The following is a 242879-nucleotide window of genomic DNA, read 5'->3' as shown; positions in this document are numbered from 1 at the left end:
AAATTTGTAGGAGGCAACAAAAACAGTACTTAGTGGGAAATTTATGTAATTGAATACATATATCAGAAAAGAAGGAAGATCTAAAATCAGCCACCAAAGCTTCTACCTTAAGAAACTAGAAAGAGGGATCCCTGGGTGGCGCAGCGGTTTGGCGCCTGCCTTTGGCCCAGGGCGCGATCCTGGAGACCCGGGATCGAATCCCACATCGGGCTCCTGGTGCTTGGAGCCTGCTTCTCCCTCTGCCTATGTCTCTGCCTCTCTCTCTCTCTCTGATGACTATCATAAATAAATAAAAATTAAAAAAAAAAAACTAGAAAGAGAACAAATTAAGCCCAAAGTAAATAGAAGAAAAGAAACAAAATTAGAACCCAACCAAAACCAAAAGAAAAAAAACCCAATGAAGATGAAAACAGGAAATCAACAGAAAAAAATAAACAGAAACAAAAGGTGATTCTTTGAAAAGAAATAAGACCAATAAGCCACTAGCCACCCTAAGAAAAACAGAGAGAGGACACGAATTACTAGTATCAGAAATGAAAGAGAGGACATCACTACGGATGCCATGGATATTAAAAGGATAATAATAAAGGAGTACTGTGCACACAAGTTTGATGACTTAGGTGAAATAAACCAATTCCATGGTGCCTGGCTGGCTTAGTTGGTAGAGCATCTAACTCTTGATCTTGGGGTGGTGAGTTCAAACCCCATGTTGGGCGTAGAGATTACTTGAAAGGAAGAAAGGAAGGAAGGAAGGAACCAATTCCTTGATACAATCTGCCAAAGCTCAGAATCAGAATAGGCCTGTATTTATTAAAGAAATTGAATAAAAAAAAAAAAAGAAATTGAATCAAAATATTAAGAACCTTTTGAAATAGAAAGCCCTAGGTCCAGATGTGTTCATTGATGAATTCTTTTTTTTTTTTTTTAAGATTTTATTTATTTATTCACGAGAACACAGAGAGACAGGCAGAGGGATAAGCAGGCTCCCTGCAGGGAGCCCGATGCGGGACTCGATCCCGGGTCTCCAGGATCACGCCCTGGGCGGAAGGCAGCACTAAACTGCTGAGCTACCTGGGCTGCCCTCATTGATGAATTCTTATCAAAATTTAAGTTAGATATTATACCAATTTTCTGCAGTCTTTCAGAAGACAGAAACTGAGGGAATATTTAACTCATTCTTTGAGGCCAGCATTACTCTACTACCAGACACAGACACAGACATTACAAGAAAACTACAGACCAACCGTCTCATAAACAGACCTCTATACACCATCAAAAATCTACAGATAGGGATCCCTGGGTGGCGCAGCGGTTTAGCGCCTGCCTTTGGCCCAGGGCGCGATCTTGGAGACCTGGGATCGAATCCCACATTGGGCTCCCAGTGCATGGAGCCTGCTTCTCCCTCTGCCTGTGTCTCTGCCTCTCTCTCTCTCTGTGACTATCATACATAAAAAAAAAAAAAAAAAAAAAAAAAAAAAAAATTCTACAGATAACTTTTGACTTCCCCAAAACTTAAGTACTAACAGCCTACTATTGAACAGAAAGTCTTACCAATAGCATAAAGAGTTGACTAACACATATTTTGTATGTTATTTGTATTAAATACCATATTCTTATACTAAGCTAGAGAAAAGACAATGTTATTAAGATAATCATAAAGATGAAAAAATACATTTACAGTACTATACTGAAAAAAATCCATGTGTAAGTGGACTTGTGCAGTTCAAACCCATGTTGTTCAAGGGTCAACTGTAATTGAATCCTGGCTACCCATTAAGATACCACCTTCTCTGCTACGCTTCTAAGTGGAGGCTTTTCATTTTTGTTCTCACAAACTTTTGTACCTTACAGCCTGGAGGTAGGATAAGTATATTATTTCCTTTTCATTTTTACTCCCAAGGAAAGTATCTTTCCAGTTCACCTGCTTGAGCATTTTCACTAAAACATATTTTAAAAATTGTATTGGGACCCATCCCTCAGATTATTTCCCCCCTAACTCCATTATTTCCTTTGTCCTCTTCTCCAGTTTGGATTCTATGGTCCATCACTATAATCATTTCTTCACAAGTAGTTTGAAAGTCCTGTCCTGTACCCTCCTTTTAAGCATCTAGAAAAACCCACCCTATTTATATTTCATTCTCTGATACTTCACACCTGCTCCCGAAGTTGTTCCTGGCTGGAGAAAAAAATTTACTATGTTAAGTAGCTCTCTTTTATTTATTTTTTAAAGAAGTTTTTATTCAAATTCCAGTTAGTAAATATATAGTGAACCAGCTCTCTTTAAATTCACAATTACTGGGATCCCTGGGTGGCGCAGCGGTTTGGCGCCTGCCTTTGGCCCAGGGCGCGATCCTGGAGACCCAGGATCGAATCCCACGTCGGGCTCCCGGTGCATGGAGCCTGCTTCTCCCTCTGCCTATGTCTCTGCCTCTCTCTCTCTCTCTCTCTCTCTGTGACTATCATAAATAAATAAAATTTAGGGATCCCCGGGTGGCGCAGCGGTTTGGCGCCTGCCTTTGGCCCAGGGCGCGATCCTGGAGACCCGGATCGAATCCCACATCCGGCTCCCGGTGCATGGAGCCTGCTTCTCCCTCTGCCTGTGTCTCTGCCTCTCTCTCTCTGTGTGACTATCATAAATAAATAAAAATTAAAAAAAAATAAATAAAATTTAAAACAAATAAATTCACAATTACTATTCTCAAATGGGCTTTCAAAATTGCTTGGCAACCCTGTAATTCTCTCGGTAATTCACTCTGCCATTCTCAAAGACAATCATTTTTTAAAATTTTTATTTATTTATTCATGAGAGACACACAGAGAGAGGCAGAGGGAGAAGCAGGCTCCATGCAGGGAGCCCAAAGCGGGACTTGATCCTCAGACTCCAGGATCACGCCCTGGGCCGAAGGCAGATGCTTAACCACTGAGCCACCCAGGCATCCCAAAGACAACCATTTCTACCTTCTCTCTCCTTAAACCTCTAACACTTCTGGTCAGCCCGGGTGGCTTAGCGGTTTAGCGCCGCCTTCAGCCCAGGGCCTGGTCCTGGAGACCCTGGATAGAGTCCCACGTCAGGTTCCCTGCATGTAGCCTGCTTCTCCCTCTGCCTGTGTCTCTGCATCTCTCTCTCAGTCTGTCTCTCATGAATAAATAAAATCTTAAAAAAAAAAAAAACCAACAACAAACCTCTAACATTTCCTATATACCAGCCAAGTTAATTTCTGTGCCTCATACTTCACTGAGAAAAATAGAAGGAATTAAATGGAAACCCCCTAATCTTCCCACCACTAAATCTAGCGAACCACCTCCACGTGCATCTATTCTCTGCATTTTCCCCTATTATAACGGAGACCAGCCCCTCCATTTGTGCTCTGCTCAACCCTCTTGCCTTCTCAAGGAGTTCACTTTCACAATTTTTGCTTGTTACTGCTGCTGCATCATCACCTTCTTTCATTTTACTGGCTTATTCTCATTAGCATATGAACATGATCTAATTTCTATTACAAAACTAAACAAACAAAAAAACCCCAATTAAACAAAACCCTCATTTGACCTTCTGTTCTTTTCTAGCTACCAGTACTTCTGCTCCCCTTCATGGCAAAATGTCTTGAAAGAGCTGTCATCTCTACTCACTGTCTCTCTTTAACCCACTCCAATCAGGTTTATATTTCCATCACCATCGATCCACTGAAACTACTACTGAGGTCATCCATGACTTTAATCTTCCAGTGGGTTTCAGATCCATCCTCATCTCGACCTATGAGTAGCAAATGACCTTCCTTAGAAGGCTCTTATCTTTGCTTCCAGGAAACCACTCTTTTGGTTTCCCGCCTAATCTCACTGTACCCTCCTCCTGACTCTTCTAGTAGTTGTTCTTACTCTGTTGGATTTTTAAGTCTGGGGCGTGTCCCAAGGTTCAGATGTGGATCCTTTTCTCTGTGGTTCCTTTCTCCCCAGGTCATCTCATTTAGTCCCATGGCTTTACCCAAATACTGATGACTCCATAATCTAATCTGAGATCGAGACTCAGATAACTAACTTATTTAACATTTCCAGAAGTAACTCAGAAATCTTAAATTTAACACATCTAAAACAAAAGTGTAGATTGACTCCCCAAACTTGTTTTTTACTTCCTCACTACTGTCAGCATCCATTAATGTATTCAGTTATTGCACAGAAATTTTAGCTACATCTTTGGTTTTTTCCCTTTCCTTCACTCTTCACACTCAATCTGTCATGCCAATTCTACTTCCAAACATGTTACAGATCTGCTCCTTTCCCTCCATTTTTGTCCAGGCTGCCATCATCTCTTGCTTAAACTACTGCATTCATTAACCTCTGCCTTCAGCCTCTACCATCTCCTTTTCAAAAGCATTCTTACAAAGCACCAGTATATCCAATATAAATTGGATTAAGCCATTCTACTACAACTATTCAAAGGCTTCCCTAAGTCCTAATCATAGTGTACAAAGCCCTATATGATCTCGCTACACCCCTCTCCAATTTCATCTTTTGATAGTGTCTCAATCATATTGTCATTTCCCCCCCCCAGTTCCTTGAACATAACACTATTTCTCATCTCATTGCCTATGCACATACTGCTCTCTTTTATTTTTACATGGTTAAAGCCTGTTCTTCCTCATTTTCAGGTAAAATGTCACCTCAGAGATGTCTTCCAAAGCAAACCATAATCACCCTAAGGTACATCTTCCTCAGCCCTTGTTTCTCAGCCTGTTTGTCTCCTTGCCTGGCTGTAAGCTGTTGTTGGCCTCATTCATGCTTAGCACATAATAGATCCTCCACAAATGTACACTGAATGGTGAATGACTACAATCTTTAGAAAGGGGTGTTTTCCTCACACTTACAGATCACTTGGAAGACTTGGTGGTGTTGATAAGAGGTGCTGTCCAGAGAGTCAGATATGAATACAAACTCCAGAGCTTTTTAGCCCATACACACATGGTACAACTCTTTTTTTGCACTTTTATTTATTCCATATTTTCTACCTTGGCTATAAGTAAGAACATTATGAGAAACAAAGTCAAATACTTTGCTGAGGTCAAGATGCACAAGACTATATAATTCTGATAAACAACATATAATAACTCTATGAAAGGACTTTAGGTTAGTTTGGCATGTAGACTCAGTAAATTCATCTTGTCCTGGGGGACTCATCCTCTTAATTGGCAAACTTGCATGGAATTGGTATCAAGCTTGCAATTCATTCGATTAATGTTGAGTACTTATCATACACCAGGCATTCTTCAAATACCGGAGACACATTGGTTGAAAAGGATAGACAACATTCTCTCTCATGGAGCTGAGTCTAGTGAAAGAGACAGACAATAAAAAACAAGAAAATGAGTATTGAGTAATTATGAAGAAAAACCAGAGTGATCTTAGGGAATTATAAGGGTTACTTTGGATTGCATAGACAGAAAAGCCAACCTGAAGAGGCTTTATATAGATTTAGAATGGTAATCCACATTTTGTAAAATCTATTGGCTTCTCATTTTTGAAAATCAGGACGTTTATCCATCTCTAGTCTGTAGCCTTTCCATGTGTTCTTTTTTTTTTTTTAAGATTTATTTATTTATTTAATTATTTACTTATTTATTTTATGATAGACATAGACATAGAGAGAAAGAGAGAGAGAGAGAGAGGCAGAGACACACACAGGGGAAGGGAGAAGCTCCATGCCGGGAGCCCGATGCAGGACTTGATCCCAGGACTCCAGGATCGCGCCCTGGGCCAAAGGCAGGCGCCAAACCGCTGAGCCACCTGGGGATCCCCTTTCCATGTTTTGAGGATGATTACAGCACTGTGTTTCAATAGCATGACATATAAAACAAAATGGTCTCCAAATTTGGCATGCAGCATTTACCTAAGATCTGAATACTTTCATAGTGTCTGCAAGAAACCAGCATTCTAACTTTTAAAATCATTGGTCAGTGGCTAACTAAAGAGTTTCCTTCTCTTAGATAATACTAGGAACCAATTATTTTCAAGAAATGGCAGTTCTTGTTCTTCCATTAGTATGAAAAGTTTAGTTACAAGGGAAGTTCAAACAAAGTATCAAAGAAAGCTCTAAAAAAAAAAAAAAAAAAAAAGAAAGCTCTAAGTTACTCAAAGAATCAACTATATACTAAAAGACATGAGTGAAGCTGCAAAGGGTAAATAAAATCTTTTACAAAATCTAAATTACATAACAAAAATTAATTTATTGAACCAATTTACTTAGGCTTTTGAAAAAAATTTAATTGCAAGTTTTGGTAAACAAAACATAAAATTATCTTACCAGTCTTCACTAGGTTGGAAACTCTGGGAGTAAAGTAGGCAAAAGTTAACAATCAAAAGTGGTTTCTGCCTCACTGCAATTTTAGGTAAATGATGCATGTCATGGTAACCTATACACTTACTAGAAAACAAAGTATGGGGATTATCCACAGTTACCCATGCTTTAGTTATTCAAGGGCTTATTTTAATTCTACTTTGAACTTTCATGATACTCTTTAAGTGCTAAAGCACTTTCATGTTTACTATTATGTAATTTTCATGAAGTCCTGTAAGGAATAGAGAGAGTGTTCTTATTTCCATGCATTTTGATGGTAAAGACAAAAAAGAATTTGCTAGAAAGGAACTATATTTATAAAATTCATATAAAAAGGAAATTAGGAAATGATTTACATTATGAAAAGCATCACCATAGGTTCAACACTTAATACATGACAAGGAGATTTATGAACAGAGGAAGCTAAAAATTTAAGTAATTGTCAAGTAGTCAGAAATGAAGTATCTATAAAACTGTAAAGTCAACGAGAAATCATTAGATTTACTTAGCAATGTACATGTTACATAGGATGCTTATAACATTTTCAGCCTCATTGAAAATGCATATCCTAAAAATATCTCAGGTTGCAAATGCCAACAATTAAAAAGGAGGTTGATTTTCCTGTAAGAGTAGTTTAAAAATTTTTTATTTAATCTTTTAAAAGACTTTATTTATTCATTAGAGAGAGAGAGAGAGAGAGAGAGAGAGAGAGAGAGCAGGAGTGGAGAGGCTGGGAGAGGCAGAGGGACAGGGAGAAGCAGACTGCCTGCAGAGGGACAGGGAGAAGCAGACTGCCTGCTGAGCTGGAGGTGTGACAAGGGGCTCAATCCCAGACCTGGAGATCATGACCTGAGCAGAGGCAGCTGCTTAACCAACTGAGCCACCCAGGTGCCCCTAAAAAGTTTTAAAAAGTAGACTATCAACAAATGATAATCCTAAATAGCATCACTAACAAAAAATTTAGTATCTATAACATATAACACAAAATGCCAGTTTACAGACAACATAAATTTTACTACATTAAAGTCCCTCAAGAAACCTATTCACGTAATGATCTAATTGAAATAAATATAATAGATTAGTCTTTAACATAATAAGAAGATATTAAAATAGTAATATACTTTCTTATAGACATGTTTTGGGCAGAATTTTCCAGCTATTACTGAAGACTCTTAAGGAAAGCAAGTAATTTATATCTGTCCCCACACAGAACCTTTGGAATTATTTTCATGCTACCAAAAAATACAAACCTTTTTATATTGTGTTAAGTTTGCATTAACTGTCATGTACCTTTGTGATTGGTGTGGCCTTACAGTGAACAGGAAATTTTAAGATTTTTCTTAAACATGCAAACAAAGTAAACTATAAAGAAGGCAATCAAAACAAAGTTTCCTATAGTTAGTTCTGATGGGAAAATATGAATGATGTGCCACTCAGAGATTGTGACTAGGGTGTAAATTACACAGACTAAATGCAGGTAGAGTAGTGTGAATATAGGCTAAAATCCAATTATTTTACTAAGATGCAGAAATCTACCAGAGACATTATTTTTTATTAGCAGCAAATATCTTTAATCTATTATTTTTAAAATGTACTGAAATAAAATAGTAATGAAAACAAGCACTCTGTAAAGTTACATTAGAACTTTCAAACCTGTATCTATTCATGTGAAAAGCTAAATTTATTTCAGTTTGCTTATAAAAGAGTGAACATTTAACACAAAGTTGGAATTTTGTTACCTAGCCAATCTGAAGAATTTTAGGGATTAGAATTGCTAATTACAAAACTCTTTGAACATACATTCTTTATACAAAAAATAGTTAAGGAATTGGTAATTAGCACAAAATGTTCACTGTAGCTAGCTCTCACAGTTCAAAGATCAAGAGGGTGGTGTCTACAAAAAGTTCTGTCCTTAAAGTTCAAATAGTCTAAAATAAGTTATCTTAAAAATTGGGATCATGTCAAGATAATTCAATACATAGCCACTTTACCTCTCCAAACTTTATCAGAGACTATTTTATTTTCCTATTAAGAAAAACAAATTTGATAGCAACTTGAATTGACATTCCATTAAAATTACTTACAATTTCATTCAGGTTGTAAGTCCGTTTGATGTTTAGCAAAGTAATCATTCAAAAGATTACTGATGCGAACAAATGAATTTCAAGGACACCCATGTGTAAAGTTAAGATACTGCTGCCATTCAAGCATTGTTCTTGAAGTAATTCAGCAAAATTGCTAACTACGGCATTTCTGGGTTTGTGAAAATTTTTAATTTCTGGCTTGCTTTAGAAACACAGGCATAATTTCAAAAAGCCTTTCAATACTTTAGGTTAGTTTTTTGTTAAGCTGAATACTTAAACCTGTACAGTTTTTATTTCTGTTCAAAGAGAGTGTATGGGAGTTTTATGATCTGCTTTACAAGGACACATTCAGTCTCAGCGATTAACGTCATTAGTCTGTCTTGTCTTTAAAGAATCTATAGTTTACCTTAAAAATCACTGTGAAAATAAATGTGAAGCCTTACTGACATTAATATACTTAACAGCATAATAAGGGAGATTCCCTTGAAATATATTGTATATCTTATTAGCTGCTGCATTTTTTTTTAAATTTTTATTTATTTATGATAGTCACACACAGAGAGAGAGAGAGAGGCAGAGACACAGGCAGAGGGAGAAGCAGGCTCCATGCACCGGGAGCCCAACGTGGGATTTGATCCCGGGTCTCCAGGATCGCGCCCTGGGCCAAAGGCAGGCGCCAAACCGCTGCGCCACCCAGGGATCCCAGCTGCTGCCTTTTAAAGGAATCGCAAGCATTTAGATAAATGGATTCACGAATTGATAAAAATATTCACAATAAAAATTATGTATTTATCTGGTAACGAATATACTTATTCTACTATATTTCAAAGCAAATGAGAGACAGTAACACTTTCTTTGAACTGCCTCTGAAATATATTCATTTTATAGCAACAATCTTTTTTTTAGTAAAAGTAAACTAAGTATATAGATTATATTCCCTAAATAACAGTACATTTTAATGAATACGTTCTTTCTCATTTCCTTTTGCTTGGATATAGAATATATAGTGTTTTAAAATGAAAATAAATACACATAGCCAGAAACAAAACAAAAACAAGTATGCAAAAACATTTTATTTATAATAGATCAACATTTTTGACATGAAAGGTAGCCACTTTCAATTTCTCAGGAATGCCTAGAATCCAACAGTTTCTGAAAGACTAGTTCATTTTAACAATTATGTCACTATAGTCAAAAGAAATAATTTCAGAATGAACCTTTTAAATGGCTTTGTTTATGGCAACTTATTTTATAATTTTGAATGTGTGGTAAGCTAGCTTTCCCAGGAAGTGAATGTAATCCAACTATATCCCAAGTGTATGAAACCAGTTTATACAACAAACATCAGAATCACCTATGTGCATCCACTGTGCTCAAACAAGAATTCTCTTTATCAAAATATTCATTTTTCAAAAAGGCCTCACATTAACCCCTCAAACCAATCACCCTTTCTATGTCCAGTACCACTCTTCTCTACTTCAAGTTTACTTTATAGACAACTGTCAAATTCCAGTGGAACTGTACACTGACTTAAGACTATGTAATATATATCAAACACAAGAATAGTCACTGACTTAAAGGGACAAGGTGTTAACTAACCAATAATAATTTAGCTAATGTCATTTTTAGTTTAGAGGGAAAAAAGCAGCCCCCAAATATCCTTCGCTTTTCGGTACTTCTCTGTTATACACAGAATGAAAAGATAATTTCTGAAATTAAAATCATTTAGAAAATATCTTAAATAAAATATTTTACATAAATAAGTGTTAAATTTCAAATTCAAACCATATTTTCCTATGTATTTAAATTTGGGAAAGAATTTCACAATTATTAGCTCTTCTTACTTACATCTATTTTTGAAGTATTTAAATCTATTACAAATCAGTTTGTAAAATTCACCTTGGTTACCACTCCCCGTGTTTATGTGCTGTCTTTCCTCAGGTAAGTAAGTCCATTATATGTATGTAAGTGCTGGGGAGGTTTGAATAGCACTTAAAGAATATTCATGAGAGCTCTGAAATGTAGAATGTTTCATTATAATCTACTTACTGTAGGATCTGTAACTCAAATTCATCACAGCATTATAAAATACTGTGTGAATGGAATGCACACAACTCCTACAGACACACAAACTGAAGTCCAAAAGGCACAGAGTAATGCTGGTGGCTCTTTCTAGTCAGTTAAGAAACAATAAAAAGTCTGCATTATTCTTTCATAATTTAAATACTTAAGTAATCTCCACTTTTATTACTTTATAACAATGACTTCAAATTTACATTATTTTAAGTACCATTGTAATAGCTTAGTGTATAATACAGATATTTGCTAATATCCCATCCAAAAATTAAAAAAAAAAAAACCTCTTCACTATATATATATATATAAAAAAAATTATTCTGAAAGACAAGAACATAGAAGAGGGACTTGGTACAGACTATAAACTCAATTTTCTATCACCACAGTTATAACTTCAAAATTAACAGATATACAGCAATAATCAAAAGCAGTGCAAATATCTTTGGAGGTTAGGATAAAATTATAATGCAAGAACATAAAACAAGGAAATAAAAAAGGCAAGTACTTCAAGTACAAGGAACCAGTCTGCTGAGGTCCTTCTTAGTGTTTACTGGGGGCTTCCTTCCTGCTTTTACTTCTTTCTCTGAAACACATTGGCCAACATGGCACCTGATGTTGTCAACTGGCCCATTTTGTTCAAAAACTTGGTCTTTGTGTCTTCACTCACTAAGCTTGCAGCAATTGACATTGAGCTAGGAAAGAAATTTTAAAATTCAAGTAAAGCAATTTTTAACTAAGATATCCATTTTTTCATTTCTTCAGTAGTATGATGTTAATAAATACATTCTGAACTGGTATCACAAAAGGGAAACTAGTACTTATGGAGAGGAGTTTTTATGTACCATACTAGGTTACGAGCTTTATGTTCATCGTTTATGTTAAAGGAAGCAGTATGGCATAGAGGTTAAGAGCAAGTGAGACTGAATCTTGGCTCTGTCATTTATCACCTGCGTGACCCTGGCAAGTTATTTAATCTCATCTGTAATATAAACTTCATTTGTAAAACGGAGACAGGTCCATTACCTACCTCATAGGTCTATTAAGAATTATACAAGTGTACAGTGCTTATTAGCAGTGGCAGGCATCTAATAGCATGCTGTATTAGTAGTTATTCTTATTATCAGCATCATTTCACTTAATTCTTACAGCATCCCTGGAAGATAGATATTATCCCTATTTTCACAAATAATTAAATTGAATCACAGTGAGGTTTTTATACTGTGCTGATAACAATCCTATGACATATTACTTTTGGGAGGGTGGGGAAGAATGTCCTCAACTGCCACACGAATTAGTTTCAATCAACAATTTTAGTTTCAATCAACAATTTAAAATCCATTACTTCTTTCTTTTTTGAACAACCTTCTGTAGAGGGAATAAATACAATTTAAATACCTTCTAAAGATTACTAATACATCATAATACCAAACAGAATATGGAACAAGTACAATTTTTCAGTGATCCAACAATAAATCCAGTTTACTGGTCTGTGGATTTGGCCTATATGCTTTAGATTACTCTGATTCAATTTCCTAAACTGAAAAAGACAAATTGCAATTACTACTGCAAAATATTCTGAGGACTAATGGAGAGAATATGTCTGAACATGTCATGGGCAGTGAATGGAAAGGTGCAGGAACAGATGTCCACGGAAACTACAGATGAAGCACACACTACCACCAGGAACTTCTGCTTTTCTGTAGTCCCTAAAGGTGTGTGCTATGAATTACTAAATTAAATGCCAGACCATGACTAGCATCTTGAAAATCTCTTCTTCCCACAGCTCTTCACCCAGTACACCAACCTAGCCACTCCCTTGTCTCTGACTACTGGTCTCCTGCTGCCTTTTCTCTTCCTACAAAGTAATCCTCCATAAGATTCAGCATTTAGCTCTTGGTTCTTCAATTACAAAACTTACTATTGAAACTTTTCTCTTGAAGTTTCAAGTATCATCTCAATAAGGAGTTTGGGAAAAGTCTCATATTACTATTGTTTGTTAGATAAGCTAACATCAAGCTTTTTTTCACCTCCTACCCCTTAGGTGACCCCAGTATTTTTCCTTATTTGTTAGTCATTTTACCTTCTTCCTCTCTGCCCAACACTGAATATAATGGTTTTCTCTTTTCTGTGTAAAACCAATCATCAGGAGTGCCTGGCTGGTTCAGTCAGAAGAGCACATGACTCTTGGTCTTGGGGTCATGAATTGGAGCCCCACACTAGGCATAGATATTACTCAAATAAATAAAACTTAAGAAAAAAAAAACAATCATCAAATCCTCTGATTTTATTCTATGAAACATCTACTATTTTTATTTCCATTGACAATACCTTCCAACTGAATTATTCCAACAGTCTTAGATCTGGTCTCCTGGCACAATCAGATTAACTTGAAATAATCACTTCTTCATAGCCTAGCCCTTCTCAAAAATCTTCAATGGCTATTTACTACATACAAGATAGTACGCTTGGCATTCAAGAAACACAGTAATCTAATTCTGGTGTATGTGTTTTAACCAACCATTACTGCTCAATTTCTAGACTCCCTTGAGTTAAGTTTGCCAAGTTTAGTGTTCAAAACATTTTTAACTTCTTTCTTTCTATTTGGTGCCTAAAATCCTTTAAATCCCAGTTCAAGTCCTAGACTTTCTCTAATACCTTTCCTTAATGTTCTAAGTTTACAGTACTTTTCTTTCTGTAGAACAATACTGTAAGCTAAAAGGGAAGTATGATCTTAGTTTGAGAAAACCAGGATACATGGGTCAGATAATACTTGAGTTTTAATGATATTCTAAGCAGAGGGCAACAATGATGTTAAAGAGTTTGGGACGTTCAGTCTGGAGAAGAGAAGATTCAGAAGCTTTAACAGATACCAATGTTACATGTAAAAAATTAGACAGAAATATATATCTGCATAGCTGTATATTTTTGTATAGCTCTACTGGGATACATCACAATCACCTGGAAAATTTACTGAAAATACAGATGCCTTGGCCTAACCCCAGTTATTCTGATTCTTTCCATATGGTGTAAAGAACCCAGGTATCTATTTTACACAAAGCTTTCCAACAAAGAACCACTACATTACAGTATTTTTTTCTGAAGAGAAAAATTATATTTTTATCAGTTTAAAAGGAGTCTGTAACGCTCTCCCATCTCTCTGCCAGATGATGAAACCTATTTTAGAGAGGAAACATTATAGGAAGGGAGACTTTAACTCAGGGTAAAAGAGTAATTTGTAAAAAATAGAATTGTTAAAAATGAAAGGGTTGCTTGTGAGGTAATACTGTTTTCTTCCTGCAAGTTTTCAAGGAAATCTCAGATCTTTCTTTTGTAACTCTTACCAAACCAGTTGCCATTTCTTGATTCCGAATCTGTAGAACCTCTTAACACCTTTAAAATATTTATATCCTAGAATAGTTCTCTTTTCCTCCATACCATTTCATCTTGCAAATTACTGTCAAAAGGACTTAGGATGTCAATTTGAAAAGCCTTGCAATGGCCACAGATGGGATATTTTTGGCGTCAAAAGAGCAATGCACTGAATTATATCAAATATTTGAAAATACATGAGTTTATGATACTTGAACAAAACATCTAACTAGTCACCATCAGAGGGTGAATCAATTCATTATTTTAGAAAATGTGATAAGAGAAAGAACTGAACATTTACCTTGCTTTTACTGTAAACAACTGCTGTATCACTGGGTAACTTTAGTACATAGGGGGGAAGGTTTTTTCCCTGAACTATTCTAGCTCACAAATGAAAAGGGAATGGTAGAATTAGAGTAATTAATGTATTTAGTAATTGCTAATGAATCAGTGGAGCTAGGTATTGATCATTAACACATGTTAGTATCACCAAAAAAACAAGTAGACATAGTCTCCCTCATGATGGAAACACACCTCCTCCTATGAAACAGCCTTGCAAAATCAACAAACATGCCCTGAATGTGATGAAGTCTCTAGATCTAGACCCAACCACGAAATTTATAGGAAATACAGAGGAACATATTAAAACAATGAGAGAGAAATGTAATCAACCAAACTCAGACTTTGGGAACCTCCACAGAACAAAGATTCAATTTCTTCAGTAAGTACATAAAGAAAAAAATGAGATAGATGGGGAATTTGTTGATTAGAAGAGACTTGAGACATGTCAACTAACTGCAATGTATGGAACTCTGGATTTGACTCAAAGAAATAGACTGTAAGGAAAAAAAATACAAATCACTAATGACTTTTATAAAACAATTGGAAATTTGAATACAGATCAGATAACTGATAATAAGAAGTTTGTTATTTCAGTGTGATAATGACATGATGTTTATGTTTTAAAAAAGAGCACTTGTCTCTTAAGGATACATACCAGCATATAGGAAGGGGATAGATGACATAAAATTAACTGTGAGTTGATAGTTATTGAAGCTGAGTGGTGAGCATATGGGAATTTACTACATTATTTATTTTGTGCTTATTTGAAATTATCTAAAAGTTAAAAAAAATAACAATATAGAAGATTTGAATAACATGGGAAAAATAGGATTATAAGCTTTTTTAAAGGAAGTTATAAAGATATTTTTCTTTCAATTTCTGCATGGTAATGAATGAAATTTCATTTAGAATGTATTTCACATATAATTCTTAATTTTGTCCCCAAACTTTTTATATGTTCAACTGATAAGGCACCAAATAATCTTAACACTTAAATGTACAACAAATGAACACAAGTGTTTGCTTTGGTGTTTATGAGTTATATGTTCAGAGTTAAAGCCTTTCAAAGTATTTTTACTGTTTTAACTTTCCATGATTACAATGTGAGGAGAGTTCCTATCATTCCAGGAGGCTTAAGAAAGGGCTCTGACACACAGTATAAAGAAGTAAAAAACTGTATGTGTACGTGTGTGTAAGGGAGGTTGGTGGTGTGAAGGGGTAAGTGTGTGTGTGTCTGGGTACCTAGCCTGATAAGATGATACTTATTCCTAGTAGTCAGCTTTATAAAGGAAAAACCTTTGAGCTTTTTATGCCTAACAGAGTCTATTTAAGATTAACTGCTCAAGGTTACATCAACAAGAGCCAGGAGTACAAAGAGTCTATTTGTAAATTACTTCCTCTCCTTGAATGCCCAACTTTACTCTTTCACATCTATGCTTATATTTTGACTTCACTGAATCTTTGAATTCTAGTTAGTTTGGTTAGGAGCATGTAAATAGAACATTCACAAGTTTACAATCTTTTATGCAATGAATCAAATTTTGCCTTATAATTCCTATCACAAATTTCTAAGAAACTATTTTGACTAGTGATTCTCAAATCCAGCTACCTATCACATGGTCTTTAAGCTTTTAAACCTACAGATCCCTAGGCTGAATCAGATTGCTGAGAGGACAGCACAGCGCATGGGTAGAGATCTAAATTTAAAATTCCCCAGAGAATTCTGATGCAGATGATTTATAAACTAGCATCTGATAGCCAATTATTTTTTTTATTTTTTTATAATAAATTTATTTTTTATTGGTGTTCAATTTACCAACATACAGAATAACACCCAGTGCTGATAGCCAATTATTTAAATAATTTTCTTGCCTTCCAAATAAATGACTACAAGGCAACATTAACACCATACCCATCTATAGAAAATTTAGATAGAGAAATTAGGTTAATATGAAGCCTTACAAATTGAATTAATGTCTTACCCTTGAGGCTCTTGGACAGTCTTGTTCTCTACTTTTTGTTCACATTCTTTTATCATGGAACTTAAAATGACCTGAGTTAAAAAAAAAATGACTTTAGTGAAATACTTTAGTTTAGAATAGTGAAATGCTATTAATCTAAACTTTCAAATTTAATTTCTAATATTACCACAAACTAATGTTAATTAAAGATATAAAGTTTTGGCAGTCACTTTGTTAAAGGAATTCACATTAGATTGCTACACTAAGTGCTTTATACACAAATAGCTTTATAAGACCTCCATCATAGGGATCCCTGGGTGGCGCAGCGGTTTGGCGCCTGCCTTTGGCCCAGGGCGCGATCCTGGAGACCCGGGATCGAATCCCACGTCGGGCTCCTGGTGCATGGAGCTTGCTTCTCCCTCTGCCTGTGTCTCTGCCTCTCTCTCTCTCTCTGGGTGACTATCATAAATAAATAAAAATTAAAAAAAAAAGTTTAAAAAAAAAAAGACCTCCATCATATAACCTAATAATTGACTTTGATTTTCACTAACCCTACTTCTAACTCTGATTTCAATTCTCCCTTAGTTTTTCCTACTATAAAATGTTAAATTTGTATACATCTATACATTTAACATATACACATACCATGGTCACACATATTTTCCCAGTAAAAGCTGTTCTGTCCCATGCTCCTTTGCTTTCTCCAGGTTGCAAATAGCAAGATGCTCTATTTTAATGTCTAGAGCAGGGACCAGATGTAGGTCTGTGGCTAGTGAAATATAATTGGGAATACAATGGTCATCTAAGAGTTAATATCATTTTTTCAGGGAGACTGAGTAATGGAAAGGGTGGAAGGATCTAAGCTGCTCCTCCAATTGCTAGCAACCATACCAGAAATTGAATGTTCTTTCTCAATATTCTCGGCCCATGGTTAGGCATGGAGGTCACTAAACAACAAATATTTACTGTCACCTACTATGTGCCAGGCATTTTTTAATATACATTGAATGCACAAACAAAACAGACAACATTCCCTCCTTATGGTGAGCTTATGTTCTTGACAATATAAAAAATAGGTAAGTTATATAGTATATTAGAAGGTGATAGGGTGGGCAGCCCCGGTGGCTCGGCGGTTTAGCGCTGCCTTCAGTCCAGGGCCTGATCCTAGAGACCCAGGATTGAGTCCCATGTCAGGCTCCCTGCATGGAGCCTGCTTCTCCCTCTGCCTGTGTCTCTGCCTCTCTTTCTCTCTCTCTCTGTGTCTCTCATGAATAAATAAAATCTTTAGAAAAAAAAAAAAAAAAGAAGAAGGTGATAGGGCTTTGGGAAGAATATCAAGTAAAATATGGGGTACTGGAGGCCAAGGTGAAGAATGTTATGATCTACATGGAGGTATCCCGAGCAGGCTTCAGGGGGATGACATTTAAAGAAAAGCCTGAGAGAGATGAAGGAGCAAATATTTCAGACACTGGGAAGAGGCTGAGCAAAGGCTCCATCTGTGTAGAAATACATCTATCACATTCTAAGCAAGGAGGCCAGAGTGTGGGTGCAGAGTGAGCAAAGAGGGGAATGTGAAGGAAGAGGGAGCCAGATCTTAGAGTGCCTTGCGGGTTACAGAAAGGAATTTGGTTATTATGTGAGACTTTTGTCATATGCATGTTAGGTATAGATTATTCTTTTTGTTCCAAATCTTTCTAGTTTTCTACTCTCTGATCTCACAGATCACAGATTTTGCTTGTTTAGCTAGTTTTTGCTTTATTCTGTTTGGGGGTATTTTTTGTGCTTTTTCTTCTGCTCCCTACATTGTCTGTTGCTTGTAGTACTCTTTCTTGCATGTATGTTTTCATCTCCATCTTAGATGTTAGAGGTTTTTTTCAAATGGTTGGTGATTTTGGGATGTCTACTAAAGACTAGGGCACCTAAAATGCTGATTAAAATATCTTCATGCATTGGGTACCTGAGTGGTTCAGTGGTTGAGTGTCTGCCTTTGGCTCAAGTCATGATCCCGGGATCCTGGGATCGAGTGCTACATCAGGCTCCCTAGAGGGAGCCTGATTCTCCCTCTGGCTATCTCTGTGTGTCTCTCATGAATAAATAAACAAAATCTTAAAAAAAAAAAAATCTCTTTATGCATGAGTAACTTCACTTGAAGGTGAATTGGGCACAAACCAAACTTTGTGTCAATCTTTTTCTCCCGTGGGTATAATCCTGACTGCCAGCATTCTTGGCTCCAACAAGGGGAAAGGAAACAAGGTTTTCAATCACTATGCCTTCACTTAATTTCCTTCTTCTCATTATAACACTCATTCCTGCTTTTAACTACATGTGAACCCAAGTTTAGAAGGTAAAGCTCCAGAGTTCTGCCAAGGTTGGAAAGGGAATCTGGAAGTTGATCCTTACAAAAACTTTTAACCACTCCGATTTTCAGCTACACAATGAGGGTTGTGAAATAAGCCTTATAATATCTTGCTCTATCCCGCAGGCTTAGCTTTCATCTTGGATGCAAAAATCCTCAACAAAATGCTAGCATACCAAATTCAGCTTCATATAAAAGGAATTGTATATCATAACTAAATGAGATTTATTTTAAAAATGCCAAGGCTGATTAGTGTCCAAAAATCCATTAGTGTGAAACAATGAATCAGGAGATTAAAAGAAATAACCACATGATCTTAACTAAGGCAGAAGAAACATTTGACAATATCCAACATTCCTTCATGATAAAAAGTCAATCAGCTAACAGTAAAAGGGAACCTCCTCAACCTAATAGCACCTATTTAAAACATATCAAGCAAAGGAGAAAGACATAATTCCCTAATCCTAACTTTAATACATGTTTCAAGAGCTAATAGAAGCAGCACAAAAAACGGATAGAAATGTAAGAGAATTCAATCTTAATTTACCTATTAAACAAAAAACCCATGGATCAATAAATAATAGAATTGAGAATCCAATCTGAACTGAATAAGATACAATGTAGCGAACGCACAGGATGTGGCTAAAAGAATACATATAGCCTTAAATTCATGTATCCCAAAAGTTTAAAAGTAAATGATCTAAGCCTCCTCTGTAAAAATCTGGAAAAAAAAAATCAAACCTATCATGATAATGGGTAAACAGGTTGTAGATATAGAATAGGAAATAAATGATAAACAGGGTTTTGGAGGAAACAGGAAGACAAACAGAATGAAAGAATTATATGTAAATGGGAGACAGAAAATAGAAACTCTGCTTCTAAGAAAGTTAATGGTCAGAGATAAAATTGCATAGCATTTTACAATTTAAAAAGCATTTTATGTACATTAGATCATTAGACTCTAATTATATTTGGGGAAGGAAAGCATGTTATCCGTACTATGTAGAATTAGAGAACCAAGATGTTAAAGGAGTTTTTCAAGATCTAACCAGTAAATGAAGCCATAAAATAACCCTACACTAGTTTTAAAAGAATTAAGCACAGCATATCATAATCATGCCTCACATAAAGAATGCAAGACTAAAGAGGAAATAGACATTGAAACATACAAACATGGCATGGATAATCACAGTGGCTCATCATGGTGGCTCACCTCATGTTCTGGAGAAAGATGTTCCATATCAGTCCGTAGACATCTGAGACCAGGTAAAAAGTGATTAACCATTAAATCCTCTGAAATGACTTGACACAAAGGAGTTAAGGTAATTAAAAAGAATCAAACTGAGATTTCCAACAGAAAAACAAGATAAAAATGATGCCTACGGCATACAGATCACTTAGAACAAACAAGCTTCCCTCAAGCATGATTCTCATTTGTTGAGTTAGTCACTAACAAGAGTCAATTGTGTTTATTCCTACAAGTCCTTTTATGTCAGTGGTCTTCATTACAGTAACACTACATAATTTAATTACATGTTATATAAACACATGCAGTAAGTGTAAAAATTAAATCATGTAATTTAATTGGATGTTTAAATGATGAAAAGTAAAAGAATTAATGTTTCCATCAAAACTAAGTGGGAAGGTTTAAAAGAACTGGTAAAGGCCAATTACTTAAAATGGTGCTGTTTAATTATGCCTGTGTGAAACAGCTGTAAAAGTGAAAAAGGTCTATATCCAGTATCAGAAATGTTTCTGGGTCCTCTTTAAAGAAACTTAAACTAAAAATCACAATTACATAATGGATGTGGTTTATCTAAGATGATATTTAACTTTACTCAGCAGGCTCACACAAAAGAAAGACCTCAGTACTACATCAAAAAGTTGGTAAGGAGGGGCACCTGGGTGATTAAGCATCTGCCTTTGGCTCAGGTCATGATCCCAGGATGGAGCCCCATATTTGGCTGCCTGCATGGCGAGGAACGTGCTTCTCCCTCTCCTCCCTGCTCATGTTCTTCTCTCTTGCTATCTGTCTCTCTCTCAAAATAAATAAATATAATCTATAAAATAATGGTTGGTAAAGAAAATATTATGTATTTTAAGTTAAAGTAAGTTATATAAACCATTTTCTTGATTTTCTGCTTTAACTATCCTATTAAATTGGCCTACTATTGGTCCTAATTGAATTGGGTAAAAGAACTTTTACTATAATAACACATGATTAGTAATAGTTATATTTCCTGGTCAGATTTCAGTTTTAGTTGATTATCCTGACATTCAAAGAGATCAAGAAAGCAAGTGTATTTCTCAAGAAAACAATTCCCTTTGTTTATTCATAGCACATTCTTACCTTATTATAGTTAGCTATTTAAAAATAGTTTTTTCTTTTTTAAGATTTTATTTAGTTACTCATGAGAGAGAGAGAGAGAGAGAGAGAGAGAGAGAGAGGCAGATACAGAGGCAGAGGGAGAAGCAAACTCCGTGCAGGGAGCCCGATGCGGGACTCAATCCTGGGACCACGGGATCACGCCCTGAGCTGAAGGCAGACACTCAACCCAGGCATCCCTAAAAAATAGTTCTTATTTAATAGTATATGTACTATACTAAAGTGAAAAATGGCAGTAAATGATGTCCCCTATAAAGATGAGTTAGTCTTTCTGAGAACAAGTTATAATGAATTTCATTAATTAAAAAAAAAAATCACTATAATATATAACTTTTGCCTTAAAAATATAGTTATGACCTAAATAAACTTAAAAACATAGTTATAAACAAACATTATTTGTAAATAAGACTCCTATAAAGAGTGGCTTATATTTATAAGTACTAAAAATATAGACATCATTTGGTTGGACCAATCCCTCTATTCATAGAGGGCTCCTACATAATGGCTATGTAGTCTTGTTTTCTAGATATAGGGAAAATACCACCAAAATGTAACTGTGAGTGACCTTGCAATCAGTAGTGAAGCATCTGATCAGGGCTCCTGGGTGGCTTAGTTGGTTAAGCCACTGACTTTTGACTGTGGCTCAGGTCATAATCTCAGGGTTGTGAAACCAAGCTCTGCATTGGGCTCCACACTGGGTGTGAAGCCTGCCTAAGGTTCTCTCTCCTTCTCCCTCTGCAGACACCCCCTACTCAGCTCGCACTCTTTCTCTCTCTCAAAAAAAACAAAAAAAAAACAAAAAAAAAACGTGTCTGATCTAGAGAAATATGGCCTTGGAAACTGAAGACAGCCTTATTTGGAGATTAAGTCTCCTCCTCTTTCTACTCATTGGATATACCTTTTCCCTGTGGAATCACACAATCTTTCTTAAGGGTTGGAAACTTAGAGATAATTTTATCCTATCTAATATCAGGAATCATCTCTACCTCATTTGTGAATAATGGCCTCTAACTGCTAACAATGACAGGACATTCATAGTTTCATAAGAGACATCGCTGTTTTTAAATAGCTAAGTTATAAAGCTTTTCTTAAAGATTTTTTAAAAAAGATTTATTTATTCTAGAGAGAGAAAGCACACAGAGGGACAAAGGGAGGGAGAAGGAGAGAAGCAGACTCCCTGCTGAGTGTGGAGCCCAACAGGAGGCTCAATCCCACAACCCATGAGATCATGACCTGAGCCAAAATCAAGAGGTGGACACTTAACCAACTGAGCCACCCAGGCACCTGTAGAAAGTTTTCCTTATAAATAAAATCAAATTCTCTGTAACCTTCTTGTTAGTGTTAGCTCTACCCCCGGGTTACAGTGTGTCTAAACTTTCTTCTATATAACAACCTTTAAAATAGTTTTTGAATTATCTTTTCATCCCCATGCTCTCTTTTCTCCAGGTTAAACATTTCTAAATTCCTCTGAATTTTTTTTAAAACATGACTTGAGTTATTACTATACTTAATGTTAAACACTATAGTTTTTCCAGGTCCTTATTAAAATATGATGTCAGTGCTTAAAGGAATATTCTTGTGTTCTATCAGATCAGAATGGAAAGGAATACAGAATAGATTTGGATTGTAGGACAATGTGATTTTATTGTGGCCCATACTACTCTGTTGGCACAAGTACAAGTTATGACTCATGTAGAACACTTTTAGTACTTGAAGTAGGTCTATTGTTAAGATGTTCTTCCTCTTACTATATTGGTGTAAAGACTTTATTATATTTACTCTATATTGTGTGCATACCTAAGCACACAATAATATTCTTTCTATACAGATTCTATGTACTTTAGAAACCACTGCCTTGCCTACTTGGGAATATTTGGTTTGATATAGCTACAATTTTTGATCTTTGGCTTTCCAGTTTCCTTTGAAGCATACTCCTTTAGAAACTCTCTGCTATATCTCTGTAACAGAAGTCACATTCCTTCTTGCTTAGGTTTTTAAACATCTACTTTCACAAAACCTAGGGAAGGTATAAATATAGCAATGTTTTCTTTCTTTGAAATACAACTTTGACATGCCATTATTACTCTCTTGAAAGGGTCTTGTTACTTCTCCATTAGTAAAGAGTTCTTCCTTGCCTATTCAGAATATCACTTCCTCTTTTTGCTTCCTCTATCTTCCCTAAGTAGAAAATGCCAACCAGATAAATCAAGAATAATAGTAAGTTCTCCTTTTAGTGGAAATAAACTTATAGAAGATATATGGATAGCTGAAGTACAAAATTACCAAAATATGGTGTCTCTGCCACTTTATAATCTGTTATAATAAAACCTGGCTGACATCATCCACATGAAGAGGTAATCTATAGCAGATTCCTAAAAATAAAATGCTCTCACCTACTCACCAAATTTCAAGTTTTAACATTTCCAAAAGGATAAATAGCTCCTTAACAGATCAGCTCTATGCTTCTACTTTCCCTATTTGATTTATTCAAAACAAAACTTCCCACTAGAATGTTCCAGTTAAGAATCCAGTGCCAATGTATTGGTATACACCAAAATACCAATCGATGATATTTTGCAATATATTTATCTTATTTAAAATTACTTGTTCACTTTACTTATTACTTCAAACTGGTATATAATAATATGGAATCATAAATATATTTTTAAAAAGATTTTATTTATTTATTCATGAGAGACACGAGAGAGAGAGAGAGAGAGAGAGAGAGAGAGAGAGAGAGGCAGAGACACAGGCAGAGGGAGAAGCAGGCTCCATGCAGGGGGAGCCCAACATGGGACTGGATCCCAGGTCTCCAGGATCAGGCCCTGGGCTGAAGGTGGCGCTAAACTGCTGAGCCACCCAGGCTGCCCTGGAATCCTAAATATTAATCCTCAAACTCTTCCTCTGTACTGTTTTCTCATAGGAAATCTCTCTACTGTCATTTTTTTCTATTATAATCAGAATTTTCTGATTATGCTATCTAGCATGTACTTTCATAGATGTTTGCGTATTCAGCCTTTCACTCCTTTTTTGATCTATTTCATCTTTCTTAACCTTGCCTGCCTTTTAATGGGAGAGCAGAAAAGCTGGAGCTCACTCTGCCCATCTTTATCTTTGCTTCCTTCTTAGTTTTATTTTACTAGGCCTGGAATAGTAAAGAGAACATGTAACAGGATAGCTAAAGTTCTTTGTTCTAGTCACAGTTTTGCTTTTTAACTATAAAAAACAGAAGTCACTAATATCTTCAAGCTTTAATCATTTATAAAATTTAGTGGCTGACATGAGTTAGATGATCTTTGAGTTTTCCTTCAGTTCTACCATCACTGGAGATGATCAGCCATGTTGGCACTGTACTTCCTCAATGAGTGATATCTCTCCATAGCATTCCACTGGATACAGATGGTTAAACATTAATGAAAAACGCAAATGCCAGAACACATACAAGGAAGGCTTCCTTTTGATTAACAGAAGCCTCAGCTTTAACTCATTTTGTGCTCAGACACATGGCCAATTAACACAGATAAAACTTTAGTGTTTCAAAATTATAGAACATATATACACGGAGGACTTAAAACTATCTTTTAAAATTATGAGATGGTGGGCACCTGGGTGGCTCAATTGGTTAAGTGTCTGCCTGCAGCTGGGGTCATGACCCCAGGGTCCTGGGACTGAGCTCTGAGCCTTGCCCCTATGCATCTCCCTCCCCCTCTGCACCGCCCCAGTGTGCTCTCTTGCTCTTTCTCTCAAATAAATAAATAAATAAAATCTAAAAAAAAAAAAAAAAAAAAAAAAAAGAGAGAGAGATGGCTTAGAATAAGCAGTGGGGCAAGCCAAACCAAATTTTAATTTTCTATAACTATTATGTAAGTTAAGTTGAAGAAAAAAAATACTACCTTCCAAGCTTTAACAACTGAGATTCACTGTAAGATTGGTTATGTAAATTTAGATACATGGTAATATAGCAAGGATACAACAACAGGAAAGTGCACTGTAGGCTTCAAAAAGATGGGTAGCAATATCCAGTCTTTTAGAATCCACAATTTGTAAATTGTTCACCAAGGCTAATTTATGCAAGTGTGGTATAACAACTGAAAAAAAGAAAAAGAAAAGGTTAGACTTTTATCCAAAACGCTGCATACACTACACTTATACATTAAAATTTTTTTTCATTTTAAAATTTATAAAATTTCATTTTAATTCTAGATGATTTCATTCCTTGCTTTTTACTGGATAAGAAAGCATGTTTCTCAGAATAAAAACATTTGGAAGGCAGACATAGCACTCACTGTCTCTATAACCTAATTATGAAGGTGTCTACAGGTCATTTGGCCTCATTGAAATTAAATTTCCCAATTTGAAAACCAAATAAACAAATGTAAACAATCTACCTTTATCTTTAAAATAAGTTTCTTTATAAAAATCAGATATTACCACTGCAATTAAACAAAGGACAAATATAGTGTACTTACTCTTTTTCAATATCAAATTATTTTACTCCTTTATTAAACAATTCTCAGCTTTAGTTTCTCAAGTTCTTAGCAAGACTAATGTCAAATAGCACTGGTAGTTTAGTTCAAGTCACTCAAAGGGAACTGGTGCAGCCACTCTGGAAAACTGTATGGAGGTTCCTCAAAGAGTTAAAAATAGACCTGCCCTACGACCCAGCAATTGCACTGTTGGGGATTTACCCCAAAGATTCGGATGCAGTGAAACGCCAGGACACCTGCACCCCGATGTTTCTAGCAGCAATGTCCACAATAGCCAAACTGTGGAAGGAGCCTCGGTGTCCATCGAAAGATGAATGGATAAAGAAGATGTGGTTTATGTATACAATGGAATAGTACTCAGCCATTAGAAACGACAAATACCCACCATTTGCTTCAACGTGGATGGAACTGAAGGGTATTATGCTGAGTGAAGTAAGTCAATCGGAAAAGGACAAATCGGAGTGTATGTTCTCATTCACTTGGGGAATATAAATAACAGTGAAAGGGAATATAAGGGAAGGGAGAAGAAATGTGTGGGAAATATCAGAAAGGGAGACAGAACATAAAGACTCCTAACTCTGGGAAACGAACTAGGGGTGGTGGAAGGGGAGGAGGGTGGAGGGTGGGGGTGAGTGAGTGACGGGCACTGAGGGGGACACTTGACGGGACGAGCATTGGGTGTTATTCTGTATGTTGGTAAATTGAACACCAATAAAAAATTAATTTATTAAAAAAAAGTCACTCAAAGGGCTCAATATCCTCTTCTGTCTCAATGATAGTATAAAATTTCAAAAATATAGACAACCTACTGCTAAAATAAAAGTGAGGGACCAAAAAACAGTAACCAATTCAGTAGCAATGAAGCCTAAGACTGTGTTTCTTAAATACCAGGTTCCCCATAAAACCAGGGTTCCTTGGAGAAATGGTTCCAGGGTCAGTGACTATTAAAGTATTGCTCACAGGGCCCCTTTCTAATCTCTGCTTGGATGGGGAACCCAAAACACCACTCATAAGCACATACTTCTGGATCAACTGCAGTGACTTCTTTTGTGTTTGCATTGAGTTTGTGTAGGTGAAAGCCATAATCTCCTCCTAGAAAAACCTCCTGCTTCCTAACAAACTGACATTAAAATCACAACTTTTATATTTACATTAGTAAATGCCAAAAAAAAAAAAAAAAATCCCCCATGAAAACTTAGAATAACATTGGCCATTTTTAGGGTATTTTGACTTATCAAAATTAGTAACAACATATTTAAGAGGAGTTCTAGAAAAACTGGAAGACAAAAACTCCAAACATTCATTGATTTCCCACTGAATTCACGGCAACTCCACTAACTGGCATGCTGAGGCCTCAAAAAATGGTGGCTCTAAGAGGCTCTCTTTGAGAATTTTCTCTTAAAGAGAATCTTTGAGATTCACTTCTATCCAAACCTTTGGAAGGGTCCTTGAACTTCGTTATCTATTGACACATGGCCTCTTTATTCTTTTTGCTCCTTTTCTGACCTCCTAAACAAGCAATCCTTTCCTTAATGTTTTTCTCAGAAACTCAATAACCATATTGCACAACAAGCCCTTAAAACTCCTTAACTAGAAAACAAATTTATAGAAGTTACTTTAACTCTAGAGCCAATTAAAGACTATAATTAAAGATCCTCCTAAATCTCCAAAGATAGACAAAAATTTACTACAGGATTCAACATTATATGTAAATTATTCTAGCTACCCATTTGTAGCAATTAATTTACTTAATTAAGATAACCTCTCAGATGGAAATAAATGATTAAAAGATTTAATAACCAAGATATGCATAATTCTACAACTGACCTTCAGTGGGCAAGGAAAATAGGAAATGCACAACATAAGGCCATTGCAGAAGCCTTTCTCTTAAGGGCAGATTGGACAGAATCTAAACTACAAACAAAATATAGATAAATCAATAGGAGACTTTGTAAAAATGGATTTCAATAAACTTTCAAAAAATATTTGGAGTAGATCCACAGCCAAAGTAAAGAGAATCTTACCCTCTCTTTTGTAAGTGGGCTCAGAACTGAAATAAAGAAGGAAAAAAAAAAAAAAAGAACTGAAATAAAGAACTTCTTAAAGGGGAGAGAAAAAAAAAAAAAAAAAAAAAAAAAAAACCTAACCTGAGATGTAAAATTGCCATCTTAGAAAATCTCTAGAATATGAACATTTTCAGAGAGCTTTATAAAGTAAAAAACTGAAAACAACAACAAAAAGACTGAATTGTGTTCCAGATAAAACCAATGGCCCCTGTAAAAGAATCATGACAAGAACGTCCTGTGATAATGAAGAGCTAGGAAAGAAGAAAGTCCATTGGATGAACCAATGTCCTCTATTTCTAAGAAACAGAATGACAAACATCCAAAATGCCATTCTGAGGAAGATCTTACAACCCAATAATTCTCTGTCCTTCCTCTAAACTCAATTAAAAGCAATTGTCATATAAATATAAATAAATAATATGATAATATATATTATATATTATATATATAATATATATTATATATATAATATAAATAAATAAATAAATAAAAATAAAGATGGTTGACAGTATGGCATCCTTGTCAATATGGATGCCATCAACCATATTAACACAGCATATTAAAGTCCTCAGGGTAAAGTTTTAAAGTAAAAGGGAAAAAAAAAAATAAAGTAAAAGGAAAGCCAATTGATTGGGCAATAAGTACAAAGGGAAAAAAATGTTTTGTTTGTTTTGTTTTAAAGGGGGAAAAATTCTGGTTGTACCAAAATATGAAGGAAGATTGTATAAGACGTATTTGTGGGTATACATTAAGTTGTAGAAGGAAGACAGGGATAACAAATGGTTTATTTCATCTATTCAAGCAGTAGAAACATCTATTGTCAATCTTTTCCCAAGCTGACCTTTGTTATTTTGGGATTATTATGATAATAATAATAATATTCTTCTTTCTTTCTTCTCTGTGATGTGTAAATGTTTCTTTTGAATGGACACAAAGAGGTTAGATCATGTTCTAGAGAGTTACTAACTCAACAACATGGCACCCACCGAAGACTCACTGCCTCTTAGCCAATTCCTTGATCCAAGAGCCAAGATTTAGTGTCTCCACTTCAGAGTAATGACACCCTCAACAATGCTGGTCAAAGTACCTTCAGAGTTTTCACTAGGATCACTTGTAAATCTGACACTACAGTATATGCAAACTATCCCTATTGCTAACTAAAATACCAAACTGTTTCCTGTTAACTAATAGTGAAATACTGCTATTTTCTCATGTTATTAACATTATCTACTAAAAAATAATTTTGTGATTGTGTTTCCTTAGCTCAGTAAGTACTATGCCCTCAAAAGACATTTTGGATACTGCTATCCAAAAATTAACAATATTTTTTGTTGATGACTCTTACGTTAAAAAATATCAGGCCAGATATGCAACAACTAGACCATGGGAGAATCCAATTTTGTATTAGAAACCAAAATAACTTTAAGAAGCCAAACTTGTGGTCCTCTCTAGGGCATGTCAATTGCTAAAAATGAAAGGACTGAAGTATAGCAGTGATAACTGACATATGCTTTTGGAGTAATAATTACTGGATTCTTAGATGCCTCTAAAAGAAATTGCTCTCATAAAGGCTGAGGCCTACAGTAAAAGAGATATTATAGAAACTAGAAAAAATGCCTTAGCAGATAATTATGCAAATCATTTAGATCAACAAGCTGTGCATTAAAACAAAATCACTAAATGGCATGGTAAGTGAAAGAAAAGCATATTTTTCATAAGAACATGTCTAGAACCCATAAAAATTTCCTTAAAAATGAGAATTAAACAGTAAGCTTTAAATAGAACACAGCATAGTATTTTGAAATTTACAGTTATTTAAAAATGTTTTAAAAATAACTTTGAGTTACTTTTCACATGTATTACAGCAGTAAATATGTAGTATAAACTATCCAGTAATAGTATTACTGATCAGTTCATAACAGTCAACTTGGTTCACTTTTAGCTTTCAGTACATGAAAGATGAAGTATAAAAGGGCTTTAACAAAGGACAAATCCTGAGAGAAGCTTCTGGCTTTGATCTTACATTACAATTCATAAAAAAAAGGTAGAATAATGCAACTTACACTCATCTCGGAACCTTGGTTCTGCATTAGGTCCAACTCTACCAAATGTTTTTATGATCTCTGTATGCAAAGAATACTGGTCTTGGTACTGAGGATCTTCCAGGAAAGAAGCCAACTGCATTTTCACCCTTTCCAGCAACTTAAAATTGGATATTGTACCGTTATTTTGCAGAATATTAAAAACGGAATAGAGTTGTTAAAGAGAACGTTACACATTAAACATGGCTTGCAGCATGGGTTCAAATGTTTTATACTAACATGACAGTAGAAATTTGCAATTAAAAAGAACTTTTAGTCTTCTGGCTTAGAAAGGTTTTACATTTTTTATGTTAATTTTTTATATTTTTTGAAAATACAAATGTTCCCTAACAAAATGTGAAATCAAAAGACCCCATAGTATTTAGAGAAAAACAGATAAATTTATAATGATTTAAGTTTTAATTCTTAAAAACCAATCACAGTGTAAACTACCCAATTATTCACCTTCTGAAAGCAATGAGTCATTAATGACTTACATCTTACTCACATTTCCCTAAAAGTCATTTTTATTTTAGGATTTAAGAACATGTTGAAATTCTGCCAAGACTGCAAGCTTTGCAGAATGATACTTTTTCATGTTGCTTCACCAGTGAAATATATAGGGAAAAAATGGAAAACTTCTTTCCCTCATAACTAAGTTGTTTAATTTTTGTTATTAAAAAATCTTTATGAGAAAGGAACTTCATAAAATAGTGTTTCCTTTTTTTGGGCGGGGGTGTAAAATCTTTCCATTTAAGTGGCTATGTAATATGTTCACCAAGGATTTATTTTCTAAAGTATAGGGTTTTTTATTTGTATAAAAACACGTCCAATTTGATTATAAAGAATAAAATTCTGATATAAATGCTGAGAAGTGTCTTATAGTTAATGTTTCAGTTAATGTCTTATAGTTAATGCACATTAACTTGACCTAAATTACAAGTTTCTAAATAAAAATACACTGTTACAGAGAAAGAGCTTGATAATCTCCTGAAGCAGGCATGACAGAGGGTTGTCACAGTCATATGGCTGCAACAGCATGATACTAGCCCACTAGACTTACACCTTGGTATCAATGACACAGTTATGAGAACGGAGGTGCCTCTAGCCTCCATTTGCAAAAATGAAATAGGTTTGTGTTCCTCAAGTTACCTTGCAAAATGTCTTCAGATTTGTGCAAACTGGTAATTAGGAATTTATTCCTGATTAGGAATCAGGCTTTCTAGATGTCTACTGGGTAATAGAAGCCTTTGGAACTAGATCTGGTTTGAAGGATTATTCAAAACTACAAAACTCATCTAGGCTTAAAATGGGACATCTAAGAGTTGGCATATAATTAATTTTCTAATTGAGAAGAAAGACTAGAGATTTCCTTAAGATATGAAAATATATTTCGGGTAAAGCCCTCATGTTTTCAAATATTGAGATATTCCTCTGGCCCATACCTCAACAAGAGATAAAATGAAAGGCATAATGCTTCCTGCCCCCCACCACTGGGTACATGTTGGTAATGTATCATCACCTCAACAGTACATAGATAACAAATTTCAATCATTTCCTACCTCTCTCTGAATAACCGTTTCCATAATAGTGCCAAAGGCCGGAATTGTGGCAATTCTGACAGAGCTGTTAGAATTAAAAAAGAAAGAAACTGAAACTTTCTTTGAGATGAAAAACTGATTATTAAAATGTATATCAAAGTAAGTACAAGGTAAATATACTGTATTAGTCTCTAGCAATGACAAATTAAATTAAAAAAAAAGCAGACCAAGAAGAATGCTCAAAAAGACAGACAGGATAACTTAAGGTCGCAGTCTGTGGAACTCACAATTCAGGATCACTGGACAAGGTAACAAGGGCCGGAGCAACCCGCTTGTCAACTAACGCTTCACTCATGCCTCGAAGAGTCAGCTGTAAACCAGTCAACATGCAATAAAAAATGGTTTGGTAAACTGGAATGAGAACTGGGTTAGCTGTGACTGAGGATGGGCAGGCAGACTCATTGGTCTTTCTCGGTTTAGTCACCCACATGAGACATTAAAATGTTAAGCCTTTGGTTCATGCCACTATACTTACTGGTAACAACATGTTAGTGAGATTAGAAGAGCATCCTTTCTTGGCCTGGAAGAAATAGTCCATCAGCATATTTTAAGTTTTGGAAATGTTTATTGAGAATACTATTAATGTATTATTTTCATATATGGCCTCCAAATGTGACAGTCGACATAAAAAAAAGATACATGAACAGTATGATGAAGTTTAAAATCAAGTGAACATAATCCAATATTGTTATTTTAAAGAGATAAATATATTCTTTAAAGAATTTAAAAGCTGATGGTTATTTCTTGACAGGCACATTTTGAAAGGGATGCTGAATGTAAAAGGCAGGGATGACACTTACATTTCAGGGTCACTGGAGAGAGTAATGAGAGCAGGAACAACCCTCTGAGCTACCAGAGTTTCATTCACCCCCTTCACCAACAGCTGATTGGCCAACACAGGGGGGATTCACAGGTGATGCATGGAAAGAGCAAACAGTGCCACGGGAAGAAGGAAGGAACAACCAAGAGAAAGAGAGAAAACGCAAAACCAAAATTAGAAGCTAAGCAAATACTGCTACTAGAGTGCTTTATAAAGGCAGAGAATGCTTAGCAGGGAAATAAAGCTTAAATAGCCTAGCAGTCTATGAAAAGAGTTTGTAACCAATTTGTTAGCAGTTTGTACTTTTGGTCAAAGTCTCCATGCAATTTCTGTGTTCAATGAAATGCAATTTAAAAGAAAGCTTTTCTTCTTTCTTTCCTTCTTTCTTTCTTTCTTTCTTTCTAACTAAATATATATATATATATGTATATATATATATATGTATATGTATATATATATATTTTCTGGGTTGTATGGTTAAATTTATTGAAATACATCTCGAGTCATTTTATTATGACCAAGAAGGTACAAACTGGACTGTTTTTAAACCAAATTCAAATGGCTAGCAACTACCACTAAACTGCTTCTGATTGTTCTATTGCAAGTCAACTTAAAAATCCAGGACAATTCCCAACCTTTTACATCACAGAGCTTTCTCTTTTGAAGTACAGAGACATAATGCAGCCTAAATGGAAAGTATTACATGTGGGAATTAGACCTGGGTTCAGACTCTAGCTCTCCACTTATCAGCCACGTGGCCTTAGATGTATCACATAATCTCTTGAAACTCAGTTTTCTCATCTGAACGTGGTGATAGTAATCTATCTTAAAGGATCGTTGTGCTACCACCACACATAATATACCTAAATACTGTGTCTGACAAAGATTAGGTATTCAAGAAATGTGAGTTTAATTATTATGAATGCTCCATGGATTTAAGATTTAGGAGATATTTGAAAGAAGAAATTATTAATTAAAAAATTGTTTTGGCTGGTCCAAGTAGTTAACATTTACAGTTTGTTGTTTTGCATTTCTCTAAAAGCTGAAATGAATGAGAAAACAAATACGATAAGCACAGACCTATTTCTATAATCCAATGATAAAATAATTCATTTAGCAACCAACCCTAAATCTAGAAGAGGCCAATACTGAGCAGTATACATTTTGTTTTTAAAAGGGCAAGAGCTTAATCCTATATTCTGAATTTCAGAATTTAAAAACAGATTAATCCTATAGCCAATCAATCTGTTCACCTTGTAATGGATCTAGGCCTCACGGAAGATGGAAGATGCCGTGGAATTTTTAATAACAAAAAACACAACCTTATGTGTGTGTTAACACATTTCTTCCCACATATCTATCATATCAGGGACAGGAGAGCTCACTTTATGTAGGATTCTTAGTTTGACAATAAGATGTCATATAATGTTATATAATAACATTATAGATGTCAAGCAGAAAGAAAGGGGAAAGAAGTTCAAATACTGTTAAATAAAACTTTCTTCTCTGTACTGCTTTATAAATAAGATAGCTTAGATCCAAATCAGTAAAGTGTATCTCAAAGTGCCTGCTACCTTATGCAGCCAAAAAGCATTTAAGAAGAAAAAGAAGGGATAATCTAGGGAACAAGTTAATTTTTCACTGCTCTGCATTAAAAAAAAATTTTTTTTAAAGATTTTATTTATTTATGAGAGACATGGAGAGAGGCAGAGACACAGGCAGAGGGAGAAGGGGAGCCTGATATGGGACTTGATCCTGGGACTCTGGGATCATGCCCTGAGCCAAAGGCAGAGACGCTCAACTGCTGAGCCACCCAGGCATCCCTGCTCTGCATTTTTTTAAAAAAGATTTTATTTATTTATTCATGTGAGAGACACACACACACATAGAGAGAGAGAGAGAGAGAGAGAGAGAGAAAGAGAGAGAAAGAGAGAGAGGTAGAGACACAGGCAGAGGGAGAAGCAGGCTCCACACAGGGAGCCTGATGCGGAACTCGATCCCAGGACTCCAGGATCACGCCCTGGGCTGAAGACAGGCGCCTAACCGCTGACCAACCCAGGGATTCCCCCTTGCTCTGCATTTTTAAGTGTAATTTCTTTATTAAGTTGGAAAGCCAAAAAGCAAAATTTAAGAGCTACTGATAATTATACATTTTACATAAAATGTATCATTTGATTGTTAAAACTAAGTACAATTATTACCAATATTTTAACGCGAAGAAATGAAGCCTTGGGGAAATTAAGTAATTTGTCTGGGGTTTTGGAGGCAATAGGCAGAGTTAGAAAACAAACTCAGTCACATCCCTTTCAGAGCCCCAGCCATCTTTGAGTTGGCTACTGTTACATGCTTAGCATCTTTATGAGGATTCATTACATGAAGTTTTTTTCTGTACGTTCTGGGAAATCCATTATGTTATATGATCAGGTTTCCTTAAAAATCAATTTAAATAACAATTTGCTACTTCAAAAAGTAACATACTGCCTCTTACTTAATTAGAATGATATGATTGACTGGGTTTCCCCTTTTTGTCCTGCTGTATGAAAACTTAGAGCTACATTTAGCATTCATTTTTATTAAATATCTCTTATTATGTTCCTGTTATGTTCCAATTCTCAGTTACTTCTCAACAGTTTCTGGTCTCACATTAAAAATTTTCTTTTATTATAAATGGCCTGGTTTCTATGTTTTTATTTTGAATTAATTCACTGCGGGTGGGGGGAAGCAGGCATAATTTTATGTTATAGAATATTAGTATAAAAAAACCTTACAAAACATTCTTATTCTTTTAGTATCATCTTGTTCAAAATGAGGATCATTGACAAAAAGGTAACTTTATTGTTTTTTAAGATTTATTTTACATAGTGAGAATGAGCAGGGTGAGAGAGACAAAGGGAGAATGTGAGTGAGTATCCTCAAGCCGACAGCCATTGAGACTGGAGCCCGATATGGGGGTCATCACAGGGGTTGATCCCAGAACCCTGAGATCATGACCTGAGCTGCAATCAACTGACAGAGCCACCCAGGTGCCTCCAAAAGTAACTTTAATTTTTTCTACTAATGACTTTTACTGGTATGATCACTGAAAATTTTTTATCATAAATGAGTTTGAAAAAATATAGAAACAAATCCATCTCTCAAATTGGACTCAGAAGTTCATAATCAACCTGAAAGAACACTGAAAACTGCTGGAGCACAGGCAAAGTTTCCAACTCAGCACTGACTGCAAATATAGAAACCAAAACCAGACAAATGCCACATATGAGAAATAACCCCCCAAAAATAAAAATGATATTTCATTTTATTTATTTAAATTATTTTCAGTTATATGGTATGCTTTTCCAGTGCATACATAATTTGAAAAAAAAGTTTAAGAGAAAGAAGTAGCTTTTAAGCTCTTAGAATAAATCCTATGAAAAGAATATATTAAAGACATAGTTTTTTACATAAAGGTAAACTTTTTTCTTTCATGGATGACTTTTTCAGCATACTGAATAATGAAAAATTATTTATACTCACAAGGAACTTTTACTACAGAAGGAAACTGAATTGTTAATTTGGCATTCACCTTGACAAAGAACACCTGATTATAGTTTTTTTTTAAATCAAATAGATATAATAACTGAGGAAGTAACATGGTCAGAGGATGCTCAACCTTCTGGTAAGACTGAAATTTTCTTTTGATTTCACAAATGCATGTTATATATTTAGAAGTTCTGGAAGATAAACATTTTAAAAGTACCAGTGCCCTGTTCTTCAAATGGCAATTTATCTTAAATTACGGAAAAATTCTGAAGTTCAGGAAAAATTATCCAAAGCACTGAATTATCCAATTCCTTTTATGGAAATAGATACTTTAAGGTATTTTAAGAATCACATGCCTATCAGGGATAATTTTAGCTTGGATAAATATATGTTTCCTAAACTATATATTATTTTGTGAAATAGCAGCATGATAAAAAAAAGTGATGATAGCTAACATTTATTTAGTTCTTATTATGTGCCAGACACGGTTTTAAGAATTTTACAAGCAGGCACCACGCAGGGAGCCCGATGTGGGACTCGATCCTGGGTCTCCAGGATCACGCCCCTGGCTGCAGGCAGCGCCAAACCGCTGCGCCACCGGGGCTGCCCCATTTTGTATTAACAAACATCCTTTGAGATGGATACTTATTATCACCTTCATTGTGTAGATGAGGAAACCAAGGCACAGAGAAGTTTGAATTTGCCACTAAGTGGTAAAGACAGACACTGAACCCAGGCAGTCAGGCTCTATGGTAAGGTTAAACAGCAACAAGAAACACTCTACATCAATTTTAGCCTTCATATACAAGTTCCAGAAATAGAAATTAATCAATAAACAGATGAATACATAAATTAATCAAGTAGGCTATGGAATCATTTCCTCTATGATAGAGATTTTGATTTTCAAAAGACAGGCATTTCAATTTCACACTTAACTTGGGTAGGTGGCAATTTAAGAAAATCTAGTTAAACTAGATTTTCTCTCTTAGTGTCTGTGGGCAGTTAATGTATAGAAATGTTATTCTAGATATGATATGTGAGGAAATAATCAAATAGAACTAATCAAAAAGTATTTCCATATTTCCAATAATTTTTTAATGTTGTTCATGAATCCAACCATAATTTACAACTTTAGATATATCTTATATTGTTTTAGTTTATTTTAGTAGCCATTTTATCTCAATAAATAGAAAAGTATAGTCAGAAAGATTTATATAGGATGGAAATTAAAATAAGACTTAAAAGAAAATTTGAGAAATAGACTGATAATAGAATGACATCCAAGGAACCAATAAGGCTAGAAAACATTCTTAAATATATCAAAGCTAAATTTCTGCCCCATCACACAGTACACAACTAGATATTGTTTACTGGCATAAAATATACATCAACGTAACAGTATGCAAAGACTTTTTAAGGAAACATTCCCTTCTTCTTCTAAACACAATCATTATAATCTTTACTGAGAGAAGCCTTTGTTTACATACCTCAAACATTCTAGCAGCAGTACATCTCACAAGTGCTGAAGTATGGACAACACCATACCATAAAACAGTTAACAATAACTCATGGTAGGCTGGATTTGCACTGAAAGAAAAAACTCAGTGTTAAAAGTGAGAGCCACATGCCTTACTGGTGTACTGAAGAATACTACATTTACAAGTAATGTTAATGATAAAAATATTGGCAAAACATATGAAATTCTCTGCATAGGTTTAATAGGTTACATCCAAGATTCTTTAAAAAAGGAAGCCACCTTACAAAGCTACAAACTTTTAGCATATTCGAGAATTATATTTTTAGGCTCTATAAACTACAATTATGACAGAAATTTCAACTCTTGAATAGTATAAAAAGTAAAATAAAAAAAAAAAAAGAAAAACAAAATTTACCTAGGAGGAAAAAAAGAACATTGGACTAAGAGTCAGATGGGTAAGTTACATCCTCTGTGGGGCTTAATTTCTACATCTACAAAAACTGGGGAAGCACTATGTGTTCTACTTATGCCATATGTTTATTGTAGGATCAAAGCAGATCAACTCAAATCATCTATATGGAAAGATAAGTTGGCTGTGAAGCCTATCCAAACACAAGATTATATTAAGTGCAGAAGCCCGTTTTCAGTAAAGACAGAAATAAAACAACAATAGCAGCTAAATGATGTGATTATAAGCAGGATTAGGCAAATCAAATGGGACAGAAAAAGGAGCTTAATGAACTGGCTCTCACTTTGGGCTCCTTTTTCAGTTTGAATTTTCAGTAGAAAACTAAATTTTCTTCAAATCTAAACTTTATTTCTCTAACTGCTTCAAATAAAACATGTCTGTCCTCTTTCTCCCACTCTTTTATTACAACGTGTTGATTACAAAGTATTAAGAATGTACAAATAAGCAAAATCAAAATCCAAACTCAAAACAAACAAAAATCTTAGGCCTTAAACCAAAATATTTGGTGTGTATGCCAATATTTTTAGATTCAAACTATGTATTCTATAAATCCAATTTTAAACTCTATATGAGTAATAATAAAAAAAAAACTATAAGCTATTATTTTTACCCCAGTTCCACAAAAGAAGCCTTCAAGCTATCAAGAGGAGCGTGAGATAATGAAAGCAGGGTCATTACATCTTCTAAGAATCCAACTAACAGTTTTCGGTCTTCTTCCTACAGAGGATAAAGACTGATAATAAATTTCTAAGAAATTAATTAGAACTCAAATAATAATTTCCTACCTATAGTTAGAAAATTTTACCAAACACAGGGAAATATCCAGTCTTAGAAGCATTTTAATTAAAGATATTTATTAAGCATATCTATGACCACAATGGTATGAGGACAAAGACTACCTTGATTCATAGATTTAGACCAGTACTGTCCAATATGGTAGCCACTCACTACATGTGGTTATTTATATTTAAATTTAGATTAAAAATTAAGTACAATGAAAGATTCAGTTCCTTAGTAGCACTAGTTACAATTCAAGTGCTTAATTAATAGCCACATGTGGCTAGTGGTTTCTTTATTGGACAGCTCAGATATAGATTATATCTGCTATTGCAGAAAATTTTATTAGACAGTCCTGCTTTAAAACATAAAAAGGTATATATATTCTTTATTAAAACTTATCCTTACCAAATTTAGTTCTCATTAATTTTCATACTAAATACTTAAATACAAATTAGTAAAAGTTATCTTCCTAAGAGAAAATCTGTTTTCAAAAAATTATCTTTGCAATGTCTTAGTGGTCAGAAGCTACATGCTTGTTGAAATGTACACTACTGTGTGTCTAAAAGAAATAGTCACATCCTGGACTTAAAAAATAATCTATATTTTCAAACTTTAATAAACCATTATTTGCATAATCAGAAAACACTTTTTTCTTGTATCATATTCTATCTAGAATATATTAATAAAATAAACTTTATTTATTTTTTTAAATATTTTGTTTCTTTATTTGAGAGAGAGAAAGACTGAGAGCAAGAGGGAAAGAGAGAACAAGGAGGGGGAGGGGCAGAGGGAGAGACTCCCTCTCAACACAGGGCTCTGTCCCAGGACCCTGAGATCATAACCTGAGCTGAAGGCAGACGCTCAACTGACTGAGCCACCCTAGGTGCCCCAAATAAATTTGACTATAGAAACTTGTGAAGAAAATGTCAGTTACATTAGAAACATTAAAAAAAAAAAAAAACCCGTATGTTAAATTAACCTGAATTTATAAAGGAAGGGAAACTGACATTCTATCACAAAACAAATGTATAAATAAATTAGAGGAAAGTTTTCTGTTATTAGGGATGTATTAGGTCAACAATAAATAGCTTCTGAATATTAATAAATAGGTCTATGAAGAATACTGGATTGCCACCTACCATTTTTTTTTAAATATATAATCAGATTCATTTAGAAGGAATACAGGATTGACAAAAGTAATGATCAGCATGAACAATGAGAGCAGTTTTAGAACATGATTGTACTTAATGTAAAGCTTATTAGGACACTGACACACTAGCATCAGAGCAATGATGGAAGAGATTTTACTCAATTTTAGTTGCCTAATATATCAAAAACAAAGTATACAAAGAATTGGAAAACAAATAGTTAACCTGACAAACCTAAAGTGTGAGATAAGAGCTAGGAAATATTTTTCTAAATGAGTAGAGATTCTTCTAACTTGAAATTTTAGTATAATCCATTTTCTCGGGATCCCTGGGTGGCGCAGCGGTTTGGCGCCTGCCTTTGGCCCAGGGCGCGATCCTGGAGACCCCGGATCGAATCCCACATCAGGCTCCCGGTGCATGGAGCCTGCTTCTTGCTCTGCCTATGTCTCTGCCTCTCTCTCTCTCTCTCTGTGACTATCATAAAAAAAAAAAAAAAAATAATAATCCTATTTCTCATTTTTGGAACCTCAAGACAAAAAATAGTTTTTGTTTACTAAAGCAAACAGGGCAGTGATTTGCTCTAAGAGAAAATTTTGTTTAGTAAGAAAAAATTCTTTTAAAGATTTTATTTATTTATTTGAGAGAGAGAGAGAGCGAGCGAGCATGAACATGCATGAACAGTGGGGAGGGACAGAGAGAGAGGGAAGAGCAGGATCCCTGCTGAGCAGGGAGCCCAATGCAGGGCAGGACCCTGAGATCATGATCTGAGCCAAAGGCAGATGCTTAATAGACTGAGCCACCCAGGTACTCTGTTTAGTAAGAGAAACATTAACTGCTGGTATGTGCTTCCTAAAATAAGTAACTCTGGAAGTCTATGAAAGCTACCTCAATTCACATTTTGTAACTAGTTGAGAAGTTCTTATTTCTTTAGATATTGGAACTTCATACAGTGACTCACAGACTTTTTCATTTATTTGACAAATCTGAGGGCTTTGCATAAGGTAAATCTTGTATTTGGCACTTTATGATGTTTTAAAATACTATTTATTGTCAAAATCAACATACTAACCAAACTTCCAGAGGTTAAAGAGAGAAAAAACTGATCTGACACTATGCTAGTACAGCTTTCAAAATTAAAGAGAGTGGAAAATGGTACACATACTATTGTGTCTGGCAATATGCTGAGATTTAATCTCCATGAATTGAAGAACAACAATACAGACAATCTATTAAGGCTACATGACAAAACATCTTACACACAGGGATATTCTGTGAATATTCATATTCTGAGGCAGTCTTTGAAACTAGTGTAGAAATGTTTAAAGGAATATTGTGCTACTTTCACAGAATTAGAACTTCTCTTACAAGGTATGTGTTACTGTAGGAGTAGATTTTAAAATTGTACGACGACTCAAATCTACTTTGGAAGAAGAGTGCAGTAAGATTTGTTACACTTTGAATTCAAAGGGCAAAAGAAACCTTAGGTAGTAATAGGGAAAAACTCAGGAAAAAAGGTTTTCCTCTTTCATTCTTACACTCTAATTTCTATTTACTTATTTAAAAGTAATCTCTACATCCAATGTGGGGCTTGAACTCATGATCCTTAGATCAAGAGTCACATGCTCTACTGACTGAATCAGCTGGTACCTGTCACATTCGAATTTCTAAAAATGCTTTATCAGGAACCCATACTTTTTCACCTAACTGGTGGGAGTGCCTCTTACTTAAAAATGCTTGGTATACTTTAATATAATATCATGTATTATTTCCTTAAAATAAGGTGGAGTGTGGTAGTCTGTTATACTGGTGAACCCCAATGAACTATACCTCCTAGTTCACACTCTTGTTTAGTTCCCATCTCTTGAATTTGGGCTGGGCCTGTAATTTGCTATAACCAAGAGAAGACAAGAGCTGTGCTAATTTCAGGCCTAAGCCCTAGCTGAGCAGATACTGCTTTCTTGCACTCTTAGGAGCCCTGAGCCACCATGTATTAAGTCTGGCTCTGCTGCTCCAGAGGTCCTATGGAGAGAGAGAAGCCCGAAGACTACATGGAGATGGAAGCTCAGTCACCCTAGCTGACCTCCCTTCTAACCAAAAAGTTGAATGCAACAACATGAATGACCACCAGCAAGGCCACAAGAGAGGCTAAGCTGAGCAAAGCCCATGAGCAAATAAAAGGGTTATAATAAGCCATTATGTTTTTGGGTAATTTATTATGCAATAACAATTAAGAAAAATAAAGTATTATTAAAAGGAACTTTGCTAAAGATGATAAGAGTATAGTATTCTACAATGTTTTGTAATTTGCTCCACCAAACACATATGTTTTGTTTGTTGTTTACTTACGGAAAATTAGTCCTGAAACAAAATGAAACTTTACTAAGTAAGTGTAATCTAACACTTCTAACAAAATATCAATAAGGACACCATCTATAAATGTATTTATTCAATGCAGTTTTACTCGGAGACTTAAATATATTCTCCACTATAAATTACTTATTGAATAAGACAAATACATAAATTTTATTTTCCTTTATGGGTAACATTTTCACTTGTACACAAATTAAAAAGGCATTTAGAATGATATTTCTAAATCATTTCTAGTAAAAGGACTTTTCCCCTTACCTGAATATAACATGTAAGGACTCCCGTTGCATAAATGGGGACAGTAGCTTTAGTGAGGACCCCATTTCCTGCTGAGGAATCTAAAATCATTAAAATAATTTTAAAAGTCTGAGTATATTTTAAACATAAAGCAAAAAGTTACAATGCCAATTATATTTAAAATTCCAACAGTTACAAGGTTTACACATAAATATCATCATTACTCTGGAAAATAATTTTGATTAAAGTATCCAATGGTTTTTGTAAAACTACAACTTAATATTTTTATAAAGCTGTTAGCATAAACATTTTTGATAGATGGGAAAGAACTTTAATAATCAAAATGAGATGCTATACTTCCATTTCCATACTTAGAAATCAGGGCTTTCTTAAAGTCTCACAAGTGCCTGTCTGTGTAAGCGGGTCTACTTAAATTTTTATACTTTCAATTTATAGTATTCAGTAAAACGTAAAGATACTCAGATAAAAGGAGACACCTAGATATAATATTATTTAATCCGCTTCTAGATATGTGATACTACCTAATTTCTAGTAGTATTCTGGTTCTAGAGACCCTCCTGCATTTATAGGGATTTTCAGTCAAATAACTTCAATTATTTCCAATGGGAAAATTTGGGCTAAAGCAGCAGAAGAGGGGAAAGCATTTAATCACAGGAGAGTATCCTGTGGCTACTGTAAAATAGGAGATAAATTCACCTGTAGATGATTTCAAAAAAGCAATTCTAGAGATGACATGACATTATAGCACCAACATCTGGTCTAGCTTATTGTTCTGTAGGCACTAAGTGCTTTATATTTACTTTTATGTACCCCCCCAAATTTTTTATTCCTTTTTTCTCTTTTTTTCCAATGGTTTCAAATTCTTTTCAGAAAGTAGTAATATAAAGAAATTTAACTAACTGCCCTGAAGGAATTATAGCAAAAAACAAAGTTCCATTTTCACATTAATTAGTCTCTGAGATTTGTTTATTCTCTTAATAAGAGCTTTTTTGGGGGGGGGGGGAATGATGATATTGGCTGAGTGTGGCTATTGGTATTCGAGAGTTAAATCTCAGGTTAGGAAATAAGCTTAAATTGGATTCATAGATACAAACTATATGTACAGGGATTAATAATCTCTTCCTACATGAACAGCTAAACATTCAGAGCTAACTGAATAATTCTAACAGCTGTCAGTTTCTAAAATATGTAAGTATTCTTCACTAATTTATCATCAGAATTAATAACCAAATAGATAATACCAACTATTAGGCGTTCTAAACATTAACTCTTTAAAATAAAAATTTTAGAAAGCATTTGTCAAAAAAAAATCTCATCATGTTTCAAATATAAAAAGATTTATGTATTCATTTCTCTATCCCTGAGGATAGCCCAAGATGGAGTTTTCAAGATCACTCAAATCAAATCACTGAGATAGGAGTGGACTCAAATAAGAATTATCTATATATCCCAAATTAACCAAGTTAAAAACAAACAAACAAATGAAAAACAAAAAAAAGAAAGAAAGAGAAAAAGAGGGAGGTCATACATTTTCCTAACATCCACACAGAAATGAGTTCTTAGGCCAATGGTGCTATAACCAGACTTTTTTTTTTTTTTTTTAACATTTTTTAAAACTTAAATTCAATTTGCCAACATACTTCTGAAGTCAGATGAGTGAAAACTACCAAGAGAGGGGCTGCCCATTCAAGAATGTAGCTTCCATTTTAAAAACATATATGTATACCTTACATTATCTTCCACTATAGCTTTAATTTCAAAAGTTTTAAATAACTAATTATAAATTAGAGGTCCTTTATTTTACAATTTTCAGTATCTTGAATATACCACTCAAACCTACCAGGGTACAAATACTCAGTTTGAGAAACTCAGCCTTAGGTCGATTTGATCACAAGAAAAGTAGATATCTACAATCAAATTAACAAAAGTTAATCTCACTAAAATCTCAAAAGAGATTAGATGTGACAAAATTATAAAATCAAGAAATAAATTTTCCTTTTTACTTGTACTTGCTAGTCCATTTATGCAATTTGCATATAATGAATATAGTATTTTTCCTGAGTGAAGCGATTCAATTGTTTTTAAAAGTAGTAACAATGAACTTACCAATGTTTTCTTCAGACAGTCTTAAAATCTCCTGAAACTGAGGTTTTACCTAAGCAACCCAAAGGAAAGATCCAAAAAGTTTTAGGTCCAATGGATCAATTGATGATTAAGTAAATAAACATTTTACTACCACCACCACTACTACTACTACTAATTTTATTTATTTATTTAGCTTTACTACTACTACTATTACTACTATTTGTTTTATTTATTTATTTTGCTTTAAAGACCATTAGGGTGGTTAAAAATATAACAATTCCTAAGAGGCTTAGGATAAAATAAGAGTCAAGTTACTGAAAACACCTTTAGAGAAAAAACACTTTCAAAATCAATTCAAGTCAGTAAGTATTTTCTCGAGGGCCTTTGGTTTCCTTCACTAAATTAAACTAATTTCCAAGATGATTTTCAGTGTTTGAAATTACTATCTCCTAAAACTAACTTGATGACAGATTATTTAGGTAAATATTATAGGATTAGAAACACTTTTAAAAATTTGCTTAAAAGGAATAAAAAGGAAATTCCATTCATTTAAGGTATTCAAGAAGTAACATGTTCATCATGTAATATCCATCTGCTTAGATTTTTAACTTCCTTAAAATTTAAATTCAAACATCAAATGCAGAATTTAATTATAATTTAAGTTAGAGTAAATGCTTATTTCCATTTTTTATTATTAATATTACCACAGATTTCAGGCCACTAAAGCCAACCACTTACTGCTAAGTGCTAAAGCAGACTCTTATTACGACTACTCCTACTATTTTTTTTTCTAAGATAATAGCTATAATTTGCTTGCCAGTGTTGATACCAATAAAATCAAACTATATTTAATAATTAGAGGCTAGTGAAAAACATAAAATGATACTGTTTCTTCTACAGTGGCATCAAGGCCTAGTTTTTGCCCTCCTGCCGGCAGGCCAGGCATAACAACTTACATATACATATTCAACTTAAACTGCGGTGAAGCCCCTTGTTAAAAGATTAATCTACAGAATCATATTTATAGAACAAATTCTATATTTACAGAACTTCATTTTACACATACTGAGAATAAGCCCAGACAACTTAATTACTATAAATTACAAATATAATAACATTTAACATAATATCCATTTTCTGAATTTTATCCAGTCTGCAATACCAAACTATTTTGCTTTAAATGTTTCAATAACTACAAAGTAATAGTTAATAGTAAAGAGCTGAACAAAATTCTTACCTTTTAAACACCTTGATTAGCATCTGATTATATCAACTATATCTATGGTTTTTTTACTAATTAGGTCTCTAAAGAACTGTCTTAATAACATGCTAGCAAGACAAATGGATTAAATAGGAAATTGGGATCTAAGGACATTCTAGTTTTAATATCTAAAACTATTAAATAACCTGGATGTGTGAATGTGACAAACCATAGGGTTGCTAGCAACTGAAATACGCAGCATTAATCTCAAGTGTCCACGCTAGCCAAAGAGCTGGTATCCTCACAACAAGTCTTCTGGATAAACTACTTTGGTTCCACAATTGCCTGAAGTTTTGACCAAAGTGTGCTGAAAAAACACCCGCCCCAGAATCTGGGACAGATGGTAAAGCAGGAGAAGCATATCAGAGAACTGCAGCTGAGTTCCCTAACACTGACATGCTAGAAATATTCAAGACATCCACAGTGAGTAGATCTCATATCCAACTCTGGATATAAATTAAGTTTAGGCTAAATCATCTGAAAACCAATAAAGATAAGAATATTAGTGACTAGAATTTTCTTTTACTATCATAATTTTCTAAGATATTAAAAGATAATTAAAGGGCTCATGCTTTTATTTACTCTGTTACAGCATTAATTAACATATTACATTTCTATATCTCTTGCACATAAGAAAACACGGAATACAAATTTTTACCTTAGTGTTTGTAAAAATTTTGCCAAATGTCCGGCAAAGGCGCCAGAAAAATCTGGAGAATTCATGGACACAGGCAGTTGAAGTAACATTAATTTTGCCAACTATTTCTATAAGTTGTGGCAACCTAAATGTGAAAGGAAAGAAAAATAGGCAGGGGATACACATAAATTACTGTTTCCTTGCCAATTTCTGAAACAATGCAAATCTAACAACTTCTTGTTTTTCTTTTCTTTTCTTTTTTTTTTCTGTAAAGAAGGCTCCATGCCCAATGTGGAGCCCAACACGGGGCTTGAACTCACGACCCTGAAATTAAGACCTGAGCCGAGATCAAGAGTCAGATGCTTAACTGACTGAGCCACCCAGGCACCCATTGTTTTTTCATAGCTAGCAAAACTGCAAATCAAAGGAGTGGTTTGAAAAGGTTTTAAGTTTATATTCTACAAACCTCTTCTCTATTTATTGCTTGCCATAAAATAATGGAACCTTAATGGTAGCATTCTAACTATGGAGTTAATGAGACACAAATCACTGGATTTGATGCTTCACATAGGAGCTTGCCTAACATGGCAACTGTTTTAGCTTCAAAATGAAAATCTGGATGTAGTTTAAAATCCATCACCACTATTAGACAACAACAAGGCAGCTGACAGGTCCTTTTGACATAATAGAGCAGCACCATCCTCACAGATAAATAGCTACCTATCTAGTGTATAAATCTCCTCTCCTATAGAATTTTACCACAGATAATGCCAACTTATGTTTTGTTATATTTTTTATATTTTGTCCCTCAGTGCCAAGGTTAAACATAGTGAGCTATGTTCCATTTAACTTCTAGATGTGTACCAAATGAATATGGAGGCAGTAACTTACAATTGATTGACAACCCATAGTAAAGTCTCCCAGCCTGTTGTACCCTCGTGTTCCAGCTGGTAATCATAAAGTTGTAGTAGCACTGCCAATTGCTCACGACTTCCAATTATAGTAGATACATCTTGAAGAGGCGACATGGGCCGAGGGAACCTAGTCACTATAAATAAAAGAAGCAAAACAAATCATGTAAAAAATGGCAATTTGTGAAATTAGCTATTCTGTCAAAAGGAAACTCAGATTCTGCCTCTTGATATTTAATTAACTTATTATTATAAACTTCATCATTTTTATTTTTAAGTAGGCTCCATACTCAGTGTGAGAGCCCAATGTGGGGCTTGAACTCACTTGGGACTCTGATATCAAGGTCTGAGCTGATTTTAAGTGTCAGATGCTCACTCAACTGAGCCACCCAGGTGCCTCTAGCTTATTATAAACTTTAAATATAAAACTGAAATATATTAACCAAATAATTTTAAGAAAAAAATGAAAAATTCTTGTCACATCTGAATGAATTTAACAAATCTCAAAAATTAAGGTTTTATGAGACTAAATAGTTAAACAAATACTGTAATGAAGTAGTTTGCTAATGAAGAGTAAAATTTCATTTAGGTTAAATTAAAATTGGCCCAAAGATGTTAGTTAAAATATGGATTTGAATTTGATTAAAAAAAAATAGAAATCACTGTAATTCCATCAGACTGTTTATAATAACAAAATAGTAAATATGATAAAATGTTTCCTTTAGGGAGTAAGAAACGAAGATTAATAGTGGAGAAAAAAATGAATCCCAGAGAAGAATGAAATAAAATACATTAAAGTTTGAGCCGAACAGATTTCTTAAGTATTTACTCTCCAACATTAAATGCTTAATTAAAAAAATTCCCAAAGTTTGATAAACATTAACTTAATATAAAGTGTTAAAACTAGTGACCAGAAAGATAATGCAAAATGTACTATAAATATTATAACCAGGTTCCCATGTATATACTTAAAAAATCTGGGGGAAAACTAATGAACTTTTAAAATTATGTAAATAAAACATGAAGATATAACCAGCATATTTCAAATTTGCAAACATCAATAAAACTTATGATCCTACAGATCATAATTAGATCCCAGGTTATTAAGAGAACAATTCTTGATGGCTATTAAATAATAATACATGCCAACAGCTCATTAACTGTTAGCTCCTAATTGCCTAACATCTACTATATAGAGGCTAATATCCTAAAATGACACAAATAAATATGCAGAATTATCTCAAAATATTTTAATGGCCTAATGATTTATTATTAAGTTTAAGAAAACATGAAATACACATAATTTTAAAAATGCTCAATGACAAAATTAAGATGTTATTGTCTTTCTATGCTGCCCAAGACTTTAAAAAATTTATTAAGGACAGATAAGGTCATCCCTTGCTAGCCAAACTCTCCTATTTGTTATCATAATATACCAACCAACAAATAAATGAGTTTGGGTAACATGGTATTTCTCACTACCTGGGGTTTCTGCTTGAATTTTCACATATCTCAACCCATGAATCAAACAGATTTGGACTGTGAGGGATATTTGTACTTCATAAAGAAATGTATCATGTCAAAGCATACCTCATATAATTTCAAACAGGGTTATATCATACTTGTCACAATCTGCTATACTAGGATAGAATGGATGTTATTCCTTAAAAAATACTAACAAATTACTGAAAAATAATGGATTGGTTTAAAGTAAAATAGGTATGTCAAAATTAACTACAGGGAAAGTGAGTTCTAAAAAGATTTAAAGGTAGGTCCAACAGAAGCAAAATAATGTCAAGAATAACTCAATTATTACAGGTAAGTAATTAGAATGGTTCAAGAGTCTTAAAATATTATTCTGTTTAACAGAATTTTTAAAAACGATTTTATTTACTTTGATAGAGAGAGAGTGCAAGCACGAGTGGGGGGCAGAGGGAGAGGGAGAAGCAGACTCCCCACCGAGCAGGGAGCCTGGCACAGGGCTTGATCCCAGGACCCAAAACCCATGGCAGAGGCTTAATCTACTGAGGCACCTAGGTGCCTATTTAACAGGATTTTTAAAAAATGTGAGCACCTAATTTATAACAATATAGAAAGGTCCTCAGAATGCCATTTTAACAGGCTGGCAAAATACCAGCATTTAATGTCAACAAAATAACCACAATTATCCAGCAAAATAACAGCTTTTATGACTCTGTAGTGTTTCCCTTTCACTAGAATGTAAGCTCTATGAAGGCAGAAAGTTGTCTATTTTATTCATGAATGATCCCATGTTTTTTTTATTTTATTTATTTATTTATTTTTATTTTATTTATTTTTTTAAAGATTTTATTTATTTATTCATGAGAGACACAGAGAGAGGCAGAGACACAGGCAGAAGGAGAAGCAGGCTCCCTGCGGGGAGCCTGATGTGGGATTCGATCCCAGTAGCCTGGGATCATGACCTAAGCCAAAGGCAAATGCTCAACCACTGAGCCACCCAGGTGCCCCGATCCCAAGTGTTTAAAATAGTGCCTGCATAAATATTAGCTAATGCTGTAGAATAAATGGATAATAAAAATATTTGTATGGGTTAAAAAGATTATTTTGGGCATGATGGCAGACATAATTACAAGAAAAGGTCACATAAACACTAGAACAAATATATTCAGGATGTTAAACCAGTTGTTTTGACAATTTTCACCTACTCTCTAGCACATGCCTAGCCATAGGTAACATTTAAGAGTTATTTATTAAATACATGAGTGAATGAACAATAATAAGTGTTATAGGTTGAACTATGTATCCTCTGCATGTTGAAGTCCTAATTCCTAGAACCTCAGAATGTGACCTTATTTGGAAATAGTGTTGTTGCAGATAGAATTAGATAAGATGAAGTCATAGTGGAGTCCAGTGGGCCTCTAGTCCAATATGACTGATTTCATAAAAGGGGGAAATTTGGGGGCAGCCTGGGTGGCTCAGCTGTTTAGCGCCGCCTTCAGCCCAGGGCCTGATCTTGGAGACCCAGGATTGAGTCCCATGTCCGGCTCCCTGGATGGGGCCTGCTTCTCCCTCTGTGTCTCTGCCTCTGTGTGTGTGTGTGTGTGTGTTTGTGTGTGTTTCATAAATAAATAAATAAATGTTGTAAAAAGGGGGGGGGTATTTGGATACAGATATAGACACACACAGAGGGAGAATGGAACTGAAAATGAAGGCAATCAGGGTGATGCATCCATAAGCCAAGGAATAACAAAGATTGCCAGCAAAGCACCAGAAGCAAGGAGGGAGGCATGGAGCAGCTTTTTCCTCAGAGCCATCAGAAGGAACCAACTCTGCTGACACCCTGATCTGAAACCTCTAGCTTTTAGAACTGTAAGACAATAAATTTCAGTTTGTGGTATTCTGTTATGGCAGCCCTCACAAACCAGTATGGCAAGACAGAAAGAGAAAGAGAGGGAATTAGAAAGATAGGAAAGCCCCTAGGCAGACGAGGAACCTTAATACATGAGGGAGTAGAACCTGAAGCAGACAGCTGTGAGTGCTTTAGGAAGACTTTTCTTAAAAGTCTGAATTTTCCTTCTCCTCAATAATATTTTAAAGTGTTAAATTAACTCCATCCATTCTCAATTTTTCCAGTACAACAGACATTCAAAAGTGTACACCATTTTTATGCTGTGCTTCATGTATTCTTGGACACTGCTTCATATCCCGAAGATTAAGGGTAGCCCAAAGTTTACTTTACATGAAAACTGAAATTCTAAAAACATGAAGTGACTGCTGATTTTCTCAATGTCGTAACCCTTTTGTCTATCAAAAGCCACTGAGAAGCATGGACAATTTCATAAATCTGACGAAATTGCAGAGACCTCATACAGAGTAATAGCTGGTCTACAGTCATTTATCCTGGGGGTTGGGTGCAGTGGGTTACTAAGTGCCATGGATTAAAGGTCACTTACTAGTTAGGTGGACACTGAGATAAGAGAATACTGGCTTTTGCTATTAATGTCACCAATTTCTGAAACTAAGACATATTCCTTCTTTGGAAGAAAAAAAAAATCTGCTGCAAATGCTTAGATTCCTGTCAAGGACATAATGGAAAAGAGTACATTTACCTTCCCCTATTGAAAATAAGATGAAACAGGTGGGGGAGAAAAAAATATAAACAAAGTGGAAATGACAAGCTTCATAAACTGGCACTACTAACTACGCAGTGATCTTTTCATTGATTCAGCTCTATTAATGAAAGAAAACTTATTTCAGCTGCTGGAAATAAGGGTTATAAGAAGGACTACAGATTAAGAATGGAAAGTACAAATATTATAAAATAATACCATGAGGCCTATTCATAAAAGATGAAGCCAGTTTACATTAGCTATCACACAATCTAAGACTACGAGATTCCACACGTATATCTTAGTAATTATGCTGTCATATAAAGTAATTTTTAGAATTTTCAGTGAAAACCAATCTCTGGGAAGCTAAGCTACTAATATTCTACATCTTCCTTCCACCATATAAGTTCAGTACCTTCTATCTGTGGTACTTCACCATGAAGCTTGGCTTTGCTGGAGAAAGGTGCATTCCGCAGAACTAATGCAAATAGAGATGGGATCAAGGACTGCAAAGCAGAGAGATACATGTGGAGCTTGTGTTCATCCAGCCCGTGCTCTCCTTCCTGAAACATAAGGAGGTGTAAGCTAGCTTTAGTTTCCTGAAATTAGGTATTTATCATGCTCTTCCTTTCTGTGGCAATGAATAAAACATTTAAGGATCTGTATGGTAGACTCACGGCACAACAGCTAATGGAGATGTCTATCAAGCTTTTCTTAATTTCTCTAAATACACGAAATGTGGCACTATGTAATACGGAAAACTTTATATGGGAAACTTTATATGGAAAACTTTAGAGTATCAGTCCTTTGATTTGTGTGAAACTTCTTTTATAGGACTTTTCTAAGAGGATCTCATCCTTTCTTTTATAAGTTAGGATAAAGAAATTAAAGTGAGCCACAGGAATCATTTTAAATGTTCAACTGTTGAACCAGGAGCAGCACTTACTACTTTCCTTCTCCTACTTCTGATCTCCTTTTACAGATTTGGTGGCATCTGTATTTGCCAGCACTGAAAGCACTTTAAAATAATTCAATGCACAGATGAAATGTAGGAGAAAAAACTTGAAAAGGAAACAAAAGACAGAAATAACAGAAAGAAAAAAAAGAGTAAAGGACAAGTATGGTACACAGAAACCAAATGTTAAAGTAGAAAATAGAATTATTAGAGACAAAAGTGTTCACTGCTATTCAAATCCACCTAAGATACTACCACTATGTTATAAAATAACAGCTGAGTCAGAGATACCAGATAATGAGTTACATACTATCAAGTTCTAAATTAATTCATCTATCAAGTTCTAAATTAGTTCATCTCTTCATGGAAGAATTACTAGCTATGCTGGATATTGCAGATATGTTTAATAGCAAAATAGAATTAACCACGTTATGAAATGGAATAAGAAAAACAAAGGTATGGATAATTCTCAGGTAGAAGGACTGCAAACCTTTAAAAAAATACTTTATAAAAAATTTCCTAGGTCTTATAAAAAGGAGTACTTTGGTCTAATTGTCTATAGTTTTTTTCAATACCCATTTTGAAATTTACAGGAAAAACAGTCCAATTAAAAAAAGTAAATACATGTGGATACATATAAGACTGTCTATACAGTAGTTGCTATGCAAGAGCCTTCTAGATTCTTTAAAATTTGGGGGGTGGAAGGGTTGTAAGACTTTGGTATTGGTGATGGATATCTGTCATTTGACAGCTGAAAGACCCTGGGAAGGTTCCCTAAATGCTCAGTTTCCACACTGAAACCAAAATATAATTTCAAAGAGTTGTTAGAATGAAAGAATATGTTTTATTTATAAGGTAGCTACCGTAATGCACATAATAGACATTAAAGAAATGTTAGTTTTTCTCCTAAACTTTGAAAGGGACTTTTAGTATTAAAATTAGATCAAGAAGTTACTTTTTTTTTTTCCTAACTTTTCTTCATTTCTTTTACTTGGGAAAAAAAAGTTCATTTCAAGAAGTGAAGAAATGAATGAGTACAATGAAAAAAAAACACACAGTTAAAGCATTTTGACATTGGATAAGTAAGAAAGCTTTAAGTGACTAATATTTTAGTTATCGCTGTATTCCGGGAACTTAAGATATGTTACCTAAAATCTTTAAATCTTCAGAGGAGACAGGAGGAGCTAGCTTTCTGAAAAATGCACAAGTGAGTTCTACAAAGGTGCTACTTCATGCCCTTTCTTGTTTGGTTTTCACAAAACAGAACTTCCTTAAATCTCTCTTGGTTCCAGTCCAGTAAAATCTTTAACTGGTAAATGATTAGAATGTTCAGCTAAGTGGTACTTTCTATCTTCGCTCCCCAACATTCTTTTAAGATGACTTAGTATACACCCTTTACATTTCTATAAACTGCATACATAAAGAAAGCATTTACCCTGAGAAGTTTTTCTATCTTGTTCAGTAATGTAGGTATAAGATGAGACTGTAAATTTCCAAGTTCTGTAGTCCAGGCAGCATAGGCTGGTAAAAATACTTGATGAGTTGCACTAACTACTCTTTCTGAGGGATCACCCAAGGCTGACAGCAACAATTCAAAGCCCTGCCAAAAAGAAACAGGTAAAAATTTTAAAATAATAAACTCAAACAAAAAAAACTCAATAAAAAGCAGTAAGTATACACTGCAGTACATTTAGAAAACATTTTAAGCAAGAAAGCAAGCCATCCATAATCTTATCCTTCCCATTTCCTTTAAAGAAAATGTCATGTATCCATTGATACAGAAAAAAAAAAAAAAAAAAGATGGTAAACATGGCATGCTTGTGAACATGGCATGCCACAAAACTATGGCAGAGATTGTAGATGAATCCTAGTACTTTCTTCTGAGCTGAAGAAGTAAAACGAGGCAGACACTGCAACTGGTTAAAACTGACATAACTGCCATCTCTACTACAGATTATTGGGTAGTGAAATCACAGATTTGGAATATCAACTTATTTGGAATTTTATAATGGAGCAAATGGGGTTCACTCTGAAAAACATACCTGTTGATATTTGTCTGGATCATCAATGTATCCCATAATGATACCAAGGCTTTTGATCACAGCTTCTCTTACTAAATCTGCCTTATCTTCCATTAACATTTGTTGCAACATTGAGAGAACTAAGGAGCTACGGATTTCTTTCTGAAAATAAACAAAAGCAGTTTTTACTATTTATTTTACACTAATAGCAGAAAAGCATAGAAAATATTAAGACAGACATCCACATATTCAAAATCCAGATTAGATATATTTGCATTTTGCTATGTTTTTTTAGGTCTTCATTTTTCAAAGGCATAAAGCATTAGATACAGCTTGTTGGGACTCTCCTCCACCCTCTTTCCCTTCCTCCACCCTCCTTCTCTAAAGGTAACATCTACCTTGAATTTAGTATTAATCGTCTCCCAGGATGTTTTTCTATCTACTAAATATGTGCAAATCCTTCAAATCCTATAGCACATGGTAGCAAACATTTTTGGCAAATCAACAAAGTCAACACGCTGCTAGAAATGGACAATGACTCTTCTTTTTTTAAAATTTTAAAAAAGATTTTATTTATTTGACAGAGAGAGGAGCATAAGCAGAGGGAGTGGCAGACACAAGGAGAGGGAAAAGCAGGCTTCCTGCTGAGTGGGGAGCCCAACGCAATGTGAGACTCCATCCTAGAACCCTGGGATCATGACCTAAGATGTAGGCAGACACTTAACTGACTAAGCCATCCAGGTGCCCAGATGACTCTTCTACCAATACTCATTTAACTCAGAGAAGAATTTTCAGAGTTTTAATAACAGGAGGGATTACAAACATCACTCCAGTAATCAAAAAGATTTGTCTGGGGTAGGAGTATGGTGGAAATATTCTAAAATCCTGGTGTTCTCATTTTTTAAAGAACAGAGAAAAAAAGTTTCAAACAGGATGATAAAATATGAGAGCAAACTTTAAAAATACTTCAAAGGGAACTGCATTGCTATTCTTAGATGCTACTCTTTAACATAATATCAACCACTGCTGATTTCACATAATTTGCTTTGTTTTGTTTTGGTTAAAGAATGTTTTGGCCTAATTAATGGCTGAAAGTAAAATAAAGAGCTACCATTATACAAATTCTTCCCCTCCTTCCCTTCTCTGGACCATTTTTATAATTTGATCAATTTATAAAATTCTTCAATTCTAAACTTGTTTAGAATCTTTTCACATCTAATGGTTAGAATACTAAAGACAGATGATGTGATCATTTTCATAAATTTACAGTGTGACTTTAGTATGCAGAGCAAGGTCTAACAGTTATCTTTAAATGACCTAGTTTTTGCTTTGATTTCTTAGAAACAAAAATATATATAATTTTAGCAAATTTTGGTCAGATTTAGGTTGGTGAATGTGTATTTTAGTACAGCTTCACTTACTTATCCTTTAGGATAAAAACTACCCAAAAAACTGCCTTGAAGATTTTTTTTTAAAGATTTTATTTATTTATTCATAGACACGGAGAGAGAGGCAGAGACACAGGCAGAGGGAGAAGCAGGCTCCATGCAAGGAGCCCGACGCGGGACTCGATCCCGGGTCTCCAGGATCACACCCCAGGCTGCAGGCAGCGCCAAACTGCTGTGCCACCAGGGCTGCCCCACTGCCTTGAAGATCTTAAAAAGGCTTCTGGATTGGTATCAGCCTCAGCAATAAGATGGAGGTAAGTAAACTTCAGCTGGGTATTTGTTTCACATTGATCTGAGCTGAGGTCAACTGTGGCAGTTAGCTTGAGTATGCTACAGGGAACCCACAGGACAAATCAGGAGACATTACTCCGTTTAAGCCATGACCACACAGTGATTTTACTGTTATTAACGGTGGGATATAAGGCAAGTGAAGTGAAGATCAATGGAGGAAACATTAAGTCTATTATTAATACTGCTTAACATTCTAGTATCAGGGCCAGTGTAGAACAGCTCATTTATCCTCTTTGTGCATGTGATGTTCACCTGTGTCTTGGAACAGTAAACAAAAGGATGCTCAAAACATACTCGTGTGTATCTATCTATATGACTTATCACAACAATAAGATATCAGTTTTCTCCTATAAGATAGGAAAATAGTAAAAAAGATTTTATCATGTCCAGTTACTGACAAAGGTATGGGAAAACAGGAACTCCAATGTACTGAAGACAGGAGCATAAATCTGTGTTATCTTGGTTGGGGCCAATTTAACACTGTCAAAAAAATGCAAATGCTTGAAGAAACACAGAATGTGGAGTTATTAACAGCATAAGAAATTTAAAAATACACAGATACTCACATAAGAACCTGTTAATAGTGTTTGCTGTCAGGAATACAGAATATTATACATAGTATGATTAATTTTAGGTAAGAAAAATTCAAATATAAAAATGCAAACTGGTATATGCATAAATTTTTATCTTCTCTAAGAATTAATTAAAAACTATTAACAGTAGATAGCTATCTTTGGAGAGAATGAGTAGGTAGGTGCCAGAGAAGCAAAGTCTTTGCTTTTCATTTTATTCTTTTCTATAATGTAGGAAAATTTATTTTTAACAAAGTAAAAAAATATTATTACTGGGAGTGAAACTATGGACTAATCTTTTTCTAAATTAAAAAATATAAATTTTACATTTAAAAAAGACAACTGTTTGAGTCATGGTTTCTCACTTTTCACCAAATATGAGGTTAATAGTAAATGTAACATAAACAGCTTATGCATTATCATACAATTTCATTTTTTATATTGTTTTTAAGAATAATCTTACAAAAATGATCATTTAAGGCAGTGGCCAGCAAACTTTCTGTGAAAGGCCAGATGGTATATACTTTTGGCTTTGGGGGCTATGAGGTCTCTGTTGCAACTATTCAACTCTATTGCTATAGTGTGAAAGCAGATATGGACAATACACAAACAAATGGGTATGGTTGTGTTCCAATAAAACTTTAATTTTAAAAACAGGCTGTGGACTAGATTTGGTCTCTAGTTAGTTTGTCAAATACTCCTTTAAACTATGGTTGTTTAAATTAAAGTAACTATGATATCATCTCATTTCCCTACCCCCTCTAAGCCCAGGACCTATAGGAAGATATTTAAAAGAGCATAACACGACACAACGGACAATATTAGGAAATCCATTTTTTTTCCTTAGGAGCAGGAAGAAAATATTACCCTAAAGCGTTAGCAAGGGGAAGGTGGGGAGAACTTTGACTTGGATCTTCTTTTAAATTGAAATGTGCACTTCAAGGAACTTTTGACAACCACAGGAGATAATTTTCTTTTTTTAAAATATTTTATTCATCCATTCATGAAAGACGGAGAGAGAGAGGCAGAGACACAGGCAGAGGGAGAAACAGGCTCCATGCAGGGAGCCTGATGCGGGACTCGATCCCGGGCCTCCAGGATCACGCCACGGGCCGAAGGCTGCACTAAACCGCTGAGCCACCTGGGCTGCCCATACAGGAGATAATTTTATCTTAAATTGCTTTACTGTCTGTTAGCTGTTTTCTAAAGGAAAAAAAAAAATCATCCCTGTATAACTTCTTGGAATTATCTTGATTTTTCAGCAATTTAAGCTCTAATTTAGTCCTGTGTAGAGAATGTTACTATAGTTTTGAGTTTATATGTGTGTGGGTACAGATAACTTTGTATTTTCTTTGGAGGTGGAAAAGGAAAACAATTTAAGCTGTGAAAATTCTTATTCATTTTTGTAAGTTGTATAAAAGAATTTTGTTAAACCATTGTCAAAAAAATGGGGTCCTCATCTTTTCAGTGGAAGGAATTAATGAGCACTGCAAACAGCTTTTATTTGGGTGGGTAATATCTACTGACATTTATCATATGAGAAATTTAAAAATAACAATAAACTCATTTAACATTAACATATGACATTTTAATGAAAATAACTTTTTAGAGCAAAAAAATTAGTGAGAAGAATGGTGCTTTACATTTTGGTGCAAATCACTTTAATGTCTAACTTAAAAGCAAACAGATAGATTCTCTCATCTGCTCTGCATTCAATTGTTATAATATATTGTTTCAGTTGAAGTTTTTAAGTCTGGCTCCACAGAGACATGTAATTGAAAAAGGAAATATTTTAATAGCCTTTTCTGATAAGAATGGATATTTAAATTCTACACTAAAACTGGACAAGTAGTGGTTTCTTAAAGGTTAGATACAATGTAGAATCTAAAATCATGATATGGTTCTTTGCTAATAAACTCTAAACTCTGCATATTAAATTCCACTGGTCTACCTTGGACTTTGTCTCTATTTTTACCCACATGTGATTTTGAGTAGTATGTGTTGGCCATTTGGGAAACATTGTACCACAGACTTATTCAGAGGCTCTTCAATATTGACACATGTTATTATAATCTCAAAAAACCACTGTTGTTAATATCACCACTGATCTCAGAAATGTGTTTGCATACTTAGAAGATGCCAAGCCCATGGTGGGAGATAAAATTTTCCCTAATTCTTGTTCTTATTCAAAAGTTCCAATTTTATCATTGGCAATAAACGTCATCTACTTATTTTTCCTTAAAGTAACAGGCTCATTTCACTCATTTTCATAAAAATGTCTGCTAAATATCCAAGTCTGAATAATCAGAGCTTGTGTGTATTTGGTCAAGTAAAAACAGTATCTCATGAAAAAAGGTAGCCAGTTTAGTTGACAACTCAAGCAATTTGAAATGTTTTTTCTGAAATAGCCATTATACCTCAAGATACAGCAAAAGGGCTTGATAGAAGTATTTTCTATTTTGCCATACAAAATATTAAAAAGGGTCAAAATTTAGTAGAATTAATAATTTTATTGATTCATCAAGCTTATTTTTAAGTGAAACTGGCTTCTGAGTGCATGGGAGTGCACAATCATTATCAGTATATTTCGAGGTCATGGCCTTGATCAGTGCTAATGCACTGGCATTACTGCCCATTTTAGCTTTTGCACCAATAATGTAAATGTTAACTCAGTAAAAAATAAAAAATATTTTAATATTATGGAAATAGTTTTTACCTGTTGGATCTCTTTGAAAGGATCTCAACCAATCTCCCAGAGTCCTTGAACCACAAAGTTTGAGAACTGCTGGTAATTTAATATATTTATGCTCATGCAAAATAGTTAAAATACCTATCTGTCTGCAATGGCATATTATATCAACGTGAATCTTTTTTCTTTGGGCTCTTCTTTCTCTATTAGGATAGCATGCCCTGAGAGAATCTGAATTAAAATGTATAAGTCACCTGAAAAAAAGGTTTCTCTATTATTAAAAAGGAAAAAGATTTTTAAGAAAAAATAACAATTCTTACAGGAAGGTAAGGTGCCAATGCTCCACATGATTCTGCCACAAGTAGTCGTCTTTCCGGGTATTTGTGGTTAATCTAGAGTAAAAAATAAATCAAGCATAAACAATATAACCACGTTTCCTCCAACAGAGAATTACTTCTCATAACAAATCCTGTTAAGAATGCAATAAAGCTTCTTTTCTTTTCCACTTCTGGGAATCCCTGTGTGGCTATAGGTGGATCAGGAATAAGGGAATCAGAGAGCCTAAAAAATGAGGTCACAAGAGTTATCTGTTAAAGCAAAAAGGATAAAGCAAAGATGAAAATATGGCAAAGAGTCTAGAGATGTGGGCTTGCCTATAGCTAGGCTTTCCTTAGGGTGTCAGAAGTACCTTTCTCCAGCCCTATCAACATGAGTCTATTTTTATATTTGAAAAACCCAGCTTCTGGTATTATAGATATGGCTTAAAATATGTGCCAGGAGTGACTCATCAGTTCCCTTTTTTAACTAAGGGATTAGGGAGTAAGTTAATCAATGACAACCAGAGCCCTTAACCAGTGGTATGATTTTGTTTTTAAAGTAAGCAAACTTTAATCCATTCCTGTTTGTATATGCAAGATGATGGGGTTTTGCTGTTGTGATGACTACACTGAACCATAACAAAAAATAACAAAAAAAAAATGACACATACTGGGTTTTGTTCCCATATGTCTTCTTCATAGAATATAAATCTTTCCTTGACTGGAAAAGAAGTATATCTGTTCTCATATTCCCATATGAAAAGGTGACATAATTCATTAATGTATTGGATGCCTAAAATTAAGAAAAGAAATTACATAGCAATCCACTGGGCAACAAACTGGAGGTAGCTGGCTAGATAGATCCCTGATATCCATGTTTATTCAGGTTTTGGAAGAGTTAGTAAAGGTGTTTATAACTAACATCTGTAAACTGAATTTTCCAGAAACAGTAACCTCAAAGCAGAATGGTCCAAATGTCAACATATGTGATATAAAAACTTTCATTTTGCTTTTCTCTAGTGTAGCTCATGAGTCTGCATACAAAAATCAATTGTATTTCTCTATATGGCAACAAATAAAAAATAAAATTAGGAAAATTCTATTTATAATATTATCAAAAAGAATAAAATATTTAGGAATAAATTAAACAAAAAGGGGGCAAAAACTGTATTCTGAAAACAACAAAATATCGCTGAAAGAAAATTTAAAAAAATAGAAAGACATTCTAAATTCATTGATTAGATGGCTCACTATTGTTTAGGATGGCAATATTCTCCACATTGATCTAAAAATACAATGCAATCCTTATGAAAATTCCAGATGGCTTATTTGCAGAAATTGACAAGTTCGTCCTAAAATTCACATGGAAATTCAAGGGACCCAGAATAGCCAAAACAAACTTGAAGTAAGAGAACTATGTTCAAAAGGTTAGAGTTTCTTTTTAGGTTGATAAAACTGTTCTAAAATTGATTGTGGTGATGGCTATATAACTCTGTGGATATGCTAAGAAACACTAAATTGTACACTTTAAATGGATATATGGTGTCTGAATATCTCAATAAAGCTTAACAATGATAAAAAGGAAATGGAAAAAACTATTAGAAATAATATGTATCTCTTAGTAACTGTACAGAATTGTAAATTCAAAATGGTGTATGCTGTTTCCAAGCTAATCTGACTTTCAGAGATTAGAGCCTCACCCTAAATTTAGTATGCACTATAATCTACAGGTGACATAAGGGACTGTCAGAGACAAGAGGACCATATATAATGTTCAATTTACATATTTAATCTAGATAACTCCACTAAATTTTAAAGAAAAAAAATGAATACTCAAAGAAGTTAGGAACAGAATTCTAAAGGACCATATGCTTTTGTGATAATCCAGAGACCGGTATTGTTTAAGAATAAGTGACTATGCTATTAAAAATAAGGCCATGAAATCTGTCTTTAGAATTAAGTAATTCATCTTTTTTTAAGACAGATAAATAAGCCATTTAATGACCTAAACATCAAGTGTAGAAGGTCAATGATTATGAGTTTCCTACAGGACTGCAATACTAAAATTCAATAAAAAACAAAAAGTATTGTTAGTAAATGGGTGAGTTGGATTAAAAATACAAAAAACTCCCACATCAATGGTTTATACTTTGTATTCTGTATATATCTGCAATATACACAGACATTTAACACATATACTATTTCTATTACCCAACCTCACACACAAACACACATGGACTCGTTCTCCCCTGAACCCACCTCAGGGCTTTTGTATTTATAGTGACTCACTTCATTCACATCTTTGCCTAAACATCCCTTTCTCAGAATCCTGCTCTAACCACCCTTTCTAAAATATAGTATTTTCTATAACTCTTTAACCCTTATCTTCCTTTATTTTTCTTCATAACTTATAGTAACACAAGACATATCATTTATTTGTTTACTCTCATCTCCCCACCAAAAGGTCTTTGTCTTTTGTTCACCACTGTATTTTGTTCATACTGTAAGTAATAACTGCAGCAGTACCTGGCACTAAAACTAGTGTTTCTTAAGTATTTGTTGGAAGAATGAAGAAAGAAACTAGTGCTTCTTTAAGTATCTGTTGGAAGAGTGGAAAAAGCAAAGCATCCCAGAGCATTCTTAAATGCTATGAAGTTACTGCGCTGGACTTCGAAACAGTAGCATAATTTAGATCCCACATATTTCTTAATAGCATTTTAAAAAGAAAATATGAACACATAAATTAGAATACAACAGCTAGGGGAAAACCCAATATAGTTATTTACCTGTTCCCAACACTGCGGTAAAAGTTCAGCTTCTACACGTGTTGGTCCAACATGACGTGCAAATGCCACACAACCAGTCAGTATCATTTGCCTGAAAAATAATATAAATCAATCAACAGTTGTACTTGCATTAGAAAGCACACCTTTCTAAGGGTTAAAAAGAGCCAGCTCTGCAATTCACACAACATACAATATTTTTGTACAACCAAATTAGATTTTTCCAACAATGGACTAGGCTACCACCAAGAGAATGAGTTCGTTCTTTAAGACTCCTTCCTCCAGTAGTGGCAATACCATTTGTGAGACATTGTGAAGGGATTCTCTACTGGTGTGAAGCCTAATCTTATAATCTCCTAAACTAACTTCCTATACATGCATTCTGAGATAATACAGCTAATGCTTCAGCTTCTAGACACTAAAATAATCAATGATTATTTCTCCAACTTTTCTATAATTTATTTTTTTAAAAGATTTTATTTATTTATTCATGAGCAACACAGAGAGAGAGACAGAGAGAGAGGCAGAGACACAGGCAGGGGGGGAAGCAGGCTCCATGCAGGGAGCCCAACGTAAGACTCAATCCCAGGTCTCCAGGATCACGCCCCAGGCTGCAGGCGGCGCCAAACTGCTGCGCCACCGGGGCTGCCCCTGTTTCTATATTTTAAAACTATGGTATCGCATTAGTAAAATGGTATTTCTTAAATCAGAATTTTATGCACAAGATAAATGTGGTAGGTAGCTTCTGACATGGCTCCCAGGGATGTCCATCTCCTGATATTCATGCTCTTGTATAATTCCATATCCTTGAGTGTAGACTAGACCTAATGATTTGCTTCCAATGGACAGAGAAATGGCCAAAGTGATAGGATGTCACTTCTGAGATTAGGTTATGGAAGTCTGTAACGTCCATTTTTGAAGCCCTCTCTACTATCTTCTCAGCCACATGCTTTGATGAAGTATGTGGCCATGCTGGTAAGGTCTATATGGTGAGGAACTTAAGGAAGGTCTAGCCAAAAGCTGGTGAGACACTGAGGCCCTCAGTCCACAAACTCATGAGAAACTGAATCCTGCCAATGATCAACTATCTGAGGAAGCACAGAAACAAATCCTTTCAAATTGAGCCTTGACAGGATCACAGTCTCCGCCAATACCTTGATTACAGCCTTTTAAGAGACCTAGAAGCAGAGGACCCAGATTGACACACACAAACTGTAAATATAAAAACAAGTGTTATTTTAAGCCATTTTCTTTTGGGGTAATTTGTTACAGAACAGTATACAAATAAATATAATAACTTCACTTGAATTGATAGATTTCAAACTTAAAAAGAGTCTAAAAATTTAAATATGATTTTTCACTCTCCAGAATGAAGTTCCATTTCAAATGACTTTACAATGCAGAATTAAAAAGTTTTCCTCTTTTGATTACCTAGTTCAAAACAGTAAAACCTGGTGGGGAAAAAACTAGGTTTTCAATATATGTTTTAAAGTAGCCAGCTTCTAGAAAAAACAAATTAGATTGTTTAATTCATATTCATTATAAAAATAGCACTTTAAGCCCAGGCACTGCTCACTGCTACTTCTTAAAATAAGTCACCTTAACTTAACGCAGAATGACCTTAAATTTCTATTTAGTTTATTAGCCAAATTAGCTGTAAGTTCTCTCAGGTATAAGAAAATAATGACAAAGAACATCTGGATAACAATGAGGAAAATTTTGAGCCAGTATGTTTTCATTTTACACTGCAATTTATTCTCACTTACCACAACCTTGTATTTTTATCTGATTCCCCCTTATATGTATATTATTGTCTTCTATGCCTATTTCTCAACTTTTCCTTTGTTTTTCTATTTCCTTTGGGAAAGGCAGATAAAGTAAACAAAATAAAATGGGAAAAGAAATTCCGATTAACATAAAGCATTTTAGCTCCCTGTTCCCAAATGAAAATTTCCTAATATCTGAATATTGTTTTTTCCCTCACTAACGTCTTAAAATAATGAGTTTTTTCCCCACTAGTGTCTTAAAATAATGAGAAGGCTTATTATATATTGGTACCACAAATGTTGGACTGTTGTAACAAATGAACTTAGGTGAAATTTAGGCATTTCAAACACTTGCAAGAAGTATTATACACGTGTATAAAACTTTCATGTGAAGTAATTTTAAATCAAGAGACTCCATCTACATACTAAAGATGTATAGGCTTGTTGAAAAAATGTTAGGCCCCTCAAGGAAAACTTCTTAGCCGGAAGAGTTCACTTAAAAAAGTAGGACTGTTTTGAAATACAAGTTCAAAACAGAAAAAGGTCATATGGCCAACAGATTATTAACAACATTGGAAATAGGCTCCTGTTATGGTAAAAATAACCGTTCCCTTGGGGGCGCCTGGGTGGCTCAGTCGGTTAAGTATCCAACTATCGTTTTTAACTCAGGTCAAGATCTCAGGGTTGACATAGAGATTAGATTCTCTGTCTTCTTCTCGCTCTCCCTCTGCCCCTCTCCTTGCTAGCACTCTTTCTCTTTAAAGTAAATAAATAAATCTTTTTAAAAAATTATGTTTCTACTTGTAGAAAATTGCAAGACAGGGATTGTTTGACTAGTATTTGAATGCAGGTAGAAATAAAATGTCAATTATAGTTGTTAGCAAAGAACTGGCAAAAAGCACCAACACTAAGCATAAAATTCAGTTTTTCTTAGGATACAAAGAAGCTTGAGATTTATTAAGGAAAAGTAACAACTAATTATATGACAAATATGCTAACTTGAACATTTTGCTTTGCTAATTTGTTATTCACATTATATACAGTGAATCAATTGATAAGTGTATTTTAATAAATACTTGTGTATCTGTAAGGTGAAAAATTTAAATGTGGTCATGAGTGCTGAATTCCTGACAGGTCTCAATCTGAGATAAGGCTAATATGTACTTTTGGCCACCAGGTGGCAGCTATTAGCTTTGTATGCAGTGTCTTCATATGAAAACAGGCTAGAGATCTAAAGGTTTTTGCCTTGCAAATTTAAAAATAACAATGTAATAAATGGTATTGAATTATTAAGTTATGAAGATGGGGAATAGCATTTTTTATCTTATTTCATTTAAATTCAATTAATTAACATATAATGTATCATTAGTTTCAGAGATAGAGTTCAGAGATTCATCAGTTACATATAACACCCAGGGCTCATTACATCATGTACCCTGAACATCACCCAGTTACCCCATCCTCCCACCCAACTTCCCTCCAGCAATCCTCAGTTTGTTTCCTAGAGTTAATAGTCCATGAATAGTATTTTTCAGCAAGAAAATAAAATGTTAATCTTCCTATACAGCACCATCAAATTGTTTCAGAAAATTTTCAGTTTGTAATGAATAGTGATTTAATTTGCCTTCTTTTGGGACGCCTGGGTGGCTCAGTGGTTGAGCGTCTGCCTTCAGCTCAGGGCGTGATTGCAGGATTCTGAGATGGAGTCCCACATCAGGCTCTCTACAGAGAGCCTGCTTTTCCCTCTGCCCATGTCTCTGCCTCTCTCTGTGTCTCTCATGAATAAATAAATAAAATCTTAAAAAAAAAAAAATCTGCCTTCTTTCTATTTGACCAGCATGTGAGGGCTGGTGTATATTCATCTTGACTGGATCCTGAAATGACATGTTACTCTGCTTGTCTAGGTCTATTTTCCTAAGAAGGGGCAAGAGATATATACTCATAAAGTTTTAAAGTCTATAGGACTGTGTTTATTCTCAGATTTGATACTTCGTACTTAAAATTTTGAACTTCACTTGTTTTATGGTTCACTACTACGATTTGCTAACATTTTCAGATGAGGAAAGAATTCTGACAATCAGTGAAACAAGAATTAAATATATAAAGTTATCTAACCATAAAGTACAATAGTACTGTTTTGTAAAAGTATGAGCAAAAACTTTTTCATTAAAGTAAAAAATTATAGAAAAAAATTTCAACTGCTCAATTTTATCCATCCAGTGTTTAGTTTACTTACTGACCCAAAAGGATGTTTTTGTTCATGTTCACACTTGCACAGATTCACTTAAAAGTTTCACCTTTATTTAAAAGTTTTATTCTCTGAGATAGACATCACTGTTGCTTGATCAAAATCTACTCCCCATTCTTCTGGAAAGTCATCCTGATGTATGTCCCTTCACTACCCTCAGATACAACTCATTTCTCCACTCAGCAATCAACAGTTGTGAGTATCAGAGTCACAACTAACAAAAACAGATAGTAATTAGTTTACAAATAGCCCAGTGATATAGAAATTCATATATTAAATATTTTATTTTTTTGTAGAGCCTCACTGTTAAGAAGCCCTATATATATCTAGTTTATATATCTAGTTCATCCATGGGAAAAGGGGAATATTGAGGATTTCTTAGAAATCGAAAGTCAAAGATAAAGGCAAAGAAATAGTTGAATTAGAAGTGCAAAGTAGTTAACTAATATAAAAGTGTACAAATCCAACATGACTAACTGGAATAACAAGAATGAAAACACTGAAGAGCTTTGTGAATGGAGCCATGTTTCCTCTGCTTACTAAAATAAATACTGAAACAGAACACATTTAGATTAAAATGCTAATCTTGATGCCAAATTAGTAAAATTAATAAATCAACATTGTATTTATTTCCCAGAGAAGTAGTCATACCTACCTTTGTTCATCATCTGGCCTCTTGATCAAATTGAAAAGTATATGGAGAAGCTGATCTCTTTCTTTAGGCTCAGGATGTAGGCATGCTGTACACAGTATGAGGGGGATCAACTCCTAGAGAAATAGGAAGGTGGAAAAATTCAAAGTAAAAATGCATTGCACAATATTCTTTTATTTCCTCAGAGTATTCTTAAATGGATATTTAAAATGAAACAAACCTCAACATATAAAAAAGCAAATTCTAATTCTGTGAAATTAGTAATTCAAGAGAAAACAGTAAAACATGTATGTATGTGTTGGTTATAGAAAAGGTATGAATCACAATGTAATAGTTACTAAAGATTCAACTAACTTTATTTCCTTATCCAGTCCCTTCTAATAATCTACTAGTTTTTACACTAAATAACATTCTACCTTACTAAAGGCTGATATAGTAATTTTAATTTTGAAAGTGTTTTTTAAAAAAAGCTTGCAGAAGCTAACTATATTTTAAAGTTTAGAAAGCTAACAAAAAATCAAGACAAGTCATCCTACTTCCACAAGTACAATATCATCTGTCTTTATTAAGATTACATATAATTATGAATTTTGTACCCTTCCCCAACTAACCCCATGACTAATTCAAAAGACCATTTTCACAGGTGTTGAATGCTCACACTGCTATAGAGTATTAGTAGAAATGTTTTATGTTCAAATGGAAATTTTTAGCAATATCTTAATTTGTTACACATTCAACATGCAGAGGTAAATTCAGTATCTTATAGGAAAATAATAGCAAAAGTTTATTTCTCTCTTCCAAAGAATTATTTAAACCAATATTGTTTCACATTTTAAAGAAACTAAGACAAGAGACACCCGTGTGGCTCAGAGGTTTAGCGTCTGCCTTTGGGTCAGGGTGTGATCTTGGAGTTCCAGGATCGAGTCCCACATCAGGCTCCCTGCATGGAGCCTGCTTCTCCCTCTACCAATGTCTCTGCCTCTCTGTGTCTCTCATGAATAAATAAATAAAATCTTAAAAAAAAAAAAAACTAAAGAAACTAAGACAAAATTCTAAAATATATCCAAAAGATATTAATGTTTTTCACTTTGGAATGGATTTTCAAATCTAATGAAAATAAAGTCCAAATATTATAAAATTATTTTTGAAGGAAAACTTTCTAAATTATAAAAATATTCTACAGTTATTTTAAAGAAATTACTCTGATGTAATAAGAAGAGAATGATTACTCCCATTATTTATTTTTCCTATATATAATCCTACCCACCAAAAAGTGCTAGTAGATTTAAAACAGGAACTGTTGGGCAGCCTGGGTGGCTCAGTGGCTGACCCTCTGCCTTTGGCTCAGGTATGATCCCAGGCTCCTGGGATCAAGCCCAGCATGAGGCTCCCCACTCAGCTCAGAGTCTGCTTCTCCTTCTCCTTCTGCCCTCCCTCCACCCCACTTGTGCTCTCTCTCAAATAGATAAATAAAATCTTAAAAGCAAACAAAAAAGGAACGGATCACTGTGTAATAATACATTATACCTTGTAGGAAAGTCTATACTGTTGAAGTATCTTCTCATTTTGAAGAGGCTCCCTTAGAAAAGTATGATATGATTTCTAGCGGAGTTGAAACTAGATTAGAGGAATGACTAGAAGTCCCCTTCCATTATTTCTAAAGTTGTTATATATTATTTTAAAATTACAATTACCTGGTAAAAATCTTAAAGGTACAAAGATATAGATAAGAGCTAAAACTAAATCTGAGAAATAAAAACAAGTTTAAAACATTTATTCTGTCATCTTTGTATTTGGGCACCTCTGTACGTTTTAGATTAGTAAGCAAATGAAAAGCAAAAGTAATAAAAAGTAATTTAGGGGGTGTCTGGGTGGTTCAGTGGTTGAGCGTCTGGCCTTTGGCTCAGGTCGTGATCCACTGAGTTTTGCATCAGGCTGCCCGCTGGGAGTCTGCTTCTCCTTCTGCCTATGTTTCTGTCTGTCTGTCTCTCTCTGTCTCTCATTAATAAATAAAAGCTTAAAAAAAAAGTAATTAGGGAAAATAATTTTGTATTGGGAATGGAAGACAAAGTATAGATATGGATCTTGTATTGTTAAGTAATGTTTTCACCAGAGGTTTAATATGATGCTTGATGGGTTAGTCTTGACTTTGTAAGAGAAAAATATACAACCTTTTATGAAATACTAGAGTAGGAGATCATTAAAAACAAGGACTATACTTATCCTTAGAGGATTTCATTTAGATTGCTAAGAGCCAATGATACTTATGAGAGGACTAAGACATTGCATCAGCATATCCCACTGAGAGGAGAACCTTAAAGATGAAAAAGCAGTTATTCTAGAAGGCACTAACAAAAGGAGAAAATATTTTAATGCATGAAAATAAAGAAGGACCCTAAAAATTTTATTTGTATTTCTTCCCTCATGTCAGTTCCTTCTTTCCTGAGTTCTCTTGCTTCCTCCTCAATCTTCTTCCTGTTTCCATTGTCTCTACATATGTACTCTTCCATTCTCTTCTATTGTATCACTCTTTAAAGATAAAATTATGCAACGTAGACATTTGCTATAACTATAAACATATACATACACACTGCTAAAAATATATATAAGGTACAATTACTTAGCTTCTTTATCTCAAAAACAAGCATAGTAAAATAGTTGTATTACTATATATTCTTTGTACTTTACATTTGCTTTTTTTAAATCATGAGGCTTAGTGATCCTTCATCAAAGAGGAAGTTTATGGGGGTGCCTGGGTGGCTCAGTAGGTTAAATGTCTGGCTTTGGCTTTTGTGATCTCAGGGTCCTGGGATCAAGCCTCGTGTTGGGCTCCCTGCTCTGGAGGGATTCTGCTTCTCCCTCTCCATATGCCCCTTCCCCCACTCGTGCTCTCTCTCTCTCTCTCTCTCTCCCTCTCAAGTAAATACATAAAATCTTTTAAAAAGAGGAAGTTTATATCCTACATTAATGTAAAGAATCTTGGGGCAGCCCGGGCGGCTCAGTGGTTTAGCACTGCCTTCAGCCCAGGGCATGATCCTGGAGACCCGGGATGGAGTCCCATGTCGGGCTTCCTGCATGGAGTCTGTTTCTCCGTCTGCCTGTGTCTCTGCCTCTCTCTCTCTCTGTTTCTCTCATGAATAAAGAAAAAAAAATCTTAAAAAAAAAAGCATAAAGAATCTTTTAAGTGAAATATGGCTGTACACATATGTGCCAAACTGAAAACTTAATGAAAATCACAAATGTCTCTGGTTTTTAGTTTCTTCAAACAAAACATAAAAGAATTAAGATCAGGGCAGAAATGGGAAGTATTTCATACACAGTCTGCAATTTCCTTCTCTATTGCTAATGTAGAATTATTAATTTTTCCTTCTGAGATCAAGGTTGGTTTCACAAAGCCTTAACAGAGCACTTACCAAAGCACTTCTCAATACCAACCAATCCGAATTGACACATGGGAGGAAAATCTGTCATTTCTTGTACCCTTAGACACTAAAATTCTATGACTATAGGACTGAAGGAAAATACTTTTCACTTTTCTGAATCATGGTAATAAGTTACATTGCCATTTGCTTTTACTTCTTGCTGGCAAAATTAACAGCATACAGGAAGTCTTTGACAATCAGTTTTGGATAATATGCCATACCAAGGAGAATTGGGTACATCTTGGCACATTAATGGCTAAAACAGTTATAACTCAGTGTATAAAGTAGGTCAGTCTCTTCCTCTTAGAGAAATACAGAGTTGAGAAGAGGTCCAGTAAGTGATGGCAGAAAAAAGTGGAAAGAGTAGTTTTTTTCTCATAGAATCATCAGGGATTTTAATTGCTAAATTATGAGTGGCTTAATTGTTCACAAGTTCTACTTATACAAGTTCGCTCATTTATTTATTCACAAATTCTATTTGTATCACCCCTGGAATAATGAATTCTGTACATATGTATCTGTTGTTGTATATTCACATTTATTTACTGTGAATTCATCTTTTTCAAGCCTCTGAAGTATTAATACATCCACATCAGGATTTATTAGGTCTGTATGTACCATTTTCACACTATTCATAAATTTATAGTTTTGAACCAATATTCTCCCTTTGGTATCATCTCTCCAATGAAGAAGTCTAATGTTTTAAAAACTTTCCTTATAATTCTTAAATGAAACATTTAAAAGGTGGTAGTTAAATTTCCTTCAGAAGGCAAGATTATAGTGGTTTTTTTTCAAGATGACAGTGGTTTAAAAAAATGTCTTGAAATGATTACATATAAAAATGTATTGAGAATAGAGAGCAATTTAGACATCATTATCTAAAGCTTATGAGTTTTTCACATGAAAAGATCCTTAAGCAAATCAGATTTAATACTGCATGTTGATAAAAAGAGTAATAGTAACCATGGTAAGAAAATATCTATAGCTTTGGTAACATTATATCCAAAAGGTAGTTATCCCCCTAAAAAAGTTAGTGTCCATACTTCAAGGCAACAAAAATCTTAAAATTTTTATTTAAAACATGCTTTAGCAACTGATAGTACTCAATGAATGTATATTGAAGTGAAATATAAAACAGATGCCCTATTGATCACTAGAGAGGAAATCAGTGCAGTAATTTTACTGCAGAAGGTATTCTATTACTTTATTATCATTTTGGAAAAGATATTTCTAAGGCTTTTAGAATTCAGTAATCTAAAAGGCTTAGTAATTTACCTTTTACTCAAGTAAATGACTTTTGCAATTTTAATTACAAAGCTAGTTCTCTCTATATGAAGGATCTCCCACCTCTCAAATCTTAGGTTGCCAATGGAATTTTGCACAGAATTAAATAGGCAAGGTGTGTACTATTTCAGTTCTTTCAGCTTTACAACTGAAACAAAATAAATTCTAGTGGCTAAGAAATCATTTTAGAGATAGGAAAACGTCTTTAGAGAATTTTACGTTTGATTTTATGAGTATTTTTACTTAACTTTCTTAGTCTTAGAAAGATTGGTGTGTTTAAGACTACAAAAAGGGGGAGGTGGGGAAGAGGAAGCATCTAAAAAGGATCTAAACCAAACTAATAGATGTTGGGTGGCAGAAATGAAGGCAAATTTGAACATTAAAAAAAGCATGGAAATGATAAGATAATGGATTCAAGATCTGAAAGAATCCTAAAACAGAAAAGGAAATATTATATTTAGATCAGATGCCAAGTAGGAAATGTCTGAGTGCTTTGGGTCAAGAAGAAAATTCTACTGTACTAGAAAGGTAACATCAGTCCTGTAAGTTATAGTTCACTGCTTTCATTAAAATTATTTCCTATAACTCAAGCTTCATTTAAAAATTTTAGGTAGTTGTTATTTTAAACTTTTCCATTTGGTCTTTTGCCTAGATATTAAGCAATACCAAATTAAAATTTAAATTCACGTACACTCTCTGATTTGATTTTCAGTTGTAACTTGTCAGAATGTTGACAATACATTTAAAAAAGAAAGGGGCTACTGGCTGGCTCAGTTGGTAGAGCATGTGACTCTTGATCTCCAGGTTGTGAGTTCAAGCCCTATGTTGGGCATAGAGCTTATTCAAAAAAAAAAAAAAAAAAAAAGAGAGAGAGAGAGAAATATGAAAAAAAGAAAGGAAGAAAGAAAGAAGGAGAGAAAGAATGAGGGAGCAAACATTACAAAGACTCACGTAAGAAAAAAACAAGATTACTCACCTCTGGAAAAGTTCTATACTTCAAGGGCTCTTAAAGTATCTATTTTTAGAATTATTATCTAAGGCTTATCTATCTTAGAATTATTCCCATGGCTCAACCTTTAAGAAACCTAATTAAAATACTCGAATGACTTCTAAACTCTGATACTGGGACACCTAGGTGACTCGGCTGGTTAAGTGTCTGCCTTCAGTTCAGGTCATGATCTCAGGGTCCTAAGATGGAATTCCCCATCAAGCTCCCTTGAGCTCAGTGGGGAGTCTGCTGCTTTTCTCTCTCTCCCCAAAATAAACAAATAAATCTTAAAAAAAAAAAAAAACAAATAAAAAAACTCTGATACTGCTAAAGAGCATGTGATTTAATTCCAAAATTAACATACACATATAAAAACACCTACTAAATAGGTAAAGGAGATGAATTAAGCTTATCTACTTCACAATAGTATCTATTTTACTTTACTTATCTATTCTTTTGTAGAACTCCTGAAAGGGTTCAAAACAAGTATCCCCAAAATGTTCCATTTTGGCATGTGGACTATTTTGAGCTGAAGGCAATCAAGATCCAGCAGACCCCAAGAAAAAATTTACCTCTTTCTTAAACTACCAAAAAGAATTTAGATAGAAGTCTGGCCCAGAGAGAATCTTCTCTCAATGACTTATCTGTATGAAAGGACAAACACCTAATTAATTACAAACTGCTCTTCTTATCCTGTGATCACTCCCTTTCCTTCCCTTTCTTAGACCATTTGCTGAAGTCAGCATATAAGCCTACCTGCCCAGCTTATCCTTGGGTCTTATATATTGTTATGGGGCCCTCATACATAGGTAATTAAATTTATTTTTCTCCTATGAATCTGTCCCATGTTAATTTGGTTATTAGACTAGCCAAAGAACTTAGAAAGGTAGATGTAAAACCTTTTCCTCCTAAGACTCATACAATTATAAATACTTAGGCTATTATTACTAATTATTAAATTAAAAATTCAACATGGAGCAAAAATGAATGCAATATAAAAGAGCAAAGTTTGGTTTCTCAGAAAATAAGCAGATCTTCGGAGATACTACTACATTTAAAACTTTTAGGGAGGGGGAACAGAGGGGGCTCAGTTAAGTGTCCGACTCTTGGTTTCAGCTCAGGTCATGGTCTCAGGGTAATGGGAATCGAGCCCCACGATGGGCTCTGCTGAGCCCAGAGTCTGCTGGAGAGTATCTTCACTCTCTCTCCCTCTGCTCCTTCCTCCTGTTCACGCAGAGCACTCTTTTTTTCTCTCAAAAATAAATAAAATAAAATAAAAAACTTTTAGGGAATTGGTTCTCTCCTTTGCTTCTTTTCTTCTAGCTTTAAAGAGGTATATTTTATATATTATAAAAATTCTAGTGTACATCCAGTGGTTTTTAGTGTATTCAGAGTTGTGCAACCACCACCAATCTAATTTCGGAACAATTTCAACATCTCAAAAAGAAAGCTTGGTCTCATTCCCCACTTCCACTTGCCCATCCCCATTCCAGGCCCAGACTTCTCCTTTGCTTTTCCAAGTCAGCTTTTTCCTTGGCACAGAATGAAAATAAAAATTAAATTTAGATATATTATTTAAAAATGCTTTTAAAAGTAATCCTTTAAGAAATCTTATTTTTAAATTACAGAATTTTCCCATCAAATGCATTTAAAGCAGAGACTGTGAAAAATTAACTTCTGTGGCCTATATACATACATTTATTCTATAATTTGGTTTGAAAGATTCAAGTTCTTCAATGAACCCATTAAGATGAACTACTACATAAGCCACAAACAGAAAATTTGTTCATGATTTTTTTGTCCCCAAATCAAAAGGAAGTCTTTTAAAATACTTAAAAAAAAAAAAAAAGATGATCATTACTTAACAGTTGATAGGAGGAAACTTTTTTCTACTTTTTATGATCTCTGAAATTGGGGTGTGAATTATTAATGGAGAATTTTAATAATTTCATTGGAATTCTTTTTTCTCAAAGCTACATAATTGTTACAATCAATGGAATCTTAGATTTAAAATATTATGGTATGCTAAATTTAGAAAATGCAATTAATTGTGACCTAAAGATTAAGTGAGGTTGTTACTTTTCTTTTAGAAAACAAAAGTAAATAACATTAACATCTATATTCACTGTACTTTCCACTTTCATAAAAAATAAAAAGTTTAATTTAGACGACTTTAATTAACCTTTATGTCACTTTAAAACAATGAGTCAAAAAAATAACTGAATGGATTATGAGTATTCTTTCCTTTGTTACTGTGTATTTAGGCATATTCTTTACTGTTTAAAAATATTTTTAAAATCATGTTTGATATTGTCTTCTATTTTAACTTTTCATAATTAGTAAAGACAAGACTTGATTTGTCATGCTTTCATTTTAATTATATATATGTATTTACACATTGGCACATCATGTAAAATGTCTCTCTTACTGAGTATGGCCAATAAAGTTCGAAAAACACTAATTTAAAACATGTTTAAAAGCCTGTAAAAAGACTAGATATTATGCAGCCTTAAGAACAAGAGAGTTCTTTATATACCGACATAGAAAGATACAAAAATATAATGTTACATGGAAAAAAAGCAATGTAAAGAATAGTGCATAGGAGTATGGTACCATCTGTGTAAGTGATAGAAGGAAGATCGTATCACACATACAAAATATTTCTGAATACAATGCAGTTCTATAATAATATTTGCAGACTTCAATACCCCAGTTTCAATAATGGATAAACCACTAAACAGGAGATCACTAAGGAAATAGAAAACCTGAACGCTATCAAATAAACCTAAAGACATATATAAAACACTCACCCTGACAATAGCAACATATATATACTTTTCTCCAGGGCACACGGAATATTTTCAAGAATAGACCAGGTTAGACCAGACAATTCTCAGTGTTAAAACTACAGACCAATATATCTTACGAATTTAGGTGTGGAAATGTGCAAAAAAAAAAAAGTTACACCAAATCCAACAACACATTAAAAGGATTATATACCATGTCCAACCAGGACTTATTCCAGGTGGTTGGTCCAATATATGAAAAATCAGTAAAGGATTATACTACCCAATAGAACAAAGGGGAAAAATTATCATCTCAATCAATGCAGGAAAAACATTTGACAGAATTCAACATCCTTTAATGATAAAAACACTGCAAACTAGGAACAGAAGAAAATTTCCTTAATATGATAAAAGGCATTTATGAAAAATCCACAGCCAGTATCATACTCAATGGTGAAAAATTGAAAGTTTTCTCCATAAAATCAGGAACAAGACAAAAATATCTGCTTTCTCAAAACACTGCTATTCAACATTGTATTGTAACTCTTAGCCAGAGCAATTAAACAAGAGAAAGAAAGAAAAGCCATCCAAATTGGAAAAGAAGAAGCAAAACTCTATTTGCAGGTAATGTTATTCTAGTTGAAGAAAATCACATTAGACTCCACAAAAAAACTACTAGAACTAATTAATTCAGGAAAGTTACAAGTAAGAGCCTACCACACAATATCACTTCTGTTTCTATAAATCAGGAATGAACAATCTGAAAGGAAGTTAGGGGAAAATCCCATTTACAATACCATCCAAAACAATGAAATACATAGAAGTAAATTAAAACAAGGAAGTGAAGAGAAAATAAAGTAACAAAAGGGGTGCCTAGATGGCTCAATGGGTTAAATGTCAGACTCATGGTTTGGGCTTAGGCTGTGATCTCATGGGCCAAGAGATCAAGCCCAGCATCAGGCTCTGTGCTCAACAAGGAGTCTGCTTCAAAGATTCTCTCCCTTAGCCCTCTCTCCATTTGTGCATGCTTGCTCTCTCTCTCTCAAAAAAATAAACATATCTTTAAAAGAGCCAAAATAAAGGAAGTGAGAAACTTGTATACAGAAAACTACAAAACACTGCTGAAAGCAATTAAAGACATAAATAAATGAAAAGAATCCCATGTTCATGAATTGGAAGAATTATTGCTATTAGAATGGCAGCACTCCCTAAAGTGATCTATAAATTCAAGGCAATCCCTATCAAAATTCCAATGACCTTTACTGCAGAAAGTGGAGTATCAAATTCCTATGCAACTGCAAGGGGTCCTGAATAGGTAAAAAATATTGAAAAAGAAAAAAAAAGTTCAAGAATTCATACTTCCCAATTTCAAAATTTAGTACAAAGCTAAAATAATCAAAACAGTATGGTTGGTACAGGTATAAGGATAAACATAAAGACCAAGAAAACAGAACTGAGAGTCTCGCAATAAATCCAAACATGTGCAGACAACTGACTTTAGACAAAGGTGCCATGACGATTCAATGATTTCAACAAATAGTGCCGAGACAACTGGACGATCATACAAAAAGGATAAAATTGGGCCCCTGCCTCACTCCAAATACAAATACAAAATGGATCCATGACCTAAAAAAAGAGCTAAAGCTATAAAACTATTAGGAGGAAGCACAGGGAATAATCTTGACCTCAGCCTTGGCAATATATTCTTAGATTTGACACCAAAGACACAGACAACAAAAGAAAAAATAGATAAATCAGACTTCATAAAAACGGAAAACATTTGTCCATAAAAGGATATTATAAAAAATGTAAAATGACAGCCTACCAAGTGGAAATATTTGCAAATCATATATAGAATAGCGGTTTAATATTGAGAATTGTAAGAACTCTTACAACTCAAAAACAAAGACAAACAACCTAATTAAAAAATGGGCAAAGGACTTAAGAGAATATATTAAAAACTAATAACATCTATTGTATGTGGAATGGTGGCTCAGGGACAGGGAAAGAGTTTTTGTTATTTATCTTTTTATATTTAAAAAGATGTTAATGGAGACACCTGGGTGGCTCAGCCGATGGGCGTCTGCCTTCCCGCTCAGGGCGTGATGCTGGAGTCCTGGGGATCCAGTCCCACATCGGGCTCCCCGTGGGGAGCCTGCTTCTCCCTCTGCCTATGTCTCTGTTTCTCTGTGTGTGTCTCTCATGAATAAATAAATAAAATATTTTCAAAAATAAATTAAAAAAATTAAAAGATGTTAATGTAAATGTGTTACTTAAACAAAACCTTAAATCATGTTTCTAATGATTTATTTAACCAGCTAGGCTATTATTGTGACCAATTAGTTTATCAAAGGACATTTTAACTGTATTTATATATCAATAAAAAGGCTTATCTTGATAAAAGACTATATAAAACTTGAAAAGAAAAAAATCAAAATATTTATCCTTTAATCACAAGACCTTTTTAAAAATACGTATTTAAGGAATTAAGGTGAAGTAGTAAATAAAAGTAATCTAATATTCAAAGGACGAATGGAAGTAAAAGTTTTGTCCTTTCATGCCCTGGGATTGGTTTCAAACCAAACCAAGATAAACTTCATTATTTACCAATTTAATTTCAAGAGAATACAACTTTGATAAATGGTAAATTTTCTGATAAAATAGAATAACACACAAATAATTAAACAAAGATAAACAATCACTTCTTCATGAAATTGTAAGTATATATTTTTTAAATACAAAAAACTTAAAATCAGCCATAAAAGTAAACATCATACCACAAACAAAATGTGTGTATGTATAAATATATATGTAAGCATATATATTTATATATATATATAACAGATCTGATTACTGATGATGCAAATTTATAAATACTTCATGCAGTACAATCAGATTTTAGTGGTAGAATCTTCTATGATAAAAAAAAGGGAAAATTAAAATAAGGCTTAAACTGCATCTCATAACAATTAGGTTTCTGTGCTATTTTAAAGATTATATTAAGGAGACACAGTAAAAGGGATGCAAACATTAATGCATTGCATGGATTATGTTACAAGCTAAAAAAAGGAAAAGAAGCTCAAACACCATTCTGCCAAGCAGAACTGCAAAACAATCGGAAATTGGACACTGATCCTTCAAGATACAGGAATCTTTCATACTTATTAATATCTTACAACTATTTTTATGTATTAGATAAAATAAAACCACCGGTAAGTAAACAGGCTTTTAAATCTTTTTTTAAATTCAAAACACCTACAGTAATAAAAAAATTTAATGTAAATTTTACATGTACGTTTCTACATGTAAGTTTTCTTGAGGATCAGTACAAATTTCTTGTGCTAAACGGATAATTAAGGATAAGCTTTATATGGGCTTTGCCAATGCATTGTGTACCTATCATACTGTAGGTCCCATGAATTATGATTGAAATCAGAGGTAAATATTAAGAAGATGATAAAAGAAACTTACAGGATATACTCTAAAATACTCTTAATCCATTTTATAAAAAAATTTTGTGAAATGGAAGTTGATTTTATAAATTGAAATATTCAAACAAATTATTAAACTTGGTGACAAATAAATCATCCACTGTCATTTAAATTAGACTATAGTAACTTTTTATTAATCTTTTCTTGGCTGAATATAACTCTAAAGGTAACTCCCTACAGTATGGCTCATAATGGAGGTTCTTTGTACTAAAAGATACTGGCTACTGTATTTTGGATATTTTAAGCATCTGTCAATAACAAAGTTAGCTAAGAGAAAAGCAAAAGAAGGTACTTTCAAAAGTTATTGTCAATACTGTAACTATCCTATCATCGTAAGACTAGTGTAATTATGGACAAACGGATATAATAAAACTAACATTTATAATAATAGGTAACTACAAGAACATTTAGGAAAAAAGTTACATTATTAGTCCCAGTTAATTTTCAATACAAAGAGGGTCTATTTTTGTATACAGATGAAGCATATCATATCCATAGCAGAGATAAAATAAATCAGTTAACTGGTAATGTAGAAAACGGACAGTATTCATGGCACATAAATGGACCTACAGTAATAGTTAGTGCTGCAGAAGCTAATGATGCTTTAAGCAAAACTGGGAAAACATGAATACCATGCAGTTTTACTGAACTCACCTGACAGAGGTGTAAAACCATTCTCTAGGAGCAGAGATGCATGCACAAAAGTAAGAATATGATTGCAAGTAATAGACTTTAACAAAATAAAAATATAACACTAAACTTCAAAATGACAAAAAATGGACAACACGATGAGATTACTGGGATGAAAACACTTTTATGTGTCTCACCTCCCTCTTTGCCAACAGCACGTTAGGAACAATGTGTGGCAGGCAGCGTCCCAGCATTAACATAACACTTTTCTCACTGTCTGCAATCCGAGATACCTAGAAAACCAAAGAATTAATAAATGAGGATGGTGTAGAAATTCCATGCGTGAACCATCGTTCTTGAAGTTCACACTTTAGATCCTGCCACCTCCACTCTAAGCACACACCCAAAGTTCCAACTTCTGATGGCAGTGGTAATAACAAGACATTCCCATCACGAACAACAAGAACTGTGTTACCACACAGGATAAACATTTCTGTAACAAGAAATAGACTGAAAATACCAGGAAAAAGCAAGGAGCCCTACAAGGCTACAGTTCTGGGAACAGGGAGGGATAACACAGGACTAAGGTAACTTCAATGGTTTTCCGTTCATTCTTGAAAAGATGCCTACATAACTACAATGTATGCCCCTGGCAATAGTTTGGAAAGTGAAGCTGCGTACAGGAGACAGACGCCCAAGGCTGACCTAGTTCTGCTGTGAGGATTGCCAGAAATGCATCCAAAGCATCCTCTAGCTCTTTCAGATTCACAATGACATTGTGAAACTGAAGCCCACAAGAGGTTCAGTGGAATCAACCATAAAACAACCAGAAAGGGGAGGAGTATAATGATAGAAAAAAATAATAAAATGCCCTTTCAATTGGGCTCGTGAATGGACCCTGCTTCTCCCTCTGCCTGTTTCTCTCTCTCTAATAAATAAATTTAAAAATCTTAAAAACAGGGCAGCCCCGGTGGCTTAGAACTGCTAGTTTAGCACTGCCTTCTGCTCAGGGCATGATCCTGGAGACCCGGGATGGAGTTCTACGTGGGGCTCCCTGCATGGAGCCTGCTTCTCCCTCTGCCTGTTTCTCTTTTTCTCTTTCTCTCTCTCTCTCTCTCTCTCTCTCTGTGTGTCTAATAAATAAATAAATCTTTAAAAAAAATCATTAAAATGTCCTTTCAAGATGAGCCTCCATCAATTAAAAAGCACTTGAGGAATCTGAGAGCTAACAAACTCAGCGATCAAAGATAATCACTCCTGGGGTGCTTGGGTGACTCAGTGGGTTAAGTATCTGCCTTCAGCCCAGGTCATACCCAAGTCGGGCTCCCTGCTCAGCAGGGAGTCTGCTTTTCCCTCTCCCTCTCCACCCTACTTGTGTTCTCTCTCTCAAATAAATAAAATATTAAAGAAAATAAAAAAGATAACCACTCCTAACGAAGTAAAAATAATAGGGTAATCTAAAAACAACTGAAATACAAACAATATGTACATTTAACACTGGTTTTCTGAATTATACCAAAAAAAGGCATATTACCATATGTCAGACATAACAAATTAAAAATAGATACAAACGGTCCCTTTAATAGTAGACAAAACTTTAGTCTAAATGACAGAAATAATCAACTACCTTTCTGAAAAGCTTAAAATTTTAGGTATTATTTCCTAGGCTATTATTTTAAAAAACAGATGTTTATTTGAAATGGAGTCTTACCACAGATAAGAAGAAAAATCAAATATTTTAAGAAAGTTCCAAGAATATATGGTATAATTTACCTCTGATCCTAAACGACTATCTGCCGACATTCGACAAAAAGAGAGTAGAGCTTGGTGGAAAGCAGGAGACAATTTCCTAGAAGAAAAATTGGATGAAAAAGGGACAATACCAAATAGTTACCATCGGTATTTAGGAGAAGGTAAATTGCATGTTATAACTCCTATTCCTGCATTCATCCTGCCCCACAAATGCTAACTGGATTTTTCAAACACCAATGATTTGAAGAATAATTCACTAGTGAATTATACAGGGGAAGAAATTAGCAATAACCGATTTTAAAATAGTTTCAGGTTCTATGAGTGAACAGCCTGTAAATATCAGATCAAACCTGAAATATAGAACAGATCAATGATTATAGAATGTATTTGCAAAATCTGAAATGAGGACTTTTTTCTCCACAATTCCCAATAGTCCAGTAAGGTGGATAAAAAATTGCTGACAGGAATTAAAGTTTTGCAGACCGCTCCAATGATAATGATAAACCTTAATGTTAGAGACCCACATAAAAGAGGTAATAATTAAAGGTAAATGAAGCAGAGTCAGTCAACATTTATGGTATATTATAAAGGAAAGTATTTTATTTTTGCAATTGAAAATACTAGCTTATATTTAAGAAATGAAGTTAAAACATTATTCTCTAAAATGACACTAGTTTCTGTGTAGTAGTATTCACAAAATATGACTGAGTTGTACTTTATCTCAATCTACAAAGAAAAGGGCTAATGCTAAAAGTTACAAAATAGAGGCTATTTAGTATATACTATGAAGTGGCATTCAGTAATTTCTATGACTACAGAGTAAGAGTAATGTACCAAAGTTCAAGTATTTGCTCATCTATGTTCCTACTCCCATATTCTTTCAGTGGAACAGCCATGATCCATCTAATCAACCAACCCAGAAACCACAAATCAACCTGTATCTTTCCCTTTCTTTTAACTCCAAATCCAATCAAGCTTTTACCTTCTAACTATTTTAAATTCTACTTACTTCATTCCAATACCTCAATCATTTCTTACCTGGATTCTTCCAATAGACAACCCCCGACCCCCCAATTAGGCTTCTTTCCTCCAATTTTGCTACTCTCCAATCAACTCTACCTTAGAGGACTCTTTCTAAAACTTAGATACCATCATGTTCCAGCTCTCTAAAATGAGTTAATGTGGATTATATGACTGTCTTTGCTTAAACCTTACTAAATTCTTCTTAGTTCCCCAAAATGTGTGGTATGCTCTTAGCACATGCTATCTTCCATGAGTGAGAACACTCCTTCCTATCTCTTCGTCTGGTTAACTCCTATTTAGCTGGCAGGCCTCAGCTTAAACACTTCTTCCCTGAAAACTACCTGTTTTGATGACTTACATTAGGTGCCCTGATGTGTGTTCCCAAAGCAAGCTAAACTTCTCTTATATTTCTATTTTTCACACTTTATGATTGTCTGATTGTTGGTCTCTCTCATACCATGTGATTACCGTATGTTTTGCCTTCCATTTGTTCCTTGTTAACACTGCCTAGCACAGTTAAGAACTAAAAATATTAGCTGAACAAATTTAATAACCATCTTTCTCCAGAAAGTGACTTTTGTACATCAAAAGAGATATATGGAAGTACTCCTAAACATTAAAGAACTACTACAATTGCCATTATTGTTGAGTATCTAAACATAGATTTTTATGACTTATCTTATCCATATTAGAAAAAAATGCAACTTGAAGACTGGGCTGTATCTATTTCAACTCTGTAACCTCCATAATCCCTAAAGAAAAATGTGGATAGAAATTTTACAAAAAGTTGTGGCTCATCAGTAGAAAGATTTACTTACAAAAAAATCAAATGCTTCTTAATAATGAGTACCTCTAAGTCTAAGAGAAATCAGTCATACTTTCCTATTATATTCCAAAACTAGGTGTAATATCCGTCTGTTTAATGGAAGGAGAAAGCATGACTTGCAGCTCAGAATTGCACCATAGGCTATCTATGAGGATGAAATAAGTCAGTGTACAGAAAGAATTTAGAACTGTGCCTAAAATATAAAAAAGAGGACAGTAAACATTCCTTTATTAAAATGATTTCTTCACATTAAAACCTAAAACAATTTTAAATTATATTTTGTCTCCTCCACTAGAAAATCTGATCATAAAGGGCATGTACCTCTGTTATCTGAGTTCAATCACTGAGACTCAATAAAAGTAAAGTAAATGAATCAAGAGAATATCAATATAATAATATTAGTCATGGAAGCAGACACAGGAAAGGGGACTAGGAGCAGAAACAATTCCCCTAGTTACACTGGTAACTATGCAGTACCAAAACCTTCTACTGAGTCTGTTAATGACTGAACAGAGAAAAAGTAAAAATCCCTGGCTATGGGCTGCCTGGGTGGTACAGGTGGTTCAGTGTCCAACTCTTGGTTTTAGCTCAGGTCGAGATCCAGGATTGTGAGATAGAGCCTGGGTTTGGCTCTGCGCTTGCAGGGAGTCTACTTCAGATTCTCCCTCTCCCTCTGCCCTTCCAGCTTGTGCTCTCTCTCAAATAAACAAATTTTAAAAAAATAAAATCACTGGGTACAAGAGTTTACAGCACACAGAATATACATATTATTTTATGGGTCTAAGTACTTTGCTAAGATAGAAATGATTCCATTTATGTTTTAATCCTCTTTAATGTAATTTAACTTAGTAATTACTTTGTGGGTTTTTTTTTTTTTTTTGAGATATGTACTTTGCTATGTGTTAAGTTTATGCCAAGTGTAAAAATTTATACATTTGACCTGCAAAATAAGAAATGAAGCTCCTCTAGTTGGGCGAGTTATTAGAAAGCTGAAAGATGCACTCAAAACGTAGGCTGCATACTAACCTATTGGGTTTATCAAAATGGACTGCGTTTTTACTTGATGGAGAAGACGGAACTTCTTCTTTTTCTCTCCTGGGGACAGAATTTGGGAAATTCTCCTTTGGAATAGTGGAATCAACTTCATCTGATTTTGAAAGATGGTTATTTTTGTCTTTTCCCTTGTCTGTGTTATTTATAACTGGATTCTGTCCACTGTCTTCAGAGTCTTTATGATCCAAAGAAGGTTGAACAGAGTCACAAACTACTGGGATGGCAAAGTGTTCATTTTTGAGGAAGTCCATTTCACTGCAGCAAGAAAGAGAAATTATCAGAAAACAACTATATTCTTAAAACTGTGGCAATACCATAAACAAACCTCATATTGGTTTTTTTTTGTTGTTGTTGTTTTGTTTTTTTTCATATTAGGTTTTATGCATTAAAAGCATCACACATTAATTGTAAATTGTTTGACAACTGATTAATCTTTTCTGTACTCTATACACGAATGCTTCATATACCTAAAAGTGTAACTACAAACGCTTACCATGAAGCATAAAAATAGCCTTATAAATTCTGTTTTGAACTGGCTTATAACCTTCTTTTCTGTATTTGCAAAATGGGAATAATTCCATCTAATTGACAGGATATTAATAAGAATTAAATGAAATAATCAGTGGGAAATGTTTACAACATTAGTGTGAAGGAGTTATTTTATTAATACTGACACAACCATGGGGAACTGAAAACCATGTTCCTTGCTTCCAAGAATTAATTAGTTACATGATTACTATGATGCCTTAATAACATTTTTGGGGGAAAAAGAATATATTAAATATACAAAACAATTATAAAACTTTCTTTTAAAAGTACTAGAATATTAAAAATTATGTCTTACAACTTAAGTATTATTTTATATATTTATAAAATCTGTTAATTTCTTTACAACCTTTAAGAGGTTTTTTTAGAAATGATGATTGAGTACTAACCTTTCAAGTCTTCTGATTTGCTCCATCAAAGACCATTTTTCATTATTTAATAAACTAATTTTATCTTCTAATTTCTGTACTAGCAAGGAATTCTACAATCAAAATGGGAGAAAAACAGAAACTCAGGATCTCATAGCATGCTTTTATATAATTTAAATAGTTTTTGTGGACCTGACTAGTTAATTAATACTGCTCACCTCTACAGTCTGAGGAGTTTCAAGGCTTGGAGGAAGGTTGCCTAAAACTGGTGTAAGAGCCTCTAATTCATCTTCTTCTACACCACTGGCCACATCCACAAGGTCTTTCCCAGTCACTTGATGATTTCCAAAATCTCGGTAGAGCTGCAGTAAATCTGGAGGTTTTGGAATGTTTAATCCTACATCATCCCAGAGTTCAAAATCCTAAAATATAAATGATAATAATATTTTTAAAACCTGGAGAAATTTTATCCTGCTTTTTAAAGATTCATTTTATTCCTTATAGCTAGTATCTTGAAAACCCAAGATAATCATAATTTTGTTGTAATGTCAAAGTGCATGTTCCAAATGGGAAAATATCATCATTAAACTTACTTTACCTCTTCTACTGCCTGATATTCTTCTTCTAAGTTTCCTGATAGTCTACGTAAACAGGTTAAACTGCCTAAGATGTCAAGATGTTGCATATACAATCTTTTTATTTATTAAATCTCTCAAAAATGCAAACCCTTAATTTTTAAGATTGTGTTAACTTTCAAGCTGGTAAAACATACTTAAATATTTGCATGAAGTCATAGAACATGTCTCTATTAAGAAAATCTTAGTTTATAAGTTGTACCCATTATTTATAAGTAAACTAATTGATGGGATTAATTTTGTTCTTCCTTTCTTTAATATTTTAACCTGTATACATTTAGTGTAATCTCTGGTGGGTAAGCAAGCAATTTAACCTGCTTGCCTTCTATAGCTGTTTGAATCCAACTTATGTTATTAAAAATGCTTCTGAAAAATTTCAGAATCCAAATAGCTATTCTTTGATTTATCGCATATGAAATTCAATCTAACACAATTTTATTACTGAGGTACAAAAAGGTATGTCATCTCAAGCATTCTATGAGCAAAGATTTTTTGAAGAGCTTTATAAAATTCCAGATTATATGCAAATATATTGCCCTACCATTCTCTCTTTCTCCAATACATCAAAATTTAGTACTAATTTGATATCTTTAACTTTTTATAATTTATTTGGGAAACCACTCAGGGACTTTTACAGTCTTCAAAGACATAAGGAAATAGGTAGAATCTGAATTATTATAGATATTATAATTTAAAAACTATCAAGAATTCAGAGAAAGGAGTCAGTTTCTGTCTTGAGACAGAAGGAAAGGTTTTGGAAAGGTGATGACTTGTGCGCTCCCTTGGAAAAGGTTTAGGTATTCACAAGGCACATGGCAATAAAGAGATAGGAGAACTAATTATTTCAGAGACAAGGGGAAGAATGAACAAAAGCAGAAAACTCTGTAGGAACCAGATATGTTGAGGGGGATGCAAGCCCTTCTGTTTGGCAAGATTATAATGAAGAGGCAAAAAGATAATGTTGGAGAGGTAGGCAGAGGATAAACTAAAAAGAAAGTTGAGAGGGCTTATAAATTTAGAAATGATAACAAAGGAGTTAAAGCAGTAGGTAAGAGAGATGACTGACATGAAAACGGAGAAATTTAGAAGGTGGAGATATTAGTAAGGAGAAGAAACAGATACAATGGGACTAAGACAGTAACAGTTGAGTGTGGCAATGGGTGCTTGGCCAAAAGAATACCAGACTGGGTGGGCTGAGAAGTGTTTGCTAACTAGTATTAATAGAATTTTATTGTACACGTAACGTATGACTTAAAAATTAGAGAAACTAAATAAAAGAGAAAATATATACAAATGAAAAAGGAAACAAATCACTGTCAAAAAAAAAAACAAAAAAAAAAAGTAATTGTACCTGGTCATCATTTTCATCTGAAAAGGTTATTGAAGTAAGCTTGTAGTTATTCTTCAATAAAAATTCATTGACTAAGAAGTTTAGAGCTCTCTTTTCAAGAGGTTTGATTGGTTCCTACAGGCAAAATAAAAGATACAATACTATAAGTTTCCTTCCTTTAATACTTGTGCTATCATTTTATGTGGAAGATACTTTTAGGTCTGTCATTCACCCACCTGAATTTCAGGACTTGATTTGTAATTTTTTCGTTCCTGTAAAGGAACTTCATGTTCTGGTGGAAGAAAATACAAATACTTTACTATTTTACATTTGAACATTTCTCAGCTACTTCTACATTGTCAAAGTAGAAAAAGTCTCAAAAAAGTTTTATGTACACCACCTGCAGCCTTTGTCAGGTTGGCTCGGAGGGCCTGAATGGTCTCCTTGGCTTTCCGTAGTTCAAACTCCAGGACTGGACAGGGATTTGGAATAAACACACACAGGCATCCAACCAAGAAAAGGGAAACAAAATTAAAAAATAAAAAGCAAGGATGGGTATGAAAAAAAAATACAATTTGTATTGAAAACAGAAAGCATGCAATCTTTATGAAATTTGTGAACGCATGCAGCAGAGTTGGTTTGCAAGCAAACTGGTGAATGTTTTCCATAGTTTTAGAATTCAGGGGATTGTTGGTTAAATGTTCTAGCTGTCTGACAGGGAACAGCTCTATTTAAAAATAAAATCTATGGCATACTCTCATTTAGGTAAATAAAAATATTAGTAATCTGGGTCTTGTACTTCACTCAGCATAGGTAAGAAAATGCAATGGAATGTTTTCTAGTGACATAATTTTAGGGAACAAGACAAAAATTTAGATCAAGTTCAAGCAAATATACTTTAAAAAAACCTTAGGATTAAAAATGAGAAAAGTATTTTTAAAAGCACTATCTAGAATAATGTTATAAATCAATATACAGAAACATTAGTGAATATATCCCTTCATTAAGATGTTGAAAAAACATGGTTTAAGTATTTAACAAATGTTGGGATGGCTGTAAGTTTTTCTAACAACAAAAGTATGTTTTCTATAAACAAGCATAGATATGTTAAACACATATCTTAAAAAATGTTCCTATGGTTTTGGGTTTCATTTAAATCCAAAAGAAATAGAAATAGTTTGTCTTTTCATGTCTATTTAAGACCATTCCAAAGTAAATGATAGTGTACAATTCTAAAAGTATAGTACAGTACTAAGGATACTAAGTATAATTAAGCAGGAATTCAAAGTTTCTGGTAACTAACTCTCCAAATAGATATCTCTTCATGTTAAGAGATACTAACTAGTGAATCTAAAAGACTTCTCTTGTTACTGATAAGATAAATGTGACTACTGAGGAAACATTTTTAAAAGCTCTTGAAAATGTTTTATCACGAGCAACATTTAACTACATGTGTCTTAACTGGGAACTTTCTTTAAAATATATAAATATTGCTCTGAAGAAAAAGCAAACTTAGCTGTGAGGAAAAAAGCCATTTCCATGAAGTAAAGCTCTGGGAAAATTAAGTGATCTCTGTCACAGCTGGATATTAAACAAAATTATACTATTTAAATAGTTCTGCATAAAAACTAACAAATCAAAAAATTTAAAAATGGCAATTTTTTCCTGATTAATAAACAAAAAAGATGGCAAATGAGATGTTATCAGAGACAATAAAGCTATAAAAATATATGGAAAAATTAGGATTCACTCAGTTTGCATATTTTCATTAAAAACTTAAGATGTAATTGAATCACATCTAGTACATGAAGGCCAATTATTTTGATGCACAGAACTTCACTGCAGCAACATGAAAGCACAACTAAAAGTATGACATGTATGTTACTATTTCTTTTTTGGTAGTTAGCAATGCTGATCTGCAAACATTTCTGTGCAACAAAGTTAAAACATTTTCCCTAAAACTTACACTTCTGGAAACAGAGTTTGTGTTTAAAGTCAGACTGCACACATTCGGTGTGTAAGTACAAAATAGATTTACTTTTTTTTTTTTTTTTAATTTCAAAGCTCTAGGTAATTGATTTTGATCTAAAAATACTTAACTATACCTTAAATAAAATCAGTATATATACTTTCAGTATTACTTACAAATTTAGTAAGACATATTACAGAACAATTGCAGATCAGAAATGCCTGCACCAGAATGATAGAAATATGAAAAAAAAAAATAAATTAAAAAAAGGGTTAAAACACAAACTGTGAAAAACTCAAATTCAATTGGTGAAAAGTTTAGGTGACTAAGCAAAACACTGAATGATCAAGGCACAGAAAGCCAGAAAAACCCATGTCAGACGGCAAGAATTTATATTTTTATGCACATCTACAAATACATTGCCAAATGTCACTAAAAGTTACCAATGCTTTGAAAGATAGTGCTTATCAAAATGAATTCACTCTGCTGCATGTTTCTTAATATACAATATAGACTTTAAAAGACAAAGGCATATCTTTGAAGCTATAGTACATCTCTATAAAGGCATAGTAGGATCAAGTAATTACAATTACATCAGAAAGTTTCACAAGAAAGGTCTGAAGAGCTATATTCAAACATATATGGATTTGTCTCCTTTATTTAAAAAAATTAAAGCTCAAATTTAATAACCTTGTAAAGAGATACATTGTACCAAATAAGCTCCAAGTCTTTTTCAAATATTTTAATTCTTCATAAAAATGTTTGAGGATGTGTATTGTTTGTAAAAAACACTGTAGAAACCAACTACCCAGGGACCTGCTCACTCCACCATCTCAATCCTCTAGTACTAGTTTAACCCGACTGAAGGCAATTTTATTGGAATTTAACTAATAACTGCAAATATGTAGGTATATTCTAATATTGCATATTATAATCTTATCAAAATAATTAATAATTTTCAGTATAAACAACTCTAGTAGTTGAAATTGTTGTTTTCCAGCAGCAGTTGGAATACTGGTATACTGTCAGAGGTACCTGAATGTTTAAAGATTATATCCTCGTGACTTTACATGAAAGGTAAAGTGTTAAATTTCAAAAGAGAAAAAAATATCAATCCCTTGTGGCCCCAATCAATATATCACTGTATTATCTTGAAATATCTGCTAGTCTTTGATCATCGTGGCATGAAACTCAAAATATTATTTTGGAAAAAACTTCCATAATTCTGACAGGACTCTGATCAGAGTCAAGTACTTTTCTTATTCTCACTGTTTACTGTTGAAGAGTTCAAATCAACAAAACTGAGTCAAGGTCCTTCCCATAGTAGACATGAAACCATCTTCTTTCAAGTCAGAATTCCCTGGATCTTTTTTTTCTGACTATAAAGTCATTTGACTTCATAATAAAATACCACTTCCCCTTTTTTTAATAGTTATTTTATTATCCCAGGAACAGAATTCTAAGATTGGAAGATTCTTTTAAAATTGTTAGAATAAAAATCTATTCCTAAAAATTATACAAAAATCCTACAACTGTAGGGATTTACCACCCCTCCGGGGTTCAGAGAATTCTCTCTGCCTATTATAGACTTTAGAATGGAATAGTACTATTGGCATGAGTTAGTTAATAGTGAAAAATAAATGAACGGAAGCAAGAAGCAATCTCTATAGTTTATAGACATTTAGTTTTCTGTATTTATTTCAGTGGGGGGAAAATAATCTTCCCCAAACCTTAAAAGAAAAAAAACAAAAAAAACCCCCAAAATTCTTATTATTACTATCCTTCCTGCTCAGGTTCTCATACAGATTCCTCTATCACTCATCTCAAAGCTGGTGTTTTTCAAGGTATCATCTTGGCTCTTTTCTTGGCCTACATATCCCACTGGGATGACATCCACTCATGGTTTTAACTGTGACAAGTACTCTGAAGATTCAAAAATCTTTACCTTTTCCCAAAGATACAGACCTACCTAATTATCTCTAGGACATGCCCACCTGAATGTCTCCTAAGTTTTGAATTTGATCTATCTAAATGAATTTTATCATCTTCCTCTCAAATCTGCTCTCCTTCTTCCTCCGGCAGCCTCTCTCCATTAATGGCACCACTGTCTATACAGATATCCAAATAGGAAACCTGGAAATTACTCTTCACTTATCCACTGTGCTTACTCAGTCCACATTAATTAAATGTCCAAGCCAAGCCATATTAATTCCACCCCTAAAGTAAGCCCCCTAAAAAACTGTTCATCTCAATTGTCTCTGAAAATTATCCTAGTTCAGACCTTTTTGACTTATCATATAAATTATAATACCTTTCAACCATATTAAAGTCTTGTTTGAGCATCTACTTCATTTAAAATCATAAAGATTTAAGTAAGCCTCAAAATAAGAAAAACAAAAGTACTACTAATAGGAAGTCATAAATATCTGTACTAGAGGAGAAATACATCAGGAAACAAATAGGTTCATTTAATATGATAAATCTGGATATATACATTGAGGCCAATAGCTAAGGGACGAGAAGGCTATTGATGCTGTTTTTTAATCAGTGGACAGGCCAGTTTATTTCCCAGGCAAAAATATGAAAGTCATTTTAGAAGGTCTACTAGATTATGTAAGCTTTATAGAGGCTTCAAATGTCTATTTTGTTGAAAACTGTTAATAGAACAGCATAATACTGTGAGTATAGAATAAATACTCAACAAATATTAGTTGAATAAATGGATAGTCAGAGACTCTGATGCTAAAAGATGGATCATGTGAAACTGAGACACGGTTATAGGTGGCTCCAAAATTAACAAGTCTCTCACCACTGTTTCTAAAGTACCAAACATTTATTTTATTATAGACATTTTTCAGGACAAATTCCTTGAGAGCAGAAACTTTATCTATTTCATGTTTCTATATCTAGTACCTAACACATAACAGATGCTTAGAATGTCTAAAATAAATTTTAAAATGGCAATCCCAACATTTAGAACATACATATCCCTTGCTATCTTTAAGAAAACTTAAAAATTTAAGAGATGCCCTATACATGCACCAAGTAACACTAGATTTCTTTAATATACAGAAGCTCAGTTAGGTTAAGCTCATTTCAGTTTCATGTCAACTACTTTTGAACTCATTTTTATGTGAAAATTTATAGTTCTAAATTCAGAAATGGAAGCTATTTAAAATAAAAAGTTTTTTTTACTGAAGATTTTATTTATTTATTCATGAGACAGAGAGAGAGGCAGAGACACAGGCAAAGGGAGAAGCAGGCTCCACACAGGGAGCTCGATGTGGGACTTGATCCCGGGACTCCAGGATCATGCCCTGAGCTAAAGGTAGATGCTCAACCGCTGAGCCACCCAGGCATCCCTAAAATAAATCTTTTAAAAAATTACTTATTTTAGGGGCACTGGGGCGGCTCAGTTGGTTAAGCGTCTGCCTTTGGCTCAGGTCATGATCTTAGGGTCCTGGGACTGAGCCCCAAGTCTGCTCCCTGCTCAGCAGGGAGTCTGCTTCTCCCTCTGCCTCTGTGCCCCCCTTTTGCTTGTGCTTCTCTTTCTCCCTGTCTCAAATAAATAAATAAAATCTTTTTTAAAAAAGTTTACTTCTTTTAAAAGAAAATGGCTATGTTGAAATAGTCTTTTACAGGAAAGAGACAATTTGACTACCTACCCACAGGAATGTATAGATAGGTCAAAGCTACAGCCTGGTACTAAAAAATAAATTGTGGGCTCTGGAATAAAAACTTATGTGCTCAGGGACGCCTGAGTGGCATCTGGCTTCCTCATGGAGCCTGCTTCTCCTTCTGCCTGTGTCTCTGCCTCTCTGTCTCTCTGTCTCTCATGAATAAATAAATAAAAAATCTTAAAACAAAACAAAACAAAATTTATGTGTTCATACCCTGATCCCTTATCATATGGAGGCTACTGGGCGGATCTGTCAATCGTGGTGAGCCTCAGTTTTCCCATCTATAAAATAAGAATATCATGACCTATTCTTCAGGATTGTTAACAAGATTAAATAAAATACTTTATACAAAGCATCCTACACAGTGCCTGACACAGAGCAGATGCCCAAAGAACATCAGTTTATTTAAAGATGTCTTCCTCTTTGAAGGAAAACCTATATAGACTTGATAAAATAATCAGATTTTTAAATTTAAGAAAAAGATGGTAAGAATTATGCTGAAAACAAACAGTATCTCTCTGTCTTATAAACAGCAGCAGCTGAATAAAGGTTGGAGCAGACCCTACATTTATATGGAGGGGCAATGGACTCAATATCTCTGTTGAGTCCTTCTGCCCAAGACAGGTATAGAAAAACTTAATAAAGAAATTTCTGTTCTTTCTTAGTGAGGTTTACATGTGATCCAATCACAGTCGACAGGATCTTTTCTGGATTATTGGTCTGTTGATAAGCTTTTAAGTTCCTACCAATGGCTAGCAAAGACCTACAAATCTTTTTGGAAATGGGAATCGTGATTAATTAAAACTTTTTCATTAAGTTTCACCCAAATATCACATTTGGTTCAATTACAAACTATGGTACAAGAGCACTGAAAGTCTGAAAGTTATTCTCTTGTAATAACACGTTTTTCTTCCCTTTTCCAATGAAGATAAAAGCATTTATTTACACATTAGCACTGTATAATAATCAAAACTTACTTTATCTCCTCAAACCTAGAAACAGAGTATAATTTTTAGATTAAAAATATAAGGTCAAAACCATCATGTATTTGTAACATTTCATGCTTAGGTATGCTTGGTTATAACATGTTGCTTTTACATCGGTAATGTTTCTCCTAATTAGAAACACTAAAAATACCTAAATAACAAGAATAATGAACCTCTTACATCTGACTAAATCTATAATTTGGGTTTTCAAATGGAAATAAAAAGAAAGAAAACAATTATGTGATCTATTTTTCGGTAGGAGTTACTTTCTAATTATATAACCATTTGAACAGTAATACAATATACAAAACCAGACATATTTGGTTAGTCTAATAAACTACCATATATTAATTCTAACATATAACATAAAATATCTAATATCTAATATACTACATAAATATATAATACAAGGTGACTTACCAAATGATAAAATAAGTAGGATAAATTAGTCCTAAAATTATTTGAATAATTTCCATTTAATTTGTTAATTTTTAGACAAAACTGATGTGATTTACTGTTTTGATACAAGTCAATAAATAACGCTTATGACTAAATCTTGATTTGATATAGGGAGCCACCTCAAACTCTTCCAATGGCTTTCCCATTTAAGTGATATCACTACTATTTACACTGCTGAATCTTCTCTTAGCTCCTGCTGAAATAAAAGTTACATCATTTTTTTTCTAACTCATACAATACCATCTGAGATCTATAATTATTCAATATCTTTATTCTTGAGTAATGAATGAAAATCATATATTGAAATATCATTTATAATCAGGTCAAATCTCATCCTTCCTGTTATGATATACTACTACATGGCAAAGCCAGTTGTGAGCTCTGTTGCTGGGCTATCTGTATTTGAATTCTAGCCTTGCTATTTAAGTCTTAAATAATCCCTCTGAATGTCTTAGTCTCCTGGGGAGGAGAGGATGATGACAACTCTAAGTCAATGAGTTAATACACATTTAGAACAGTGATTACAATAGAGCAAGTGCTACATAAAAATTAGTACTCACTTTTATTCATAATGACCATGATAGGTAAACATTAGGTAGACTGTAAGAAACTTGTCCCAGTAAATGGAAGAAAAATTCAACAGAGTTGTCAAGAAAGGAATCCACATTATGGGTATTCCCTGATACCATACTGCCCCCATTACCCCCACCTGTCCTATGTGGCAACCCTCCTGCTCCAGGAGTGCCCATCATTCTGGTGGAGATCAAACTACCTAATTGATGTCTGTCTGCTTTCCCCATCTAAGAGCCAATGTCCTATGAAAACTACAATTCCTGCAAAGCACTCAAGAATGTCTTCAATTATAGATAGCCATAGCTTTGAAGCACTCGACAGATACCAAACTTTTGACACTAAAAGGAGCCAGGGCTGCTACACAGATAATTTCCAGGGTGGAACCTGGACCAGAATCTAACTGGCTTCATTAGATGTGGACAGAACAGGTGGGAAGGTGGAGAGGGGAAGGAGATTGGTATAACTAAGTATTTAGAAAGAATGTTGGTGTTCTTACTGGAATAAGCGAGGTCCTGGAGGCCCCTGCTGTACCAAGTATTAACCTTTATTTTCTGGCTCATAGGAAAGTCAAGGGAAATTTCTGAAGGTGCTATGATGGCTAGGGAGCAGCACCTTGAGGTCTCAACACCAACTTTTATTCATTAGCCAGCACAGAAGTATTTCAACCAATTTTTACAATCAGTAATCTTGTGCTGATATACAACACCTAAATATCATGCCCGGTTTGGAAGATCAAAGAATGAGGAAGAAAAGGTCCAATTAACTTTGCAATAAACCACAGCTACCTTAAACCTGCTTTATACCAGTTAGAACTATATGGTTGTAAACTGTTGGTCACAAGCAAAACTCAACAAATTTTAGGTGTATATTACCAAAAACCCACAGTACAATTGGAAGAGCAAGTTAAGGGTTCAGATGTTCCTTACAGCCAAGAAATTAGTAACATAATTTTGTGTAATAACTACATAATTATATTCACATACCAAATTGTAGAAGGAAGAGAATTCCTCAAGTCATTTTTTAATTTCTTGAATGTCAAAGATTCCAAATCTGTCTTCACAATGTGACTCACCTGCCACTCTCTCATCTGTTTCCCTGTTACCATCATCTGAGTATCTTGCAAAGTCTAAAGAATCGAGAGTACTGATGCTCCCAGCTCGATCTGTAATAATAAGAAAAATAAAAGAAACTTATTTTTATTTAATTGTTAAGATAAAACATTGGAAATTATTTACCTATGATTATTTTTCATTTAAAAAGCTATGATTCTAAATTCTACTAAAACAATAAACCAAGACAAAAATGTTCATGCCAATTAAGCTACTTCAAAACAACTTCAGTTTTCCTGCCCAAATCTCTGGCTAACTCCTGAACAATGCACACACGGGGTAGACTGCAACCAGTCTAGCTAAAGACAAAAAATTCCAAAAAAAAAAAAAACAAACAAACAAACCAAAAAACAAATGTAAAATGACATTTAAGCTACTATCTGAGTTTGCAGGCTGAATTCAAGAAAATAATTTCTTAGGAAAAAACACAACACTGTTTGAAAAAACAGAAAGAACCCTATCTCCACAACATAACACACTTGATTTGTGTTATCTCCAAAACTACTGGATACACAAGAACCAATAAAATGTGACACAGTCTCAAGACTAAACACAATCAATAGGGACGAACTTGAAGATAATCCAGACGTTGGTATTAGTAGACCAAGATTTTAAAATCATTACTAACTATGCTTAGTACACTAAGATTTCAAAATAACTACTAAAACTATGCTCGGTGAAATAAAGGAATATGTGCACACAATGAAAGAAAGGAGGGAATCTTAGAAAAATTGAGACTATAAAAAAATGCCAATGGAAATTCTAAAAACAAAATTATCTGAAATTTAAAACTCTTTAAACAGTTTAATAACAAAATGGAAATAACTGAAAAGGAGTCAGTGGCCTTCAAGACAGAGTAACAGAAATTATCCAAACGCAAGCACAGAGAGAAAAAAAGATTGAAAAAAAAATTAGCAGAGCCTCAGGGACTCATGAGACAATAGCCAAAGATCGGACATATGTGAAACTGGAGTCAACAATAAATAAAACAAGAAATGGGGCAGACACAAACTCAATGAGCTCAAAGAACACCAATGACAATAAGGAGAACAGAAACTTAGGCACAACATAATCAAATTGCTGAAAGCCAAAAATAAAAAAAAAAATTAAAAGTAGCCAGAGAAAAATAATACTTTTACATATAGAGAAAGAGTAATTTGAATGACTGCTGATTTCTCATAAAGACTCCAGGAAACCAAAGGCATCCAGATTGGAAAGAAAGAAGTAAAACTATTTCTATTTTAAATATAAAAAAAAACTAAGAAATCCACTAAAAGATCATTAGACCTAAATTTACCAAAGTTGCAGAACACAAGATCAACACACAAAATTTAAATTTTTATATACTAGCAATGAACAATCCTAAGGCAAATTTTAAAAAAAAAATTTCGTCAGTCTTATATGATACCAGTGCTCATTACATCACGTGCCCTCCTTAATGCCCATCACTCAGTTACCCCATTCCCCCTCCAGCGACCCTCAGTCTCCCGATTAAGAGTCTCTTATGGTTGGTTTCTGTCTGATTTCATCTTGTTTTATTTGTTTCCTCTCTTCCCCTATGATCCTCTGCTTTGTTTCTTAAATTCCACATGAGTGAGTTCATGTGATAATTATCTTTATTTGATTGACTTATTTTAAGTTTATTTATTAAGTAATCCAACATCCAACATGGGGCTTAAACTTAACAACCCCAAGATCAAGAGCCGCATGCTCTTCTGACTGAGCCAGCTAGGTTCCCCCAAACCAAACTAATCTTGAAAAAGAATAAGGAGAGAGGAATCATACTTCTTGATTTTAGACTTATAGAATTTTTCAACAGATGGTATTGGGATAAACAGATATCAAAAAATTAAAAAAATAAATAAAAACAAAATAAAATAAAATAAAATAAAAACAGATATCCACATGTCAAAGAAGGCAAGTGGACGATTATTCATTAAGCAAAAACTAATTAAATTAAATTTAATTTAATTAAAATTAATTAAAACTAATTAAAATCACAGACCTAAATATAACCGTGAAAACTATAAAACTTTCATTAGGAGGGATGCCTGGGTGGCTCAGCAGTTTAGCACTTGCCTTTGGCCCAGGGAGTGATCCTGGAGTCCCTGGATGGATCCCCACATCAGGCTCCCTGGATGGATCCCCACATCAGGCTCCCTGCATGGAGCCTGCTTCTCCCTCTATGTCTCTGCCTCTCTCTCTCTCTCTCTCTCTCATCTCTCATGAATAAATAAATTAAATATTTAAAAATAAATAAATAAAACTTTTAGTAGAAAATATGGAAGCAATTCTTTGTGTCCTTGGCTTAGGCCATGACTTCTTAGGTGCAACACAAAAGCATTAGCAACGTGGTAGGTAAAAAAAGAAGATCCTGGCTTCTCTACGAATCTGTTATTTTACATATAGATGGAATTAAGATTGCTAATCAGTTGATCTTAAAGCGATTATCCTGGATTATTCAGGTTGGACCAGTGTAATAGCAAAGGTCCTTAAAAGTGGAAATGGGTCATAAGCCAAGGAATACAGGCAACTTCTAGAAGCTATTTAAAGGCTTCCTAGAAACTCCAGAAAAAACACAGACCTGCCAATACCCTAATTTCAGCCCATTTCGCCTATCACAACAGCCATTTTGGATTTCTGAACTACAGAACTGTGAGATTAATAAATAATAAAAATAATAAGAGAAGAGACAAATCAAAAACACTCTTTCAATACAGACAACAAACAGATGGTTACCAGAGGGGAGGAGGGTGGTGAGATGCATGAAATAGTTAAAAGGGATTAAGATTATATTTATTTCGTTGAACAGTAATATATGGAACTCTTGACTCACTATATAATACACCTGAAACTAATATAACACTGTATGTTAGCTACACTGGAATTAGAAAAAAAAAAAAGTCACCATATAGAAAGTGAAAACACAATCTACAGAATGTGAGAAAATATTTACAAATCAAGCATCTGATAAAGAACTTATATCTACAAAATATAAAACACTATAATTTATTTATTTTTAATTTTTATTTATTTATGATAGTCACACAGAGAGAGAGAGAGAGAGAGGCAGAGACATAGGCAGAGGGAGAAGCAGGCTCCATGCATCGGGAGCCCGACGTGGGATTCGATCCTGGGTCTCCAGGATCGCGCTCTGGGCCAAAGGCAGGTGCTAAACCGCTGCGCCACCCAGGGTTCCCAAAACACTATAATTTAATCAAAAAGGAACACAACTTCAAAATGGGCAAAGATTTAAACAGATATTTTCCTAAAGAAGATACATGAAAGGCTAATAAGTATATTGAAGGATGCTCAACATCATTAGTCATTAGGGAAATGAAAACCAAACTACAATGAGTTACCACTTCAAACCCACTAGATGGCTATAATCAAAAACACAGATACTAACAAGTGTTTCAGAAGATGTAAAGAATGCAGAACCCACATACACTGCTGGTTGGAATTTAAAATGGCTTGACTTCTTGGTAAAAGTTTGGCAGTTCCTCAACAAGTTAAATATAGAATTCCCATGTAATATGTACTTAGGCATATACCCAAGAAACTGGAAACCTATATTCACATAAAAACTTGTTCATGAACGTTCACTAAAACATTATTCACAATGGCAACAAAATACAAACGAATCAAATGTCCACCAGCTGATGAATGAATAAAATGAGATATAACCATACAATAGAGTATTATTTCACACATGCTACAACATATATAAGCCCTGAAAACACGCTAAGTGAAAGAAGCCAGACACAAAAGGCCATTTATTGTATGATTTCACTTATGTGAAATATCTAGAATAGACAAATCCATAAAACATAAAATAGATCAATGGTTTGCCAGGGGCTGGTGACAGAGAAGAATGACTCCTAATGGGTATAGGATATCTTTTGGGGGTGATGAAAGTGTTCTGAAATACAGAATAATGATGATTGCACAATTTTGTAAATACACTAAAACTACTGAATTGTACACTTTAAAATGGTGAATTTTTGGTATATGAATTATACCTTACTTTAACAGAAAGACAAATCCAAGTGTTGGTCAAGATACAGAGAAATTGAACCCTCATATACTGCTGGTGGGAATGTAAAATGCAGTTCTTCAGAAGGCTAAACACTGGAGTTACCATATGACCCAAGCAATTCCTCTTCCATTTAAAACAAATGAAAATGTATATGTCCACACAAAATCTTGTACATGATTGTTTATAGCAGCATTATACACAACAGCAAAAAAAGTGGAAACCACAAAATGCTTATAAACTGATCAATAGAGAAATAAAATGTAGCATATATATTCATATGGTTGAATGCTATTCTCAAAAAAAAAAAAAAGGACTGAAATACTGATATATGCTAGAACACGATGAAACTTGAACATAGGCTAAGTGAAAGAAGCCAGTCACAAAAGAACCATATACTACATGTAAGAAATGTACAAAATAGGTGAATCTAGAGAGGCAGAAAGTAAATTAAGTAATTTCCTAGGGTTGAAGGGTAAGGGTGAATAGGATGTGTGATAATGGGTGAGAAATTTCTTTTTGGGGTAATGAATATGATCTAAAATTAGATTAGGTGATAGTTGCACAACTCTAAACATGCTAAAAACAATTGAATCATATGCTCTAAATGGGGAAATTTTAAGATACTTAAGTTCTGTCTAAATAAAACAACTAATTTAAAAAGCTACAACAGCTTTGGAGTGCAATGAGAAAAAATGCAATTCAAATTCTGTATTCAAAAATATCCTTCCAAAATGAAGACAAGATAAACTTAATCAGTTCCCTCAATATTTTTCACAAAGGTCCTTATGCCTCAAGATGCTAAGAAAAGTTTTTTAAAAAGAAAAAATAAAGGCTCACACACACGTGTTGTGTGCATGCAATATCTCAGGTTTTATAGTGTACATCAGTATATCAAAGATCCATAAAAGTCCTGAGGTAAAGCAAAATAAGATAGCATTTTCCAAAATCATTTGTCCATCACATTCCTTTTTTGAATAATACCTATTTATTATCGCAAGGAAATAATGTTACTCAGAATACATTCTGAAAAATGTTAAGTTGCTTTCTCTATTTTCTGTAATTTAAAAATATTCATTTGTTAAAGGAGATAATGTGTTAGAACAGGGTTTGACCAGCTAAGGCCTGACCCAAATGTGATAATGTGTTAGAACAGGGTTTGACCAGCTAAGGCCTGACCCAAACACCCCTGAGGGCTGTTTTTATATGATTCCCCAAGCTAGGGGTGCTTTTAATGGTTTTAAAGGGTGTTATTTATTCATTCACCAAACATTAACAGAGCACCTAATCTGTGCCAGGCACTATTGTAGATTCTGGATACATAGCAGTGAAAAAACAGATAAAGATACAGTCTGCCAAAAGATACTATGCAGAAAAGCAAAACAGGAGAAATGGAAAATTAATTTATACAAAACATCTCAACTCTTACTAGATCTCTGTAATGTAGTTGTTTTCTTGTTATTTTTTTTTTTTAAAACAAAAATGTCTTGTCTCTTGGATCCCACTTCACTATCAGCGACTCCCAGATTCAATGAGGCTATGGAAGGCTTCAATCAGAAAATATGTTAAACTGAGCACTAAACAATAAATGTCTACCAAGTCAACTAATGAGGAAAGAACAAACAAGTATATGGAATTTTCAAAGTGCTCGACTAGTTTGGTGTAAGTAGTAAGGTTTCAATGTACAGAAGCTACAAGGGGTCAGGCAGGCTACGAGGTAAGGGACCAGCAAGAACATTCTTAGAACACTGTGTTTCTATTAAATCAAACATTTAATTTCCTCACAATTATACCTGATAAACAGTAATTTGCTATTAAGTTTTAAGACAGCATAAACAAAATGACAAAAAAACCAAATATTATAGTATCCCTTATCATTGCATAATTTCTTTTAAGCATAAGCCAACAAATATCAAATAACAATAGTAACCACAGAAGTATCAAAAGTACATATGGGGCACCTAGCTGGCTCAGTTGGTAGCGTATTCCCCTTTAATCCTTGGGTCTTGAGTTTGAGCCCCACACTAGGCGGAGAGATTAGTTTAAAAAAGAAAAAAAATCACATTAAAAATGGGCTGAACTCAGGAACACTACTCGGAAATAAATAAAAAAAAAACAACACTACTGATATATACAACAACGTGAGTGAATCATGATGCTGAATGAAAGAAGCCTTACACACGAGTACATACTGTATAAGTTCATTTAAGTGGTGTTTTAGAACAGGCAATAGTAGTAATTTATAGCAGAAAAAATCATAATAGTAGTTCTTAGAGTGGGGGGCTAACTGGGAAGGAGCATGAGGGAACTTTCAGGGGAGAAAGTAATGTTCTATACCTTGACAAGATTCAAAACTCATCAAATGGTACACTTAAAACTTACATATCTTATTGTCTTTAAATTTTACCTCAAAAGAAAAATAAAAGAATTCTAAATATTGAGCTCTTGTTAATGACACGCATACCAAAGTATTTAGAAGAAAGTATATTGATATCTGCAGCTTAATGAAATGCATAAAAAATAGGATGGATTTTTGGATAAACAAGAGGGTTGGAGAAATATCTAGATACAAGATAAAGCAAGTACAGTAGAACGTGAATTTTGTAACCTTGGTGGGGGTATATGGGTAGTAAAATTCAACTTTTAAGTTTTGAAATTTTTAAAATGTGGGGGAAAAATAAAACTTCTTAAACACTGATAAGATCCACTGACTCCTAGATTTTAATAATTACAGTTGTAATACTCGAAGATAGCTACTATTATTGTCTTAAATGACAAAAATTGTTTTTTGTTTTCTCTCTACTCTTTGAAGTTGAGGCTTATATAGTGAGAATTTGTCATATCATTAAGGCTACTGCTATATATTGCTTAAACTGCTTCCCAAAGTAAGTATACATAGCAATCTAAGTTCCATCAGCAGTATATAATGCCAATGTTTGGTATTATTTTTATTTATTTATTTATTTATTTAAAGATTTTATTTATTTATTCATGAGAGAACAGAGAGAAAGAGGCAGAGACACAGGCAAAGGGAGAAGCAGGCTCCATGCAGAGAGCCCAATGCGGGACTCCATCCTGGGACTCTGGGATCACGCCCTGGGCCAAAGGCGGCACTAAACCGCTGAGCCATCCAGGCTGCCCTGTTTGGTATTATTTTTAAATCTCACCAATTTAACATATTATAAAACTGTATCTTGCTTAATTATGCATCTCTGATCCCTGGTGAACTTGAACACTCTGAAAAATATATCAGCCATCTACCTTTTTTAAAGCGTGTGCGTGAGTCTTCTATTCACATTCTTTGACCATGTAGCTAATATCTAGATTTTCCTGATGCGTGAGTTTATCTGGCCATTACTGCCCTAACCAGAAACTCAGCTTGAGTACTACATTCTCTACTCTTAGTCACATGTCTTAGCTCCTCATTCTGCTGTCTCCAACATATGTATTAAAACATGTACACTCAAAAGAATCTACTATTATCAACCAATATTCTGGTATTGTGACATCAGTTATCACTTAGTCCTGATTTTCACTGAATGTTAAGGATGATGTTGGTTGTTGATTTCAGATAAATATTTTTTATTATGTTAAGTATTCATCTACTATTAGTTTTCTAAGTTTTTCTCTTTCTCTTCATAATACATTTAATCATACATATAGGCCTAGATTAGAGCTGTTTAATTAGCCACCATACATTATTCCTCCATTATACTGTTGTTATTTCTCTGAAAGTTTCAAAGAACTCATCTATACAATGGGAGAGTACTTGAGGAAAGCAAACACAGTTTAATTTTCAAGTTGGTATTATTATGGCCATTGAAAAATATTTCCCAACATTTTTTTAAAGATTTTGTTTGTTTATTCATGAGAGACACAGAGAAAGAGAAAGAGAAAGAGAGAGAGAGAGAGAGAGAGAGAGAGAGAGAGGCAGAGACACAGGCAGAGGGAGAAAAGCAGGCTCCATGCAGGGAGCCCGACGTGGGGCTCAATCCTAGGTCTCCAGGATCACACCTTGGGCAGCCAAACCGCTGAGCCACCCGGGCTGCCGTTTCTAAAATTTTTTTTAGTCTAAGCCAACAACTTCATATTTTCCAAGAAAAAAGATCTAACTCCTTTCTAAATAATAACTATGTCACAAAAGTAAAAATCTCCTAATTCATTAAAATTTGTTCTACCATGTCAGATAAAAAAAAAAAAAAAAAAACCAAAAACAAACCAACCCTACTTTACGTGTCATCCTTGTGCAGGGGCCATGCTAATCTTCTCTGTATCATTCCAATTTTAGAATATGTACTGCCAAAGCAAGTGCAAAAAAAAAAAAAAAAACCCTACACTAATGAAAACAGTAATTTCAATTTTGACTGAACTAACCCTGTATTTTGTAAATATAATGTACTTGGATTTTCAGACTAAAGAAATACAATGTACTTTGGATTTTCAGAGCAATAACAGGTAATACTATAGCCAAGAGAAATATACTTCTTCAAATTCAGCCACAATTCTTTTCCAGGGTAAGTACCTTTCCAAATACTCTAAAACAGAGTTTGAAAAATGTAACCTCTTTTATTTAGAAAGAATCTACCATATTCTAGTATGAAGTATACCACAAAGCATTTCTTCAAATTCTAGGATTGTGTAACTTCTTAATAATTCACTTTTATAACACAAGAAACTGAATAGCCCAGAAGTTTCATCATAGCTGGCAAACTGGTAAAACCTGTATGTGGATTTTAAATTAAATCCAAGAACTAAATCCATTATACGCAGTATGACTTTAAAGCAGGCAGATTAATTTTATAAATTACATATGAAAGCCTCTCTTATATTTACATTTAATATTTTAGCACTGATGATAGGATGTACTTTTATAATAGTTAAAAAAATTAGTTTCAGATTACTGAAAAGGCATTTTTATGGAAATTATATAGTACTTTAAAATCTAAACGTAATTAAATAGCTGCTGACTGGTAAAGAGTACTGTTAATTCAATTAAACATTTATTGATCAGGACGCCTGGGTGGTTCAGCAGTTGAGCATCTGCCCTTGGCTCAGGGCATGATCCTGGAGTCCCAGGATCGAGTCCTGCATTGGGCTCCCTTCATGGAGCCTGCTTCTCCCTCTGCCTGTGTCTCTGCCTCTCTCCCTCTCTCACCAATAAATAAATAAAATCTTTAAAAAACAACTACAACATTTATTTTTTATAATATTTTATTTATTTAATTCATGAGAGAGACAGAGAGAGAGAGAGAGAAAGGCAGAGACACAGGCAGAGGGAGAAGCAGGCTCTATGCAGGGAGCCTGATGTGGGACTCGATCCTGGGACTCCAGGATCAAGCCCTGGGCTGAAGGCAGCACTAAGCCACTGAGCCATCGGGCTGCCCTACAACAACATTTATTGATCTGTGTACCAGGTTACTGACATGAAGGTACAATAAGGTATTAAAGGATAATTTTTTAAAGGATATGGATATAAAAGCCCATGCAGGTGTGTTGTACATGCTTATTAAATGTTTCTGTAAACATACACAATAAGTTATTAATTGACTCAGATGAGTAGATTTAATATTTTCACTATATAGTCTTCTCTGTATTATTTGAGTTTTATTTGTATTTGGCATTTTACCTTCAAAGACTTTAAATACTTTCTATAATGAGTATTTAATAATTAAAAAGTCACGAAAGTATCTAATTCATAATGAAAGGACAGCAAGTAAAGTATTACTAAACAATTAGCTTTATATTTCAATTCTTCTTTACTAAACCATGCCTAAGTAAATCTAAGTCATAGTACATAACAAAGAAATATTATAGAAATTCAATAAATAGAAAGATAATGAACTTCCCTTAAAAGTAATTATATTTAAACCTGAGATCATGTATAAACATTTTAGCATGTTATCTACTTAAATTAAGTATGGCTTTTAGATATCTGTCAAGGGTAAAACTTGTATTTTCTGATCCTCAATTCTTCTCCAGTGCTGGCGCTCACTTCACTCACTAACTCCTATGTTAAAAATATTTGAGCTAGGGGATCCCTGGGTGGCGCAGCGGTTTAGCACCTGCCTTTGGCCCAGGGCGCGATCCTGGAGACCCAGGATCGAATCCCACGTCGGGCTCCCAGTGCATGGAGCCTGCTTCTCCCTCTGCCTGTGTCTCTGCCTCTCTCTCGCTCTCTGTGTGACTATCATAAATAAATAAAAATTAAAAAAAAATATTTGAGCTAAAAAGAATCTTAGATAGTCCAATCCCCTCATTTTCACAGATAAGAATACAGAGCTATGTATTCATTCAGGATTTATTAACCCTCAGTGTGGAATATAAAATTCAGTAAGATTTGGTCTTTGACTTAAAGCAGCTTATAAACCACTGAAATTAAGTACACAGATAACAATGATATAACCAGATTATTGAATGTTAAAGTCTTTAATAAATTAATCGGTGAGTAAGCCAGGATTAGAAATTGAGTCTCCCAGCTTGCAGTCTGTTGTCTTTTCCTCTTTGTCAGAAGATTCTACAATGAGCTAGACTTCCAAACTGTAAGGTCAAGAGAAGGATTATTAATAATTGTTATGAATAATAATTATTATTATATTTTTAATGTTTGGAGCACTAACTCTGTGCCACAGGTAACTTTCCACAGATAACTATTTATTAAGCTCATAACAATCCCCTGCAAGAGGAGTCCTTGGTATCTGCTTTTTTTTTTTTTTTTAAAGATTTATTTATTTGAGAGAGAGCAACAGAGAGAGAGAGAGAGTGTGTGTGTGTGTGTGTGTGTGTGTGTGCGTGCGCGCGCGCGCAGGAGGTTGAGGCAAGGGGAGAGAGAATCCTCAAGCAGACTCCCTGCTTGGACAAGCAAACTCCCAGCAGAGTCCAACTCAGGGCTTGATCCGCAGACCCTGTGATCATGACTTGAGCTGAAATCAAGAGTTGGGCACTCAATTGACTGAGCCACCCAGGGTCCCTGCCATATGCTTTTTATAGTAGAGGAAACAGAGTATGCAGAGTGCTGCAATTAGGAAGTGGCAGAGTAGAAATGTAAAGTCAAGCTCTCTGATGCAGAGGCCTGAGCTCGAAACCATTAAGTTCTCTTCAATAATATGCCTAAGAGCATGCAGGTTCCAATCTCCTAGATTCCAAATAAGTTGGTCTTGATACTGTGAATGACTTTAGATCAGACTCAACTCAGCTTTGCTTAGGCAGAGCTGAGAGAATAGGCTATTTTTGCAAGGAATATTCCAAATTCACACATTTACAGGAACTACTACCTACCTACAGATCATTTCTTTAACACAGTTTCAACATTTATTCAAAGCTTTTTGCGAGGTACAATGTTAGGCACTGTTCATTAGGGGAAAAAAAAAGTTCATTAGAAACATATGTAAATTCATAAGTCTCTATATAATTCATTTCTGTAAGTGAAATACAAGATCAAAAAAAATGCTACAGGGATCCCTGGGTCGCTCAGCGATTTAGTGCCTGCCTTTGGCCCAGGGCGTGATCGTGAAGTCCCGGGATTCAATCCCACGTCGGGCTCCCTGCATAGAGCCTGTTTCTCCCTCTGCCTATGTCTCTGTCTCTCTGTGTGTGTGTCTCTCATGAATAAATAAATAATCTTAAAAAAAAATGCTACAAGTTAGAGGATTCAGAGCTCACTATAGGCTGGAGAAACTTTAGGAAGAGGAAGGAACATAAACTGGACCTTCTTTAAGGATACAGATACACTAAGATCTAGAAAAAAGAAAATGATGACCAGGAATAAGTATTCTCAGATAAAGGAAAAGGCACTGAGTCAGAAAAATATAAAACATGTTCAAGGGACACTGAGTAAACAACATATGATGAAAGTTTTGTAGAGGCACCTGGGTGGCTCAGTCAGTTAAGTGTCTGCCTTTGGCTCAGGTTATGGTCTCAGGGTCCTGGGATCAAGCCCCAAGTCAGGCTCCCTGCTCAGCGGGGAGTCTGCTCCTTCCTCTCCTTCTACCCTTTCCACCCCACCTCCCTCTTGAGTTTTCGCTCTCTCTCCTCTCAAATAAATAAATAAAATCTTAAAACAAAAACAACCAACCCTATCCATAAGAAAAATAAAAGTTTTGTATATGGATAACATGGTTAAAAAGGCAGGAAGAAACAAAGTTTAGGAAGAAGTTTATTACACATATCCACGATAAAATATTTTATAGTCACTTTTATCATACTATGCAAAAAATGGGATAAAAATTAAAATTTCTAAACAAGTTTGTAAATTCTTTTTTTCTGTGATATATGATTTTTCTAATAAAAAAAGAGTTGGAAAAAGTTGCTTTAGACAGAAGGAAGCAATTTTTGAAAGGCTTTAGCTGGAATGAGATGAAAAAATAGCTTTTAAAATCAAGTAAGAACAAGGATGGAAGAAGAGATTAGAAAAAAAGCACATGAGCCAGTTAAGAGGCTAAAACTGATGGTCCAGATGTGAGCTAAAGGCCTTAACTAAGACAACATACAAGCACAGAACTGCGAGAGGATCAGAAATAACAGAAAATATGATGACACTACTTTGAGCAAGCAATCTTATCTATCTACAACAGGAGCAACTGGTTGCAAAAACCAATGAACATCATTTCTGATTACTGGGAATTTTTGAAATACTGGGTGGGAAAATCTAGAAGAAAGTTACACCCATGATTGCAGTTGTGGACTCCTCCTTGAGGCTTTAGTTAGTCATGCTCCATGACTACACCAGTAACTTAAGATGTAACCATGCAGCAAAACTTCAAGACGAAAAAGAGAGTACAAACAAATTTAGCCTTATAAGATTATTTCATTCAGGAGAACAATTAATGACTATATTTGGCTCCAATTGAGGCTCAGTTAATCCTGGTCTATGGCCCAAATATCCTACAATCACATGTAGGACATGCATGTCCTGATTTAGATAAGTGCTGTGTAACATGGACATCTTGTCAAAATTAAGTAATATACTTAAAGCAGTTACTCACTTCTGCCTTAGTGTGGTGTTAGTTTGTCACTCTGTTTTTAAAATGGTCAGCTTTATACTACCTGATCTGCCTTCTGCATTAAGGAGAGTGGCCCATCATACACTAAAATGACCTAAGAATTCTTGCTGAGCTATTTTGAGGTTGACATAAAACAGCAGTTGTGGTATATAACATAAAGAATGCAGACTTTAAAGTTAATAATCTGAGCTGGAATCATAGTCCTGCCACCAAAAGCATGACTTGTGGTAAAATATAAAAGGGCAAACAAAGAAACATAAGCCCCTGTGCCCACCTCCAGATCAGCAATCCTCCTCTGTGGCATCAATCACTGTTTAGACTTTTCTGTACATACCATTTTAAGTTACAAGAGGCATATGCAAATTTCACCCTTTTTGTATATAAATGGAAACATATATACTGGCTGATTCCTAATTTACTCAATTTATAATTTAACTTGGTGGACATTCCACATCAGCACATATAGATTATTCTTTTTTAATTAAGCAATCCCTTACTGTTGGATATTTATGTTGTTTTCCATCTTTTTTAAAAAAGACTTATTTATTTATATATTTATGTATTTATAAATATGAGAAAGAGAGAAAGTGAGTGCCCACAATCGGGGAGAGGCAAAGAGAGAAGGAGAGAAGCAGACTCCTTGATGAGCAGGGAGTCCAACACTGGGCTCGATCCCAGGACCCTGAGTTCATAACCTGAGTCAAAACCAAGAGTCAGAGGCTTAACTGACTAACCCATCCAGGTGTCCCTAGGTTGTTTTCAATCTTTAATACCTTTACTTATAAATGATATTTTAAAAATCTTGGTTCAGTTGTTTTAATGCAAACGAGCATGTATATCCATAATAAATTACAGAAATGGAACTGGAGATTAAAGAATATGTATTTTTAAGATATGACTGATAATACAAATTACTCTCAAGAGTGTGACACCAACAGTACATGAGTACACACTTTTACCTTTCAACCTTTGTGTCATACATATATTTTATTCAAAACTACACTCAGAAGACAATATGGCTTGTAGAAAAAAATCTGTTAGGAAGAGTCCAGTGAGACCATAGACTGAAAAGTTACCTATCAATACAGGCTATCTTTTTAATATAGATATCGTATTCAAAGGTTTAAGACATAAAACTCAGCATTCTTACTATTATGACTTATAAAGTGCACAAAATGCAAATGATAAAATGGACTAGAGATTTTGGCGATACATTTACGAATGTATCATCATTCCATCTTACATTCTTTGATTAACTACCCTTACTTACACACCTCTGATGAAAAAAAGAAAAAAGTTTCGATTTTTACCGTGATTGTAAAGAATGTCTTTAATGAAGAACTACTACTGGCTAGAAAAATTAGAAACTTTAAGGCTATTGTTAGGTCCTTTCTTTTTCTTTTTTTTTAAGTATTTATTTATTTATCTATTTATTTATTTATTTAAGAGAGAGAGAGAGGCAGGCAGAGACGTAGGCAGAGGGAGAAGCAGGCTCCATGCAGGGAGCCTGATGTGGGACTCTGTCCCAGGACTCCAGGATCATGCCCTGAGCCAATGTCAGTTGCTAACTGCTGAGCCACCCAGGGATCCCCTAATTCTACTTTCATACACATACACAGAATATTACAGGACACTCCTCCATACAATGCATACAATGCAAAAGCTATTGGCTAGGGACGCCTGGGTGTCTGCCTTTGGTTCAGGGCTGCATTCCAGGTCAGGGGATCGAGTCCCACATTGGACTTCCTGCAAGGTGCCTGCTTCTCCCTATGCCTGTGTCTCTGCCTCTTTCTCTCTGTGTGAAAAAATAAATAAAATCTTTAAAAAGAAAAAATAAGGTATTGGCTCAGTAGGTCAAGTGTCACACTCTTGATTTTGGCCCAGATCATGACCTCAGGGTCTCACGATCCAGCCCCCCTTGGGTTCTGTGCTAGGTGTGGAGCCTGCTTAAGATTCTCTCTCTTCCTCTCCCCCTCCCCCACTGCTTGCATGCAAACATGCTCTCTCTCAAAAATAAATAAAAATTTTCTTTATTAATCTTTATATTTGTAAAATATATAGTTTGTAAGCAAAAGTTATTTTTATAGTTATTTTTATACAAATTGACTTAATATATGATAGTCAATATAAGGTAACAAAAAGGTAGACAAATGCGACACATACGAAGAAATAACTTATTCAAAATAAAATAAAACACAAACCCTCAAAAATCAAAGAGGCACTATTTTCAAAATCTGGACAAATAGGAAAACCATTTCCTTAAATATTAACAAATTTATTTTTATTATAAATAATTTAGAAACCATAACTTATCATCAAATCTCAAGTACTTACAGGCAGAAGCCAGTGAAAACAAGAGGCTGTTAACATTTAAGACCTTTCTTAAGTGCCACTTGGTTTTCTGTTTGCTTGTTTGAGATTTATTTGAGTGAGAGAAAGAGAGCCAAAGTGGGGAGGGGTAGAGGAAGAGGGAGGGAGAAACTTTAGCAGACTCCACTCTCAGCTCAGAGCCCCACGTGGGGCTCTATCTCAGGACCCTGAAATCATGAGTTGGACCTTCAACTGACATTTGTAATTTAGATATAAAACTATATTTTTAGACCGAGATATTTGTTTTTCATCATAAAGCCATGGGAGAGAGGGGCACAGTTAAATGACATATAAAAACTAACCAAATTAACCAAACTTAGTTTTTGACCTAAAAATACTAAACAAAATGAAAATTACACAAATTCTAGGTAAGTTTTTTCCCAACGAAGCTTTTTTAAAAAACAAGCACATATCCTGAAGATCATTAACTTTCTTTTTGAAAAACAGAAAGTATAATTTTTTTTAAAGATTTTATTTATTAGAGACTGAGAGAGAGAGAAAGAAAGAGAGAGACATGGGCAGAGGGAGGAGCAGGCTCCATGCAGGGAACCCAACGTGAGATTCGATCCTGGGTCTCTAGGATCACACCCTGGGCTGAAGGCGGCGCTAAACCACTAAGCCACTGAGGCTGCCCCACAGAAAGTATAATTTTAATTTCTCACAGAAATAAGGTCTGTTTTCCCTGATTAATAGTCCTATCTTGCTTCTTCTCAGGCAAAATACCACAATGGCTTGAAACATCACACCACATTTTTACAAGTACCAAGTGGAATCACTTTATTTAGTCGAGAGCTAGATAATGGGAAGCACATTCCCAGATGTTTTAAATAAGGCAAAATACATATATAAAAAAATACTATCTTTTCTTTACCCTCACTTCCTTTTCCTCACTCACGATAAAGAGTCAAATAATAATGTTGCTATTCAAAATTTCACTTTCTCCACAAGGGCCATTTCATTGCCACAATCGACAATAATTTTTCTGAATCTGAATGCTTACACTATTATTTGTATCACAGAAGACTATTCTATAGCTCTTTCACGTGTTAGTCTTGCTTCTTCACCAAGAACATAAGCTCAAGGACCTGCATTAAACAAACATCTTTTGGATTCTTATAATCATGATTACACAGCTTAATAAATAAATTGATCAACATAAATACTGAATACCAGCTATATTTAAGTCCTGCTAGCCAGTGAAAATATCTTATTAGATTTTCTATAAGAATTAACAATAATTTTGAAACTACTAGACAGATATAGACAAGAAAAATGATAGTTATGCAACAGATAAATTTAGGAATGTATAGGGTAAGTTGCATTCAGCTAAAACAGTGAACCTAAAAATCTTAGAAATATTTTATTGATATTTTCTATCTCAGAAGCCAGAGGAAGCACTAAACCCAATTTCAATCTAAGAAGGAATTAGTTTGTAAAGCAGAAGAGATGGGAACGTTGGAAGATTATAATCTTGACATGTTAGCATTGGTGATACTGAAAAAGGAATACTGAGCACAGTGAGATATGTACTCTTTGTGAGTTCTGAGAAAAGACATGTAGGATCATGAAACAGAAAATTTTAAAAAGAAGGAAAATGACTCAGGAAGGCTGTAGGCTTACAAGTGAAATTATCACACTGATTCATAAATGACTACCTCCTGACATGTGAATACAGAATAAAAGAAATCTATCACTGAAAGTCATTAAATTACTTGTCTTCCCAATTTGATCACCTACTGTCTGTACTGCAAAAAAAAAGTTGGGCTCATCTATGAAATTACAGTCCAATTTTGATTACTGCTCTAAGACTTCAAGTGGAACCAGCAAAGATACTATTAGTGCTCTAAGACTTCAAGTGGAACCTGGCAAGGATACTACAATCTGTTCAGTGTTAATCAGTGACATTGCCACAATTTTCATCTTCTTGCAATCCAACTGAAAAGCAAAACAATTACTAAATTGAAGTTTATTCTGGCCCAACTGGCAAAAATGCAGAAGAAAAATATATAAATAATGTGTGTCTATTCAAACAACTATATTAAATATAAAAGATATAATTAGTTCATCAAGTAGATCTAGTAGAAATCTTGCAATGATGCTACAATTTATCAAACACTGAAACTTCCTTAAAGTGTTCATTAGAAGTAAATTTTCTAGTTAAGAAATTCTTGGGCACCTGGGTGGCCTAGTCGGTTAAGGGACCAACTCTTGATTTTGGCTCAGGTCATACTCTTGGGGTCATGGGATTGAGCCCCACTGTCTGGCTCCATGCTCAGCCCAGGACAGAGTATGCTTGAGAGTCCCTCTTTCCCTCTCCTCCTCCCCACCCCCTCACGTACACACTCTCTCAATAAATAAATAAAATCTTCAAAAAAATAAATTCTTCTACTGAAATTATCAAACTTATAAAGCTATAATTCTTTTACCATTTGAATGTTTTAGAAGTCTGGATCACTCTTCCAGTCAAGAAAAAAAAAAATTAGGGGATCCCTGGGTGGCGCAGTGGTTTGGCACTTGCCTTTGGCCCAGGGCGTGATCCTGGAGACCCGGGATCGAATCCCACATCGGGCTCCCGGTGCATGGAGCCTGTTTCTCCCTCTGCCCATGTCTCTGCCTCTCTCTCTGTCTCTCTGTGACTATCATAAATAAATAAAAATTAAAAAAAAAATTTAAAAAAAAAAAGAAGAAAAAAAAAAAGAAAAAAAATTAAATACAGTATGAAGACTCCTTAAAGTTTTTTAATAGAACCACCATACTATTTACCTAGGTCAACAGACTTTTATTAAATACAGTAAATCTTGCAAAATTAAATTGTTTTTAGACATCAATGAAAGAAAAAAACAACTTTTAGCTATATATTTGTTATTTTGAAGTATTATGAATTTTCAGACCAGACACAAATCCATCAAAATATATACAAAAAGAAATAAAAATAATGTTTTAGATAATCTATACTATCCATCTTTACATGGTTTATAATCACCCAGGATGCTCTTATTATTATAAAATCATAATCTAATTTGCAACAATCAACATGCTAGACTTGAATATAGGGGACCTAAAAAACAGGCAGTAGTCTAATTCTAGAGAATCATTTATCCTCTGAATTCCTAGAATATAATTTGTGCAATCAGGAGCTTAGTCAAAATCTTCAAAACATGGTACTGAAGCAGTCTTACAAACTTGAACATTTATATATTTATCTATTTTCTAACTGGGTTAAGACATTTACAGGCACTGATATTTTGATACATATTTAAACTGTACTCGTTTGTGCTATATGTGCACATTTATAGAAAGAATAGGAAATATTTCTTCTTTTTATAACTTTAAAATAAAGTCTTGCCATTAAAGACTTAAATGTAAAAGCTAAAACCATAAAGACTTCTAGGAGAAAATACAGAAAATTTCTGCAATCTTGAGATTTGCAAATACTTCTTATATAGAACACAAAGACCATAAATCATCAAAGAAAAAAACTGATCAACCAGACTTGAAGACATTTAGAAAATAACACAGTAAACCGTACGGGGAAAAATATTTCCAAAGTGATTATTAATAAAGGCCTTGGGTCCAGAATATATAAAACAGAATTTTAAAAAGTGGTTAAAGACAGACATTTCATGAAAGATGATACTCTAAAGTATCAGAAAAGCTCAGGAGGAGTTCAGCATCACTAGTCCTCAGGGACATGAAATTTAAAACCACAATGAGATACTTCCAATCTCTCATAGGATGAGTTAAATAAAAAGCCTGAAAATACCATGTGTTTAGGGGATGTGGAACTCTCATACACTGGCGATAGGAATTTTAAATGGTACAACCACCTTGGAAAACAGTTTGACAGTTTCTTATAAACTTAAATATATAGTAACTATATGACCCAGCAATTATATTTCTGGGCATTATCCAATGAAATGAAAATGCATGTCCATGCAAAAAGAAGTCACACAGAAAAGAATATATGCTCCATGATTCTATTTACATGAAATTTTAGGACAGGCAAAACTTATATACAGAAGTGGTTCTTAATCTGGGAAATTTTGGTCTCCTCTTCCCCAATGTTGTAGACATTTTTGGTTGTCACAGCTTGACAGATGGGGTTGGAATGGTTGCTACAGACGTCTAGTGGATAGAGAGGTCAGAGATGCTGTTAAACATTCTAGAATGGACAGGGCAGTACTGCAACAAAAAATTAGCAGGCCCCAAATCTCAATAGTCCCCAGGCTGCAAAATTCTGTTGTATAGTGATCAGTGGAGGTCTAAAGGTGGGACTACAGATATAATGCAAAGAAAAATGAAGGAATTCTGGGGACAATAAAAATGTTCTATATTTTAATTGTAGTAGTGATTATGATTAGTTTCTCAAAACTCATCAAACTGTACACTTGATGCATTTACATCAAAGTTGATGGTAAAAATCATAGTGCATGTCAAATAATCTAAAGTTATATAAAACAGTTTAACTCAATGTTTGCTTTTTAAAATACATGTATGGAAAAAACAGGTTAGGCATACCATTGATGAGATTATGGATAACTTATTTTTTCCTCTTTTGTTCATTTTCTTTGTATTAACTTGAAAATACTACTTAGAGTCTAAATTATAAATATAATTATCTTTTTCTTTTTTTAAAGATTTATTTATTTATAAGATTTATTTATTTTAGACAGAGAGAGAGAGAGAGAGAAAAAGAGAGAGAGAGAACATACATGGGTGCAGGGTAGGAGGAGGAGAAAGAGAGGGAGAGAGAGGGAGAACCCCAAGCAATCCCCCTGCCTAGTAGGGAGCCCAGTGCAGGGTTGGATCTCATGACTTGCAATCACCACCCCAGCCTAAACCAAGAGTCCAACCAACTGACTCACCCAGGTGCTCCATAACTATATACAAAAGTTTTAATGAGAAATTTTCATTATGAACAGTGATACCAAACTGTAATAAGGTAGGCTAAGAAATTCTTTCAAATAGAATAAAGTCATGAAGTACAGAATAACCTATTTCATTATATTAACACATTAGAAAAACGTATCAGATGCAATTAAGTTGTGCTCAACAATAGGCCAGAGATTGTACAAAGTGTGAGGAATATGAAGATGTCCCTCAAGAAGTGACTATCTCACACACAAAAAAGAAGTGACTATCTAATGGAGAAAAATGATACTGTCAACAAAACAAAGACTATAGTTCACATATGAAAGTAGCAAAATAAGCGACTAAGAAAAAAAGAAAGAAGCAACTAATTAAACATGGGGAGTGTGGCAAGCATTTGTAAAAGTGACAGGCTAGCCAGCAATGAGAAAATCTGTTCCTGAGAAGATTACCCTACATTATGAGTAAGAAAGTTATACCTACTGAGAAAATTCTCTATCAAAGAGGGAAATCTGCCCAGGATTTACCTGGATAGAAAATGTACTCTGCACTTGCACTACATCTAGATTTGGCAATAGAAGTCTCTGACACCATTCAGAAGTACAGAGGCAAAATAATCACTGGGGCTACAATTTAAAAATTGTACACTTAACGTGTTGTTAGTGAATTGCGGTTGTTCTCCTCTGACACACTGAAACTTCTCATACCATTATTAGTATGGGAAAATCTAAGATGCCTCCCAAAAGAGGATACTGGGATACACCTTTGGAACCTGAAATACATCCTTGATAGTTTTTAAGCCATAAGAAAACGCTTATAAATATATGATAGACAGGATAAGCCATCTATACGGCAAAGAACAGTAACATGGTAAAAAAAAAAGTAAATGTCTAACTTACGCAGATTAAAAAAAAAAAAAAAGCCTGCGAGGAGGTGGGACCACAGGCAGAACTCGATCACCCTGCTCCTTAGATTTCCTATAATCGTGGAAACTTCTTGCAATTAAGGCGCCGACATGGAATTGAACTGGCTTTCCTTAAACGCAACACATTTTGTGCGGCAGAAAACCCCATTTCTGAGGGACAAAGCCCTTCCAAAGACAAAGGAACGGTCGGGCATCTGACCGGCCCGAGAGAACATTTCCGATTCTTCTCCTCCCTCCTGACTTTGAGTCGAGGAATCCCTAACTGCAAGCGATTTAAGAAACGCGACTTCCCGGCCGTGGGGATTCAGGAGATTGGAGGAAAAGGGGAAACGATCAAAGCGACAAGCCCGTTTGCAGGGAGTCTCCAGCAGCCCCGCAGCAGCCGGGGCACGAGAAACGGGATGTGTTCTTCAGATAGCGACGCCGGCAGGGGAGCCAGGAGCCAGCGCCGGTGCAGCCAGAGGCCGAGGCACGCAGCCGGCCGCCGCCAGGTCCCGCGGCTCCCACCGCAGACTCCCGCCCGCCCGCCCCAACCCTCCCTAGGATGTTTCCAACACTCCCCGCCCGCGCGCGACCTTCCCAGCCGCCCCGCCGGAGCCGCAGGCTGCGCTCACTTACTGAGCTGTCCCCCGCCGGACGTCGTACTGGGTTCCCGGCCTCCGGCGCCCCCGCCGCCGGCAGCTCCAGGCATCCCCGGCGCCCCCATGCCCGGCGGGGTCCCACTCTGCCTCTCGAAGTTGCCGGGATTGGAGAAGTAGTCGCGCAGCCGAGGCAGTTCGCGGCCGCTCTCCAGCAGCTCCGTGTGCAGCTCCAGGGCGGTCAGCAAGTACTGATCGCGCAGCAGCTGGGCCGCGATCGCATCAATGGACAAGCGGCCAGGGGTCTCCCCGCAGCCCCCCAGGGCCGCCGCCGCCGCCGCCTCCCCAGGGAGCCCCGGCCGCGCACTGCTCCCTAAGGCCACGGGATCCTGGGGCGACAGCGAGTCCGCAGAGCCAGGATCCAGGCCGCTCCCCGAGCCCAGCCGAAGTCCTGCCCGCCGCTCCTCGGTCGCCGCTACCTCGTCGTCGTCCTCGTCCGAATCGCTGAGGAACGGATTCACACCGCCGCCACCACTGCCACCACCTCCAGGCGCCATTGCCGCCATCTTACCCTGTCAGAACTGTGGGCGCCTCCCTGACGGGCTCTGACAGGCCGCAGCCTGGATCCCCTCTGAGCCTCAGCGGGCGCTGCGCACCTCCACAAGCGCGGCCTGCCCACGTCCCACCTCCACACCCCGAGACCCGGCGTAGGCTCGGAGGCAGAAGGTCCGGACGCAGCGGCACCCCGCTGCCTCAGCCTCTGCTGCACCAGCAGCGGGGCTCTGCAGGCGTCTTCCTGGTCTCCAGTCTCGCGAGAGAGGGTGAGCGACCGGCCCCTCTCCCCGCGCAAGCCCCGCCCCAGCCCCAGCCCCGCCCGTTCTCGACGCGCAGATTGAGCCCCGCTCCCGTCTCAAAGGCAAAACCCCGCCCCCGCTCCTGTTTGATTGGTCGGGACAGGAGGGGGGGGCTGGAGTCGCCGAGGACTGGCCCCAGAATTATCGCGAGAGCCGTCTCCGGGCAGGTAGGGTGTCGGGGGGCGTTCCGCGGCTGAGAGGCAGTTATGACGGTGGTTTAGGGACGTTCTCTGGGGTCTCCTTTCAGGAGGGGAGCTGTGCCGGAGACCCGGGTCCCGCCTTTCCGCTAAGGAGGCCTCATTCCCGAGATAACGCGTGGCTCGGAAAAGCCCCAGGTAAAGCCCGGGGACCGGAGCGCCGACAGCTGCGGCGGCACCAGAAGTGGCCTCGCGCCGGCCGACGCGCGGCTTGCTCGGCGCGCTGCACTTTCCCTCGAGGTTGGCGGCGGGTTGGCGGCGTAGTGGCGGCACGTGTAGCAGGTGCCCCGGGCACTAGCTAGAATGGGACGTCCTTTCTCCTCCCCTCCCAGCCGAGTGCCGGCTCGCTCCGCAGGCCTGGCGACAGCGCCGGCTGCGTGGACTTGTGGAAGACCGCCTTCTAGGCGCCCAGTTGGGGCGGTGAGGGCGGGCGGGCAGGTGGGGGGTGGGAGGTGGAGGAAGTAGCCCACGGGGGAGCTCCTGAGTTTGCGATCTCTTTTTCTTTTCTTTCTTTTTTTAAAGATTTTATTTATTCATGAGAGACACAAGAGACAGGCAGAGACACAGGCAGAGGGAGAAGCAGGCTCCTCGCAAGGAGCCCGACGCGGGACTCGATCCCGGGATGTCCGGGGTCACGCCCTGAGCCCCCCGGGCGCCCTCAGTTTTGGATTTCCTTGGCTTTGTGGTTAGACCCCTGACGGTCTGTGCGCTTATAACAAGCTCTCCGTGGCTCAGTGAGCACTGAGGATTTAAAACACGGTTTGCACCACAGGGACCCTTCAGAATACCAAATGCGGCCCCGTCGGTAGAGAGAGAAAAGCACACTTCAGTGACCTGGTCAGCTCAGCTCCGCCGACAAGTGTTCAGGGGCAACTCTAAAGTCGGTTTTCTTAAGTCCAAAGCCAGTCTTCTCCCAACTGTGCCTTCCAGTCTCTCTCTGACTTGGCCATTTAGGCTTGAATTAAAGTGTCGACCGCGGAACATAATTATTTTAAAGCTGGGTGGCTCTGCACAGTTTTAATGTCCTTTATCAAATGTTAGAACTTGGAGGGAGTGTGCTAAGTTTGGAAGCCCCCCCGCGTATCTTTTAAGTCATTCCTGGATTACAGTCCCAGGTGGTGGAGGGGATGTTAGTTTCTAGTCTCCAGTACTGGAATGCTATAGAAGACCTTCCATTTCCTTCACATGTAAATTGCCCCTTTTGCAAGGTTTTAAATTTCCTTTCCTTCACTGTCGCTCCCCGTGAGCCCCAAAATAAATAGATAGCAGTAAATTTGTTATCAGGTGAATTACATGTTACATTGAAGTAGTCAAGTATCTCCTTTAGCTGTGCAGAAAAATAGAGCATTCTTATATAACCACAGGTCAGGTTATTGGTTTACATGTAAAAGTATGCCAACGGTTAAGTGTAGGCTTTAATTTCAGTTTACCCAGGCTCAGTAAACTGAAATTTTCATTTGAGTGAGGCTTTTGGTTCTTTGTTTTGTTTTGTTTTTGCTCCAGAGTTTTGTTGTTGTTGTTTTTTCTTTTTGACATTGTTAGTACCAGGAATTCAAAATATTTATAATAGAACATTAGCTCCTAATGTTCGAATTCTAAGTATTTTTCTGTGCTGTGTATATTGAAGAAAAACATGGGAAAAAAATCCCTAAACTTAGGAAAGTAGTGTCGAAATAGCCAATGCTGTTACCGTTTATCAGCAAAAAGGATTGCTGATACTTATTGTAATTGAGATTGCCAGAGAGATTGAAAATGGAATCAATATCTGGAATGTAGAAATGGGAGGGATTAGTGAATGGCATGGATTAGCAATTGGAAATGTATTCTTTATATACAATATTTCCATCTCTGTAATGGAATTTTTAGAAATCTCCTGCGCTTAGGGTCCCTGAAGAAGATTGTGCTTACCTGGTAGAAGAGCCTAGAGTTTGTATCCCAGTTCTACCGATTATTTGCTCTTAACGCCTTAAGTTACTTAGCTTCTCTTAGTCTCACCTAACATTTAATATGTTAAGGGGATTAATAAAAGTGCACAGAATTAGAAATGTGCTTTTCACAATGCCTGGTACCTAATACACCATAAATGTTGTTAGTATAGTCAGTTATGGATAGTGCAATATTAGTATATATTGAAAATATTTGAGAGGTTTTTTTTTTTTTTTAAATAAAACAAATATCAACTGTTAAGCAGCTAAAGCTGGAAAAAACAATGAAGTCAGTAGGGGTCAAATCTTTAATTTAGGGTCTGATTTCTAAAATGTAAGTTAAAATGGATTTGAAATATGTTTTCTCAGAGAGCTGTAAGAAGTTGGACATAGAAGTGCTTGAAATGATTGACTTCCTATATAAATGTGTAGTTTCCTGATTCTACTTCATATCCTATAATCATGGACTTGTTTATATGACCTTGCAAGCCCATAACAAATCAACTGGCCAGTTTTCTCAGTAAGTACTTTTCTAAGTACATAGGGGTTTACTTATCAACAGAAGTGTTTAAGAAATAGCACATACTAGAATATTAATAATTGCTAATCTCTACCAATAATAATTTATTATTAATAGGGTTGGGAAGTGTTCTATTTAGCAAAATTTGCATTAATGTAGGTCTTTACAGCTAAGGTTTCATTGAATAATGAGGATAGTCATTGAAGTTTGTATCTTAGCAATGAAATGTTAAAGGTTGCTTTTTCTTTTAAGCACTTCAAATATTTTAGGGCTTAAAAACTAAGTTTTGACTTTAATAGTCTTAAAATAACCACAGTTAACATTTTAAATGCAAAGTTTTGGTTGATGTAAAATTTTTTAAATATCTAATTTTTATATTGTTTTTCAGTGCATGTAAACATTTCTACAGGTATAAGCTGAGTAACTTTTATTGGTACACGGATATGCATCTTTTAACATTTTTGGTAGTTAATTATTTTGAGAGGTTTCCAAATGATTCAACCATGACAAAGTCTATCTTCTTAGATAAATCTGGATAAATGTGATTCCCTTTATTCATTTTATTTTTAAAATTTAATTTATTTATTTGAGAGAGAGTGCACCAGCAGAGAGGAAGGGCAGAGGGAGAGGGAGAAGCAGTCTCCCCGCTGAGCAGGGCAGTATTTTGGAATCACTGCAGTTTTATGCATAGTAAGTGACTTAAGCATAGAAGTTCGGTTTTTGTTTTGATATAAATATCCTGAATCTTCACAGTTCAAGTGTTCTGGTGGAAAGAGAGAAGCAAGGCAGCCTCTAGTGGGTGTAGTGCATATTACATGTACCTTTGAAATGATAATCTAAAATAATTTCTTCAGCACATATTTGAATCCTTACTAAGCATTTTAGGACTGCGGATGAGTGCTGGAGAAGCCCTGTCTTGCTGTCATGGAATTACAGTTAAGTGGTAGAGACAGACATTAATCCAAATAGTAAAAACATAGGTATATAAAGTTTTTGGTGTGGACTGCATAGTCCCTGAGAAAGCGATGCTTGAAAATGCAAGATGTCATGAGACAATGGAGTGAGAGAGGATAGAGGGTGGGTTGGAAGTGCAATTTATGCAGAGGTCTTAATAACAGTAGGAAGCATGGGCTACTTACATAAAAAAGACCAATAGGGTGAGATGCGATAAAGCAAGAGGGAGTGCCACGAGACAAGGCTAGAAAGGGAGGCAGAGGCCAGTCCATGTATCCTCTTGTGTGTCATGATAAGGATTCTAGTGTTTTGTATTTTTTTTTTGAGATTTTATTTATTCATGAGAGATACAGAGAGAGAGAGGCAGAAACATAGGTAGAGGGAGAAGCAGGCTCCCCACAGGGAGCCTGATATGGGACTCAATCCCAGGATCCCAGGATCACAACCTGAGCCAAAGGCAGATGGTCAAACATTCAGTCACCCAGGCATCCCAGGATTCTAGCTTTGATTAGGATGGGGGAGAGGCACTAAAGGGTTTTACCCAAGGGGTAAGATGTTCAGATTTGCAATTTGAAAAAAAGTAAAATCAAAAAGTAGTATGTGGCTATACAGCCGAAGAATGAGGTATACAGAATGAGTGCCAGTTTTCTGATTAGTGTACTTGAGTGGAAGGTGGTGCCATCTCCTAAGGTTGTAAACATTAGGGAGTTGGGAGGCTTACTACCTAGACAGGGTTCATGGAGGATATCATGAGTTTGATTTTAAACATAGTTTGTGGGCAGCCCGGGTGGCTCAGTGGTTTAGCGCTGCCTTCAGCCCAGGGCCTGATTCTGGAGACCCGGGATCGAGTCCCACGTTAGGCTCCCTGCATGGAGCCTGCTTCTCCCTCTGCCTGTGTCTCTGCCTCTCTCTCTCTCTCTCTCTCTCTCTCTCTCTCTGTGTGTGTCTCTCATGAATAAATAAATAAAATCTTAAAAAATAAAAAACATAGTTTGTCTCTCAAATGGATGTATTAAGGTTGGGATTATATATATGGATTTAGAGCTATTTGTTAAGATTTTTGTATATAGGTACTGTCTGACACCAAGGATATGATCAAAAAGCCTTAGATGGAGGGGCACCTGGCTGGCTCATTTGGTGGGGCATGCAACTGTTGATCTCTGGGTTGTGAGTTTGAGCCCCATGTTGGGTGTCAAGATTACTTAAAAATAAAATCTTAAAAAAAAATTTTAGACAAAAAGTATAAGAGTAAGAATGAAAGAAGCCCTGGGACTGAGTTTTAAGTAACTCAAAATTCAGTGACCACATAGAGACCTTTCTATGTTAGATAGGAAGTTAGAAGGAAAACCAGAGCAATGTTCACAAAAGCCAAGAAATGACAGCTATTTAAGAAAGAAGATATGGTAAACAAAGACAAATTGAATGAATGATAAAAGACTGAAAGATTAGATTTTGCAATATTGGCTACATTACATTAATGAAAGCTTTTTCTCTGATATAATGGAAAACAAAGCCTCAGGTTGTTTGAGATTTAGATGATCAGGGAAAAAGAGATCATATTCATTATTTTCAAAATTTTGGTTGTGTTGAGGAGAAGAGGTGGCCAGTGCCTTTAAAAATGTTCTTTATTAATCCTTTATTTGTAAGATGTATCTTTGGCATAGGTGTGGCTTACCTCATTTTCAGTATAGTATTTCACCAAACCAAAACTGTATCTGTTCCTATTGTTAGATACTGTTTCCAAATATTATGATACAAATAGCAAAAGACAATTGAATTTAAAGTTTTTTACCTATATTTGTGTCTGATACGGAATTTATCTTAATGCATTCCTAAGTGATAGCTATCCTAGTGCTTCTGCCAGTTGGTTAAAAGCTTCAAACTAGACCTCTGTCACACCGTGTACAAATAAGTTCTAGATAACGACTGGTGGAAAACAAAAATCCAAAACTTAGAATTTAGTATTAATTTAAAACTATTTTTATGTGACACAGAAAGAAGGAAAGTTTTCTTATGGAAAACACGCACACACAAAATTCAGTCCAGAAAGGATAAATTTGGTAAATTATACTGTATTAAAGTTACAAAAAATCAATCAATAAATAAAGTTACAAAGCTTCTATTTAACAAATAGAACTCTAAACAAATTTATATTTTTTGTATGTATGATGCAAATAATTATATCTTTCTAATTATATATAGGTAGGGAGACACACAGATACACATGCATGTAATGTATAAGTCAAAGAAAAAAGCCCAACAAGCATAATCCTATTTGATCAAAGGTTACGGACACATAGTTGAAAGGATAGGAAACCCAATTGGCCAATAAAAACATGAAAAGATGTTCACCCTCACTAGTAATCAGACAAATAGATAAACAACAGGATGCCATTTCATCTTGTTTAGATTGGCATAAGGTAAATATGATAATACCAGTCAATCGTGGGAGTTAGAGGAAATAGGAATTCTCATATACTGCTGGTGTGCATCTAAATTGTTACTGATATTTTACTACTGTCTTGTAAAGTTGAGAATACAGTTTTATTGCAGCAAATCCACTTAATAGAGATGATTTTCAAACTTATTTGTACATAAAATGGTTAGAAATACATTTTTTCACTACAATGTACTATGTTCATATAATGCACATGTATGCATGTTCACACATAGGGAAAAATTAAAATACTTTTTAAAAATAATTTTCCTACTTCTGAAGTACTTTATTGTAATGTATTCTCTATCCTATCCTATTCCTTTTTTTTTTTTTAAGAAGCTATCAGGATAATTTTCAAATAAATTATAGTATAGTTATATAATAGAATATATGTTTAAATCTTTAAAATAATTTATCATTTTTTGATGGTGCTGGCTGGAAAGGCTCATAAAAGGAATAATGGCTTTGCATGTATACTGGTAAAAATTAATTCCTCAGTAGGATAGAGAAGGCATGAGTGCAAATATTGGTGATAATAATGTTAATCAAATCTTGTAGAATGACAGCTTTTAATCACATAATTGAGTTTAAAATGTATATCCTCTCTCTAGAAGAATTTCAAATAATCTACATAGGTACTTCATGCTTTCAGTAGACAGAGTATAGCTCAGTATAACTCCTCACTCCTTAGGTATTGGTTGTACACAGTGGCTTTCTTCCAAAGAGTACAATATGAAAAGGGGGGGGGGGGGGGATAATTAAATTAATAATGGAGAAACCAAACAAACACTGCCTTGGCCAGGTGATCCAGTTTAATATCGATTGTGATAAGCTATGTTATGTTGATGGTGTATACACTCTTGATAAGATGTGATTAAAAAAATGGCACTTTACACGTGTAGATTTCCTCTCTCTTCCTGTCCTCTTCCTAAACCCATTCTAATCATGAGAAAAACATCAGACAAAGTCTAATAGAGGAGCCTCCTGCAGTATACCGGACTGGTACTTTTCAGAACTTACGAGACCATCAAAACAAGCAAATACTGAGAAATTGTCATAGCCAAGAAAAGCCTAAGGAGACATGATAAGTAACTACTGTGGTATCCTAGAACAAATAAAGGACATTAGATATGAAGACAAAAAATTGAATTCTTCTCCGGTGTATAGCTGGGCATGAATCATCTAAATAAACAACAACCTCTGTTGGTCTACTGGCCATGAGGAAATTTGAAAATTAGTTCTTGTATGGCATTTGTAAAGTCACATATAATTTTTGCTTGAAAATGACCTACATCATGATGAGAAAAATATATACCCCAAAATAATAAGTATAAAGGAGTAAATGAACTAGTGTTAGTAACATGGCTTAATCGTTTCCCTGATAATCTTCTGAGATGGGATCCTCTTACAGTATGTTGATGATTTGCTGATAGCCAGTTTGGCTAAGCAGGCCTCAGACCATAAGACTGTGAAAACTTGGAATTTTCTAGCTAAGAAAGGATATAGGATTTTTGTACAAGTCTCAGCAACTTCCTTACAGTTTTGACTGGCAATATTTACTCTTCACATGACAGATAAACAGAACCTAAAAGAACTGCAATACACCATCTTTAAATAATAGGCTCTTTAGGATGGTTTACACTGATGTGAACACTTAAAGCCTATGAGCTTAGTAAATAACCTTTATTTACAAGAACACAGGTTACATGAAATCAGAGCTATCCATAAAATTTGTGGTGATTATGACCATGTCTCTAGTTAATGTTATCTTTTGAGCACAGACTTAGGCTCCAAATTAATTTTTTTCTTTTTAGTTTGAAATATTTTTAGATCCATAGAAAAGTTAAATAGTACAGAGTTATAGTATACTCTTTACATTGTACCTAATGTAAACATTTTATATGACTACAGTATAATTATCAAAACCAAAACATTAACATTTGTACAAAACTATCAACTAATCTGTAGTTCTTAGATGAAATTCAATTTTTCCACTATTTTCTATTTTCTGACCCAGGATCCAGTCCATTTATGTCTCTTCAGCCTCCATTCCATGACAGTTCTCCATTCTTCAGCCTCTCTTTCTCTTTCACGACCATGATACTTTTGAAGAATACTGGTCTTTTGCAGACCTTTTTTCAGTTTGAGTCTGTCTGATATACTCCCATAAATACATCGAGGTTAGCATTTTTGGCAAGATTGCCACGTATTCTTTTGCCAAAAATACTGTGTTGTGCCTTTCTTAGTGCACCATATTAGGGTTACATGATGTTAATGTGTCTTATTACTGGTTATGTTAACTTTGACCATTTGGTAAGGTGGTATCTGAAGGGTTTCTCCATTGTAAGTTAATGTTTTTCCCTTTGTAATTAATACATGTTTGGGTGATATTTCTTTGAGACTGCAAATACCCTGTTTTGCCTCAAATATTCACTTACTGAGTTAAGCATTTATCAATGTGTCCTGATGGCAATAAGTTATTGAGGTGTTTAGGTGTAATTTTATATTTTCCTTATTCCTTCTACATTTATTAGTTGGAATTCTGTGGAAAAGAGATGTGAAATTCCAAGCTCATTAATATCTCATTGCATTTTGGTGAAGATAAGAATGTCAAGTTACTACCTGATGAAGTAATTATCTCTAACATGATTTTAGAGAAAAAGTATCAACTATATCTTCATTTGATTTTCCTTCCTGGAATTCTTTTAGATACTCTCATTTGACCTTATCTTTCTTATATTGAAATAAATTCTTTAAAATTAAGGATCATTTAAGAAAATGGGTTAGAAAGTACATGAGGGGCACCTGGGTGGCTCAGTTGGTTAAGTGTCTACCTTCAGCTCAGGTCATGATCCCAGAAGTCCTGGGATCTAGTCCTGAATCAGACTCCCTGCTCAGTGGGGAGTCTATGTCTCCCTCTACCCCTCCTCCCTGCTCATGATCTCTCTTACATACACACCCTCTCTCAAATAAAATCTTTGGGGAAAAAAAAAAAGAAAGTACATGAATTTTGGGGTTAAGGCCGGTGTATACAACTACTAAAGACCAATTAGAATAAAGTATAATGGCCACTGAAATTTAGTATGATTAATAGAGTGCAATATATAAGATCATTACTTTGAGGAGGGGAAAAATTTATATCATGTAGTTTAGTAGGGAACCCCATTTGTGTGTTGCTGAAGTGGTCCAGATAAGGACATAATGAACTCATTTGGTGGTGTGAAAGTAGAGAACTAAGAAACACAAGCCCTTTTGAAAATGAGCCCAGATGTGCCTGGGTGGCTCAGTCGGTTGAGCAACCAACTCTTGATTTCAGCTCAGGTCATGATTTCAGGCTTGTGGGATCCAGTCCAGGTAGGGCTCTGTACCAGTTGTGGGGCCTGCTTAGAATTCTCTTTCCCTCACTGCCCTACCTCTCCACTTACTCTCTCTCTTAAAAAAAAAAAAGGTGGGCGGAAAGAAAGAATAAATAGAACCCAACTGGACACTGAGAAATATTAAACATACAGTGTTTATATCATTAATATTTGGTGGCAATGAATACTCCAAGTCTTAATTAAGAAATTATAGGGATCCCTGGGTGGCGCAGCGGGTTGGCGCCTGCCTTTGGCCCAGGGCGCGATCCTGGAGACCCGGGATCGAATCCCACGTCGGGCTCCCGGTGCATGGAGCCTGCTTCTCCCTCTGCCTATGTCTCTGCATCTCTCTCTCTCTCTCTCTCTCTGTGACTATCATAAATAAATAAAAATTAAAAAAAAATTTAATTAAGAAATTATAAAATTGATTTGACTGGAACAGGAAGATACTTATACCTTTTTTAAATCCCTTTTTTAAAAAATAATATAAATTTAGCTATTTAGAGTTTGATTTAAAAAATAAAAGTCCCATGCTTTACAATTTAGTTTAGAGTATTCCTAGTACTTTACATTTGTATGGTGCCATGTCTTAATTACTTCTCACTAGACTCCTGCCATGGAATAAGGCTGATGGTGTCTTTTTTTTAATGGATAAGGAAACACAGGGAGTGACTTGACTGGGAGACTTCTGTTCTCATATAACAGAGTGCAACTTTTACTTTAGCTGTTAGAGCTCTGGGAAGGTCAAAGTTCTCAAAATTTTTGTTTGACTACTTCAGTAAGCTTTTGGGTAGTGGAAAATTTATATGTTCCTTAAACACATAGACTTTGATACTTTATTCAGAAAAGCTGTGTAATGGCAATGGGAAAATAAGAACGTTAATTCCAGGGAGTTATTCATAAATGCAAGTGAAAGTGGGAAATGACATAGATGTGTGCTTATTTATAACCATGATAGAGAGTACGAATGTTTTCATGATGAAGAGGAGATATTTAAATCAATGTGAGCTTCTATACATCCAAATATACCATATGTATTTTAGCTGAATCATTTAAGATCTAACTGGAAGGAATTAAGTACTTGAAAAGTGACTCACTTTGGACGAATAAATATGATACCTGATAGACTGTGTCCTGGAATGGAGGATAGAAAAAAGAATAATAATTGAATAGAATATTTTGAATAATTTTAGACCAATAAATCTAATAATTTGGATGAAATAAAATTTTCTAAAACGTATTAACTACCAAAGGTCACTCAACAATTAGTAAATAATCTGAATATTCCTATATATATATGAAGAAATGGAATTTATAGTTAAAAATCTTCCCACAGAGAAAAAGCCAGTGGCTTCACCAGTGAATCTGTTACACAGTAAAGGAAGAAATAATACAAATTCCACACAAATTCTTCCAAAAAAAAAAAAACCCAAAAGAGGTAGCAACACTTTCCAACTCATTGTCTGATAAAAGCAGATGCAGACATTACAAGAAAACAAAATTAGGGCAGCCTGGGTGGCTCCGTGGTTTAGTGCCGCCTTCAGTTTGGGGCGTGATCCTGGAGACCTGGGATTGAGTCCCACATTGGGCTCCCTGCATGTTTCTCTCATGAATAAATGGATGAAGTTTAAAAAATATATATATATATATATATAGTCTCATATCTTTTCATAAACATTGCTTTAAAATGCTAAATAATATTTTAGTAAATGAAATCTAACAGTTCATAGAAAGGATAACAATAACCAAGTGGGGTTTATTATGGGAATGCAAGTTGGGTTTAACATTTGTAATTCAATCAGTAATTCATTCAGATTAAGAAGCTGAAAGAGAAAAAACAAATGTTCACAATCATCTCAGTAGATCCAACAAAAAGCATTTGACAACATCCAGCATCCATTCATGATTTTAAGCTCTGCATGCTAGAAGTGAAAGCCAACTTCTTTAACTTAATAAAGGAAATCTCCGAGGATCCCTGGGGTGGCCCAGCGGTTTAGCGCCTGCCTTTGGCCCAGGGCGCGATCCTGGAGTCCTGGGATGAGTCCCACGTCAAGCTCCCGGCATGGATCCTGCTTCTCCTTCCTCCTGTGTCTCTGCCTCTCTCTTTCTCTCTCTCTATATATATCACAAATAAATAAATCTTTAAAATAAATAAATAAAGGAAATCTCCAAATCCTGGAAAACTGACAATTTTCACCCTAAAATTGAAGACAAAGATTTCTGTTACTACTACTTCTGCTCAGTATCATACTAGAGGTCCTATTAGTACAGTAAACATGAGACAAGGATAAAAGACCTTCATATTGACAAGGAAGAAGTCGTTTATTCATAGGTGATATAATTATCTCTATGGAAAATCAAAAAGATCTGTATAAAAGCTACTATAATAGTTTGTCGGTGTTGTACGATACAAGGTGAGTGTGTAAAAAGTAGTGTTTTAAGAACCTACAAGAAGAAATTGAAATACAAAATACCATTTACAATAATATCAAAAAATATAAAATACGTAGGGGTGAATTACATAAGCATGAGGAATGTTTTGAGAATTCTGGGTATATTCATTATCTTGACTGTGTTGTACATTTTATATCCATACAGCCTGTTATAGACCAGTTGTACTTCAGTAGAGCTATAAAAATGCTATAAAGAACATTATTGAGGCACTTCAGAAAATGTGGAGTACAGATGGTAGATGAGATAAAATACTGAGGTTGAATTTACTGAAGTTGACAATTGCTGTTGGTATATAAGACAGTATCACTGTTCTCAGGAAATAAACACTGAAGAATTTAGGGTTTAAGGGTCATGTTATATGTAATTTATCCTCAAATGGTTCCAAAACAATATTTGATTTTACATACATGGACAAACATATATGTGTGTATACTTTCATGTGGGTAAGATAGACAAAGCATGGACAGTAGAGGCAAGAGAAAACATGACAAAGCAAAAGGAAATATTAATATAGATGCATGTGGCTACAGGGTATATGGGTTTTTGTACCATTCTTGCAATTTTTTAATCATTTTGAAATTATTTTTAAATAACACGTATTAAAAAATCTGTATTAAAGAAAGTGCTGTTAGGGCACCTGGGTGGCTCAGTGGTTGAGCATCTGCCTTTGGCTCAGGTCATGATCCCCGGGTCCTAGGATTGAGTCCCGTATCAGGCTCCCTGTGGGAAGCCTACATCTCCCTCTGCCTATGTCTCTGCTTCTCTTTCTGTGTCTCTCATGAATAAATAAATAAAATCTTTAAAAAAAATAAAGTGCTGTCATTTACAAATATTTCTTATGTAGGATACAAATAGATAACCAAAAGAAAAATTAACTGAACTTAACCAAAATTGGAAGGTACTGCTTTTTGAAAAACACCTAGAAAAGGGGGATAGGGTGAGTATTTTTTAAAAAGTCCCTTAAATACATGAGAAATCACTCAACATCTTTAGTCATCAGGGAACTGTAAATTAAAACCACAATAGGTTACAAGTACACTCCCACATATAGAAAAGGCAAAACTAAACAGCTTATTAATACCAAATATTGTTGGCAAATATACAGAACAATTGGAGCTATCAGACATTTCTGGCCTGGAGGACATTTTGCTAGCTGAAATAAAGCTAGTCAGAGAAAGACAAATACTGTATGATTCTTACAGGAAATTTCTTTCTTTTTTTTTTTAATTTATTTTATTTTTATTTATTTATGATAGCCAGAGAGAGAGAGAGAGAGAGAGGCAGAGACACAGGCAGAGAGAGAAGCAGGCTCCATGCACTGGGAGCCCGATGTGGGATTCGATCCCGGGTCTCCAGGATCGTGCCCTGGGCCAAAGGCAGGCGCCAAACCGCTGCACCACCCAGGGATCCCTTTACAGGAAATTTCTAAGAGAGTCAGACACATGGAGGCAGAGACTAGAATGATGGTCACCAGGGACTTGGGGATGGTGGTAGAGGAGAAATGGGAATTATTGTTCAACAGCTATAAAATATCAGTTACACAAGATAAGTTCTAGACATCTGAATAACATTGTGCCTATACTTAGCAGTACTGTATTGCACACTTAAAAATGTAAAAGGGTAGATCTCCCATGTTAAGTGTCCTTACCAGAATTAAAAAAAAAAACAAAACACATAGATAAAGTAGCGGTAAACCAGTGACACTAAAGTTGATGCTTTGGTATAAAACAAAGTTTGGGAGTTGGTTCTGTAAGAGATTTACATGTATTTGATTTTAGACTCAAGGATGGAAAATGAATTTTTCTTACATGATAAATCCAACTTCATGTACATTAGCAACAATAATATATTACTTAATGAGTACTGACTGTGGTAGGGATTCTTCTGCATATTTTACACACATCAACTCAATTCTAATAACACCCTAGCAAGTAGATACTATTGTTATCCTCATTTAATTGACAAACTGAAGCACAAAGAAATTAAGTAACTTGCCTTAAGTTACACAACTAGTAAGTAGAGAAGGCAGGATTAGAATCCCTGCAGAGCAATGCATTGGTATGTACTCTTTACCATTATGCCATCCCACCCCTCCAAGAAAAGTACCAAGATCAAGTCTGGACACACTGGTCATCTGAACAAGTGTTAGAAAAGGCTTAGGGTCTCCAGTGTGACCCAGGTTTCAAATCTCATTCTTCCTCTTCTAGTTATATGATGTTTGGAGCATCACTTAGGTCCCATTAGACTCCATTCCCTGCTGTAAAAATGAGGGTTCTACTACTTCATTGACAAAGCAGATTCTGAGGAATAGAGGAAAAGACATTAAGTACTCAAGCCCAGGATCTGATGCTGAGCAAGTAATCAATAGTAGCTAGTGCTATAATTGAATATTCTCACTGTGGAGAAATATTATACACAATATAAAGAATATAAAGCACATTACACTTACTATAAAAAGTTAAGATAAATTCTTAAATGGCATTTATAGTGAAATGATAGGTTGTCAATAAAGTTTTAAAACACTTGCTGAAAGGACAGTATGTGAAACTGTATAACAGGTAGGTAAAACAGTTTGGAGAAAGTTTAGCAATACTTTATATAAATTTAAACATCTTTCCATTTAACCCTGCAACTTTTTTTTTTAAAGATTTTATTTATTTGAGAGAGGAGGTAGCACAGGCAGGCAGAGGGGCAGAGGGAGAGGAACAAGAAGACTCCATGCTGAGCAGGGAGCCTGATGCAGGACTCCATCCTAGGACCCTGAGATGACCTGAGCCAAAGGCAGATGCTTAACCTACTGAGCCACCCAGACACCCCTAACCCAGCAATTCTAATTCTGTATATTCAAGAGAAATGAAAAAAAAAAATATATATATAAAGTCTTGCACATTTACTGTTTAAAAAGCTTTATAATAGCCCCAAACTGGAAACAATTCACAAATTCAAGAATTTAATAAACGCTTTGTAGTATAGCCATACAATGGAATACTTAACATTAAAAAGGAACAAACAAATCACCTCCATAAGTCAAAAATTATGCTGAATGAAAATAGAACAGACTGCATGCTGCATGAGTCCATTTCAGTGATGTTCTAGAACAATCAACATTAATATTCAATCACAGAAGACAGAGCAGCAATGGCTTATGATTGGGACTGTGGGGCAAGGATTACCTTCAGAAGGACATGGGGGAATTCTTAGAGAAAATATTCTAGATCTAGATTTTGATAGTTATGTGAATATATATTTGTCAAAACTTGTAAAACTTAAAATGTGTCCTTTTTTATATCTAAAATACACTAATAAAGTTGACTGAAAAATTTAAAAATAGGTACCAATCTTTAGAAGTCTTCACAAAAAAATTTAGTAAGACTCTTAAAATAATTAGCACTTGTTTAAATAAGTGCCATATATTATGATGGAGAGTCCTTGTACTCAAGAAAATAGCTAGGGATAATTTTAATTTAATATGCATATTTAAAAAAATTAAAAGCACAGTAGATAGTTTTTTGGATCTGAAAGAATTATCACAGAGCTCCTTGTTAGCACTGAAAAAATGGGCTGCTGGATACTCTATTTTTATTTTTTTAAATTTTTTTAAATTTTTATTTATTTACGATAGTCACAGAGAGATAGAGAGAGAGAGAGAGAGAGGCAGAGACACAGGCAGAGGGAGAAGCAGGCTCCATGCACCGGGAGCCCTATGTGGGATTTGATCCCGGGTCTCCGGGATCGCGCCCTGGGCCAAAGGCAGGCGTCAAACCGTTGCACCACCCAGGGATCCCTACTCTATTTTTAAATACAGAGTGTATGAGTATTTAAATCAAGGAAAATGAGAGAGGGGTCTAATTCTGGGTGGCCAGAGAAACCTTGAGGAGATGACTGGAGAAGATGCAAGAAAATGAAGAAGCTGGCTGCCATGGGACCAACCAACTAAAGAGCCCAGAGACAGTTTTTGTGGAACTGAGAACTTTGCTGGGATGCAAGACCTTCAGTGCTAAAAGCAGGAAAATCCCAGGGAAAACAGGAGTAGCCAACTCCTCCACTTGTACCCTAGGTTCCATTTTTTCTGACTTTCATAAGGATTTGTAACCCCTGCAGTTATTCCAGCTTTCTGTGGCAGCTTTGACCTCTTTCTACGTCATCATCATTCCTCAGCACTCAAATCTACTATTTCCTAGCTGAAGAAAATCCTCTATTGGCCCTACCTCAATTTTCATTTTTCTTCTTTAGAGTTAACACTCTCCCAAAGAGCTGTACTCATTTTGCTGCCTTTCCCTTCATCGCCACCTGTTGGATTTTCAAACAAGCACTTTAGAAAGGGCTCAGTTCTCGTTATGTTGAAATTTCTCAGTAAGGTTAACAAGAACTTCCACAAACCAAATCACCTGCTGCCCTGCTCTTACTCCAATATTAACTGTATCTAACAAAGCTGACCACCCCTTCCTTTCTTGAAACAGTGGTATTAATAATAATTTCTCTATTTGAAATACTGTCATTTAGAGTATTCAGTGTCTTCTTAATTCATCAAATTTATTTTGTTATACTGTGTCTATTTGAAGTGATAGTTTTTTCTTTAGAAGGGGTTGTGAGATAAGAGAAATCTATATTGCAAGTGTTAAATGAAGTTATCGTTAGGATAATCAGTTTTCAGCTAAAAAATTATTTCCGTGTACAGTGTATCAAGAGCCTTAAAGGTGCTCATAGCCTTTGACTTAGTATTGAATTTATTGGCAGTATTTTAAACGTACAATGTGAAATGTTGAAATGTTAACATAAAAATTACATTAAAATGTAAATTAATCATGTTGACATTTATAATAATGAAAAAATGAAAACCCAATGTTTAACATTATAGAGGTGAACAGGAAAATTAAGATGTGCCCGTAGAATAAAGTGTGGTGATGGTCAATAATGAGTAAGAAGAGGTTTTTTTTTAATAACAAAGAAATGTTCATGTATAATAAAAAATATATGAAATTATGAGACTATAAAAATGTAGATTGGATAAAAACTGTAAGAAATGTAACAGATTTTTCTTTAGGTGATAAAATCATAAGTAATTTTTCTATATTTTCCAAACTTACCAGTGATTTTCCTAATTTTTTGAAGATTTATTCATTTATTTTAGAGTACAAGGGTAGGGGCAGAGGGAGAGGGAGAGAGAGTCTCAACCAAACTGCACTGAGCATGGAGCCCAATGCAGGCCTCGCTCCCATAACCCCAAGATCACAACCTGAGCCAAAACCGAGTCGGACACTCAACCATACTTTGCCACCCAGGCACCCCATGACTGTTTTATTTTTATATTCAGTATACCATCATTAATATGGTGTTTGCTGTATAGTCGAAGCTCATATATATTAGAAAAAGCAGAATATTTATTGAGAATCTTTCCTTAGGTTGCAGAATAGCACTGACCCACAAAGGGACTTCTATACTTTGTGGAATGTCTTTGATATTTATGACTCTTAAATCTTTCAGGAAAAAGTGGCCCATAATTTGCCCATTTACATTATTTTATATTCTTTTTATGATGTACTTGACTTTGACAAGGATTTTGTTGTTGTTTTTTGTTGTTTTTGCCACCCTTTCTTCCATGATGTAATTCTTTAGACCAGGAAGAATAAGATGTGTCTGTAATTAAAATTACTTCATCTTTGGTGTCTTTCAGCCAAGGGTCACTGTATGTAACTGATGTTAGTTATATTACAAAAAGACAAATTAAGAGTACTTTGTTGTTTTTAATCTACAGGGAGATTCACCAACAAAAGTAAATTACAGACTGTCTTGAAAATTCCCATGGAGTTGATCTTGGCAGTTAATGGCATACTGTCTTACAGTATTATTTAAATGAAGTTTCATGTTGCTTAGTTTTCCTTCTGTAAGTATGAGTAAGCTTATCAGATCTGTAACTATGTCTTCTTGGTGTTCTCTGTTGTATCCCATACACAGTTATGTATAGAATACTTTCAAGAATATTTAAATTGAAAGAATGAATATAACTTTCGCTTTTTTTTTTTTAATTGGTTCAGGAAACTAAAAGTGTTCCTTTAATGAATGTACATTTTCTGAAACACATGGAATTTAACTACTTTTTCCTTCCTATAATTTAGCTAAATTGACAAAAATCATGTTATCTGTCAGCAGAATCTACAAGTCTCCTGAGCTGATAACCCCCCCCCCCCAAAAAAAAAATTCCACTAACATTTAAGTCATGTTAAATTCCAAGCCTATCAGTGGTGGTCATATGGGCAACCAAGAGCACCATGAATTATATTTTCTGTTTTATACAGGGTTTGATTTAACTGAACCCTTACTCATTTTAGGACTCATTTAATTCTTTGTTTTTTGATCCTCTGTTAGTTTTTATAAGCTTAGTGTGCATTAAAATTTATTAGCAATAGTTTATTGGTGTTAATTGCATATTATACTTGAACTTTCTCTTTTTGTTTGAATGTATTTTATTTTAGTATTATCTCATTATTAAAAAATGTTTATTGTTGCTAGCATAAATGAAAGTGAAGTTGTAAATTATGTAACACTTTAACACTTTAACACACATGTTCAGTCTACACACAGTCACCAAAATATTGAAAAAATAAATAATTGCATTAAGGTTTACCCAAATTTAATTTTGTTTCCTCTTTCAGTCTTTCTTGAAGATTAATTAGTTACCCTGGATATGCTGCTCTTCTTTATTTTGGGATTGCTTGTACATTTTGTGTTCTTCGGCTCCATCTTTGATATTTATTTTACATCTCCTTTGGTTCATGGAATGACTCCTCAGTTAACGCCATTGCCTCCTCCAGCAAAAAGATTAGTACTATTTGTTGCTGATGGCCTGCGGGCAGATACACTTTATGAATTAGATGAAAATGGAAATACTAGAGCGCCATTTATTAGGTAAGCATGTTAGCTGATACAAAGACCTCTCTGGAAAATGTTGTCTTGCCACTGTTTTATCTCATGTTGGACATAGAAGTGATGATGAGAAAGGCAATAGGGGCAAATATATATCTGCTTTCGTCTTATGGATTAACAAATTTATTTCCTCCCAGGAGATATGTATGACGTTAGCTGCTTGGCTTACCTTGTCCTAATTACCCAAACCTGGCTTACAACTCACTGTATTATCTTTTTCTTATAAAATAAACTTGTTATATTTTAAAAATAATGACAAGCATAAATATTAATGAATTGCTAATTACAGTGGTATTTAACTAGAAAATATAGAGTTCAACTGATAATACACCTATAAAATATATGAAGCCCTTCCAAGTTGATATTGCTGTTCAATGTGATTTTAGAGTCTGAAGTGGCTTTGAAAAGAAATGTTTAATTTTTTAAACTGTTGGGGCTCCTACAACTATAATTGTTATTTTTCTGATTCATGGCATGTCCCTCAAAAGCCCTTCTTTTTTTTTTTTCAAAGTTTTTTTTTTTTTAATTATTTATTTATTTATGATAGTCACACAGAGAGGGGGGCAGAGACACAGGCAGAGGGAGAAGCAGGCTCCATGCACCGGGAGCCCGACGTGGGATTCGATCCCAGGTCTCCAGGATCTCGCCAAAGGCAGGCGCCAAACCACTGTGCCACCCAGGGATCCCTCAAAAGCCCTTCTTAATGCTGTTGTATGTAGAGAGATTAAAATTCAAATCCAAGTGGAAATTTATCTAAAATATTTCACCTTCCCTTGTTCTCACCTGCCATCACTACTTTATCTCTTTACTGTGCTTTAGTTTTCTTTATAGTACTTAGCATGTGCAGGTTCTTTGAAACCTGGGCCTTTGTTTTATATACCACTTTATTTCCAGTTCTTAGAACATGGTAGGCAGTTAAATATTTGTTGACTGCTAGAATAATGAATGAACTTGGATTCCTGTCGAATTTCCAGAAATAAATTTATGGTGGCTCAAAGGAATGCATTAGATAAAAGTAATTAAGTGAGCAACTCAGGGCAGTGGAAAATGTGAGTAGGAAAATAAGATCAAACCATAGTTAAGTGCACTTCACAAGAATGTGTCACATTAATTTCCACAAATAACTTAAAATTTAGGTGTATATTTAGATGACTTTCTTAGTTGTCAAAGAAAGGAGAAAAATACAGTTCATCGCAAATTAATAAAAGTATACCAGTTGTTAGGGAAAAGGTGAGCCTCCCTGGTGGCACTTCTTTCTCCTTTGGGTGGTGGGTAGCAGGCCAAGAGCTCACATGGTTGGTATGCCTTGGGTTATATGCCATCGTGTGTTTACAATTTCAGAAATCTAGTTTTTTTTAAACCTGTTTGTAAAATGTTTTACTTGTTCCTCATTTTCTTAAAAAATATGATCTGAACTGATCAAAATGTTTTTAAACAGATATGCAAATTTCTTTTTTATTTTTTAAAGTAGATTTTTCTAAAAGATTTCATTTATTCATTAATGAGAGACAGAGGGGGGTGGGCAGAGAGAAAAGCAGGCTCCATGCAGGGAGTCTGAAGTGGAACTCAATCCCGGGTCTCAAGGATCACGCCTTGGACCGAAGGCAGGTGCTCAACCACTGAGCCACCCAGGCGTCCCCCAAATTTCTTTCTACCTCCTACTTTGTGTTGAAATTTGCTTTTCATTAAATACTGAAGAAGTTAAAAAATATTTTTCCCTTAACAAATGGTTCAATGGTTTTCAAACTATGCATGCATTTTACCAAAATTGGTTTTAGTTTGAGGTAATTCAGTATTAAAGAGTATCTAAACCAGTACTTGTAGTTATTGTTATGGGCTTCAAACATTCATCTTAAAAACTGTTACCAATGCAGTCAGTGTTTTTATAGTTCGTTACTCTGCTGCTCTTTAACCTGCAGTGGCATTGCTGGTCCTTTGCTTTCATTGCAATACAGTTTAAAATCTCATGACATTTCACTACTAAACACTTTTGCATGCATCACCTAAGAACAAGGACTTTCTCCTATATGACTGCATCTACCACATCTCACCTAATGAAATTTGACATTTATAGAGCAATATTGTGTGAGTCAGTTAATTCTCATGTAACAAACTATCTGAATACTTTGTGACTTCCTACAACAATCCTTTATTTTGTTTCACAGTTCTTTGTAGTGGTTGGATGGTTCTTTGTCTCGCCTAAACTCATTTATGCTGCTGAATCCAGCTAGTCGGAGGGCTAGAACTGGGCTCAGCTGGGATTGGAAAGATTCCTTTCCTAGTTAAATTTTGAGTCATTTTTTGGGTTTGATTCCTCTGTAAAAATCTTACTTTTTCTAAAGCTCTAATAGGATTTAATCATAGTCTGTGTTAACTATTGATCTATAATATCTTTTAGGAATATCATCATGCATGAAGGCAGCTGGGGGATATCTCATACACGGGTGCCAACTGAATCTCGGCCAGGTCATGTAGCCCTGATAGCTGGGTTTTATGAAGATGTCAGTGCAGTTGCCAAAGGTATTGTCTATATTCTATACGGATGACTTTCTGATATGAAAAATTTATGGCATATATATTGCTTCTTTACCACTGAATCATGACACAAGTGAAGTGTGTTTTGACATACTTTTGGAAAGTATTTTAGTATGGCTTACTCATAAACACACACTGGTGTTGATTCAAGAATTAAGCTTTGGTCTTTTATTGTTCTGTGCTACTAAAATAACCTGACTGGATGGATCCATGGTTTTCCTAGATGTTAACTCTCAAAAGTTCAAAAGTGATTCTATATTTTAGTAAGAAGTAAATTATCTATTGTAAGCTTTAAAAAAATTATGGTATAATACATGTAACATAAAATCTATTATTTTGCATTTGTTCTGTAATTCTCATTGTTACTTTTTGAAGAATACTTCTTTAGGGGCTATACTAATATTTCACCATTCACCGTGTATATATTACTATTGTTATTATTTGCTTCTTTTCTCAATGACCTGAAGGATGGAAGGAAAATCCTGTGGGATTCGATTCTCTTATTAATGAAAGCAGGTACACATGGAGCTGGGGAAGCCCAGATATCTTGACTATGTTTGCCAAAGGTAAGAGTCATTGATTATATTACCTCAGATAGTATAGGTAGTAAAACAATATGGTAATTTTTGTGTATTACTTACTATATTTTATTGATTTTTGAGATACTTGTTTTTAAATATTTAACATCTCTGACATAGGGACATATATTACAAAGGATAGATGTGTCTGTGTGATTTTTTTCTTTTAGTTGTACTTGAAATATATGGGCACATTGTATAGTGGTTAGTATCTTGGATTCAATGAAATGGTATATGGCTCTAACATTTAACAGCTTTGTAATCTTGGGCAAGTTAGCTAACTTCTCTGAACTTCAATTTGCCTTGTAAAATGTAATCATAATAATTTCTATCTCATAGGTTTGTTTTTAGGATTAAAGTAGATAATTTCTGTGAAATATCTAGCAATGTGCTTATCACATAACTTTTCATTATGATGGTGATTTTGATGTCTGGTTCATTTTACTTTGATAATTTATTAAGTTTGTAGATACTTACATAAAGATTTAAGTGCTATGACTTGTAATTCCTATTTTCACATATTCAAGATCATGCCATTTGGATTTGTTATATTTGTTTCTGTGCATTGATTAGAAATTTGTTTATATTATTTTTCTGAAATCCCAGATTCCATTTGAAGTTTGTCATTAAATGCTTTTTAGTGAGAACAGAATGACAGGTCATTTCACTTAATGAAAGGTTTTGTAACATTATACTTAACCATAGGTGTAATCTTAATAATTGGCATTATTGAATATTATTATACGTCCTGAAAGCAAAAATATATGTTCAGAATTTTACATATGATATTCAAAGAACATAATTATGTATGTCAGGGCAAAGAAACCTCAGACTATTTGCCATTTATATATAGTCTCCTTTTTTTGGAAAGCAGTTTAGCTTTTGGGGGGGCTGGTGGTGGTGAGTGACTATATGACCTTCCTACTTCTGGCTATCACTGGAAGGACAGGACCAACACCTGAATCAAAAACAGTCCAATAGGAGTGTTCTATTTCTTAGAGTAACCAAAAAACCTACTCAGATCTATACTTAGGATGTGGGAAGTGGAATGGCTGAGCGGTGGTAGTGTCATTGGAACTGAAGTGCTTTTATTAGAGATTATTACTTAGTCTGTCTCATCCTTATTACCTGTAAGAGCCTATCTCAGCAATTCACTAAGTTGATTATATTCTTAATAAAATCTTGTAAATATGTAAGATTAATATGTTTGTTGACCCCTTCAAAGAATTTAACAATAGGCAATATTTATTCCTTTATATTAAGAAAAATACAGTTTATGAATAGGATAAGTGAAATATTTGAATTTTCTTCTTGCTTTAGGATGTACCAAATGACTTCGTCTGTTTTATTTTAGATTGTAGCATTCACAGACGACAAATTTTTTGAATAGTTTAATCTGTACAGGGAAACGGACTTTGATGTTTATTTTTGTGCTGTGTGTATTAGCATTGTGACTTTGGCTAAGTAATTAACTTACATGTAGTATATCTGTAAAATTAGAATGGTGCTATGAGAACAAAAAGCAACAGCATGTTAAAGTAGTAGTCATAGTCCATTGCACTTAAAATAAATGTTCATTCTTTCTCCTGTCTTTTTCTTCCCCTTTTAATATAAAATGCTGGGCAGCCCAGGTGGCTCAGCAGCTTAGTGCCGCCTTCAGCCCAGGACGGGATCCTGGAGACCCGGAATTAAGTCCCACGTCGGGCTCCCTGCATGGAGCCTGCTTGTCCCTCTGCCAATCTCTCTCTCTCTCTCTGTGTGTGTCTGTGTGTCTCTCATGAATAAATAAATAAAATATTTAAAATAATAATATAAAATTATATTATTATATTATATATAATAATTATATTATATATAATAATTATATTATATATAATAATTATATTATTTTTATAAATTAAAAATTTTAATAATATAAAATGCTTTGTGAAAAATTTTGGTTGCTCACAAAAATCTTTAAATGACTACTTCATATTTCATGACAGATTAAAAAATTGTTAAAAAGATTTTTCCCAAAATTTCCTTTTCAGGTGCTAGTGGAGACCATGTTTATGCATATAGCTATGATGCTGACAATGAGGATTTTGGTGCCCAGGATGTAACAAAACTGGACACTTGGGTTTTTGATAATATGAAGGTGAGTACTATTGAGGTGATCATCTTCAGCACATGTATTTGTACCTAAGTACTAGAAACTGATTTGTTAGTAAATGCATCTTAATTTTTCCTACTTGTATAAACTTGAAAGTTCTGTATTTGTACATACTATTTTAAAAAGACTAGATTCTAAGAAATTACACTTTCTACAATAACCAATTAATGGAAGTTTTTTAAAAAATCTGAAAAAAGATAACTTTTAAAATTTTTATATTTCTGACAGTGAAATGGGCTCCATAGATTGGAATTCAGGGAGCCTGCATTTCATTCCTATTTGCTGAATAGTCCTAGGTAAACCTCGATCTTTCTTTGACCATACAATAGTCTTTTAGCAGTGGTATCATGTAAGATGTATGAAAAATGCTTTTGAAAGTGCTGTTCAAATGGAATGCATTTATAACAACATGATTGTTTAAAAATTGCACTTTAGAGAAAGATAAGCAAAAACAAATTAGCAAATTAGTCATAATATCCATATCCATGGGTTTCTCTAAGCAATAAAGGTGTTTAGACTATTTGATAGTGACAATTACCACAGTTTTCACCGGGGATCCGGTAGAATTCATTTTGAAAAATTGTGTGAAAATCTAAGTTGTGGATATTGCCTCTCTTTTCTTCCTGTCCATTGTTTCTCATTTAGATATAACAACTTATAATTTATCTGTTGTAAGAAGCACTCATTGATTGACCCTTAATGATTCTTCTTCTTACCAGTAGTGTCTTTCAAAGTGACCCTGTGGACTTCTCCATGATATAGTCATTTTTGTTAGCTTGTAAATAAATTCCTCAGTATGTGTCTTCATTTTTCTTTGTAGTTGCTTAGCAGGAATTAAGGGTTCAATACATTCTTTGATAAACCATATTTCTTCTATCAGGATCTTTCTCCTTGAAATTTTCTTTTTTCATTTAATGTATACTTTTGTCAACAGGGAAAACTTGAAATTAAATAAGATCTCTTTAAGAAAATAATGGCAAATTTTACTTAGCTAATTATTATTTCTTAATGTAATCTACTTATGTTAGTATTTGCTGAAAGGCACTTGGCTTCTAATTTCATATACATAGCTAAAAATGTTCCAGAATCATGGATTTGATCCCTTGTGTATGGGCAGATATAGCTTGTGGCTGGCCTGCGTTTATGCCTTTTTTCCTTTCTTTATTTCAACACTGCTAGTGATCAGAAAAAATTATTTGCCTATGACTTCATAAAATATGGCATATATGTATAATAATAACAGTAATATGAAATCATCAGCAATGGGAAAATGGTGTGAAGGGAAAATATAGGGACTAAGAATATGCCTTTAGAAAATCATGATCTAGATAGGTAGAAGAAGGCTTTCCTGAGAGTATTACAATGATCTCAGAAGTATTGGAAGAAATGGATGGATCTGGACTGCATGTGAACAAGTATTTCAGGCCAACAGCAATCAATATGTAAATCTTGGGCACTGAAGAGCCAGCATAATAGATTTGAGGAACTGAAAGAAAGGGAAGTTAAGGTGGCAGGAATACTGACTGGGAGCAAGATCTGAAGTAAGGCTAGAGAAGGAGTCAGGGGTCTTACCTAGACTTGTGTTCTGGTTAGATACTCAAGCTTAATCCAAGCGGAACAAATCCATATAAATGTCTACTCACTCTTTTAAACTGTGGTAAAATACATATAACATAAAATTTGCCATCTTAGCCATTTTTAAGTGTACAGGTTCAGTAGTGTTAAGTATATTCATATTATTGTGCATCCAGACTCCAAAACTTTTTCATCTTGCAGAACCAAAACTCTGTGCTCATTAAATAACCCCCCATTTTCTTCCTCTCCCAGCCTCTGGCAACCACCATTCTACTTTGTTTCTATGTATTTGTCCCTATATGTCTATGTTTTGTACCTAGATACCTCATATAAGTGGAACCATACTATATTTGTCCTTTGTGAGTGGCTTAGTGTGATTTCACCTAGCATAATGTCTTTAAGCTTCATTCATGTTGAATCCATTTGCTTTTTAAAGCTCTGTTTGTGTATCATCTCCTTTATTAGGCCTTCCATGACTTCCCTTTGCTTCACCTCACTTCCAGTTCCACTTAGATAACCCTCTTCTATATTCCCTTGGTACCTCTATCTTAAGTACTTTATTATGCTATACCATAATTCTTGATACTTTGGCAGATCCCCCTTCAATCCTGAATACATCTTGTTGGTAGAGATACTGACTTTTTCTCATTGTTAACTCATTTCCTAGCAAGGAATCATCTGGTACATAGATACAAGTATTAGCTTAGATTAGGTTCAGTTCTGTGTAATAGGGGGACAAAACAGCTTAAAAGTTTACTTTTATCTCAGTAAAGATAGTGCCAGAAGTAGGCAGCCCAGGATTGATGCAGTCCAGGACTTCCATAATGGTTCCATGGTGTCAATAGGACCCAGTCTCTTGAATTTCTCCTCTGTCCTCAGAGCATGAGTTTTATCTTCAGAGTTGTTATTTCAAAGAGCCTTAGGTCTTCATAGTCTTTTGACTGAAATACTTGATTTATATCTCATTGCCACAACCACTAAGGCACACTTAGCTGTAAGAGAGGATGGGAAATACGTAGGTTTTAAGGTTGAGCATTGCCATGTTTCATGAAATCACAGGTTTCTACTCAGAAAAAGAGAGTGCATGTTGGGGTAGTCATCCAATAGTTTCCCATGACACACAACAAATATTCGTTGAGTATAGAAATGAAAGAGCGTGTTCGCAAGATAAGAAACAGTAGGAGCAGGATCCCTGGGTGGCACAGCGGTTTGGCGCCCGCCTTTGGCCCAGGGCGTGATCCTGGAGACCCGGGATCAAATCCCACATCAGGCTCCCGGTGCATGGAGCCTGCTTCTCCCTCTGCCTATGTCTCTGCCTCTCTCTCTCTCTGTGACTATCATAAATAAATTAAAAAAAAGAAAAAAAGAAAAAAAAGAAACAGTAGGAGCTGATGGTCACGAGTAGAGTAGATATGGAAGGGAGAGTAACTAGAGTATATATTACCTCTTGTGTCCAAAAGACTAACTTTTCAAAAGCCCTTAGGAATCTAACAGGTTGAACTCTGTAAAATTAGTATTTCATAGTCTCCCAGATCTTATGTCCATATATGAATGAATAGCACTTTTTCCATAGTGGAATTTTTTTTTTTACCAGTCATGGAACAAATTTTAACTTCAGGTGCTAGGTTTTTTGGGGTTTTGTCAGCTTTCAATTATATCTTTAGGGGGGATGCCTGGGTGGCTCAATGGTTAAGTGTCTGCCTTCCGCTCAGGGCGTGATCCTGGGGTCCCAGGATCGAGTCCCACATCGGACTCCCTGCATGGAGCCTGCTTCTCCCTCTGCCTGTGTCTCTGCCGATGTCTCTGCCTCTCTCTCTGTGTCTCTCATGAATAAATAAATAAAATCTTTATAAAAAATATTATATCTTTAGGGTTTAACTCCTTTCTTTTGAAGAACTTGCCACTTCTACCTAGATTAAAACTTCTTAGGGGTAAAGTAAAATGTATATGAAAGCTAGGGACAGTTTTATGCTTTTGAGGAGGCTGTAGCAGGTTACATTTTATTCTTCAATAGCAGGCTTCTCTATATGGCACCATTTGTATTTTTTTGCTTCTATTCTTCAATAGCAGGCTTCTTTGTATGGCATTATTTGTATTTTTTTAGTGTTTATAATCATTTCAAAATATATTTCAGATTTTTATTGGACAATTTAATCACTCTTGTTAAAGTTACCATCTATTATATGGTTAGAGACATTTATGTGAATGGTAATTATGTATCTTGGCATAGCCTGTTAACTTACCTAAAATAATTTAAAAGTGTTCCCCACAGGGCAGCCCCAATAGCCCAGTGGTTTAGCACCACCTTCGGCCCAGGGTGTGATCCTGGAGATCTGGGATCGAGTCCCACGTCAGGCTCCTGCATGGAGCCTGCTTCTCCCTCTGCCTGTGTCTCTGCCTTTCATTCTCTGCGTCTGTCATGAATAAATAAATAAAATTAAAAAAAAAAAAAAAGTATTCCCCACAGGTACTTGTTTACATGTTCATGTGTATGTAAGTAGAAGTTATGATTTTTGTCTTAGAACAGCATTATGAATCCAGCTTATTATGAAATTAATAAAATAATTTTTGACCCGTGTTTTATTAAGTTAGGGCATTTTTCTCTCATACAATGTGAAGAACATATTCTAGTCTTGGGCAAAGGAGACTGTTTAGAAGCTATTCACAATGATCCAAGTGAGCAACTAGGGTTGGACTTGTTGGATTCAAGTAGTAACCTAGCCAGGACAGTGAGAAATAGTCCAGCTTTGAAAACATTTAAAAATGATAAAATGCTCCTAAAATGTTGCTTCTAGTACTATTTTATTTGGCTCTTGTCAAAATGTTTCTTCAACCTGCTGTATTTTATTCAAGGCTTATGAGGTCTTCATGAAATCAGGTGCCCCTTTCTATAACTTTTTATTGGCCTACTTATTACCCGGAAAATAGCTCACTCATTATTCAACAATACGGACTTTGTGTTGATGGTCCCAAGAACAAATTTAAACAAAATAAGATAATTTAATTTTATAGTTATAAATGCAATTAAATGTTTTCGTCAGAATTACTTTTAAATAAAATAAATGAACTAAATTTCTTTAACTGATTTGTTACATATAGGAATTCTTTCATGCTGCCAGAAACAACCAGTCTTTGTTTTCTAAACTAAATGAAGAAAAAATAGTTTTTTTCTTACATTTATTAGGAATAGATACAAATGGACATGCTCACCGACCAACATCAAGGTAATTTTAATGCTGTGTTTAATTTTGTGTTTTTAGGGGACCCAACTATTCTGTTTAATGTTTTAAAATATTATAATTTGTTTGTAATTCTCACATTGCTTATATTCCATATTCAGGCAGGGAAAAACTATATATTTTAGAAATATTTAAGTAAATCTTGGGGGAAAAACATTTATGTGGTATTAATATTGTGATATTAATATATCACAAGAAGATATAATTAGCTATTCCTTATGTGATCCATTTAATAAGTATTGTGTCTACCATATAATTGTATCAAGTTTTCTATACCATATTTCAGTAGCACTCCTTATATAGAACAACAATTATTTTTCTCAGTTTTGTAGACCATAAGAGTAAGAATCCATGTTTTACTTTTATTCTTTATTTAGAATTTGGCTTAGATATGTCTAATTGTAACTACAGCCTATTGATTAGTTGCCAGTAATGAATACCTCATGCTCCCCTTCTTGAACATGATGGACTGTTTCAAGTGATAGAGTTCATACCAGACCAACCTTTTCAACTGTATAGAATGCTTAAATATAATTTGTTTAATATTATTGTTTTATATCATAAACATTCTAGAGGATGGGAACGTTTTATACTTGAAGCAGTGATACCTATTAATACGACAGGAACAATATAGTTTGCATTATGAGAGACATGAACTTGGAAGTCATAATTCATCTGAGATGTAAAAAGCATTCATTAAAATGTACTTGCTAACTAATATAGAAGAGTATTCTCCTTTTAAACTATTTTTGAAAACCATTTCAGATTCTTTTGCTTCTTTAAAAGGAGAGAATATTAAAAAAAAGGAGAGAATATTATTTTTGACAATTTAAAGAACCCTGATTTTAAAATATTAAAGATGAAATCTTAAAGTATTTTAACAGTTACCAACTTTAGATGTAATTAGTTCACGTTGAAGAAATTTGAGTTTTCCAAATTAATGTAATTTATTTTTCTGTTTCTTTTTAAACAGGGAATATAAGGACAATATTAAAGTAGTTGATGAGGGAATGAAAGAAATTGTATCCATGCTTGAAGATTTTTATGGAAATGATGGGAAAACAGCATTTATCTTTACTTCTGACCATGGAATGACAGATTGGGGTTAGTCTGTCTTTACGTGACATGTACTTTATGATTAAAGTAGTGGTGAATGTAGCTCGCAGATATCTTGTAATGTTGAAGCAGGTTAGATGTCTTAGTATATGCAAAGTGTCTAGCACACAACAATTGCCTGCTTAATGTGTTAGTGTAAAAAATCTGATCTTATGTAAAAAATCTATCTTCTACCTATAAAAGGGATACATTCTCATTTAAAATGAGAAATTAGAGAAAAGCGTGGAGAAGAAAAAAAAGTATCTATCCTGTTATTATTCTTAGAGTTGGTTGTAAGTGATGACAAACAAGGTAAAGTTAAGGTGGTATGACCAGGGACCCTCAGGCTCCTGGAGGTCTCCCCTAGATGAGCTTGTCCTCCCTGTGAGACTCCCAAGGCAAACACAGTGTGTACACAGAGAACAAAATCAGGCAAAGATGAGATTTGGGTCCCCAAATCACAGTATAGAATTCTAGTGAGCTGGTTCCACTCTCTAAAGGCCTTTTGGCTGTATCAGCCAAAGTAGGCTTAAAGAACCTTATCAAAGAGATATTGCTGTCCTCTCCAGAACAGAGCTGGAGTTGACTGACTGCTTGCCCTATACATAGGTACTCTAGTGGCATCTCCTCCAAGTCTTAATGATACTATTCTCGTTCTTCTTTCAGCCAGTCAACAGATACTCTTTTTGTTTTATTTTTGATGCTCTGATATGCTTTGGGAATATTTATAAACTAATTGTTATGCAGTGTTGCAAGCATTTGGGAGGAGTGTGGTGGCCAGAAGTAGAATTACTTACGGATTAACTCTTTAAAATTTACTATTTAAAAAAAATGTAGGTATAGGTTCCTATATACTTGTCTTATTACTCTTATTGTCTTATTGGTAGGTTTCCATGGGGCTGGTCATCCTTCAGAGACTTTAACTCCTTTTGTCACTTGGGGAGCTGGAATCAAGTATCCCCAAAGAGTATCAGCTCAGAAATTTGATGATGCATTTTTAAAAGGTAAAGACATTTATCTTTATTGTTTTTATAAATATAACAGTTTAAAATAAAACCAAAGTTTACCTTTAAAAAATCACTTTTCAAGTAACAGTTTTCATTTTTATATTTGTATCATTATAATTTTTAAGTATTACTTTTGTATAGTTGATATTATTTGGTTTATAATATTCAGGTTGAAATACGTAGTCTTAGGTGTGCTTGTACAGCTCAGTTGGTTAAGGGTCCCACTCTTGATTTTGGCTCAGGTCATGATCTCAGAGCCATGGGATCAGGCCCTTTGTCAGGTTTCTGCACTGGATTAAGATTCTCTTTCTCCCTCCTCCCCACTCCTCCCTGCTCACACATGTGTGCACACACATGCACTCTGTCTCTCTCAAAAAAAAAAAAAAAAGAAGAAGAAGAAATATATGGTCTTAGTTATCTGCCTTATGAAAGGTACAAGTATAAATTATACAATTACTTTTTTTTCCCCACAAGCCTTTTTATTGCTGAGATTTACATTAAACTCTTGAGTCAAATCTTATCTGCAAAGACTGTCACTCAGATAAATCAGACAGATGTCACAATTGACATTTCACAACTGGACTGATTTTGCTGTGTCTCTTGAAGTACAGGATAGTACTTCAAAAGTACTACTTTTGAAGATTCTCTGTTACTCAAGCTTCTCTTCCTTCCTAATCCATGAGGAAAATGAATTCCTTTTTCCTGGAGCTCTGCTTATTTTCTAAGGTAAGGTTTTTTCCAGAGCTCCAAAATTTTTATTAATTTGACAAAAAAAAAAAAATTCCTTTTAGATCCTTACTCCAGATTAGCTGCATAAAACTCATCCAAAACAACATGTTAAAAATGCAGATTACAAAACAGATTTCCAGACCTTGTCACCAGATACTTTAATTCCATGAGTCTGGATTAGCCCTAGAAATTTTCTTTTTAAAACTTTCTCCAGGGATTCACACTGACAGCCATGTTTAGGCATTTCTATCATAGAGGACTCTTTTTAGTTTGCATTATAAGATTTCCTTAGATGACTTCTTTGAATTTATTTTTATTTAGTGATATAATTGTCATACCATTTTAATTTGAATTCATGTTTTGAAAGTATACAACTCAGGGGGTTTTAGTATATTCACAAGACTGCAGTCACCCCTACCATCTAATTATAAAACATTTCAATCAGCACCCCAAAGAAACCTGTCACCCATTAGAGAACACACCTTATTTCTCCCTCTATCACCTGGCAACCATTACTCTACTTTCTTTATCTCTCTTCTGGATCTGCTTATTTCATATGTGGAATTACTCATTGTATGGTCTTTGTGTCTGGCTTCTTCCACTTGGCATAATTTTTTTCAAGGTTCATCTGTGTTTAGTATGTATAGTTTATTTTTTATAGCTGAATAATATTCTATTGTATATATAGACCATAGTGTTTTTGTATGGACCATATTTTATTTATTCAGTCATCTTATGGACATTTGGGTTGTTTCTATTTTTGGCTATTATAGTGCTGTTGTGAACATTTGTGTAAAAGTTTTTATGTAGACATGTGTTCGCATTTCTCTTGGATAGATATATACCTAGGGATGAAATAAATGGGTCATATATAACTCTGTGTTTAATTTTTTGCAGACTGCCACACTGTTTTCTAAAGCAGCTTCAACATTTTATATTCCTATGCTTCGTGGTAAAGGGATTAGATTGGGTCTAATAGAAACTAAGTATGTTTGTACTTAGGAGATAAAACTTTATTTTGGCACTTGATTTCTCAGTGAATTAATATTTAGGATAATTTGACTTCAAAAATTATTATAAAAGGAATATACTTTTTTATATGAATAAAACATCATAAGTTATAGAGAAAGGGAATGTGCGTTTTTTTCCTCATCAGGTGATTAGTGTGAATTTTTAGTAGCTGACTAGTAGAAACTGAAGATTTTTTAAACTTTATTAGCTTATGAAAAGAAATTTCATCATAAAACATCTTAGAACCCTTTTGGTAATATATCTTAAAGTCATTAAAATAAGAGATAGTCTCATTATCATTTGTTTTGATAACTGTTTATTGAAGTTTCTGAATTTGTAGAAAAATAGGAGACAGATATCTCTGAAGGCAATTTGAAATAGTAATGCATGGGTAGCCCGGGTAGCTCAACGGTTTAACGCCACCTTCCGCCCAGGGTGTGATCCTGAAGACCCGATATCTAGTCCCATATCAGGCTCCCTACATGGAGCCTGCTTCTCTCTCTGCCTGTGTCTCTGCCTCTCTCTCTCTCTCTATGTCTCTTATGAATAAATAAATAAAATCTTTAAAAAAATAGTAGCTCATAACTCACTATGATATTTTAACATTTAGGATTAGTGACAGTAGGAATATCACAGCTACAATTTTAAATATTTTGCAAGCAACTGCCATTAGAGAAGAAAAAAGGTTTAGGTTGTCTAATGGACTATCAATTGCTTTAATTACTCCCTGGAGCAGGACTGTCAGTTGTAGTCATGCCGACAGCTGTTATCATTGTGCCTTTTACTTCCATCTTCCGTCCTCGACTTTTCGATGTTTTGAAACAATTATCTGCGAATGAGCATTTTGAAAGTTTAAGAAGCCATCACAGAAAACATCAAATAATAACTTTAAAGCTATTCTTTGAAAATTCGAGTTTTAAAAACATATAGCTCTACCTGTTTAAGTACCCTTTTTATTCATAGTTGACTTAAAATAGACTTTCCCAATACTTTCTTTTGTCATTACACCTTGATCTCTCTTAATAATGAAAGTGTTTTTGTTTTGTTTTTAATCTTAACATCAGCTCTTGTGTCTAATTGTGTTTCAGAATGGAAATTAGAGAACTGGAAGAGGCAAGATATCCATCAGGTATTCAGTACAATTTAATCACTTTCAAATTTAATTTTCTCTCCTATAAGAAGTTTAGACCAAAAAAAAATCTGAAAAACAGTATTAATAATAATGATGATAAAGGATTTTTCAAAACATTTCAGTTACCAAGGGAAATCCATGTAATGCAAATATTTTAACTCAACTGATCTTCCTTCTAGCAAAATAAAAAAAGCTCAAGTAAAACTGAAAAAGACTCCCTCTAAATAACATTGGCTAATTAAAGAATTATTATGTAAATTGAAATCTGCATGCTTGTTCAGTTTCTATGATTTCTTGTCATGGTTGCCTTGCTTAGTTGCTTTAAGCACAGACATAATAAATAATAAAATCCTATTATGAGTTTTTTTCCCTGTAGTATGTGAGTTACCATTTCTTTTTTATTAACACATATTTTATCTTTAATTCTACCCAGGATACTTACAAATGCAATGGAAAAAAGATGACAAGAATATAGATTACTCAGCTAGAAACCTTAGGTTACAGAAAAATGCATGGCCAACCTAATCAAGTTAGACTGGTAACATGTATAAATATGAAGCATGGAATTTTCATTTTTGAAGATATGCTATGTAAACAGCCATCTTCACTATTTGTAGAAGGCATGGCATTATTGGATATGGCCTCCAAAGTGGTAGGAATATTTTACCTTCTCTAGGTAACCTCACAAGCTGGCATTCCTTTTTTGGTGAATAAACCAAGGTCTAAAATCTCATTTTTAGGCCTGTGATTGCAGAAGCCTGTTCTCTGTCAGCATATTAAGAATGGTCTTTTCTCTCAGGTTAACTGCATATCACCTAAATGAATGGAAATGTGTAAGATCAGAATAACAGTTTAATTAATTTTGCAATAAAGATCACTATCAGAGGAATAGGGAATATCTTGAAGATCATAAAAAACATGATTTACTTATAGTGAGACTGCATTATAATTTAAAACTAAATATAGATTCAGCTATTGGTCTCTGAATGCTCCTACCTCAAATCTGCTTTAGAGGAGAATTTCTTTATTCATTCCTTCCACCAGCATTGTTATGTGTCTGCAGTGTGTTTAGACCTTGGCAGAGATTAGCATTAAACATGCGTAAGGGATATAATGATGAGTAAAAGCAGATACAATGCCTACCCTAGGAAGCTTACAGTTTAGGGGTGAGAATAGATATTAACTGAATTATTATATGAATAAATATAACATTACAGCTGTGCTAAGTGCTACAAAAGAGGACTGTGAAACCATGAGAGCAGAGTGGACATATCTGGTAGACGGTATGGTCAATAAAGTCTTCCTGAGACATTGAGGATTGAGCTGAGACTGAAGCATAAGTAGAAGTCACCAGGCACATGATATTCTCCCTCCACTTCAGGCAGAGGGAGCGTCATGTACATAGAGCTCTGGGAAGAGAATACATAGCATATTAAAGGATCACAGAGCAAGTGAGGCTGTGGTATGAGGTCTGGGTAGGCACTAGACCCCGCAGGGCCTTATGAGCCTATGGACTTAATCCTAAAGCTTGGGGAAGCCCTTTAAGTATTTGAAGCTTGGAGAGTGATATGATCTTTTTGTGAAAGGATTTGTCTGGGGCTGCTTGGAGAACAGATTAGAGGAGGCCAAACAGTGGATTCTAGGGAAAAGGGAGAAGGCAGAGGCAATTGGAGTTTTCCAGTGTTGTGTGGAAATGCTACTTCGTAAAAAGAGTCTAGATAGTAAAAAAGTGAGAAGCATTGAAAGCCTGAGACCAAACTTCAACTTTAAATGGGGAATTAGAATGGTATCTGGAAAGGAGCCACAATGAGATTGAAGACCCTCAGTAGAATGCAGTATTACAGAAACTGAGAAGGGAATGGTCTACACAGTGCTGCTGAGAGGCCAACTAGTTAATATAACTACAACAGCATTTTTAGCCACCATTTATTGCAGGATTATTATGTGCCAGGTACTTTATAAATTTAATCTCATTTAATTATGCCATAACTCTGTAAGGGAGAGTTTTTTAAATAAATAAATGATAAGGAAACCAAGGCATTGGGGAGGTTAAATAATCTGCCCCTAGTCTCAAGAGATTGCAGGCAAGGATTTGGAACTGGGAATTCTGACATCTAAGCACTTTACTGCCTGAAAAATTGTGAGGACTAATATAAAAACAGCCAACCAGATCTAGAGAAACAGAGAGTGTTAGCTCTCTAAGGGAGAGTGGTCTATGGGATGATGAAAGGTCAAAAAAGGAAGTGGGGGTGGGTTGAGGAGTGATTGGGAGTTCCAGAAGCGGAGGTAGAAGCACAAACAACTCTGGGAAACTAGGAGCTATATGTCTTTTCTGGATTTCACTGGCTGGCCAACTCTTCTGGTATATACTTTTTCTTTAGTTAATATATATATTTCTCCAGTTAGAGCCTTCTATTGCTATTCATTTTCTGTATAGTTGAGGCATACTGAAAAACTATTACATGAAGTAGTCAAGTTCTTAGGTACCAGAGTGGGTAACTTTTTGTTCTAGCATGTTTTACATCTGGGGCTTTTCAAATGTATTTTTTTATACATTAATGCCGCTATAGCAAATGACATTTTTAGAGATTGATATCTATTGTGTATCAAATGTTGGAAGGTAATGTATTATAGTGAACATCAAGATTATAGTCCAAAATATAGTTGCATTAGATTATTTAATTTTCTTACTGATGTCTGTAGACTTATTAGAACTGATTTTTTTCTGTTTGTAGGCCGATATTGCACCATTAATGGCTTCTCTTATTGGAGTTCCCTTTCCCCTTAATTCAGTGGTAAGGAATCAAATTTTCTTATCAGCTCTCAGAAGAAAAAAGTGTACAGTAAAATTTCCTTTTTTATGTCTTTCTGAATAATCTTTGGATACATAAAACTGTACTTTCTTTCTAAGTATGTAATATCTCATAACTGTGGGCATGTTACAATCTACAACATGGAGTACTAGCCTAATAGCTTTTCTTTAAACATTTTTTATTTTCTAAAATGTGTACAGATTTATCTTTGTATTTCAGTTCTAAGTGGTAAAAGTATAGAAGTAATTTTTATTTGCAAGCAGCAGAAACTGGATCCATTTAAAGGGAATTTGTTAAAAAGATCTTGCTGGGTTGTTGAATCAAAGGGGTGCTCAAAAACCAGGCATGGAAATGAGCAGGGACAAAGAACACCGGAGACTTCAAAAGAAGAACCAAACAGTTGTGCCCAGGGTACCAACACTAGGGGCAAATAGCATTACACTTACACTTTTTGTGTCTTGACTCTCAAGAGTCAAATTCCAGTGCTTACCATCTGAGTGGGCTAGCCTGGGTTACTTGTCTACCCTTCAGTAAAGGAAGGTGGGGCTCCATTGGAAACCCACTATGTTAGATCCAGTGGGGGAGATTTTTCTTTTTTTTTTCCCTAAGGTTTTATTTAAATTCAAGCTAGTTAATATATAGTATAGTATTAGTTTCAAGAGTAGAATTTAGTGATGATTCATCATTTACATACAACACCTAGTGCTCACTGCAACAAGTACCCTCCTTAATGCCCATCACCCATTTCACCCATCCCCTCGCACCCCCATCCACTGCCCCTCCAGTAACCCTAGTTTGTTTTCTATAGTTAGGAGTCTCTTATGGTTTGCCTCCCTCTCTGTTTTTATCTTTTTCTTCCCTTCCCCTATGTCCATCTGTTTTGTTTCTTAAATTCTACAGTGAGTGAGATTTCTAAACATAGAATGGTAATGCTTTTAAGAATGGGAACTGGAATGCTGAAAAGCCAAAAAAAAAAAAAAATATATATATATATATATATATATATACACATATATATATATATATATATATCCATATCCATTCCAACCAGCCATTCTTATTAGGTCTTCAAATCAAACTTTTAATAAATGTTGTCTAACTCAGAACTCTGAGTAAATAACCCTTATAGTCATGTGTGTATGTGTAAAACTGAAACAAAAATTTCACAAAACACTCCTTACTCTTACTGTGCATGGTATACTCTTAATTTTCTTATGCTTTTTTTTTTCTTTTTAAGTATACTGGTTGTGGCCTACCATAGTGATTTTTCATGTGTGCAAAGCATTGTGTTCACTGCCTACAACACGGTAGTCTTTCAATAGATACTAGGTTTTATTGAATCCATTTCATCTTTTTTGCTTTATTTACTTTATTATGTCTACTTTATGAGAAAAAATAATAGAACCTTTTTCAGTTATGGTTTTAGAAAAGATGTTTTGCTTAATTATTTCACTAATTTATTCATCTACCTGTCTTATCTTTAGTGCTTCCTTTATATGTCTGTTTCATTTTACAAGAATAACCTGAGCTATTATACTAGTAATAGTATGCTAATAGTATTAATATTAAACTAGTGTTTATTATTTACAGGGTATCCTTCCTGTAGATTATCTTAACAACACTGATCTCTTCAAAGCAGAGAGCATGTTTACAAATGCAGTACAGATTCTTGAACAATTCAAGGTAAAATAAGACACAAAAATGGATACTACTGCAGCTGCAAAATCAAATATATTAAGTGAAAATATTTGATTTTGTGTTTTAAGAAATTATTTTCTATAGTTTATCTTTAAATTTTGTGTATATGACTGGTGTCATAAAGTTTAACATTTGTGAGGTATACGTTCCATGAATTCGTCTGAGGTATAGGATTACTTTTGAGAAGTGTCTCTAATTGTAGGACTACCACATATGCTTATAGAGACTACACACCAACTCTTACTGATTGGAATTTGCCCCACAGAGGTAGTGTTAGAGATTGCAACATTTCTTGTTATTTAATGTATATTACCATATGTATTAAGCTAAATTAAAGAGGTGACCATTTAACTGAAACTTTGTTATTCTTAATGCTGTTAATGCAGCCTGACTTATTTTGTTTTCTAAGAGTAAAAATACAGTTTAATTACAGTATGTTATTTTCAAGCTTGATATTAATTTTCAGCTTATTGTGGTGGTATAATCTGAAATTTCTGTTTAAATATTTATAGAATAATATAGTAACATAAAATTCCATTTAGTTTCAAAGTAGGAAACTATCCCCAAAGAGACAGTTTAGTGGATGTTTGTATTTCAAAATGAAACTAATTTTTTTTCTCATTTATAATATAATAAAATATTTTCATATTTGGTTCCCAGGTGAAAATGACTCAGAAAAAAGAAGCTACTTTACCCTTTTTTTTTACACCATTTAAGTAAGTCTCATATTTTTTATTAACTTATAGGAAGGAATCTTTTAATGAGTTTGAGTACTGACAGGATAGATTAGTTACTTAGAACTTTGTCTTTTTTGTTTATATTAGTGCAAACTCTAAAACAAAAGCCTCTTCTGGTGTTTTTGTAAATAATGGGCCAGGTGCCAGATTCTACCTTTGAATAGCTGATAAAGGAGATAAAGGACAGAGAGAAATGTGGGAGACATTAAAGAGATAATTGAACAGGGCCTGTTTGGGAACATGTGGGGACCCTTGGCTTGGTTGATTGGGAGGTGGTGTTACCATTATGGCTTGTGGAAGGAAAGAAGAAATGGTTTGAGGAGTAAGGATCAATGTTTCTGAGTTCAGCTTACATTTGAAGATACCAATTAATTAGAATTATTTAGAAATTAGAAATAAAATTAGTGTAACAAGTTAGGGACTTGGACCTCAACATAAAGATGAGAGTTGATTGTGTAGATTGGAGGCATCAATATAAGATAAGATGGTAGTGTTAACTGTTGCACATGTAGGAGGCGGTAGGAGAACCTAGAAAGTGACAAGAAAAGACCGATGATGCAATTCTGGAGGACAGTGACAACTACTGGGTGGATAAGGAGAGCAGACTTTGGTGGGCAGCCGGATTTTGCTGTCTTATCTGTTTTCCTTGAATCAGGAGAGAGGAGATATGAGTCACAAACCTGGATCTGCACTTCTAATGTGGGCAGATATATTCAGTCTCCTTTATTCCTCCTCATCAAGGTTCATTTTCAATTAGCAAGGATCACATTTAATTAGGATGGATTTTGATCTTGACCAAAATACATAGAAACTTTATAATATGGGTGTTAGTAATGGGTTTGAAAAAAAAAAAAAAGTAATGGGTTTGAATGACTTCATTGGAATTATTTTTGACAACTTATATAGCACTAGTATGGTATTCATAAACTAAAAAGGCTTAAATATTACATTACCCTCTAAATAACGTGATTACATGCCTGACAATGTGTGTGTGTATATTTGTGTGAATAGGAGAGCAAAAACCAACCAAAATTAGGATTTTGCAGCTTATGATCATATGAAGTTAATTGCCCTAAATATTACACAGTATACATCCAAGGTGTAATTACCTTTGAAGATTGTCCCTAATTGTAAGATTATCACATATGCTTATAAAGAGTATAAGCCAAGTTTTTACTGATTGGAATTTGCCCCACATTATCTCATATACATATCTTATGCATCTGTTTATTTACAGTGTAGTGGTGCAGTCAGAGCATAATAGAGTAAGTAAATGAACAAGAAATATATTATCAATTCCTGGTATGAAGAAAATACACAGGACATTGAAAGTGAGACTGTGGGTTACTTTAGACCAGCCACTCTAGAAGGACTGGTCAGGAAGAGGTAGTCTTCTGCAGAGGGCTCAGGTGCACACTGCCTACCTTCTTCCACTTAGACCTGCTGACTGACCATGAATTTACTGGGCTCTAATGCTCAACATGTGCCTGCAGCGCCATTACTAGCTTTGTGTCCTCTGAGGGCCCTGCAGCATTCTTGATTCCTAGCTGGTGGCTCACCCACTCTGGAGCAAAGCTATCAGCCCTGCCTACAGACTTGTCTGGCTGAAAATCACCATTGGTCAAAAGTCTGCAATCTGACCAAAAGGTACCTAAGATTAAATGAATGATAGACTCCTGAGGAAATAATTTAAGGAACAGAAAAGAACTTTAAAATGTTAAAATTTCTCAGAAATATCTGAAAAGCTATTGTATCCTTAGCACACACTTTACAAAATGAGAAAGAGTACAAGATGCATATTTTTAAAAAGAGAAATGCAACTAAAAACTTACAGAATGATACATTGTAAAGAATAGTCCAACTGGGAGGCAAACCTTCCTGCTTGTGTTCTCCCTCTTTCTATCAAATAAATAAATAAAATCTTTTTAAAAAATAAAGTGACCAATATAGCCAACAGAAGAGGTAAAAATAGTAATATAAGCATATTGAGGGAGGAGGAGACAGCAAGAATAGACAGAGTCAGTGAGGAGTCCACAGAAAATGCCTCAGGTCATCCAGTCAAGAAATAGTAATAGAAGCATATTATTAAGAAACATGGAGGTAACTACCAGAATACCTGAAAATAGACACATGTAAAAAATTTTGCATCTGGGTTGGAGAACTGAGATGAGAAGGATGGGGCGGGAGTTGTTGGTTGTCATTATGCCCTCTGTACTTTCTGACTTTTTAAAAATTGTGCACATATTACTTTGATAAAGCACATTATTTTTAAAAAGAACAAAAATAAATCGACATCTTAATCACTGGCACAGATGATCAAATGGAATCATAAAAATAATGGGCATAAAGGAATATAAATGTTAGAGTCAATGTCTTGGGTTACATGAAAGTCTGTGGTTATTATATTTAGGAAGTAGTTTGGTGAGGATTGACATTTTTACAATGTAGACTATTACTTTCCAACATTTACTTACTTATGTCCTTAAGTAAAATTTTATAGTGTTCCCCATAATATATTTTTTCATTATTTTATTCTTGGATATTTTATTTGTATCATGAGTAGTATTTTTTTTATTACATATGTTCAATATACCAGGGAAAGCAGTTATTGCCCTTTACCATCGGCGTACAAGGGACTGTTTTTCTCTAGTCCGATGAATTTACTTGTATTTACACCATCCGTTTTCTTCTAGTCACCTTTATGTATACACCTAATGTCAGCATTATCCACTTAGAAACTGTATCAAGTAAATGTTAGCACATAATAATGAAAGAGTACAGTTATCACAGATCCTTTTTGCAAAACACTTAAGTACTTGTTACAAACGATTGGTTCCCTGAAGCCTTTCCCTCTTGAATAAGTACCATATTTCCTTTTTTTCTTAGAAATATATGATTCACTCATCAGTTCTTAAGTTTGAGAAAATTTATCTAGGATATTGACATCTGAGGTTTCATAGTCTTGAGATTTTCCTTAACATGATCAATTTCACCAGCATCGCAAGATTTTAATTTTAATTTAATGGTATCTCTTCTTGTCTTACATGAATAATTCATGACTAGTGTAATAATTCCTAGGGTGCTGAAATAGCCAGTGTTTCAAGATGTGAGAATATAATTGCTAAGATCCTTTAACATACCTTACACTTGTAAAAGACTCCAGTGAATCCGTATGGTAATTGCATATCCTATATTATCCTGTTCTTTAACAATTAAGTATATTTTACCTTTTATATCTTAAAGATTTATAAGAAAGGCTAAAAGTCATGAAATAATAATCTATTCAGACAAGTAGAACTCAACAAACTCAAACCTTGTGCTATGCCAAGGAATGACCAGCAGGTGGTGCTACATGACTAGGAGAAGCATAAAAGTACCTTAAAAGGAGGAAATACACTTTGTATTTCAAAACTGTACCAGAGGCCAGAGTAAGGCCAGAATAACTTTAAAGGAAAAAAGTTACATAAAATGAGAAAAGAACAAGAAAGGCTTCTTGAGTATATATGAAGAAAATGAAAATGGGAAGGAAATACTGTACCTTGCCAATAGAAGAAAAATAGCTGTTCTTTTACTTAAAAATCACTATATAAACTCAGAGCAGTTAAAGTTTAACCAGGTATTTTAATATATTTTCTACCAAAATGACAAAAGCTACTTTCATTCTTTTTAATATATTTGTTTCTTTTAGCTGATATGGATTAAAGTCCTTAGACCAAATTTAAATACTAATTTTAATGTGAATCTACCACTTCACCCATCTGGCTTACTAATTATTTACTAGAAATGGAATTTTCTCCTTCAAAATTGAAATTCTTCTTTTAAAAAAAGTAACTTTTATATGTCACATACATAAAAAATGTTTATTTACTCAGTTATGACTTAAAAGATGAAAATAAGGGACACCTGGGTGGCTCAATGGTTGAGCGTCTGCCTTGGTTCAGGGCATGATCCTGGAGTCTTAGGATCGAGTCCCACATCGAGTTCCCCACAGGGAGCCTGCTTCTCCCTCTGCCTATGTCTCTGCCCCCCCCCCCCGCCCCCCGTGTCTCTGAATAAATAAATAAAATCTTAAAAAAAAAAAAGATAAAAATAAGATTCTATATCGATGATCAGTGCAAAGGAACTCGGGTTATTTTGGAGATAGCTTATCCCTCCTCTGTCTTTATCTCTTGAAATATTTTTCCTTTAATCTATAAATAGATGTTCTCTAAAATATCTTGTGCAAGGAAAATATTTTTGTAATAAAAAGCTGAGAAGATGTAGAAGATAGAATACTTCAAAGGGCAGCATTTTAAGGAGATTTTGTCCTGCAAACACTAGTCACCCTGAATAATTGATGATAAAATATATTTACAAATATATTAACCACAATTATTTTAAAGTGTACCTGATAACACCACCAATAACCATATCATTTGTGAGTGTGCTTCTACTGTCTTTTTCATTTGGTCCTGTTATTGAGTCTGGTGGTTTTTGGATGAATGCCTATCATTGTATATTAAAGGTATTGGAAGCTCTGGATTATCTCATTCTCCAAAGAGGTTTCACCTTATCCTCTGACAGGCACAGAGTAGTAACTAACTCAAGGCTGTGTTGCATTTGTTGTCTTCCCTTACCTCTGGTTTGTTTGTGTCTGTCTGCCCTTAGAATGTAGCCTCCCAGGGATTTCAGTGGAAGCTGTGTGCTGTCCAGAGCCCTTCCTTGGTGGCTCCTGAACACCAGATTTTGTCTCTTCTATATCTTGAATCTTCAAAAACTTCTGTCCTTTTCAGGTGCTTTCTTCATAGCTTCTTGTCCTCTGGTCCTATGCAGTTGAAGAATTCACTAGGTGTCCAGCTCGTTCCCCTTCTCACCAGATAGTGGCCTTTGTTTCTTTACCTGAATTGTCCACATAGAATAGAAGTTGTTGCTTATAAAGATTCCTTCTCTCATTCTTGAGATGTCACCTCAGGTTAAGTATTAAGTTAGTTTATGTAATTTCAGATAGCTTTTCATTCATGCCTTTTTAAAATTTCTTTTATTTAAAAAAAATTTTTTTTAAGATTTTATTTATTCATTCATGAGAGACACAGAGAGAGATGCAAAGACATAGGCAGAGGGAGAAGCAGGCTCCCTGTGGGGAGCCTGACGGAGGACTCGATTCCCGGACCTCGGGATCATGACCTGAGCCAAAGACAGACACTCAACCACTGAGCCACCCAGGTGCCCTCTTTTTCTTTTTTTAATCCAGAATGAAAATTGTATATATTATCCTCTTATTTGTCTTTCTTTGTGGGTCTTCATATCCTGGCTGCATTGGCAGCCACAAATGTTTGTTTTTGTTTTTTTTTTTTATCTCTGTTGCCTCATAAGATTGCCAGAGACTCTATTGGATTCTCTACCTCCTGGCAGCAGCTATATGCCCAAGTTCTCAGCCTTTTGCCAAAAATAAGAATGGCAGATGCCCTAATTGTTACAGTTTGTAGAATGCTGGACTAATTCTCTGGTTTGCTTCTCTTTAGGATCTTAACTCTTTAATTCTTGATGGTCTACGAAGCTCTCTAGCACCTTCAAATTGATTTTTAATATTAATCACGCTTTCTAGTTGTTCCTTTTTTTTTTCCTAGTTGTTCTGGGTGGGAGCATTGATATGTCCAAACTTTCCATCATAACCAGAAACTGTGGTTAAACTTTGATGTTTTAATTATTTTATTAAAAAAAAACCTCATTAGTAAAATGTGAATGAGAAAGTAATGAACATATACAATACAAATTACACAAGCAGTAATAAAATGTGACCTCTCCTGAGTTCTAGTCTCACAGTCTTTTCCCTTGGAGGCAAAGTTACAGTTTCTCATATATCTTTCATATATATATATATATATATATATATATATATATATATATATATATATCCCTCTTCAAACATGCTGAAAAGAGTAGAGAATATAGCAAAAATCCTTATACCCACATCCAGGTTTAAGAAATGTTAACATCTTGCCATATTTCTTGAGATCTCTTTTTCTTAAGAAATAAAATTATCTAATGTAACTGAAACCCTATTTTTAAAATCTACCACATTTTTTAATAAATCTTTTTTCTATTCACCATGATTTTCAGAATTTATCCATGTTGACACATGTAGATCATCTGTATTTATTTTTAATTTATAGATAATATTCCTTTGGTTACTTCTCTACCACTACCCCCCTTGTTTTGTTGTTGTTTTATGTAAATGTTAACATATTGTACCTCATATTCTGGACTTTACGTTTCTCATAAAACTTCTTTATGTTTAAAATAGGTGACACTAAGATTGACTTTGCATCCCTTCTCAACTTACAGAAAGCTAAAAAAATTTTTACTGGGGAACAAGTTTGTAAGAGTCTTTAATGTCCTAATGGTACAGTGAGATTTGTATGGAACATTTTGATGAACTCCAAACATATTCCAAACCTTTAGTAGGTCCCAAGAATTATAAATAGAACTTTTAGGAAAAATGTAAATTAGCCTGACAGTGGTTTTTTTTACCTAATCCTTTACCTAAGTATTCCATAAATAATGTAATAATTTCACATATGATATAATGAAATATAATTAACATAATATAACAAATATTTCTCTTTAAAAATACTTCTTTCATCCTTCTTAATGTATTATATTAGCCTAAGTAATTTTGTTCCAAACAAGCTTTGTTTTCATCTTTTCATTTAATTTAGCAAATGATTATGTACTTTAAGAATGGGAATTTATATTATTCTCTTATTTTTTATCCCTTTTTTAGATCCACAATATTTTGATAGCATTTTAATCAATTAAGATTTATTGATTCATTTTATATGCTTGGTACTTTGCTAAGTATTATTATGACTTTTTATTGAAATAATGGCCTATGTGAAGATTAAAATTTAATTGAAGAGAAATAAATTGTTATTAGATGACACTAAAGTGCCAGTGATGTGAAGTGGAATTTGGAGAGGACCATAAAGGATGATGAGGATTTGATTTTGGAAAGCAGAGAGGGAAAGATCTTTATGAAAAGAACTCAGATGTGAATACAAGATAGGTGAAGAATGAAGTGTGTAACCATTTTATAGCTGAGGGCATACATATGAGATAATGGGAAATTAAGTAAAATAGAAAGAAATACGGTCATCAGTAGTCCAGGAGATTAGGGATCCCTGGGTGGCTTAGCAGTTTGGTGCTTGCCTTCAGCCCAGGGCATGAGCCTGCAGACCCGGGATCGCGTCCCACGTTGGGCTCCCTGAATGGAGCCTGCTTCTCCCTGTGCCTGTGTCTCTGCTTCTCTTTCTCTCTCTCTCATGAATAAATAAAATCTTTAAAAAAAAAAATAGTCCAGGAGATTTAGAATTGAAAGACAATAAGATGCTTATCTCAATTTTATGTAATTTAGAAGATGGAATCTGTATTTTACGAAGTTGAGTGGATCAAAGTAAGGGTAGGAGATCAACTAGAAAGTTTTATAGACATCTGGAAAAATGGGGAATCCCTGGCTGTCTCAGCAGTTTGGTGCCTGCCTTCGGCCCAGGGCATGATCCTGGGATCGAGTCCCATATTGGGCTCCCTGTGTGGAGCCTGCTTCTCCCTCTGCCTGTGCCTCTGCCTCTCTCTCTGTGTCTCTCATGAATAAATAAATAAAATCTTAAAAAAAAAATCTGGAAAATTCAACTTCGATATAATCTTCATGTAACTCCAGTGCCCTTTGGCTCGTATTCCAGTTCTCAGACTTACAGGAAAATACTCTAAAATATGTGGTATCTGAAGGACAAAGAACTGGATTATGGCAACACTTTGAAGTAACTTGGTTTTTTTTTTCCCCGTGTGTTCTCACTTCCTGTTATCTTTTTCCTCCAAATCTCAGTGAGTCCAGAGGTGGAGACTTTTCCTGCAGCCTGAAAGAGTGATTGGATTCCTTTGAGTTGAAAGATCTGGGGGTCCCTGGAATAGCACAGGTTTTCAAACAAGAACATTTACAGATCTCCAGAGGGCTCAGAGATGAGCTTCTGGGTTTCATTAATTTTCTGAAGTTGTATGTAAGATTAAATGCATTTTCTAGATAGAGTATCGTATTCAGAAAGGAGTCTATGACCTCATCCAAATTAATAACATTGCTTAAAAGATTTTACTTCCTACAAGTCTTCATCTTATCTAGAGATTAATGGAACCAAGTAGAAAAAAGAAAATGATTATATCATGTTGAACCATGTGAAATTGTCAATATTTAACTTAGTAGTTTTTGACATACAAAAATACTAATTTCATATGATCTAACCCTATTAAAGCCTTTTTATACTTTTTAAGTTTGAAGGTGTTCACTTTATAAGTTTTAGTTAAGCAGTATGCATTTAATTTTGTGTTTGAATATACTTACTTATTTCAATCAGGTTACTGAGGTGTGGTTATATTTCCTCAACTTTGACATTCCAGAAACTTAATGCCTTCAGATACATTGCCAGTTTATGTAATATTAGGAGTATTTCTCTTGTGTATTTAAGGTTTCTACTCTGGTAAAAAGAGGACAGGGAAATGACAGAAAGAGAAATGAAAGATAAGGGAACCAGAAAAGGTATATGGTATAGTATAAGAATATCAAAGAGGCTCAAATTATTCACTAACTTTGTTGGTTTTGATTGCCTGGAGTTTGGGTGTTTTTTTTTTTTTAAAGATTTTATTTATTTATTTATTAGAGATTGAGAAAGAGCACAAGTCGGGGGAGGGGCACAGGCAGAGGGAGAAGCAGACTGCCCACTGAGCAGGGAGCCCAACTCTGGGCTCAATCCTAGGACCCCAGGATCACAACCTGAGCCAAAGGCAGATGCTTAACTGACTGAGCCACCCAGGCTCCACATTGCTTAGAGTTTTTTGATCATGGCAATTCTCAGGCCCTATCTAGCTCAGAGATACAAAGAGCCATAATGGATCTGCTTTGTCTGTTGTGTCTGCTGATGAGCACAGGAGTGCTAAGCGGTTGAAACTCATGCCACTAATTTGCTGTTCCATTAATTATATTGATTTAGTCAGAATTTCTTTGTTAAGTAGAGTATTCCATTTCTTCAAAATGATGGATCATGTTACTCTTGTAAGTGTAGTTTGGAGCTGAAACTTTGAGTCAAGAAAACCAAATTTAATTAAAGCTATTTTTTGGGAGAGTTCAGATAATCTGCAATAATACAATTAGCTGTAGGTTTCTTTTTTTGTTTTATTTTGTCTCATTTCTTTATTTTCTCAACTTTTATTATCCTTTTATTTTCAATTAAGAAAAAAGAAAAATATCATTGAAATGAGGAAATATTTTAAACCTAACCTTTTCTTTTGTAGGTTGCTTTCTGAATCTAAACAGCTAAACATTTTAAGAAAAGCCAGGTCTTATATAAAACAGAGAAAGTACGATGAAGCAGTAAGTATGCAAACCTTATTTGTATAAATAGCTAGTCATCATTTAGGTTATGGGGAAAGGCAAGATATACACAATGGAGAGCAAAGTTGGCATGCCAGGGAGCTTTCCTGAACGCTTAAGGAAGGATTGGATTTTCTAAGTAGCTGTATTAGCCATGAACATGCTTCTCTTATTGCAGATATTATCATGAGTAAACTTTTTTAGGTTTGGAAAAGAACAGTTGCCATTTTCTATAATGAGCAAGTCTATTCCAAATTTATGTAACCCTACTTAAGTGTGTAACATTTTAGAACATAGCATTGGTACATTTGGAATTATCTACACACTATCAGAAGTGTAATGATTCATAATGAAGCTTTGAATCTTCTCAGCAACTATCCCACTATGCCTTCCATTAATTTTCTTTTTGTTAAGTGGTCCTAATTTTGAAGAAGGAAAGAATTCTATTTTCAGTTTCTCAAATTGCCTAAGCAAAATACCATGCATTTCTAATGCTTATTTTTTGTTATAGTTTTAAAACAGTAAGCTATTGCTTTTCTGTTTTAATGATGCTTTATAACTGATGTGGGTAATCTGGTATGAGAAAATTAAAAATGATACAAATGTGGGTATCTCTGCTATTTGAGACCAATATTAGTGAGACTTCAGTTCTTTCTTTCATAGGTCCTCTATTGATATATCCACCGAATGAATCATTTTCAATCACTACACATATTGTAGTTTACATTTAAAATGCCCTTCCTCATCAAGATTCAAAATTCATTCTATTCAGGAATTTTTCCTATACTTTGCAAGAAGACCCTTGAGTAATTAAAATCTGTTCTTGATCCATCATTTATAGTTGTGCACTCTAATTTTAATAATTTTCCTGCCTTTAAAACTTAGGTTTTCTGATTCTTCCCATGTGACAAGTTACGTTTTCATTTCTCCATAGGTCTCCCTTTGCAAGGAGCTGATTCAGCTTGCATTAAAAGGCTTGTCCTATTATCATACTTATGACAGGTTCTTCTTGGGCATCAATGTTGTTCTTGGTTTTGTGGGATGGACATCTTATGCTTCTTTGTTGATCATCAGGTCTCATTCCAGCTTTACTAGAGGTGTCAGTAAAGAAGTTAAGGTACGTTCAGAAAATATAATGAAGATTCAGATGGTGTAAAATCATTAGGACTCGGGAAAGAAATTGAATCAAATCAACTGTAATGAGTTTGTACAATGTGCAAATTGTAATAAGCTAACTCTTACCTTTCATTTGCTTTTGTTATATCAGGTCTTTTTTTCCTCAGTTATCTTTATTTCTTTGGTTGGGGAAAGGGTATATTAATAATGATGGCCCTACAATGTAAGAGGGCTATAAAGATAGCTGTATAATCTAAATTCTCCTATGGCATTAACTATTGATTTTCTATTCTTTTTAATAATTATTTAGCATGTTATAAGCATCCCATATCTTTCTAGTACAGGTGGTCAGAAAACTACTTCAAAGCAATATATTTAACTGTATCTGGTATTAAAAGTTTAGGAGCTAGGAAGCGATAAAATCACTTACTCAAAATGTCCCTTTCTGAATAATGTATGTACTTTTCTGGAACTCTTCTTACCTTCTTTCAACTTTCTGAAATTCTTAATGCAGATTCTCAGAACTTTATCCTCATTTTAAGAATTAGTCTTCTAGTTTACTGTACTTTCAATGGGGGGAAGAAAGGCCAAAAAACCATATAATGGTACTTTATATAACTGAGTAAATATAAAAGTATATATGTGGTTTTGCCAAAGACACTTTACTCTTTTAAAATACATTACTAATTATCGTTTATTAGGGAGAATGTGCCACTTTCATTTCTTTTACTTCATTGTATTGATTATTACCATGTCCAAATCCTCTACAAACGAATATATCTGGATGGTATATTATTCATAGTAACAGTCTGCAAACATTTCCAGTAGTAACTTTTTCTAATTTTATATTTTATTTTTCTGTAATGAGGGAAAGAAGAACAGTAATGTTGATTCCAATTTTTATAGCGCTTTAAATGCATTAAATAATTTTCCCCAAGTAATTTTCATTATTTGAATGTATGAAAAATTGATGAGAACAGGAATAATTTTTGACATGGTAGCAAGAGAAACAGAACCAATAATGTTTTAGCAATGACATTCTGCCTAGGTGCTTGGAATTTATTTTGTCATTTTAAACTCATACTGATGCTAGAAGTAGGCATTATAATTTCATTTTATAAAAAAAAGGAAAACAAAGCTATTATGTTCAGTGATCTTATTTTGCGAAAGATCACTGAACTAGGATATGAAGGAATTGAGATTTGAATCCAGAACAATCTTGGGCAAAACACTGCCTTTTCATGTTTGTTTGTTTTTTTAAGATTTTATTTATTTATTCATGAGAGACACAGAGAGAGAGACAGAGACACAGGCAGAGGGAGAAGCAGGCTCCATGCAGGGAGCCCGATGTGGGACTCGATCCCGGGTCTCCAGAATCACACCCTGGGCCACAGGCGGCGCTAAACCGCTGAGCCATCCAGGCTGCCCGCCTTTTCATGTTTATCTTAATGTTAAGGTTATTGAGAAAAGATATGAAGTCTTTAGATTAATGAATCAACACAGTTTCAAAGCTCATAGTTCTCCTTTATTCCTTCATCTGATAATGCCGTGAATATTTAATTGCGTGTACGGTGTAATGCTAGCTATTGCCTAGGCTATCCATAGAAAAATAAAATCCAGATTCTGCCTTCAAGGAGCCTGGAATTAAGAGCAAAGTAGGTAAGAGATGTACACATAACCACCTTAACCAATGTAGATTGCTATACTACACTACATTGCAAAAGACAGCTTTAACATTTAACAACTTTAATTTACATTGTTTGAATGTGATACAAAGACTATCATTTTAAATACAGGAGACCTCACTTTAGTGAGGGTGATGATAACAGGAAAAAGTAAGTCTTGGTGGAAATTTAACGGCTCTAGAGAGAGGATGAGAATTGAAGCAAATTGAAATAAACAGAGGCAGGGTTAGGAAAATGTATTATTATGATGGGATAACGAGTAATATTTATTGAGCCCCACTATCCCAGGACTATCCTGGATGCTTTACGTGTGTTATTCAATTAAGCTTAACGCTACCCTAAATTTGGTGGTTATGATTCTCCTAATACAGATGGGGAAATTTAGGCTCTGAGAGATATATATTTTCTTCAAGGACACACTGGTATGGAATAATAGAACTAATATTTTCTGATACTTAAATTCATGCTCTTTCTACACCATACTGCTTTCAAAATAAATAGTTCAATTTGGGGAGAATGTGGAAGGTTTGTTCAAGGGACTAATAAAAGTTTATACCACCAGTATAGATTAGGCTGAAATAATCGAAGGCTTCAAATGGTGGGCTATAGATTTTAAACATTATTTAATGAGGAATTGGTGCCTTCATTAGAGTTAAACCAGAGAAAAAGAACCAGAGGGATCTGTGTATTAGAAGAGTTAGTGTAAGGAATTAGCTTATGTGAGTGTGGGAGCTGTTAAGTCCTAAATCCACAGGTCAGGCCCTCAGGAGGGCAGACTGAAGTTTGCAGGCAGGAGCTGAGGCCACACTAATCAAGTGTACTTTCTTCTGTTAGGGAAGCTGCCATTGTGCTCTTAAAGCTTTTCAACTGATTGAAGCAGACCCATCCCAGTAACCTAGGATAATCTTCTTAAAGTCAGCTGATTATGGACTTTAATCTCATTTACAGGATACTTTCACAACAACACCTAGATCAGTGTTCAAGGAACTGGGGACTGTAGTCCAGCCAAATTGACACACAAAACCAACCATTACAGTTGAGGTTATTAAAATACTTTGAACCCTTTGCAAAAGGGTTCTGCTTGCAAAAAACATTCTGATTCTTCTTCAATCAGTTTATAACCTAGTGAAGTGACACAATCTAACAGTTCTGAAGGAAGAATAAAATGCCCATGGTCCAGAGGATAAACTAAAGAGAGGCATGGAGAGCAGCCCGGGTGGCTTACCGATTTAGCACTGCCTTCAGCCCAGGGCCTGATCCTGGAGACCTGGGATTGAGTCCCACATCAGGCTCCCTGCATGGAGCCTGCTTCTCCCTCTGCCTGTCTCTCTCTCTCTCTGTCTCTCATTAATAAAAAATCTTAAAAAAAAAAAAATAGAAGCGTGGAAAGCACTTAGGATGTAAGATGAACCACAGCAGTGTATGTAGTAGAATGCAATGCTTGCAGTTGGGGTGTAGGGAGGCTTCGCAGGGGAGGTAGTTGCCAAAGTGAAGTCTTTTTTTTTTTTTTTAGACTTTATTTCTTTATTTGAGAGTAAGAGAGTACAAGCAGAGGGTGAGGGCAAAGAGAGAGGGAGAAGCTGACTCTGCTGAGGAGGGAGCCCAATGCAGGGCTCTATCCCAGGACACTGAGGTCAGGACCTGAGCAGACATTTAACCAACTGAGCCACCCAGGCACCCCCAAAGTTAAGTCTTGAAGGGTGAATAGGATAACCCAATAAAAGAAAAGGAAGATGACACACAGAGCAGCATGTACCGGATGAGGAGAGAGGTAATGTGGCTTCTTATAAGAGCTGCAAGTTACTTTACAGCTAGAATATAGAGTGCCTGTAGGGGAAGGAACAGTAGATTCCCAATGAATATTGTCATCATTGCCAGATGAGGAAACAGAGCTTCAGATAAACTAAATGGATTAGTCTAATTGACAAGTAACTAGAAGGCCAAGATTGGAATTAAATTTACATCTGACTCCAAAATTTATATTCCTTCTACATGACAGGGTCACTCAAATTATACAGGTCGTTTCTAATTATCACCATTATAGGCAGTGAGTATCTTCTTTTTCTTTAAATTTAATTTTTGCTACAATTCCTCTTAATTGTATTCCGCATGTAACTTCAACATATTCTTCTCCTTTGCTTTTTCCAGTTCAGATGATGTTACTTGCTTTAGAACTAAATATCCTTATTTTGCCACATGCTTTTATTTATTTTCTTATTACCTAATAAAATCCCAAAATATTAACTCCTTAAACCAAGTGTCATTATTCCACCTTGACCTGTATGGTTTGAACTCCTTGAAGACCTAGTACAGAGCATAGCATAGAGTGTGCAACTTAATAAATGCTTGTTGGATGAAGGAGTGATCATAATGCACCAGCATGGCTTATTTTCTTCATCAGGTGATCAGGGCATCAACTTATGATAAAGTAGAGAATGTCCTCCACTCTTATTATTTAGAAGCCTTTTAATCTCCAATTCAGCTGAACTGAATTCTTTATTATTTCATTACCCACAAGTGGATGTCATTGGTATCAATGTCTGCTTTAGGTAAAGGATTAGATTATTATACCATATTACACTGACTCTAGAAAATCCCTGTAATTGTTTTTAGATACTCTTTTAAACTTCTTTTGTTATTATTTTATTATTCTCAAAATGATGTGAAACCACCTCTTAAGATGAATACATGCCTCAGCCACCTTCAGCTTTAGAGACTCCCAACTATCCACATCTGTTTGAGATTTGCACCTTGCTATGGGATTTCCATTGCTATCTCGCACATCTCTATTCCCAGTGCTATTCACTTACAGGTTTCTGTATTGCCTCCTGGGACTAATGCAAAGAAGTAGGGAAGGAGAGAGTAAAAATGAAGGTAATAATAGCAGCCATTATGTATTAGGCATAATGACGTTCCAGGCATTTTGTTAAGCTATCTTGATCTAATGTAAACTTTACCAGCCTAGATAAGTAGATATGGAATTATTATTCCCATTTTATAAATGGGATGAAATTAAGTCTCAGTACATTTTGTATTTTGCTCATGGTTGTATATAGTTGTACTTAGAGCAAGTGACTGAGCCAGAATTTGAATTCTGATCTGTGTAGTTCTAAATGCTTAATCACATTGCTGTGTTTCACCTTCCTTTTTACAACTATTTCCTAGTTTATCCTTGTTTCCTCCTTTCTGGTGACATTTTATGCCTGTAAGGAGGACTTATAAAGAGGAAACAAACTCTTGCCTCTTTACCCTGCAATTCCTTTACTCCAGTACGTAATTCTTAATTCTCACCTTATTTAGTTTTGGCTAGCAAAGCAAGAGTCAAAACAAGAGACAGATGAACAAGAACACCTTATTACCCCTCCATTCCTGGTTTTTTCCTCCAGTACCATTCCTAGCAACTTTCCATAGGTGTGTTGTTTTCCCAATCACTAGAATGTCTGTCCCTGAAGCTTACTTCATTACTCATGGCCCAGAGCACTCATAGGCCTGTCCAGCCCATGGAGGCCATCACTCGTGTCTTACATTGAGAAACTCCTTTCTTGTTTGGCAGGTGGTTGGGAAGAGAAGATATGATGAATGAACACACTGTGGTTGGGCACTGGAGAGAGGAGCGTGGGCTGCATGTCAAGTTGGAGTTTGAATAGATAGAAGCATTGTTCCAAATGAAGATTAAGTCCCACAGTTTATTGTGTATTAAATGGGCTTTTGTGAGCTAGTCGGGGAGCTCAATCAACATTTATAAGATTGTTACTAAGGAGAAATATGTTCAGAGTTCCAAACAAGTTACTTGCAAACAAACTTGAGGAACATAGTTACTTTTAAATTGAGAATTGCCTAATTGCAACAATTCTGGGATATCCAACTTTTTCTTCTGTAATAATGCTTCTCCAATGACAGATTTTTTTTTAAATGCAGCTCTTCAATTAATCAGGTAGTTTTGTGGAACCACTGAAAGAAAGTAGTAATACGTCTCTTCACTTTATAATCTCTTTTAAAAACCTATCAATTAGCATGAATTTAGAAGTGTTTCAATGTTCTGTTTGATTTTCAGAAACCAAGCCACCTCCTGTCATGTAGTTTTATAGCTGTTGGTGTTTTAGTAGCATTTTTCCTGCTGATTCAGGACTGTCCCTGGACTTACTACATATATTGTTTGTTACCAGTGCCAATATGGTTTGCTGTGCTAAGAGAGTAAGTAACATGCCTTGATGTCTTATTTTGTACTTCACCAACAGTGAAATCTGTATTTAACGTGCATTAGATTTCTGTAGCATAAATCTTCAAAGATATTTATAATACCCTTCAATCTCTGAGCCCTCTCACTTCATTTACAATAGCATAATGTTGCATATGAACATCTTTTTTGTTTTGACTTTTCCTTTTGACTTCATCTTTATTGCCCTGAGTTAGTATTGACCTTGTTCCTTTCTTTGTGTATCCTTTATAAGAAAAATCTGGGCTACAAAAAGAATAATTAATATTGATGGTACTATATCAGGAGTAACTTATATTTTGAATTTGTCTCATCATCTAAGATTTCAGTGTATCTTCGTGTTTCACAAGGAAATGTACATGTTTTCTTTCCACACATTTTTACCCTTCCTTTCATAGTTATCCTGTAAACCTAAATAAATGGAACTTTGTAATTAAATCCAGGCCACCATAGAGAGTGGTGGATATTAGTCCCATGTGCTATAGTTCTTCCCTTAAGTGCCTCCTCACAAGCTGGAAGTAAAATGGATTCTTACCATTGTAGAAAACATCAGAGGTAGGGCTCTCAGGCAAGTTTTGAGCACTTTAAAAGAAAACCACTCAAATACTGGGCTAGTTCACGTTCACAGACGTGTTGCACATCTTGTTGCTATATTTGCAACAGTAATTTAGAATTTAAACTTAGTCTTGGGCATCCAAGCATCCTCTGAGCAAACCAGACCCCAAAAGCAGACCAGGGAAGGAGAGCCCAGACTTAACGGGTATTTTCAGAGTTGTCCTGAAAATTTTCAGGGTTGGCCAGCATGTTTGTCATGACACAATGTGTATTTTTATTCTAATTTTTGTTAACTCCAACTTTGACCACATCTTCTATATGACCCATGTTAAAATATCAAAAATAAAAATTGATATTAAAATGTTTAAAATATTATCATTTAAAAGTATAAGTGAGGAATGCCTGGGTGGCTCAGTGGGTTAAGTTTCTGCCTTTGCCTCAGGTCGTGATCCCAGGGTCCTGGGATCAAGCCCCGCATTCGTCTTCCTGCTCCCCATTTGTGCTCGCTCGCGCACTCTCTCTCTGTCAAATAAATAAATAAAATCTTTAAAAAAGAAATAGGATAAGACAAAAAGAAACTAACAAAAGGACTTGGTGTTGCTTCTCCATTTGAAAGGAATGGGATTGCTGGATATATGTACTTAAATCAGATTTTTTTTTCTAGTCTGGTTTAAAATTAATCTCTGGTTTAAAAATTTTTAGAATGAAGGTTTTATTCTTGCAGAAAATTCTATTCTACTACAGAACCTCTCTTGAATTATTAAATGTCCTATTTATGAAGATGACATCTATGTTTAAAATTTGAGAGGAAATGTGATTTTGTTTTTTTTGTTTTTTTTTTTTTTTAGGAAATGTGATTTTGAATGTATGTTGTGTTCTATCTTTTTGGTAGATTAAATAGAAAATAAAACATAAAAATTCACTTTTCTTCTAAAGTCTTATAAAATCTTCCGAATGATTTACAAAATCATCTCGTTTTCTTGTGCTAGTTCGCTGTTGAGAACAAAAGAAGCATTCTTCTTTGGACTGGTGTTATCTTTACTTTTCTACATGGCCCCTAAATAGTTTTGATAATACTATGTGACCATTATTTTCAATCAGAAAAAGATAATAAACCAAATGATACTGACTTTTTTGTAATTACCTTCTTAATCACTACAAATGCTAAAATTTTTTCCAGTGATAAAATGTAAAAAGTACTCAAGTATGTAATACATTTTTAATGGTTATGGATTCACATTTAATCACAGTGAGTGTATAATTAGCAACGTCTTAAATTGGGTTTGGAAAAGGTTATTTAGTTCAGTGAAAAAGTGCAATTAAGATTTTCTTTACCTAAGGGGCAGCCTGGGTGGCTCAGTGGTTTAGCACTGCCTTCAACCCGGGGCATGATCCTGGAGACCTGGGATCAAGTCCTGCTTCAGGCTCCCTGTGTGGAGCCTGCTTCTCCCTCTGTGTCTCTGCCTCTGTGTGTGTGTGTGTGTCTCATGAATAAATGAATGGAATCTTTAAATAAATGAATGAATAAATAAACAAACAAACAAATATAAATGGCCCAAATTAAAAAAAGATTTTCTTTACCTAGATTTGGAAAACCTATGTTTATTAAGACAGTGGAAATTTCGATATAAGATTAACCTTGCTGAATTTAAATTTTTTTCTAGTTTTTATCCATTTGGGTTCATTATATTTTATTTCTGATCATGTATCTGTAATTGGGTGTTCTCATGTTTAAACTAAGATCAACACTTATTTATCATTAATGTTTATTTTTAAAAACAAATTTTTGTGATCATTATCAAATTAATTCAGAAATTATGCTTTTTCCTAAAATACTTCTAGCTTTCAAAAAAAAAAAAGATTTAGGTAAGTGAAGCCATTGAAAGAAATTGGTTAGAGATTATATTAGGTTTTGAATAACTATGAATTGAAAAGTCCCTGATTTCTAGGGTTGTGCAGTTTTTATATTTTACCACATATGACCAATGACCTAATTTTTTTTTGTTCAATATATAGTATAAATAATCTTGTTAAACAGGTTTCAAGTCATTCAGGACTTTGTCATATCACTGTTGACCTTTCCTCCAAGTCAGTTGGCTGGCTACCTGTTCATCTTTACCTTGGGAATTGAAGTATTAGTGAGTAATTTATCGCATTACAGAATTTTCAGATCTCTTTCATACATATGTAACTCCTTTTAAATGACCTCATTTTTCATTTCTTCTTTGGAATGCATTGCTAGGTTCTCAGTTTTTTCTACCGCTACATGCTCACAGCTGGACTTATTGCATTTGCCTGTTGGCCATTTATCACTCAGCTATGGACTCGAGCAAAGGTACAAGTACTTGTTTTGACATTGGACAGATTAGTAGCTACTTTGTTTTGATATGTATTTAACTCAGGGAATTGTTCATTTATAAAGAAAAGGGTAAGACGTATCCTTACATAAAGAGCCTTTTGACAGGAGGACTGAGGTTACCATTAAGTGATTCTCATAAACTCTGATATCGAAATGAATTGGTCATGCCGTGATTGAAATACTCAGAGTCAGAACTGGTATGTCCCTCTGTAAATCACTTCCTAGATTCCGTTAGCCTCAACTAGCTAAGGAATGGTTGTCTAGAGCAATGCAGTGGCTTAGGAGGCTTTGCTCTGAACTCAAGTCAGAAAAGTCACCGTTCTCCTACTCCTGGGAATAGGAGAAACTTTGAAACATTGAAACTTTTTGATGTAGGTACCAGGAGGATAGAAATATCTTCTTTCCACCTTGTGAGAACTTACTAAATTCTCCAATTAATAGGGTTATTGATAATTTTTTGTCTTAATCTACTTGCAAAAGTATTTTTACTTCCCTCCTGAGCTCTATCACTTGATTATGACTGCAGGCCAGTTTTCTTATAGATATCATCAGCATATGGTATAACATAAATTGATTGAAGCCCTTGCTGTGAAATATGACCCAGGTTTAAATCCTGGCTATTTCATTTACTGGTCACAGACCTGGGAACACTTATACTTTAACATCTCTGAGTTCAGTTTCCTCATCAGAAATACTGTGAGTAATATAACCTACTTCATAAGGTTATTGTGAGAATTTAATCAGATAAGGCTCATCTTATACCTAACAGCGCCTACTATTTGACAAATCCGCCCCCAGGAGGAACTGTATTGCATTTTAAATAGTTCCAAAGCTTTGTGTGTAGTCTTCACAGCCATGAAGTCTGCAAAACACTAAAGTCAGTTTTCTTTACCATATTTGTCTAAAGATAACTTTTTTATTTATTTCAGAGCATCTCACTGAGTTGGATTTTCTTCTCTTTGCTCCTGGCAGTATTCCCGCTGATGCCTGTTGTAGGAAGAAAGCCAGATATCTTTCTAGTGTATGAACAATATTTTAACTTATTTGCTTTTGAGTATAATTGTTTTTCTCAGTCAACACTATGAAATATAAACCTCATCTTGGTTATGAGTCTCAAAATAAACTAGTGAATAAACTAAAAGTTAAAATACTAATATCAAACCATTAGTCGTAATTTTGGCTCAGTCTCTGAGGAGCTTAAAGCTCCCTGGAGATAGTTCTGGGCCTATCAAAAAAATAAAATTGAGCCAAACAGTGATAACTTAAAATGCAAAAGAAAAAAAAAGTCTAGAAGCTTTTGTATATTGAGGAATCAGTAAAGGTTTCATATGAGAAAATTGTTCTGTTTGCCAAAAATGAAAATATCTAAAAGCCAGTGAGGTAATCTTTGTCTTTGCCTTTGAACATGTTCACACTTTAAATGTCATAGAATAATGAAATTCTCTCCTAATCTGCATGTAATGATCTCTAGGGGAGGAGACTCTGTACCTTGACTTTATATCTAATTAAACTGTTAGAAAATTCTGTATACCTTACCTAATTCTCCATGTTGCTATCACATTTATTTCTTCTCAGTGTATACCAAATCTGTAAAATAATTGATTACCTTTACTTTTGACCTATTTTTAAATTATTATCAAGAAGTCTAGCTGTGTGTGTGTGCACATGTGTGTGCATTTGTGTACTCGGCAAGCTAAATGATCTCTATTTCATGTAACATTCCCTGTCATTTTCTAATCATGTAATCATCTTTGTTACTTTGTTTTGAACTCTGTATAAGCAATTTTTTTAGCATTTTAACCTAATCTTTAATTGATAAGGGTATATCTTTTTTAACTGGAGGAATATTAACTAAATTATATTTTAAAAGTATGTGTTAATTTTTGAGCATGTGTTATTTATCAGTGAACACATATTATCTCATTTCTGTGAAGTACTAGTATAGAATAAGTCAGGAATTAGTCCAGAAAGTCAATTTATTAGCAAAAAAAAAAAAAAAAAAAAAAACCGAAAATAATTGTATGGAATTCTAAGACCATACTTCTAAGTCATAATTTATTAGTTTTACTAAGTAAAAACATTTTGTATCTGTCATAAACTATAATAGTATGTAAGAAGATTAATTCAAATATTTTCATTTATTTCTTGCTTCATATTTCTGTGTGAGCTCTCCTGTTGTCTTTATAAAACCCCTTTCCCTGCTTTGGTCAGTTTCTGCTTTTCTGTCCTGTTCAAGCAGTGTTGACATAGTTGAGCAGAATTATATGGTAAAAGGAGAAGAGATTATATAAAGGGTCTCCATAGAAATTTGCCACTTGCATATTTTACTAAAGATGAATGCAAGAAGCAAACTTGCTAAAACAGGAGAAATCCTAATTTGTATTTTTTAAAATTATGTTTTTTCCCCCTCTCTGCTTCTTAATTTAAATTCCTCAGTGATTTAAGTTTGTGCTGGTGTTCTAGTGGTTATATTGCAACTTCTTTATTTTGACTTCTGGTTCATGGAGAAATTTCTGCTCTCCATTTGATCTCTCACATCACTTCCCTTCATTAGAAACTTAACAAGACAGATATGTGAAACATTTAAAGTTAAATTTAAAAAGAAAAAATTAAAATTAAAGAAAAAAGCAAAAATAACATAACTATGATATTCTTCTTACTCAAATCTCTAAAATAAAAACATATTTGCCAATGAATTAAATTATTCAAAAGTTTAAAAATATATAAATTATTTTTTTAAAAAAGCAAAAGCAAAGAATCTTGATCATAGATCACTGTTTTCTTAAGCTTAAATGGTAATCCATGTTGAATGTAGAACTACTTTTTTCCCTTACAATTTTCAAAAAGAGTGTGAAAAGAATCCAAACAAGCAAAAACAAGCAAGTATTTTCCTAGGAATTCCTGCTTTCATTCATTTTTAGCCCTCCCTTTTGCTTTTTTATTTCTCTTTAGCTACCTCCTTTTCTTATACTTGTTAAATTGCCTGCTTCCAGATTCTGTCCTCAACTATTTCAATTGTCCTATGTTACTCAGATTTTTAGGAGGTGAGAAATACAGCTTTAACATTAGTATACCATTTCCTTGGTATCAGTTTTCTTCAACCTCAGGAACCATACTATACCTAGTTCTTGAAAAAAGTATAATTTGTTGGGGCACCCAGATGCCTCGGTATGTTAAGCATCTGATTCTTGATTTCAGCTCAGGTCATGAGGTTCATGCCTCAGGTTGTGAGATCGAGCTGGCTCACATCAGGCATGAAGCCTGCTAAATATTCTCTCCCTCTGTCCCTCCAGAATGCCCGCCTCTTCTTAAAAAAAAGGAAAATGTAGTTTATTGTTTCCTTACTGTTCAAATGCCTCACCTATATGTTACCTTTGTGGCCTCTGTCCTACCCTTCCTTTAGCCAGGAGCAGCTGAGGAAAGCACAAGATTAATGATAGAACCATTGTGTTATGCTAGCAATACTAGGGATTAGAAATGTTGATCCTTTTTGTATGAGTAAGTGTTCATAATCAGAAAATTTATGTTGTAGATACTGATGATGTGTTTAACTATTTTTTATATTGTTTTTCTGTAAATGTATCCAAGTCAGACTAAGGACTTGGTATGCATAAAATCTTTAAAAATCAAAGAAATAAGGTAAAAATATCTAAAAATTTGTAAGGAATTAAAAATAACCCCATCCCTACTGCATCTTCCTCCTGTGATTTTTATACCTATATACCTGTATATCTATTTTGCTCCCTCATCATGATAAAACCAAATGACTGATGAATCTACATTAGAGTAAAATATCTAACATTTTTATATGATGCGTGTTCAGTAAATATCTTAAGGAAATTTAAAATTGTGAATTGTGTTTTAAAACAGAATAGGAGCTGGCTCGCTGGTTCTTCTGCTGTCCCTGTGTGTTCTAACATCTCTCATAAAAAGAAAAGATCGTTTTATAAATGAAGAGCTGCTGTTACATCTGTTTCAGGTCAGTTGCAGATTTGTTTGTTTGTTTTTTTAATATTTTATTTAATTTTATTTATTTATTCATGAGAGACACAGAGAAAGAGGCAGAGACACAGACAGAGGGAGAAGCAGGCTCCATGCAGGGAGCCCGATGCGGAACTCGATCCCGGGACTCCAGGATCATGCCCTGGGCCAAAGGCAGGTGCTAAACCGCTGAGCCACCCAAGGATCCCCAAGATTTTATTTATTTGTTCATGAGAGACACAGAGAGAGGCAGAGACATACATAGGCAGAGGGAGAAGCAGGCTCCTTGCAGGGAGGCTGATGTGGAATTTTATCCCAGATCTCTGGGGTCACGCTCTGAGCCAAAGTCAGACGTTCAACTGCCGAGCCACCCAGGTGTCCCAAGTTAGTTACAGGTTTTTGACACCATATTACACTAATGATATACCAAATGGATCTTATGATTGTATTTAATGATATTGTTCTTAAGATGCCATTACGTTTACATTGCTCAATACCTGCCGGCTGAGAAGAAAGTTCTCTGTTTAAGATATTACATGGAAAAAAAAAGATACTACATGGAAATATAGTCTCTAAGGGGTATGAAATAGCCAAAAAGTCAGCAGACAAGCCCAAAGATGCCAAGAGAGCAGAGATTAAGGAGATATAAGAGGCATCTGTATTCACCCAAAAGTTGAACTGAGATTTGGACTGAAATTCTTATTGTTCTCGTTTACGTCAGGGGAAGGGTAATTTTCTAGTGAAAGCAGCCTCTGAGTATGTTTATATGAAGAATATAGCCAGTTTAAGACTTCAGATGATGTGCCAGGGAAGGTAGACTTCACCGTGGTTACTGGCTTTGGTGGTAAAAAGAACTTTGAACTTGCGGTTTCAAAATCGAATCAATTCGCATTTATACTGTGTACTCAATATGTGATTTCCATTAATATAGCTTCAGTCTGTTTTTAATCTGTAGCTATAATATCTGAGTTGTGTAAATTAGAGAGTATATAATGTTATATTCTATAAACGACAGCTGTTTTCTATATAAGCATGGAAACCACTTTTTTTTTTAACAATAAAAAAATTTAAAAACACTGACAAAAGAAAACTTATAGGTGTCTTCTCAAAAAATGTCCTCAGAACAAACCTGGGATAATAGAAAGTAATGCCAAGAACACTCTAAAATAAAAATATAGCCTCACTTAAAAGGTGTTAGTTTGTCCTTAAAGAACAACTGAGAACATATAAGAAGACAAGAAGTATTTTGTCAAATGTCTTATCAAGACATAGGAATGTATATTTCATTTTAAATGGTGTATCAACTGGCTTTACACTAAAGCCCAGAGGTAACATTGACAGAATTCACCTATAACTATGACTACTTTGGCAGAAATGAATGTTCCTGGATCCCACTCTACAGGAGCAAATATAATGTTAAAATTCTTAGAGTCCTTATTAGAAATATCCCTGACTATAAGGTAAATCTGTTGCAAAATTTCCTTTTTACAATAACTTTATTAATTTAGATTAAATTGCTCTGTTGTGTAGCATATTTTTGATGATTCCAAGATAAATATCTTTTATTTTTTTAAGATTTTATTTATTTATTCATGGGAGACAGAGAGAGAGGCAGAGACACAGGCAGAGGGAGAAGCAGGCTCCACGCAGGGAGCCCGATGTGGGACTCGATCCCGGGACTCCAGGACCACGCCCTGAGCTGCAGGCAGGTGCTAAACCACTGAGCCTTCCAGGGATCCCAATAAATATCTTTTAACATGTTAATGTCTCCGACATGAGAATATGTCTTAACGTTGAAAGGATCCTATGATTATGTCATAGCTTTGTCAACGGCATTTTTTCCCTAAATTCACTGATAATATAAAATAAATTAAAAGTATCTTAAGGATTGGTGATGAGGTTGCTAATCTGATCTCTAGGAGATTTTACTTTGTTTACAGCCATAGCTATCTTTCTTAAAAATGGCAAATAATTCACTAGTTCAGGGGTTGGAAGATAATTTTTTAAGGAGCCAGATTATAAATATTTTAGGCTGTGGGTCCTGAGGAGTCTGTTGTAAATCTCAGCTCTACCACTATAACACAGAGGGAGCTGTAGACGACACAAAAATGAATGAATGTAGACTATACATAAGTGACTATGTTTAAACAAAACAGTATTTCTAATAGGCTACCAGCCTACAAGCCATAGTTTACCAGTTCTCCACAAGTTTATGTGTATTCCCTGAAGAGTATTGAACTCCTAGTGTTTCCACTACCGTATGAACATTCAGGCTACAAACAGGTATTGAATCAATGGACATGACTGAGTGAGGGCCACAAGTGGAAGACACTAAACCACATTGCACCGTCTGCATTTCCATGAGTTAGGAAATCTTCAAAATTAATAATGAGTATTTCTAAATAGACATGGTGTGATCACATATACTAAACTACTCTCAAAAGTGTCAAGTGCCTTATTTTCTGCTTAGTGACAGAGTTCTATCTTGTAGCCTGGGCTGTGAGAGGATGAGCTGGTCTAATTTCAGTAGCTTTGGGGCTAGATTCCAGTTGTTCCAGCACTTTTCTAAGGATTCTTTTTATAATATAAGTCTCTCACCACCTTCTCTTCTACTGATGTGATTTGTATTTACTCTCAGATGCTGAGCATAGTGCTTTCCATGTATGTTGTGTACAGCACCCATCACAGTCTACTCAAGAAACAAGGACTGCCTTTTTTAAACCAGATCATTAGCTGGATAATATTAGGTAAGAGGGCAACCGAGCTAAATGAATTAATGTTATTATATCAAGTCCTATCTTAAAATTATCCATTTACATCTGTATTATTGTTACTGAAAGAAATAATTTCATTGAATGAAAATAATAATAACCAGCTATGATTTCTAACTCATGCTGGAATTTGACAAAGAAAATTAGAACGTCTATGACCATTCATGTGTTGATAAGAATTACTTGATACAATATTATTGGCCTGATAATAAGGCTATATATATATTCACATCTAATAAAATTCTAAGTGATTCCCGAAGAGAAGAGATCCTTATGCTCAAATTTCATGTCAATTCATAAATTCTCCATTCTTACACAGGGACTAGGAAACAGTTCATTTTTATCTTTATTTCCCTTGCTGAGAATAACATTGATTAGTTACCTCCCAACACATTTCACATTTTATAAAGCCAGTTAAATGTTTCAAAACACATTCCTCTATAGTACCTTTACTTAAGGATCCTGAAATGTTCATGTGAAAGAAACAGAAGTAACTTAAAGACCTAGGGTTTCACTTCCAACTGGAAGACAAGACAGGTGCAAACCTGAAGTCCAAGTTTTTCATTTAAAAAAAAAAAAAAGACGTTTTGTGATGTCTATGAGTAATGTGACTTGCAATTTAACCTCTCTGGTTTGTTGTTTTTTTTAAATGATTTTTGGATTGGAACTTTACCTTAAAAGTGATGAAGGCTGTTCTGCAGGCCTTCCCATTAAATTATCTTGATTTAATAAAGTTACTATTTATATTCATTTTGCATAAACAATATTGACAACTACTCCTTCATCCAAAAAAAAAAAAAAAAAACCAATGTGTTCACTTTGTACTATGTTCTGGCGCTGTTCTGTTCCCTGAGAATAATAAAGATAGACAACATCCGTGCCCTTTTGAAGCATATATTCTACACGGAAGGGGTAGGTAATATTCTAGTAAGGTGACCATAAATAATGATCTCTCACATGACATATTAGTTTTTAAATCCCCAGAAAAAAACAAAAACTATGAATGGGGACTCTCGTATTAAAGGGAAGTCTTTCTGTCATAGTGCATAACTTCACAAATGCACAGTCATGTACAACACACACCAGCAGATAAATAATATATGGCAAATAGGAGGTCCGATATAATTAGTAGCAATGCAGCTCTTGCTCATTCCTGTACAGTGCAGCCTCGCTCACCTCCTTAGTTTTCTTACCTACCTAGGGGTAAACTACAGTCAAGAAGAGAAGCAAAGAAAACACAACTTGTGCACATTTCATTATATCTCATTTCTAAACGTCTAAAACTTATAAAAATGTTTTTAAAAAAAGAACATTTATCAGAATTACAGAAAGCCATCCTTCACTTCATGTGTTTGTCCCTTATCTGTGTTTATGAATATATATGTACACTTAAAATTTTTAGATGCCATATTCAGTATTTTTATTTATTCTGCTTTCCTTATGTTAATTTTTCAGTTGACCTAGCAATGTTCATGGCATTGTTTTCTTTCTTTGTCTTTTATGACATTGATATTTTTGAAGAATATAACCAACCACAACCCCCACCCCACAATGGATTGTTACTCAATTTGGATTTGTCTGATATTTCCTTATAATTAAATTGAGGTTAGGCATTATTGGCCAGAATACTGCATAAGTGATGCTGTGCCCTTCCTAAGGTCACATTTGGAGGTGCATGATCTCTGTCTGTCTCTCATTGTTGATGTTAATTTGTATCACCCTATCAAGGTGTTACCCATTTTTTTTCACCATAAATTTACTGTTTTCCCCCCTTCCCTTACTACTAATAAGCTGTCAGTGAGGAGACACTCTAAGACCAGCAAATATCCTCATCAAAATTTCTCCCTAGATGTAACATCCATTCATAAGTCTTTCCTGATCCAATATTTGTCATGACGGCCACAAAATGATTCCCATTGCATTTACCAGAGGTTCTCTGCATTCTTTTCTGAGAATCTTCCCTTCTTTCCTATACATTCATTCATTGACTTAGCTATTTATTATTTTTGTGGACTCAGGAGCACTTATTTTTTTTTAAATTTATAACTCATTACTGTTCATACTTTGGGGCTTAAATTGTCCCAGACTTGGCTAGAGAGAGAGCCCCTTCAAGCTAGCTTCTAAATACCCATCCACCCCCATAATTTTTTTGATCACTTTATTTTCTGGCATTGAGAAAATGTTTACCTTATAAAGTTTACCTTATATCCACACTGTCTCAGCTCTGGAATCAGTTATTTCTCTGAGGAGCCGTAGTTCTTTTTATTGGGTGAATGGTGCCATATGTACTCATCACTACTGGGGTATCTGCTTCTTTGCTCTTCAATAGACAGAGCTAGGAAATATGTACTCTTATCTACATATAACTTCTTTTATATATAGATACATATACACACATATGTTAACACATACATGCACATAAATATGCATATACACATATTTCAGAGATCATAAGTTCATGCTGATACCTATATTTCTATCTATTCTTTCTTGCCTTCCCCCATTTCATATTTATATGCTCTTCCCATGATGATAATTAACCCTGGCTTCCAGCAACATCAATATGTGTACTCATTTGTTTAGTCCTATAGCACATCTAAAGCAATTTCAGGAATGTTTCACCCATGCCATCACAATAAACAGACTTAATATTATTCAAGATTTGTTTGTAATTCTCACTCTGCCCCCTCACTTCACCTTGCCCAAGACTAAAGGTTTATGGTTAAATATTGTGTTCATATTTATTTAGATTTGCCTTCCTGCCTCCCTCCCTTCCTCCATTTTGTTTACGGTGATTATGATATTCATTTGAAACACAACTAGGTTTGTTTCAGTTTGCTGTTTTGGTTTTTTTTTTTTTCTTTCCTATTCTTTTTTATTTAATTTTTTGAATATGTACAATATTCACATTCTTCCAAACATAGAAACTATACAAAAAGGTATACTCAAAGAAGTGTTGTATGTAGTACTTTCACCTCATTCTCATGTATCTCCAGTCCTTAATGGGCTATAAACGTCATTGCTTTCTAGTTACCCTTTATGTGTTTCTCTGATATAAGTATGTTTTCCTATTTTTCATCCTTTCTTACATAGAAGCGGAAGCATTTTATATATCCTCTTTTGTACTTTGCATCTTTCACGCAATACCTCTTGGTAATCACTTCATATCAATTCATAGAGCTCTTCTTTATTCTTTTTTTACAGCTATTTAGTTTTCCAATGTGTGTGTATTCCATTGTTTATATAACCAGTCTCCTATGCTTTCATGTTTAGGTAGGTAATGATTTTTTTTAATTTTTTTTTAATTACAAATAATCCTGCAACAAATAACATTGAGCGTATGCATAGTTCATACTGTTAGGTATATTTTCAGAATAAATTCCTAGAAGTTATATTATTGATGCAAAGGGTAAATGTGCATGTAGTACTTTTAAATATTGCTAAATTCCCCTCCAAAGATGCACCATTTTTCATTTCTGCCAGCAATATAGGAAGAGTGCCTATTTCTCCATAGGCTCACCAAAGTCTTTTAAATTTATGCCAGTCAATAAGTTTATGCCAGTGACAATCAATTATGTTCAAGCTTTGGGATTTATGCCATTTTAAATTTAAGAAATGGTATCTTTTTGTTTTTAATTTGTATTTTTCTTATTATGAGTGAAGTCAAACATCGTTTCACATGCTTAAGGGACATTTTTATATCTCTAATGGGAAGGACCTATTCATCTGTTTTCCCTAGTTTTTTATAAAATTTTTGGTTCTTTTATGGGCAGCCCAGGTGGCTCAGTGGTTTAGCGCTGCCTTCGGTCCAGCGCATGATCCTGGAAACCGGGGATCGAGTCCCACATCGGGTTCCCTGCATGGAGCCTGCTTCTCCTTCTGCCTGTGTCTCTGCCTTTCTCTCTCTCTCTCTCTCTCTCTGTCTCATGAATAAACAAAATCTTTTTTAAAAAAATTAAAAATAAAAGCTCTTTATAAATTAGGGATATTAGTCCTTTACCTATGATACATGTAACAGAATTTTTTCCCAATTTGTCACATGTCTTTTCACTATGCTTATGATGTCTTTTTGCCCTGCAAATGATTTCTAATTTTGTATACTCAGACTTTTAATGCATCTGACTTTTTGGTCACAGAAAGCTGTTCCTGGTACCTACGTTATAGAGGAGTTCAGTCATATTTTCTTCTAGTACTTGTATACTTTTACCTTTTACATTTCAATCTTTGATTTAGTTAGAGTTAATTATTCTAAATGTATGGTATAAAGAAAGGATTTAATTTTATTTTTTACAAATGACTATCCATTGTCATTAATAAAGACTTTATTTGCCCCAGTGATTTAACACTTTTATCATACATTAGATACACTGGCCTATTTCTAGACTTTATATTCTATTCCAATTATATGCCTATTCATGTGCCAGTCGCATAATGTTTTAGTTACAGAGACTTCATAGTATATTACAATAAAGTATGAACTTTAGGATCAACTGCTCTAACTACAAAAAAAAACAAAGGCCACTGGAATTTTTAAGGAGATCATATTAAATATGTAAATAAACTTAGGGAAAACTTATATTTTAATCATAAGTAATGTTGAGGCATTCTAACCAAGAACAAAGGATGTCTTTCCACTTGATCCAGTCTACTTTTATGCCTCTAAGAGTAGTCTTTATAGTTTTCTTCATACAGGCTTTAAATATTTCTTATCAAGTATATTCCCAAATACCTTATCTTCTTTGTTGCAATTGTAAATGGGCCTTTCTCACTCATTGTGTATTCTATTTTTTTTTTTTCTTTTAGTATAAGTTGCTCTTGATTTTTACATATTGGTTTTATATTCTATTTCCTTACTGGATTCTTTCATTTCTTGAGTTAGGTTTTTCATCAACTCTCTAAAATTTTCGAAGTATACTATCATGCCATTTACAAATATAGGTGTATATTTTCCCTCCTTGACTTTTTTTTTTTTTTTTTTTTTTTTGTCCCTTGACCTTAGTGGGAATACCTCTGGAGTTGGCTTTAGGATTTAGGTACATATATTTGTTGGCTTTAGGATTAAGGTACATATATTTGTCATGTTAAAGAAAGTACACGCATTGCTGTTTTATTTAGAGTTCTTATTACGAATGCATGGATGTTGAATTTTGTCAAAGGCTTTTTCATTATCTATGGGAGTAATGTGATTTTTTTTCTTAGACCTATGAATATGGCCTATTAATAATATCAGTAGAGTTTTGAGTATTGAACCATCCTTGCATTCCTGATATAAACCCCAAGACACATTTTTATCATAATATCTTATATTCTTAATGTGTGTTTGGGTCCATTTGATAGTATTTTTCCATCACTATTCATAATGATATTGGTCTTTAATTTTTTTCATTCTATATTTATCAGATTCAGGTATCAATATTATGCTTCTTCATTAAAAAAATAAATTTCTCTTTGATTTCTATACTCTAAAATAATAGATAGTCCTGGGCCCTATCTGTTCTGTAAAATTTTAGAAGAATTACCCTTTGAAACTATACAAACCTAATTCTTTGCTAGGTAGTTCCCTGATAACTTCCTATATTTCTTCTATGAAATTGGCCTGTTTAAGTTTTTATCTTTGCTGGGGTTAGTTTGGGAAGCTATATTTGCCTAAGTGGTTATACATTTCTTCTAGATTTTCAAACTTGTTTGCATAGAGAGATGCAAAGTAGTCTCTTAATGATTTAAAAAATTCCGTCTGTGTCATTAGACCTTTCCCTCATCATTTATTTTATTTGCACTTTTCCCCTTTTCTGTGATTAACTTAATGGTTTGTCCTTTTTTGTTGATTTTCTCAAAGAATCTAGATTTTGATTTATTAATTTGATTTACTGTATTTCTATTCACTAACTCATTAGTTTTTGTTTTATTTTTACTTTCTAGTTTCATTGCATTTTGCCAGAGATTGTTTGCCCTACTTCCACTTTATGGAACCTACTGCTACTTTCTATGTGCTCTAGTGTATATGATTAGTTTTTGTAAACATTCCATATGTACTTGAGAAGAAAGTATGGTCTCTGTTATGAGACTGTACTGTTCAGTATATATCCAGAATATCTATTTTGTTGATTATATGGTTTTATATTCTTATATTCTATAAGTTGTTTTTTGTCAACTTATCCTAGTAAGAAGGGTGTGTTACAGTTTTCTTAGTCTATTTCTACCTATTACTTTTTGTATCTCCTATAAATTTTGTATTATGTAGGTAGTTGATGTGCTCTTTGTAGCAGAATTTATAACTATTACATCATCATTGTGGAATGTGGCTTTAATGTCATATGCCGTCCCTTTTGTCTTGTTTATTGCTTTATAGCCTAAAGTGTACTTTATCTGGTATATGGTATCAGGGTTGCAATTCTGAATTTCTTACTATTAACATTTGCCTAGTCCATTCCTTTATTTTTAGTCTTTTGAATCACTGTGTTTTAAGTCTGTCTCTTTTATTCAGAATAGAACTGGGTTTTGCTATGTGTGTCAATTTGAACCATTTTATTTAAGTGAAAATATTCATGTTTAAGCTTGGTATCTCTCTATTTTGTCATATTTTCTTATGATATAGTTATGTGCATATTGTATTATATAATTCCTGTGCTATATACTTTTCCAAATTTGGAATGTCCTATATCATTTTATTTATTGTCCTTATTGATTTTGTCATTGCGTTGGGAAGGTGAGATTCAGTCTGCTGCTTTTTCTCCAAATACATAGACATTCCTGTGGCATATGTTTTCTTTTTATTCATTTATTTTTCAAAAGAATATTTTAGTTTTTAATTATTAATATATAACTGGCACAAAGCACTGTATAAGGTCTGGGTATACAATGCTTTGGTTTGATGCATTTATATATTGTAGCATGATTAACAGTGCAGTGTTAGCTAACACTTCTATCGTATCACACAATTATCTCTCTTTTGTGGTGAGAACAGTTAAGATCTATCTCTTTATAACTTTGAAGTTTATAATGTATTATTGACTATAATTTCTATGCTCTTAGGCCTCTAGACTTATTTATCTACTGGTGATAAGTTTCTACCTTTTTTTTTTTTTTTTTTTTAGTTTCTACCTTTAAGCATCTTCCCAATTCCACCACCCTCAGCTCCTCATAAGAATGTGGTCTTTTTAGATTTCACATATAGGTGATGTCATACAATATTTGTCTTTCTCTGCCTGGCTTATCTTACTAAGTATAATGACCCTTGTCACATGTCTTGGCTTATTTCCATGTCTTGGCTATTGTGCATAATGCTACAGTAAACATGAGCATGTAGGTATCTCTTCAAGATCTTATTTTTAGTTATTTTGGATAAATACCCAGAAATGGGATCATTGGATAATATAGTAGTTCTATTTTTAATTTTTTGAGGAATCTCCATACTATATCCATAGTGACTGCATCATTTTACATTTCCTCCAACAGTGCACAAGGCTTGCAGTTCTTATACATCCTTGTCCACTCTGGTTATTTTCTATTTTTGTTTCTTTTATAATGGCCATTCTACCAGATGTGAGGTGATATCTCATTGTGGTTTTTATTTGCATTTCTGTGATGATTAGTGATTACTAGTGATTCTGTGATCTTTTCATGCACCGGTTGGCCATTTGGATGTCTTCTTTGGAGTAATATCTATCTAGTTCCTCTGTCCATTTTTTAATTGAATTGCATTTTTTGTTAATGAGTTATATGAGTTCTTTATCTATTTTGGATATTAACCCCTTATCTGATATATGGTTTGCAAATATTTTGTCTTCTTCCACAGGTTGCCTTGTCATTTTATTGCTTGTTTCTTTTGACATGCAAAATTTTTCATTTCATATAGTCCCACTTGTTCATTTTTGCTTTTGTTCCTTGTGTTTTGGGTATCATATCAAAAAAAAATTGCTGAGATCAGTGTTATTTTTAATATTATCCTAATATTTTCACCAAAGAGTTTTATGCTTGACTTTTTAACCCATTTTGAATTAATTGCTGTGAATGGTGTAAGATTTTTCTGCATGTGGTTATCTAGTTCTCCCAACACCATTTGTTGAAGAGACTATCCTTTCCCCACTGAGTGTTACTGGCTCCCTTGCCAAATATTAGGTGACTGTGTATATGAGGGTTTACTTCTGGGCTAAGCATATATTTTAGATAAGACATTTCATCCTTGAGACTCAGAGAGATAGGTACTACTAGAGGATGCCTACCAAATGCTGTAAGGTGTGAAATAGTTGACTCAGAGGTAGATCAGCAGTATCTCCAGAAATCTCTTCCAGGCACTGATTTACCATAGTCTAGTTCCAATGAGCACTTTTTGCTAATGTGCTGTGATCTCCAAATGGATTAAATGTTATAAAACTTGTTCTAACATATGTCATTCAGAACGGGAACTCTTATTTCTCCCTCTATCACCTCATCAATTTTTTAGACAAAAGTAAAACAAGGATAGAAAATAGAGTTTTATAGAAGATGTCTCATTTGGGCTGGCTTTTATAATAAATTTTAATGTGTCACTTTTTTCTGTTAAAATATGTATCTGCTAATAACAGTACTGGACTATCACACCTGAAAAAGAGAAGGTATTTGTCAAAGGGACTATCAATATAACATTCAGATTCTTACATCTTGCAGTGACTTTGTTTTGAATGAGATTGTCTTTAAATTTAACTTATTAGTAGATTTTGATTAGTAATAATAACAGCAGCTAACATTTACTAAGCACCTACTGTATCCCTCACACTATATTCAAGGGGCATTTTACAGGTAAAGTTGTATTTAAACCTCACAACAACTTATTTATGTTTTCTACTTGACAGCTAGGAATACTACTTAGATGAGTTCATAAACTTGCCCTGTAGTTAAATAGTTAATAAATGAATCAGCCAGAGTTTCATCCCAAGTCATCTGTCTCCATACTCAAGAGCATTTAATTCCATACGTGTTTCCTGCCTAACTAGGGTGATGGGGAACTTAGGCATATTTCCTTCCTAATATAGAAATGAGGAGTTTATGTTTTGTGGCTCTCCTATTGAAGTACTTGCTTTCTTGTCCTGTGGGGAAGGTTTCCTTCATTTATTAAGATTACTCTTATTACAACCCTCATATGTGGGGAAATACTTCCTGTTTTTCATTTTCTAGGTGGCACACTACCACTCTCAGTGCATACTTCACAGTGGGAAAACTTAGGAAGAGGAGAAGGAGGTTAGGAAAAAGCAATTTCTGAGGAATAAGTTGTCTGTGGACTAAATGCCTTCTCTTAATTAAGAGAAAATTTGCTAACTCTGAAACAATATGTTGTATTACATTTTTTATTATTTTTATTAGCAAATAACAAATTACTCATTTAGGGGTTAATATTACAGTGAGCAAGACTAGACAAAATTCAGAAAATCTGAGCAAAAGGTGGTAAAATAATGAAATGTAATTTGAATTAAAAATGTGAAGTTTCAGGGACGCCTAGGTGGCTCATTCGGTTAGGCCCCCAACTCTTAATATCCACTCAGGTCATGATCTCAGGGTTGTAGAATCAAGCCCCATGTCGTAGTGCTCCATACTCAGCACAGAGTCTGTTTGTCCCTCTCCCTCTCCTGCTGCTCCTCTTCCACTCACTTGCTCATTGTTCTTTCTAGAATAAATAAATACATAAATAAAATCTTTTTTTTTAATGTGAAGTTTCAGATTTCCACAAAAATGGTTAGGGCAAGTATAGCCCATTTTGAGAGGTCATAGAAACAATTCTATAAATGACACTAGAATCAGTACTTCTAAATGCATATACACTGTGTTTGTGTATGTCATAATGACACTGTCCTGCTTTGTTTTATTGCAGCCTCTTCCTTCGTCCTACCACTACTGAGTCCTACAAGTCTCTTTGAGCGGTTGTTTAGCATACTTCTTTCCTGGATGTCAGCCTACCTACTGCTAAGCACAGGGTATAAACTGTTTTTAAAATTTAATTTTTAGTGGCACGTTTTAAATGATATTGACATTTCTCTTTGAATATTTTACCTCTGGAAATGAAAAATATACAAATCTTGAGGAATAAATCATAAGTATTGTCTATTTCGTAAGAACTGTGTATGACTTGATCTTAAATTTTGTTTTCTTTTTCTTATTTTCATAGTATTGCATGTTGTCTTTGTCTTTCTGTTTACTTCCTGAAGCTGCTGAAATGTCATTTCACTACAGTATTAGAAAGTTCTGATTGATTATGTAGGAATTTGAAGTCTCAAACAGTGTCTTAAAAGAACTGTGGCTTTGTTACATTTCTTCCATGTATTTCAAATCACACCTTGATTTGTTCACTTACTTGAATATATTTTCTTTTTATTTTTACTCTTAAATATATCCTAGTCCAGATATTCCTTTTGATTCAGAAACTTTCAGAATATTTTCCCAAAAGTTAAAGAATCCATTTTTAAAGATTTTATTTACTTATTCATGAGAGACACACAGAGAGAGAGAGACATAAGCAGAAGGAGAAGCAGGCTTCATTCAGGGAGCCCGATGTGGGACTCGATCCCAGGACTCCAGGATCGAAGTCCTGGGCTGAAAGCAGACACTAAACCACTGAGCCACCCAGGCGTCCCAGATTTAAATTTTCTTACAAAACAAAAACAAAACTAGCAGCGTAATTTGGGATAGATCTGCAAGTGTTCTCTAGATTTCAGTGAACAGTGATACAATCTCCCCATCTTCTTTGAAGAAAAGGATTTTTCACTTGCTTGAATTTTATTTCATCCTTACTTAAATGTTTATGAGGGTGAGAAATGTGTACCTTGTAACAACATTGTATAGAACAAATCAAATTACCACCACTCATAGATAGTTCAAAATTTGGCCCAAACACAGTTTCTTAATCCCAACTAGACTAAACCTAGGGTTTCACCATTGTGCTATCAACAGATTATTCCCACTTTAGATGATTTTGTAAAGCCATTTGAGTCCTAGACTTGGGTTCGTTCTTTGGGAAACTTAGTTGCCCTAACTCAGAATTAGAACGATGTTCTTAAAAATCTTTTCTTAATGGACCCTAACATTCTAAGTGGACCTAGGCTGCAGGAGTTCTTGTAGTCCTCAGATAAGATATGATCCAGTGTGGTATGAAACTTTCTCTTAAAAAAGCTCCATACACCTCCTACCTTCCTTTCTCCCTGCCTAACCAGTTCTGAAACATAGATGTGAAGAAGTAGTATAAGCAACATGGAAATTTTCAACAGTTACCTAATAAGATTTTAAGAGAGGCTTTCTTTGAGACTTAAAACTTTAAACTTTGAAATAAAACTTGGAGTCTATCAGCAGTTTCTTAAGAGTGATAAACAGAATCAAACTTTAAAACTGTTCACTCTCTGAGCTTGTGGGTGGCTCAGTCATTTAAGTGTCCAACTCTTGATCTCAGCCCAGTTTTGATCTCAGGGTTGTGAGTTCAAGCCCTGTGTTGGGCTCCATACTGGGTGTGGAGCCTACTTAAAAACAAAAACAGAACTTCACTTTGCCCTGTTATTGGTGAAATTTCAAAATAAATAATTTAGTTACAATCAGAATCTATCAAACTATATATGAATTAGTTTTTAGTCTAGATAAGAAGGCAAAAAAATAATTTGTATTTTAACTCACCATTTTTGGGTGACCCACGAGTTTCATTAAGAAATATTCTCTAGAGGTTGCCTTAAGAAGATATGTGTTTGAGAGGGTCCAGAAATATTTGCCAACTTCTACACAGTCCCTTAATAACCACTAAACCCTTTTCTTTTTGAGCCTTCACATTCTAAAGCAATAAACACATTTAAAAGAATACAGAAGATTTAAGAAATATATAAATAGATCTGGTTTACTAGATTAGAGAGGAAGGAAGAAAGAAGAAGGATGATTGAAGTTGAATTTTGAGTGAAAAAATATTTTGTCATATATAATGAGCTAATCATGTAACGTACATTGGGGATAAATATTATAATGTTTTAAATTCTCAATTTCAGGGCAGCCCAAGTGGCTCAGCTGTTTAGCGCCACCTTCAGTCCAGGGCGTGATCATGGAAACCTGGGATCGAGTCCCACGTCAGGCTCCCTGCATGGAGCCTGCTTCTCCCTCTGCCTGTGTCTCTGCCTCTCTCTCTTTCTCTGTGTCTCTCATGAGTAAATGAATAAAATTTTTTTAAAAATCCTCAATTTCATAGTCATAAAGATACCAAAGCATATTTCCATAAGTAAATTTATTTTAAGAAAATCTAAAAAGCAAAAACTCATGTGTAAAATCAGAACAGTAGTAATGAGTATGACCTTAAATGAATGTATTAAGAAATATCATTCAACATCAGAAATATCATTCATGTCTTCTGTGAAGGTATATTTACCTTTAGAGAAAATGCAACAGAGATAGCCTAAAACAGCACAGTCTGACAATTTCAGTTAGTACAGTTTTCAATGTCAAATCAGTTTTGTAAAACTGATAGTCCACTTTATTATTCTACATCACTATTTGGACAATCTGGGGGTTCTCTATGTAAATTAGTGAACAGTCAGAATTATAGGCTATTTAAAAGAAATGCAGTTTTATTACTTTACAGAAATACAGTAATAGTAATTCTAAATTCTAACAGTGTATCCTTGATTTAATGAATAAAGAAGATTCATTGTATTTTTTTATTTTTTTTATTTTTTTTTAAAGATTTTATTTATTCATTCATGATAGTCACAGAGAGAGAGAGAGGCAGAGACACAGGCAGAGGGAGAAGCAGGCTCCACGCAGGGAGCCCGACATGGGATTCGATCCTGGGTCTCCAGGATCGCGCCCTGGGCCAAAGGCAGGCGCTAAACCGCTGCGCCACCCAGGGATCCCAAGAAGATTCATTTTAATCAACATTTCATTATTTTTATGCAAATAGAAGCTATTGTAATGCTTGAAAATAGTTCTCTTAAGATTGTTAAACATTTCTCACTGAAATTGTATTTATATCATCCCTTTGCTTAACAAACTATAATACAAAGCTAATGCCTTTTCTGCCCTGTTGAATTTGCAGAGACCAAACTAGTAGATCCTAATTTTGTAAATTTTACTATATACACTCTAAGTCTGTGATGACATTTTATTGGTATCTCAGTGTATTAATTCAGATATGCAGATTTTATACAAGATATTGATAGTCTGAAGAAATAAAGTCCCATAGGAAGATGTCTTTATCAGATATATTCATCTACATTTTACAAATGAAAATTATCATAGCTTATAGTTTCTGAAAGGAAATAAATCAGTAACACTATTTGTAGAACTATGAAATTTATATTTTCATATATTAAGAAAGAATACTTTCATATGTAACTGCAAATATTTTTTAAAAATCATGGTCCAAAAAAAAAAAAAAATCATGGTCCACTTTTGCTTAGAGCATACTCTTTCTTGAGCATACTCTTTCTTGATTCAATTAATCAACAGTTGTTTTTTCTCTCGTGTCCTGAAAGCTAGACAAACAGGCAGAACAATTAGCTTACCCCACGTGTATAATAGAGTTGTAAGCTGCTATAAAATAAGGACTTTATTTTACAGTATTAGGCAATTACAGAATGCAACAGTTAAGTTATTGTGACTTAATTAGTTGGGAATTATAAGATAAAAAGAATGCCTGCAGAGAAAGAATTTGAGTAGAGGAACATGGTGCCATCAAAGACTCCTGTGGAAGTTGAACTAAATTTTTTTTTTTTTTTAAGATTTTATTTATTTATTCATGATAGTCACAGAGAGAGAGAGAGAGAGAGGCAGAGACACAGACAGAGGGAGAAGCAGCCTCCATGCAGGGAGCCTGACGCGGGATTCGATCCCGGGGCTCCAGGATCGCGCCCTGGGCCAAAGGCAGGCACCAAACTGCTGCGCCACCCAGGGATCCCCGGAAGTAGTGCTAAATAGAATAGAGTTCAATAATTGAAAAAGTTGAGAGAAATAAAGTTTTTGTTTTGGTTTGGTTAGTTTGATTTTGTTTTAACTTCCCCTTAAGTAACTCCCTCAGCAAATATTTATTGTTGGCTGGGCCTGCAGTGGTGACAAAACTGGCAGAGTCAGAGCTTCTATAAACTTGTGTGAAATGCGTGTCAGTGAACATGTGATTAAAATTGTGTGAGAATTAGGGTGCCTGGGTGGCTCAGTCAGTTAAGTGTCTGCCTTTGGCTCAGGTTATGATCTCGGAGTCCTGGGATCAAGCCCCATGTCTGGTTCCCTGCTCTGCGGAGAGTCTGCTTCTCCCTCTCCCGCTGCCCTTCCCCCTACGCCAACTCGTTCTCTCTCTCTCTCTCTCTCTCTCTCTCTCTCACTTGCTCTCAAATAAATAAAATCTTTAAAAATAAAATAAAATCATGTGAGAACCATAATAGAGTATTTGAGGGATTACAAGGGTGGCACATTTATCCCCAACTAGGCTGGAAGACGTTTAGAAAAGACTTCTGTCACTATCTTATCTCATGAACATTTCTCCTTTGTCAACATATTTAATGTCCACATTGTACTAGCCTAGAGCTGTACTATACATCATTTAATCACTCCCTCACTTGTTTCCTGTTTTTGTTTTTGTTTTTGGTTTTTTCGTTCTGAAACAGTATTACAACAGACATCTTCATTTGATAATTCTAGTGCCCATATTATATTGTTTTCTCAGGGTAAATTCCTAGAAGTGACATTATTGGATTATAGTATATAAATATTTTTGAGATTCCTGATGCAGAGTGTTGGATTGCCTTCCAGAAACTGTTTATTCTTATAGAGAGAGTATGAGAGTTAGTTTTCATTGTACTCTTGTTGACATTACTCTTTTTTAATAGATAAATGTGGTAAGTGAATATGGTATCTTCCTATTGTTCTGGTTTCCATATCAATTATCAGTAAGGTCAAATATATTTTCATGTGTTTATTGGCACCCTCTCTCTTTTTTCTTTCTCAGAGATTTAGTTCTGTATTGCATCCATTTTTTAAAAAAATTTGGGACATTGGTCTTGCTCTATAATTAATGATTTTGACTCAGGCATTATCTTTATACCTTTGTCTTAATGTTTTCTTTCTTTCTTATGTATTTGTTGTTTACTTTATAAATGGTTTAAATATCTCTTTTAAAATTATAATCTCAAGATTCCGTAAATTTCAAAAAAAGATGGTGCTGGAGTTCATATTCAAATGTTCCTTTCCCACTTTCTTCTTCTGGAAGGCCTAGAAATTTTAAATTTTGTGATATTGTAACAAGAAGTATTATCAAGGTTGTTTTAATGTTGAGAAAGACTTCTTATGATAAATTTGCATTTTTACTTATTTTATGATTTTTTTTCTTTTCTACCCTCCCACTTCCATCCCAAACCCCCTTTCCCCTTAGGTATGAAGCTCTCTTTCCATTAGTATTGTCATGCTTAATGTTTGTCTGGATACAGATGGAACAAGAAACTCTGCAGCAATCCGGTGTTTCCTATAGACAGAAGGTAGTTTGTCAAAATCATTGTTGCATTTACTTGAGAATATTAAAATATTCCCTATTCTATAAGGAAGTTGCAGTGTTATTTCATTAAAAACTATGTACCACTTAAGGCAGTCATAATTAAGCTAATTATTAATAATTAAGTTAATTAGTTTATAAGAAAATTGTTGATTTACAGCAGAAAAGTGTGATTTTTATTCTTTTTATAGGCATTAAATAGGTTGGGCTTTTTTAGAGATTATTTGAGAATCGCTAATGTACAAAAACATCAATGTAGGTGAAGGAGTGGAGGAGAAAGAATGCTCTCTATCTTATTTTCCTTTGTTTTCATGTCTAATTTTTCTTTCCTTCCATTTATTATAGTCACAAGGATATTTATGTTGTCACAAGTCAATTCATGAATTTGATCATAAGGTAACATTTGTGTTTTCAGTGTTGCTTTTGTCTTTCTAGTAGTCCTGGTCCAGATTGCTTATTCTGCCCCCGTAGTGATTGTGGCCTCAGTCCAAATCTTAGGCTGTTTATTCAACATAGTACACTTTGAATTGGCTAAAAGCCAGGTAAATTTTAAGGACGCATTTACCATGCTGAGCTATAAAGTTAAATTGATGTCTCTTGCCTTTATTTTAGAACTGAAGGTAATTATAAGCAATTGGTGATAGAATATTTACAGTTTTACTGAGGTCAGATAAAATGAATATTGCAGAAAAACACCTTCATGGTCGATCCCTTGATCCATCCATAACTGGTTCCAGTTGAGCTTACAGAGTAATTGGTAATTTAGAAAAATTAATTTCAATAATGAAGAAACTTTATTTAAGTATTTAAATAATTACTGGTTTTTAACATTCAGCCCTGGAATATTAAAACTACATGAAAACAGTTTTGATCAGATTCAAGTAAATGGTCAGATTGTCCATAATAGTAGATACTAAAATTTTAATATTGAATAAATATTAAATCTAAAAATGAGGGATCCCTGGGTGGCGCAGTGGTTTGGCGCTTGCCTTTGGCCCAGGGCGCGATCCTAGAGACCTGGGATCGAATCCCACATCAGGCTCCCGGTGCATGGAGCCTGCTTCTCCCTCTGCCTATGTCTCTGCCTCTCTTTCTCTCTCTCTCTGTGACTACCATAAATAAATAAAAATTTAAAAAAAAAATATTTAAATCTAAAAATGAGACTCATTGTGTCATTTTTTTTTAAAGATTTTATTTATTTATTCATGAGAGACATAGAGAGAGAGGCAGAGACACAGGCAGAGTGAGATGCAGGCTCCCTGCGGAGAGCCCAATATGGGACTTGATCCCAGATCCCAGGATCATGCCCTGAGCCGAAGGCAGACACTCAACCGCTGAGCCACCCAAGCGTCCCCATTGTGTCATTTTTTAAATTGTGTTTTTTAAAGTAAAACAGATATTTCTTTCTATAAAAAGGAGTATTAAAACATCCAAAGAATTACTGGAAAATTACATGGATAGTAGAGGAAGAGGAAGGTCTCCCTTTAAACTGAGTTTTTCTGTTTTGGGGTGAGGGGGTTAAGCAAAAATACGTCCTTCTTGTTGGAATTGAGTGACTTTCTATTTTACCAAAAATAGGAATATTTTGCATTTGTGTAGTGAGAAAATAATTTCTAACAGAAGAACAAAGAAACAAAAATATTTGATTTTATCATGCCTTGTTAATATAATACCATAGCTGGGTTTTAGAAGATCAGGACTCTGATCTTCTCCTCAGAAATCAGGACTTCAAAAAGGTAGGAGTTATATAGGGATTTAAAAGTGAAGCATTTATATAGGATTAAGAAAAGCCTCGTTCTCCTTTTTATTATACTTTCAGCAATACTACAACTCTGTTCAATATTATTAGCAACATATTCTACCTTTCGGCAGATTTTAATAAGATGTAATTAAACTATAAGAATAGCTTTATTAATTTCTTTTGTCAGTACAGGATAACTTTCTAGCTATTGTACCAGACTAAAAGATTGCCTTTGAGGGTAAAAGTAAGTGAACTCTTCTTGTGTGTTCATGTATTTCTTATTGTCTCACAGGTCACCAGTCTCCAGTTCACCTGTAATCTTGATATAACCCAGTTTCGACATCTCTATCTGGATGACATCCGGAGGGCTTTTTTCCTTGTATCCTTTGTTTGGACTTTTAAGGCACTGCAACTGCCCACTTAGTGGAAGAAGAAGATAACTTCACCTGCTCACTTAATCATGACCACTTGGATGGAGGCCATTTAACCCGCCTCTCTCAACCATAATTTTCTCATACAGTCCATGTTTTTAAAAAATATCAAAACTGTAGAAAAGCACACAGAATGATATAACAAGTGAATGTATATGTGTGTATTCCCACCATCCAGGAGATCAACAATTAATATTTGGTCACGTGTCACACATTAAAAAAAAATTAAAACATCACAGCTAAAGTTTTTTTCAATTTCCAACTCCACTCTAATCTCCCTCATCCAGAAGAAACCACTAATATGAGTTTGGTTTGTACTTTTTATGTGTATTTTATACTCTACTCATGTTCTATAACATCTACCTGACAAGGTTTTTGGACCACCTCAGAGGCAGTATTGTGTGGAAGTTCTTACTGTCAGAAGTTTGAAAGACAATATGGCAAAATAAAGTCTCACTTTGGGAAGGCTGGCTGACCAGCTTCAAGAAATTCTCAGGGATCCCTGGTGGCGCAGCGGTTTGGCGCCTGCCTTTGGCCCAGGGCACGATCCTGGAGACCCGGGATCGAATCCCACATCGGGCTCCCGGTGCATGGAACCTGCTTCTCCCTCTGCCTGTGTCTCTGCCTCTCTCTCTCTCTCTCTCTCTTTCTCTCTATCATAAATAAATAAAAATTAAAAAAAAGAAATTTGCGGGAGGTATTTCCTCTGAACTTAGCGTGGTACTCTCCTTCCCTCCTCTTGCTTCTGCCCTTAGATTTGCTCTCTGTCTCTTTGCAGAGTCCTTACACTCACCCTCTGCTAATCAACACTTCTTCCCTTAAACCCTGCATCCCTAAAGTATAATTTCATCTCGTCTTTTTTGTTTACTACCAAGCTCCTTGAAAGAAAAATCTGTAGTTGCTGCTACCATTTTCTCCCCATCTAGATACTATATCCTTCAGCCTTGAGAAGTACCTGGCCCATGGTAGTGTGGCACACAGTAGTGCTCTAAATCTGTCAGATGTCCCTGCTGCGGCTATACCCTGACTGCACAGTCTGGTCTTCAGTTTTATTTGACCACGATAACATTCAACTCTGTTGACTTCACTTTCTTTTTCCTTTACCTCCAGGACATGTTCCAGGTTCTCTTAGCTTTTGTATTATCTCTATTCTCCTTCACTAAAATGTACTGTATCCTTGTCTGATCTTGAATGATGTTCTTCTCCAAGCTCTACCTTTTCCTTAACCTTCTCTGATGCTGCCTAGATATTATCACCCTCTCCTATAGCTTTGACTGACACCTCTGTGCCAGCAACTCTGAGATTTACTTCTCCAGCCTTGGCCTCTCTTGACCTCACAAGCCATATGTCCAATATTCTGCTGGACATCACCAAATATATGTCCCAAACTGACTAACAACCGCCCACCCCTCCCCAAAGTCTCTCTCTGGAGGCCATATTCCTAGTCATCCAGACCATCACACTTGTCATATTTAACTACTTGTCCAGTTCTAAAGTCCCACTGTCTCCCCTCTTCCATTTCTGCTCCCACTGCACCAGTGCAGATCTTCCTTGCCCCTGACATCAACTACCGAAATAGCTTCCCAGTTTTATTTCCTGCCTATAATTATTTATCTCCCTGATTTGAATATCTCACTGTCTCTGGTGTTTGTTTGTATCACTCACCTAAGATGTTTGCTGGCTTTTCATTGTCTCCACAGTAAAATTCAAGGCTTTTTATTAATATGCCACCAATCTGTATTCCTGCTTTATCTTTCACTGTATCCTTCAATAAACCCTAAGCTTCTACCACAGCTCTTAATGTTTCCTGATTATGTCTTTTATTTCCCCTGTTTACCTTAAAATGCCTCTCGTAAACTTCTATAGATCACCATAATCTTAGTTAACTTATGAGCACTTTGAGACTCTTTTATTCATATTTATATTCTTGGTGCCTGACTCTGCCTCTGACATACACTAGACACAATAAATGTTGGTTGGTTAGTTCATTGCTTGAATGAATAGATCCATGAGTACATTTGAGGTTCAAGTCACCAACTCATATGCCACTTTTTCACCGAAAGTTGTCATAATTCTTTACCACTTTTGTGTAATAATAAAATAGCTGACACTCATTAAGTGCTTTCAATGGGCCAGACAGTATTTTCCTAGCAGTTAGTTCTTAGACACCAATAGGATTAATATTTGCCTTTTATTACTGCACTAAAACAAATCAATGCGAGCTTACAAAGTGTCAAAAAGATGTCTAAAGTTTTCTCATGTCTCATTCTCTGTTGGATTATTGGAGAATATGGTATCTTATTTCCTTCTGAGTCTTCCAAAGATCCTGACACGTTTCACATGTAGTAGGCACAGAGGAAGTGTATATAAAATGAAACAGTATTTCTCCTGAAAATATCTGTCTGATCCACTAGGTTCCTGTTCTCTTATTAAAAAACCATCAGTGGCCAACTACAGATAACAATACTCTGACTCATTTCTGCTAGAGAAAAGAAAAATGACAAGTGAGGATAAGCTCCCATGCCTCCTGTTCTTAGCACATTTTGCTTCTTCAGTCTGGTTCTTCAAAATGCATTTGCAAGGAGATATAATGGAACATTCACTTATAACAATTTATGGCCAAATGCACAGGTTAAAAATCAATGTATGCTCGTGGTAGGATAGGCATATCTTTTCTTTCTTTTTTTTTTTTTTTAAAGATTTATTTATTTATTTATGATAGACAGAGAGAGAGAGAGAGAGAGAGAGAGAAGCAAAGACACAGGAGGAGGGAGAAGCAGGTTCCATGCCGGGAGCTCTATGCAGGACTGAATCCTGAGACTCCAGGATCACACCCCGGGCCAAAGGCAGGCACTAAACCGCTGAGCCACCCAGGGATCCCTAGGCATATATTTTCTAAATGAAGGAGAAATTTGTATGAATTCTGACTTGTTTTGGCATTTCCTTAACTCTGTTTAGGTTTTCTTCTTAGTGACAGCATTTTTTGGAACTGGGAACATAGCTTCTGTTAACAGGTAATTTAAAAAGAAAACAGCATATTTATAATAAAAGATAATACAAGTTAGGATTTTGTTTTGTACTGTGCTTTTTATAGCAAAGGATATATTTTGGAGAGTGGTATGTATCAGCACATATAGATCTACCCCAATCATTTTAGTGGCTTTCTAATATTCTTGGTACGATATTTGCTTGTGTTTTAGTAAGAGTAGTTTTCAGAAAGTTAGTTTAGACATCCTTTGTAATAGAACATTATTTTAAAGTTACAATGTGAATTCTAAAATCTTTTTTCTTTATGTTGGTTCCTTAGCTTTGATCTTGCCTCTGTCTATTGCTTTCTGACTGTGTTTAGTCCTTATATGATGGGAACCCTGATGATGTGGAAGGTTAGTTTTCTTATTTTCTTATTTACTTAAGATACTGTTTAAGATTATCGATTCATTGTGACATTAAGATTATGTACCATTACATGACTTTAAGACTATAAAATCATTCTGATAGAGTGAAATAGCAGGGAAAGAAGATACCTTCACAGACAATGCTGAATGGGAGGTGGGACCCTTTAGCTTTACTCCAAAATATAGTTAACCATTTTGCTTTATCCTTAAGCCCATTTAAATTCTACGGAGTACAGATTCTGAATAAGTCCTAGAAGTCCTATCACAGATGACTCAAGCTTGTAGGGAAGGACAGTACAGATCAGAACTGCAGTGCCCCCAAAGATTCTATATGCTCCCCACAAGACTGCCCACATGTTACAATCTTTTCTCATAATCCGTGTACCTAGAATTGATTGATTCACTCCACAAATTCATCATTGAATGCTTACATTCAATAATGCAGCAGGCACCAGCTAGGTGCTGACAAAACCAAGATAATGGCAAATTCCTCAGCTTTGGAGGTTCACACTCCTGTGGAATATAATTCATGTTCTTTCCTTCTTTAGCATCATTATGCCTGTCTTACCACAGTGCCTGGCACATTTAATGTAGTTAGTATATATTTGCCTAAAATCTAATTACCTTCTGTTCAGATCATATACATACTAATTATCAAAAGTATGTGTTTCTTTTTTTTTTTTTAAGTATGTGTTTCTTAATTGGGCCAATATCCTTTTTTTTGTTGTTGTTACTGCATTAATACAAATATAATCTTAGGAAATGCTAAAAAGATGTTTCCTCATGTTCCAGTTTCTGTTGAGTTATTTTGTAAATTTTTATTTATTTTTATTTTTTTACCTACTGAGTTATTTTAAAATATGCATTATTTTTTTAATTTTCAATTATTTTTTTAATGGTAGTAGTTCTTTTCTTACTCTTTTGGAAACCATTGGCCTTTCATTAAAAATAAGAAAATAGTAAAAAACAAAAGTTTAAATTAGAATACTAGATCTTTACTCTCCAGCCTCATTCAGAGCTTTACTGACATAATGCACTGGATGCTTTTTTTGACTGATGTGGCCAAAGTGAAGGTTCTCCCAAACTCTATTTTAGCCTTAGGTCCTTCACTTGAAGGAATCTTACAGTCTTGAACATCATTCCTTTTGCATATCTTTTTTCTTTCTTATTAGACATCAAGTATATATATATTTTTTTCAATTGGTTATTAGAAAGCAGTATCTCAAAATATCAAGTGTTGATCCAGATATCCATCTGGATTATGGATTTTCAACCAGTATAAATTATAATATACCTTTCTTAATTTCTTAATAAATTTTTTACAGTGGGTGTGAATTTTGTATACTCAGAAATAAAGTTATATTAAGATAATTGAACAAAACAGAATGGCAGAGCAGCTGAATCGTGTTTGTAGAGTTATAGTATCAAGTGACCAGATGGGTTCAGGGATCTGTGAATCAAATTACTAGATTCTGTAAATTATTTGATTTGGGCATTCTGTGCCTCTCATATTCTCTTAGAATCATTTGAACATGGTCATTAATTATAATAAGTTAGAACAGAAATTTCTATGAGGTTTTATTTAGAATGAGAGTTGATATTTATCTTTTTTTATTACATATGCTATTGATGTAGATTTTAAATCCATTTCATCAATATTCTGTATGTCATTGATGTCATGGTTTTATTTCAGAGCTTGCTCTTCACTAATATAGGTAAAATTTGAGAAGTTGAAGTATTGCTATAAGCAAAAATAGCATTCATTTTTAAGTTTTTCAAAAGTTTCAGCTACCCATGGCATGGTTTGTTGTTTTGTTATCCTTTTGAACAGATTTTAATTCCCTTTGTTCTTGTGATGTGTGCTTTTGAAGCGGTTCAGTTAACTACCCAGTTATCATCAAAAAGGTAAGGTGAATGTTTAAGACGCATTGGACTTGCCCAGGTTCAGGTCGTGAGACTAGATATATGATTGCTACAATGCTGCAACAGAGGATGTTTATTATAAAAATGAGAAAAAAAAAAAAAGATTGTACCCTTATAGCCAGAGTTCAGCTGTCATTAGAGAAAATTAGTTGATTAGGGCCTCTAGCAGACACATGCTTTCTCAACAATAAAATGTTATTAGAATATTTTTCAAGCTGGTGAAGAGCTTCCTTAGAAAACAGTAAAACATAAATTTTAAATTAGAGTTAATGACTTGTTTATTATAGATAATAGCTGTGCTTACAAACACAAGGGATATCATTCTGTTTTCTTTTGGATTTTTTTCTTAAATATGTATGAGACCAATGTGTTAACATCATTTCATTTTACATGGCTTTAACTGTGTTAAATGTTAATAATTTACATAGCTTCTCAGTCTTATTTTCTACATATTTGCCAAGTGAGATGGGCATTATTCTAAATTTTGAGGAATTTCTGGAGCAGTCAAGACTCTGGGGACACCAGGGTGGCTCAGTGTTTTAGCATCTGCCTTTGGCTCAGGGCGTGATCCCGGAGTCTTGGGATTGAGTTCCACATCAGGGTTCCTGCATGGAGTCTGCTTCTCCCTCTGCCTCTGCCTCTTCCTCTCTCTCTGTGTCTCACATGAATAAATAAATTAAAAATCTAAAGATAAATAAATAAATAAAGACTCTGGAAAAGAAGCCATGAACTCAACTTTGCTTTTTTTAACTAATGAAATTGCCTTATCAGCACAGGACTGATCAGCCTCTCTGAAAGACACTTGAGATAAATACAAAGCTTCTTAGCACCTCTGTTATTCTTGAATCAAACTGGCATATTCAATGCTGAAAGAAATAACGAATATTAGCATAAATTTGCATGTTCTTTTTGATGAGTTTAAGCTAGAACTGGGTTTAGCATATTATTATGCATATGCCATAATAACAGTAATAATTTTAAAAGATTTTCTTCCACTGTTTAAAAATAGTAGAAATTTCTTTCTAGTTTAATTTAGTATTTTTACAGGATATTTACATAAATTTAACAGTAAAAACATTTATACCTTGTCAATATCACAGAAGAAATACTTAGATGCAATAAAAAATGGTAAATGACATGTACTTTCTATCTGTGTTAGTGGATACATATTTTTAGCAGGGATTTCAAGGTTTAAGAAGAACTGGTAATCTGTGGATTGAGAAGTGGAGGAATGTGTGTGTGTGTGTGTGTGTGTGTGTGTGTGTGTGTGGTAACTGTGTCCTAAGACTGGCACAATGAAAAACTGTCAAGGTAGAGATGCACGTGTCCCTTCAAAGCAGTATTTCTGTATCCTCTGGTTAAATATCCAGTAGTACAATTGTTGGATCATAGGGTAGTTCTATTTTTAACTTTTTGAGGAACCTCTATATCATTTTCCAGAATGACTGCACCAGTTTGCATTCCTACTAAGAATGTAAGTGTTACAGGGTTCCCTTCTCTACATCCTCTCCAACATCCATTGTTTCTTGTATTAATGTTAGCCATTCTGACAGGTGTGAGGTAATATCTCATTATAGTTTTGATTTATATTTCCCTATTGATGAGTGTGTTGAGCATCTTTTCATGTGTCTGTTAGCCATCTGTATGTCTTCTTTGGAAAAATGTCTATTCGTGTCTTCTGTCCATTTCTTAACTGGATTAGTTGTTTTTTGGGTGTTGAGTTTAATAAGGTCTTGATGGGTTTTGGATACTAACACTTTATCAGATATGTCGTTTGCAAATATCTCCCATTGCGAAGGTTGCCTTTAAGTTTTGTTAATTGTTTCCTTCACTATGCAGAAACATTTTATCCTTTTTTTTTTTTTCCAGACAGGAAGAGAGTGAAAAGCAGAGAGGGAGTGAAAGGCAAAAGAAGAGGAATAGGGAAAGAGACAGGCTTAAACAGGCTCCACACTAGTTGTGGAGTTTAGTCTCACAGCCCTGAGATCATGACCTGAGCCAAAATCAAGAGTCAGGCATTCAATCAACTGAGCCACTCAGGCACCCCAAGAAGCCTTTTTTTCTGAAGACCCAGTAGTTCATTTTTGCTTTTGTTTCCCTTGTCTCCAGAGATGAGTCTAAGAAGCTGCTATGGCGAATGTCAAATCCTGTGTTCTCCTCTAGGATTTTCATGGTTTCCTGTCTAACATTTAGGTCTTTCATCCATTTTGAATTTCCTTTTTTGTATAGTGTAAAAAAGTGATCCAGTTTCATTCTTCTGCTTGTTGCTTCCAGTTTTCCCAACACCATTTGTTGAAGAGACTGTCTTTTTTCCATTGGATATCCTTTCCTGCTTTGTCAAATATTAGTTGCCCATATATTTATGGGTCCATTTCTGAATTTTTTGTTCTGTTCCATTAATCTATGTGTCTGTTTTTCTGCCAGTACCATACTGTCTTGATGACTACAAATTTGCAATATAGCTTGAAGTCTGGAATTGTGATGCCTCAGGCTTTACTTTGCTTTCTCAAGGCTTTGGCTATTTGAGGTCTTTAGCCGTTCCATACAAATTTTAGGATTGTTTGTTCTAGCTCTGTGAAAAATGCTGGTGGTATTTTGATAGGCTTACATTAAATGTGTAGATTATTTATTTTTTTCATCTTGTCTCAGAAGAACTAGTGCCATAGGGTGGAATTTTTGTTTCACTGATTTTGATTCAAAGAAGGAAAGCATTTTGTAATAATTGGGGCTGTGTAAATTGGAATGGATTCAGTAATTGGAACCATTAAAGTTTATTCTAGACAGAGCTTTCTTTGGGATTGTTACTTTGAGAATCGGTGCTTTGGATAGAAGGTTGTACTGAATTATCATTGTGTCCTCCACAAACTCTTAGTGTAACGCACTTGTATGTCTGTTATATCAGACTTGTTTTGAATGATACATAACACTTCAGTTAGATATGATGTCTGACTTGTGCTATATATGTCTGTGTTTGTGAATTATTGAGTTCCATTACTGTATTTTCAGACCTTTTCTAACTAGAAAAAGTTATGTCTTTTTTTTTTTTAAGATTTTATTTATTTATTCATGAGAGACACAAGAGAGAGAGAGAGGCAGAGACACAGGCAGAGGGAGAAGCAGGCTCCATGCAGGGAGCCCAATGCGGGACTCGATCCCGGACTCCAGGACCACGCCCTGGGCTGAAGGCAGACGCTAAACCACTGAGCCCCTCAGTAATCCCTGAAAAACAGTTCTTAAAAAGAAATCAAGGATGATTTTAGACTAAGCGTACTGGCTTAGTCATTTCAACTGGCTCAGTAATGCAATTCAGTAATTGATCACATGAGTTTTCCCTGGAAGAAAGACTTTTTTAGAACATTCAACTTGTGAAATGAGGGAAATCTACAGTTTTCTTGCACCTTTGTATTCTATATAGAAATTTTAAAATCTGAGAACACTTTAGGATTTGCATTTTTCCCTTTTATTACCTAATTGCTATGATACCTTAATGGGAGAGGGAAATTTTTCCATTTCTTCTGCAAATCAGAAAGCTAGGATTCTGTATTACACATGAGCATTATGTTCTTCATTGCCTTCTTATGAAAATCAAGTAGGCATGGTGTGTTTTTTAAAATCTTGATGAAAATCTTTCACCTTACATAAAAGTTAACTCAAAATAGACCACAGATTCAAACTTTTAGGAAAAGTGTAAGAGAAAAATCTATGAGATTTGGGCTAGGAAAAGAGTTAGGCTTCACACGGAAACCATAATCCATATAAGGAAAAATTAATAAATTGGACTTCATCAAAATTAAGAGATTTTGCTCTATAAAAAAGAAGACCCTTTTAAGAGAATGAAAAGACAAGCTATATACTGACAGAGAATATTTACAAACTATGTATGTGACCAAGGGCTATTATCCAGAATATATAAAGAACTCTTAAAACTCAACAGTAAACACCAAACAATTTAATGAGAAAATGAGCAAAAGATCTGAGAGCATGTATAGATGGGGTTGAAGCTGTTCAACATCCTTAATGATTAAGGAAATGCATATTAAAACCACAGTGAAGTATCATTAATTGTTCTCATGTATTACAGATGGGTAGGTGCATGGTATAACCACTCTGAAAAGAGTTTTTGTTTCTTATTAAAGGTAACATGCAATAGCCATAAGATTTAACAATTACATTCCATGGTAGTTTTCCTAAAGAAATGAGAACTTAGGGATGCCTAGGTGGCTCAGCAGTTAAGTGTCTGCCTTCAGCCCAGGGCATGATCCTGGAGACCCAGGATCAAGTCCCACATCAGGTATCCTACATGGAGCCTGCTTCTCCCTCTGCCTATGTCTCTGCCTCTTTCTCTCTGTGTCTCTCATGAATAAATAAATAAAATCTTAAAAAAAAAAAAAAGAAATGAGAACTTAGGTTTGCATAAACTATACTCAGGCATTTATAGCATCTTTATTTATAATGTCTTTTGGTGTTTGAATGGTTAAGCAGACTGTGGTACATCCATAAATGGAGTACCACTCAGCAATAAAAAAGATCAAACTATTAACACAATACCTTAGATGAATCTCAAGGGAATTATGCTGAGTGAAAAAAACACAATCCCAACAGGTTACAAAGAGTGATATGAGTGATTCCACTTATGCAGCACTCTTGAAATGACAAAATTATAGAAATGGAGAACAGATTACTGGTTTTCAGGAGTTAGGGATTTGGCAGGAGTTCAGTGGAGGGAGGATAGATGTGGCTATAAAACAGTATCATGAGGGATCCTTGTAGTAATGGAAACCTTCTTTATCTTGACAGTAACAGTGTCAATAACCTGGTTGTGATATTGTCCTAGAGTTTTATAAGATATTACCTTAAGGGAGACTAGGCCAGGGGTACATGAGATCCCTCTATATTATATAATTACATGTGATTATCTCAAATAAAAAGTTTAATTAAAAATCATAATTCTGGGAGCCTGGGTGGCTCAGTTGATTAAGTATCTGACTCTTGGTTTCAACTCGGGTCATGATCTCAGAGTCATGAAATCAAGCCCCACATCAGCATGGAGCCTGCTTGGGATTCTCTCCATTTCCCTCTGCCCTTCCTTCTCTCCCTCTCTCCCTCCAAAATAAATAAATAAATAAATAAATAAATAAATAAATAAATATCATAATTCATGTCCTTTTCCTATCAAAATAAATATTCAAAATGTTAAATAGCATTTTTGAATTCCAGCCCATCACTGTGGGACAGTTGCTCATTATAAAGCAAAAAGAGCTCTTGTCTAAAGTAGTATTTTTCAGAAGCAAAAATACTAATAGAGGATTATTTTATTATTCTCATTTTTATGTTAATGTGCCTTAAAAATGTGCCTGTTCTATTATGTGTAATCTTCCTTTTATTTTTTTCCAGCCTTTTTCTCATGGTTCTCATCATATCAGACATTATGGCTTTGGTAAGACATTATTGGATATTTAGTATAAAGATTGAGAAGCTAAGTGCTGATTTAATTTAATCAAGAGAAATCTGAATGCATTTCTGCATGTGAAATCTTTAGGTATTAAGTTATAAGTGATGCCATAATTTACACATATAAAATTACTTTCTTTTTATATGACTTATGCAGAAATGGTGTTCTTTTGAAGATGTCAAAAGTCTTTTTGCTTGATTTATTTGAACCTGTCATTTTATACCTTACTCTTCTATGGTGCATTGTTCTGAAATGAGCCTTCCATAGAAAGTTAACAGAAAAAGCTAACTTTTGATTTAGATAATACATCATTTTCCTACTTGAAATGTTGATTTTTCTAACCATTCTCTGAGATTGAGAAAAGGAAGGGAAGGAAGGAAAGAGGGGAAGTGGAGCTTTTCAGGTGGAAAGATGTTACTAAGTTAATGGCTCTACTACTTGAGTTCTGAGTAAGGAGCATGCAGGTGGACCTCTTGTATGTAGTATATCAAGAAAAAGAACCTATTTTACACCTTCAAGTTCATGGGGTTCTCAAAACTGCCCTCAGCTTTGATAATTCACTAGAAGGACAAAACTCACTGTAAACCATCATATTCACAGTTGCGGTTTATTACAGGAAAGGATACAGATTAAAGTTAGCCAAGGGAGGAGCCTCAGAAGGCAGAGTCTAGGAAGGGTCCGGATGTGGAGCTCTGGTCCTCCTCTCCTGTGGAGTCAGAATTACTAAGCCAGCATTACTCTTCCAGCATTAATGTGTGGTGTTCATAGGGAGTATGCCAATGAGGCTCACCAGAGCCCAGTATCAACTTTTTAATAAGGATCAATCACATTTTGTTGCCATGGCTGACCTTTAATGTTCAGTCCTTCTAAGGTGGAACTGATACCGCATGGCCCAAAGCCCACAGTATAAATCACATTATTAGACTGCCCAGTGACTAAGGCCCCAAAGCAAAAATACTCCCATCGGGCATGACATTTCTTGGTCCTAGGAGTCACTCCAAGTAACTGAAGGCAAAGGCAAGACTTCTTTTTGGGTAGAGCTAATTCTTCATGTATAACATCGTGTGCTAGAACCGATTAGAGACCCCAAGTAGTGTAACTTCCCAGTCAGATTCCTAGTCACTTGATTTAGATGAGAGCATTTTTGTGTTCTGTTGAACTAGATATCCAATATATTTCTGAAATTGACCACACATAGTAGGCTATCAGTAGATATTTGTTGATAAATGGATGATATGGCTTTTTTTCACTGAGGTCTTGGTATTATTTAGTATCTTTTATTAAAATTGGTTGTCTTTGGGGCACCTGGTTAGCTTAGTCAGTAGAGCCTGTGACTTTTGATCTTGGGGTTTTGAGTTCAAGCCCCATGTTGCATTACAGCATACTTTAAAAAAAATTAAGTTGGTTATCTTTATTTTTAGTTATTCGTAAATGTCACTTTTGTATTCATTTGATTGAACGGTGATGCTACATCTGGCTTTTAGGATATTGCTCATGTAGTCCAAGCAAAAATTTTTGTAAAGGGCATATTCTTACAGATTCTAGTCAGATAGTAATTATGAGAGGTCAGAAATCTGAAACTCTTAATCCTAAAATAACATTGTTTTTCATCTGAATCAAAATACCTTTGTTTTTTAATGGAGCCATGTATTTATTTTACAGCATTTTTTCTTCTTGGTCAAGGATTATGGCAGCTGGCTTGAGATTGGAACAAGGTATAGTATATATTCACATTGAAATTCTTAAAAGTACGGTGAAAAAAATTTTTGATATCTTAGTAGAAGATGCCAATTTGATTTTTGAGGTAAACAGAGCATGTACCCATTATTTTAAGCCTCTGGAAGTGAGACATGTCTCTCCAATTCTTAGCATTAACACATTACCAAATGTTTTCTTGGGATAGTGTGTGGACAGATGCTAACTCTGGAAAGGACTATAGGACAGTTTGCTTGAATCTGATCTGGGTTTTTAGAGTCAGTCACTTTTAGACTTATCTGTTTTTTTTAAGATTTTATTTATTTATTCATGAGAGACAGAGAGAGAGAGAGAGAGAGAGAGAGGCAGAAACACAGGCAGAGGGAGAAGCAGGCTCCATGCGGGGAGACTAACATGGGACTCCATCCCAGGTCTCCGGATCACGCCCTGGGCTGAATGCAGTGCTAAACCACTGGGCCACTGAGGCTGCCCTAGAGTTATCTGTTCTTACAATCTTTCAGTCTCTTTAGAAAAATGAAGCATTCAGTGACAGTATGGATTTTATATGGCAACTTAAATTGCATGTAATCATTATCTGCCTCTTAGAATCTTTAATATGAGAACATTTAACACATGAGACCTACAACGGTGTTAAAGTGTAATCTGGACCAAAAGTCGTTTTTTTCTTTATGATTTGAATGTGAATGATTGCCATAATCTGTTAAATTTCTTCTTTTAGAGAAAGAAAGCAAAGTTTATCTTTTTGCTTTTTTTGTTTTCAAATGCATTCAGAGAAAGAATACATTTTTATAGACTGGTTTTATTTCATTTAGTCAATATTTATTTCACTTATGTTGCTGGGAATTGTGTAGACTTGGATGAGACTCTTTTAGAGTCTATTCTGTCCTCTGTTCCTACCTCTTAGGCAGCTCACTCCTGGTCCTACTTTCATATATATATATACAGCTTTGCTTCCCTGCCTCATCTAATTTGAATCTTCTTCATTCCATATGTGTCAGGCATATAAAAGGTGTCCCTAGATCATTTTGTTATCATTACTCTTAAGCTTGAATGCTTAAGGGAAGTTTTGATGTCTCTCTCTTTCTCCAGCCCTCTGATGCCGAAGTGTCCAGACAAAATAGTGGGTTAGAACATGAGCTTTAGACCAGAGCAACCTGGGCTTAAACAGTTGCTGCTACCTTTCAGCTGCAAGACCATCAGCTAATAACTTAATCTCTCTAATCTCTCCCTTGTCTCATGTAGTCGTCTGAATGGATGAGTCCACATAGGACATTTAGCACTGTGCCTGGCATCTAAGAAGCTTCAGTAAAAGCAGCTATTAGCATTGATGTTATTCTATAGTTCTATTTTTTATCCTTCAGAGTGTTTCTTGTGTTTGACATACCTCTCCTTACTCTCTCCAAAGTTTAAGTTTTTTTCGTTTTAGACATAAGCCAGAATTTTGTTTGGAACATATTCTCATAAAATGTAGTATTTTTATGTGTGTACAGTTCAGTACATTAAGTACATTCACAGTATTGTGCAATGTCATCATCCTCCATCTCTAGTACTGAGGGTTAGGATGAGCTTGACTGTACAAGGGAATGTGGAAACTCTTGGGGTGATAGAAATGTTTCTATCTTAACAGTGATGATGGTTACCATGTGTCAGTATGCATCTAACTGGACACTTAAAATAGTTCCATTTTCTTACATATAAATTGTCCTTCAAAGACAACTCATACGGAAAAAATAGAAGAAAAACTAGTAGAAGAAAAAATACCTAAAAGTGAAATGAGTAGAGCATAGTGTAAGTAGGCTCAATTCTCCTCTTTCCTAGAAAGGACTTAATATATAATGTTTTAAATTGATGTATCAATAAATAGCAACATAAAGATACTAATTCATGGTAAGGATGTAACTACCAGAAGATCTAAAAAAAGAAGTGGCCAAGGCAGCCCTGGTGGCACAGCAGTTTAGCGCCACCTGCAGCCCGGGGTGTGATCCTGCAGACCCGGGATCGAGTCCCATGTCAGGCTTCCTACATGGAGCCTGCTTCTCTGCCTGTGTTTGTGCCCCCCTCTCTCTGTGTCTCTCATGAATAAATAAATAAAATCTTAGAGGGAAAAAAAAAAAAGAAAGAAAAGTGGCCAGAGGAGGTACTCAGAAGTGTCCTGAGAAGTGGGTAAGGAGGAATGAGGATTCTCGATTTTCATTATAAACCTTACATTATAAATCTTTCTCCACTATTTTATGTTTTTAGTACTGCATGTATGACTGATAAAAATTAAAGGGAAATGAATAAATGAAATGAGAGGTCAGGAAATACAGTTTTAAGTATAGACTACTCTTCCAAGCTTAATTAGAAAGGAAAGGAGAAATACCAGCAATAACCACATGGAATACACTCACCTCTCTGAGATTTTGTCATTTCATTTTACTCATGAGCATGAGTAAATGATATTGGAAGGAGTTGGGAGAGTGAATGTCCCTAGATATATCAATTCTGGGGCCTAAGTGGAATAAGCTTATTTACAGAGTAGAGTAGAGGCAGAGATTTACCCACAAGGTCAGAGCAAGGCTGTGCATTGCAACAGAGTTCACATGCCCAGCAGTTGGTTATTTGAGATAGGAGTTCTATAAGACATGATGAAGGCAGTTCAGAGACCAGGGAATCTGCTTACATTAGGTAAAGGCAAAATAAGGTAGAAGCTCAAACTTGAGTAGGAGGTTCAGATGGCAGTCAAAGGATTGCCCCCAGTCACACCTCTGCCACAAATGACCAACATTTGTGTTGTGCTACAGTGTTTAAATATCTTCCAACACATTATTTCATGTGATCTTTATCACAATGCTATAAAGTAGATATTCTTCACAGTAGATATAGGTATTGTCCTCATTTTCGAGATAAGGACACTATGGCCCTAAGGAAATTGTGACTTGCTTATGTCACAGACTAGTAAATGGTTGGGCAGGTCCAGAGGGCAGCACTTCAGTAGTCAAGGCTGTTAGAATTCCCATTGCTTCTCACTTCTACTTACAGGGAATTTCCCAAAGTTTTTGTTTTGTAACTCTAATAAACTCTTTCTTAAAAGTGGCTTTGTGTCTCATCCTATGTTTGTGATTGTTCCAAAGGAACCATTCACTGCAAAGTTTTAATAATATAGGACTTAAGGGACCCTGGGTGGCACAGTCAGTTAAGCATCTGCCTTCAGCTCAGGTCATGATCCCTGGGACCAGGCCCCAAACCTGCATCCTGTTCAACGGGAAGTTGGCCTCTCCCTTTCCATCTGCTTCTCCCTCAACTCAAGTGCTCACTCGCTCTCTCAAATAAAATAAATAAAATCTTAAAGTATATATATATATAGGACTTAAAGGAGAAAGAAATATTGATTAGGAGGCAATGAGCCAGAACGATGAGCCATAGTTGATTGTATCCTTTGATGCACAACAGTTTTTAATTTTTATGTAGTCCAATTTATTTATTTTTATTTTTGTTGCCTGTGCTCACTTGATCTTTTTTAAAAGAGGCTTTGGGCCATTGCAAAACTTGTATTTAACATTTGGCATGACGTTCTTCCTGGCACTGGCCTGGTACCTTCAGGCCTATTTCTTACATTCCTTTGCATAACCATCATGGGAATAAAGTATTCATCAGAGCACAAAATAATTGCAGAAAGAGAGACTATAAATGCATAAGACAAACATTGAGCATCATTCAAACCAAGGGGAACAAAACGGTGCATTAGCACTTGCAGGTCAAGAATGCTTTGATGACTGACCCCTGCTCTGCAGTACTAGCCGTGAGAAAAGGATATTAACTGTATGTTTCAATACTATAATTTATTGATAATGCTTATTTAAAACTATATGATTGATTAATGCATACAGGGTAAAAACTATGCTGTACAAATATTTTTGTGGTAATAGTATTTGTTTGTAATGGGAGCTGTCCTACACACAGAGTGACTACATGTGCAGGTTTACCTGGAACAGTCCTGGTTTGTGTCTGTTGTCCTGGTATATTCATTACCCCCACAAAATCCAGAGGGGTTGGAAAGGTGATGGGGCATAGCCAGTTAATAAGTTAGTTTAAACCGCAGTTCATCTCAGTGTCAGTGCTTTGCCCTCACAGATTTAACTCCTGTTAGTGAAATGGGACACTTGCTCTGAGAGCCTTCTCGAAGACAGGTGTAATAGGGGACTTCAGAGCTCAGGTTCAGTTCATCAGGCTGAAGGCAATGAACAATACTCCATAAATTCCCCGCATATTCTCCTGGTCACCCCAGCAGAAATACCTCCTTGCCTTACTCTTTGTCTTCTATTATAATGTCCATAAAATGCCCTCTTAACAGGAAAATAATTGCAGAGTGGAGGGGGTGATGGAGAGGGTTGGGATGGTGAAATAAATGAAATCTGAGTTAGATAAATTAGGCTTTCTAAATCTAATTGCCCAGATTTAGGCTGCAGGGGGCTGTTTTTGATTTGCTGCTGCTGCTCCTGTCAATAAGTTAGAATTCTATAATCTTTTCTTTGTATCCTGTGCAGTAGAGATCCCTCGGTGAACCATGTGGTATAGGTCTGAGGGGCAGGAGTGGTTCATGTACCTTCATCCGCGTCTAATTTATTGCCAGGAAAAGACTTGGATAATGGCTAGAAAATATGCTTCAAGATTCAAAGCTAAAGCACCATATAATAGGGTTTACATATCAAAACTTCACCATTGTACTTTTTTCTGCATTCTCTTTGTGAGAATGTTGCTTTTAAGTTTTGGGTTTCTAATTATTCCTGTATGAATGTATATAAGAAACGCTGACATGTTTCTTGTCATGTTGCAGATGTTATTAAACCTATTGACAGAGTTTCCTTAATGGAACCCATAGTTATTTGCATTGTGCTCCTGTAGTGGTTTCCCTTTGCGACAAATTTTATTTCTAAACTCATTTTTATTAGTAATATAGTTAATAACGTTAGCCGTAACATGTTTATTATACACAGGAGTAGAACGTTGTCCTTCAGTCCTTACTACTTGATTGCTTTATGAATACAGAAATGGTGAGAATGTGTCCCAGAATTCTAGAGAGGAGTGGGAGCTCACCAAACCCCATACGAACGTAGTCTGCAAGTATCTATAATGGTCATAATGTCATCATGGTGATTGCATTGGGTTTTCAAAATAGGTTTGAGAGATTCCTAAGCTATTAGTTTCAGGTTAACAAATAAGTAATAGTTTCTTAAAAATGAAGATTATATATATTATTAGGTTATGAGACAGTATTTTGGTTTATGGGTATAGTCCAATATGTTTAGAAATATATCTTCAGAGCAGATTTTACCAGAACTAAATTGAGACTCTTAAAGGAATATATACTCTTAAAGGAATATACAGACTCCAGTCTGTATAATCAACTGAGCCTGCAGCTATCAGCTCAGTGGTTTTCTGGAGAACCTTATGTCATCAGGTGTTCTTATAACAGCCATGTGAAAAATATCCTGTCCAGGTCATAAAACTGAGTTGGGCTGACAGAGCTACAATTTAGTATTTTCTCCTTTTGATCTTTTATACTGTATCTTCATTCATAGCAGGTTGTAAACTTTACAGAGTACTGCCTTTTATATTGCATCCTGAAAGAAGTGCATTTTTTAAACTAGTGCAGTTCTTAAACTGCATTTCCTTTGAGGTAATCTTCATAACTATAAAATTTATGTTCTGAGTGTATTTGGTATGAAGTGAATAGAGTCAGCATCATCAGTTTGATTGGTTTGATTTGATAGTAGTGTTCATGTGGACTCTGTTCCCATATGCATTATTGTTATACCTTATTAAAATACAGATGACAACTAAAGTATCATTTCTCTGAATATAATGATAACTTCTCATTATGTCCAATACTATTTTAATATCCTCCTAAATGTAATTAATAAGTACCATAAAATACCTTTACTCTTACAGTGAATACTAAGCTTTATTAAAATCAATGATTCTCAAACTTTTTCTTCTCCAGTGCATCCAACAGATATGGCCTGTTTCTATTGCCCATTACCCTGATTTAAAAGTGTAGTCAACCTTTTATCACCCCTTGTACACGCAGGCCTTTATTGTGCTTCTATATGCCTCTCCACACAGAGACCCTGTCCCTCTACCATCACATGTACACCTTGAGAATTCCTGATTTAAGTGATGTCAAAATAGTTAAGGGAGAGAGTGGGAACAGCTAAACTCATTTCAAGTTGAAATTAGATGCTCTTTTAACTCTGCTATGCTGAGATGATACCAAGACTTGATTGATGGAAGAGATCACAAGCTGAATGGCCTATGGCTCCACTGCTTAAAGATGATGAGCTTCACAACTGTTTCCTGCCAATAATGTTAGCTTAAATGAGCCCAAAGTTTGTGATTTCAGGCCACTGTAAGGAGATAAGTGATCTGTGAAATACCTTTTATAGATAGACTTCCACTAAATTTGAAGATAGCCACCTACCTACTGATTTTATGAAACTTATCTTTTTTTTAAAAAAAGGTTTTATTTATTTGAGAACGAGCGAGAGAAAGAGTATGCGCAGACAGGCACAAGGAGGGAGAAGCAGACTCCCCGTTGAGTAGGGAGCCTGACTCGGGGCTTGATCCCGGGACTCTGGGATCATGACCCAAGCTGAAGACAGACTCTCAACCAACTGAGCCACTCAGGTGCCCTTCATGAAGCTTATCTTGTTAAGAAATCAAGTCATATTTAATATTTATTATTTATATTAAAGTAGTTTAAAATGTTAAGGGTGTTTTAAATAATTTGGAGTATTAAAAGTGATAAAAGCTCTAAAAGAGCAAAATCTGGGAGACAGTAGCTTTGACTTGGAGATTAATGAAGAAATGTATCCTTTTTCCTTTGTTTAGATTTCTTGACTATAAAACTTCTATTTCCTTGAATTTAAATTTGGGTAACGTGTGTATCTGTGGTTGGTAGTTTTGTTAAAGTACTTCTAACTGTGTCAACTTCTAACTGTACTTCCTGTGTGTCAAAGCACAGGATAGTGTGCTCTAAAACATCAGAATACTTAACCTGGGGACAATACTTTTATTGATGGCAAAGACACAGGCACTGCCAATACCAGACATTGTTATAACATTACAGTTGTTGGAGATTTCTCAAAATATTATTTATGTTCATCACTACTTCTATAACAAATTTGTTTTTTTAACATTTGATATGTATTTCAAAATCTTTGATGGGATGCCTGGCTGGCTTAGTCGGAAGAGCATGGGACTCCTGGTCTCAGGATAGTGCGTTCAAGCCCCCTGTTGGGTGTAGAGATTACTAAAAAAATAAATAAATAAACTTTAAAAAAAATCATTGATAGCTTTTGTAATTCTATATATTTTATGGTACATTTAGAAACATTATTTAGAGGGATTTTATGTTCTTTCCCATATGTGTTCTCTCTGCTTGTAACATGTTTCCTTTTCTCCTTCTGTAGCATTAGCCACTATGTGATTGTCATGTCCATGACCATCGTTCTAATGTTGCTCAATGGCCTGGCACACCTACTCACGACAAAGAAACTCGAACTCTATGGCAAACCCAAAAGCCACCTCATATGATGCTGCTGAAGCCATCATTCAACATCTGGATCCTGTTTCTCATTTGCCTTTTAAACTAAACTTTTATCAAGGATTCAGTAAGAAAATGGATATTGATATACAGCCATATTCTGCTCCTACAAAGAAAATTGTATGTGGAATTCTGAATTTACAGGTTGTCTGAAATAAAGGAGCCTCCATTTTCTTTAGGTTTTGTACATGTGAAATAGTGGTTGTATCTGTCGAAAAGCTTAGTAAACTTTCTCCACTTGCATTTTCTTCCTTTAGCTGGCAGCTCTTCTCACTGATGTTTCAGAGCACCTGTTAACAGTTTGGTCACCAACTGTGCAATTCCCCACACATGCAAAGGAGGATGTGCTCCCTTGAGGGCGGACGATCACATCCAAAATCCGTGATGGAGAAACTTGAAGGAAATCACCTGGTGGCACCATAAATATTTATCAACTCTCAGCACTGGTTTTGCAAGTAGTTCTAACTACTAAATGCTAACACTAGGAAAATGGTCAGGATCTGTTACTTCCTGAAGCTTTAGTGGAAACAGTGCTGGCCAGTGTTTGCCATTCTCCTTCAGAGTGCACCCATACCATCATCTTAGTGCTGTCTCCAGGGTGTCCATCATATACCAGCAGATGCATGTTTTCCCTTCACTCCTTTTTTTAAAAAAAATTTTTTTTCCATTTCTGGATTCCCATTGGAATTTCTAGAGATAGAAAGGTAGAAAATGCTTGGTATTTGTGTTTCATTCAAGGGAAGAATTTTTAAAGGATAATTTTTTAATTGCAGACTCAGTATTTGTTACCGCCATACCTTTTATCACATGTTTTGATAGAATTCTTTAAGTCACTGGTTAAACTTGCAACATCACAAAAATCAGTGTTAACATTTCCTGTCTTCTAGTTGTAAGATCCTATCCCAGAGGCCTAGAGTCTTCTCATTTAATTTAAATTTCTGTTTGTAAACTAATTCTAATGGACAAAATATTTTGAGAGTAATTTTTATTTGGGTTTTTCATAAAGTAACCTTTATTTTTTTTTAAGTAACTTTTATGTACTACTGTAGAGTTGGCCTTTAGCCTGTGGTATGCCAGTAGATTTTGGCTGATGCTAAGCTTTGCTGCTCTAAGTCTCATTTTTAAAAGATAATTGCTTTTGAATTCAATTATAACATTACTAACTCACATTAATAACAAAAAAGTCCTCTGCAAATTACCGTGTTTTTCAAATTGACAGGTGAGTAAACAAACACAATTTAGAAGATTCAAAAATCAGTTTGGCAAAATGTGCTTTTGTAATTTCTGCTCATAATGAAGTGTGGTTATAATTTGTGTGTGATAGTACTTCATGGTATACCAACGACAGCACCATACTCTAAGAGAAGAGATCAATGTCAGTATAAGACCACATGTGTCAGTCTGTAATATAAAATCTCAGTCAACAACTAAGAAGCTGCCATAGCAGGTGATGACACTGGCAGATATAAAACCCATGAACTTTCACATTGTCTCAGAGGATTTGTAATCCGTTTTTTCATGAGTCAGAGAAAACTTACTTTATAAACACCATTTTAACTCCTTTTATGTCCAGTTTTACTTTCTATCTTTTCCCAAATTTTCACACAGAGGAATTAATGAATATTTTATTACAGCATTGTAAAAGGTGCTCAGTGCTTTATCTTTATTTTGTTCTTTGAAGCACATCTTTTCCTAATATTGTTTTGAATCAGTGTGCCTACAAAACAGGAATATGTACCTGCAGCCACAGGCTGGGATTGCTGCACTGTTTACTGGACCCCTCAGGCTTCCTTGAGAACATTTTGCTAGACAGGCCTTTTCTGTTCTGCAGCTTGTCAAATATCTTAAAGTGTTTTGAAATATTTTTATATTAATAACAGAAAAAATAAATATGATTTAAATGTATTTCTGTTTTAAAGCATTTATTTTTTCATTCTATTAATACTGGATCTCCGAATCAAAGGTTATTTGCTGATTAACGTTTGCTTAAATTAGTAATTGCTATAAGAATTAACGGGTGCAATGCACACTACATCTGAAACTAAGTATGTACTCTGTGTTGGCTAATTGAATTTAAATTTTAAAAAAATGTTTTTAAAGAATTAAAGAGTGCATATCGTATTGAGAAAATACTGAACAAAAAAGCCATAGACCATGAATAAATCTTGGTGGATAGTCTTAAAGACTTCAGAAACTAATTGCAGTCTATACATCCATGATTGGCCAATGTTTTAGTTTTCTGTATTATTATATGTAGAACACAGAATGCTTTTTTTTTTTAGGAAAATGTTATAAATGGTAAAATATTTTCATAGTAATTCCACAAAATGACCTAACAGTGATAGAGCTGGACTACTGGACTACATACCTAGATACCTATTCATCACTCATGATATTGTTTCTCATAAAAAACTCATTGCAAGTTTCACCCAACTCCGATATTAGGAGCATATATGTCCCCCCATCTCCAAGCCCTACTTCTATACACAAATTAGGGACTCCTTTGCTCCTCCACCTTTGGTACATACCTCTGCCATCAAAAATATGATTTCTGATGGACCAGGCCCATGGGGAAGGAGAGGGGTTCTGCTGGGGACTCTCTCCAGAGACAGGCAGTAGCTCTGCAGGGTTCCAGCTCTCCTGGGAGAACCTGGTGAGTTCCTCTATATACCCTAGATGTTGTCAAAGAGTCTGAAGAGAGTGAACTAAAACAACTCAGACATTTGGAGTGGACCCCCTTTCTGGCAGTTCCAAGGACTCCTTTAAGAGGCCAGAGAGGACTTGTAATATCTCACCTCCTCAGAGATATTCTTTATCTCTTTATGTTTTGCTCATCTTCTGTAAATGATTTGAAGTGGGATTGTTATGGTATGTGTTTTCAGTACTGTAGTAATATCTTGTAGCATTTTTGCATCAACATGGTATGTAAAAAAGGTATATGAGATATACCATTCTACACTTAATACTCATTCTTTGGGCAGCCCGGGTGGCTCAGCGGTTTAGTGCCGCCTTCACCCCAGGGCCTGATCCTGGAGACCCAGGATTGAGTCCCATGTCAGGCTCCCTGCATGGAACCTGCTTCTCCCTCTGCCTATGTCTCTGCCTCTCTCTCTCTCTCTCTGTCATGAATAAATAAGTAAAATATTTTTTAAAAACCTCATTCTATAACAAGGGCATTTGAGAAGTAATGTGTCACTTATTAACTTCCTTAGAGACATAAACATCACAATTTTTCAACTCATCACCCTTAGAATTTCAGTATTTATTTGCCACATAGCATTTCTCAAAGTATGTTCCTTAGAAAGTCAGTTCCTTAGGATACAAATAGATCTCATAATAAAAAGGGTTCCTGGACAGCTTGGGTGGCTCAGGGTTTAGCACTGCCTTTAGCCCAGGGTGTGATCCTGGAGACCCAGGATCGAGTCCCACATCCGGCTCCCTGCATGGAGTCTGCTTCTCCCTCTGCCTGTGTCTCTGCCTCTTTCTCTCTGTGTGTCTCTCATGAATAAATAAAATCTTTTTAAAAAATAAATAAAAAGGGTTCTCTGCCCAAATATATTTAAGAAGCACTCAGTCCAATGAAGTTAAATAGGTGTATTTATTTTAGTACTTAGGGAATTTAACTTGGTCTGTGCATTGTGAAGGGAGAAAGATAGCAGCATGCCAGCAATTTCCATTTGCTTGGCTGCAGACCATCCTTCAAGTATCCTTTCCAGCTGGTAAACATGCTTTAGAAATGTTGCCATAGGGGCACCTGGGTGGCTCAGTCAGTTAGGCGTGTACCTGTGGCTCAGGTTATGTTTCCAGGGTCCCGGGATCAAGCCCTGCATCAGGCACCCTGCTCAGCACAGAGTCGGCTTTTCCCTGTCCCTCTGACCCTTCCCCCTGCTCCTGCTCCTGTTCCTGCTCTTGCTCACTTTCTTGCTTGCATTCTCCTCTCTCAAATAAATAAATTAAAAATCTTTAAAAAAAGAAAAGGTAAAAAATGCTGCCATATACTTTCACACTTAAAACCTCAATTTGTCACACTGGTGACAGTGTGCTTTTAAAAAGGGTGTTATATGCTTAATTGAATCTGTTTTCCTGAGAAAATTGTAACCCTTAATGTGGGAAAACTTTAAAATTTTATTTGCCTCTATAAATTGTGCCTATGATCAATTAGTCTTTCATGTGGGACCCTTCAGTACAGCTTCCAGTTTGTCACATATCATCAGATAGCCCTGATAGAATTTGGACTAAGTCTTTATACCTTGTATCTTACAGCCTTTACCAGAAAACTACATTTACAGCAAACATTGGCTTGTTTTCTTATGACTTGCTACTATAGAAGGTGATTACTAATGTTTTTATGCCTACCTCAGTTTTTCTGTTTTACTTACCTCTCTCCTGTGCTGTTTTCTCCCTTCTCATGTCAGTCCTCTCTCTTAGCCATGTTAGAACCCAGTGTGTATACAAATAATGGATTTTCTTCATGAATTCGTTCCCATCAGTTCTTGTGTACGGTGTAGATACGTTGTGAGTATATAGTGCTCAGTTGTGCCAGTGTCTGCTTGGCATTCTCTCCTCTGGAGTAACTGTGCCTCCATTGCTAACTGTGTGTCTCTGGCAGGAGCCAAGTGGGTTTTTATGACTCTTCCCTCACCACAGTTGACTAGTTTAGAGGTGCTGGCCCAATCGGAGTTCTTTGCAAGGTTTTCAAACTAGAAAGGAGAGAAAATTTCTAAGATTCAGAACTGAGGAGCTGTTGATAGCTAGATTGGATTGAGATACTCTAGATACCTTCCAATAGATAACCTTCCATCACCTGCTTGCTTATCCAGTAAAAGATTATTTTTACTATTATTTCTAAAGACACAGTAGATAATGACAAATCCAAAGCTTCACTTAAAATGTTTATTTTTGTATATTCTTTTTTACCTTATGCTTTCTAAAATGGTAATCAGTTGGGACAGAATGATTCAGTGATGTTCTTTGCAGGTCTCTTTGGCTTTGTCCTCTGCTTCCCAGCTTTTCTTGGTTCCAACCATTTTGTAACCCTTCCCGTTCATTTCCAAAAAAAATTTTGTCTGCATCTCTGCTACTTGCAACCAAGAACTTTAATTGGTATGCATGCTTTAAATGTGTTTGCAAATGTATCTCTTCAATGCTTAGTGCAATTTCTAATTATGACTCTTAAAAATTGTGATAAAACTTACAAGGTCTTTACCATGTGCCAGACACTATTTAAATGCTTTACAAATACTAAACTATTTAATCCTCATAACAACCCTGTGAAGTAGGTATTATTATACCATTTTACAGATGGGAAAACTGAAACACAGGGTGATTTATAAATAATTTGCTCAAGATCCCACAACTAGTGTAAGACTGGCTGGCTGGCAGGCTTGCTTTGCTTTTACATTTTAAACAGTTTCTGCCAAAACATCATGTCCTGGAACCTGCATAAAACTGTTTGTATATTTTTGCTTCTGAAGTCACACTGTATCTAAGCAGGTGATATGAAAACTAGACCCTTCCGTCGTATGTGTGTAATCAAGTGTAAACAGTATAATTAGGAAAACATACTTTTGAAGTTGCCTACACGTGTGCAATTGGCACAGGGCACACTTGCACCAGATTCTTAACATTTGAAGCATATGCCAGCTGTCTTCCAAATGGTATATAAAGCAAAAGGACCAAGTTTCCTCACTTTTTTTTTAAATTAGCATTAAAAGAAGGAAGGAAATATTTGCTATTTTCAAGCACTTGAGGTTTTATAAAGACCTGAAAGTCCAGAGCATGCTTAGTGTAGTGGGTCGAATTATGGACCCCTAAAAGAGATGTCCACTTCCTAACCCCTTGGACCTGTCAATGTGATCTTCCAAGGTCATTGCAGATATAATTAAGGATTTTGAGATGAAATCATCCTGGCTCATCCAGGGAGGCCGTAAATCCAAAAGCAAAGTGTCCTTGTAAAGGAAGAGATGACAAGAGGAAAAGCCACATGAAGATAGTGGTGTGGCCACCAGCCAGGGAAGCCACCAGAAGCCAGGAGAGGCAAGGAAGGAACTTTATTTACTTCACGGGGTGGGTGGGGACGGGATGGCCCTGCCAGCAGCTTCATTTACAACTTCTGGCCTCCAGAACTATGAGAGAATTAATTTTCATTGCCTTGGGCCACCCAGTTGGTGATAATTTGTTATGGCAGCCCTAAGAAACTAATACATTTGGGGAGGTTAGCTTTACAGAATCAGACTGAATCACAGTATTTGCATGGCTAACTCATAAAATTACTGGATCACAAGTTGGAGAACCATAGTTCGCCCTAAAATGTGGATATAAAGATATCAGCACATAAACCTAGAGGTAGAATTAATTACTCTTTAATGACAAGATCGCTGATGATTTTTTTTCTGGAACCTTTTAGCTGGGTATTTCTGGAACTTGTAAAGAGATCCTTAGGCTTTCCTTTTCCCTTCAATATTTTTGGTATTTATGCATCTGGATTCAGTTGAAATCAGAAAGTTGAAAGCTTGTTGTGAAACTGGTCGTTGTTTAAACCATCGCCCTTGGGCTTATTTTGAGAAGAGCTTTACCCTCCTTAATACTGTGGCATCCATGACCTAATCCGGAATACGGGAGAGAATTTTCCCACAGGAGCCCTGCGCACAAATCCTCTCAGTCTTGATCCAGATTTGGCGTAAATTAGATGTGCCACCACAGGCCCTGCGATGAGGCCTGGCACCATCACAAGAACATTCCCTGAACCTTTGAGTGAAGCCTTCAAATGAGGTGTCCTTTGTTAAAGCCACAAGTTTTGTGTAATGTTAACTGATGTTCTGATTTATAAAATCTTATCTCATGCCAGTCTGATGGTTGGAGCTGCTGTTCTTATGCTTCAAGGGCCTCAGAGCTTGACCAAATTCAACTGGGGTCTAAGATGGGAGAATAATGAAATGATGGCCTATTAGCCACCCCTTGGGTCTCTGCATTTGAGAGCTTGTATGTCCGGAGGTTTGCTGATTTCCCTATGTTACCTGGTGGACCTGCTCCTCCTAGAGGTGGCTGACACCAGGACAGAGCTGGTGTGGCCTGGATCTGCCATCTTAAGTTTGGCCTAATGCACTGAAGTTTTGATGTGAACTGAAGATGCATGTGATCCCTGTTGCTGCGTGAGATGCAGTACCTCCAGCAGAGAACTGTCTGCTCGCTCTCCGCATTCTTAGTGACCCACCTCCGCTTTTACTGTTGCTTTTCTGAGTGACAATTGGAGGTTCTGGCCTTGCTCCTGAATATATTCTGGGGTGTAGCAGTCACCACTATTAAATAACTATATTCCCCTACTCATAAAATTCAACTTTTTCAGGTTGAGCCAGTTCAACTGGCTGCCAACAGAGTAAAAGTGTTCTCCTTCAAAAAAGTAAAGTCTTTTTCCCCCATGCATTCATCCCCCCAGCTGTTCTTCATCCACCCCAGCACCCCTGTATCTCCCTGCAAAAAGCTTTCCTTAAGGACTTGTGTGTCAGCTCTGAGATTGGGTTGAAGGAACCGGAAATGGTTAAAATCCAACACTGGCTTTACAATCCCATTCTCCCCAGGCTTTACTGGTGTTGGACAGAAAAGCTAGCAGAAGTATGATTTAAAAAAGAGGCGGGGGGGGGGGATCAAAAGTGTTCTCTGGATCAGTTTACCCAAGAAGGCAGAAAAAATGAAAAGTGGTATAAAGCCATCTGAAACGTGGAACAGATTCGTTTCCTCCAACACTTCTTACTGCCACCTGTATCCCATCAAAATTGTTACTGCTTGGGAGAGCTCCATGGGAGGAAGATAAAGCTGCAGAAGGCTCATGGTAGTGACTCTCACCAAAGTCACCAGAAGCCTCCATATTGCCTCATCACTCATTTGCCTGAGCCTATGCTGTGCTTGCATTTCCGCCGTCTTTGCTTGTGGCAACTATCTTATAGCCTTACAATGTCTGTGCTGCATTTCACATAGATGATGATGCCCATCGGTGATCCAAAGGACAAGTACATGGAATTGCTTTTGGGGAATCAGGGTGATGTTGCCATCTATGAAGACTTTTTTTTTTTTTTCCTTTTTCCTTCTGATGGCAACTTCCTTACTTGGGAGGCACACCCCAAATCTTGGCTTTGTTAGATCCATATTCTAAGGAGCTAAGAAAACAGCATGGGCAGTTGCTATACAAGAAGCAGTAACAGTCTTACTTGGAAAACTCCAGCAACTTTGATCTACATGAAAATGTGGATCATTTTCAAAATGGCACGTCATTCAGAATTGTCATCCTTTATTGGACAATGCTTTTCAGTTTGAATGATTAAAATCACAGTATCGACAAGGAGTAGAAACTTGTTCTAAAAATTTAATCAGGAAATTCCTGAAACTTTGTCAAGAAGACTGCCTAGTGAGATCTAAATAATAGCACCTCCTTCAGCTAAAATACTGTAAAAACCTTTTAGTTTCCTCTGTTTCTTTTTAGAATATATGGTCTAAATGGCCTAAGCCTGTCAAGATGGTTTGATTCATTGTTTCAGAATTCCTGACACCTCAGAAGGATAAAAGGCTCTGGAGAATAAAGTCAGTGGAATCCTTCTGCTGTGTTGCGGCTCTTGTAGGTTTCTGCTGTTACTTTTGGCAAAGAGAGACTCCCCCAGGGGGGGCCAGGTATATAAAGGCCCAAAACTCCTTGCAACTGTCAGGCATTCTCATCCTCATCATCTCTGTTATTAGAGGCAAGAGGAAAGAGTTGGAAGTGAATTTGCCAGGATCTCTCTGTGGATCATAGAATCCAATACTAGCAACAACCTGGCCCCAGGAGAGCACAGTTTAAATGAGGATATTGAAATTTAATATGTGCTGTTGTGGGGGGGGAAAGGTATTTTAAATAAAAAGTATTTATCATCTTAGTGTCTTTTTATAAGCTTGTCCCTTAGGGGAAAAATCCTTCTCAGACCACCCTGATTTGCACATTTGCAGTCATCCTGGTTTCACATTGGTCTGTGATGACAAAAGTGTCACCTCCTTACTTCTCTGGCAGCTCCTGATATATCTGTCAAGTCCCCAAATTCATCCTGGAGTTTCTTTTGACAGGAGTGGCAACGGCAGACCCAGAACTGAAGGCTGTGGGGATTCTCCGTGTGAGGAGAGCATATTATGTACATTGGGAAGTAATAACGAACATCAAACTTTATGTTACAACTACCCAAGAAATTTTTTAAGTAGATTACTCTTCAATTTGAAAGGTTTGGCTTCTTAAGAGGGGCCTGTAGACTGCTATTTATCTTTGCTCTAGTGCCAGTATCCGTATAATTTATCATTGGTTAGTTCTTGGGGCGGTAGAGTCTGTTAATAATCAGACACATAATGAAACTTTTCACTTGCTTTTGAAATTCGGGGGGAGTTAAGAATGCTTAAGTGTGTACTGTTCTTTAGAGTTTACAATCCTGGGTCTTGTTCAAGTCAGTTGCTCAGACCTTTTATTTTTATTTTCTGCCTATTTTGAAGTGATCTCTTGAAAAGGGATAAAATAGCATTAACCATATTCTGTCATTTGTACCTCAATATTCACATTTCTGGAACCTAGAATACTATTTCTTATTATCTAAATATTGTGTGTAATTTGTTCTCAATAAAGGTCCTATTAGTGAGTTACAATGTATAGAATAAATACTAGTGTTCCTATTTTTTTCCATCTCCCTGTACGTTTGTAACCGATAGTAAGAGCGTTTGTAACGTTCTGACAAAAAAAATTTTAAAGGTCATTAAACAAACATTTTTCCCATTAAGGTTGCTGAACACACTTTCAGCATGCACATTTTTACAATCCTGCCCTACCCTGCAGAGAGGCCTTCCTCTACTTTCCAGACCAGCTTAGCAGAAAATTCTCTAGCAAGTTCAGGGCTAAAGCTTCTTGACTAGTTCTTTTACTTACTGGCTGTAGCTTGGCCAAGATGACTTCTACTAGTACTTACAGTCTGTGAAAGTATAATGAAAATTAATACTTCCAATTTGAATCCTTCTAATACGTTTACTCACTAAGGTTAAAGCAATTCCAATCAGTGAAGGAAATACTCAAGCTTAATCATGACTTCAAACTTACCTTGTGATACGGTAGACATAATCCTAAAGTGACACCCAATATTTTTGCACCCTGTTGTAAATGCTGTCTATAATCCCATTCTTTTGAGTGTGGTCAGGATCTGTGACTCCTATGAAATCCTCGCTCCCTTAGGTTATATTACATAAGGCGCCATCATAGCAGACTGGAAGGGAATCTCCTATTGCCTTAGAAGGAGGAAGCGCCAGATTGTAAGAGGCCACAGGGCCAGGACCTGAAGGCAGCCACCAGGACTGAGAGCAACCCCTGGCTGATAGCAATAAAATGGGAACTCAATCCAATAACTTGAATGAACTTGGAAGAGGACCCCAAGTTCCAGATGAGAATGCAGCCCAGCCAACACCTTGATTTCAGCTTTGTGAGACCCCAAGTAGACCACCCATCTCTGCCATGTCCAGACTTCTGACCTAAAGAAACTGAGACGATAGATGGGTGCTGTTTTAAAATGCTAAGTTTGTGGTACTTTTTTATGCAGCAAAGGAAAAGTTATACACTTGATGACAGTTGCCAATAAAAAGTGGACTAAATTTTCTTTGCAGAAATCCTGGGGGAGGACCTTTCTCCAGAGTCTCCTCTGGAATGGGGTGGTTTACCAATAGCTTCTAAATAAAATCAGGTCTTCCAAATGTCAGTGTTTTCCTCTGCTATAATGTACCCCACTATGTGTGCAGGCAACACCTGGCTCTCTCCATGTCCTCCATATCTTTGTCAATACTTGACATGATCAGTCTTTTAAAATTTTAATCATTCTAGGGTTACCTGGGTGGCTCAGTCAGTTAAGCCTCCAATCCTTGGTTTTGGTTCAGGTTATGATCTCATGAGTCATGAGAGTAAGCCTCACATTAGGCCCCATGCTCAGCAAGGATTCTGCTCGAGATTTTCCCCCTCTACCCCTACCCCCATTCACTCACTCTCTCTCAAATAAATAAATCTTAAAAAAAAAAATTTTTAACCACTCTAATAGATGTGTAGGGTTATCTCATTGTGGTTTTAATTTGTATTTCTTTAATGACTAATGTGTCAATATGCGAATGTCCATGTATCTTCTTTGGTAAAGTGTCTATTCAAATATGTTGTCCATTAAAAAAATATAGCTCTTTATATAGAGATGGGGACACCTGGGTGGCTCAGCAGTTGAGTGTCTGCCTTTCACTCAGGGCATGATCCCAGGATCCAGGATCAAGTCCTACATCAGGCTCCCTGCATGGAGCCTGCTTCTCCCTCTGCCTGTGTCTCTGCTTCTCTCTCTCTCTCTCTGTGTGTGTATGTGTCTCTCATGAATAAATAAATATTTAATTACAGATATAGATGTTTTAAAGTCTTTATCTGCTAATTCCATTACCTCTGTCATTTCTAGGTCTTTCGATTAGCTGGTTTTCTCCTGGTTATGGATCATATCTTGCTATTTCTTCACATGTCTGGAAATTATTGTATGGTATAAATCATGGATGCTACATAGTTGAGTGTTTAGATTCTGTTGCCTCTTTGATAGTGTTGAATTTTGTTATGGCTGGTAATGAATTTGCAGATCATCTTAATATGCTCAAGGGCTGTTTTAGAGCCATGTTAGTAGTATAGGTCTAAAATAGTCCCTCTGGGGTCTCTATTGAGTGCCTAGGGCCAGTGACATTTCTCCACTCTGACTGGTCAGAACTTGAATATGTCCCAGATCTATGCGGGCTCCAGCATTTGCTCAACCATCTGTTCTGCAGCGTCTTTGATCAGCTTCATGGAGTCTTGCCCTAAGATGAGTAGCCTGGTATTTAGCTGAAGCCTCTAGGGGATCCCCCGCAAATATCTGGAACTCCTTCTGCACAGCTCTCTTCTCTATGGGCCTTGCCCTGCACTTTCCAACTGTCTTACTAGTCTAAACTTCCAATTTCTATCTCTTCAGCTTCAAAAGATCCACTGTGCTCTGCTTGGCTTCCTTGTGTCCCAGTCTAGAAAGTGTGTGCAGAAAGGGTATCATGAGATTCATCTCTTAGGGATCACAGTCTTGTGCTACCCATTGACTTCTGAAAGCCTTAATTCCATATATTTTGTCAGTTGTTTGTTGTAGGAGGGCTAGTCCAGTACCAGTAAATCTGCCACAGCCAGAAGAAGAATCCCAAATGTGCTATAATGAGGAATTTCATTTAGAAAGGCAGGTCAGGGAAGGCTTCCCTAAAGAACAGATGATGACTGAGGTGTCAAGCAGCAGAGCAGGGGGTCACCTGGCCTCCTGAAGGGGCCCTCCTTTGCCTACTAACTGGTTCCTCTGAGATGAAGTGTGAAAAGGTTATTTGGATGAATTTAAAGACATTTTGCCTTGTTTTTAGTTTTCAGCAAAATCATAAAGCTAAAATGTGTCTGTAACTAATTCCTGGCAAGTTCCACTAGCTCTTTACACTCGGGACATGATTTTTTTTTTTTTTTTTTTTTTTTTTTGAGCGATGTGTTTCGTTAGTCTAGAAAGTAAAAACCTTAATGTGGTTAATGAAATGTCTTGAGGGAATAGTCAAGTTTGAAAATGATGTCCATCTCTGGCAAAAAGTGGAACTAAACCCTCCGAATACTAAAGGCATCAGTTATGTAGATTCTCAAGAAGTGAGTTGACTTGGGAGCACCTGGGTGGTACAGTGTCCAGCTCTTGGTTTCAGCTCCGGTCATGATCTCAAGGTCATGGGATCTAGCCCTGCATTGGGCTCTGCACTCAGTGCAGAGTCTGCTTGAGGATTTCTCTCTTTCTCCCTCTGTCCCTCCCACTTGTGCGCTCTCTCTCTAAAAATGAATAAATCATATATGTATATATATGAAATGAGTTGACTGGGTTCAGATATTCACTATGCCTTCTACAACTGCTACTCTGGGCCAGGTCCTTGATACCTCAGGGTTGTGTGTGTGTGCGTGTGTGTGTGTAATGTGTGTGTTTTCTTCTGTAAACCAGGGAGTTAAGACTAGCTTTTTTTCTGCCTTCAAGGCAATGAGGACAAGGGCTTTTATATATGTACCTGGTTTCAGAACAGTCCAGTAGGTACAGATTGAAACCTCTGAAGCAAGCCCCAAGTGTCTCATCTTAAAAACTGCATTAACAGGATGCCTGGGTGGCTCAGTGTTTGAGCATCTGCCTTCAGCTCCAGTCATGATCCCGGGTCCTGGGATCAAGTACTGCATCAGGCTCCCTATGGGGAACCTGCTTCTTCCTCTGCCTCTGTCTCTGCCTCTTTCTCTGTGTCTCTCATGGATAAATAAATAAAATCTTTTAAAAATATTTTTTAACTGCAATTATGTTAATGTTATTATGAGGACAAGTGATAAAAAAGCAAGTGCTTAGCCTGGGGCCTGGCACAAGATGGAAGTCTATGATAGGCCACAAAAAAAGGAAAGTTCTAGAGTAATGAGTGATAAGTAAACACTCTATGGCTTGTGTGTACCAAGTTGGAAAGGTCTACAAGTTCAGGCTCATAGCCATGTGTAGCCCTAGTGAATGTAAGGTTTAAATAAGGAAGGAATAATTCTAAGCACTTAAAAAGTGAAGGAGGCAATGATTTTTACATGTGTATGGATCAGATAGAATTGTTCCAAAGAACATGTGTACAAGCGATTCCCTTAGGGCTGGCAAGCACAGCCAACAGCTGTTTCTATTCTTATCTTCAGCTTTCTCTGTCCTCCTGCCCACCAGAAGCTGGAGGTCCTCCTGGGGGCCTTAGTTAAGGTTCCTTTCCCAGGGGAAGCAGGAGTCCACTCTGCTTTGTTTGCATGTTCTCAGAGATTCCTCTGTTCTTGACTTCATGTCCTAATGCCCATTTATTCCTACAGTTCAGAGTTGGTCCCTTGAGTTTTCAGCTATTGTTGAAGCCTCTGACTGCTCTTCTCTCCTGAAGAAAAAGGAATCAATAAGGGAAAACAGGTGAACTCTTGTTAAATGTTGTTTAACATAGTTGTTTGCTGACCCAGTATCAATTATCTTTCCCTTTTTTTAACTAACTGAACCTCAGTTTTGTTCAGGGTGGCCCAATAAAACATTGACTTCAGTCTTTGTGGTTAGGTGAAATAGTCTGGCCAATGAGATGAAGGAGCATCTGGTGAAGCTTTGGGAAATGCTCTTTATAAAGGGGTTGACTCAATAGGCCACGCATTTTGCACTTTTCCTTTCACCTTTCCTGGAACGCAGAAGCACTGCCTGGAGGTGGAGGACACTTCTTACCAATGTGGTGCTGAAGGCCATGCTTAGCCTGAAAGTGAAGCAGCAGACAGCTGGAAATAGAGCAGGTTACTGGTAGCACCATGGAGATGCTAGACCCACCCCTGGACTCCTTCCTATATAAAAAAACAGTAAAACCCTTGCTTTATTTAAGCCACTGTTTAGTTGGTTTTTCCATTATTTTCAGTATGCAAGCCTGATTCTCCTTAAAGTGTGAAATTGAGAGAAATAGTTGGTTCTATACGTGGGAGAACTGATAAACTCTTTGGTGTAGATAAGCTAAGGCTCCTCAGTCATTACTCAGGGTTGCCTAAGGGGGTCCTCCAGGAAATGGGGACTTGAATTTGGCAGAAAAGCAAAATGTTAATACATAAAATCATTTGAGGGGTGCCTGGCTGGCTCAGTTGAAAGAGCATGCAAACTCTTGATCTTGGGATTATGAGTTCAAACCCCACACTGGTGTAGAGCTTACTTAAAAAATAAATTAAAATTTAATTTAAAAAAAGAAAATCATTTGAGGTAAAGGTGGCTTCTGGCACCTCAAAGTGAGATTCTAATTGCTGAGAAATAAAGTTTCTTTATTATTTTAGCACTTAAGAAAGCTGCAATCAGCGTGTATGGCATATTATAAGAAACATAAAAAATCTGCCAACTTAGGAAACATAGAATTTTCATACAGTGTATTAAGTACACTTTAATTTAAAAATAGACCCCTGGGTGGCTCAGCGGTTTGGCGCCTGCCTTCAGCCCAGGGCGTGATCCTGTAGTCCCGGGATCAAGTCCCACATCGGGCTCCCTGCATGGAGCCTGCTTCTCCCTCTGCCTGTGTCTCTGCCTCTCTTTCTGTGTCTCTCATGAATAAATAAATAAAATCTTTTTTAAAAATGGATTTCTTTCATGTCTATTCTTGTGGGACTTCTAATTATGCATGACAGGTTCAACATGTTTATTATCTTTATTCCTTCCTGAACCTCACTTTAAAGAAATAAAGAAGGTATAAACCTACAAAAACAAAGAGAGCAGAAGAGGTGAGAAAAACAGGCAAGAGAAGTTGAGGTATTTTTACGGAAGATGGAGAGGGGAAATTAGCAGAGGAGAAAACCATACAAATTTAGTCCTCTGCAACCTACAGCTAATTGTGAAGCTTAATAGTGAAATATTATAGGTTTCCTGCCTATAATTGGGAAAAAGACAACAAAGCCTCATACAGACTTCTCCTCTTCGACATTGTACTGTAGGAACAACAAAATTTAATACCATTTACAATAACAACTCGAAATATCAGATGCCTGGAAACAAACCTGTTAGAAGTTTTTTAAAAATTGTTTTATAAAAGCTATATAATATTATTAGAAGAGACTAAGAAAATCAAAATAAATGGAAGAATTTACCGAGTTTGTGGATTGGAAGAAAGACTAAACAGACAATACCATAAACTTATAATTCTTCCCAAATTAATTTATAGGTTCAGTGCAATTCCAATCAAAATCCCAGCAGGTCATGTTGGGGGAAATTGGCAAGTAGATTCTAAAATTTATATGGAAATGCAAAGGGTCAACAGTAGTGAAGAAATTGGCATATTTATTCTAAAACTACAATTGCCATGATGTTGGTACAAGATGAGCCAATAGAGCAATAGAAAAGAATAGAACATTCAGGAATAAACTCACAGATGTTAAGGATCCTTTATGAGAAAGAGTGACGCTGTAAGGGCAGTGAGAGAAGGGCAGTTTTTCAGTATAAACGGTGTCATGTCAATTGGATGTCCAGATCGGAATAAAATGTATCTTGACTTCTACCTTACATAATATTTAAAAAGTCAGTTCCAAGTAAATTATAGAGAAAGTAAAATCACAATGCTTCTAGAAGATAATATAGGCACAAAATTCACTAATTACATGGGAAAATGTTGATGTTTGGGATTTATATTGAAATTAAGAACTATTCATAAAAAGACTCAATTATGTTAGTCAAAAGGGAAACTGAAGAGTAAGAAAAGACACTTGCAATACATGTGATTGGCAAAGAGCTTATACCTAGCGTACAGTTTCTTCAAGTCCACAGGAAAAGGGCACAAGCTAGTCAACAAGAGACTCACCAATATTAAATAACTTTTTCAAACAGGGAACAGCACACAAGAGTCCCCTTTTATCTGCAGTCTTGCTTTCAGGTGGTCTCAGTTACTGAGACAACCGCAGCCAGTAGTAGAGGATTCTCCTCCGACTTAGCATCAGAACCAGGTTGGTAGGCTGACCCCATGTCACATGCTGCCATTAGCCTCTATGTCACATGCCTCCTCATCTTCCTCACTTCATCTCACCTGGTCTCCATTTTATTTATTTTTATTTTTTACTTTTTTTTTTTTCAGAGAGAGGGAGGGAGGGGTAAGGTTGGAGGGGTAGAGGGAGGGAGAGAGAGAATCCCAAGCAGACTCCTTGCCCAGCCCAGTAGGTAACCAGGCACAGGGCTTCATCTAGTGTCCCTGAGATCATGACCTGAGCCGAAATCAAGAGTTTGACAGTCAACCAACTGAACCACCCAGGCACGATTTTATCATTTCACATCATCACAAGAAGAAAGGTGAATATGGTACAGCTGACCCTTCAACAACCCGGGGATCAGAGGTGCCAAACCCACAAAGTCAGAAATCCACCTGTAACTTTGACCTCCCAGATTTCATGACTAATAGCCTGATGTTGACCAGAAGCCTGACGGAGAACACAAATAGTCGATTAACACATATTTTGTATATGTATTATATATTGTATATGTATAATAAAGGAAGCTAGAGAAAAGAAAATGTTAAGAAATAAGAGAAAATACTGTACTGTATTTATAAAAAAAATAAAATCCATGTATAAGTTTGACCCTATAAGTTCAAACCTGTGTTTTTCAAGGGTCAACTGTACAAAAAGATATTTTGAGAGAGAGACCATATTCACATAACTATATTATAGTATATTGTTATAATGTTTTTATTTTATTATTTGTTATTGTTAATCCCTTACTGTGCCTAATTTATAAATTAGACGTTAGCCTAGGTATGTATGTATAAGGAAAAAATGTGGTATATATAGGGTTCAGTACTGTCCATGGTTTCAGGCATCCTGGGGTGTTGGAAGCTATCCCTTATGGATACGGGGTAACTTGGGTAGCAATGTTTAAAAGTAGAGACTCAGGCTAAGGTCATCTGAGTTCAAATCCTCACTGTGCCTTTTATTAGCCTGTCGCCTTGATGTAAGTTTCATAACTTCATGTGCCTCAGTGTCCTACTAATAATAATAGTACCTATATGTTTAGGTTGTTGTGAGGCTTAAATTAACTAATAGAAGCAGAGCTCTGAGAACAGTTACTGGCCCTCTGTGTTAACTACACCAATGCTTATCACAGTTTTCAGGGATTAAACCTTTGTCTTAATCCAAAACTCATCTCTTGCCTATAACACTATATGGCCTTCAGGAAATATTTGCTGTTCAACTTCCAATTCACTAAAACCTTGAATGATATGCTGTTTAGCCATAACTCTCATCAACTTTTGAAAAGTTATATTATTGGATCAGCACTTTATTATAAAAGTACTCACTCATGAAGCAGTAGGAAGATGATGAAGGTAAGAATAACTTTTATTTAATACTTACTGCATGCCAGGCATGAGTCTAAGCACTTTTTTTTTTTTTTTTTTAATTTTTATTTTTATGATAGTCACAGAGAGAGAGAGGCAGAGACACAGGCAGAGGGAGAAGCAGGCTCCATGCACCGGGAGCCCGACGTGGGACTCGATCCCGGGTCTCCAGGATCGCGCCCTGGGCCAAAGGCAGGCGCCAAACCGCTGCGCCACCCAGGGATCCCGAGTCTAAGCACTTAACACACGATTTCCCCTTTAGTCACCACATGAGGTCTTCAAAGTAGATACTACATTTTAAAGATTTTATTTTATTTTTTAAGTAATCTCTACACTCAATATTGGGCTCAAACTCTCAACCCTGAGATCAAGAGTCGCATGTTCTACCTACCAAGCCTGCCAAACACCCTTAATATAGATACTATGATTATCCTTATTTCACATGACAGGAAACTGAGGCACACAAGATTTAAGAAACCTAAAGGTTGCAAAGCTGCTTAGCAGCAAGTAGATCAGTACTTAACTCTGTTGATCTCAGAATCTGCTATGACCTTTCCATAAGAGTAGTCAGATATTATACAAGTCATTAAAAAAAATTAAATATTTACATAATGAAATATAACACTGTTCTTTAGTATTGTCAGGGATGCAAAGAATATTCATAAAATATAATTGAAACTATGTTAATAAGCAATTCATATTATATGTATGTAAATACACTAAAATAATGTATTACATATGAGTAGAAAAACACAAGCAATACACTGAAACAATAGTAGCAGTTATTTAGTGGGATTTGAGCTGGCTTTTTCTTTTATAAACTATTTTAGGGCAGCCCGGGAGGCTCAGCAGTTTAGGACCACCTTCAGCCCAGGGCATGATCCTGGAGACCTGGGATCAAGTCCCGCGTCAGGCTCCCTGCATGGAGGGATATTCCTACAATAATTTTATTGTAATTATTCCTACAATAATTTTACTGCAATGGGACTGTTAAAATAAAAAATATTACAGAAAATTTATATTACCACAATTTCCAAATCCTGATTGAAAATTAATAAATGGAAGTGTCTTCAATCCTGCTGGGTCTTTGTGACCCACTCAGTGGCTCAGCTGTTTTTCAAAGCCAAATTTTGGGGTGAAAATTCTGTTTCTGGAGGTCAAGGTTATTTTCACATTTAACCTCATCTTGGGACAGACCTCCTAGATCTGATCTTCCATCTTCTGGGATGGAAATAGCAAAGCCACTTCTTTTTGTTGCCCTTGAGAATGGAAAAGGTCAATGTGGGAAGGATTATAGAGGGCCAGGGGAAGGCACTTCCTTTCGGCAGCAAGTGAGGATGTCAGAGAATCAGGCACTTGAAAATCAATTGCATTGTTCAATCTGTGGGCAAAAGACTTCCTGCATGAACTTGAGATTGATAACTGATGGCAGGAGACAAGCGGGGAGTTGGGGTGGGCAGTCAGTTCTAGCAAGAAGGTTAAGCTTTGGAGAAATGTCTTGAGATGGGAGCGTGATGTGAGGGAGCTAGGTTTCTGAGGGAAGGGGAGAAGTGTGGGTAGTCTCTAGGATAGCATGATTATCATCCAGGGTGCTCCCTGGAAGGACCTGGAAGTGTTTGGTAGACTCCCGGTCCTACCCCTGAGAAACCCAGCCTAGGGCAGAGTCTGGCAGGGAAGAGGTGAAGACACTGTTTTAGCTGCAGCATGTCAAAAACAAATTCAGCTGCAACCAGTATGGAGTTGACAGTACCAGAATGAAGACAGTTGCAACAGGATCGTGATGTGAGCTGTGGGTATGGACAGAGCAGGGAATCTTGAGTCCCCACCCACGATGTTCCCTTTCCTTGCCGCTGTGATGCTGGTGGTGAGATGACCCTGGTGCAAACAAAGTGAGGTCACAGCCATCCGTCCACCACTTGGTTCTCCCCATCTTTAGCACCTGATGTTACCACAATCCAAGGCAAGATTCACACTGTCTTCCTCTTCTTCCTCTCTCCTTCCTCTCCGGGCTCTGATCCTTCTGAGTCTTTGCTTATTCTTCTCGGAGTCTGTCTCATTATTGATTTTAACCATATTTTGCATTTTCTTGGAACCACCCTGACTTTGAAAGACGACAGGGTAGGGGTTGGGCAGATTGAGAAATGTGAAGGAAAAATTGCTGAATTGGGCAAAAAAGCTAGGACTTGGTGAAATGTGTGAGTTAAAATGACCTGGAAGTTCTTCTGTCAGATGAGTAGCTGGTGGCACCATATTGTCATCAGTGGCTTGGCTTTTTTCTGTTCTCAACTTTATAAGGAGCATCTAGGATTCACCCATAGTTGCAGGGGCTGGTCTATAGGCACAGATGCTGGTGGTTGGCAAGAGTTTTGTCCTTTAGCAGAGAGAAGTTCTCTACAGAACTTTACAGGCAGATGAATGAATTTCTTACCTACATAGACACACAGTGAAATTTCTCGATATTATGGGTGGTAGTGTTTTAGGAAATAAATGGCAAACTAAGGTTTATGTGTTTTGATTTGGAACATGGGTATTTTCCCCCTTTTAGATTTAGGCCTTCATTTCTAAAATGGGTGATGTACCAAACAAAGATTGGCAGGTGCTGGGCTTTGGCATCCTGCCACCGTGTGCTATTTAATTGATTGAGCAACTTGTTCACAGGAATGCCAGAAGGTCTCCTTTGGCCAAACAACTGAGACTACAGGGAATTTACTGCACTATACTGTCTACTTGTGTGTGTGTTTGAAAGTTTCCAGGTTAGAAAGTTCAAATTTTCCCTTTGTGTCCAGTGGTACTGGAATGTTAGAATGGCTACAAGCCCTTTGGAGATGGGGCTTAGAGGAAGTTGAGTTGGAAACACCTTTAGTTTGGGTGTAGTGGGATATATTTGTGTTCTTTTGTATTTGTGTGTGTGTGTGTGTGTGTGTGTGTGTGTAGTAGAGTGATATCTATCCCTCTGGGGCAAGGATGGCTTTGAAAAATCCTCCTACTGCCTAGTGTGCTGACTTAACTGGCATCAAGACCCAAAAGTGTTGCTCAGAAATCAGATCATGATATTAATGAGTCTGTCTCATGGCACACAGTACCAGAGGGGTACGAGAGTGAAAGGGAAACAAAGTTTGAAAGGCACTCTGGAAAATCCTTCTTATCATCAGGTGTGTAAAATAACACATTCTTTTTGTAAAATTCAATCCTTTAGATATCTTATCAAAAGTGAAAGTTTTCTCCTAATCAGGAATACAAGAGAATGCAATTATATATGTACTGCATATTTTAAAACCTTTTAAAAATAAGGATTGGGGACAGCCCTGGTGGCTCAGAGGTTTAGTGCACCTTCGGGCCAGGGCGTGATCCTGGAGTCCCAGGATCGAGTCCCATGTCGGGCTCCTGGCATGGAGCCTGCTTCTCCCTCTGCCTGTGTCCCTGCCTCTCTCTTTCTCTCTCTCTCTCTCTCTCTCTCTCTCTGTGTCTCATGAATAAATAAATAAAATCTTTTTTTAAAAAAAAGGATTGTTCAAAATCAAATTTAGAAGATTTTTTTTGTAAACAAAACAAAACAAAACAATGTATTTAATATATTCATCACAAGGGCTCAACCAGAGACTTAATTTAAAAAACAGAAATAAAGGGGATCCCTGGGTGGCTCAGCGGTTTAGCGCTTGCCTTAGACTCAGGGCATGATCCTGGGTCCTGGGATCGAGTCCTGTATCAGGCTCCCCGCAGGGAGCCTGCTTCTCTCTCTGCCTGTGTCTCTGCCTCTCTCTCTGTGTTTCTCACGAATAAATAAAATCTTTAAAAAAAAAAACCAGAAACAAAACAAAAATGACACAACAGCATAAGATACAGAGTCC

The 242879-nt window shown here is 35.3% G+C and overlaps 2 protein-coding genes and 1 non-coding gene across 21 annotated transcripts; 1 reads left to right on the top strand and 2 right to left on the bottom strand.

Annotated features, from left to right (window-relative positions):
* Window positions 1-4966: 4966 nt before the first annotated feature.
* RELCH (RAB11 binding and LisH domain, coiled-coil and HEAT repeat containing) lies at window positions 4967-118197 on the bottom strand. 12 transcript variants are annotated; one of them, XM_025997706.2, is made up of 30 exons: window positions 117433-118190; window positions 95579-95668; window positions 87240-87311; window positions 87076-87131; window positions 86861-86974; window positions 85093-85296; window positions 84896-84987; window positions 83934-84215; window positions 81080-81155; window positions 79504-79599; window positions 79331-79354; window positions 66709-66821; window positions 62043-62133; window positions 59260-59331; window positions 53961-54101; window positions 53354-53518; window positions 51379-51526; window positions 46853-47009; window positions 45983-46106; window positions 44085-44133; window positions 41979-42058; window positions 38036-38142; window positions 36967-37066; window positions 31938-32020; window positions 31099-31162; window positions 29519-29657; window positions 24874-24990; window positions 19730-19818; window positions 16182-16252; window positions 4967-5323 (listed from the first exon to the last, which is right to left on the bottom strand). In XM_025997706.2, exons 1-30 carry the CDS (start codon window positions 117956-117958, stop codon window positions 5227-5229), a joined length of 3639 nt encoding a protein of 1212 aa, XP_025853491.1. In that variant the 5' UTR covers window positions 117959-118190; the 3' UTR covers window positions 4967-5226. The 12 variants fall into 12 exon arrangements, with proteins under 12 accessions (XP_025853491.1, XP_025853493.1, XP_072614135.1 ...); XM_025997701.2 differs by lacking the exon at window positions 4967-5323 and adding an exon at window positions 9471-11180 and having other exon boundaries at window positions 117433-118177; XM_025997703.2 differs by lacking the exons at window positions 4967-5323; window positions 31938-32020 and adding exons at window positions 9471-11180; window positions 31365-31447 and having other exon boundaries at window positions 117433-118177.
* On the bottom strand, window positions 103861-103963 carry LOC112919367 (U6 spliceosomal RNA). The gene has a single exon (XR_003234896.1). It is a non-coding gene; the product is annotated as a U6 spliceosomal RNA (small nuclear RNA).
* Window positions 118198-118383: 186 nt separating the features above from the next.
* On the top strand, window positions 118384-223017 carry PIGN (phosphatidylinositol glycan anchor biosynthesis class N). 8 transcript variants are annotated; one of them, XM_072758028.1, is made up of 33 exons: window positions 118384-118413; window positions 118494-118581; window positions 120738-120888; window positions 135845-135973; window positions 136743-136995; window positions 139412-139533; window positions 140016-140114; window positions 142157-142263; window positions 146953-147077; window positions 148066-148196; window positions 149075-149191; window positions 152023-152063; window positions 154802-154861; window positions 156470-156562; window positions 157238-157293; window positions 166633-166711; window positions 167646-167828; window positions 173567-173706; window positions 176322-176421; window positions 176526-176618; window positions 177572-177663; window positions 180513-180621; window positions 183262-183370; window positions 193239-193341; window positions 198753-198855; window positions 199215-199265; window positions 200903-200989; window positions 204000-204055; window positions 204349-204424; window positions 206268-206341; window positions 211754-211796; window positions 213474-213526; window positions 220979-223017. In XM_072758028.1, exons 5-33 carry the CDS (start codon window positions 136775-136777, stop codon window positions 221100-221102), a joined length of 2847 nt encoding a protein of 948 aa, XP_072614129.1. In that variant the 5' UTR covers window positions 118384-118413; window positions 118494-118581; window positions 120738-120888; window positions 135845-135973; window positions 136743-136774; the 3' UTR covers window positions 221103-223017. The 8 variants fall into 8 exon arrangements, with proteins under 8 accessions (XP_072614129.1, XP_072614130.1, XP_025853484.2 ...); XM_025997700.2 differs by adding an exon at window positions 207800-207833 and having other exon boundaries at window positions 118402-118581; XM_072758027.1 differs by adding an exon at window positions 118966-119177 and having other exon boundaries at window positions 118402-118581.
* Window positions 223018-242879: the final 19862 nt, after the last annotated feature.

Source organism: Vulpes vulpes, chromosome 5 (genome assembly GCF_048418805.1).
Source record: "Vulpes vulpes isolate BD-2025 chromosome 5, VulVul3, whole genome shotgun sequence".
NCBI lineage: Eukaryota > Metazoa > Chordata > Mammalia > Carnivora > Canidae > Vulpes > Vulpes vulpes.
The sequence above is the reverse complement of the archived record's forward strand: the minus strand, read 5'-3'. Positions and strand labels throughout refer to the sequence as shown.

Bases quoted from the DNA above. Each gene is read 5' to 3' on its own strand.
- RELCH (XM_025997701.2), bottom strand. From the start codon at position 117,958: ATGGCGGCAATGGCGCCTGGAGGTGGTGGCAGTGGTGGCGGCGGTGTG. The intron at 79,355-79,503 runs GTGAGACACATA...CTCTGCTCCTAG, and splicing joins TGCTGTTGGCAAAGAGGGAG to AGAATGGTTTTACACCTCTG. The intron at 11,181-16,181 runs GTAAGACATTAA...TTTCTTTCCTAG, and splicing joins ACTGTCCAAGAGCCTCAAGG to CTCAATGTCAATTGCTGCAA.
- PIGN (XM_072758029.1), top strand. From the start codon at position 136,775: ATGCTGCTCTTCTTTATTTTGGGATTGCTTGTACATTTTGTGTTCTTC. The intron at 154,862-156,469 runs GTAAGGAATCAA...TATTATTTACAG, and splicing joins CCTTTCCCCTTAATTCAGTG to GGTATCCTTCCTGTAGATTA. The intron at 206,342-211,753 runs GTAAGGTGAATG...ATTTTTTTCCAG, and splicing joins ACCCAGTTATCATCAAAAAG to CCTTTTTCTCATGGTTCTCA.